General features: G+C 40.9%; 1 protein-coding gene and 1 pseudogene across 1 annotated transcript; one reads left to right on the top strand and one right to left on the bottom strand.

Moving 5' to 3' along the window:
- Window positions 1–144,512: 144,512 nt before the first annotated feature.
- LOC118929053 (dnaJ homolog subfamily C member 21-like) lies at window positions 144,513–146,510 on the bottom strand (annotated as a pseudogene).
- A 16,454-nt stretch (window positions 146,511–162,964) lies between these two features.
- On the top strand, window positions 162,965–285,964 carry VWC2 (von Willebrand factor C domain containing 2). Its single transcript, XM_036918834.2, has 4 exons — window positions 162,965–163,428; window positions 164,691–165,489; window positions 187,046–187,175; window positions 285,301–285,964. The coding sequence occupies exons 2-4, from the start codon at window positions 164,794–164,796 to the stop codon at window positions 285,450–285,452; spliced, it is 978 nt and encodes a 325-aa protein (XP_036774729.2). The 5' UTR covers window positions 162,965–163,428; window positions 164,691–164,793; the 3' UTR covers window positions 285,453–285,964.
- Window positions 285,965–288,358: the final 2,394 nt, after the last annotated feature.

The following is a 288,358-nucleotide window of genomic DNA, read 5'->3' as shown; positions in this document are numbered from 1 at the left end:
ACACAATGTTTTCACTGCCCTACAATATCATGTTTGTCATAAAACATATGTTCCTACAGTGATTAATGTTTTCTTGAATTCTCTATTGAGAGGCCATCAGCCTGATTGTACTTGGGCCAGCACCAAACCATCCTAAAATACTGTTGCTTTTTAAAGTATGTGGTAACATCTCTCACTCATTAGACTGCTGTCAGGAAATAAATGTTGGCAGTGATATGGAAGTTGGAACCCTTGCACTCTGTTGGTGGGATTGTGAAGTGACACAATTGCTTTGGAAAACAGGATGTCAAGTTTCTCAAAACACCAAAAATAGAACAATCTGTGGTTCAGCAATTCCACTTCAGGGTAAATATCCCAAAGACTTGAAAACAGAACCCTGAAGAGGTACTAGCACACCATGGTCATAGGAGTATAGCATAGCCAAGAGGCAGAGCAACCCAGTTCTCCATTGACAGATGAATGGATACAAAATATATGTGATATGCATTTAATGGAATATTACTCAGCCTTAAAAAGGAAGGGAATCTTGTTCCATGCTACAGAAAGATGCTAAGTGAAATCACAAAAAAGAAAATATTGTGGTTTCATTTATACAAGGTGTCTAAAGCAGTAAGATTCATAGAAACAGAAAGTATGAAGCTATTTACTTAGCTATGGAGAAGGGGGAAAAATAAGGTATGGCTTAATGGGTATGGAGTTTCATATTTGCAGGATAGAAACTGTTTCAAAGATCTGATGCACTTACTACTGAGCTAGACATTTACAGTGATTAAGATGGTAAATTGTATATTGTTTTATTACTACACTAAAAATGTTTTAAAATATGTACTATGGTAAGTTTCTGTGTCTTCAAGATTGTCTTAGCTATTTCGAGCCCTGGGAATTCCCATGCATTTTAAAATCCGCTTATAAATTCCTACAGAGAAAAAAATGCTGGGATTTTGGTGGGATTGATTGCATTCTATAGATTAACTGTAAGAAAAAATTTTACACCACAACTTTCAGTATTTAATTATTGAAGATGTTATAAAGTTTCATTTATTTATGATTTAACTCCTCTGTTATTTTTGTACTTTGGGTGGTTCAAGCCCCATATATCATTATTACATTTATTCCTAGGTATTTATTTCCAAATACTATTGCAGTTCTCTTATCTCATTTGCTTATTGCCAGTACATAGAAATACTAATGATTTTATGTTGATAACATATTCTATTTTTATTAAATTTATTTATAAACCTGATAGTTTACTTCTTATTTTAGATTTTATGCTTTCAACTATATCACCTGCAAATAAGAGGATTTTTTTCTTTCATGATTTTTAAAAGTCATTTATTTCCTTTTCTTATTACTTAGGCTAGAATTTCAAGTACAATGTTGAATTCAAGTGTTAATGTCATACATACTATTTTGCTACTAAGTTCAGTATAATGCATATTCTTTAGTATCTGTTTTGGTCTGGTTATTTTTAATTGGCCTGTATTCCAATTTAATAGTCTTCTTTGTATTATGTTTAGCCATTAATAAATCCATCAGTTGAGTTCTTAATTACCAGTAGAATATCTTTTCAGTTCTATAATTTTATTTGTTTACATATATATATATATTCCTATGATAAAGTTTTTCATTTTTTTCAGATATTTTATCCATTTTCTTTACTTATTTTGTAACTGCAGCTTTTTAAAGACATTTTCTCACTACTATAATACCTGGATCACCTGTGGATTTGTTTCTACAGTCTTATTTTTTTCTTGGCTTGGTTTATATGATTCTATATCTTGGAATGTCTGGTAATTTTTAATTTAATACCAGATGTTGTTTCTGAAAATTTGTGCCAATGTGTATAATATATGTTCAAGAAGAAAATCATATGAGATTATTCATAGAAGCAATCTTTATAAAAGGAAAAAAAATGGACACATTACAGACCTATCCAATATAGAATAAATAATGATTCTTTTACACAATGGACTGCTATACAGAAATGAGAATGAACAAATTATTATTACATGTGAGTGCAAAGACAAACTGCCACATAAACAAAGCTTAGCCAAAAAACCTGCAAGTAAAAGATCTTTTGGTATTATTCATACATGTAATGGTGTAAGCAGGCAAATTAAATTCAAGGTTTCAGAAATCAACATAATTGTTACTTTTGGTTAGATGAAGTCCCTGAGTGAGGGTTTCTGAGATGCTAGTCATGTTCTTAAACTATGACTGAATATACATGTACACTTACTTCATGAACAGTCATTTTCCTGGACACATGTTTGTTAAGTTTTTGTGTATACATTAAAGGTTGATAAATTTTGGAAAAAAAATACATTCAGATGTTTCTCTCATGCCAAGTTGACTAAAATTCAAATGCCTAACAATATAGTCTGGTGGTAAGTCTGTAGAAAAACAGGAACTCACATACAAAAAATGTTAACTGTGCAGAACAGAATAAGGCTATGTAGGAAAATTTCATCTGAATCACATTTTAATTAAGGAATCCCCCTTCTGGATGTGCATCCCAGAAGCAACCTGGCAAATATGTAAAATAATGTGTGCATAAATTTCTTCCATGAAGCACTTCATGGAGGTGCAAAAGACCAGGAACAAGCCAAGTACCCAACAATGGGGAACTAGTTTAATAACTAATAATTCCACAGTGGAATATTATGCAACTATAAAAAAGGAATGAAGGAAATCTTTATGTATTGTTGAGAAGGAATATGCAGGACACATTTTTTCAAAAGAAAAGAAAATTAAAAAATAAAGATTGACACAGGCTTTTATTTAACAAAAGAGAAGGATGCCTAAATATGCATCTACCAATGTTTTCTAACAGGAATGGAAGAATAAATTATAGATTAATGAAAATGCTTCTGCAGTAGGGAGGGAAAGTAGAGGATGGTAGTGCAGAATTTGGGTGAAAGCAAGACTTTTCAGAATGTGCATTATGATTATATTCTAGTTATATGTAAATGTTTTACACAATCTAAGTAAATCAAAATGTAAAAAATTCTTAACTATTAAAAATAAACACTGAATCCTTCATGGATGAAACAATATGGTGTCATGAAACTGCTTTGAAATAATCTAGTGGGATTTGTGGGACATGAGTGGAGAAAATAGCAGGGATGAAACTGCTTAGCTAGATGATGGGGATTTTGACATATATCATATTCTTCCTCCTACTTAACATATGTTTGAAATTTTACACAGTGAAAAAATCATGCAAGGAAAGAAAAGGGACAGGAAAGTTATACAAAAAATATTAGCAGTGATTATATGAGTCTGTTTTATGACCAAATTTGTTGTGAGTTTTTTCCACTTTCTCAATAAGCATGAATTACTTTGTAAACAGGAAATAAAACAGCAATAGTGGAATAAACATTAAAGCAGAAGCTCAAGCTTTTCCTTTGACCCATAATACCTAAGTTGTGTAAAATAATATATGAAATCATATGTATATATGATAACTACAGGACATCTCATTCATGAGAAATAAATGAGTGTTGCTCACATGTAACTGATGTGTCCATTTCTCCATTAATTTCTCCATTAAGCTTTGGTTAATTTTGCATTGCTTATTTTGTTATGCTGTGCATATGAATGACTTGTATCCCTGTTTGTGTATTCAACATATAAACATTTTAATTGCAGGTTATATAGAACATACCATTGCATATTATTTTAAATGGCTCAGTAATTGTAAATATAAAATTTTAAAGACATAAATTCCAGTTAAGGAAATGTATTTTAACCATAGAACTTGTATTTAATTTGATTGAAAACTCTAATGAAACTTAACCACCATTATAACCCTTGAGAAAAAGGGCAGAAGAATAGCACAGACAGGGATAAAGGCTCTTAAGAAAGGGAAAGACCTCAAAAGCTTGCCAATGTTCTCTTTATGGAAATGTTACTGCAGAATGATGAATTACAGAAGTGTCCTAAAAAATTCATTTGACATCTGCTTAGGGAGATTTTTACCTCTGCAGTCATAATTATGTTGTGTTTAATTGAAATTTGTTGAATAAAAATTTGAGGGGAAGTTTTTCCTCAACAGCTGTCGAAGGGTAACTATATAGTAAGTTTCCTATAAATGTTTAATTTTCCTTAGAATTTGGATTCTATTGAAGTTAGTGTTTTTAGGGAAGAGAGAGAAACTTCACCCATGCTGCTCTTTAAAAATTCTTTTGCATTTAATTGAGTTTTTGCATTTTTTTTAAACTGAATTTGACACATGTTGTGTTAACAAACTGGTTAAGTGTTCATTTGTTCCTAGGATTTTATTGGAATTAACCCTTTTTAAGTAAAACCTATATGTAAAGGAGCTGATACATTTTAACAGCAAAGTCCCAGTAAAGCCAAGTGAGACAGCTGCCTACCTCCACTGATGGGACCCTGGCCGAGGAAGGAGGGAGGGCTATAAACAGAGCCATGTAAGTAGCAGCTGTGGTATTAGACCATCCTTTCTAGAAGCCTTCAGAGGGTCTGCTCCACTTACAAGAACCTACTCCACCTAAATGGGCTTCAGTAGAGCACTGTGGTTAGAGATGTGGACCTTTGCTTGGCCTGCATCAATTTGATCCTTGATTGCACCTCTGACTAGTTGTTCATGACCTTAGGTGAATTCCTGAGGCTTCAGCTTTCTCTGTGACAGTTACTTCATTTATAAAATTGGAATAATGATAATAATAATTGTATACCCACAAGACTTAAAACATCAAATGAACATACACACATGGCATTTAGTAAAGCACTTAGCATACAATATTTGAAGAATTTTATAACACTTAACTGTATACTACTTATGCTTTAAGCACTATACAAACGTGAACTAGCATTAATAATGTCATTATTACGACTACTGGGTCCATATCTCTGGAATTAGACCGTCTTCTCTTTGCCCATCTAAACATCTGCTTCCTTTGGTTGTCTTACTGAGTTCCTAATCCATATAAGCTTTCTGTACCAGATTCATTAATTCCTTCCCACCTTTCATCATTTAACAAATATTTCTTGAGTATCATCTATGTGCTGTGCTCACTGTACACTGGTTTTCCTTGCTCATAACACTATTCTGTTCATGCTTTATATTTTTCCAGTTTTCAGCAGACTTTTATACATGCCCCACAACTCCAAGCATTCTGACTTTGGTTCAGAAAAGCCACTCCTAGGCCCCCTTGCTCTGCAAAATAATCAGCTGGCCCAATAGCATGTCTGGCTTCTAACATGGGGAAATGGTCAGAGAAACAAAACAAGGCATTCTGAGCAATTTGTGTATCAACAGGGAGCTCCAAAGATGCTTTCAGGAAAGTCAATGCAGATCTATAGACAGAGAAGGGAAGTTATCACAAATATTACTGCCCCCTCTATTTTCATCACAGAAAACCACAGTGCTACCTGAAATTCCTGCAGCTAGAAAGGTAGAGACAAAGCAATTGAAAAAAGGATGCTAATGGTAGACATAAAACTGATAAAGTCTAGCTGATATTGAATCTATGGGAGATGTGATCTGAAGACTAGATTGACCCATTTGTATTTAATAAATTAGTCTTTAAATGAATAAGCATGCAGGCCAGTTGGGAGCAGAGTGTCAGGCAAACAGATGTAACGCCTTTAGCAATTAAATACTCTTTGCATGGCCATGGTTGAGTAAATATTAATAGTCAAGTGTTTCCACTATAATCACCTAGGAAATTAGACAAAATATATGAAATAACTGTTTTCAGACACTAGTTAACAGGCAGTGCAGGATTACAATCCCTGAAAGGATACAATTGGAATAAGAATCATGATTACCTCAGTTCTGCCCAGAGAGACTTTCTAGATGGCAACACAGGAAGGGAAAGCTGAAACAGAACTCAGAAATTCATCTGACTTAGGGGACAGATCAGGGTTTGGAGTTACTAAAGTAACTGGAATCTGCAACAGACTTTAGAATTCTGCATAAAGCTCCCCTTTACTATTCAGCTTTGTATGTACAAGTCAGGATCCAAAGAAAAAAGTACTAGAGAAAGAACCACTGGGAGCTATAGTTGGAAGAACTATCAAAGTCTGCACAAGAAGACAGTCAAGTTCTAAGAACCAGATCAAAATCTTGCTGAATGTCCTGGTGATCCAGGAGAGAACCCAGTAGGCCCGTACCCTAGGAGCAAGGTTAACCTAATCCTGGACCAAATGCTACTCACAACCAATAAAAGAATAAAGATATTTTTTAAAGCCTTGGAACTCTTAAAATGACTTTCAATACATTAATACCTGAAAGAAGAAAAATCCAAACACTAAAGAATTGGAATATTAGCATATATGAAATACAATATAACAATGGAAAATTATTAGCCACACAAAGCAGGAAAAGGTAACCCATAAATAGGAGAAACATAACTCAGTAGAAATGGACACAAAAAATGGCAGACATGATGGAGTTAGCAAACAAGGGTTAATTAAACAGCTATTAAAATTACACTTAAAGATTCAAAGAACCATGAGCATAAATAAAAGAGATGGAAGTAATAAAAAGATGTAAGTGCTAATTCTAGAGTTGAGATACAATATATAAAATGTATATTTCATGGATCATTGAACTCAAAAGCAGGGCAAGAAACATAGAGAAACAGAAAAGGAGTACAATGAATGGACAGAGCCTGTGAAGTATGAGATAATAGTAGAATATGAAAAAAAAAAAAGGAGAGGGAGATTGGGGCAGAAAAATCATCTAAAGAAATAATGGCCACAGATTTTTTCCAATTGGAATGATCCAAAAATCTCAGTGAAACTCAGTACAATAAACCAAAATCACAGGTCACCAGACAAATTCCTGAAATCCAATAATAAAGAGAAAATTATAGAAGTAGCCAGGAAGAAAAAGACACATTATATACAGAGGAATAAGGAAACATGACCAGATTTTTTGTCTAAAAAAATGCAAGGCAGAAGGCAACAGGAAAAAAAAAAATTAAAGGATTTTTAAAAAAGTCTGTCAACCCAAAGTTCAATGCCCATTGAAAATAACCTTCAGAATAAGGTTTAGCCTTCCAATTTCTCCCTGGAGTTGGAAATATGAATTTCAGGCTTGCAACAAGGAAAATCCTGGAAAACCTCCTATCATTGGTTGTCTTGAGCCAATCAGAGAACTGAGGTCTTAGGGCAAACAAGCAACCTGAAATCTCGGGAGGTACATATATTTGCAGAGAAAAACAAGGCCCGAGACTTTGTTTACTGGAATGGCTGCCAGCAAATACCAGATGGGCCAAGGAGGGCCCCCAGCTGCACTTGTCCAGGGACTCTGAGAGTGAGAATGTGAAGTGCCTGGAGGCCTCACACACAGAGGATTTGTACTTTCTGGGGGTTTTTCTTCCAGAAACCCCACCAAAACCCACAGGAAAGACTGAGGAGAATTCCAAGAAAGTTCCTCCATGGTGAAGCTACAGGAAGAGACAATAGTCACCCCCAAAGTTCTCTCCAACTCATGACTTCAGGGGTGAAAGTCTTCCTCTGCAGGGAGAAGTTCCCCAACAGGGCAAGGTGGTAGATTCCTATCGCAGCTGGGGGAGGGGTATGACGCCGCCACAGAAAGTCTCCCAGTCCTGTCTCCTGTACCTTGAAGGAACAAAAATGTTCATCATCTGGGACAGAGATCACAACTTTATCCTGAGGGTGCTGGTGGAGAAAACCACAACTGGGGACAGAGGGACAAGGAGATACAGAAATGCATGTGTGACCCGGCATTCCATACTGAGGACAAATAGAAACTCAGCTTCATGACACCCAAGTCTGGATTGAACTAGAACATCAGGGAGAGTTCTAGTGGCCCCTCTATGGCTACAAGAGCCATTAGTGTCCAGTAAAAGTAGCAGTGGAATAGACACCAAGTACTCAAGAGACAGAGGCAGAGTTGCTGCCCGAAGGAAGAGACCAAGCTCAGTGGGAGGTGACCACTGGGTGAGCCCAAAGTCTCTGGCCCTACGGCACTTAAAATCCTAAGAAGGTTAACATTAACACACATACTTTCACGCCCAACAGAAGGAAAGTGTGCTTGTCTTCGTGCAAAAAAAGAAAACATTTACCTCAATATCCCTTATTTTATACAATGTGTCTGGTTTTCGATGAAAACTTACGTGAACACCAAAAGGCAAGGAGATCACAGTCTGAAGGAGCAAAGCAATCATCAGGGCCACACTCAGATAGGATGCAGGTAATGCAGCTAGAGAGCAGAGGGTTTTAAACAACTGTGGTTGATGCATTAAAGGTTCTGATACATGATTCTCAGCTAGGCAGGGGAGGGGTTGCCACCACCAGGGACATCTGACAATCCACTGGGGAGTGCTGCTGGCCAAAGAGGGTAGAGGCCAAAGATGTTGCTAGATATCTATGACACCCAGATCATAACCTTCTTAACAAAAAAGTGTCCAGTTCAAAATATCCACAGTGCTCAGGTGGATAAATGTTGCTCTAATGGAAAAAACAAAATAATATGTAAGATCAGATGGGAAATTTCATCACAGAGGCAGAAGCTGTAAGAGAAAATCCATTGAAAATGCCTAGAAATCAAAAACACAATAATGGAAAAGAATGTCCTTGATGGGCTTCTTGGTAGACCCAAGGAAAGAGTCAGTCAAGCTAAAGGCAGGCCGACAGAAATAACCCAACTAAAATGGGAAACCCCCAGGACAGAGCATTTAATAAATAATATACCATAAATATGATGGGAATCAGTAGATAAAGAACAAAAGAGAAAGGGCAGAACCATTTCAAAAACATATGGCAAATAATTTTCCAGAATTACTCACAGACATAAACTGTCATCCCATAATCTCGTAGAATATCAAGTAGAATGAATATCAAGGAGACACGCACACAAACACACACACTCAAGCATAGCATCAAACTGCTAAAAGTCAGCAGCAATGTGCATACTCCACCAACACATGTATAAAATTGGAAGGATACACAGAGATTAGCATGACCTCTGCCCAAGGAGAATGTGAAAATTCATTAATACTATTTAACTGCACACTAAAATATGGTTAAGATGGTAAATTTTATGTTATGTGTTTTTGGCACAACTAAAAATAAAAATTGAAAAAAATTTTTAAAGCCTAAGCTAAAGGAAAGGTAATTGAAGAAGCCAAAGAAAAAAGACACATTATTTAAGAGAGCATGCATTCTGAACACGAATGGTATTCCCTGCAAGGAGGTGAAAGGTGGTGCTTGGGAGGCAAAAATAATCATATGTCTTGCTATGGTCTGTGGCCTTCCAAAGCATAATCTTTATTGGAAAAAAAAAAGTGTTGTCCATTGTTATTTAACTTTTAACTTTAAGGAGAAATTTAAATTTAATTTCCCCCTAAAGGGGTGAGGGTGCAATAATGAAAAGGTTGATTGAAACCTCTACTTGCAGAAGAACAAAGATAAGAATTATCTGAAGGATCGTGTTAATAAGGACTGTCAGCATAGAGGCCTTAAATATCTCAGCAGCAATTCACTGCGGTGCCCGAGGGGTGGGATGTCCTGCTGGCCTTCACTGTACAGAATGGCTCTGAGCACACATGGTCCGAGCCCCATTCTCCGGAGGGGAAAACTGGCTGTCAAGGGCATTCACATGCTGTCTCTCTCTCAGACCTATGACTGTGATTCAGCAGACAGCTTAAAACTGATAAGCTTTTCACTAACTCCTACCGTAGGGGTCCTAAATTGTGCTAATGTCTTTTTAAAAGATTTCTAATCTTTTGGAGACACACTGAGTTACTTACAGATGAGATTGTATGTCTATGATTTACTAAAAATGGTTGGAGGGGATGGAAATGGATTGGGTTATGAATTAACTTGCCACGAGTTGGTAATTGCTGAAGCTGGATAATGCATATTTACAAACAGTGCCTGCCCCCACTATGATATTTACTTAAATAGAAAATTAGAGGGTGATCTGAGATCACTGAGAGCTGCCTTAGTGAGAATGCTAGTTTGCAAATGATGGAAATTCAACTCTAACAAATAAGTGTTACCCTAATATTCAAGGTCCAAGTTGGCTTCAGCCATTGCTGGATCTCAAGTGATGCATTTGGGATTTTTTTCTTCATCCCCTCCAGAACTGTTTCTCGCTATCCTAACTGTGTGCTTAAATAAGCTTCTGACATGTGGCAGAAAATACAGCCACAGCACTCTGATTGGACCTGCCCTGGTCACTGTATCCAAAGGAGGAAGAAGTAAAGGGTTATCCAGACAGAGTCAGATCTGCCCCCGCCTCATGGGAGAGGAGGCAGAGCCTCACAGCCAACAAGACACATGCTTATGTCGGCCACAAAGGCCCTCCAGCCTGGGACCCCCACTAACTCTGTGACTTCCCCTCCTCCTGCTCTTCCTGCCAGCAGCACTGGTCTTCCTGCTTCTCCTCTGACGCCCTTAGTGTGTCCTCACCTTCACCATGTGTCCTTGGCTGGAAACTGCTTCCCTCCAAATCCCGATGGCTCACGCTCTAGCCACCTTCGAGCCTTGGCTTGGAAGTTTGAAGTGTTATCTCCCATCCCTTCTCTCTCATCTGTGTTCTCTGCAGTCTTCCTCTCACCCAAGGCTCTTCTGTTTCTGGGCACAGCACAGGGAGAGGAGCGGCTGGAGGTGGGGCTGGCGAGGTGTGCGAGTCGGTGCCGGGGAAGCAAGCTTGGACTTGAGCCTGCGGGCATAGGAAAGCCTTTGCAGGGTTTTACGTATGGAAGTGGCATGATTAGGTTCATTTTAAATTGCTCTCTCTCTGGCTGAAGGTTAAAAAATGAATCAGAAAAGGTCAACACAAGGGCAGGAAGCAATTTGTGACGAATGCCTGACTGACCCAGGTAGGAAAAAGGAGCACGCGATCCATGTGGGACAAAGCATCCTCTTAAATCCCTCACAGCCTACGATGTCTAGAGTTTTGACCAGAAATCGATTAATATGTTTTTCTGTTTATAAATAGAAGTTGACTAAATAGAAAAACAACTAGAGTTCTTAGTTTATAGTGCAATTTCAGAAATTATCAGTTAGAGCTCAAACTGAAAAGTGCAAATGCAGGGAACCCTCATGGCATGACCAAGGGCAGCTGTCAGGACTGAGTGGACCTTACCTGAGGGCAACAGAGATTTTCGGATCCCAGCTTGGAACATATTGGCTAATCAGTCCCTCAAGCCTGGCTAAGTCTGTTTGATATATAAAATAACATGTGACCAAGAGGCTCATTTGAGGCTTTTCAGAACATAGTCACAGAGATGATAATTTCCATTTTCCTACCAGTTTTCAACATTTCCTTCATGATTAATAACAAAGCAAAAGATGTGTGCCAGAAACCCTCCATACAGCTTTCAGAAGATGTGCCCAGACATTCGATTTATCGTGAACCAAGGGCTTGGTGTATTCAGGGTATGACCTGCTGAATATTGGAACGTGACCTTTTGTGGAGGTGATGTGGACCACCTCCCTGAAATGAGCAAGGGTTTCCCCACCAAAACCAAAGACATCACTTGTCACATACTCTAAAATCCATTACTTTGACTTTTATCATTGCAAAATGTTGCCATTTTATTATGCAAAAGACAAAGATATAACTGACCTTAAGGACATCTTCACCTTGATAAACCCTATTAAACATTGCATAAACTCTGACTCTAAGGCTTAGGGTAGCAACATCTGTGCAGGAGGTTGGGGGAGAGGAAGATACTGGAAGGAGCCTATAGGCAACAGAATAAAGTGGAGACAAAAACCCTAATGGGAGCTCTGAAAGCAAAGCCCTCATGGTGTGTGGTGTCTGGTGTAACTTATCCTCATGTAGTTCACTTCAGACCTGACTGCACGTGTCTACCTCACATGTATTTGAAGGAGGCGAGAACATAAAGGAATGGAAAATTAAAAGTGAGAGACAAAGTGACAACATCAAAGAATACTCAGCTGGGTGTCCTAGCTGGCTCTGCAACCACTAGTGAGACCCACCAGCCTTCACGGGCTTTTCTCACCTGAGAAATAAGGTTTCCTCCTATGTTTAATAAAACATATTCTTTAATTTGGGATTTAGAGGTATTGACCCAGTAGTGCAGAGAATTCCCATATCCCACACTCAGCTTCCATTCACTGAATTATTACCATACCATTTATTACATTAGCATTATTACATTTGCTACAGTTCATGAACCAATATGGATCATATTACTAAGTGAAGTTCATGCTTTATTCAAATTCCCTTAGTTCTTATCCTTTGTCCTCTTCCTGTTCCAGGGTCCCACTGTAAACACCATTTCACGTTTATTCGTCCTGTCTCCTTAAACTCCTCTTGGCTGTGACAGTTCCACAGACTCTTCATTTTGATGACCTTGATAGCTGAAGGGCTCATGGTCAGGTATTTCGTAGAATGTCCCTCAATTTGGATTCATCAGATGGCTTTCTCATGATTAGATTTGAGTTATGGATTCTAACAAGGAAAACCACAGAGGTAAAGGGCCATTTTCATCACTCATGTCAAGATTACATGATATTAACTTGACTCTCTTTGTTGATGTTGACCTTGATCACCTGGCTGAGGTCATGCTGTCAGGTTACCCCCTAAAATGTTACTGTTATCCCCCCTTCCATACTGTACTCAGAAAAATGTCACCATGTGCAGCCTGCATTACGTAACTGGGAATTATGCTCCTAAGATATGCTACATAAGTTATTTGGAACTTTTCCTATGTGGGAATTTGTCTTCTTTCCTACATTTATTTACTCAGTCATTCATTTGTATCAGTATGGCCTCATGGACATGTGTTTTGTACTTTGAGTAAACTCCAGGGCAGCTTTATTTTCTTGTTATTGCTGCCCTAGTGGTTCCAGTTTTGGCAGTTGGGGCCTCCCTTGGTTGGCTTGTGCATCCCCTTAACACACTCCCATCACTGCGGGCTTTTTATTTGCGTGCTCTTCCTTTCTTTCTGGAAGTATTCACTACAACATGCCCCAGGCCCCTCTTGTCTATTTCCTGCCCCAGTCTGAGGCTCAGCCATTCCACCAAGGAGTCCCAGCTCCTTTTGCTGGAGAATTCATGGTGTTTGCCCACCTGCCTTTTGATGAGGTTGGTTCATGAATTTGTAGTACAGCTAGACTTTTGTCATGTTCTGCATTACCTCCTGGTTTCTGCTGAGTTCCTAAAGATGGGTACTTTTAATACATTAAGGTTTAATCTTCATCCTATAAAGTTCTATGGTTTCTGACAAATGCTGTTGAGCTAAATGAGTTGCTTATGTATTTTGTATATTACCAGCTGTATGGTTTATAAGTGTTGTCTCCCACTCCATAGGTTGCTCTTTCGCTTTGTTGATTGTTTCCATTTGAAGAAGCAGTCACCTCTTCCAGACTTTATGGACTGGCATCAATAAGGAAAGGCCTTCAGCTGTGGTGGGGGCACACAGGAGCATGCTGTGGCCCCAGATCTCATGGCTCAGAGCTCCAGGCGAGCATGTAGTAAGGCTGGGGAAGCTCAGACAACTGGTGTCTGCAACCCCAGCAGCTGCGTGATCCTCAGTGGAGAGAGCTGTGGGGCCACAGGGGCCACGGGAATGTTGGGGTGCTCAGAGATGCTTGCAGCTCTAGCAGCAAAGGACCAGAGCAGGCGGCAGTGGTGGTCAGGTCAGTGGTGTGCACGCACTCACCTTCAGGATCTGGCTGCAGACCCATGCGTGGTGGTGAGCACCAGGACCAACAGCCTGGCTGGCATCTACTGCGGATGTGCGTGTGCCTCCTGGGGCCTCTGCTGGTGGTGTGCACACATGTGACTGAAGAGTGGCTGGACCCAGGCAGCCAGAATCTGCAAAAGCAAAACCCTGCCATGCCCAGGGAGTCCATAGTGATTGTGCTGGCTGTTGGTTTGCTCAGCCACAAAAGCCACTGTAGTCCTCAGTGTTGCAGGCCACCGGGGTCTGCAGTGGTGAACTGTGGTGAAAATTGTTGGGGTCCACAGAGTCCTTGAAGGCTATTAGGTCTTCAGCAGTGAAGGTTCCTGGGCCCCTCTAAAGAGCAGGCCACTGGGGACTACAGTGACCTCTGCTGTTGGCTGATACTGGCAGCTCCTGCCCTTAGTTTCTAGCTGGATCCAGACACTTTAGCTATGCTGATCTCCCAGAGATTTGGGCTGAAACCCGGCAGACCTTTCATGCGGTGTCCCGAAAGGCTTGGGAAGCTGCCCTAATTCTGCTCCACTGTTACCTGAAAGGGGAACTGGTGGTCTCTTGGCTCTGAGCAGTGCTGGACTGGGACATGCGAGGATGCAAACAACATGAAACTCTTCTACCTTCCCTTCTTGTGTAGTTATTATCAGGTTTTGTTTTTTAGCTCCACTGTGTTGCTACAGCTTCTTAAACAAACTCCAGAGCTCTTACAGGCAACCATTTTCATTTGTGGACAAGTAATTGTTTTCCTTACAGGGACAGAGGCTGGATCTCTTAGTCCACCATCTTTTTTGTTCATTTTTTTAATTGGGTTGTTTGTTTTCTTTTGTTGAGTTTTAAGCATTCTTTATATATTTTGGACAAGTCATTTATCAGATAGGTGTTTAGGAGATATTTCCTCCTTGTCTATTTCTTATCTTTTTATTCTCTTAACAGAGTTTTTCAAAGAACAGGAGTTTTTAATTATAACAAAATACAAACTAATCACTTTTCTTTAGTGGATTGTGCTCTAAGTATTGTAGCTAAAAACATATCACTGAACTCAAGGTCACTTTGATTTTCTTTAATTTTTTTCTTCCAGAGCTGTTAGAGTTTCTCATTTTGCTGATTTTTATAAAAGTTGTAAGGTCCATATGTAGGTTCATTTTTTTTTCAGTATGCATATACAATTTTGTCAACACTTTGAAGAAAAGAATGTCCTTTCTCCATGAAATTGTCCTCGGTCCATTGTCAAAATGTGTGTGGGTCCACTTCAGGGCTCTCAAATTTGTCACATTGATCTATGTGTCTATACTTCCTCCACTGCCATGCTGCTTTAATTACTGTAGCTTTGAAGTAAGTCTTGAAAATGGATAAATCCTTCCAATCTATAAATCCTTCCAATCTATTCTTCTTCAGGATTATGTTGGCTTTTCCAGGTCTTTTGTCTTTTCATATAAACTTTAGAATCAGTTTGTCAATATTTTTGTTTGGGATTGCATTGAATCTGTAGTTTAAATCGGAAAAAATTAACCGGTTACCAATACTGAATCTTCTAAACTCTGAACATAGAATAGCTTCCATTTATTTAGATCTGTAATTCATTCATCAGAGTTTTGTAGTTTTCCACATGTAGATCCCATACATGATTTTTAGGTTTAAACTGTGTCAGGTTTTGGTGCTATTGTAAATGCTGTTACTTTTTTTTTATTTCAAATTCCAGTTGTCCATTGTTGATATACAGGAAAGCAACTGCATTTTGTGAAATAGTTTTTTATCCCATGACATTTTTGTACTTTATTATTAATTCCAGGAGGTTCTCTATGTTTGGAATTTTCTACATAGACAAACACAACATCTAAAAAAAGATGGTTTTATTTCTTCCTTCCAAATTTATGTACCTTATATTCCTTTTTTCTTGCTTTTTTATACTAGCTAGGACTTCCAGTACAACCTTAACTTGGAGGGGTTGACCGGTCATCCTTGCCTTGTTCCTTAGTTTAGCAGGAAAGTATCTAATTTCTCACCATTAACTATGATGTCAGCTGTATATTTTCATAGATACTCTTTTTCAAGTTGAAGAAGTTTCTTCATTCCTGTTTTGCTGAGAGTTTTTATGATAATTGGGGTTGGGTTTTGTCAAATATTTTCTCTTTATTGACATGATCATATGATATTACCTCTTCAGCCTGTTGACTTGGCAGATGAAGTTGGCTGAATTTTGAATATTGAGCCAGCTTTATATAACTGGAATAAATCTCACTTGGTATAATTATTGTATAATTCTTTGGTGCATTATTATATTTGATAGGTTAATATTTTGTTGAGGATTTTTGGCTTGGTTTTCATGAGACATATTCATCTGAAGGTCTTTATTTGGTATTAATATTAATGTAATGCCTTATGAGTTAAGAAGTGATCCCTCTGCTTCTATTTTCTGGAGAACTGGTATAATATCTCCCTCAGAAGTTTGGAATCACTAGTGAAACCATCTGGGCCTGGTCATTTCCTTTTTAGAAAGTTAGTAATTAGTGATTTAAATTATTTAATAGATTTAGCCCTATTCAGATTATTTATTTCTTCTTCTGTGAATTTTGGAAACTTGTATATTTCAAGAAATCATCCCATTTCATGTAAGCAATCAAATTTGTTGGCATAGCATTGGTTATAATGCTCTTATCCTATCCTTTGAATTTCCATGGAAGCAATGGCAATGACATCTTTTAATTTTGGTATTAAAAATTTGTGTCATCTCTTTTTTCATAGTTCACTTGACTAGAAATTGATCAATTTTATTGATTTTTTTTCAAAGAACCAGCTTTTGTTTTCATTAATTTTTCTGTTTTTTTCTGTTTTTAATCTCATTGACTTCTTTAATTTTTATTTTTATTGTCTTTACCTTATTTTACCTTAAATTGCTCTTCTCTTTCTCTAGTTCTCTAAATGATAGCTTAGATTATTAATTTTGTGTATTTCTTCTTTTCTAATAAATTCACTTAATGCTATAAATTTCTCTCTAAGCAAAGTGCTGCTGTCACTGTATACCATAAATTCTGATAAATTGTCTGTTCATTTCATTTAGTTCAAAGTATTTTTAATTTCTCTTGAGACTTCTTTGGCCCACGTGTTATTTGAAAATGTGTTGTTTAATTTCCAGCTAGTTGGAGATTTCCCAGATATTGTTATGTTACTGATTTCAAATTTCATTCCACTGTCATCTCAGAACATAGTTTGTATCATTTCCATTCATTTAAGTTTGTTAGGGTGTGTTTCATGGCCCAGAGTGTTGGCTATTTTGGTGACTAATTCATTCAAGCTTGAAAAAGTATGCATTCTGCTATGTTTGCTATGGTTGGATGAACTATTGTGTAAATATCCATTAAATAAATTGGTTGAGGTACTACTGTTTAGATCCACTCTACCCTTGTTGATTTTCTCTCCATTTTTTATAACAACTACTGAAAAAAGGGTGTTGAAGTCTGTAACTATAGAATTGGGTTTGTCTATTTTTACTTGTTGTTCTACCAGTTATCCCATGCTCTGTTGTCAGGTGTATGCACACTTAGGATTAGACCTTAGCACTGGACTCTTAATCACTATGAAATGCTTTCTTAATCCCTGATAATTTTCATTCTTTTGAAGTGTGCTTTGTTTGAAATTAATACAGCTAGTACAGCTTTCTTTGACTTCTGTTTATCAAGGTAAATATTTCACCATCACTTTATTTTTTAATTTGATTCTTCAGTTTCTTATAGATAACATTTTGTTACATCATATCTATGTGTTTTCTTTTAATTGTGCATCTTTTAATTTGCATATTTAGAACATCTATATATAAAGTGATTATTGATATAGTTAGATTAATATCTACGAAGTTTCCCATTCTCCTCTATTCATTGCACTTTGTTTTCTTTTTGTGATTGTAATTCAGCTTTTTAAATGATTACATTTTATTTCCTCTGTTAGCATACTGATTGGCTTTACAAGTGGTTGCCCTAGAGTTAACAATATAAACTTTTAGCTTATCTAAACCCATATTCAGAAAACTATATTAGACCATATGCAGTGCTGTTTCTTTATGATAGATTATTTCCTGTGTCACCTGTCCTTTCTGGAATTGTAGTGATTCATCTCCCTTATCCATGTGCTATAAGCACCCAATATATTATTACAATTACTACTTTAAACTGCTATCTTTTATATCAATGAAGAATAAGAAAAATAAAGATTTAATCCTCATTAATTTCTTTTCCAATGATCTTCCTTTCTTTCTGCAATTTGAGTTTCTGATCTATATAATTTTCCTTCTCACTGAAGAATTTCTTTTAACATATCTTGTAAAAGAGATGAAAAGATTTCTGAATCTCTTCAGATTCAGAAGAGTTTCTGAAGAATTTCATTTAACATATGTTGTAAAACAGGTCTGCCAGTGCATAAATTCTATCAGTGTTTGATTATCTGAGGAATTCTTTATTTTTGCTCCACTTTGAAGGATACTATTGCTAAATACAGAATTCTCAGCTGGTAGTATTTTTTCTTTCAATGCTTTAATATTTACCCAACTTACCTCTTACTTGCACAGTTTCTGATGAGATTCATGGTGACTTTTACCTCTGTTCCTGTAGAGGTGATGTGTCCCCAAGTCTGGTTTATTTTAAGATTTTCCCTTAGTCTGTTTCTTACTTTTAGATTTTTAAAACTTTGAATGTGATTTGCCTCAGTGTAGATTTTTTTGTCATTTGTTTATCCTTTTTGGTGTTCTTCGAATTTTCTGGATCTTTGATTTAGTGTCTATCATTAATTCTGGAACATTCTTGGCCATTATCACTTCCAAATTTATTCAGCTCTATTTTTCCTTACTTCTTTGGTATTCTAGTTACATATATGATACATCTTTCGAAATCGCTCCATAATTTTTAGGTGTACTTTCCCCCCCACCCAACAATGTTTTTTTTTCTTTGTACTTTAGTGTATGGTCTATTGGTAAACTAGTCAAAGGCATTCTTCATTACTGTTACAGAGTTTTGGATTTTTAGCATTTCCTTTTGATTCTTTTTTAGAATTTCCATCTCTAGGCTTACTGTACCCATCTGTGCTTGTATTTTGTCTACTTTCTCCATTAGAGTTCCTTACTTGATAATAATAGTTATTATTCCAACACCTGTGCCATATCTGAGTCCATTTCTGCTTCTTGCTTTATCTCTCCAGATGGTGGACATTTCTTCTTGCTTTTTAATGTAACTTGTAATCTTTGTTGAAAGTGCAACACTTGTATCCCTGTGGGGAAAATGTTAGTTTCTGTGGCCAGGATCCTCATCTGACCCTAAACTACTCGATGATGTAATTGGCCTACTGCTAGGCTACTGATTCCACACCCATAAGGCAATGAGCTATTAATGACTCACTATATAAAGAGCTCTGCCCAGTGCTCTGGGTGGAGGCAGAGATGGAGGTAGATTACAGACTGGCAGACTGCTCGATGCAGACGTGATTCTAGTGCTCCACCTACCATCGGGACAATAAAACCAGGCATAAACCTTTTTACCCCAAGAATGTTCCATTGTCATTTCTTGGTCCTTGGATCCATAGTGAACTTGCCCAGGGCTGAAACCCTCAGCCCAGGAAAATCACATAATGGGAATTAAGATAAAACTTTAGTGTGCATATTTGTGTTAATCTAGTCAGGAGTTGGGCTACATTTAATATTGTTGTAGTTGCAGGTATCAGATACTTCCAATTCACTTAGCATCCTTGTTTGTGTCTCTTTGTTGTCTTTGAGCTTCCCCAAGAACTCCTTTTTGGACAGTATGTGTTTATTTCAGCTCTTCCTGATGTAATCCATGATATGATACTGGAGCCTTATTCTTGTTCTTGTAAAGAGAGAAGGAAGGAAAAGTTCTACAATCTTAAGATTACATCTCAATATTATAGTGCACTTGTGTCCATGGCTCTGACCCTCACAAGTGTTCCTTAGCTTTTGTTTACACTCTTAATTGAGAACAGAAGGGTAAGCAGCTGGGTTAGGAGAAATGACCTTCTTTCAGGTGGGATAAATGTCTGGTAAAGTCTTTTTCCCTGAAGCCTAGATCTTTGTTATGAAGCCTGCTCTGGGGCTATTTCCCCAGAGGTGCTCTTGCCCTCCCCCTGCCGTAACAACAGGGGATCTTTCTGGGTCTCAGCCCTGAGAACATTGTGGGCAGCTGCAGGATATCCTCAGTCTTATGTTAGCCCATACTGACCTCCAGCAGCTTGTCAAAAAAAACACTCAAGGATACCTATGAGCTTATGGCTCCCAGTAAGCTTACATCAACTGTGACTCTCTGGATTTACCTGTCACCCAAGGTTTGGGGGTTGGAGTTTGTCATCTCTTATGTGTCCAGGAAAAATCTTTGATTTTCAGTTTGTTCAGCTTTTCCATATTATAAGCACAAGAATGGCTATATCCAAGATATTTACAGGTTGGATCTGAAACCAGAAATCTTCTAAACTTCCTTTCAAGCCCCAAATATTTCCCAAATGAATCAATCTTCTTTCCTTCATCTCCACTTCCATGATCCTAGGAAAAGCCAACACTTCATCTTCCCTGGAATACTGTAATGGTCCCCTAGCTGATCTCCAAACTTCTATGCTTGTACTATAGCACCAATCAAATCTATATACCAGCTAGAGAAATATTTTTAAGTGCAAATGAGATCAGTTCCCTTTCCTGCTTACTGTGCATCAATAGTGGTAATGGAATTGAAGTGAGGGCCCTTCTGTGTAAACTTTAAAGATTTTACACATACAAAATATGATAAAATAATAGCTGAGGAATACAAGATCTTATGGAATGAACAAAGATTTGGAGAAATGATCATGATTACAGATGTCATAAATAAAAGTAGAAATGGGTGGATTTCTACCTAGCATTGAGGAAAGCAGAGAATGCTGAAAGATTAGTTTGGGAGGGTGAAATGCTTGCGATGGTGCTGGGTGAACGAGTACAAGGACGATGATGACCCCTCAGTGCACTGGGATAATGGGATGGGAGGACCCAGCTGCGCAGATGGATGATGCCGGGGTTACCAAATGGGAACAGACATAGGAGGATGAATGGAAAGTCTGTCTATGGAGCTCCATGCTATCAGACATACTCCACGCTACAAGTATCACCAGCTACACCACTCCTACCCTAGAGAATAAAATAAACCTATAGGAAATTGGACTCACTGAAGAGACTACACCAAACCAATGTGGGATGCAGACACTGGTCAGAGTCGAAGGCAAGAATGAGGTACTGCAGTAAGAAAAGGAAGTTAAATGAAAATGTGTTAAACAATAGCTCTCTGTAGGCCCCATGCCTTTAGGTGCTCAGCATACACAGGAATGAATCATTGAATGAGCAAATGAATGAATGGGTGGAAGGTTTAGCCAATGACTTCTCAATATTTATTGTTGAGCTTTATGGTTTTAAGAGTTGACAGTTTTTCCAAATATCTTCCTAGAAAGAAGAATTGACCTGTAAGTTTACCTGTTAATTGGAGGAAAACATCAGCACAGAGGCAGTATAATAAACAATGTGGTAAAAGGCAGCATCACATATGAACAGACACTTCTCCAAAGAAGAAATTCAGATGGCCAACAGGCACATGAAAAGATGCTCCACATCGCTAATTATCAGGGAAATGCAAATTAAAATGACAATGAGATATCACCTCACACCAATTAGGATGGCCAACATCCAAAAGTCTAGGAGCAACAAATGCTGGCGAGGATGCGGAGAAAGAGGAACCCTCCTACACTGCTGGTGGGAGTGTAAACTAGTTCTACCATTGTGGAAAGCAACATGGAGGTTCCTCAAAAAACTAAAAATAGAAATACCGTTTGACCCAGGAATTCCACTCCTAGGAATTTACTCAAAGAAAACAACTTCTCAGATTCAAAAAGACATATGCATCCCTAAGTTTACTGCAGCACTATTTAAAGTGGCCAAGATATGGAAACAACCTAAGTGTCCATCAGTAGATGAATGGATAAAGAAGATGTGGTACATATACACAATGGAATATTATTCAGCCATAAGAAGCAAACAAATCCTACCATTTGCAACAACATAGATGGAGCAATAGGGTATTATGCTCAGTGAAATAAGTCAGGCAGAGGAAGACAAATTCCGAATGATTTCCCTCATTTGTGGAGTATAATAATGAAGCAAAACTGAAGAAACAAAACAGCAGCAGACTCACAGACTCCAAGAAGGGATGAGCAGTTACCAAAGTGGAGGGGTGGGGAGAGTGGGAGGGAGGGAGAAGGGGATTGTGGGACATTATAATTGGTGCACATAGTGTGTATGGGGGTCACGGGAAGACAGTGTAGCACGGAGAAGACAAGTAGGGACTCTGTGGCCTCTTACTACACTGATGGACAATGACTACAATGTGGTATGGGGGGGGACTCGATAATAAGGGTGAATGTAGTAACCACATTATTTTTCTTGTGAAACCTTCATAAAAGTGTATATCAATGATGCCTTAATAAAAAATAAAAAGACAGCATCACGTTTCCTCATCACTGGTGAGAAGATGCATGATCTCACTGGAACTTTGTGTGTCCCCTGCAGAGTGCCTGCAAGAGAGCATGTGGATTAGTGAGCTTGCATAGCCTGTTAGGGAGAAATGGCATCTGAGCCTCTCCTACAGCAGCAGAAATCAATGATGATTTCAATAGAAGAGTAACAATTTTGTTCAGACCTTTGTCAGGCATAGAAAGTTATAATTCAAAATATATTCACCAGTTCAAGAAATATGCTTGTACTTACACCAGCATTCACACTGCATGTTTAATGAAGCAGTTTGTACTAAATACTCCTCACATGTCTATACATCTCTCAAATTTATTAATTTGAGACCAGGAGCACTTGTTTAGTAATTTGCATTTATCCATGTCAGACCTGTTTTTAGTGGTCTAAGTTAAAAAGGGCAGATAAACAGGATCAACAAAGCACAGTTCAGTTCAAGAAAAGCCAATATCACTTATGAATATGGATGCAAAGTTTTACACCTAATATTAATAAACCGAACAGAACAATGTATAAAAAGGATGATGCATCAGGATTAAGTCAAGTTTATTGTGGAAATGAAATATGGATTTGACATTTACAAAATCAATTAATATTATCAACACTAACAAGCTAAGGTCTTGCCTTTTTTGCGTGATCTCAAGAGATCACCAAAAAAAAATCTTTTCATAAAACACAGCCTTTGTTTGAGATTAAACTGACTCAGGAAAAGTAATGACTCTTAGCAAAGTAAATTTAAAAATTAAGTGCTTCCTTAACCTGTTAAAGATTTTCAACAAAAGATCTACCTTTGAGATTAAGGAACAAGAAAAGAGCCACTTGCCACTGCCTTGCAGGGGTGTGTGAAGGCTTCAGTAAGGGAGGAAAAAATAGAACTGTCTTCTCTACAGATGATTTGATTGTTAATAGAAAATGTAAATGTCTCTAAATAAAATATTAGAATGAATAAAAATACATAAGAAAGCTGAGCATTAAATTAATATTCAAAAATCTTTCACATTCTTATGTCAGAAAAAAGCAAGTTTAAATGATACCATTTAAGTAATATCAAAAATATAAAGTGTCTGGAAATAAATTTAACAAATATTCAGAAGATTGTTACAGGAACCTTTATTCATGATATTGAATGGTATTAAATAAAGGTATATAAATCTATACAATGGAGTTTATATAAATGTAGTCGAAAATAACATTCTCACATTGGAAGATTCAATTTAAAAATCTTACCTTTCTGTGATTTTATCTATGCCATCTTTATCAAGACCTCAAGATGATTTTTTCTCTTGCTTATTTACCAGGGTTTTTTGTTTTTTTTTGAGGGAGGGTAGAAAGACAGAGTGACCAAATGATTCCAAAATTTCCGTGCTTTTCTTAAATGCCGAGAAAGTTGGGAAAAGGGGATAAGGTGGACAGATCAGCCCTACTTAACATTAAGGTATATTTTGAAGTGATAATAATAGAATAGCATGGTTTTGGAAGAGTCTCAAGAGTGTGGGTGGAAGAACTGGCAATCCAAGAAACACATACATGACATCAGTACAACAGGAGGATGTAATAGGTGTGTTGATAAATTGTGATGAGACAGTGTATATGCGGACAAAAATGAAGTTGAACCACTTTCTCACACCATATAATTATTCATTCCAGTGGATTAAAGACCTAAATTTTAAAGTTAGTATTTTACAGATAATAGACAAAAATATTAGAAAATATCTTCAGGACTTTGGGATACACTTTTTTAAGACATTGAAAGAAAACACAGTAAAGATACATGTTGATACACTTAACTATAAAAAAAGCAAGAAGTGTGCATCAAAATATACTATTAAGATTGTGAAGGGGTGGAACCAAGATGGCAGCATAAGTAGAGCAGTAGAAATCTCCTCCCAAAACCACCTATATCTATGAAAATATAACAAAGACAACTCTTCCTAGAAGAGAGACCAGAAGACACAGGAAAACATCCAGACCACATTCACACCAGCGAGAACCCAGCGCCTCATGAAGGGGTTAAGATACAAGCCCCAGCCTGGTGGGACCTGAACGCCCCTCCCCCCAGCTCTGGGCGGGAAGAGAGGAGTCGGAGCGGGGAGGGAGAGGGAGCCCAGGACTGCTGAACACCCAGCCCCAGCCATCCGGACCAGAGCGCAGACACAGTGCATGCGTGGGGTCCTGAATACTAGGGAAAAAGGACAGTAAGACCTGTGAGCGGGTACCTGAGGCCAGCGCCCTGGGGACAAAGAAAAGCTAGTGCTTTTTGAAAGTTTTAAAGGGACAGGGACCGCAAAACCAGATGGAAGCGTCCTGGGACACTTAGTCCAGCAGCAGGGAATCTGGGGAACTCTGGGCACTCTAACCCCCTGGGCAGCAGGGAGCACAGAGTCCCCTCATGGAGATAAATAGCCTCCCAGCCGCTCCCCCTCCAACGGGGCTCCACCATATCGGAGCAGCAGCCCGAGCCCGGCCACTTCCACAGCAACAGCGGAGATAAACTCCATAGTGGCCGGGCAGGAATCAGAAGCCCTGTCTGCGCCCAGCTGCCCAGCACAAGCCACTAGAGGTCGCTGTTCTCCCAGGAGAGGAGGGCCACAAACCAACAAGAAGGAAAGTTCTTCCAGCCTTCACTTGTGCCAGCTCTGCAAACTATCTCTATCACCATGAAAAGGCAAAATTTCAGGCAGACCAACATAACAGAGTCAACACCTGAGAAGGAGACAGAACTAACCAGGCTTCCTGAGAAAGAATTCAAAATAAAAATCATAAACATGCTGACAGAGATGCAGAGAAATACACAAGAGAAATGGGATGAAGTCCGGAGGGAGATCACAGATGCCAGGAAGGAGATTACAGAAATGAAACAAACTCTGGAAGGATTTGTAAGCAGAATGGATAAGATGCAAGAGGCCATTGATTTAATAGAAACCAGAGAACAGGAATGCATAGAAACTGACAAACAGACAGATAAAAGGATCTCCAGGAATGAAACAATATTAAGAGAACTGTGTGACCAATCCAAAAAGAATAATATCCGTATTATAGGGGTACCAGAAGAAGAAGAGAGAGAAAAGGGGATATAAAGGGTCTTTGAAGAAATAATTGCTGAAAACTTCCCAAAACTGGGGGAGGAAATAATCAAACAGACAATGGAAATTCACAGAACTCCCAACAGAAAGGACCCAAGGAGGACAATACCAAGACACATAATAATTAAAATGACAAAGATCAAGGACAAGGACAGAGTTCTAAAGGCAGCTAGAGAGAAAAAGTTTACCTACAAAGGAAAACCCATCAGGTTATCATCAGACTTTTCAACAGAAACCACACAGGCAAACCAACAGAAGAGAATGGCATGATATACTTAAAGCAATGAAACAGAAGGGCCTTGAACCAAGGATACTGTATCCAGCACAATTATCATTTAAATATGAAGGAGGGATTAAACAACTCCCAGATAAGCAAAAGTTGAGGGAATTTGCCTCCCACAAACCAACTCTACAGGGTATTTTAGAGGGACTGTTCTAGACGGGAGCACGCCTAAGACTAAACAGATGTCACCAGAGAAAATTAAAAAATCACAGCAAAGAAAACATACCAACCAAATACTAACTAAAGGCAAAAAATAAAATCAACTACCCACTAAAAGCAGTTAAAGGAAACAAGAAATAGCACAGAATAAAACAACCAACATATAAAGAATGGAGGAGGAGGAATGAGAAGGGAGAGAAGAAAAGAATCTCCAGACAGTGTATGTAACAGCTCAATAAGCAAGCTAAGTTAGGCAGTAAGATACTAAAGAAGCTAACCTTGAACCTTCGGTAACCAAGAATCTAAAGCCTGCAATGGCAATAAGTACATATCTTTCAATAGTCACCCTAAATGTAAATGGACTTAATGTACCAATCAAAAGACACAGAGTAATAGAATGGATAAAAAAGCAAGATCCATCTATATGCTGCTTACAAGAAACTCACCTCAAACCCAAAGACATGCACAGACTAAAAGTCAAGGGATGGAAAAACATATTTCAGGCAAACAACAGCGAGAAGAAAGCAGGGGTTGCAGTACTAATATCAGACAAAATAGACTTCAAAACAAAGAAAGTAACAAGAGTTAAAGAAGGACACTACATAATGATAAAGGGCTCAGTCCAACAAGAGGATATAACCATTCTAAATATCTATGCACCCAACACAGGAGCACCAGTATAAGTGAAACAAACACTAACAGAACTAAAGGGGGAAATAGAATGCAATGCATTCATTCTAGGAGACTTCAACACACCACTCACCCCAAAGGATAGATCCACTGGGCAGAAAATAAGTAAGGACACAGAGGCACTGAACAACACACTAGAACAGATGGACCTAATAGACATTTATAGAACTGTACATTCAAAAGCAACAGGATAAACATTCTTCTCAAGTGCACATGGCACATTCTCCAGAATAGACCACATACTAGCTCACAAATAGAGCCTCAGTAAATTCCAAAAGATTGAAATCCTACCAACCAACTTTTCAGACCACAAAGGTTTTAAAACTAGAAATAAATTCTACAAAGAAAACAAAAAGGATCACAAACACATGGAGGCTTAACAACATGCTCCTAAATAATCAATGGATCAACAAGCAAATTAAAGTAGAGATAAAGGAATATATGGAAACAAATGACAACAACAAAACAAAGCCCCAACTTCTGTGGGACACAGTGAAAGCAGTCTTAAGAGGAAAGTATATAGCGATCCAGGCACACTTAAAGAAGGAAGAACAATCCCAAATGAATAGTCTAACATCACAATTATCGAAACTGGAAAAATAAGAAAAAATGAGGCCTAAAGTCAACAGAAGGAGGGACATAATAAAGATCAGACATGAAATAAACAAAATTGAGAAGAATAAAACAATAGAAAAAAATCAGTGAAACCAAGAGCTGGTTCCCTGAGAAAATAAACAAAATAGATAAGCCTCTAGCCAGACTTATTAAGAGAAAAAGAGAATCAACAGAATCAGAAACGAGAAAGGTAACATCACGACAGACTCCACAGAAATACAGAGAATTATTAAAGACTACTATGAAAACCTATATGCTAACAAGCTGGAAAACCTAGAAGAAATGGACAACTTCCTAGAAAAATACAACCTTCCAAGACTGACCAAGGAAGAAACACAAAAGTTAAACAAACCAATTACGAGCAAAGAAATTGAAGCGGTAATAAAAAAATTACCCAAGAACAAAATCCCCGGGCCAGATGGATTTACCTCGGAATTTTATCAGACTTACAGAGAAGACATAATACCCATTCTCCTTAAAGTTTTCCAAAAAAAAAGAAGAGGAGCGAATACTCCCAAACTCATTCTATGAAGCCAACATCACTCTAATACCAAAACCAGGCAAAAACCCCACCAAAAAAGAAAATTACAAAACCAATATGCCTGATGAATGTAGATGCAAAAATACTCGGCAAAATATTAGCAAACCGAATTCAATAATACATCAAGAGGATCATACACCATGACCAAGTGGGATTCATCCCAGGGATGCAAGGATGGTACAACATTCAAAAGTCCATCAACATCATCCACCACATCAACAAAAAGAAAGACAAAAACCACATGATCATCTCCATAGATGCTGAAAAAGCATTTGACAAAGTTCAAAATCCATTCATGATAAAAACTCTCAGCAAAATGGGAATAGAGGGAAAGTACCTCAACATAATAAAGGCCATCTATGATAAACCCACAGCCAACATTATATTGAAAAGCGAGAAGCTGAAAGCATTTCCTCTCAGATCGGGAACAAGACAGGGATGCCCACTCTCTCCACTGTTATTCAACATAGTACTGGAGGTCCTAGCCATGGCAATCAGACAAAACAAAGAAATACAAGGAATCCAGATTGGTAAAGAAGAAGTTAAACTGTCACTATTTGCAGATGACATGATATTGTACATAAAAAACCCTAAAGACTCCACTCCAAAACTACTAGAACTGATATCGGAATACAGCAAAGTTGCAGGATAGAAAATTAACACACAGAAATCTGTAGCTTTCCTATACACTAACAATGAACCAATAGAAAGAGAAATCAGGAAAACAACTCCATTCACAATTGCATCAAAAAGAATAAAATACCTAGGAATAAACCTAACCAAAGAAGTGAATGACCTATACCCTTAAAACTACAAGTCACTCTTAAGAGAAATTAAAGGGGACACTAACAAATGGAAACTCATCCAATGCTCATGGCTAGGAAGAATTAATATCATCAAAATGGCCATCCTGCCCAAAGCAATATACAGATTTGATGCAATCCCTATCAAATTATCACCAACATTCTTCAACAAACTGGAACAAATAGTTCAAATATTCATATGGAAACACCAAAGACCCCGAATAGCCAAAGCAATCCTGAGAAAGAAGAATGAAGTGGGGGGATCTCCCTCCCCAACTTCAAGCTCTACTACAGAGCCATAGTAATCAAGACAATTTGATACTGGCACAAGAACAGGGCCACAGACCAGTGGAATAAATTAGAGATTCCAGACATTAACCCAAACATATATGGTCAATTAATATTTGATAAAAGAGCCATGGACACACAATGGGGAAATGACAGTCTCTTCAACAGACGGTGCTGGCAAAACTGGACAGCTACATGTAAGAGAATGAAACTGGACCATTGTCTAACCCCATACACAAAAGTAAATTCAAAATGAATCACAGACCTGAAAGTAAGTTATGAAACCATAAAACTCTTAGAAAAAAACATAGGCAAAAATCTCTTAGACATAAACATGAGTGACCTCTTCTTGAACATATCTCCCCGGGCAAGGAAAACAACAGCAAAAATGAACAAGTGGGACTATATTAAGCTGAAAAGCTTCTGTACAGCAAAAGAGACCATCAATAGAACAAAAAGGAACCCTACAGTATGGGAGAAAATATTTGAAAATGACAGATCCAATAAAGGTTTGACATCCAAAATATATAAAGAGCTCACATGCCTCAACAAACAAAAAACAAATAATCCAATTAAAAAATGGGCAGAGGAACTGCACATACAATTCTCCAAAAAAGAAATTCAGATGGCCAGCAGACACATGAAAAGATGCTCCACATTGCTAATTATTAGAGAAATGCAAATTAAAACCACAATGAGGTATCACCTCACACCAGTAAGGATGGCTACCATCCAAAAGACAAACAACAACAAATGTTGGTGAGGTTGTGGAGAAAGGGGAACCCTCCTACACTGCTGGTGGGAATGTAAATTAGTTCAACCATTGTGGAAAGCAGTATGGAGGTTCCTCAAAATGCTCAAGATAGACTTACCATTTAACCCAGGAATTCCACTCCTAGGAATTTACCCTAAGAACGCAGCACTCAAGTTTGAAAAAGATAGATGCACCCCTATGTTTATCGCAGCACTATTTACAATAGCCAAGAATTGGAAGCAACCTAAGTATCCATCAGTAGATGAATGGATAAAGAAGAAGTGGTACATATACACAATGGAATATTATTCAGCAATAAGAAGAAAACAAATCCTACCATTTGCAACAACATGGATGGAGCTAGAGGGTATTATGCTCAGTGAAACAAGCCAAGCAGAGAAAGAGAAATACCAAATGATTTCACTCATCTGTGGAGTATAAGATCAAAGGAAAAACAAAACAGCAGCAGAATCACAGAACCCAAGAATGGACTAACAGCAGTTCCTGTGTGGTGATCTCCAATATGTTCTTCACAATGGTATAAAGGTCATATCAAAGTGTGGGCAAAGGGTTTGTTTGTGTTTACGGAAGATCAAAGCCTAATTTGGCTACCCAGAAAATGAATTAAGATATGATATGAAGAAGAACTTCCAATATCAACATTCTCTGGAAGAGTCATTCCAGAAGATGATCATCAAAAAACTTCAGCAAAGATCCTGGCACTGTTGCAGTTGTAGCTGCATTCATCCCACCAGTTCCTGGACTTGTCATTGGAATGAAGAAGGAGATATCTAAACTGGCCTGTGCATACAGTAAAACAACAAATTTGACTGGATCTATACTGTTGGAACTCAACCAAGAATTAGGAGAAGTGCAAGTTGCAGCGCTCCAAAATCATGCGACTATAGACTATCTACTGTTAAAAGAACATATGGGATGTGAACAGTTCCCAGGAATGTGTTGTTTTAATTTGTCTGATTTTTCTCAAACTATTCAAACTCATTTAGACAGTATCCATCATATCATTGATACGTTTTCATAAATGCCTAGAGTACCTAACTGGTTTTCTTGGTTTCACTGGATATGGCTGGTAATTGTAGGTCTGCTTTTGTTATCTAGCTGTATTCCTATTATGTTAATGTGTGTACGCAATTTAATTAGTAGCTTAAAACCTATACATGCTGAAGTTACTCTACAAGAAGATATGTCAAAGAAATAATCAATCTTCCCATGTTTTCTTCCATCTGCTACTTCTTTAGCTTTTCTTCTTCCTTCCTAATTACAACCCTTTAGTAGAATTCGTGCCTCATATCGAAATTACCGAGTATCATAATTCTTCCAAGTGGTAAAGATACCTCAAGACAAATGCTGGGCATAGAAGCCACAGGGCATAAATATGCAAAGAAGTAAAAAGCTAACCTTTTCAAACAATAAGGCTTCTCTCTCACTTACCAACTTCACATTTCCCTGTATGGCCCCAGAAGATGACTGGTTAGCCAGAGATGGGTAAGATTCCTCAAGGGAGGAACAACCTAAGACAGGCACAGTAGCAGGGGGGCCATCAGGTGATAAATTGGGGATCAACAGAGGTGAGGCTTAGAACCTCACCCCACCTGTTTTGAGAGAAATCTTCTGCATCCATGGATGTTTTGTTGCCCTTGTCTAGCTTGGATTAATGCTTAGCCTAGAGGCACACATCTGATCATCTACATTTGCCCTCTTACATCACTAAATTATGTTTTCTACCTTTATCTTGCATCTACCTACCACTTCAGCATTTTATTTAAAATAATAATAATAATAAGGGAGAAATGTGAGATTCACATATAAATCAAGTATAAAAATCAAACGAATAATCATATTTGACCTGATTGTTTATAGTTCATAATGCGTGATCAAAACCGAAAGTTTCTGTGATATGACTGCCCTTGCACTGTTCACCATGTAAGATCTTATTCACTATGTAAGAACTTGTTCGTTATGCTTCAGAAGATTGGAGACTGTTGAGAATTAGGCTTGGGGTTGATTAATGATTGTGCATTGAGTCCCCTATACAGAATTTTATTGTTGTTAACAACCATTTGATCAATAAATATGAGAGATGCCCTCTAAAAAAAAAAAGATTGTGAAAAGATAAGCCGTCTATTTAGAATATTTAAGCACATGAATTAAGACGACAAAAAGGGCAAATGTCTTTAAAAGTGGGCAAAAGACTTGAATAGCAACTACACACAAAAAAATGTAAATGAATAACAAATATATGAACATTATTGATAAACAGGAATACACAAATTAATACAGCAATAAGAAACATTTCAACCCCAACTGGATGATAAAATATAGAATCTCATATATGAAAAGTTGTTAGAATACAGAGCAATGGCAACTGTCATACATGGCCGGTAAATGTGTAAATTCTATGACTACTTTTTGTCAGAAACCAACATGTACATTTCTCAAACCAAGAAATTTCACTCCATGGTATATTTCTTAATATACCATGAACAAGAAAACCTATACAAGACTATACATAGCAGCACTGTACCAGTCAAAATCTAGGAATGACTTAAATCTCCATGACAGTATCTTTGATAAACATTATAGCCTATCATACAATGGAATGTTGCAAAGAAATAAAGAGATTGCTAATAGAGCCCTGGGTATTAACATAGATAAATCTTAGAAATCTTGAGCAAAATAGAAAATTACAGAATAACAACTGTACTATGACTACATCCATTTGAATTTTAAAACCAGGCAAGACCAAAGGTCACATCTTTAGACATTCATGCAGAGATGATAAGATCATATTTATAAATGACAAAGAAGTACTTATTAAAAATGCCAAAATATCTCTCAAGAAGGAGAGGATGTAATTTAGGATGAGCGAGGGGGTACACCTCTAGTGCAAAGTCTTACTTCTAACCTTGGTGGTGGTGGTATTGATGTGTGCATTATTGTTCTTTTAAATATATGTGTATAATTTCTGTTTTATGGTTTCATGTACTTCTGATGGGTAGGATCCTTATCAGACAATAGACTATCATGTAACATTGCATGAGTAATATTATTAAGGCACAAGCAGTGTAGTATGCTGATGAGCCCATGCACTGATTGGGCAGGTTGCAAAAGTGGGGGAAGGGGTCTGGAGGTGATTTCAGAAAAGTACACTGTAAACAGTGTAGAGGGCTTTAGTTGTTGTCATCCAATAGAATTAGAATGATGCTGTGATCAGCTAGGAGATAGCAAATGTTTCTGGAAAGAGGTGTGACATGAGAATGTGTGCTCATCACAAATCCTTTGTACACACACAAAGACATGCACACTCAAACATGTAACACATGAAGCAATAGAAAGGGGACACAAAGTTTTTATGTAACTCTTTGCATAGAGGGAGTCCTTGGGCTGTAAATCGTGTGGCTATCATGATAATGGAAATATGTGCTTCTGAAGATATTTATCTTCATTTTTGAAAGTGCTACTTCAGAGCAGCCTGAAGGATCACCAAGTTCTGCCTGTCAGGTGGTTAGAAATTTAAGGGCAGAAGTGAGAGAGCATGAGGAAGAATAGTGTAGACAGGATCCCTCTGCATCAAGTTAAAGGGGAACTCTCAGGGAATGTGATCCTTGAAGGATTCGGTGTGGTTGAGAATGACAGAGGGACAAAGGCAGAACTGCAGCCAAATTCATTCATATGAAAGAATGAAGAGTCATGTTGGGGCAGAGAAAGAGGCTGAAAAGCAGAAGGAACATAACTAATGTTGATTAGTGACCAGAAGTCAAGGAAGGAGAGAAGTCTGGGGAAAAATTTCAAAGACCTAAGTTGGTTTTTAAGAGCTTCTCTCTCTGGAAGTATCATCCTCAAGGCAGAAAGAGACCCCTCCCCAACCATGGTAGACCAATTCTAAGATCACCTTCCAAATCTCCAACTCTTTGAATCCATGCTCTCCATCCTTTGTCTGAGTGTGGCCAGGACCTGTGACATATTTGAGCCTGGCAGAGGTGGATGTCACTCCGCAACTACCTTACATAAAATTGTCACATGTCCTGCTAGTAGATCCTCTCTCACTTGGTAGTTTGATGAAGAAAGCAGCTCTGTTGCCAGCTTCCCAATGGAGGGTGACCCATATAACAAGGAAAAGAGAGTGGTCGCACCAACTGCCAGACAGGAACTCCAGTCCTCAGGTTTACAACTGGCAGTGAACTGTCAACGATCAATAGCACTTCAACTCAAAAGTGGATCTTTCACCAGATGAACTTTGAGATGAATTCAGGGCCCTGATTAACATGTTGCTTGCAGGCTTGTGAGAATAATTAAACAAAGGATCAAAGTCATACTGGACACCTGAAGTCTAGAATCTATGCACTAATTAATGTATGCTGTTTTAAACCATTATATATGTGGTACCTAGCAATAGAGAACAAATACAGCACTGAGCCAAATGAGCCCAATCTACCTGGTGATGAAGGGGTCTAATGACTTTGCAGCCTAATAGAGCTCATGTCTATACCTGAGCCATGCAAATGTGTGTGAAGGGAACACAAAATGTTTAAGGCAGTCTTTAGCAAAGTTAGTATAAGATAGGGACAAAAAGCAATTTCAAAGGAAGGCTGGTGAGTTCTACTCACGGAATTATAACATGAGGATCAAATACCCAATGGCAAACCAAAATACCCCATGGAACTTGTGAAAAGTATAAAAAAATACAACCATTTAAACCATTAAAAAAATACAACCATTCTAGAAATGGTCATAAGGACATACAATAATTGACAAAACAATTATTCAAGAAATCTAAAACTCAGTAAGAACAGTGAGTCTTGAACTTGAACCGTGACACCCTCCCTCCCTTGCCCTTCGAGCTCAGTGTAGAAGAAACTCCACTTCAGGCTGGTGCAGCCAAGGATTGCTGGCCCCCTTTTCCCTGCTACAAGCGTAGGGCTGCAATGTCTTTCCAGAAGGGGCCAGACGTCACCCTTTCTCATTCTGATCCCCAGCTACCTGTTACAGAAGTACCTCTGGGCAACTGCAGCTGAAATATCACCACTTTTTCTCCCACTCATCTGAGTAGCCAAGTACGATAGAATGATGTTTGACCCCTACCTTCCACCATATACAAAAATTAACACAAAATGGGGCACAGACCTAAATGTAAGAAATAAAACTATAACCCTTAGAAGGAAAGATAAGGGGCCAATATCTGTGATCTTGATCTGACAGTGGTTTCTTAGCTATGACACAAGCAACCAAAATAAAAGGAAAAACAATATGGTGTTTCATCAAAATAAAAAATCTTTGTGCTTGAAAGGATGTTATCAAAAAGGTGATTAAGACACCCCACAGAACAGAAAATACTGGAAAATCATATCTTTTAAGGGACTTGCATCCCTTACAATATACAATATATAAACAATTCTGGCAATTCAGTAAAAAACAAATAACCCAACTTGAAAATGTACAAAGGTCTGAACAGATATTTCTCCAAAAAGATACACAAATGGCCAATAAGCATAAAAAAGATGCTCTACATCATTAGTCATCAAAGAAATGCAAATCAAAACCACACTGAGCCACCACTTCATACCTGCTAGCACAGCTTTGATCAAAGAGTCAGACAAGAACAATTACTGGTGAGGATGTAGAGAAATCAGAACACTCATACTTTGCCAGTGGTAATATAACATGGTGCAGCCACTTTGGAAAACAGCTTGGTAGTTCCTCAAAATGTTAAATGTTAAGTTACCTTATGGCCCAGAAATTCCATTCCGAAGCATCTGCCCAGGAGAAATGAAAACACAGATAACACAGAAACATGTGCACAAATGTTCATAACAGTCTTCATAATAGCCAAAAGTCTATCAGCTTGTGAATGCATAAAGAATTTTATTCAGCCTTAAAAGGAGTGGAGTACTGATACATGATGAAGCTTGAAAACTTTATGCAAAGTGAAAGAAGCCAATCACAAAAGAAGACGTGTTATATAATGCCATTTATATGAAATGTTTGTAATTGGCAAATCTTTAGAGACAGAAAATAGTTTGGTGGTTGCCAAGAGCGGCAGAGATGGTGCAATTGAGGGTTGACTGCTCAATAGTGTGGTGTTTCTTTCAGAGATGATGAAAAAGTGCTCGAAAATTGATTCTGTTGATGGTTGTACAGCTCTGACATATACTAAAGCCATTGAATTGTGTTTTTAAAAAACATAGGGGCAAACAGAAATTTCAGAGAGAGACAGGGTCAGTGACGATTTGGTATGTTTTTCTACCAATAGTGAGGATCAGCTGACCTTGAAATGCTTTTGTTACAATGCTTTTCTTGGCTCTTCCTCCATTTCCTTGCATCACAAAAAGCTTTCACTCTATTTTTATGTCTCTTGACCTCTCTTCTTCCCACTTATTTCTGTACTCTTAATTTTTCTTGAGTAACATCTTAGATAATGACAGGAAGACTGGGAAAAGATGAATATGGATCTTGGAACTTCTCTCTAAATTCAAGTTATTCAAATTGTTCAGTATTCTGTGGAATCTGTGACAGTTCTCGTTACATACAGCTCCACAATGAAGCACATGGAGCTAAGATTATTTTCTTTGTGAAATACAAGGTGCTACATTTATCAGTTAGAAGGTGCACCTCCCCCTCCTCGCTGGCATCTCCAGCCCTTTTCTCTATGAGCAAGTGTCTCCAGCACATGCTTTTGTATCATGATCATGTCTCCTCAGCTCTCCATGCTGAACACAGTACAGAGACAGGAACACCTGTATGTCCCACAAATGCTCAGCGTTTCAATCTCAAGACAGCGCACTGCTGTACTCCCAGGCCCGCAGCTGGAGATCGTGGGCATCCTGAACATTCTCCTTCTTTCACCTCTGAGGAAATGGCCATTAATGAAAACTCCCTCACCTGCCCTCGCTGCCCACTTCAGTGCCACCCATGTCCTAGTGTGGCATGGGGCTCCCCTGCCGTCCCAGCCACTTCTGAAGCTCAGCCACAGCTGTGGTCCTTTGGCTCCCGCAACACGGGCACTCATGGCGCCCAGGATACCCCCTGCTGTTTCCTCTCCTGTGGCCCCCATTTTCTACTTCTCCTGACCCAGTTCTACCCATGATCTCCCCAGAGCAGTCCTGGCCAGTGTTTGAAAGCCAGCTTCCAGTTCAGAGATCAACTCCTTGGATCCCACATGGCACCACCTTCTCTGTGTGTGTGTGTGTGTGTGTGTGTGTGTGTGTGTGTGTGTGTGTGTGTGTGTGTGTGTGTGTGTGTGTGAGTTTTAATCTTCAGCTGTTAACATATACTAATGCTGAATAGATATCTGTTGCTGAATGGTTTATTATTTGAGTAAACTTTTATACATTTCTCTTTAAAAATAATGCCAAGGACAGAATAACAGAATATCAATCCTTTAACTTGTGAAGAACATCCATGGTAACAACTGTATTAGTAAAATAACCTGAAATATTTAAAATTAATAGATAATTGAACACATATTGAATGACCCCACTTATTTAGAATGTGTGTTGTGGTGCAAGCACATATATGTACAAAAAGAGAGAGATTGCCAAGAATGCTAATAGTTGTTATCTTTGAGTTACAGAATTTATTGGGATTTCTCTATTCTTTATACTTTTGGTAAAATTATGGAAATAAATATACACCATCATTTGTAATATATATAAAGAAATTTTATTTTAGAAGGAAAAACTATTAGTTAAGGATGATTTAAATTTTCACTTAGAAGAAACAGGTCAAGAACAACTCAACAGAGTTTGAGTCCCTTTGACTTGTGTTAGACATCATCTGGAAAATTTGTCCAAGTAAATTTGAACTTGTATTTAAAATTAGGGGATATTTTTTCCCTTTGTTTTAACCTAAATGAACAACATATACAAAAGTCAAGAAATTAGCTAATATTGATGGCAGGACTAGATGTTTTCACATGCCTTAAATTATTAGATAGTCACAATAATCTCCTGAGCTAGGAACTGACAGATCTATTACAGATGGAAAGTGACCAGTGCTAGAAAAAGGAAGGATCACAATGAAAACTCAGTCAGAACCACTGCACCTCAAAACAAATACATGTCTATATATGTATATATAAAAGCATTCACAGTTTCATAGAACTACAACTTTAAAAATGATAGGTATAAAAACCAGAGAGCTTAGGAGATTAGACAGATGATAGAGATGATAGATGATAGATAGATAGATAGATAGATAGATGATAGATAGATAGATAGATAGATAGATAGATAGATAGATAGATAGATAGATGATAGATAGATAGATAGATAGAGATAGATAGATAGATAGATAGATAGATAGATAGATAGATAGATAGATAGATAGATAGATAGATATAGATGATACATAGATAGATAGATAGATAGATAGATGATAGATGATAGATAGATAGATAGATAGATAGATAGATAGATAGATAGATAGATGATAGATGACAGATAGACAGACAGATAGTTATGTGCTGAATTTTCTACTCCAAAAATTAACAAGTTAAAGTTCCAACCCCCAGTACCTTAGAATGTGTGTTTGAAGAGAGGGCCTTTAAAGAGGTGATTAAGTTGAAACATGGCCATTAGAGTAGACATTAATCCAGTGTGAATGGTGTTCTTATAAGAACAGATTTGGACACACAAAGGGACACCAAGGATGTTTGTGTACAGAGGAAAGACCACAGGAGGACACCAAGAAAAGGTGACATCTGTGAGCCAAGGAGAGAAGCCTCAGGAGAGAGAAAATCTGCCATCAACTTGACCTCAGACTTCTAGTTTTTAGAACTGTGAGAAAATAAATTTCTATTATTTAAGTCAACCAATCTGTGGTGTTTTGTTATGGCAGCCCTAGAAAACAGAGAGAGACAGAGAGACATTTCAATTCCTCTGGACTCTTATTTTGCAGTTCCAATTATTCTCTGAAAAATAATTTAAGGTAGGCACTCAGGGAAGGAAATATTTTTAGAAGTTACTTTTGCATTTTGTTCCTAACTACCCAAATAATCCTTATTGATATATTGCCAAGATAATTTTTGTCCGTGGCTGATTTGCCTGGGAATAATTTAGCTTGCAGACAAATTTTACCTATTGTGTAAATCACTCAGATTGGAGTTTCATCTTCTGAAAAGAAAGGTTTCATTTTGGTAATACATGAAAAAAACAGATGTTATTTTTAATTTACTATCTTCAGGACAGAAAGAATTTTCCCCTAAAAAATAATTACCATCAAAGGGTACAGGCTCACATTTGCACAATTGCAGAGCTTAGGTGACCAATAATGGACCAACATCGCTTTAGATTCTATAAACATGTTTTTGAGTAACAGGATTTCTCTTCTATGGTAATTCTAGTTTAATATATACATTTAATGTGCATTAGTATGAAAATTTTTCTTTCATGAATTGTTTGTCCCCATCTTGACAACTGTTTTTTGTTCACTGTATCAAATTTAAACTAATAATCCCATTAACATTAATGAAAACTGCCAAGTTAAAACCCACAGAAGCAAATTAATATGCCCTGCACTTTGGACATGACTTTGGTACATTTTATATGATTAAATCTCAAAGACAGATTTTATATTGTTATAAATAGACATAAGGAGACTGAATGCCTTCAGCAGAAAGGGACGGAGGAGGTTAGTTCTTATTTGGGAACTGCAGAGAGCCAATCCAGAAAATTAGAGAGGCATCCACAGAATGTTACAGAGGGACTCAGTGCATGTGTAAACTGTCAGGTGGGGCTCCTGCCTTTCGTGTGAGCACGATCTCCTGCACCTACAGAAACGTGACCCCTTTCCAAGAAGCCAGTGCTCACAATCACACCTGTTTGTGTGGCTTTCTATTTCCCCAGATAGGAGGAGACCCCCAGTGGCTGTCATGCTGCTTTAATCAGTTCTATACATTATTGGACGAACACTCAACTGAAACCTGCAGGCTCCTCACAAGGCAAAAATCTGTTTACTTGTAAAGCGATGCTTTTCAGGCTCTGTTCAGTGGAATTCAGAGGAGGTACTTGGGGAGGAAGGCGGAAGCAGGGCTTTGACCTGGGACCCTCAAGACTGCAAGCAAACTCCAGTCCCACGAGTAAGTGCATTCTCCTGGCAGGGTCTTCAGAAGCACCTCAGGGCTGAAGAGGCTCTGTGGGCACTTCTGTAAAGCCCTACCCAGCCCCTTCCATGTCTTGCTGTGTGGACTGCTCCGGAAAACACCATGGGGCCTTGTCCTTTTTTTAATTCCTTTCTTTCATTTCATTCATTTTGTTTATTTCAGAGATAGGCTAGAGACCAATCCAGAAACAGAAGAGATAAAGTCCCTGATATAGCAGCAGACAGAGACACTGGAATCTGCTATGTGTGCCACTTCTCAACATGCTGTGAGTTTCATGGCTTTGTCTTATGTAACCAGGAGAAAGAATTATTTCCCTATTTTGAAGATCAGAGAACAAGTGTTACCATTCATTTCCCACCCTGATGTGAGATGATGAGCTGAAGCAGAATTCACATCTGCCCTGTGGTAATTGGATGGAGCTGACCAGCTGCAGAAACACAAGAATCAAAGAGGAACAAGACCACAGAAATCCCCAGCACAGCAACAGGCAGAGGGGAGAGGAGGGATAACTCTGGGGCAACCAAGCATGAACTCCATGCCCTGAGGGCAAGAAAAAAGCCTACGGATTTAAAGTGCAACTAGATGATAAGTGAAAGAAACTAAATTTCAAAACTAAACATCCACCACTTGGCAAGGAAACTGTTGGAAGCAATTCAGGATCATAGGAGCCAACCAGAGCCATTGTTTGCACTCCTGCACATCTTGGTATGGCTGAAAGTGGGATCTGGGTGTGATCCAGCCATCCCACCTTGTTGCCTGCTGTTATCCACAGGCCTAGCACCCTCAGCAGGACCAGGTTTCTGGGCTCACAGGGAGGATGCACAAATGTGCAGGCTGGTGCCACCATGGAACTCCCTAGAGCACCATGGGGGAATGTGTACGTGGTGCTGACTCCAGGTCATGAGTGGGACCCAGCAGGTGTCAAAACAGGAATTCCCAGAAGCAACCCAGAGAACAGGGATTATGAGGGAACACACACAGAGGATGAACTCCATGCTACCAGCAGTACCCCAAGGGTACCAGATGTCAGAATTGCCTAGAATGGTCTCAAGCAGCCCAGAGCTCACATAGACATACAGGTGAGGAGGCACAGGGGATTCAGTTTATGCCACTCTGGGAGTTAACTGTAAGTGCACCCCTGCCCCACCACTCAACAACCACCCTTCCTTCACCAGCATAGAACCCACAGATGTCCACCCAGGAGCCCCTATAATAGGCCCCTGAGGCCACAACCCCAGAACTATGGTCTTTGAGCTCAAGCACCTGAAGAGCCCATCTCACGCTTATTCAGCCTTCAGCTTGCCAAAAATATGAGGCACACACAATCTACCCAGGGGACTCTCCCACATATGACCAATCCTAAAAGAACGAGACAACAAGCACTTTCAAATAATTCATAGAACCAAGCACAGGAAATCATACAAAAGGAGGAGACAGGATGTGGTCCAAACAACAGAACAAGGAAAAGAAAGAAAAAAACTAACTGAAACAGAGTTAACCAATCTAATTGATAGAGTTTAAAGCAATGGTTAGAAAGATACTCACTGGAATTAAGAAAATAATAATGTAACTCAAGGTTAACCTCAACAAAGAGATAAGAAGTCTAAAAAAGAACCAATCACAGATGAAGAATTCAATAGATGAAATAAAAAATACACTGGAGAGAATGAACTGCAGACTACAGGATGCAGAAGAATGGATCAGTGACTTAGAAGACAGAGCGATGGAGAGCACTCCAGCTAAAAATCAGAAAGAAGAATTAAAGTTAATGAGGATAGGGTAAGAGAGCTTTGAGACAGCAAATGCCCTAACACTCATACTGCAGGAGACTCAGAAGGAGACTAGAAAGGGAGAAATGAGTAGAAAATATATTTGAAGAGATAATAGGTGAAAACTTCCCTAACCTGGGAAAGGAAACAGTCAAACAGGTCCAGGAAGCACAGAGAGATCCAAACAAAAAGTATTCAAGAAGGTCCACACTAAGACACATAATAAATAAAATGTCAAAGATCAAGGACAAAAGAAAATTTTAAAAACAGTAAGAGAAAAGCAATGAATTATGTATAAGGGAAACCCCAGAAGGTTATCCACTGATTTTTCTGCAGAAACTCTACAGACCAGAAGGGAATGGCATAATGTACTCACAGTTCTGAATGGAGAAAAAAAAAACCTCCAACTAAGAATACTCTATCCAACAATGTTATCATTCAGAATTGAAGGAGACATAAAGAGCTTCACAGATAATGATAGGTTAAAAGAGTTCACCACTACTAAACCAGTCTTACAAGAAATGTCAAAGGGATTATTTAAGAGAAAAGGAAAAGACAATGATAAACAAGAAATTTGAGAAAGGAAAAAAATTTCCATGGGTAAAGCAAACAGATTGCAGAGGCAGTAGATCAATTCCTTAAAAGCTAGTATGAAGTTCAAAAAGACATAAGTAGCAAAAGCAATTATATCTAAAAAATATTTAAGGGACTCAATAAAGATGTGTAAAAGGAGATATTTGAGGAGGGTGGTAAGAAATGTAGTGCTGATGGAATGTGTTTGAACTTAAGTGACTATCAGGTTTATTATAGATTGTTGTATTCATAGGAGGTCATTTAAGATACCATGGTAACCAAAAACCAAAAACTTGTAATAGATACACAAAAAATAAAGAGAAGAGAACCCAGCCATAAACTAAAGAAAGTCATAAATACAAGAGAAGAGAGCAAGAGAGGAAGAAAAATTCAAAGAACAAAAAAACAAGAAAAAACATTTAAGAAAATGGCAATAAGAACATACATATCAAAAATTACTTTAAATGTAAACAGCCTAAATGCTCCAATCAAAAGACATAGGGTAATAGAATGGAAAAATTAAAAACAACAAAATACCAGACACATCTATTTCTGCCTATAAGAGACTCACATCAGACCTAAAGACACATACAGACTGAAACTGAAGGACTGGAAAAAGATAAATCATGCAAATAAGAATGAAAAAGAAGATGGAATTGCAATAATTACATCAGAGAAAATAGAGTTCAAAACAAAGAAAGTTATAAGAGACAAAGAAGGACATTACATAATGATAAAGGGATCAATCAAACAAAATGATATGACAATCATAAATAGCTATGCATTCAACATAGGAGCACCTAAATACATAAACCAAATACTAAGAAACATAAAAAGGAGAAATTGACAGCAACACAATAATAGTAAGGGATTTTAGCACCACACTTACATCAGTGGGTAGATCATCTAAACAGCGAATAAAAAAGGAAACGGAGGTGTTGAATGATACATTACACCAGATGGACTTAACAGATATATAAACTACATTCTACCCCAAAACAACAGAACACACATTTTTCTCAAGTGCATATGGAATATTCTCCAAATAGATAACACATTAGGACACAAATCAAGTCTCAACAAATTTAAGAAGAACTGAAATTGTATCAAGCATCTTCTCAGACCACAATGTTATGAAACTGCAAATCAATTGCAAGAAAAAAATGTAAAAAATAAACCACAAACACATCTAGGTTAAACAACATGCCTCTAAATATTTAATGGATCAAAGAACAGATCAAAGAGGAAATCAAACAAACATGGAGACAAATGAACACAAAAACACAATGGTTTAAAATATGTGGGATGCAGCAAAGGTAGTTCTAAAAGGGAACTTTATAGTAATACAGGTCTATTTCAAGAAACAAGAATAATCTCAAATAAACAATCTAACCCCACAACTAAAGGACCTAATAGAAGGAGGGACATAATAAAGACCACAGCATAAATAAATATAAGAAAAAAAGCAATGAAACCAAGAATTGGTTCTTCAAGAAGTTAAGCAAAATAGACAGACCCTTAGTCAGGCTTATCAAGAAAAAAGGAGAGAGGACACAAACAAAATTAGAAATGAAAAAGCAATTAACAACCAACACCACAGAAGTTCAAATAATTATAAGAGAATTCTACAAAAATTATATGCCAATAAATTGGATAACCTAGAGAAAATGGACAAATTCCTCAAAATATATTTACCTAGGAAAGAACAGAAAATCTGAACAGATGAATTCAAGTAATGAAATTGAACTGGTAATCAAAAAACTCCCAATGCATAAAAGTCCAGGACCACTTGGCTTCATAGCTGAATTCTACCAAGATTTAAAGATAAGTTAATACATGTCCTTCTTATAGTATTCCAAAAAATAAAGAGGAGGCAATACATTCAAGCTCATTAAACAAGGCCAGTATTACTCTAAAAATAAAATCAGACAAAGATACCACAAAAAAAGAAAGCTACAGACCAATATTCCTGATGAATATAGGTAAAAAATCTTCAAAAAAAATTAGCAAACCAAATTCAAAAATACCTCAAGAGGATCATTCATCATGACTAAATGAGGTCTATTCTAGGGATGTGAGGATGGTACAATATTTGTAAGTCAATCAGTATGATAAGCCACATTAAGAAAAGGAAGGATTAAACCATATGATCATCTCAATAGATGCTGAAAAAACATTTGAAAAAAGTCAACATCCATTCATAACAAGAACTCAACAAAGTGGGTATATAGGGAATATACATCAGTAAAATAATGGCCATATACAACAAATCCACAGCCAACATAATACTCAATGAAAAAAAGCTGAATGCTTTCTAATATCAGGAACAAGACAAGGATGCTCACTTTCAGCACTTTTATTCAACATAGTACTGGAGATTCTAGCCATGGCTATCAGACAAAACATAGAAATAAAAGACATCAACATTAGTAAGGAAGAAGTTAAGCTATCATTGTTTGCAGATGAAATGATATTATACACAGATAACCCTAAAGACCCCACCAAAAAATTATTAGAACTAGTAAGTAAATTCAAAAAAGTTGCGGGATAAAAGCTCAATACACAGAAATCTGTTGTATTCTTATATACTAACAATGAACTAGCAGAAAGAGAAATCAGAACAATTCCATTTACAAATGCATCAAAAAGAACAAAGAAACAATAGGAATAACCCTAACCAAGGAGGTGAAAGACCATACTCTGAAAACTATAATATACTGATGAGAGAAATTAAACCACAAATAAATGGAAATCTATCGTATGCTCATGAACAGGAAGAATTGTCAAAATGGACATCCTGCTCAAAGCAATTAACAGATTTAATGCAATACCTATCAAAATACCAACAGCATTTTTCAATGAACTAGAATAAATAATCCTAAATTCAGATGGAAACACAAAAAAACCCAAATAGCCAAAGCAATCCTGAGAAGGAAGAACAAAAGTGGGGGTATTACCCTCCCTGATTTTAATGTAAACTACAAAGCTACGGTGATTGAAACTGTATGGTACTGGCACAAGAACAAACCCATAGATCAATAGAACACAAAAGAAAGCCCAGAAATAAACCCACACATATATGTGGGTTATATATACAGCTACATGTAAGAGAATGAAACTGGATCACTCTTTCGCCATACACAAAAGTAAACTCAAAATGGATTAAAGACCTAAATGTAAGACAGGAAACCATAAAATATTAGAAGAAAACAGGCAAGAATCTTGTGAATATCAGCATAAGAAATTTCTTTCTGGATATTTCTCCTTAGGTAAGGGAAACAAAGCAAAAATGAACAAGTGGAACTGCAACAAACTAAGCCTTCTTTACAGCAAAGGAAAACATCAGAAAAATGAAAGAACTATATGGGAGAATATATTCACCAAAAATATATCTGATAAGGGGCTAACATCAAAAATATATGAAGAACTCATACCACTCAATATAAAAAAAAACAAATAATTAAATTTAAAAATGGTTAAAGGACCTGAATAGACATTTTTCCAAAGAAGACATTCAGGTAACCAACAGACACATGAAAAGATGCTCCACATCATTAATCATCAGGGAAATGCAAATCAAAACCACAATGAAGTACCACTTCACACCAGTCAAAATAGCCACTATCCAAAAGACAAGAAATAGCAAATGTTGGTGGGGATGTGCAAAAAGGGAGCCCTTCTACACTGCTGGTAGGAATGTAAACTGGTGCTGCCACTGTAGTAAACACTATGGAGGTTCCTCAAAAACCTAATAAAAGAAATACCATATGAGCCAGCAATTACACTTCTGGGAATTTAACCCAAAAAAAAGCAAAATAACTGATCCAAAAAGATGTATATGCACACCTATGTTCATTGCAGCATTATTTACAATAGCCAATATGTGGAAGCAAGCCCACAAATAGATGAATGGATAAAGAAGACATACTTATACACAGTGGAGTGTTACTCTGCCATAAAAATTAAGGAAATATTGCCATTTGTGACTATGTGGATAGGCATAGAGGTTATCATGCTAGGTGAAATAAGGCAGGCAGAGAAAGACAAATGGCATAAGATTTTGCTTATATGTGGAATCCAAAAATAAACAAACAAAAAACAAATAGACCCAGAAATATTGACAACAGACTATTGGTTACCATAGGGAGGGGGCTGGGAGATTGGGTAAAATAGGTGAAAGTGAAAAAGAGGTAAAAACAAATTGTAAAATGAGTTATGCAAAGGAATGGAAGTAAAACATAGAAAAATATAACCAATAATATTGTAATTTCTTTGTAGAGCAATGGGGTAACTACACTAGTGGCAAGTGTATAGTAATGTATATTATTATCAAGTCACTATGTTGAACATCTGAAACCAATATAATATCATATAACAATTTTACTGCAATAAGATAAATAAGTAATAGTAAAGAAAGAAAAAAAGGCCAAAGAACAAGAACCCTTTCTTGAGGGAACTTCAAACACAAGCTGAATGGAGACACTGTTTAGTTTCAGAAAACTCCATTATATATGGTACATCCTGTGTGCCAGGCAGTATTCTAAGTATTTTCTAATGCATTAACTAATTTAATTTACAACTATCTTGGAGGTAGATGCCATAACATATCTATTTTACAAATTGGAAGCTCAGTCACAGGGAGGTTAAGGGAATGGCAAAAGTCATCATGAGTAAGCCGGGGACCCCAGGCATGTTCAGAGCACATATCACACTCAAAACCCCATTCCTAAAGTTGGTAGGTATATTAATTTACTAGTGCTGCTATAAGAAATGCTACATGGCGGATGGCTGTGAAAATTGAAATTAATTTCTCACACTTCTAGAGCCGAGAGTCCAAGATCAAGGTGCTGGTAGGCCTGGTCCCTGAGTCTGTGGTCTTGCTGGGCCCCATAGGGCCTTTCCTCTGTGTGTGCCCAGGCTGCTGTCTCTTCCTCTTCTTAAGGACACCAGTCCTATTGGATTAGCGCTCACCCTTGTGACGCATTTAATAATAATTGCCTCTTTACTGGCCACATCTCCAAATACAGCCACACTGAGGTTAAAGGACCTGAATAGACATTTTTCCAAAGAAGACATTCGGTGGCCACCAGACACGTGAACCAACCAGCAAATTTGAAGGGACACTGTTCTGTCCATAACAATGGGTTTGTATTTTGTTTTATTTTCTCCCCAACACAAACTAAGCAGGATTCAGCTTGCTCTGCTATAGGAAGCCTTGCCCCACTGGGCCCTAGTGCTTTGGCATTAGAGAGAAGCCCTACCCCCTAACACCTCTACTTTGAATTAAGTGAGATTTTAGTTATTGTGAGAACTTGCACCTTCCTTGAGCAAGGAAATAGGAATAAAATTCATTTTAGAGGAAGAAAAGGTGTCACTGGTCCTGAGTGTAAGGCTGGGGCTGGGGGCGTGGTCCTAACAGGCCCCACAGACACTGACAGAATGGCCTCAGCACACACATGCCAGCTCGGACAACTGGCAGAGACCCCTATGTGGAGGTGGGGACCACACCAGCTCCCCACAGGACCTGGAGTGATGCGCTGCTGCAGGCGTCGGGAAAAGAGAGGGTCTGGGGAGGAGCAGTCTGTTTAGAGACAGTGAGTCCGCATAACTGGCCCCTGATCCAGTCTTAATTGCAGTCAACCTCTCTGTGCTTTTTGGTTGAGAACTTTTTGAAGCTGCAGATTCAGTGCCTTCACCTGAAGAGATGATGACCAGTGACCTGCAGAGTACTGTTCCTAAATCACTTGGAGGCTCAGGCCCTCATCAGGTCTGACGCTGCGGGAAAGCAGGGCAAGACAGCCTCAGATGTAGTGGTGAGCATCTCCAACAGAAGCATAAACAAATCGGCACGGAGCCAAGCAGAGTACAGCTGCCCTGACAGTCTCTCTGTCCAATGATAAGAGGGATCAGATCAGGAAGAGCAAGTCACCAGACATGCTGCCTAAAATAAACATAGCCCCACAAAACCAGAAGAGTGGCGTAACGCCCATGCCCGCTAGCCCGCTGGAGGGAAGTCACAGGCTCGCCTCCCTCTGAAGAACAGCCCCAGAGCCACATAAGGGAGAGGGGTTAAGTGCTCTCAATTGTCACCGGGGAGGCGGTAGGACTATAATTAGCACTTGGACATCCAATCTGGCATGTGGGACACACATTAGGATGACGTCTCTATATCCCTCCAAATGCATATGATTATTCCAAATCCCGGGATCAGCCTTGCAGCTGTTTCCTAATTGCACAAGTATAGAAAATAATACATTTGTGCATATGTGTGTTCTTCCCTCACCAGAATTTAAAAAAATAAAAAGTAAAAAGCCCTTAAACTCTCCCATGCTAAATTGCAGGCCTGTCTGGAGTCACCAAGAGAAGAGAAATGGGAATCAGTCCAGAGGCAAAGAGAGCCACTGGCAGTAGGCAGGAGACAGATGGATGAGGCCGGACCAGCACAGGAAACCGAGTCAGACGAACGGCTCAGGGAGAGCGGAGAGAAGTCAGGAGATGAGCGGGGATTAGTGAGACAGATGGAGGTCTGGGCAGAGAAACACGTTCCAGGGAGTACCAGCCTCCCCCAGAAGGGGTGAACGAACTTGGCCAAGGACAAGATTTATCATGTCCTCCAGGCCCCCCAACAGCCAGCACTTCCTTGAGCTTAAGGAGACTTTGCAAAATTCACCAGCAGTCTGAAGCCATCCCAGTGGAGGACCTGGTGTGCCCGCCCTGGGCAAAGCTACCCAGTCCAGGCCTGAGCTTCAGAAGGGTTCTTGAATCAGTTCTGCCTCTAATGCACCCGCTCTGGGCCCCAGGGTGAGCCCACCACAGGGATGCCTTCAGTTCAGAGAGTGGTGAATCTTCATGTTTTCTTGGCACCCCCAGATCAGCAGTTGGTGATCTGATAACCTGGGAAGGACCCCACATCGCAATTCAGAATCTAGGCATCAAACAGCTCCACGCCTTGCCCATCCATCCCCACGCATCCAGAGCAAGTGTGCAGCAGCCATGCACAGAGGCTGCAGGAGGCGTCATGGGGATGGGCCCCCCACTTCTGTCGGAGCCTTGCTCAGCCCTCTTTCTGGAACTGAACAGGTGTCCAAGGACCAGGTGCTTGGCTTGGTGGAGCATAGCAGTGAGCACACATTTCGAGTCCTACATTCCTGAGATTAATGCTGGCTAGATACAGATCCTCTCTGACCCTCCTGCAATAAGGAACAGATTGGTAATTAAGGACATAAGGCATCTGTCTCTTGACGCGTAATGAAAAGGAATACTTATTATGCCTATTTTCATCCAGTTTTCCCCAAAGTTGAATTTTGCCTCTCCCAGCACAAGTTCTGATGATTGCCCAGGTTTGCTTTTAAAAGCTTCTGTGATCTCTGTAACAGAGCAGACTTCCATTCACTACAGACCATATGTATCCACACACCTCCTTACAAAAAAACCACATGTAAACACAGATCTCCTTACACAGAGCATAGTTACAGTTGGCAAGATCTCCCAATGAATGGTGCCCTCCTCCAGCTTGGCGCACAGCCCTCAGTCCCCCTAATCCTAGCATCTAGGGAGTTTGTTGAAGCCCCGGCCTCTCAGACATCTGAAGTGATTACAGAGTTTTATAAAACATATAACTTGAGCCTAGTATTCTGCTGAAAACATGAAAATGATCAGAATCAATAAGAAACAGTACCTGGAAGGCAGAGAGTCAAGATTTCACTCTTTGCAAACCCCATAGGGCCCTGTAATTAACATTTGTTTTATAGAGATGTGTTTGAGTTAAAATTTTTGTACGTCGCAGGATCTTGTATTAATTTATTTTTGACAAATATAAATAGAAATGAACACGTTTTTAAAATCAAACAGACCCATCTTCAAATCTGGGTTCCTCCACATCCTAATCTTTCGGCTTCATGAACCTGTTTCCTCATCTACAAAATAAAAATAACTCCTTCACAGAATGTGACCCAGATCAAGCATATGAAATAACCTAACAGATCCTATGCAGAGTGGCAAATATTAAACTAAAATTCCCTTCTTTCCTTCCTTGGGGACACAAAGGCATAAGAAGATTAAAGTTTACTCTGTTTCCTCAGACATGATGTTCTTTACTCTGTGGCCTGTTTTAGAACCAGATCTCTCTTAATTAAAGAAAATCAAACCAACTAATTACTTTTTTCCTCTGAGGAGAATCAATATGGCCAGACTTCCAAGGCAATAACTGGAAACCATACCACAGCAGAGGAACTCAATTATTTAAAGGAATGTCTTTTTCCAGATCTTAGCTTATGAAAGAAGATTGAGGTAAAGTAAAACATAACACAGTAGAGAGAATCCAAACAGAGGAAGTCATTTGCAAAATAAAAGGACCCCAAAGAAATGTTACTGGCATCGGGAGCTACTTTACCAAGGAAACCAAATATTTTTTGTTTGTTTTTTTCCATTGTGGTATTTCACTGCATGCAGAATTTTCTGAGAAGTTGTTTGCTTTGGTATCTGAGGGGTGGAGTTCTACAACTGCGTTGCAAAATGAACCTAAGCCATGAGGCACTGAGGTAGAGTGCCCGCCCGGAAGGGGTGGCAGGAAGGCTCTGGCAGAGGTGTGTGTGAGTGGCCCTCCACAGCCCCTTATCCCCATCTGCAACCATTTTCTAACCCTGCAACACATTTCGGCTATGCGGGTCCCCCAATGAGGAGAGAAAGAACAATGTCAAGAGAGTCTGTGGAGGCAGGTAGGTTCAGAAACTCTGCTCCAGCACCTAGACTTCCAGGTCCTGCCATGGAGGGTGGTGCTTGTGATTTTCCACCATGCTTTTGAGCTTCAGCTATGTGCCCATTATCTTATTTAATCTTCAAGACAATCCTGTGTGTTGGAATTTTATCCCCATGAGATAAAGAAAAGATAAGCTTAGAATATTCAAGTCATTTGGGTTGAACCTCAGGTTTTCTGACTTAAAAAACCTGTGCATTTTTCACAACTTCATCCTGCATCAATTGCAGGGCCCAAGGCTTTATATTTAATTCTGTGACTGATTGCCTTCCTGATTTTTCTCAAGGAACCATGCTTCTTCAGGACCATGACCCCACTGCCCACCACAGCCTCATCCCCAGGAATTGTGAAGAAATAAATACCTTGGCTCCCAGGTCCCCTGGCAGGCACCTCCCCACCTCTCTGCATCCTGCCAGCTTCTAGATGCTGACCTCCAAATGTCTGCTTGCAACTCATCAGTGGAACCCATGTAGTGGAGGAAACAACAATCTCAACAATATTCCAACTATAAGCACAGCAGCAAGTGCCAGCAGCTCCTGAATTAAATGACACACAATGCCATGTGATGTCACAAAGCAAACCTGCTAGTAGGACCACCCAGTCTGACTGAGGGCTGCTCCCTGTGTCCCCACATGCTGGCCTCTGGTGTCCTGAGTGAATCCAAGCATCAACAAGGAGTACCCAGAGGAACAGCGGGCAGAATAGCCTGCAGACCATCACCTGTGAGCACTGAAGCTTACGCTTACCTGTGAGACAGGGACTACATGGCGAGAAGTTTGCGATTATGTTTCCTGACAAGAACCTGGGAAAGAGAAATCCCATATTGCCACTTAAGGCTATATTTACATGTTGCAACAGAGTCAAGAACAGCATCTAGTTCTTTTATTCACCAGCATTTGAAGGTATGTGGCCTTGGGAAAGTGATGGGTAGGGATACGGGGAGAAGTCCCATGCCTTTAAGTCTGATTGACAAAACGCAAGCAATAATGTTTACACTACAGAGTTGTTTTGGAGTCTAAATAAGATAGTATACACAGATGTATATAGGTGATTACTAACATACACCAAGGCTGTGCAGACAGGTATTTGTTGACTCCTCATCTGAATCACAACCTTCTGGATCTTACCACCTGGCACTGCTGTGTCCCATGTATACATGGGGAGCCAATGGTGTCTCTTAACAACTAATTAGTTTTAACTGTAGAGTTTAACTGGCTGACATTGGGTGATGCATTGCAGAGAAGGGGAACATTTCTATTAGAAATTTTCATAATAAATCATCTCTGCTAATATGGCATGTACTAGTGCAAGTACAAACTGCTCCCTTTCACTTTTCTTTGAGAACCTTATGTAATAAAAGGTTAATAAAATTCCTTATAATTAAGGATGCTGTAAACAGGAGATCAGTTGAGAAGAGTGATTGTGATTATTAATAACGTCTTGTCATTGGAGTGTCTTTGCCACCCATTAGCATCTGCACGCCCACAGAACTAAGTGTAAAATTCCGAGAAGTAAAGACTGAACTCCAAAACTACTAGAACTAATATCTGAATTCAGCAAAGTTGGAGAATACAAAATTAATACACAGAAATCTGTTGCATTCCTGTACACTAATGATGAACTAGCAGAAAAAGAAATCAGGAAAACAATGGCATTCACAATTGCATCAAAAAGAATAAAATACCTAGGAATAAACCTAACCAAGGAACTGAAAGACATATACCCTGAAAACTACAAGACACTCAAGAGAAGTTAAAGAAGACACTAACAAATGGAAACTCATCCCATGCTCTTGGCTAGGAATAATTAATATTGACAAAATGGGCATCCTACCTAAAGCAATCTACAGATTCAAAGCAATCCCTATCAAAATGACCAACAACACTCTTCAATGAACTGAAACAAATAGTTCTAAAATTCATATGGGACCACAAAAGACCTCGAATAGCCAAAGCAATCCTGAGAAGGAAGAATAAAGCAGGGGGGATCTGGCTCCCCAACTTCAAACTCTACTACAAAGCCACAGTAATTGAGGCAATTTGACACTGGCACAAGAACAGACCCACAGACCAGTGGAATAGAATAGAGAGTCCAGATATTAACCCAAATATATATGGTCAATTAACATATGATAAAGGAGCCATGGATATATAATGGAGAAATGACAGCATCTTCAACAGCTGCTGTTGGTAAAAGTGGACACTACATGTAAGAGAATGAAACTGAATCATTATCTAACCCCATACACCAAAGTAAACTCAAAATGGATCAAAGACCTGAATGTAAGTTATGAAACCATAAAACTCTTAGAAAAAACATAGAAAAAATCTCTTGGACATAAATATGAGTAACTTCTTCATGAACATCTCTTCTCAGGCAAGGGAAACAAAAGCAAAAATGAACAAGTGGGACTACATCAAGCTAAAAAACTTCTGTACAGCAAAGAACACCATCAATAGAACAAAAAGACATCCTATAGTATGTGAGAATATATTCATAAATGACAGGTCCAATAAAGGGTTGACATCCAAATATACAAAGAGCTCACACACCTCAACAAACAAAAAGCAAATAATCCAATTAAAAAATGGGCACAGGATCTGAGCAGACACTTCTCCAAAGAAGAATTTCAGATGGTCAACAGACACATGAAAGATGCTCCACATTGCTAGTCATCAGAGAAATGCAAATTAAAACCACAATGAGATATCACCTCACACCAGTTAGGATGGTCAACATCCAAAAGACAAACAACAAATGTTGGCAAGGATGTGGAGAAAGGGGAACCCTCCTACACTGTTGGTGGGAATGCAAACTAGTTCAACCATTGTGGAAAGCAGTATGGAGGTTCCTCAAAAAACTAAAAATAGAAATACCATTTGATCCTGGAATTCCACTCCTAGGAATTTACCCTAGGAATGCAGCAGCCCAGTTTGAAAAAGACATATGAACCCCTATGTTTATTGCAGCACTATTTACAATAGCCAAGAAATGGTAGCAACCTAAGTGCCCATCAGTAGATGAATGGATAAAGAAGATGTGGTACATATACACAATGGAATATTATTCAGCCATAAGAAGAAAACAAATCATACCATTTGCAACAACATGGATGGAGCTAGAGGGTATTATGCTCAGTGAAATAAGCCAGGCAGAAAAAGACAAGTATCAAATGATTTCACTCATCTGTGGAGTATAAAAACAAATGAAAAAAAACTGAAGGAACAAAACAGCAGCAGAAGCACAGAACCCAAGAATGGACTAACAGTTACCAAAGGGAAAGGGACTGGGGAGGATGGGTGGGAAGGGAGGGATAAGGGTGGGGAAAAAGAAAGGGGGCATTACAATTAGCATGTATAATGTGGGGGGGCATAGGGAGAGATGTGCAACACAGAGAAGACAAGTAGTGATTCTATAGCATCTTACTATGCTGATGGACACTGACTGTAATGGAGTAAGTAGGAGGGACTTGATAATGGGGGGAATCTAATAAACATAATGTTGCTCTTATAATTGTAGATTAATGATACCAAAAAAAAATCCAACAAGTAGCCACACGCAAGGCTGTTCTTACCAGCACCAAGGACACCAGTGCAAAGGTGACACGTGGGCCATTTGCTAGAGAGGAAGAGGAAAGGACCAGGCGGGAGAGTCATCTGAAAGCACCCAAAGAACACTTCTTCATCCTCTCCAGGACTTCCCAGCCAGAAAAGATGTATGTGGCAGATGTCAGCAGAGCAAGGCCATTCCACAGGGCTCATTGGGAGCAGGTCCACCTGTGCTGTGCATCAGATGTCCAGAACTACTCACCATAAATGAGAGGTGACAATTATGTGATGTGATAGAGGTGTTAGGTCAAGCTACAGTAGTAATCATATTGCAACATAAAAAACATATCAAATCAACACACATATAGTACACCTTAAATTTATACAACATTCTATGTCAATTTTATCTCAATAAATAGATAAATACTACCATTTAAAAAAAGGAAAAGAACATATATTCACCTACAATTAAGTCACACCTATTGTCTCACTGTCTCCATTCTGTCCCCTAACAAGCATTATTACAGTTATTCAAATCATTTACTCTCAGTTATCTCTTCATTGACCACCAGTGTGTTCTGTACACAACACTTCCCCTTTTTTTGACTATTTTATTCTGCTTCTTCATGTATCTAGAAGAGTAATTATTTCTGCTTGAATAATAATTACAGAAATGGTCAATGGAAGGTGATAATTTGGGAGTTCTTGCTACTTCTAAAATATCATCTCTTGACATCACTAGTGAATAACTTGGGTGGACATGCAACTCTAGGGTTACAATCTGCCTCCCTCTAGAAATAGAAATATTGATCTGTTGCCTTCAAACATTTAGTGCTAAGGATGTTAAGGCTGGTGATAGTCCTATGTTTTCATACCTAACCCGTTAATTTGCTGGAATTTTCCTTCAATCAGAAGCTTGAAAGATTTTCTCTTTATTCTTAGAATTCTGAAAGTATACCTGATTTAACAGCTGCCCATGTTCCAATTGGCCTTAAATGAGCTCTTTTGATGTGCGGTTGTCTACCTGTCTTTAGTAATTGCTTCTTAACCATGTGCACTATTCTCTAATCTTGGAATGGGAATGCCTTTCAAGCAGATACCATCCCCATTGTATCACCAAATTTCTGAGTTTGCCCACATGTGCTTGAAGAATATACAAAAACTGGCCCTGAATGGGTCCCATGGGCTGTGGTTTGCCAAACATTGTTCTAAGTCATTATTTTACTTCTCTTCAAAGTTCCTTTGCTTCTGTGTTTTTTCTAATTGTATTAGTCATATGTCAGAGTAGCAAGAATTCTTTCTTGCTTTCAACTTTCTAGTTTGTTCTTCCTTCATAACTGCCCATTCTTGTTACCTAGATGTCCTATTCTCTGAGTCTCCCTGAAAGTAATGATTTTTCATGTCCTGTTCTATTTCCTGGATCAGATCCTCTCTGCCTGATCGAGTGGCCTGCTTCTTCTGAGCTGTTGGTTCTTCTGCTCCTTTTCTAGGTAAACGCATGAGGTCTGGCTTGATCAGAGTCGGTTGCAGAGGCCACCATCGGGTCCCTCCTGCACTTCCCCTGCTGCTGCAGCTCCTGCCAGGGCTCTCAGCACCCTGCCTCACTAAATGGCCCCAAGAGGCCCACATCTCACCTGTCATTCAGAGACTTTAGTGTTGCTCCCTGGCCACTGTTCCCCCAGCCCCAGGTGTGCAGTCATGGTTGGTGACTCCAGGGGTTATCAGTGAGTGGTGAAAGAGGCTGTTTGTGGTAGCATTGCCTTGGAGATAGAGCTGCTCAGATAAGTCAGCCTCTGAGCTGACCTTTTCTACAACAGTGGCCTGAAGTTGGTCAGCAGATAGATCCTTCCATATATGGCTGTCTTGCTCATGTCTCTGATTACCCCATAAATCACTATATAATTTAGAAAGAAAAGTGAATGTGGAATAGCAAGTAGGAATATCAGCTTGAGCTGGCTGGGTAGCATAAACAATAGGAGTTCATCTTCACAGTTCTGGAAGCTGGAAGTCCAAGACAAGGCACCCACCCACTCAGGACACAGTGAGAGCTGTCTTCCTGGCTTTCAGGGGCCACTTTCTCAGTTTGTCCTCACATAACAGAGAGGGAGAGGAAGCTCACTGGGTACCCTCCTCACAGGGGCACTAATCCCATCATGAGGGCCCTCACTCAGGGTCGCATCTGACCCTGATCACCTCTCAAAGGCCCAGCTTCAAACACCACCACACTGGGGATGAGGGCTTCAACATATGGATGTAGTGGACTCAAGACAGTCCATAGAAACATTCACCACTGCACTTTTGGCAGACCATGCTGAAGCCCACTCATGGGTCTTGATTTTGAGGCTATCTCTAACCACCATTAGAGAAGTGGTCTACCTCTCACATTTCCAGAGTGGGCTAGTAGGCACCTTTATTGGCTTATCCTGCAAGCTCAGCCCTGAGAGGTTTTTCCATCCACATGCCCTACCAGGTGTAAGGTATTCAAGCAGCTGGCATGTGACCCATTCCACCTTTGGGGACAGGATAACTCTGGAAAAGGAAAAGAAGGCACAAGACAGTGCAATCTCCTTGGGGACTGTGTCTTTGGATAAATATGTGCTGGGGAAGAACACTTCCCTGTGGAATATCTACAGCAGGATGTTCCCAGTGCCCAGCAGAAGAGGGACGTAGAGTAACTAAGAATCTGAGGCCTGGCTCCCAGGCACAGCTCTCTGGGGAATGACCAGAGATGTTTCACTCACCCTCTTGCTGCAGGAGACATTCTCAGAAACCTCACCTGCAGACCTCAGCCACTGTTCTGGCCCAGGAGTGATTGTCTTATCAAGGACAGGAGGACTTAGGGAGACAGTCTGATGTCCCAGACAAAGCATGGTGATGGTCTTCATCCTTGAAATTAATTCCAGATCTTGACACTGGGAAGCTCTCATTGGTAGGAACTGGACTTGACAATCAGATACCGAGTTGGGTCCTCAACAGAATAAAAATGCACAGAAATTCACAGGAAGTACAGGCCATGGTGCTCTGCTTGGTCCTGTCGCGCTGCTGAGGAGCTTTGGTGTCATTCTTCTTTGTCTTCGGCCTTGCCTCCGGCTCCTTGGAGGAAGGAATGGTTGAGCCGTGGATTTAGTGTGCCAGCTGGAAACAGGAGCCTGCCCACTGCCTTTAATAATTCCCATAGTTTTCCCTCTGCTGGGTGACAACACAGTGCGTTCCAATGAAAGCAGAATGTGTCACTTTTATTAGCACCATTTTTACTAGACAAAAACCAGGAATATAAGTCAAAATGGTAGAGCCCTATGATGAGCCATGGCTCAAAGACCCTTTTTCTACTGGAAGGCTTAACAACAAAGTTCTCAGTGGAGACATAATGTGTACTCAGAAGAAATCAGAAATAAATGACAAAATGAACCACAAGCAACTGTGTTGTACCTAGAGGTCAGCTACCTCTGTGTTTCAGGACTACCTCCGGGGTGCTTACACCTTTTTCTCTCCCTCCTTTTGGCTTATTGTTCTTGAGCTCTATGAGGCACAGCTGCACCCTGGCCAAGCAGATGTGAGGCAGCAATAGAGACCTCACCTGTGTTGGGTGAGGGCCTCAGGGGCTTGGCGAGGAAGTCCGATTATTCATCTAAAGGAGCAATATTATGGGACACCTGCCAACATATTATGGTCTTTGCCTACATTGTTTCGTCTTGTTTTTTCATTAATAAACTTTATTGTTTTAGAACAAGTTTAGGCTTGCAGAAAAATTTAGCGAAAAGTACAGAGCGTTCCCATACACCTGTCACACTCTCCCTATTAACAGTTTCCCCTATTATTAACATCTTGTATTTCTGCGGTACATTTGTTACCTGTGAAGAGTCAATACTGGCACACTCATATTAATGAACTCCATAGTTCAAACTGGAGTTCACTCTTTGTGTTGTGGTTTTATGTGCTTTTTTGAATGGCTAATACAGGTACCCACCAGTACAGTATCATACAGAACCATTTCATGGCCCTGAAAGTCCTCTGTGATTTACCTGTTCATCTCTTCTTGTCCTTCTAGCCCCTGGAAACCACTGATATTTTACTGTCTCTGTTTTTCTGCCTTTTCTTCCAGATGTCATATTATTTGAATCATACAGTGTGTAGCCTTTTCAGACTGGTTTCTTTCACTTAACAATGTACACTAATGATTCTGCTGTGTATTTCTAGGGCCTGAGAGCTCACTTCTTTTTATCACTGAATAATATTCCCCTTGTCTGGATGGACCACAGTGTATTTATCTATTCTTGCACTTAAGGACATCTTGGTTGCTTCTAGGTTTTGGTGATTATGAATAAAGTTGCTGTAAACTGTGAGCAGGTTCTTGTGTGAATATAAGCTTTCAAATCCTTTGGGTAAATATCACAGAGCATGAAGGCTATATCACACAGTAAAAGTATGTTTAGATTTGTGAGAAACTACCAAACTGTCCTCCAATGTGGCTGCCCCGTTTTTCATTCCACTTACAGTGAATGAGAATTCCTGTTGCTCCATATTCTCACTAGCATTTGGTGATATCAGTGTTCTGGATTTTGGCCATTTGCATAGATAAGCAGTGGTATCTCCACGTTGTTCTAATTTGCATGTTCCTCCTGACCTGTGAGGTGGAGCATCTTTTCATATGCATATTTGCCATCTGTGTATCTTCTTTGAAGAGGTGTCTGTTATCTTTTGTCCTTTTTTTTAATTGGGTTTGTTTTCTTGGGTTTTTTTTGTTATTGAATTTTAAGAGGTTTTTTTTTCCTAATATATTTGGACATCAATCTTCTATCAGATATGTATTTTGCAAATATTTTCTCCCATCCTGTGGCTTGTCATTTCATCCTATTAAAGTTTCTTTCACAGAGAAGTTTCCATATTAATGAAGTCCAACTTCATGTTTTTTTCTTTCATGGGTTCTGCTTTGGTGTTGTATCTATGAAGTCACTGCTAAATAGAATATCTCCTAGATTTTTTCTAGGTTACATTAGAAGGGTTTTATAATTTTGCACTTCCTATTTAGATCTATGACCTATATTGAGTTAATTTTGTGATAAATGTAATGTCTGTGTCTCATTTCATTTATTTACATGTGGAAATACAGGGGTTCCAGCAACATTTTTTGAAAACACCATCTTTTCTCCATTGAGTTGCCTTTGCAACATTTTTACACACTTTTAAAAAATTAATTCCTCATGAAAAGCAACTCAGAATTACTTATTTTATGTTTATTTTACAAAAAATGAAAAGCCAGGGTTGCAGACTGAAAGCAGGTATCCTTAGGAACAAAGCAATGGACAACCAGTAAATGTCAGGCCAGGGTCTGTGCCCTCAGGCTTCACTGACTCATGTTTTCCCAAAGTAGAAAGCTCTTGGAAGGAAATTCCCTGGTAAGTTTATGAGATGACACATAATTGATCCTTTCGTAGAGATTCAAAGTATGCATCTGCCTGCAGGAAAGAAACCCTTATAAGACTGAGCAACACAGTATTTCGCACGCATGGTTTTAAGCACCAGATCTAGATTACGCCTCCATCCAACTCACCTACTACAGGGCACATTCAGCAAAGGGTGCCCTGTGATAAACATCATCTGACACTGTTCCAGACACAGTGCTAGGGTCCCTACCCCTGTCTTTTCCTTGCTTACAATTTGCTCATCTCTAAAATTAAGACACTAGGATAAATGTTTTCCTCGGTCCCATTCTATCCTGACATTCTGACAAGCCTGCAGCGTGTTACCTGACATCCCTCTTTTCTCTACACTGAGGTTTTCTAGACAGTGTTTTCCTAGCTTATTGAAAAACTTGAAAGTCTAGGGAGAAGCTGTCAAGGCACAAGGGGAAGAATCCAAATCTTTATCAAAGAAGTGGCTCCAGAGGGCAGTCTCCTCTGAACCCACCCATGTGGGCCTGAGGGCAACGGGCAATCCTGCCTGTGGCCATGGCTGCATGGGACTCATGCCTACTCTGGAATGACTTATGTGGTGCTCAGGACTGGAGGAGCCACCCTGGCTTCCCTGCCCTGGGAGGCCTGGAGTGGCAGGTCCTCCTGGAGGGCATGGATCTAGGCCTCCTGTAGACATGCCTCCAGGCTGCCATCAGCAGCTCCAGAAAGGACCTTTCAAGGCCCTTGAGGCCTTTGGGCAGCCTGCACTCCATTTGCCTTAATTGGAGTGAATGATTTGTGTGCTCCCTTGTCTCAGAGATTTCTCTCTGCAGAGGAAGTGGGCCCAGGAGCAGGAGGAAGAGAAGCATGTCCCTGCCTGCTCAGAACACAGGAAGAAAATGCCTCTGTCCCCTTTCAGGGCATTACTTCAGTATGATGCCAATTGCAATCTTAAAGTATCTTCTTCAGGTTCAGAGGTTGGTGAGTCAGTTCTGCTCACATCAGGAACATCAAACACAGTTCACCTCAGGGATCCTGCAATGACCTCGCAGAAGGAGTTAAGGGTGAGGGCCCCACAGGCAGATGATAGGGTGAGGGCCTCAGAGCTGGCAACCAGCACTGGCTAATCTCTGCTGGACCTCCACATGCCCAGAGCCAGGGCTCACCACATGCTGCCCCTTCCACCTCCAGCACTCTGGTGAGGAGTTATTATTGTCCTGTTTTACCTGAAAAAGTTGGAAGACAAAGACTTTGCCCAAAGTCTGTTTTAGTAAATGGAAGATTCTAGCATTGTTCCTAAAGGAAAGAATGAATAAATCGATTACCCAGTTCAATCAATCCATCAAAAACACACTTGGAGCCTCAGTGGGGAGAAGAGGCAGGAAAGCTGTGAAGAGACAGCTCTTCACCGTGCTGTCAACTCCCCAAGAAGCTTGGCTATGGATCAATGGGACAGCACCATACCTCAGGGACCCAAATCCGAAAAGGAGGATGCCTGGGCATGGTGCAGGAGGGATATCAGGAGGAAATGCTGACAGTGAACCTGTTTGGGTATCTGACCTCCATCAGGGACAGCAATGCCCACCAGCTGCCTATCTGACACATTACCCACCTGGAAGGCAGCTGGCATGGAGACTCAGTATGGATGGGGAAGAGGCACCCTGGGGAGGAGGGGTAAGGTGGAGAGCTGAATTGTGCTGTCTTACCCATGCTTGGGGCGAACATAAAGGGAATGGCAGAGAAAGGAAGCCCTCATTCTATGCAGCTGTGACAATTCACCTACCGTAGTCTTAAAAATACTTGCCCCTTCAACAACACAATTTTCACTTCAGTTAGCACAGTATATTAACTCTAAAAAACTGCATAAAGTTCAATCTTCCCTGTGGCATTTGGTCCAGAAATCACTACATAAATAAGAGACATGTGTTATGATCAGTGACCAGTCACGTTAGTTCCTGCAAAGTCGGCCAGGACTGGCCTCTGTCCATCTGCCCCTCAGTCTGCGCACAGCTGGAGTGCCACCTGGCTGTAGAGGGAGCTGAGCTGCCAGGCATCTGAGTAGTCATCAAAGCAACAGACCACATCAAGTTAGCAATCAGGCCTTGGATCCCTGCCTCAGTATGAGCAAGAAGCTAAAGGGGACAAAGGGCTGATTCCGTGGACAGTGCAGGGTCCAGGGGCAGGTGCAGCAGCCCAGATAAGGGTGGTGCCACTGCTGAGGAAGACCCAAACAAAAGGCTCCCGCAGGTTTATGGACCCAGGGTCTGGGGGGTTCAGAGGGCAGATGGAGGGGTGGAAAGTGCTGAGCCAAAGCAGCATATGCAAAGTCCCGTCTTAGTCCCCACCAGGGCCCTCTGCAGCGGCCTCTGAAGATGACCTTGGCCCCAGGCCACAGATAGAGAGGTATGGGAATGAAGACTCTGAGAGAGGAATGCAAATATGTGGGAGAGCACAGGAGACCCTGGGTCCTGGGTCCTTGGGAGCGACTCCCTAGAGAGCCTGCTGTGCCGGCCAGGCCCAGGCCTGGGATGGGGGCCCCTCCTGGTGCGGCTGCCCCATGGGAGCAAATTGAGAGATGCAAGAAGTAGAGGAGGGCAGGCCAGCCGTGTCTGATCTGGGGATGTGTCCCTGAGATGACTCAGCAAAGGTTCCTGATCCATAGGGTGGAGACAGTGGGTGTGATGAAGAGGAAGTCAAAGGTCAAAGGCCATGGGAAGCACAAAGGACAAAATGCTGGAAGCTGATCCAGACTTAGGAAAGAGCATGGCAATTTGCTAAGGCAAGGAAAGATGTGGGCTCTATCTCTTAAGTTACAGGGCAAGGTAAATTTTCAGAAGAGAAATAAAACACATTAATTCTCGGTGTTTCTAATGTTCCAAATTACAGTGCCCTGAATATTATCAATTTACTATTTTTCTATTTTCCTATACATTTATAAGTGATGGGGGGGGTTAATGTTTTGACAAAAATTTTCAAATGTCACGAAATAATCCCAATTCCTGCCATCAGATGTTAAAATGGCCCTGCCTGGTTCTGGCTTGCACAGTCATTTTTATGGTCTGTACTGCATGCACAGCAAACTGCCTGCATTATGGAATTCAATCTTCATAGCAAATCCTCATACTGACTTGCTTTGGATTTGAAAACAGAAACAGAAACTCACAGTAATGAACTATCCTGCCAGACATCACAGAGCAAGGAAGTGGTAGAGCTTGGATGTGACCACAAGTCACGATAATTCCAAAATTCATGCTCTGAACAATACCCAGGAGGGCAGAGGAGAGCAGACACCCCACAATCCTGCGAAGCCTTGGCCAAGTGCTGGCTCTAGGGCTTGGCATTCTCCTGTGCCAGCAAGAACATGACCTGAATCTGCTGCATGGTCATTACTGGAAAGAATGACTTTGAGTTTATAGTGATTCTGATATTCAGCATTTCTAAGATTTATTTCGCAGTTCGTCTGTATAAGGCAGGCACTGTGTTAGTGCTGTTAACCCAAAGAGGGGGTTTCTACAGCGGTATTTTAAATCTACAGTATGTTTTGTCTATTATATGTTATATATGTGTAATTTTGCATTATATATCTCATAAGAAGGGAAATGAAGGGACAATTATAATGTCTATTATATGTTATGCTATATATGTGTTACTTTGTATTATAAATCTCTTAAAAAGGGAAATGGAGGGACATGGAAGTTAACTAGCTCTCTCCAGTCTATGCAGTCACAACTACTAGAACAAGGTTATATCTCAGGCCTGCACTTGAGGCAGTGCCCCCACCTCCGTGAGCTCCGTGTTCTGTGCTACATCCCCTCCCACCGTCCGCCTCCCATCTTACCCCCTCACCTCTCTCTTGCTCTTCATGAGTTCATGTCCAGTGTGACCATCCTGGTCCCCCTAGGCTCAGTCCTGACAGTTGCTGAGACCCCACTGCTAGGTCACACGCTGCCCACTGCAGACCCCATGACAGCAGTCCTGTTCCTCAGGATGACCAGCAGTTTGCAGGAGACAAGTTTATTTCACACTTTTCACAGATGAGACCCCAACCCCAGGGCCTGACTCTGTGTGCCTATGGCACTTCATCTTTGCAGCAACAAGAGCTGAATTTGACTTTGTTTGTTGTTTTTTCCTTTGTTTTTACTTTTTATTTGTTGTGTTTCTACGGGGAGGTACCCATGAGAAGAATAACCATACTACCCAGTTTGTGACACATTATCATCATTGTTTGGTACGATCAGCTTGTCTTGTTTAACTAGTTACTTGAATCATGCATTAAGCACAGGGTACCCACTACCCACAGGAAAGCCAAGACCTTCACATTGACAGCACCTGTAAGACCATATGATGGCAACTTTCCCCTCTTCTTCCCACTCAAGGGGATCATCATTCTGAGTCCATGTCCATCTTCCCCTTTGGAAGCTTCATTCTTATTTATTTTGACATCATTTTGATGTACTTCTACAGAGTATGGAGAGCTGCCTAGACATACACATACATACACAATATTATCTATGTTATCTTAAATTCTATATATCTGACATCAGGCCATATATATCTTTGGGGTTTTTTCAGTTAATAGTATGTTGCTAAGATGCATCCATAGATTCCCATGCTGTTGGCATTGGCTGTTTGATTGCAGAACAGTATTCTGCGGTGGGAACACACAGTAGCTGAGCAGCCCACTGCCCAGGTGAAGCACATTGGACGGTTTTCTGGTCCTGCTCTTGGGAGCGGGGATCTCTGACACTCTGTTGTACGTGTGCAAGCATTTCTCTCAGGTACACTCCCATAATTGAAAAACTGCAAAGGTGACAAGATGCACAAATACCTTACTTCAGGAGATAGGGCCCATGTGTTTCCCAGAGAAACTGTGCCAAGATTCAGTCCACTAGCAGTGGATGGGAGATGCCATGGCTCCATATCTTTTCCAGTATTGACACTTGCAGACTTGTTCTGTGTGCCCACAGAGAGAGTGTAAAATGCCACCTCACTGTGCCCTTGCTTTTTGCTTCTCTCTTCATTAGTGGTGTTGAACATCTCTACATGGATTTATTGTATACAGGTTTACATTTTTTAAGATGCCTGCTCAGGTCTGTGTCATCTTTCCATCAGCTGTCCATGCAAATAATGAGTCTGTCACCAGAGAAATTGCCTCTGTGTTTCAGCCTGAAAGAAGACGGGCTTTGCCAGGCTCCTAACTCTACGAATTCCTCTCGCTGCTATTATCTGCAATGAGCTTTACTGTTTTAAGACTTGAAGACAAGTCATTGTCACACTAATGGAAAGTTTAGGCAATTGAAGACAAGGAGAAATTAGAGTCTGGCCCGAGACATGCCCTGGGAATGAGGATATATTTTACATACCTGGTCAGGTTCCAACAATTGTCTAGAGATTCCCAGTGGGTGAACCAGCAGAACCTCCAAGTTTGGACAAGTCTGGATGTCATTCAGGTGATAAGAGGCTCTCAGTGGAGGGAGCCCTAGCATCAGAAAAGAGCAAAGCATCTTGGGAGAACATGTTCATCCCTGGAATGCACACTGAACCTGTGGAAGTTTAGGAAACTGCCTTCAGGATGGCTGGGGGAAGCAGTCTGAGACAGCAAGCTGAGTAGGAGCCTATAGGCTTGGCAGATGTGGGGATTCACACAGAGGTCTGTACGACATGAATATATTGAGTCAACACAAAGAAGGTGGGGTGGGGATGGGTATAAGTCAAGCTACAATTACACTGGGCAACCTTTCTAAAGCAAAAACATCATTTTCTAAGACAAAGAATCCAGGTCTGATTGGGAGCAAAGGATATTCTGGAACCATTTTAGAATCTAGGAGTCATGAGCAACATAGTCTACATGGGGGCTGATGACTTCATTAAAAGGCTCAATTGTTGAAATATGGAGAGGTGATGTTTCTTATTCATTTGGGACTGAGCTAAGCTTTCATGCAGGAAGCCTAGTTTTAAGAAACTGCAGAGAAGAAAAGGCATTTATTTTTATGAACATTTTTACATTCAGTATATTCCAAGCACCTGACTTTGTTCAGAGACAGAGTTGAATAAGATACAGCCCCTGCCATCAAATGGTCTAACAATATTCATAATAACATTATTTCATTTGTAACCAGTGCAACTCACTGTACTAAAAACTTTTCATGGATTATCTCATCTTATCTTACTAAAAAAACATATAAAGTAGCTACCACTAAAAGCCCCATTTTCCAAGGAGGACACTGAGGCTTAACAAGTTTAAAAATTTCCTTGAGGCCATCTGTAGAGTCCATGGAGAGAAGAATCTGAGCTAATAGTCAGACTCTGGAGTTCACATGCTTAATCACCTGGCCAGTGTTCCCAAAACTCCTTTTATGTGGGAGCTCCCACAGTCTCCTCACAATTTAATGTTAACCATCTAAAGACATGGGACAAGTTTAAATTCTCTTAGCTGTCATGCAAATATAATATGGAACACATTGCCAAACAATGTACAAACCTCAAAGACAATATAATGTAAATTAAAATGTGTGAATGAGGCAGAAGATGTGGCTTTGCAATAGCATGTAACTAAGTGTCTGAGAGCCAGGGCGCCTGCAACAACACATGCGTCCCACCATCCCCTCTTTCAGGAGCTGTGGAACTTCATTAGAACAGGGTGCCATGCCATCTGGCCTCTCCTAGGTTAAGGACATTACTCATGAGTTAATTCACCCTAAGACTTTCCCCATTAGTGTGTGACAATGAAAGAAGTTTCCCCGGTAGCAACTCACCTTTAAACACAAACCCGTACATGGACACGACAGTCTCCTGACTAGATTAGGTTCAAGCTAGACAGCTCCTAGAGAAATTTGGACCCTGGTTTAAAGAACACATTATTATGTAATTCTGCCTCCCTCCACCCTAGTCCTGCCAAAAAAGCAATTATCTCCTTGTGTGATAAATGCCAAGGCATAGAAAAGGCAGGGGCCCATGGGAATGGAGAGGGCACCAACCATCTGCCCTAGCAGAGAATGGGAATGAATGACTTCCTGAGAGCATGACGCCTGGGCTAATTCTTGAAGAAGCTGACCTGTAGAGAAAATGAAAGGTTTCCAGGTAGAAGAAACAATGTAAGCAAAATCAAGGGAACATGAAGCAGCATGATGCATGCACAAAACAAAACAAAAATCCATGAGGAGTAAAAGGAGGGAAAGAAGGCTGGAGCAGCATGGACAAGACAGGCCGTGGGACATCCGTGTCTCTACCTCCACATCCACACCGACATATATATGTACCTCCTTATCTACAGATACATCCACACATGCATCCACCTCCACCTCCACATCCACACCAACATCCAAACCTATATCCACACCTACATCCACACCGACATATATATGTACCTCCTTTTCTACAGATACATCCACACATGCACCCACCTCCACCTCCACATCCACGTCCACACCAACATCCACATCCACATCCACACCAACATCCACATCTACATCCACATGTACATCCACACCTACATCCACACCGACATCCACATCTACATCCACACATGCATCCACCTCCACATCCACATCCACATCCACACCTACATCCACATCCACACCTACATCCACATCCACATTTTCATCTGCATCCACATCCATATCTATCTATCTCTCTATCTATCTATCTATCTATCTATCTATCTATCGATTATCTCTAGCCATATCCATACCTACATCTACATCTACATCTGCATGAACTCCTATATATCTACATCATCATCTACTGCTTTATCTACTAATGCATTTACATCTAAGTCTACATCTATACCCATATTTCAACCTACACCTGGTCCATGTGATGAAAGGAAAGCAAGACACTGTCCTCAAAGTGTTCCCATTTCCATTTCCATTCCCTCTGCACTAACTTATAGAGAACATATCTGCAGTGTCTGAAATGGAAAGATCATGACTTTTGATGAGGCAATCTTCCCACAGTTACTCTGGACATCTATCTTTATTGTCAGCTTCCTACATCCTGACATGCCAGGGCTGCAGGATGCAGGGGCACTTCATCTGACAAGAATGACACTTGGAACTCTTTTATTTCCCATCACTGGCATTTGCTTGCATTATGTGGCCATGGTTTGCTAGATGCTTTAAATTACATCCCTACTGCCCTATGCTCTGAGCACTGCAGCTCTCATGGCTACATTCCTTAAAGCAATAACTTTCATTCACAATAATGTTTCTTTAATAGGGGCATGCTAGCCAATATTCATGTGCACTTACTTGGATAGCATTTTTTCATCCAAGAGCTTGTGCCAACACTAAATAGGTGAATTTAGTAAAAGCAGAAAAGCATAAAGAAGAAAATAAACACAACCCATGAAATACCCTTCCCATAATCACTGTTTACAGCTGATGTGCATTTCTTAGAGTAGTTTCTCTGTATATTGAGACTATGAATTCTGAGCTTTACAGTTAATATTATAATGCAAACACATCTATATAAGTTTGAATATATTGTAAAAAATTTAATGGTAGTGTTCCTTCATATCCTTTAATATGGTTGTTGGACATTGCTACCACACTTTGATCCTTCTTTGGTTTATGTATTCATTTATCAAATATTTGCACACTTTGCACCAATCATGGCACGGCACTAAGAGGAGGAAGACTAGCAAGGTCCCTGTCGTCAAAGAGCTTACAGTCAAAGGGGCAGAAGCAGATAATGTACAACTGCACAAAACCAGTAAGATCCCAAATTTACATATATTATACTCCAAGTATGCACAGAGGAGAAAAATAGTTTTCAAGTTTCATTTACATCAATCTTCCACATAATTTTCCCATCTAATAAAGGATGAATAAATGATAAATAAAATACAATACATTTTTTTACCTACCAAAAAACCTAAGCTGTTTACAAAATGGAAACAGTTTGCTTAGCTAAATCTCAGATTCTGTAGTTAAAATATCCCATCACTCAGAAAATAAATGTCCTCACGTGAGCAGTACCTAGTCTTGGAACACATGTAGTATCCATCCTCACACTCTCTGTCAGAAGGGTCATCTTAACATAGCATCTGCATCTATATCTATATCTATATCTGTATTTGTATCTACATCTGTAAGCCCAAGGTTGGCTGGTCAACTATATTCTCAGCATCTCTAACTGAGCATATGGGAATTTCCAGGTCCTTTTCCCAGCACAAGAAGCCAAGAGGGTATGTAAAGACGGTACAGAATTCCTTTGCCAGCTGCTGCCACACCTGCTAGTTGACCTTGCTGGTTCCTGTGGGCAGCACTCTCCACAGAGCAATGGTTCTTAGCATGTGGTTCCTGGACCACCAGCACAGCATCACCTGAGAAACTGAAGAGCAAGTTCTTGTGTCCTGGCCAGACTCACCACGTCAGAAACTCAGTATGGCAATTGTTTTCAAGACCTTGGAGCATGTTCAAGGAGATTGGAATGTACACTGAAGTTTGAGAACCACTGCCCTAAATATTGTAAAGCTTACTTCCACTGAATTTGGCTACAATCCTGATGATTTTATATATGTAATATCAATCAGGATGCCTCCAAAAACCCTTTTCCCATTCCAAGGCCCAACCCAAGTACTGAAGGAAAGATGAGGCTTTCAGAAGTGACCTCTATCTCTTGCCTCTCCACATTCTGCTATGCTGGAAGGGGTGGCCTTCTCTTACATGCGCCCTCCTCCTCCTCCTCCTCCAAGGCAGCAAAGCTCCTTTTCCTGCTAAGAAGGGTACAAGGCATCTACTCTGCATTTCTGGAAGGGGGGCGCAGTAATGTACATCCTCCATGTATGATTCTTAGTAACCTACATGGCCTCAAGAAATACTTCTTTCTCCTTCCTGCTTTTACCACAGCTCGTTTGTGTCCCCTGACTTATAATCCTTGTTATCTTAATATAGGCTCAAACAAACAAAAAGAAAATCCATTTGACAGTCAATCTGGATGAATGAGTTTATCAGTTCAGCAGGCAGGTCTTCTGTCTCTGAAAGCATTTCTTCAATGGGTGTGACATCTCCAGGACCAAAACAGTCAGAATACAGAACTACGTCTAAAAGTTTTTGCAAAAGTAATATCCCATTGCACCAACACAAAAACCAACATGAATTTCCTCATCCTAGGTATCAGTTGAGGACCTTATCTGAGCAGGATTTCTCCCAGGCAGTAGAGAGACTGCAGAGACACCAGATGTTTGGGGAAAATTGTTATGTCATTCAACCCTCAAAACAATGATAAAGGACAAACTGTTATCCTATTTTCCTAGAGATGAGAAGCTGGAGGAGCCAAGACCCTCAGTCACCTGCCCTGGAGTACTTGCCCGGGAAGTGCGGGGTGCCCAGCCATGCCCTGCACACTTTCGTGAGGTGGATGTCCTGCCTCCACCTGGAAGCATGTCCTCCCTCAGCTCTTGGCATGGCTGTCACCCTTTAATAGACTGAGTCTCCAATTTTATCCTCCAGGACAGCATTTTCTCTGTTACTGTCAATTGCCTCTTTCCTCAGTGTGAAGTTCTGTAGTACGCAGACACACATATGCACAGAAACACACACAATTTATTTTTTTGTCCATCTGTTTATCTGACACACCTCAATACAGTATGTACTGTACCATACAGTGCAGTATGAACCCAAATTATGCCCCCCTCCTCACCCAAGATGACCACTTCCTAAGCCCTGCAGCCTGGGAGCTTATTTGGCAGGGCCACTATAACCTCACGGATCCTTTAAATGTGAGGAGAGAGGTGTAAGAGGCAGTGTCAGAAGGGTGCTGCCTGAGGAGGACCTACCAGCCACTGCGGCCTTGAGGATGGAGTCAGCCTCTAGGTGCCTGTGGAGGCAAGGCTGCACACCCTTCCCCAGGGTCTCCAGAAGGAATGCAGCTGCCAACACCTTGATCTGAGTCAGCTGAGACCTATGCCATTCTTCTGACCCCAGGACTACAAGATCATAAGTTGGTGCTGTTCTAAGCCTCCCACGTGTGGTGATTTGCAGACGTATGTCAGCCGTTTCCCTCCTGCCCCAAGTGCCTGCCATGGATGGACATGCAGCTAAGGTCTGCGATGTGAAGGGATAAGGAAGAGCCCAGATTGCCTCTGCAAAAGGCTGTGTGACTCCCACCCCAGATACACCGGCACCCACTCGCCAGCCTTCGCATGTCATACCTGGAACATTTCTGTCCCCTGACCAGGTATTTGCTGCTCCCAGGTGAGATTTCCCAGGTTTAGGTCTAGCATGGAACTTTCCTGCTCAGGGTCCAGCAAGGCTCTTCCCACCCCTCTGCACAGCCTGAGAGCAGGCTCTGACCCTCACCTCCTCGTCTCTAACTTCTAGTTGTGTACACCCAACCCAAACCACTAGCTCTTGGTATGGAGGCCCTTGAATTCCTGCCGGCGTCCTTGCCCCCACCTCTGCCTAGGCTCCCTGCTGGCCCTCTTCTCCATGCATCTCAACCCAGGTTTGTGCCCCCAGGGCATCAGAGGCCTGTGTGGTGGCACACAGCCTGTCCCCACCCCGAATCGGGGGATGTGAGGTGAGGCAGGCATCTTTACTGTCTGAAGCTCTGCCAGTGACGGCCAAGTTGAGAGCCACGGGTCCAGTTCTTCCTACTCCAACCCCCCGCAGACAGCTCTGTGAAGACTTGCACAGCTGGAAAGAAATCTTTCTCTCCCTTGAAATTCAATGACATTTCCTCTTTGTTTCCAGCTACTGGCTCTTAGCAGGTTTTAGCTTTCATGGTACCCTTTTCTCCCTTAACAACTGGATTGCAAGCACCCAAGAGCAGGGGCTAGTCTGCTCTACAGGGAGCTGCCTGCAGGCAGGAGAGTATGTTGCCCAGCCTCACATCCTACATTCCAGTACATGCCCAGCTAGAGAACCATCAGAACAGGTTCTTGGAAAAGTGACTTTCACCAAGTGCGAGCTCTACAGCTGGCATAAATCACTTAAGACCCCAAAAGCTGCCAGGAAAGAGCATGTTTCTCAGCCTCATTTTATGGATGAGGAAACTGAGGCTTGATGACATTAAATCATTTGCCCCAGGGTCTGAGGCAGAACTCACATCTGGGTCCTCTGACTGCCAGGTGGGCCACCTTCCTGCCCAGGAGAGAGCAGCTGCTAGGATTCTCTCTCAGGCCAAGGAGTGTCTCCAGGTTCTGCTCCCAGCCCTCCACCCAGATCCTCCTCATTCGCCCACAATTTCCCTAACTTCTCTGCTGCCTACTCACCCTCCCTGCCAAGCCCCTCAGACACATGACTTCCCTGGGTGTTTTCCTGCTCTGACGTTTGTCCACATGCCTCCTGCAGTCTCCTTCCTCCAGGCTTCCTGCCACCCACAGCTGCGCTGGCTGGCTCAGACCCCCCTACCAGCCTGGGCCAGGAGCCCTTAAAGTTGGTTTCCCAGGAAGGGGATGTAGTCCAGGACAGCCCCTTACATAGACTGGACATAAGTAGATGTTTGTGAATCTGGCAAATGGTTTAAACCAAAGACGCCCTCTGCAGATGGGCCCAAGCACCAAAAGGAATCTTCTCAACCCCCTCACATTACACCAGGCATCAGATCCACATCCGGGACCAGAATGCTGGAAAACATGGCAATGAAATAGGGATTTTTATGATTACAAGGACTATTGCTGAATAGCAAACTATCTGTTGAAGTTGTATTGCCACAAATCTGGGAGCAAAATAAAATCAATAGCAAGGCAGTAAGTGAGTAACAAAGCCAACTCGAAGCTGGAAGCCGGTCAGCCTGCATCCCCCCAGCACCCTGGTCTGCTCTCTGCTTCCTACTGAAAATGCAGCAGATGCACAGTGGGCAGCTCACTCAGCAACAGCTCCCTCTTCCCTGAGACACACCCAGGGCTGTGGACTCATTAGCACTGGAATGTATGCATCTAGAATGAAGCTTTGGCTATAGCTGCGCCAGGAAGGCTACAGGGAAAACCTCCCCCCAGGGTCAGCTCCGTATAATCAGCAGCTTGAATCTTGTTCATGTGTTTGCTTTTTCCTTTCGATGTTCAGCCTCTGGCAATTAATCCATTCATCCCTCCATTCAGCAAGCATTTCCTGAGCATTTCTTTGGCCCCAGTGCTTGGCTACTTACAGTAATTAAAGATGGAGGAGACAGAACCCTGCTGTGAAAAACCTACAGAGTAATTGAGAGCAAAAGAACACCAGGGTTTGCTGGGACTGACGGTTTCCTCGGTCCCATCAGAGCTGAAACCAGGAAAGTGCTGGGCAAATCAGAACATACGATCTCCCCCTGGTGGAGTTAAGAGGCTGAGAGATCACCATGACAGTATGAATTGCTAAATTAAGATGTTCCCAGACGGTATAGGATCTCCAGATATGGTTCAGCAACTGCAGACTTGGTCGCAGCTGCAGTGTCGGGAAGTCCAAGGGGTCAGGAAGGAGAGCAGAGGGAGGGTTGGGAGCAGAACCAGGGGTCTGAACACCCCACCACTCAGGATTCCATGAGAAATGCCTCAAAGTCTCTATGCAGCCAAAGGAAATGCTATTTTCTAAGGAAATGGATATGAACAAAATGGATATGAATGTTTGTCGCCCCACCCCTCCAAATTCATATGTTGAAACATGATCCCCAGTGTACTGGTATTTGCAGGTGAGGGTTTAAGGAGGTGATGAGGTCATGAGCATAGAGGCCCAGAGACCCCAAAGAGCTTTCTTTCCCCTTCCACAGTGTCAGGACATAGCAGATAGATTGTGGTCTGTGGGCCACGAAGCTCTCACCAGATACTTTATCTGCCTGTTCACAATGAGTGAACTTTTAGCAACTTTGATCTTGGGCTTCCAGCCTCCAGAACTGGGAGAAATCAATGTTTGTTATCTAAGCTGCCCAGTTTATGGTATTTTTGTTATAGCAGCCCCAACGGACTAAGACACCATCTTCAAGGCGGTTACAGCAAAGACGGAAAGAACAGATGCATAGCTACATAATAGGGTGAGTGCTGTAGGCTGTAATCGCCCTCTACCAGGGAAACCAGGAGCTACGGCTAAGCATGCCGGATGGAAAGGGGAAGCCCTCAGGGACCTACAGAAGATTCAAGACTCAGACAAGTCTTGATGAATTAAGTAAGCCTGTAAACAGGCTGGTAAGCATGATGCAGAAAAGCATTTTAAGTTCCATGAAAGAATATAAACAAGGGACAAAATGTTAGAACAAGGTCTTTTCAGAAAATGGTCCCTAGACTGGTGGGGAGGGAACGACAAGATGTGCTGCCTGGGTTGGGTTGACGGCATTGAGTGGAAGAGGCTGATGGAGCTCAGCGTGGGGGTGTCAGAGCGCTGGATGCCAGGCATGGCCCTGTCATTCCTTAGGCAGCAGTGGTGACAGCCGGCAAGCGCCACGTTCCCATGGGTGGGCTTCCACCACTGCGCTCCTTTCCTTCTGGCAGCAGTGTGGCTGCCTGTTGTTCTCCTTTCCAACACCCTGGCTGAATTCCGCCTGGTTCGCAGAACTGGCTCCAGGTTACCAGTATCCCTGGCATCCCATAAAGGCTGCTTCTGTAATCTATAGGAACAATGAGTGAACGTTTAGCAAAAATCCACAAGATCAATTTGCATTAAGGAAGGATAATTCCATGTGGGATATAGAAGCAAGAATCACCTTTGATGATGATGATACAAATACTGAGAACCATTTGCAGGAAGAAGAGGAACATAAGGCGGTGGCCTCCCGGCAGTGTACTACACTGCCCTCTCCTCTCCCACCTGGCCTGAGCCTCCTCTCCTCACCTGCCAGCACAGATCTTGGCTGCAAAGCCCAGCAAGAGGGCCCTGGCCCACCTCCCTGAGGCAGAGGCCTCCAGTCTGCAGTAGGCCCCCGATGTGATCCAGGGCACTCCACAGCCCCACTCTCCCAGTCTGAAATCATTTCGGGATGGCCTCTGGCACTATCTGTGCCTCATGACCTGCACTGTACCACCTCAGATGATGACATGGGACATCTGACTGAGGCCAGTCATAGAGTGAGCCCAGCCCGTCAGACTCTGCTACAGCAAGCAGAAATGACCCAGAAGTCCAGTCCAGGCAAACGGAGGAGATGGGCCAGGAAGAGGATTATTCTGGAACAGACCTGAGAGAGATCAAGCAGCCCCTGAATGATACCCAAACATAGGCTTCATATCCTAATTTTGCAGTTTTCAGGAAATAGAAGGAGAGAGGAGAAATAAAATACCCTGAAGATCTTGACAGATAAAAAGGAGGCTTCGGCTGCCAGCTTTCCTGTAGCCTGGCTGAATTGAGCTTCTTGAAGGGTCCCATGCATGCAGAAGCTTTACAAGAGCACCCAGCCAATACTAGCTCTCAGTAAATCTCGGCCACTGCTATTCTGGGCATCCATAAGGTTGCCTGTTGGAATGTTGGAAAATAAACGTAATGGGGCAACCTAAAGGGATTCTATCAGCTCTGCTACCAAAGATTTTGGACACCTGCAGGACACTGTTTCCTCACTGCCTGCCATGTACAGAGGTATGGATGGTTCCTAACTTATGATTCAAACTGATCAAATACTCTTAAAGGTTTTTCTCAGGATCCACTGGTCTCCACCCACATGTCAATTTGGGGGTTTCATTTTCTTTGATTGTCCATAATATAACCCTGCATAATTGGCTTTGGGGCCAGATCAGAGGAAGTTTTATACTTTATAAGGATGGCTTACTTGAAGGTCTGCTGAGCTCTAGCTAACACACCTACATCCAACGTAACAGCTTCTGATCAAGAGTCATTAATTAAAGCCGAGCAACTATAGAGTTTTACTTCAATACCATGCCATAAATCTGATGAAATCTCTGACTCAGATGACTATGTTGGACATATAGCAAAATTACTTCCTAAAGTTATGCCCACAGGTTTTTGGACTTATCCCCTGTGTGGTGTTGAAAGAAGCATTTCTTTGAGTTCTTAGTATGTGTGGAAGTTCCAAGATGGAACACCATGTGCACATTAGGTTTAACTACTCATAACGGACAGCGTTTCCCCAATCCTAGCATGATTACACCCAAGCTGGATGGGCCAAGGTCAGCAGGCATTAGCGGCAGGAAGTCTCAAGTCTCAGCAGACCTGAGTCTGGAAGAGACCGTCAGGGATGAGTTGAGGACCAGGAGGGACTGATGAGAGGAAACCCCATTCCTGGTCTGTCACAGGCTGAAGTGGCAGTGCCATATGCAGCTGCTGTGGTTTTGACCTGTCACAGAGGGTCACCCCAGGGTGCTGAGTGGAGTCTGAACTCCAGCCCACCTCCCCTAAGTGAGCTGTGCACTCTGACACTAGCCTGCATCCCTTTTTTAATTTACTCCAAGATGCTTTATAGGCCCTTAGGGGCCTTGGCAGGGAGGCACTATACAAGTGCAAAGCCGATCAACCAACTAATCAAAAGCTAAATACTTAATCGGATATATAATTAGCTTCCAGAAGAACCTGAAGAAAAAAAAAAGGTTCAAAATCATGACCCTTAAGTTGAAAGAAAGTGTCTGGGAGGAAGGGAGCAAGAGACCATAGCACCACATTATAAACTGTTAAGTGCCATTCATTTTATAAACCTGATAAAAGATTACTTTCCTTGAAATTTTAGAAATACAGAAAGATTTTTCAGAAGTTTTCCATAAAACAGTTGAAGAACAAAAGAGACACAGGTACAAGTTTTACCAAACAGGTCATGAAGCAGTTCAATGTGACAGCGCCTCTTCCAAGAAGGTACTGATCTCCATGGTAACCAGGGGATGCCACCAATTCTGGGGACCTGAAGCACTTCATCTGGAGAAGCTCATGTTCCTGCCACTAGTTCCCAAATACCAGCCCAGGCCAACACATGATTGGTCAAGAATAAAGGATATTTTATTATGAAATTATTTTTCTCAATTAGAATGAATGCTCTTTATTCAAAAATAATGTGGATAGGATGAGGAGATTTACAAGGGTTCATGGAGCAGGACCACACTACCAGGAACGTGGGAATAGTTTCTTGTCCTAACTAAACCACACCTGTGTGGATTTTTTTTAAATTCAGTTTAATTAGCTTTTCTAAAGACTTTCCCCCTCACCCCCTATTTTTGACCGTTGGAGCCCTTAAGGGGCACAGTGGAATTTTCCTGTGTTTTGGTTGAAGGTGCAAAGCAAGGAGCTGGAGATACACTCTAGAGCGATCTTCTTGGCCAGACTCGGCAGAAGTAGATGGCAACCATTTGGGGGAGGCAGGTCTCTTAGAATAGTAAATCCTTGGTTACTTTTAAATTTAAAGAAAACAAAATTGGAGTTAAAGAATAAATTATTTCCAATTAGCTAAAAATGCTATTGTATCTCTATTTTATGTGTTTTAATTACATTAGTCCTTGGAGTTTAAGTCTTGAAAACATCTTATCAATTTGTAGGTTGATACCTTAATCAATTCAACACCAAAATGGTTGGAAAAAAAAAAAAGAAATAGAATATGAATTTGATAATGCTCAGCTGTTGAAAGAGTTTGGAAGGGGAGAATCTAGGACCTAATAAACTGGTTAACTGTCCGGAACTAAATCAGTAACTAGTTTCTCACCAGTAAAACTCACATAAGCATTCATTGATGCTTCCAGCCCTCCATTCAACACATTTTTATGAGTATTCCCTGCCAGGGGCCTGGGCGTTTGATTTAGAGGAGGACACCATCAACCAGAAAAGGCAGAAACTGCCTACGGAAGCAACGATCATATAAAATAGAAACCAGGTCATATAGTAGATCCAGAGAAGGTTCTATAAAAAAATGTAAAGCATGGCTTGATTTGTATCTTACTGTGTGTAATTACATTATTGACTCTTTTAGGCATAATTTTGTATATCCCTTTACCATGAGGAACATGCATTATGAATTTACCAGAAAAGACATACTTTACTTTTTCAGAAATATCTCTGGAGAAATAAATATTTTAGCCAATAGATAAATAGAATCTAATTATGTGCTCTCCCTAGAAGCAGACAGTCGCCATTACTTCCACAAATCCCTGTTCTCAAAGCAACTATGAACAGTTAACAGTTTATCCTCAAGAGTAGCCATGAACAGCAGATCCTTCTAGAACCTTTCACCTCCACAAGGTGGTCAAAGGAAATATGAATCCAAGAAAAAATTCTCTCTAGCCTGTGTTAAAGTCAGAGAGTCAAATAATCAATCAATTATATGAGTCCACACAAATTAAATAGTGAATAAAGTTTAAAAATCCACAACATCTGTTTTGAACACAAGTGTCAAAATATTTTTTTAGAAAGCGATTTCAAAATAAATTTCAAGAACCTTAAAATTAAGATACCTGGGGCCCAATAATTTCATTTGCTTTTGGCAAAAAAAATGAAACAAATTATCAGAAACACAGGCAAAGATGTATATATTTACCACACTTCTTAAATGAGCAGATCCATAAAGCACAATCACAAAATGTAATTAACTTTATTTTTTAAAATAAATAATGATGTAGGTGGAATCCCTATGATGGAAAATTAAGTGGGCAAAACAGGATGAAGAATTAATATGCTAAGTGTTTCAATTTTGTAAAAACAAATCATAACTCTATCTCTGAGAAATGGGAATTTGGTTGATCTGATATTTTTCTTTGTAAATTCTACAGTCTTAAAAGAAGCACATCATTCAGACGTTGCTAAGGGAATTCTCTCCTCCTGAGCTTTTGCTTCTCCAGGGTCAAAGCCTGGTCACAGTTCCCAAGATGCAAGTGACACCAAGTATCCCCCCAATGCTTTTTATCCAAAGTGTCAGTTTGAAGTAAATCTCTGCCCTGTGTGCTCTCCAAACCAATGCACTTGCTTTAAAATCCATATTAGGACAAAGTAGCTTCCTATTTTTTGCAAAAATAGCTTCCAAGCACAAGCACAAATGTTAAAAATTTGCACTGCCTCCGAACAACTGTCCAACTGGCTAGCATAGAGTTTGCAGTTGCCTTAGCTCCTGTTTGCTTTCAGAATATGTACACTTTGTTACAAGACCACCAGGCATAAGTTAACTCTAGTTTATACTTACAAGTGTGTGCTATTCAAATTAACTATTTGATACTTACACTTGCATGTTAGTGATAGATTATGATTATATCATAATTTACTAGAGCTTTCTTAGACTATATCCTACATGCCAAAAGTCTTTAAGTACTTATACTCAGGTAGTAAAAGATCACGTTTTTGCCTTTCCAGTTGGAAAGAATATGGTGTCATTGATGCTCAAGTTATATATTTGTAACTATGCTGATGCAAGAGTTAGATGCCTTCAAACCACTATCTGGGATGCAAATGAGGAAAGTGATCTCCAAAGAAGCCACATGATTTTTACAAGATTAGATGTTGCCAGTGAGGTGGAAAGGGGTCTAGCACTTAAATCCTCCTGACACAGGTCCAGTGCTCTCAATATGTTACATCTACTTTGATAAGTTTATAAGGAGAAAAAGTGTCAAGCAAGTAATGATATTTTGATAATATGCAATATATTAGCACAAGCCATTTATTTATTAAGGGTATCAATACTAGAAATGGTAAAATGTATTCACATATAAAAAAATGAAAAAATTAAGAAATATAACACCTAAATATAAAGCTTTCATGTAACTAAAATGATAACATCCTGTTTCTTTATGTTTGGCTTCTTTCTCTCATTTATACTTGGAGTATAATCCATTCATTATTTATCACTTTGTTTTCCATGGTATGGACATATGGATAAATGGACATTCCTTTATCCATTTCACTGTTGAAAACAGCATGCTTCATAATCATATAGACATTTTTTGCATTCATTAAAGAAATTGATCAGTTTTCTTATTAGGCAATTCTAGAGGTTTGCTTATTTATTTCTAGATAATTTTCTTCTAGTTTATCTTCCATAATATAGTTTCATTTGGCTTCTCTGTTTTCATCAGGAGTTCCTTTCTTTCTTAGATTAAGTTATATTACACTATTTCGTATTTCACTATACATTCTAAAATTATTTGATCCACTTAATTTTCTTAATTTTATGTTAAATTTTATGTTAAACATCACTGATGAACTTTTCTGCAAGCCTAATTCTACTCTTTAATTGCTTCCAAATCCAATTTATTTAGTTAAATTAATTAAGGTCTTCCTTTCAGTACATTATCTGTCTCTGCCTATTTGTTTGATATATAAAATACTTTCTAATCCAACTGAGAATAGGTAACAACCACTCTATAACCTTATTTTATTTTTATGAAACACTTTCAAGTGGAGATTTTTCTCACATCCTTAAACATTATTCACTTGATTTTTTTCAGATGGTTGCCTATTGATTTTAAATTTGATAGTTTACTATTAAAAGGACCCATAAATGTATAAAAGTCACCTTTAGAATCTAACTAGAGTTGCTTGTTCAGATAGAGAAACTTATTAAGCTTCAAGGGCACAGGTAGAGGTACATAAATTCCAGGATTCTTAATGCAGCGGATGGTCCTACATGGATTCAAGGTGATGTTAATGGTTATCACCAAACCCGCAACTCATAAGGATTGGATAAGCCTAGAGAAATCATATAGGCTCAAAATCATGGCATAACCAAATGGGGAAACAGGCTAAAGCCAATATTTCTGAGATTCCTGAATGTGGAAAGATCCATTATCTCATCTAGAAAAAGTCATGTTCTATTCAACATTGCTGCTGCCAGAAGTTTTCTTTCCTTTGGATGTTTTTTATGGAGTCATGAACACCACCTCTTACTCCATCACATTCTAATCATGATATTCTCGCAAGGTTTTAGCTGCTGTGTCATATACTGGGTTACACTGAGTCAGTAATCAATCAGCACTTCCAGGTGATATTTTTCACTACCTGCTATCAAATCAGCCACTGTATGCTCACAGAAACTATGAAATAAGCATATTGTAAGCTTCAAAAAGTGAATACCATTGTACCAACAATATTAGCCAAGTAAGGCTGGTGTTAGAATAACAATGATAGATAAATCTGGTAAATAATACAATTTTAACACAGTAAGTAAGGGCCAATATTTGTTTCTGGTTGCACGACAACCTTTTCATAGGTCAGCACTTAATAGCCCCATGCAGCTACCAGGAACGCTCCAGAAGAGCTCTGCACCAGGGTCAGGGGGAAGCAGGATGTGAGGACCCCACTGTAGTCTCTGCCACTGTCACTCTTCTGGAATCCAAAAGTCCATTTCATTCCTTCTCTTAAACAAAGGAACACTCTCTCTTACCCCAGGGAAGGTAATCCAACTCCCGTCTAAGTAAATAACCAGCTCAAATAACAAGATGTCTAGGTGATTCACAGTGCCCGCCTTCAGGTGCACACTTCATGGGCTAGTGACCTGTAAACTAAGACAGTTACGTAACTGTCACACACATATGCAACCTATGTGAGTGAGCAGGGACTGGACAACCTCAATACCTTGACCCCTCCCAGTGTGGGAGCCCTTACTCACAGCCCATAGCTTTCCTAAGCCCAGATAGCTAGGTACCCTCTCCTGGTTTGGGAGTTTCCTTGATTAGCTCCTGATTTTGTTTTATTTGTCATGTCCTATGGCCCCACCAATTTAGTTTCCCCCTTGTTTTTAGTCTATAGGGACACGTCTGATTGGTCATTAAAGATTCTGATTTCTTTGGTGGCTGCCCAGTATTCACAGCTGACTCACAGCTTGTGAAAATGTATTCCCCTAAGGCTTTTAAATTGCCAACTGTTAAAGGAAGTTTTGTATAAGCCAGTGAACCTGTATTTTCCAAGTGACCAATACTTTGCATCACAAAAATCATGGACAAATAAAAATATATTCAAAGTACAAGATAGATACAAACAGACTTTAATGCAGCAGTGTATGTAAAGTTCATTGTAACTAACCTTTAAGAAATTACTTCTTGTCCAGTTTTGGTATTAAAGAAGAATGTCTATAATCATAACCATAATTTATAGCCACAGTGAGAAGACTATTAAGATGCTACTCCACTTTCCAACTACATATCTGAGTAAGGTCGCATTTCTTTTTCATATACTTCAACCAAAACAACATACTGCAACAGCCTGAATATAAGAAACAGATGTGTGAATCCAACTGCATCCTGTTAAGTTAGATATTAAAGGTTTGCAAACATACAATGCCCCTTTCCCACTATATGTGTTTGTTTGGCAAAATAAAGTTATTTTGCATGAACAATACATTATTTATGCTAATATGTGAAGTTTATTAATATTATTTCTAAATAAATTATATACATTAAATGTCTCGATTTAATTTCTTATACAGTAAATGCCAAAACGCAGAATACACACAAACAACACCATTCTTAGGGTCAGCAACCATTTTTCAAAGTATAAAGGGACCCTGAGACGAAAAGTTAGAGGACCACTGGTCTAGAAGCAAGCCCAGGAAGAAATGGGAACAGGTTTCAATGCATACATCATGTCCCTGCTACAAACATAGAATTCATCTCTCCATATAGAATTCTCCATTGTAAAAAATCACAAATATCTGAGGGAAACCAATAGCAAGCATCTGTGATAGGGGGTAAATCAACGAAAAGCAGCTATTCTGGGTTATTTCATAGAGAAAAAACTTTCAGATTGGGGAAAAACAACAGAACATGTGGAGCTATGGAGTTCTCATTAATTGACCTAACCAGAGAATGGACAGCTTATGAAAACATCGATCCAGCAGCAAAGCGGAGATGGCTACATTCATATTTTCAGATGGTCCTTCATTCGGGCAGTGTCCTTTCTACTTTCAGCTATATTTTCAGAGTCTTGATTCTTTCAGTTGGTCTTTTAAATGGTTTGTAATAAGATATGGTTCAATTATACATAGTTGCTTATTTTTAAAATACCTTTGAAAGGCTAGGTTCTTTTATGTCATTATTTCTTAGGACATATTATTAGAACTAATCAATCACAAATTTAGTGCAATGTCTACCAAACAACAGTTGCTTAATAGTATGTGATATTGCTTTCTAATATTACATAGATAGAACAAGCACACAGAGATCAACAGGTACAGAAGATTTGAACAACATTGCGCACCAGCTGGACCTGGCAGACATCTACCAAGTATTCCACCCAACCACAGCTGAATTGAGATTTCTCTCAAGTGCACAGGGAACATTTTCCAGCAGTGACCATAAACAAGACCTAAAACAATATATTTGAAAGGACTGAAGTTCCACCAAGCATGTTCTCTTACCACAATGGAATTGAATTAGAAGTCAATGACAGAAGGAAATTTGGGAAATACACAAACCTGTACAAATTAAATAATACACTCTTAAATAACCAATGGGTCAAAAAGAAAATACTACGTAGGTGGCAATTCAACACAGGTTGTTGAAACGGTGAGGAGTTGGCCTCCCCTGGGTCTCCACTGACCACTGGGGTTGGCCAGCTGGAGACCATGCTGTGTGCATTTCCTTTCTCATTACTTCTGGCTCTGCCACAAGCCTCAGCTCATCCAGAAGAACCTCTATTATTAGATCAGGGGTTACTCTAAATAACATCCACCCAGAAGTGTAATAAAAAAATTAACTTGTGTGTCTTAAATTTCATATGTCCATAGTCACCCCCTGACTGTGTTGATTACCTATTCTATCCCATATAATATAAACATTATAAATAATGGGCAGTTATCACACAGTTCTTATCATATCACTTAAAAGAATAATTTTCATTGTCCTTTAAACTATTAAAACTGTTGATCAAGTTCTCAAACATAATGAATTAATAAGAAATTAATGTACAAAAGAAAAATCTCACACCCTAGGAATAACTGACACTAGGTGACAACTGCCAAAAAACTTGTGGGGAAAAAAGTAATCATTTCCTTTGCATGAAAAATTAGAATGGAGAAATTGGAAATTCCCATAGCAAAAAGCAAAGAGTTCAAAGACCTGGAATATGTTTCAGAGGCAACACTGAATCTCATTCAGGTCCATTCAGAACTGTTACCCTCACAGCCAGATATACAGACACATAATAGCTTTTATATTCACAATAGTTACTGAATTCTTGAAAGGACAATATATTCATGTGGTTCAAATCAAATAGTAAAAAAAGACAGTAAAAATCTGTGCACTTTTGTCACCCATTTACCAAATTACCATCCATCAGACCTCCAACCAGGTGACCACTGTTACTACATTCTTGCATATCCATCTAGACATACTTCACCAACACACAACCAAACATTTTAATGTTGTCTCATTGTCCAGCTTTTTAACACAAGGGGTAGGTAGCATGTACTCCACAGTGTGCTGTGTCTGGGTGTGTTCACTTAATATGTACGCTGGAGATATTTCCATTTTACAGAGAGAGTTACCATAGTTTTTTTATACAGTTTTATAGTAGCTCATAGAGGGAAAAATCAGAACTCATAGTACCATCCCATATTGATGAAATTTAGGACTTTTTTTTTTGCTGTTTAAAGAAATGTTGCAATGACTACTGTAGTAATATGGTGATGTTTTTTAAATATGTGAATAATGCCATAGAAGAAGCTCCTTAAAGTTGAATTGATGAGTCAAAGCATATAAACATTGATAATTTTGATCAACACTGATAAAATACTCTCTGATAAAAGTTTAACCAATTTATAGGCCTACTAGCAATATGGTGATTCTCTGTTCCCCACAGCCTTACTGGAGAATATTAACAATTTTCACATTTTTGCCAATCTGATGGAGTTTGAGGGACTTAATCATGTGATCTAATATATCTCTGTATACTATGGAAATCAGCCCTTCATTTGTGATATAAATTAGAACATTTCTCCAATCATTTGAATTTTGACTATACTCAGCTTATGTTTTTTCTTACCAAGTATATGTTTTGTGGTTGTGATTACTGCCTTTAATATTGCAGAGTTTTCAGACTGTCCTTTCTTGGTTTGGGGATTTAAAATTCTGATTAGAAAGTCCTTTTCCACTAAAAGGTTATAAATAAGTTCTAATTTTTTTTGCGAATTATATTTAAATCTTTGACCCACATAGAGTTTTTCCAGCTGTTCAGTGTGAGGTGGGGATCCAAATTAATCTCTTTCCAGATGGCTAGCCTCATTTTATCAATAAACTTTATTAAAGAGTCCATATTTCCTCCCATTGATTTGAGACACCAACTTTAATTTGTGCTAAATATATATATATGTATGGATGTGTGTTTTTTTAACTCTCTCCATTAGTCTACATGATATTAGTAGACTAGTGCTATGCTATTTTAATTACTAAGTTTCAATAAAAGTGTTTAAAATATCTATTAAGACTAGCCCACCTATACTGATCCTTTGTTCCTCTATAGTTTTTTTCTTTTTCTACATAACTTTAAACATCTTGTATAATTCACAAGAAAAGAAAGAACTTACTGACATTTTTATTTATAATGCATTAAACTTACAAATTAACTTAGATAGAACTGGAATGTATTAAGTCAAACCCTCCCATCTAAAACATACTAGAGATGTCTATTTTTCAAATATCTTTTTCCAAGTGGTTTGATTGTTACTTTCACAGTTCGTACATATTTTTTGTGGCATTAACTACTAAGTAGTTAATCTGTTTGTTATATAGTAAATGACATGTTTTTCTATTAATATGTTCTGATTGTGGTTTATATATATATATATATATGAAAGCTATTCATTTATTTATAATTAATCTGACTTCTTCTGTGATAATGTTTTTTTCACCAGTTGATTCTCTTGGGTTTCCTCAGTATATATTTAAATAATTTTCAAATAGTACTTGCCTTAATTTCTTTCCAATGTTTGTATATCTATGTGTTTTCTTCATTAAATGCTTTTACTAGTATTCCCAATACAGCATAAAATAAAGGAAGTTGAGAGTAACTGACCCTATGAGATTCATGGCACTTATAGGAATGATACTAGAATCCAGAATTTGGGCTGAAGGGGGTAAACTGAATTGGGTTACACAAATATCCCCTTACTTTTACTCAATAATTTTATTGTATCAAGACTTGAAAAGATATTTTTCCAACGAGCTTTTCAGAACATATGGAGATGGTCTTATGATTATAATTATTTGCACCAGGGTTCCAAGTGTATTTGCACAAAGTTGAACAGAGTAAATGCATAATTTCTTATACTTCTTTTTCTTTGGTTATTTTGTCCTTACCATTTCTTAACCTGAGCATTTTTCATGATTGCATCAGTGCACAGTTTATCTTTTCATTGTCTTTTCTATAGATCACCTTTAGATTTATTTCTTAAGTCAGCATTTTCTGTTCTAAAACTCATTATTTTTTGCCTTTATCTCTAGTAAGTCCTTCATTTTCTTCTTTTACCTTATTTCATTCTTTCCTAATCTTTTGAGTCAGATGTTTAATCATTTTTTTTCATTCTTTATTTCATTGATGTAAGTATTTAAGGCCATGATTTTCTTTCAGTAGTCTTCAAACTGCATACCAAAGGTCTTGACTTCTATTTTCATTATTATTCTTTCCTAGTTGGTATATAAATTTATTTGTGTTTGCTTCCTCTTTGACCAAGGACATAAGTAAGGGTATTTTAAAGTTTTGAGGAAAAAAAATTTTTGACTTCTGGTTTTTAAAATTAATTTCTAGTTATAATTCATTAAATACGTGATCAACTTTGTGAACATTACAGGCACCTATAAAAAGGGTGTACATATATATAATCTTTTTAGTGCACATATTTTGATAAATATCAATCAGATTTGCCTTATTAGTTATTAATTATGCCTTATTTATAAAATGCCTTATAAAAATATGCCTTATTATTTTTGAATCCCATAGTCTTACTTATTTTGGGGTCTCTTAATACCATCATACTGAATTAAGTTCTCCTGCTCCTAGTGAGCTTCCAGTCAACAGTAGGCTGTTCATAGTTTTCAGAAGTAAAAAAAGTAATATGTGGATTTTTCTACTTTACAGGGGGTCACTGCCCCAAGCCCTCATGTTCAAGGGTCATCTGTGTTATTACCATAACATTTCCATTCTCTCTTGTCACTCTAAAATTCTTGCCACCTTTGGCCATAGTCATCTAGTTAAATGTGTTCAATATTCCATTTCCAGTCTTTTCCCAGTTTTGAATGTTTTAGGTGGCGAAGGTGTGTGTTTTAGAAACTTTCCAAGAGAAAAATATTCCCTGAGTTCTTGAATATTGAAAACTCTTGTTTCACAGCCTTTATTATAGAAAAACAGTTGGGGTGAATTGTAAATGCTTGACCCAGAGTTTATTTCCTCGCATATATTTCAATACAGCTTCACTGTCTTCTTGAATTTAATGTGTTGACTGTTGCTATGGAGAAGTCTGGGACCAATTTTTTTTCCACTAAAAATGACTTGCCTATTTTGTCTCAGTGTCTAAGCAATTAATTTATATGTGAATTTCAATGGTTTCACCATTTTATGCCTAATTATTAACCATTTTAGGGAAGTTTTGCTTGGCATATAGTATAACCTTTCAGGATATAAGCTGCAATCTTAATTTTTATTTCTTCAATCAAATCTTTAATGTTTTTCCATGTCACTGTTTTGGTTTTGTTCCTCAGAGATGCCATTTGTGCATGTGTTGGATCACCTTTGTGTTGTATGTTTATCATGTTACTTTTATTATTTTCTTATAGCATATCTTTATTTCCATTCCATCTGATTCAATTTCCTTTCTGTCCCCTATGTTTTCCAGAGTATCTATCCTGTCCTGTATGTTGTTTTTATTTCTACAGTTTTCTCTTTTATTCTACTTCTTTCCTGAGTTCTACCAGCTCATTCTCCATTTCCTACTTTGCCATGCACTCTCTTCCATGATATTCTGAAATTATTCCTGTTTTGAGGTTCTTCTTCATAAAGGCAATTATTCACAAAGTTTTCTTTTTTTTTTAAGCCAAATTTTTTGTCACAATTTTCTTCTTCTCCAGGATAACATTTCTCCAGTGAATATTCCTTATCTACTAGTGATTTTTGCTCCTCTTTTCTTTTTCTTTTTTTATTTTGCACTATCCTTTCATTGATATTATATCATATCTTTTCTCCCTCTCATCATTTAATACCCTGACCTTCCTGGAACTAGGTTCCTCCTGACTGAGAAGGACAACATAAGTTATCAGACTTTCTGGTTCTCAGAACACAAATATGCTCTCCTTGATGCCTTCTCTGCTCCTCAGAGCTGAAGCCAGGCCATATTATTTCTGCTGCTAGACTTTTACTCTGGGGTGGCTCTTCTCCTTCAATGCTGGGGCTCTGCTTCCTATTTCTTAGATCTGATGCCACAGAGCCCTCTGTACTGTCTTCATTCAGTCTTACTTTTTCCTTTACTCCTTTGTCAGTCTCTTGTATGTTGTTGGAATCTAGGAATTATGTGTATATGTGTATCTCTTAGTTTACTAAATGTTGAGTTTTCTAGGTTTTATCTTGTTTATTTTGTTTTGGAAAAACTTCCAGGAGGAAAAAGTAAAAGCAGATTTTTGCAGCAATGTTTACAATAGAATTCCTCTTTAATAGCATATTACCATCAGCTTTAAAGGTTTTTTAATTCTATTTTTGTATTTTTATATTTTTTATCAGATTGAAAGTATACACAAATTCTCCTCTATTAAAATATTTATCATAAAATAAATTTTAGTTATGAACTTTAAACCCAACTATGAATGATAAAATACAATATTTTCTTTTGCTACAACATGCACAGAAGGGAAGAGGACTTATACAAGGTCTAGAGGAGAGAACTTAGATATTTATGTAATCCCAATTTTTCATTCCAGATAAAAAAATAGAACATTTTTCAGTATTTTTTGTTTTAAATCTAGGAATTGGCATCATAGAAAGTTACTGGGAATATTGTACACTTACTGGTACAACTCTCTAAACTTAGTTATATTTACCTAAAATGTTAACAGTAGCTTCAAGACTTTAAAAAGAAGCTGCCAAACTAGCTTTCCTCTCTCTTTCATCTGTGTCTTCAGAATCTCTTGAGATGGTTTATGAAGAAGGTGGTCCTTCCTTTAACTCTCTCATTTTTTCCCCATAGATAGATAAATAGATATTATAGGTGATAGATAAATACATAGTCACATAAATGATAGATATAGAGATGGACAGGTAGATAGATAGATAATAAACAGAGGAATATACGGACAGATAAATACATAGGTAATAGATATATGGGTAGGTTGATGGATGATAGATATCTATATTGTATCTATATAATAATTTTAGGATGAAAAGCATCTACTTGATGAAGTATCTCTAATGTCATAAGGGATATTAGTCTATTTTTTCCATTGTTATCATCTTGTTTCTTTTTCCACAATAATTTTTACCTATCTACCTAAAGTTTCACACTTAAAGATTTATTTTCCCATCTTTCATCTGCTACTTTTATATTATAAATGAATATTGTTAAAAACTTGACCATATGAAAAATTTTATTATGAAATTGTGACATCCTTTCTCTGGGTGTAACTCTTATCCTGGGCTCTACTCACACGCCCTGGTTTGAGCACTGGCCCCGGTAGCTGCCAGGGGACCCCGTCCCTCCAGACCTGCCAGGCCAGGCTGTGGACGACTACAACAGGACTGCCCTGTCTGTGTGAGCTGGGAAAATCCAGTTCTTGCTTGAATAACTTCAAATATTCAGATTAGCCCACCGATCATTTATATTGAGAGGCTCCTTCCATCTAAGTCTGGGATGGCCAAGTTTATAAAAGCAAGAAAAAGTTGAGAGAAAGAAAAGGAGAGTGGGGGTGTGGAGGTGAATAATGAAGCCCAGTGAGAAGGTTCAGGCCTCTGAGAAACGGAGGGCGAGCAGCAAGCTTGGCGGGATCAGACCTTCAAAACCCGACTCTACTTTTCAAGGCTGAATCTGTGAATTTGCCCATCGCCCTTTCAGGTTTCTTTCTCTGCCAAAACTAGTTTCACTAAACCTATTCTTTGTAAAACAAAAATTCCATATTTAAATATGCATGTTCTTTAAAGCAACATGAAGACATTTGTTGAAAAAGCAGTGATAAAAGCAATAAAAAAGTTGAAATAATGAAATTACAACAGATTCAAATTAAAGGCTTGAAAAAAAGGAGATACTCTATCATCTGCAGCATTAACCTATGTGAAATAACTCATTTGTCCTGGTTCATTAGGCTTCGAGGAATTCTCAATGGAGCATATTATGTAGAATGAAATTGGAATAAAATATCACAACCTCCTTCATTTTCAATCCAGCTATGAAAATCATAAAGCTATGCTTCCAAACCTGCTTACACATCACAAATTTTAATCAGAACCTCAAGATCATTTCAGATTGATTAATCCAGATTCCAACAGAGACATGGGACTAAAATGATTCTTATTCACCCTCCTGGGGACCCTCTCTGGGGCATGGAAACATTATTGCTTGGGGGCAATGTTTATTTTTACAAACAAAGAGGAGCCAGCATAGATGGTGAACACAGCAAGCACCTGGGTCAGTGGACCTGACTTGTATCTCTAGTGTGGGTTAGACCCGAGACACAAGGCGGGTATCTCAGCCTCAGCTCCCCAATCTATAACAGAAAGAGTAGGTTTTGGAGAGGATTAAATGAGATATAAACTCGTTGTAATGATTAACTCAGACTCACGTACTCTCATGACGAGTGACTCCAGTCAAACTTGGGAGCCAGGCATGTGGACGTGCATGCATGCATGCAGGAGGACTGGCCGCATGGGGGCACGCTTCTCAGACCTGCTTCCATCTCCATTTCCCATGTTCTCAGCCAAATGCTCACAGTTAAACCCATCAACATTTGCTTAGAGGTTTCCAGACCTTTTTTTTTTGTCCAAGCATGGACTACTGACAAACTTGGAAAAGCTGATGTACTAAGAGAAGAAAGCACATCATTTACTCGGCATTCCCACACAGCTGCCCTCACTTGTCTCTAATTGTGTCCATAAACAAATGCATTTAACTCGCACATCCTTCTTGGAAGAAGAGGGATTGACACGTGCATTGTAATTGTTTTATCCACACAGGCTGCTTAGTATATTATCATGTTACTTGCATTATTACTACACTGTAATTTAACAGTTATTTAATATAATTTTAGTATATCAATATAAGGGGCTTATTCTAATGCTTTTTTTCTACTATTTTGGTGTCCAAACATGTAATACACTAAACAATATTTTAATATGAATTCAATATGAGCCCTAAAAATATGCAGAGGTATAGCAGGAAGCATACTTGACCAGGAAGATCTCTGTTAAAATCGCTTTGCAACTGGTTTTGCCTTTGGAGCACTGCAACCAGAGTGGGGTCCACCCAGTCCACTTCTTTTTCTATAGCAATAGTAGGGAGAGTGCAGGTCGCTTGTGATTTTAAAAAGGTGACAAGTCAAGGATTTGGTTAGAATTTTGGGGCCCATTCTTTGGAATGATTATATTCAACATTAAGGTAATGACCTTTAAACTGCCTTTTTTTTAAAAGCACTAGACTCTTTTTCCCCCTAATAAAAAAATTCGATTCAAAATTCCAGTATGCAGAGGAGTGCAATGCATGAAGCAGAGCTGCTCTGGTAAAAGGGGCAGGACTGGCTCCCCAGGGCTCCCTTCCCGAGGGAGTAAAACTCCAATTCCTCTGTCAGAAATAATTGATACCACTTAGTTAATGTGGTTTTTAAAATGGCTTCAGTTATGCGGAACCTGAATTTTTTATGAATGTTTTCCTCTTTACAATCCTTTTCTGTGTCTACGGTGATGGCACTCCATGTTAGCGCAGGCTGGTTTGAGCCTATGACATCACAGCCCCATCCTTTACTCCTTTTTGTTGACATACAGGAAATCTACATGGTTCTATCCTCACCAACAAGCACCATGGGACACATTTTGCTCTCTGCCTACAAGCACCTTAAACATCTGCTACTAGTGACATAGCCCTTGATTTTCCATACTTGAACCACATTTCATAGCACGAGTATTTGATGTCACTGAATAAATGTCATGGGCAGGGATAATTTCTCTGCTGTGGCTCCCCTGATGGGGTGTTTTATCCTCATGGCAATGGAGTCCATCTCCAGCCAGATTTAGAGATGAAGAGACCTCCCCCATGGCCAAAGATGGGCCTGTCACCTGTCCCATGTGAGACCTGGCACAATGGCCCAGGCAGGTCATTTCCTTTGCATTTATCTATCTAATGCCTTGTGCCTTGGTGATGGCCACATTGGTTCCTCTAATTAAGTACAGTTTAAGTAGATCAAATAGACTTGGTATCGTTCTGAGGGGCCTGCTGGATATTTCAACCTTGGCTATGTATTAGAATGACCAGGGGAGAATTTTCTAAATCTAAATGGGGGGCATCCAGTTAAACCCCATCTGACTGACTGGAGGCAGGGCCCAGTAACCATGCTTGGAAACAGCCAGCGGGTTCCCACCAGCAGCCCCATGCTGGGCTGCTTTGTGCAGGACCAGAGGGTTCTGGCACTTTCTACCCAGACCAACATGTTTCCCTGAGGGCTTCTCCACTCCTTTTCAAGCGGCACTGCACTGCTTCCTATCTAGCAGCCCGGCTGACTACACATGAGGCCCTGTCTGCCACCTGCCTTCTGTCCCCAGGGCAGCCTGGGGGCACCTGGGTGGCCCTAGCCCTGCCTTGCTGGCACATGGGGCTGGGGGCTGGCCTCAGTCTGCCCTGCCCCCCTCCTGCCGGGAGCAGGGAGGAGGGGGCTAGATTGCTGGGAAGGCAATGCAGGGCTTGGAGCTGTCATTCCAGGGAACTCAGAAGAAAGTCCCTTTGTACCTCCTGACCTTGCCATCAACACCACAGCTGCACAAATCATTCTGAGACTTTAATTCCTGCCTGGCTCCTCAGTCTGTTTCTCAGTCAGGGCAGAATCTATGGGACAGAGAATGAAAATATAAATCCACCCACCGAGGGTTCCTGGTGCACAGAGAGTGGCAGTGACCACGTGGCCCATGGTTCTCTCTGGGAAGCCACAGCCTAAAGCCAAGGCTGCAGAGACACCTCCACCTCCCCGGGTGCAGCAGGGCACCCACCTCAGGCTTAGGCACCTGCTCAGTACCTGCTAGAGCATGGAGGGTGCTCCCATTTCTGCCTGGAGCAGAGCACAGGGCACAACCCTGCTGATGGAGGAAGCAAACACCCTCCTGACAGCCCAAAAACCCTGGGATCTGCAGGAGGCCCCTGGGCTCTCCTGGGAAGCGCATGGCAGGGGGAGCAGCCTGGCTCTGCCCTCACGTGTTGTACAGCCTTGATCAGGGTGGGATTCAAGAATAAATCAGTTTACATTCAGATTATTACTAGAATTATTTTTTAATTATTTTTTATTTCTAAGAGGTTCTGACTATTGGTGGTTTTTATTTTAGAGTTTCTCTTAGCTGAATTTTCCAAACTTTAGTCTGAAGACATACTGCTTACGAAGAACAATGATTAAAATGTATTAATAGAATAAAATGACTGTAATTGGTTTTTGAGATTTGCTCAAGTTCATTTCATGAGACCTATCTCCAACTTTTTGTTTTAATTTAATGTCTAGCCATACTGCCACTTAAATACTAAAATGCTCAGTATTTTTAAAACATTATATGGATCAGGAATGTACTAGGCTTTTATGTTAAATCACTTAAGTAGGTAAGTTGTTTCTCTTTTACTGATGAAAAATTTAAATGTTCAAATATTTGTGTTAACTGTGCCCAAATTCCCACCTTCATTCTTAATGTTTTGTAACTGATTTGTAATTATGTCTTGTATATAATAATATTTTTTATCTATGTTAAATTGGGAATGACCTTTCAAAGTGTTACGTGTTTAAAACAATGAATATTTTAATAATGATATCAACTTCACTTTCCCAAAGTACATTGTATCAGTGCATCATTATTTTCTATCATGTATCATATGAATCTCTGTTTATCAACTAAAGAGTACAGATTTTGGAATCTCAAGAACTAGATTTATATCCTAGATTTGCCTGATGTAAGAGAAAGGTGTTGTGGTTGGTGGCTCCAGAAACAGGAGTTTCAGTGCAGTGTGATGACTCCGTAGCTGAACTGCTTGGCCTCTCAGAAGATCATTTTATTGTCTGGGAGATGGTGGTTATATTGCTTTCTGCATGAGATTATTGTGAGGACAAAATGAGGTAATGGCTATAAATCTTGTTGCACTGTGACTGGCACATCATAAATGCTAAATTACTCTTGGTTCCTTCTCTTCTCTCTTAATCAAACATACAAATAGTTCAAGCTTATGTTGCTAACACCCTTCACTATCCATATGTCTCCATGACCTCTTGTCTCATGGTGACTGATTGGTGGGGTTTGAAGTTTAGAGCAGGCACAAGTATCTCCATTCTCTTCAACAAGTTAATCCAAATCAATAATTGTATGTCATGAACAAAAGTGCAACAGAAATGTGGAAGAAAGGTTTTTTTCTCCCAGATAAACACATTTGAGTTTCCGCCCCTAGAGTGAAGGGTGAGACAGGTAAAAGTCACAGAGTGAATGAAGGTTTCCTGACAAGCATTCCCTGGTTTCCTCACTCAGCAAGCACTTCACAGGATGCCTGCTGCAGATTCTAGGGACACAGATAACATGTTGTCATCTATTTCCAGAATTAAGCCCACATTCAAAACATTCAGTCCCACTGAGGCAGTGACATGAAGCACACTCTAGGATTTCCAGTGTGTTTGATAAAAGGAGAATATAAAATCACAGGGTTTTCCCCCATAAAGTATTTGTCTACTTTGCATCACATCAGATTTATCACCTGTCCATTGTGTCCAGCATTTCACTTTTGTTTCCAGTTACAAACTTTCCAATGCTGGCAATGGAAGAGACTGTCCTTGCAGAATATTCATTGCATAAACCCGTTCATTGCAGAGGTATCTCCACAGCTTCACTTCCAGCTGGACATTTGAGCTTTCTGTGCACAGTAATAAGAAAGAATATAGTAGAATAGAAAAGCATGGGATCAGCCAGATCTGGGCTCAATTCCTGATATAATCAATGTTGTGATTTACATTCAAAACTAATGTGTCTGAGCTTCAGTTTCTTACAAGGGTTACCAAGACCAGACCCACAGAATGTTTTCTTTTCCTGTTTCCCTGTCCTGTGCAGATCCTGTCTGCTCTCCTGTAACAGCTGCTCTAGATCCTTTTCTGTGGTAGTGGCCATTTATCTTCAAATAACCTCTTCTCCTCATCCCAACCTAACCCAGCATTCCTGAATCATTATGAACTTTTCAGTTGGAAGAAACAAGCCATTCAACTAACCTGGATCTTAAAGGAGTTTTACCAGCTCAGTAATAGAAAAGTTTGGAGGTTTCCAGGTTTCATGCCCTGTCTTGGTACCATAGGTATGACAGCAATTTTGCTGTGATCCCTTGAGCTGCGGCACATGCTGCCTTTGGCCCAGAGAGGTGTCTATCAGTGTTACTGGGGCTCCATGCTTCACCTGTGGGGAAGCTATATGTCTCTTACCATAACTATCACAAAAATGTCTTCAGCTTCACTATGTCGGCACCATCTCCAGCCATAAGCCCGCTCCCCAACCAAACACTGAGGCCAGGGCACTGTATTGCCCTGATTGGCCTAGACAAACAGGGTCAATCCTGAGTTGAAGATGGGGTTTATCCACCTAAGAATGCCTGACTGCCACACACAAGGCAGAAGTGCTGTGGATTTGGAGCAGGCAAATAAAACTCCTACATTCTTCACCATCACCAAGTCTCCACTTCCCACAGAACTCCCCAGTCTTGTCACATTTGCTCTTACGCTGTGACATTCTAATCCAACCCAATCCCAGTGACTGACTTCAGAGAGAACCAAGGAAGGGCCTGCTGCTAGACGCCAGTGCAGAGAGACTGTTCCAAGACAAAGCCCCTGGCTCGGCTGCCAGGTAGTATGTAAAGACATTGCCAAAATTGTAAAAACTCTTTATAAACCACACATGAGTGAAAGTCTTCTGGCTGGTTCCAAAGTAAAAATCATCTACAAAAATAGGCTTGCACAGTGGTGAGGAGACATTGCTTCATGGGAGAGAAAATTAGGGGGAAAAGTCCAATAGGAGAGGAATCATTAAATAAACTCTGGCTTCTTATTCACTCAATTACTGTGATGACTATAAAGATATTCAGAATGCACATGGGATTTACCAGTTATTTATGTTAGGTTGCTGTGTTATTCAGGAAAAGTCTGTTTATAATGTGATTGTACTTATAGGAGGCAAAAAAAAGCCTTGCTTGTGGTGGCAGTGAAGACAAAGGAAAACATGAAAATACTAGGAGTGTCCATCTTTGGAATAATGGATACATTTTTGGTAGGGGAGAGGAGAAATCATGTTAGTTTTTAAATCCCAGCAGGTACTACCAATAGCTTCGATAGAGGGTCACCTTATAACGGATACGCACAGCCTCTCAAAGTGACTGCTTTGTATGCATGTGAGTAATATGTTATGTTGTGTTAAAGAAAAAAAATGCCAAACATAATACCTAATATATTCAAGATGGTACCTGTAATATCAGTCCTATCCATGACTTGTTAATACAGTGTCTCTCACACTTCTAGAATATTCTACTCATCTCTCTTAAGTCTCTATCATGTAAATAGCCCTGCAGAGAACTTAGCAAAATGTTACTGGTATATGCATTATAATAAATTTTACAACTTCACAAATGAATACAAATATATCTCCATCTTTAAGAAATCACGTTCTCATCAACCAGTTAAGCCCTACCTAACAGGAACACCTATTATAGGACACCCTATAATTCTATTTTTTTCCTCTTGAAAAACTGGAGCCATGAGCATCTCCCTGGCTGAATTCCCAGACGTCTGATGCTTTAGTTTTATTACAAAGCTGGCCGGTTTTAATCTGATTCTCTTTTCATGATACATGAGCATCTCTTTGCAGGGTAAGTTCATTTGAGTCCAGTTCTCTCATTTTAAATTAATCGCTGCTTTCAACATTACCCAGATTGAAGTGTTGATTGTGTACTATTTATCTTCTTAATAACAAAAAATTAATCTGCAAAGGATAGATCAAAGGAGATGGTCTGCTCACCACTGTGAGAGATGAAGTGGTCTGATGTTCTCACTGAGAGTAACATTTGCCTCCTTATATTTATTTGTGGGTAGCCATCATTTTATTTAAATGTGATTGCTTTCTGGACTTTATGTTTTTAACATTATTCCCCGAACAACCATCATATTCACTCCAGATCTCTTTGAGACAAGAGTAGCATGCTGTCAGGAAAAGCACCTCTTAATTTCCACTTCTAAGTCAACCCCCCAGCATCCCTTCCTAGGACCACAGATGTAATGTCCACACAAAATAAAAAATTGAAAAGTGATGTCTAGGTCTACAAAATGCTCCTCCCTCCTGCCTGGTCAATTCCATCTGCTCCTGACAGCCCCTCACCCTCAGGTCACACCAACCATCCCCTTCCCTCCCATTCTAGTGTGATATGGGCAGACATGCTCATTCATTAACGCCAGGTAGAGCCAGAAACACATCCACACAAGCCTAAAAAATAAATCAGATTCTAATTCTGTTCCAGATGCTACTTGCCAAGAGGTCAGGCCTGTGCTGAAGAGCAGCTCTTCGCGATGACTTCAAGGTTACAGAGAAGATGCAGACAGAGATGGGTCCTTCTGTAAAACCAGCCCAAAGGAATAAATAGTCATGATGTGATCATGGAAGAAACAAGCCCTGAAATTAAGTCTTGTTCTCTGCATCACACTTTCCATCAACCCTACAGCCATGTGCCAAGCACATGCCAGGCTCTGGAATGCAGCAGCGGACAGAGTCACAGCCTGCCCTCTGTGACCGCGAGGACACGATCCAGAGTCCAGCAACAACATGGACTCTCACAGAGGCCTCGTTAGATGTCAGGCATTGCTCTAGATGTTTCTATAGAGTCGTTCTTTTAACTCAAATAATTAACATATGGAAGTCTTACTATGACTGTCCCCATTTTTACAGATAAAGTAACATAGAAACAGAGTAAATAACCAGCTCCAAAACACATGGCCAGCAAATTGCCAAGCGAGGATCTGTGCTCAGTAGGAATGGACCCCGAGTCTGTGACTGGACCCCTCAGCAGTACCAGTGCACCTTGTCTTCCTCAATACTCTCATCTTCTCAAAATGAGACAAGATTTCAGGACCTCCAGGGCTGGAAGCCAAGGCAGGCATCACCTTATCCAAATGCTAGTCCTTTGGAGTAGGAAGTATAAAGTGTCAGGGGCTGCTGACAGGACGGACACTGGGACCTCCCCTCATTCAAAACTGGCTAGAGCCATGGAGAGTTACCCTGCTAAGTGGGTCACCTCGCCCCTTTCCCTGGCCTGCGTGCAGCAGAATGGATGTATTTGAACAGTGCCCTCTCACCTTACCTTCAGGTTCTCTCCTCTGGTTCTTTGTTTCTGCCTCTCCATGTACCCTGGTACAGGCCACCAGGCACAGGCAAGCCTCTTCAGACCTACCGTGGGCAGCACTGCACTCTTCTAAACATCTCCCTCACTGGCAAGCAAGTCTCCTGGAAGATCAGGACATGCCCACAATATTAACTGCACTCTGAGTATAGCTGGGAATCTGCACAAGGACCGAGTAGTGGACAGGGAAGGTGAGGGGTAGCATGAGACAGGAACACGGACATCGCCAGAGAGGAATGCGGGCTCACCTCTGCGGGCGCATCTCGGCGCCACCAAATATCACGCAGTCGCCTTGGCCTGCCTGTCTCACTGCAAGCCAAAGATTAAGAGGATATCGCCTCTCGAAGAGTGACTATCTCATAGCAAGTACCCCCAAAACGGGCACTCTGATCATTTATGCTTGAGACTTAATCCAGTGTTGGCTACTTAGATGTTTACACCTCATGAAGATATATCACTTTTGATTGATTCTTATCTGTGTTCATGATAAACTCATGAAAATACATGAGATCGGAAACCAAACCACCACGGGTGGAACCCCCAGATATTCGTTCCTACCTCTGAGTCTGGTCAGGTCTCCTAATCTCACCTGACCTCCAATCACAAATAAAAACAATCAGACTTCTTAGAGTTTTCCTGGGAAAACAAGAGTTCCGCAGACAGAAAAAGCATCTGAAATGCAACAGCCCCCTTCAACAATTCTCACAAAGAAAGAGACTCTGTCTTTTGTCCTAAATGCTCATCATGGAAAATCTTGACAGATGTTTTGTTTAAATTACTTATTAAGTGATTAACTTCTTTTTCTCAGAGAGACAGCACGTTTCATCAAAAGGATAAGAAAGTTTCATGTCAGACAATACTGAATTTGAGAATTTAAATATTCTATACACAACCCCAAATTCACTAGATATTAGTTTCTTCTCCCATGAGGTTGAGCCCAAAGTCCCACTGTGGCTGTTAATAAAGCCCTTCAAGACCTGGCTTTCACCGGGCTGTCCACGGCCAAGACGTGGCATGAGGCGTCGAGTATTTATGCATGTAATTTCCCGATTTGCATAGCTAATTGCCCTCCGTTGCTTGCGCAGCACAGACTGTGCCAGCAGCCTAGATGCAGGGCTGAGAGCCAGCACCCGCCTAGGGCAAACTCTCTCTCCACAATCCATTTGCCGAATGGCTTCGGCAAATGACTGAGAGCCGCCACATCTTGGTTTCCCATCCTCTCCAACCGTGGCAGTGGTTTATACTTGTTTACCAATTAACTCAGTTAATAAATTTAAATTGCTTTGTAGATAGGTGATATCAAGTGTGGGTAAGTATTAATTACTGTGATTTGTGAACACTGCTCAAGTAGGGAGACTTGTATGCAAATGAGGCAATAACTAGCCTAATTTGGTAAAAAGAGAAATAAATGCTAAGCAGAAGTTGTGTCAGCAAGTGCAAATGTTTACATGAAAGCAGGAAGAAGAAATTAAAAGATTCTGTGGTGGAAAATCTTCCCGGCTTTGCCGGATCAATCTGCCGCCTGGGGGCTAAAGAGGACTGGGTGGTGGGAGGCGCCCAGAGCCAGGGCCAGCCTCGCCCCAGAGGGCCAGGCAAACCCAGCAGCTGGCCCAGCAGTCGCCAAGGCTGTCCTTGAGATGTCCATTAATCACTGGATCTAATATACCTGAACTGAATGTGTATTAGAAGCCCCACTCTCATTGGGAGATTGGAGGGGTGGGGGAGGTGACCATACAGAAACAAATATTAATGAGTTACTTGTAGCCTTGAGAAATTCATCATCAAAGAGAGACCTATACTCCCAAGTGACTAAAAAGCTATGAAAGACACGTGGCTAAAAGAAATTGGGAGCAGTTTCAGAGAAGAGGTAGCGTTTGAAGGGGTCCTAGATAATTAAGTAGGCATTAGCCAGGAGGAAATGGGAGGGTCTGTGCGGGCAGAGCACGGAGCCCCACCTTCTGGACAATGGGGTCAGCAGGCCATTCTGGCCCTGTGTGATGTATGGACAGGACAGGACCAGGGATCCTAAGGGAGATGATCACAACAGCAGAGGGCAGGAGAGGCAAGGATGTGGGCCAGGGCCGAGCCTGAGGCTGTGGCCTTGGTGCATTACCACGGAGAAAGCCGGACCCTGAAAGAAGGCCAGAGCTCCAAGTGTACCCCAGAATCTCTTTCCTCAGCCACTGAAATTTCCATTTGAGGAGAACCCCAAGAAAGGGGAGCCATGACAAAGGAGAAAGGGTACAAAAGAGTCAGCTTTATGCTATTAAAAGTACCCATCTAAGGAACCAAAGCCATAATTGCCTTTACACAATAATTATTAATGAATAATTATTTTTGCAGTTAGCTGTAAGGGAGTATAACCATCTTACTTGTTTCTTCATCCACCCGCATGGCAGGCCTGACCCCCAAACCTAGTATTCTATGCTGGGGATTTGTCAGTGTGGGCCTCCTGGGAACTGACCCCCTTCCTACTTGGGGAGACTCTCATTGCTTGCTCTTGGGAGTGTCACGCCACCTCTTTTCAGAAGAGCCATAGAGAGCAGTAAGCCTTCTCCTCCTCTGAGGCAGCCACAAGATCTGGAGACAGGAAGGGCAGCAGGGCCCAGCCACCACCAAGCGCCAGTGATGTGGAAACGGAGGGAGGGGTGCAGAGACCCAGGCCAGCTAAAGAGAGTTCAGGGGTGACAGCAGAGCGTACTGGCAATGTCATGTCATGGTGGCACTGCCCAGACACAGCCTTTGCTGAGGACTCTGAGAACTCCTAATATCTACAGTATGACTTTATTCTCTGCCCACATTTACAACAAAGACCTCTGAGTGCGCTGTGCAGCTCCCCTCCCGCAGCTGGAAGATTCGGGGTGTCTGCCCTGAGGTGTCAGTGCCAAGACGGTGGGCACTCTGCCGCACCCCAGACCGGCAGAGCAGGAGAGTTGAAAGTCACCCAGCAATGGCCCCATGACCAAGTAAGAAAGGATAAGCACACCATTTATTTATCCCCACCACATGCTCATCTTATGCTTTGACAGACAGCTGCTTCACATGTACTGTTTCATCTAAACTTATTACCCATATAGGGACAGTTTCATGACCCCTGTTTATGGAAGCAGAAACAGAGGCTCAGTAAAGGTAGGAGATTTGCAAACAATACAGGGACAATACATGTTTGCCTGGCTCCCAACACACAGTCTTTCGATGTTCCCAAACCACAGTGAGACCTGAGAAAAGAGGGTCTGGTTAGCTGTGACAAATGTCATTTAGCAGCTCACACAAAAAGGGGGAGGGGGCACATTGGCAGAGCAGCATTAAGAAAACAAGTGCTTATTCTTAGGCCTTCCTATCCTAGTTTAGTAAATGGCCCCTTCATCCTCCAGAGATTGTCCAGTGTCAAAGGAAAAACAAACAGGCGAAATTATGTACATATCATCTATCTGATACAGGACATATATTCAGAATACATAAAGAATTCTTACAACTTAATAATAAATACAAGTGACCTAATTTAAATATTGGCAAAGGTTTGAACAGACATTTACATAAATGGCCAATAAGCACCTAAAAAGATACCACTGCTCGTTAGGGATATTCAACTCAGAAGCACAGTGAGATACCTCCTCACACCTACTAGAATGACTAAGGTAAGAAAGAGAAAAGAAAAGAGCAAATGTCACAAAGATGTGGAGAAATTAAAATGTGATACTTCACTGCTGGAAATATAAAATACATGGGTGGCATGAATGGGCCTCAGAGACAGTTTGCCATGTAAAAGAAGCCAGTCACAAATAAACAGGTATTCATGATTCTATTATGTGAAATATCCATAGTCAGTGAATCTAAGACATAGAGAATAGGTTAGTGGTTGACAGATCAACCAGCCAGGTAGTGGGGACGGTCGGGGTGGAAACGGGGAGTGCCTGGTAATAGGCACAAGGTTTCTTTTCAGGGTATTGACAATATTCTAAAATTAGGTTATGGTGAGGATCTCTTAGTAAGTATATTGAGCAGGTGAACTTTATGTGGTAATAAGTGATAGCCAATAAAGCAGTCCCCCCATAAATGAATGCTAGCAAGTCAATTGACGATTTTTTATCTGTCATGTTTCCCTGGTAGGATAACTCTATAAATAATTGCCCCTCTCTCCGGCCAACAAACCCAAGGCTCCAGAGTTTCTGAGTAAAACAGGGAACGGGAAGCTGGACGTAAGCTGGGTCTGAGTTGGAGACAGCAGCCCCAGCTGCCCCTGTCCGTCCAACACTGGAGAAATGAATTCCATCATGTTTTGACCCAAAAGTCTCCAAATGAAAGGACCCAATGTGCTTTGGTGACTGTACATTTAACCCCACAAAAAGTTTGGGCTTTATTATTTCCATCTTACAGTTGAGAAAACTGAGACAGAGAAAGGACACTTTTAAAAATTTCGCACAGTTAATAAGTTGCCCAAGTGCACATTTCTTTGACTCTAAATGAGAACTCTCTCCTACTATGTACATTATGATTCCTTCTTTAGAAATTCAAATCCCTAATAATTAATTATTTACTCCAAAGCTGTCAGAAAGTTATGGGAAACAAAGTTGTTATTTCCTCCTAACTTGTTCAAAGAAATAAAGCACCAAAGATTTGCAAAATTGTCAGAAGTAAACACATTGTATATGAATGATGATGTTCATTGGGTTCTTAATCTAGTATTCCTGAAAATGTCTGAATAGTGCCGTACTACCCATGCCCTACATTTAATTTGCTTTACCTTAATAATTGTGAAGTATATTTAATCTTATGTTTTCTTCTTTAGAAAACCAATATAATTAATGCACTGGTGGTTAAAGGAAAAAAAGAACTGTTTCCATCCTAGAACAGGTGTTAAATTAGCCACAGGAGGACTCTCATGTTATTTCCCAAATGTAATACAATAGAATCACAAGGAATGCATCATTAAAAAGGGAAAAGCTTTTTTAAACTCCTATTCTCCAGTCTAAATTAATAGCTTCTAGGTTTATTGGATCCCAGAAGGAAACAAGCTGAATTTGTTTACTCCTACATATGAGTAATCATGTCCATCATGTCCTGTTGGAAGAAAACTCACAAGAATGATGAATGTTCCCAGTTACAAGAAGTAAACAGAAGGCACAGTCAGGGGTAAGGGTAGGGGGCTCAACTGGAACACAGATCATAGAGCTTGCTCTAGGAAGGCTACATTTGTAGATGGAGGCAGAAAGAGGCAATAATCCAGAAGGAGAGTTTAGTTCAGTACAAGGAAGACATGACCCCTATTATGTACCAACCAACCTTGAATAAGAAACATTTCCCCCTTCATATGTCTCCTTAATGCCCAGTACAATGAGTTTAATTTTGAGGGAACAGGAAGACAGAGGACTAGGAGACAGGAATAAGTGATTCCTAACATAAAATGTCCTTTATGTGGAGCTTACATGAAAAAAAAACTTAACATTAGCAAACCTTACTGAGCAGGTTAAACTGGTGAAACGATTTATACACGTCATGGTCATGAGAATCCTATGAGATATATCACTCACATTTTCCAGGTGACAATTCTGAGTTTGGAGCACTTGTGCACACTCAAACTTAAATGACTAGGTCTGTGTCTACCATGTAGGGTCACTTGACCCCAAAAACATTTTCTTAGTCCCTGAGGCCATGATCTTGTCTTGGAGAAGAAGGCAGACAAAAGGCTGAAGAAATTCACTACAGGATGCCAGCCAACAGGAAAACACAACTGATGTGGTTTGTTCAAGGAGATATCAGCCGATGGAAGTCACTGGGGGGACATTACCAGAGGACAGAAGCACCGGGAGACACCTGTGGGAGGTGAAGCAAGAGAATCAGGAGGAGCAGATCCTGGAACATGCTGGTAGGAATTCATAACTCAACTCTTACTGCATAACAACCAACCTCAGAAGTGCAATGGTACATGAATCTAAGCATTTATTTATTTCTCACATGCTAGTGGATCAGCCTGGTGACTCTCTTCCACAGGTCTTTCTTCCTCCATGGAGGATCAGCAGCCTACCAGGCATGTCCTTTCCAGGACAATGGTGGGACCTCAAGAGAGCTCTCTCAGCTGTGCAAGCACAATGGAAGGCCCTTCCTGTGTCCAGGAGGTCATTACAACAGTGGCCAAGTCCCAGGGGTGAGAAGTACACTTTGCCTTTCTGGTAGAAATACAAAGTGAAAAGGCACCGGGTGTGCATGGAACGAGCTGTGAAGTTCTGAGGCCAGTAAGTCAGTTGGAGTATTTAAGGAAATTGGGCACCAAAAGGAAACTTCTGGGAAACCATTGCCATCTTTTACTCATGAGTTTGAAACAGATTTGTTTACAGGGAGAAAAACACTTTGGAAGAAGATATCAGTTATTGGGATGGCTAGTTAGGGAATAACGTCCCCCTTTTCTGAGACTGTACAGAATGGGACAGCTTCCTCTCAGCTGAGCAGGATGGATGGGAAACACATGCTTGACTGATGCTGACAGCTTCAGTGAACTGGTGCTGAACAGTTATTGGTTCTGACTCATGCCAATACATGCATGTATACATTTTCCTATAGTTTTCATACACACATGTTCAGAGATGAAGAACCAAAAAGGAACTAAGATCAGATTTCAACCTGCTCAAAATTTAGCAGCAAACTTATACCTTTACAGATATAACTTCTATACTGCTTGTAAATAGAGTACTACTTAAGCTACCACCTGACTAATTTTTATTCAATAGTACATATCCATTCAATAAAAGTGAATAATCCCATTGTTGTGTCTGTAAATGAACATGAGTATTTGTACAGCCCACCAAGTTTTGCCTGCCACCTGAGCATGCACCACTTACCAAATTATGTGTGAGCATGCCTGTTTGAAAATGAACCAGTATCTTCATTTTTCTGGGACTTGAAGTCACATGAGTGAGCACTGAACTCTTCTGAGCCTCAGTTTCCTTGTTTTTAAAAGAAAAATACTCATACCTACCAAGGAATCGTGGGCATCAAAGCAAATGGGTAGCCAGCATTGTGACTGGTACAGGGTAAACAGAAACCATGTTATTATTACTGCATAGATGCACTCAGTTAAGAGTGGATGCCTGGGTCCAACACATCAAAGCCTCTCCACCAAGATTAAGTCATTGTCAATCCTTTTGACAACACAACAACCAGGAGGAAAATTGCTTTGTTTCTTAAAAATCAGTGACTCAAAGAATAGGTTATTTTTTAAAAGCTACAGTGTTTCCTCCTTCTCCATCAGTTCGAATCTAGCTCTACACTCTGAAGACTGAGTTATTGCTGCCTGATGGCCTGCAATAAAGAAAGTGGGTGTCTCCATCAAGGGCTGCTGAGACATGTGTCTGGTCCAGGAAAATGCATGTCTTTAACTGCCTTCCTCACAGATCCTGAGATGGATGAAGAATGCAGGAAGCATATGGCTGTGTGGTCTGTGCATCTTCTGGTGGGACTTAGAGGCAGAGTGGGAGGTGGCAGGATAGGCTCACACAGCCACCTTCTGTTTCACTCCCTTTTTTTGATAGCAAATGAAGCATCTCTAGATGTCAGCAGTTTAGGTAAACTCTGGCCATGAGAATCACATGATGCTAAAGCACATGAGTCTATAGTAATAAATGTGGCCCGCATTTGACAGTTTCCATCACATACCTTCACATCTGTATACGCTACAACACTTTCTATTCTTTCCAATATTAAAGCATAAAACACCTTATGATCCATTAACCATGATGGAAAAGAATCAACGTGTATCGATTTAATCTCTTAAACACAACAGTCTTAAATTTCTCTCAATATCTCCCATTAAATGTTGAAACAAATCTCCTGGTTTTATTTCTTTACCCTATGTGAAGAAAACAGGTTTGTTTGTTTTTTAACTACATTGGAGAATAAGACTGTCTTTGTCCAAATTTGTCCTACAAATCTATCACTGACGTGGACGAATACTTGGGCAGTGAGTCATTTTTTTGAAGCAGACATGAGCCAGAATAATTTGCAAATTTACTGGATGCCAGCATCCCAGATGACCTTGATAGGCAGTGGCATAGCCAACATGTTGAAAATTAACAAGGCTAAAACCTCCTCTACCAGTGTGGGGAGGTGCAGAGGAACTACACATTTTTCTTGCACCTAGGTTGGAAAAAATGACAGCCCTATCCCTGCAATACAGGAAGCAAGGCGGGTGATGCTAGGCCAGGTCCCCTGAGGCTGTCCAGGAGATGGATCGCCAGAGGACTCTAAAAGGTCAAGCCAGTGAGTTCTGAACTCCAGAGAGTCTGTCCGAGAGATGCTCCATGAAAAGTCAGGAAGTGTGTCAGGAGCCTCAGGTGAAGCCTGCTGTCAGCCTCGAGAGCATCAATACGCCATGGTGCCAAAGCTGCACACAAGGGTGAACGTAATGAGGGGACAGGCAGGTGGTGGGAGACCGGCGGCTAGGCGTGGTTGACTCAGAGCCCAGCTTGTGAGCAGTCTTCCTCTCACAGCCTCAGGTACCAGAGGTTCCTGCCAAACTGAGCAGAGGGGGTCCAAAGAGGATTGGTTCCATTGAACGATTATGAGCAGACCATTCCTTTAAGTGCCGTCATCAAAGAGCACGAGAGTCTTCTAGAATGAAAAACAATCTTACCATATGTTACGGTGGAAGTGACATAGCCTTTGTCATATTCCACTGAAGAAAAGCACGTCCAAACTCCTGCCGCGCCCAAGGGTCGTGAGCCCCAGGCGGCAGGAATCGGTGGGAGCACGGCGCTGTGGCGTCTGCCAGCCACACTGGCCGTTCTCGCCTCCGTAGGAACAGGGCAAGGAAAAGCTGCGACGGACAAACAAGCAGAACCCCGGACTGCATGCCCTCCTGCCCTCTGCCTCTCTGTCCCTTCCACTCATCCTAAAAAAGGTCTCTGTACTGTTAGGGCTTAGAGAGGCTCCCTAGAGGGCACTGAGTTACCCCTGGAGGCTCCAGGCAGAGGCACAGCAGCCGGGTGGTTAGGACGCCGGAAAAGGGTGAAGCGCTGACACTGCGTGAATAGCTGATACCCAGTTTCCAGCACAGAACATCAGAAAGTCTCTTCACATGACCTGAACACCTACTATTTGCCAAACACTATTATAGATGCTTTAATAGGACGTAGGCTTTGATCTTTAATTAAATAGTGGCACAACTTCACAGTGCCTCCATTTTAGAGAAAAGGAAAATAGAATTCAGAAAGAAAAAGGACGCTTTCCAAGATTCTATATCCAAAGCATGTCGGGGCCAGTCCAGCTTATCACTTGATGTCACGGGAAGGTTGTTTGGTTTGTTGCGCCTCACGTCGCCTCCTTCCACCCCGGTACGTGCCGCACCTGTGCTCGATCAGACTGGGAATTGGCTTGGCTCAGGCCTTCTCGTTAGTGACTGATCACATTACCCTGTGAGTCAGAAAGGAAAGCAAACAAGTTAGCAGTGTCTGTGGAGATCTCCTCCCGAGGCGTGGCCGGAGGAGAATGAGAAAAGCAAACACTGCAAACAGCTTTGAAACTAGAAATAAAATCTTACACCACCTAAACGGAGCTGCTGCCTTGTCCCAGCTTCCCACACTTCCCCAGTCAGGAAAATGGCACCTTGGCAAGAATCAGGAGAAGAAATGTGAAAAATAAAAGTTTTGCCCTGAAGCAAGAGCGAGAACTCCGAAGAATTTACAAAACTATGGGTTCCTCCAGAACCAACAAAGAATCTCTACTGAACTCTCCAAATCCTAGCGCTTCCCTGAAGACAGAAATTAATACTCCTTGAGAAGTGCGCTACGGCTCTGCTGGCTAGAGGTTTTGGGCAATCCCTGAAACCCCGCTACAGAGCTCTAGGTTTCTAGAGGACGCGTCAGGAATGGAAAGAAGAAGGAAATGTCTAAAGGAAGACAAGAATCTCCCTTTAGCCACATTCACAGAAACCAAGCACAGCCTCCCGTCGGGAAGGGGAGAGTTGCAAGAGGGAATATAAGCACGGAGGACAAGATGGACCAAAGGCAAGCTGCAGAAAACAGTGCAACAGAACAGCAGAGCTTATGATTCCCCTCAATTCTGGTCTAGAATTACCCATAGTCTTTCCTTCAGTTAACGTGCGTTAAGTGATTTTATGTATCAAGACACTATTCTAAATGCCAATATCAGAAAGATAATATCATTTCTTTCAAGAAACCCAGGACTGGTGAAGAGGGCAGGCCAGTTAGTCAGTGATGAAACCCAGTGTCCCCACACGTAGTGGGGTATTTCCCAGGGCAATATGGATGCAGGGAGGAGGGGCCTCAGCTCCTCTAGTGGTGGGGCAGGCGGGAGAGGTGCTGTTAAAAGGAAGAGTTGGAATTAGCAAGCTACTGACCTCCTCATAGCTTTCTTAGCCATATTCAATGCAAATAAGTATGTTGATTGAGCCAGGATTATGTTCCCCAGCAAGTGAGGAAGCTACAGGGACAGTCTCTGTAGCCACCTGCCTCCGTAGGAACATCTCCAACATTTAACACCTCTGTGACCTTGAACATGTTATTTAAACTCTGAGCCCACTTTCTCAACAGTAAAAAAAAAAAAAAGAACAGATTTTCTTTCCAGTAGTCCTCCCTTGTGGCATTTTTTTATGAGGCTTACAAAGATACATGAGGCTAACATACTACCTGAAACATACTATGACTTATGTAAATGTTGGCATTATTTTCATTATAAATCAGATGCAAAGACTTGGTTTGTTCCCACCATCGAGGGTTTATAAACCTTCTAATCTCCTGGATAGGAACCTCCTTCCAAGAGCCAATAGACCCAGATGAGAGAGATAGACTCTAAGTTGTCTCCGCAGCTGTGCTGTACTTTTACTTGCAAAGGATTCGATTTTTTTTAATGAAATGTTATTGGCATAGGTACAAACACTCTTTCAGGATATCTGGGATGACTGGGCTACAAAATGAAGAAATTGTGTTTCCAAGACTGACCCAGTACATAGTTAACATATATGGAAGGAAAGCAGGTCGGCCACACTACAGGGCACAGAAAGGAACAAAGTCTGGCACAAAATGCGTGAAGCTGGTGGGGCTGTCACGGCTCTCAGGCCCCACAGCCTGGGACTCCTGGGTACCACAGGAGTCATGGCGAAGGGCCCAGCCACTGCCTCCTCAGCCAGGGACTGCCAGTCCTCCAGCCCCCACCTTTGTCATCCATGATCTGCTCAAACCCCCACCCCCACCCCACCTGAGGACATGCTGAGGGCCCCTGCAGCGCCGCCTGTGCCCTTCTGCCCACAGGTCAGCCCCCACATCCCACCCCTGGGAGGCCAGTCCTGTCAAGGACAATCCCCCTGTGGACTTGCCCAGCAAGCCTTTTAGAGTTCCCATATGTGATGGGCAGCAGGACCAGCTCCACTGTCTGTGCAGCCCAGTGCCAAACGGAAGGGCAGGCTTTCTGGCTCCAGAAGGTGAACCAGGTGCTAAACTGAGCACTGGTCCCTGGGCAGCTGCACAGGGCATCCGTCCAGGAGCAGGCCTGTTCCTGGGGCTGACCAGGCAGCCAGCAGCCACTCTGAGCATTCGAAGCCAAGAGAGCTGAATTCAGGAGCCAAGAAGCCCAAGGAGAGGGAAAATAAGCCAGAAATTGGTCAAGTCAGGAAGCCATCATCCATGACCTGTAGGCCAGAGGGACAGAGGAGGAGGCCTTCCTGGAGCCCAGAAGCTAGAGGTACCCCATAAAAACCGGAGTGACAGTGGGTGTGTCTGCCGGAGGCTGTGCCCAGGGACAAGGTCCCCCTTTGGCCTGTCGGGGGCACCTGCTATCCCGGAGCTGTGGGAGGCAGAGCCCCAGAAGCCTGGGCACCCAGCCCACAGGAATGAGCCCCAGGGGAGGCTGGGCAGGAATGGAAGGTGAGGAAGAATCCAAAGGAGGTGTCTCTGGACCACATAGCACCTCAGCTTTGCTGCACAGCACCCACTCTCACCTCTTAATGCTGCAGGGGCAGCATCCGGCCTCCATGTACCAGGAGCCAGCAGTGGTGTGATGGGAAGGCTCTCCCCCTCTCCCCAAGAATAGCCCCTTGATCATCGCATCCATTTCAAAACCAAGACCTCATGGATGGCAGGTCTCCCACTGAGGGGTTACTGTGACTCTACTTGGTCTGATAAGCTCTGAACTAAATACCACCAACACGCCTCACACCAAAGGGTGGAAAGACAATTGTTGGCACAACAAAAATCTGGAACTGCTTCAGTCCTGTTTTCTGTAACTGGCCAAGAGGCCATAGTGAATGTGTGTAACTCCCCTCACCCACATCCATTCCTTGGCACTCTTGACTGGTTGGCCTCCTTCTCCTGGTAGAGTCCTTAACAGTCCTCACATCACTGAGCCCTGTGATCATACATGACAACTACCACTAAACCTGGAGTTACTAGAGTATTTCATAGTTTCCAAGTAAGTAATCCTCCTTCTCATTGTGAGTAGCATTCCCATTTCCCCTTGATAATTGGCATCAATCACCCCAGAGAATACAGTGATATAATGTGCCAGTTGATGGAGTGTGCCAAGGTTCCAAAACTGGCCAAGTAGCACTCTCAGCTTGAACTGCATGGGGCTGATGTATCCATAAGGACATGCATTCCTATCTCAGAAACTAGGATCTTTTGACCAACATATCTCAGGACTGAAAGGTCTGGAAGAACAGGTCCTGCAAAGGTTGTTTATGTGTTAGGAATGTTAGGTAGAAAGACGGACCTGAGCAGCTAGAAAAGGGGAAAATAAGGCTCAGAAAAGAAGCCACTCAGAAAAGGTTCAAAGAAAAAGCTGCCCAAACCCTGCCCAGGTAAGGGGTCCCATGTGGGGACAACAAAAGCACTGCAGGGAGACAACTTCCTCCCCACCCAGATCCTAACAGGGGCACAATCGAACAGAACTAAGAATTGCCCAAGTCACATCTCAGCCTGAAGAAAGGACATGCTCACTGAGAGGCATAACTATATAGACAGACCCATCAATCAAAGAGACTCCTCCTAACCAGAATGCAATATGTAAGCCTCCTGCCTAACAGAATGAGGCCTTTGTCTGCCTTGACTCTGGCCTGCTTCTCCCCTGGAGTGTATTCAAATGAAAATTTCCCTCTGCTTCTCTACTGTATCTTCAATTCTTCATTGCAGAAGGAACAAGAACCAAGGAGAATGAATCCAACCTGTAAAGTATGTACTGGTCCTGGTTTATCATGTACTCCATCCTATAAAATAGCAAACATCTTAAAGTGGCTCTCTTCCTACCTGAATTATCAGTGGACATTTAACATGACTTCATCAAGCTATTTGCTCCCAGATTACAAGATACATGTCAAGTGCAGCTGGCAGAAGCATTCTGAAAATATAAAATAAATCTACGCACAGGGAGGTGGAATCTCTGTGTCCCCAATCCATCATGATAAGGTTACACTGTTGGTGTAATCAACCTCTTCCCAGGGAAATGGGTGGTCTTCCTGGGAGGGTCACAGAAGCCCAGTGTTGGCCCAGCAGTGATCATCAGATCAGCCATTCATGTGTTGAGACCAAGCAGAACACCCACTTCTGCCACCATGGCCACTGTATGTGGGTCGTTGAGTCAATGACAGGTGGCTGCAGAGAAGAGCAGGCTCTCATCCACACAGGGTGGATTTTCTTGGCCACTTCATTATCAAGAGCTTTTTCTCCGTCAAATGACCTTCTTGAACATTTGTATGCGACACAAATTCTAACATTCTCTCTCCGTTACAAGAGGTCCAACCTCCTGTCTTTCCCTAAAATCCTTTCTCACTGCTTGTGGTATAAGAAATAAGTTTGGCCTTTGTCCCTGCTTCCTGGCAGAGTGAATTTCCTAAGCTGGAGAAGTTTCTTGTTATTCATGAGGAGCCCTTTGGGAGCACCCTGAGTTTATGCTAATGAGGGGCTTTGGACAGAGTCCCTAGACCGCCTCAGGTGGGGCTGACTGCCAGAAAGGCACAGTGATCAGAGAGGTGGAACTTGCAGCCCCATGCCAGCCCTGGGGGAAGCGGATAGGGGTGTTAAGATTGAGCTCTATAAACGTTCTTGAACAATGAGATTTGGAGAGCTTCTAGGTTGGTGAACACATGGACTGGCTGTCTAGAAGGGGGCAGCTTGTCCACTGAAGGCAGGGAAGTTCCACATTTCCCCCATACCCTATGCACCTTTTCCACATGGCTGTTCCTGAGTGTGTGCTTTATAATAAACCAGTTAAGTGTTAGTAAAGTATTTGCCTGAGTTCTACAACCCATTCTAAAAAGTATCAAACCTGAGGAGGTGTCACGGGTGGGGACCCCAAATTTATAGCTAGTCAGTCTTAAATATGGATTTGCAACTGATGTCTGAAGTCAAAGCAGTATTATGGAATCAAACCCTTAAGTCCATGAAATCTGATGCTACCTCCAGTGGTTTATGTCAGAATTGAACTGAGTTGTTGGACACCTAATTGGTGTCTAAAGAATTGGCTGCTGGTGTTGGAAAGCACTCCACCAATCAATTCCAGATTATTTTCTAACAGACCAAACTGTAAGTCACTTCCCATGAAGGAGTTACGTTTACATCTCTGGCCATTTATCTTTCCATTCAAAATGAACAGAGCCTGACATTACTTCTTCTGGAAGTTCTATACTCTAGAAAGATTTCCCATAACCACTTTCAGGGTCACTCCTGAGTGGGGTTTCATTGGGGCAGCAATTTACTTTTTAGCATATTACATAGAATCTTCACAAAACCCCCTAGGGACAAGATTTTGTTCCTTCCCAATAACTGGCTAAAGGGAATTTCCTTTGAAACCATAGATTTGGGTAGATGGAAGGTTAAGAACAGGAATCCCTACTGACCTCCCCATGCAGACCCTTCATATCTTGTGGATCTACCTGATTTTATGTGTATACACTGCTCCACTTTAAATATATTTCTGGTATACACTTCAGCCTCTGGCTTAGTGGTTGGCTATTGGCCAGTTAATAACAGGTAACTCAAGGTTTATAGTCCCTTGGTACCTCATGGCAAGTGGTGGTGTCTGCCAGGACCCAATGGCAAATAAAAGGGGCCAGAGTTACCAAGTGAAGAAGGTATGCCTTACCCTAACCCCCTCAGGATCTTCCTTGTGATTCTCCTTTTAGAGAAAGCCAGAGACGCCTACAGCAGTCTCATTACTATAGAACTCTCATGGAATCCCATTAAAGCTCCCAGACCATAGGACAAGAAAGTTCATATCACAGGTTAGATCTGTCCCAGACCTGTCTTTCCTTCTGGGATCTACTGAAAACTATCAGCCTGTGGGTTATTCCACTACTGAGTTGGAGAATTATATTTTACCCCCTTTCCTAGTATGCTCTTTGGAAGGAAGTCACATGTACAGTCCACATTTAAGGAGTGAGAAGTTACATTCCACCTGCTTGAGGGCAGAGGATCAGCATAAATTACTAGGAATTCTCTACATGAGATTTGACTGTTCACCTCCATTTATTTATTTATTCAATCATTCATATCACTATGGAGGTAGGATATTTATTTTATACTTTGGATTATAATCCATAACTATTTTATTTCTTTATGTGCTCAAATTTTCTAGCTGTAGCCCTTGGAAGATTTTCAGTTAAATCCTGTGTCCCTTGAAATATCTCCATTGTGTTGGGTTTTGTTCTTTCTGTTTTGTTTGTTTTATTTTGTTTTGAGAACTTTCTAACTTTTTGATCCAAAAAGACACTTCAGACTCATCTATGTGTTCCATTCCCCTGTCCTAGAATTAGCCGTTTTCTCCTGGAAGCCTTGCTTCTTTGTACTGGAGAATAACATTAGAAACCAAAATCTGGATGCCATGTGTGCTCACTGCAGTTGGGGTGCTGTTGTTTCTGTCCCACTCAGCCAACAGAGTGGGGGAATAACTGTGTCTGTGCAAACTCAGAAATACATATACATCGGTATGCACACAAAAACCAGTATTTCTATATATATCTATTGTATCTACAATCTAAAAATGTGCCCATACTGATGTCTTCAGCTCCAGTCCATCACCACATGGATCATTCTGGCCCCTTGCTTATCTGTAGCTCCCACTCCAACAGTAAGACACCTGGCATCAACCATCCACCATCCAATTACATAGTTATTCAATTCCAGTGCCCATGTTTAACAGAATCAAAATTATTAAACCTGTGGGAGCTAATTTAACTAGACTACAAGACTTTTATGATTACTTTTACCTTTAGTCTTACAGGCTGTTCTCATTTCCAGAGTTACTCAGGCCAGCACCTTGCTCTCTCCTGCTTCAGTGAGATGGATTCATGTATTTGTAAGACAGTTGGATTGTTTTGCCACATTCTGTCTTTTCAGACTTGCTTCTTTTACTTAGCAATATGAATTTAGAATTCATTCATGTCTTTTAATTACTGATAGCTCATTTCTCTTATTTTTCTGAATAATACTGCATTGTATGGAAGAACAACAGATTTTTATCCATTTACCTGTTGAAGAACATTGTGGTTGCTTCCAGTTTTAGGTGATTATAAATAAAGTTGCTATAAACATTCTCGTGCAAGCTTTGGCATGGACATAAGTGTTCAACTCTCTTGGATCAACCCCTCCAGTATAATTGCTGGCTTGTATAGTATGTTTATGTTTTGTTTTGAAAGGAACTGGAAAACTGTCTTGCAAAGTAGCCATGCCATTTTCATTTCCAGAAATAATGAGAGTTCCAGTTGACTCACATCCTAAATAGCATTTGATATTGCCAATTTTTTTCTGGATTGTAGCCATTCTAATAAGTGATAGTAGTATCACATTGTCATTTGAATTTGCCACTCTCTAGGGATAAATAATATTGAACACCTCTTCTTATACTTATTTGCCATCTGTATGCTGCCTTTGGTAAAATGTCTGTTCAGTTCTTTTGTCCATTTTTTAATTGAGCTATTTGATATGTTATTGCTGAGTTTTAAGAATTTTTTTTTAATTTTTCATATAAGCCATTATCAGATATGTGTTTTGCAAATATTTTCTCTTAAAATGTGGCTTGCCTTTTCATTCTTTCAATAGTGTTTACCAAAGAACTGATGTTTTTAATTTTAATAACATCCAAACTAATCCAAACTTTCTTCATGGATGATGTTTTATCATGTTATATCAAAAAATTCATCATCAAACCCAAGACCTCATAGATTTTTTTTCTTGTGTGTTCATTTAGATATTTTATGTTTTTGAATTTTAAAATTAAGTCTATACATCATTTTGGATTAATTTTTTTAACAGTGTAAAGTCTGTGTCTAGATTCACCTTTTCGCAGGGACATGTCCAGTTGCTCCAGCAGTTTTTTGAAGAGACTGTCTTGACTCCCTTGTGTTGCCTTTGCTTCATTGTCAAGAGCCAGTTGACCATATTTATTTATGTCTATTTGGGGGGTCTATTCTGTTCATTGATCTATTGTCTTGTAGCTTTATAGTGAGACAAAGTCATGTAGTGTCAGCCCTCTGTTTGCATTTTCCTATAAATTCTAGAATCAGTTTATCAGTGTCTACACTTGATGGAATCTTGATAAGGATTTCATTGAATCTGTACATCAAGCTGGAACAACTGGCATGTTACTACTGTGCCTTCCTACATGTGAACATCAGATATTTATCCATTTACTTAGATCTTACTGATTTATTTAATCAGTTTTGTGGTTTTCTATATATAGATCCTGTACATACTTTGTCAGATCTAGTTAGACCCAAATATTTCATTTTTGGTGCTATTGTATTTTGTATTACAAATCCAAATTGTTCATCACTAGTATATAGAAAATTAATTGAATTGTATACATATCCTTATATCCTGCCACCTTGCTATAATTGCTTATAGTTCCAAAAATTGTTTTTGTCACTTCTATATAGACAACCATTTAACCTAATAATAAAGGCACTTTGTTTCTTCCCTCCCAATCTGTATGCCTTTTATTTTGTATTCTTGTCTTATTGTGCTAGGTAGGACTCTAGTGTGATGTTGAACATGAGCAGTGCTATTTTATCTTTTTTATACTCTTTATTGCCTCACTCTCATCCTAGGACACAGATGGAAGTCTGTTAGTAACAACCTACCAGGCAATGTAAGAATCACACTTTCTATTCTCTCACTGGCTCTTCACGGGTCTTTGTGTCTTTCCTGTTAAATCTTGGATTGAATAGAGCTGACCAACTTGAACTCTCCCTGTATAATCACCATCAAATTGACTTTGTTTTCTAATACTCAATTAAGAGAATGAAAGATTTCATTGGTGGTGATTGACATCAAGGAAACTAAGGATCTGAGGGATCACTGCAGTAACTAGGATGTAAGAGAGAGGATTTCAATGGGATGATCTTAGGAATTAAGAAGTGAGAGACAGTATAGACAGAAAATAGAACAACAGCAAAGACAATGTGTGAATACTTTAAATGTTGCTTTTGTCAGAGGGATGAGGAACCCAGGTATACATTCTTCTCTCCCCAGTTGTGGCAAGAATTTTTCATCTGAGGTCAAAATAAATCCTCTTGCTGCCTGTACCTCACTCTGTGACCTTTAACATGTAGTAGGACTGTCTTTTGAAAATTACTATAGATGAAAACATAAAGGAACAGGGCAGTAATATACACATTCACATAATGAGACTGAATCTAAAGGAAAAAACACTTAAACTGAGATGTTCTTGAGTTTAGACAGGAAAAGGTATCCATGAAAAGGCAGGTGAGTCAGCTATGACAGGATTAGAAGTGGACCAGGAAAGCAGACTTGGTAGAACTCATGTATCTCCCTTCATGGAAGGAAGTGCCTGACCATGGTGTTGAGCACCAAGTTAGCCCCGCCAATAAAATCAGCTCAGTCTCGCCTGAGTGTATGAGCTTTCCCCGTTGCCCTGTCCTCAGGGGGTGATGGCACCAATAACACATTCCACTGGCAAACCCAATGCCCTGGCCATTATGTTCATCACCACAGATGAATAAACTGGCACCTGCTGTATAAAGTTTTTTAACAGCAGTTTAGTTAACTCTAGCCAGCATCTCTCAAATTTGGTCAGTTTTAGGATCCTGATCATACTGAGTGACCAGTGGGCAGGATGTAAGAGCCAAGCCTTAGTCTCAGTGAATACTCCAAGTGACACATCATAATTTGCATGCAATATTCCCTTTTCAGCCAGCTTTCCTCATTGAGTCAAGCCACACACTTTCTTTAAAATGTCAGTTATCCCATTGACAATATTTTTGTTCCAAAAAAGCTTAAAATGGTAAATTTAGCAGTAAAAAAAGATCACCCTAGACTAGTTCCTGCTGGGGAAGGGGTCTTCCCTTCAAGGAATTGCCAGGCTTTTTCCAGGGCCGTGCTCCTCCATCTTTTCGATCTGAGGTTCATCAGACCACTCAACCATCTCCTGACCTGAATCGGAGAGGGACCCTTGGTTAGCCACACATTGCAATAGAAGACTCTTAGATGGTGCAGTCAAAAGAGATCTTTGAGTCCTTCCTAAAGAGGTGATGCTTCCAGGGGGCAGTCAGAAAATAACCTACATGAGTGAGTAACTAATGTGATTAAAAAATGACTTAAACTCAGTGCTGTGGATAAGAAGTATATTTCAGCCAAACCCACTGCAAGAGAAGAACATCAAACTCCAGAGAATCTGGGCTTCCCCTGACTCCAGCTAAATGACACCTCCATCCTGCATGTTAGTCCAGGTGTTTGTCTCTGAACACCATGTCTGTGTTCAGATTGATGGAAGCTGACTTTAAATGATGGATGCATCCACAATGTTACCTCTTGCAGAAAAAGAAATCACATTAAGATGATTAATGGCTTAGGAGTGCAGGTGGGTGAATTGCAGTCAACCTGAAAATAAAATACATATTCAGCAATGTTTCTATTCTCCTTCCCAAGGGAGATCTATGATAAAGTCAGGTGCGGTTTGGGTGCTTAAAATGTCTGCTATTCTTGGAAAGGAAGCTTTGCTGATATCTAAGGCACAGTGAGGAAGAAACACCACCAAAAGAGAACCTGGAGGCTCAGCAGTTACAACTCAGCCCATACCTTCCTTTTTTTTTTTTTCATTTTCCACCAATTTCTCTTGTTTTCAAAAACAGCTCAACATCTCTTGCAAAACAAAAACAAAATAGTACATATTGGACACATACATCACATTTTCTTCCTATGTCTTTACTCACCTCCACCCCAATGAAAGAGACAATAAATAAATAAATAAAGCCCACTAAAACAACTTTACCTGACCACAAAACAGAAGGAGGTGTTATCTACTCTGTGTCTGAAGGTTTCTTCTCCATGTCTTATTCTAGGTGAGTAACCATCACTGAACATCCTGTGTGCTACATAAAATAACCTCGACATATGTCAGATCTCATGAGAGATTGTGAATGCAGTAGAGACTGGAAATTTTCAGAGGATTTCCCTTTAAAGAAACACTCTCAGAGCAGGAACTCTCGAGGGGAGGCTGTCTGTTGGGTGATCTGGGCTTCTGAGAATGTTCTCAACTTTCCTCTGAATTTTCTTCTGATGATATTGAGAAAACTGAAAACATGTGTTCAGCTCTGTTTTATCTTTTCTACAATAATTATCATGCAGTGGTTTGTGGAATCTTGAGGACATAAGCAAACTGTAACTGAATTGTGTCCTAGTGGGAGGAGATCCTTTAAGAGAGGTAATCCTTGGGAGTTGATGCACACACACATGGGAAAAATAGCAGTGACTTCCCTTCCTGGGGTGTATGGGGAGGACACAGCATTCCAAAATCAAATCAGAAGGAGAGTGCCAAGCTTATCAGATGCTAATCACTGGGTCAATATCCAAAATATTCAACCAGATGGAGACTATGAAAATACGATGTAAAACCACTGAACAACAGGGACTCATGGCCAAAATAGACCCAAGAAGGTCTGTGCAAAATGAAATGAGAGCTAAAAGAAACAAAATATAAGCTTGAATAAGCCCAGTGAGAAAGGGACAGGTGCTCAATTGTCAAGGAAGGAGCTAGAGTCACAGAAAACTAAGAGGGCTTTGCTCCAGAGACCTGGAAAGAAAGGCTTGTGAGGCAGAGAAGAGCACCAAGAGAAGCCCTCCAGCGGGGCTGAGGTTGGGAGCTCACCCATGTAAGACACAGATCTCTGTGGCAGCAGATGTGGCAAGTTCTTGACTTCATGATATTAACATTTAACATTCAGAGATTTGATTTATTGCTAGCAACCCAGGAGATCCATAATATATCATAATGGAGCATAAAACTCATTAGAGTCCTTAGGAGGATTAAAAGAAATAATGTATAGAAGGTATTTGAATTAGGTAGGTGAGTGAGCCTAGCAGATCACAGTTTGCTTCTTGGTTTGTGGCTTTGTTGTTTTTGTTGCTTTAATTGAAGGATGGTGAATGCCTAAGTGCATTTCTTGTGAATGGGAAAATCAATTCTCTTTCCCACTACCAATGAGCAGGTTGTGCCAAGTGTACCCCCAAACTTGTCTTTCATTGGCCTGATGCCTGGACAAAGTTAAGCCTGTAGCAGAAAGACCTCATTAGGGACAGCCAGCTATGAGAGGCAGCCGAGGGCACACAGGTGGGGTTACCTCAAGAGGAATGGGCTCCGAGAAGTGGAGAAAGGGTTTCAAGAGAACTGAAGAAACATGCAGCTCATCAGGATGCAGGGAAACCCCTGCAGGGCCACTGTCAGGGAACCTCAGGGAGACAAATGGGTCAATGTCATCTTCTGGAAGAGAGGCACAGACAGGCATTCCAGGCACATCATCTAGCACAACATGGCTACATGTGTGTCTGTGGGGGATGGTAATGACTACAAGCAGAGTGTCCATGGTGTCCAAGCTCGCAGAAAGCTCTGAGAGGCAGCTGACAGCAGCAATGAGATCTTAGCTCCTGCAAGCTGATAGTGAGACGTCTCAGGGAGGAGATCACCTGTTCCAAGTAACAAAGGTTCCTGAGGTGCCATGCTGGATGAGCAGCATGGGGATTCACCAATAAATCAATGAGAAGCCCTGGGGGAGAGGTCAACAGCAGGGTGATATTCTAGAACTATGATCAACAAACTTTTCCTATAAAGGTCCAGATGGTAAATTTTAGGCTTTGGGGCCACAGTCCCTTTGCAACTACTCAACTGTGCAGGTGTTCAACAGGATCGTCTGACACATAAATGTGTCCTCTTCCCAATCAAATCCTACTTATAAATCCAGGTTGCCAGCTATATATGCCTGTAGCTGGCCAATGCCTGTCTTAGAGGAGAGAGCCTTTGCATTTTCAAATAAAATTTTATTCATTTGTCCTGATAATAAAAAAATATGATCATTGTTTACAATTTAGTAAAACATAAAATTGTAAAAACTATTTTAAGGACCTACATATCACCACTCAGAGAACCACTGAACCATTTTTATAGGTATTCCATCTAGTATTTTTGCTGAACTTTTATACAAAATTGAAATCCTAATGTATGAATGATCCTGACTATTTTTATACTGAAAATTATACCATATATAAATCTCATAAGAATTCCTCATAAATAATTTATAATGTTCTACTACATGGCTGTATCAACTTTTACTTAATCCATATAAACTGGATGAAGAGGTTGCTTCTGATATGTTGCTATCACAAATAGTTTCATGATACACAAATCTATTTTTCCACAAACCTCAAATATATAAATTGTTCTTCATGTGTCTTATCCTTTCCTCATAATCTATTACTTGAAGTAGGATTTCAGTACAGAATGCAGGTTGTGGCCTTTGGAGCACAAGGAAAAGGCAAAAAAGTACTCCTTTTCAATATTATCTCCAGCCTGGCTTCTCTTAGGACACAGAAGAAAACATTAGAAAAATTTAAGAATTGTTCTGCAGCTAAAAACAGCTATTTGCTGTAAGTGATGATTCTGTCACCATGAAAATTTGAACCAAAAAAGTTGTGGTGTGGTCAATGATCAGAAACTATAACAAAGTTAAATCATTCAATTTTTCAATGGTTGTTATAAACTTGGATATTAAGAAAAAGTATCTGCAAAAAGAGTTTCAGAACAAAAAAAAGTTTTGAAGCTATTAGTTATAATAATAATTTGTGTTTGTGCAATGATTTATTGGTTTTAAAATCACTTTCAAACACAGTATTTTGTTTGTTCATTAGAATGAGCACTTTCTCCAGATGGGTGTTTTAAGACATGGACCCCATTAAGAAAATCTTCTCCTGCCCTAGGTACACACATATCAAAGCAAATACACACAACCTATTACACCATCCCATACTAAACTGTAAAATCTGTCTCCTAGGAGAGGAGTATGTGGATAGGCATCATCTATCACTTTTTGTTTCCTGCACCTGCTATGCTCACACAGGGCCTGATTGCTTGTATTTTCTTTTTGATGGCAGGCATTTGGTTCTTTTAAAGCAATTAACAGCAGGCTTGGTAAAAAAGGCTAAATTAGTGTGGGAATTAAATAAAATCTACCATTTATGTAACACTTTATAGCTTACAAAGATCCAAACAAATGTGAGAAAATGTGAAGTATTTAACATGACATTATATTTCTATTCTTAAGTTATTTCCTTTAATTATTCTTTACCATAAGAACTACTGTCCATTATATGCTCATGTTCAAAAAAATTATTTTGAAATATGATTATGTTGAATTGTGTAAAGAGGCCTCACTTGTTTCAATTCACAGAACACAGAAAGATGACTCATATGGCTAAAACTCCATTTCAATCAATCCAACAATCACTGCTTGAGTTTGTCATTAGTTGATCATTATCATAAACCGTGATAGCCACTATATAAATGAAAATAAAGAGTCAAGGAAAAACAATGTCTTCCAAGACATTGCAGTTGATTTTGATAGAAGTAGTCTAAACTTCTCTTTAACTACTAAGTTTAAACTTAGTAGTCTAAAAAAAGTGTATAACATTTGCAATAGATACAATATTGGGACACAAATTCAAAGAAATGAGAGACAATTAAAATCAACATTGAGAAATGATTTATTGTCATAAGTCCAATATTTCTCAAAAGATACAGCATCCCTATATCTTGAAAAAACAGTTTTATATTACATAATCCATAGCCAATAACAATCAAAACTCTTCACAACATTTTTGACAGTTTCTCAGAGATCTTACATTCTTAAGGTTATCCTTAGCTTTCAACTACTCTTTCCACTAATGATTAATTTAATGAATCAAACTGCTAGAAACTCTACAAATGTCCTCTCCATCTGTGTTATATTGACAGAAAGAATCTCAGATTACATATAAGAACAAACAAAACAAACTAAACAACTTCACTGAAGAATTTCTTTCTCCCTTCTTAGCAAGGGTAGAGGGTTTATATCTTAGCAACATGAAAAATTTCAACTAAACAGATTTGTTCTTAAAAGTCCTTCTGCAAAGAACAGGTGTTGAAAGATAGGACAAGGCCAAGGTTGGGAGTCTGAACAGTGACCTACATTTAGAGGTGGGACATCAACACCACATCCTCGGGTTAAGTGTTGATTTCTTAAAAATCCTGAAAAACAGAAGAAAACAGCAGGAAATATGTTTCTTTGTAGCTAAAGTCTGGGTGAAATTTTTTTTTTAAATCTTCTCCAAAACTTAACCAGAGTTTGTAGACAGAATCTGAGCTACCAGCATTGCTTGAAAACCCTCAAGTGAAGAATTTAACTTAATGTAGCCTTGGTTTGGTGGTATTAGAGGAGATTGAGAAGCAAATCTCTGAAGGAATATCACTTCAGTACACAGATAAATTTCCAAAAATATTTTTCCAAATATAAGCCATTCAGAGAAAAAAATATATAAAACATGCAAGAAAACAAGGCATGCTAAGAACAAACAATTCAGAAAAGATTCACAATGCAATCATTAGAAAGAATAGAGGCAGAATATAAATTATATTTAATATACACCCCAAAACTTTGAAATATAAGTAAGAATCTAGGGGCCAGGTAGATTTGGTTCCTCTCAGAACTGAGAACTTCTAAAATTTAAGAAATTCTCAAAATTATTAAAATTGGAGGTTCATTGAACAGATTAAAGGCATGATTATTTACAGCTAAAGATACAATTAGTAAAAAGATTACAGAGTATGAAAAATTATTCAGAATTCATCACAGAGAGAAGAATATAAAATATTTAAAAATATAAAGAAGAGGTTCACATTTAAAAATATAAAGGAGAATGGACAATTAGTAGTAGTAAGAATTCAAGAAAGAGATTGTAGAAGGATTCAGCAAGAGAGAATATTTGTTATGGTAACAGTTCAAGAGTTTTTCAGAAAGATCAAAAAATACCAATCCTCAGAAATCAGAATCACAGTGAATCCTAAAATCAACTACAGAAGTAATGGTATTTTACTGAAAAAAAGATTTTTCCACAAACAATTCAACCAATTTAACTAACTTCTAAAGATCCTATTTACAGTAGGATTCAATAATCCAAACTGAAAAGTCAGATAATCAAGAAAACAGTATGAGCAACTATTTTAATAACTAATTAGTAACATAATATACTATATAGAAAAAATCTTTCTGTTCTATTTGTGGGGTTAAACAAAACAAGATAAAACCAAATACTGAACAAAAATATAAAAGTTTTGAAAGGGAATGATCAAAGCTAAATCATTCACAGGTCCTATTTTGTTTATGAAGATCACAAAAATAATAATTAAAATTAAATAATCCAAAAACCCACAAAATCTAGTCTGAAGGATAAACAGTAAGTGAAAAATAAACAAATTCCATTGTATCAAAATTAAAATAAATATAAAAATATTTAGAGATTCTTAATGAATGACAGATTTTCATGTAGCATTAAAAAATGCAGAGAAATCAAAATTCCAAGATAGAAAAAGGTGGCTAGATATATTAACCAAAAGAAAACTTAGGGTTGTTATATTAGTGTATGAGGTATTAGTGTATATACTTAAGGCAAAGAACATTTTGAGAGACAAAGGCTACTAGATACTAATTATAAAGTACAATTCATCAAAAATAATAAAATATTTAATTGTAAAGTCACCTAATATTAGCTGAGTAAAATCTATTTATAACATCAACAAGGTGAATTAACTGGAATGCCAACTATCAATAACTGGCCAGAAAATTGAGGAAATTAAGAAAACATTTCCATTTACAATAGCATTCAAACACATAAAAATGTCTAGAAATAAATTTACCAAGGATGTGAAAGTCTTATACACTGAGAACCAAAAGAAAATATTGTTAAAAGAAATTAAGAAGACCTAAATAAATGAAAAGATACTTGTGTTCAAGGATTGAAAGACTTAATATTGTTAAGATACCAGTACTACCTAGAGCAATCTACAGACAGTGCAATCCCTATTAAAATTCCAATGGCTTTTTTTGCAGAAATGGAAACACTGATCCTCAAATTCATACAGAATTGCAAGGAACACCAAACAGGCAAATAAATCTTGAAAAAGAAAAAAAAGTGCTTTGACTCATTTAATGAGCTACAGTAATCAAAACAGTTTGGTATTCACCTAAAGATAGACATAATGGAATAGAACTGAGAACCCAGAAATAGATCCATACATCTGTGGCTAAGTGGTTTGATAAAGGTGCCAGGTACACCCAATAGGGGAAGAATAGGCTCTTCAACAAATGGCTCTGAGATAATTTGATATTCCATATAATAAAAAATAAATAAAGTTCAACCCTCACCTCATATCATATTTAATATTTGATTCAAAGTGAATCAATTACCTAAACATAAGAGCTAAAACCATAAAACTCTTAGAAAAAAAAGCATGGGACTAAATCTTCATGACCCTGAGTTTAGATATGACTTGGATTCAAAAGCATGAGCAACAACAACAAAAAGAATAGGTAAACTGTACATGATCAAAATTAAAATCCTTTGTGCACAAAGGATATTATTAAGAAAGTGAGAAGACAACCTACAGAATGGGAGAAAATATTTGCAAAGCATATATCTGGTAAGAATTTGGTATCCAGAATTATAAAGAACCCTTACAATTCAACAAGAAGATAAAACAAACCAATTTAAAAATAGGCATAGGACTTGAATTCTCCAAAGAAGATACACAAGTAGGCAATAAGCATATGAAAAGATGTTCAACATCATTAGTTATATAAAAATACAAATCAAAACTATAGTGAAATACCACTCTGCACATACTGGGATGTCTCTAATTTAAACATTATAGTTATATTTATAATTATATTTTAATTATGAAATTTATAATAATTTTAAAATGTGGAAAATGGCAAGAATGGTGAGGACGTGGGGAAATTATATTCCTAGCATTTGCCAGTGAGAATGTAAGATGGTACAGCTACTGATCCAATCAATTTGGCCATTCCTCAAAAAGTTCAATGTAGGATCACCACATGATCCTGTAATTCCTCTACTAAATATACACTCCAAAGAATTAAAAACTGGTACTCAAACAAATATAGGTGCATATATTTTCATACAGCACAATTCACAATAGCCTAAAGGTGGAAAGAGCCTAATTGTTGATCAATAGAAGAATTTTGGTATATAGCTACACTGGAACACTATTCTGCCATAAAAAAGGAAAAGGAATTAACACATGCTAAAATACAGTTGAATGTTAAAAACATACTAAGTGAAAAAGGCTACACTTTAAAATGCTCATTTTTATGTGAATTTCAACAACAAAAAAATTCATACACAAATATATAAAGAAAAGAATTCAGTAGTTGCCAAGGTTAGGATTAGTTGCAGAGGTGAGGGTATTTTGTGATGAAAGAGAAGTAGCAGGAGTAATCTGTGGTTATGGATCAGTTCTGTGTCTTGATAGTGGTAGTTACAGAAATCTACAATGTGACAAAATGGCAGAGAGCCACACAAATACTGGAACATTGGTTAATTCTGGGTTTGATCTTTTCTATGGTTATGTAAAATGTAACCATTGGAAAACCCATGTGAAAGGTACATGTGGCCTACATGTACTATATTTCTAACTTCCTATGAATATATATTTCAAAATAGAAAGTTAGAAAAAAATTGATAAACTAACATTAATTAACTTCTGTTAAAAATAAATGAAGAGTAAAAAGTTAAACCAAGAACTTGGTAAAATACCTGCCACATATATAATCAACAAAGGTTTTCACAATATAAAAAACATATCAAGATAGCTTATGACTCAGTAACAATCAGAAAAAAACATCTAAAAGAAACACAGTACCTAAATAGGTATTGCAGCAAAGAGAAAAAAATGAATGAAAAGAATACATGAACATATACACAGCTTCATTAGAATTAAGTATCAATCAAACCACGGATAAATCTTTCACAACCTTTAGTATTGGGAAGAGACATGGAAGAAAACAAGATCATAACACTTTTGGTGAGTATGTGTAACTCTAGGAGAAAAAATATGTTCCCCAGTCCAGGGCAAATAACCTTTGACGCCAAAATCAGTCAAAGGGAGAAAAAAGTGGGAGAAACCCATTTATTGCTTACAGTCATCTACTTCTGCTCGCCTGTGTCTCTCGTGACCTGGTTGCAGAAGGACCCCATCAAACCTCTCCAGTCCAGGTGCGTTCTCACTCTCCATCCTCCTTGTAATCACCTATTTATATGGAGATGACTACTTCTCTCCAACCCTTGGAAACACCTATTGATATGGAGATGGACTAAATCCAGGTGAGAGATTCTGGAAATACTACAATTTTACCCACAGTATGTAAAAGAACATCAACAACAATCCGGTGTGCTTCAGTAAAGTTGAAGACTTGCAGATCATATGACCCAGAATTTTCCTAAGAAATCACACACCTTAGAGAAGGTCTTGCATGTGTGTATCAGAAGATGACAACAATGCTCACAACTGATGGTAACAGGGAAGAAAATGGTGGAATTAAATAAAATGTCCAATTAACAGGAGCCTTGCATGACTGACATTTGGCATTTTCATGTAACAGAATGGTGCAGAGGACCCAAACTGAGTAAACTATTGTTACATTTACCACAATGGCTGATTCTCATGTGGAAAAATATTGGAGGAAAAAAAATTCACAGAATAAGACACTTACATAAGGTTGCAAAACATGCTAAACTCGGTGAAACTTAGGTGACTGAGGTGAAATCATAAAGAACAGGCAGCAACCTGGACAGGAGTTTTCTTGAGGGGATGAGAGGAAGGAGGAGGATGGAACTGAGAGCAAATGGAGCACCCCAGGGACCTAGTGCTGTTCCTGCATTGAAGGTAGGTGTTGAAAATGGGTGTTCGCCTACTGTACACCTTTCGGCCTCTAGATTCCATTGGAACACATTGGGTATTAGCAAAAAAGAATTTAAGTGAAATGAAGTTAAGCGGTCGTTTATCCATCTCCCCCACAAAGGGCATGGCCAGTTCATCCCACTAACCCCATACTCAGCCATCTCACCTGCTCCCCTCTCTTTCCCTTTCTATCTCCCTGATTTAACTTCCCTTCTATTGTACTTTATTATGCAAAGTCAACAACTTTCCACGATTCCCAAAGGCAAACCTATTTCAAAGGGTCCCTTTAGCTATTCAAATCCATCACAGTGAAAATATTGGCTATGTTCAAAACATTTCACACCACTGTGGGACAGACACTGGCCAGTTAGAAAGGACTCTGAGATTAATCGGAATGGACATTGTCTAACCCCAGTCGCTGCCACCCTCCTGGGAGGTGCTGGTTGCCTCTCAGCCCTACTACAAAGCAGGTCCATCCAACCAGGTAGGATATGGACATGGTGATAGGCCTGCATCCATGAATACTTCTGTGGTGTCGCCAGAGATGTGTGTCATGTAATGTTTGTAGTTTTGCTCAGCATAATATTGATGGTTTGCTTAAGTGGAAACAAATCACTTAGCTAGCGAGTAAGTCCAGCCAGACAGCCGGAGGTGCTAGCTAGTGTGTTGTTTTCACTTGTAGTGGGGCTGTGTCATGTAGTAAATCATATTCTTAAACAGATTCACAAATCTGGTATTCTCCCAGCCTTGACTAAAATACTCCCCATCTCCTAACCCCCTCCATCCACATGAGACCATATGTGGACACCACACCTAGTCATAACACACAGCAGACATTCTATCAATAACACTATTACAATTTTTGTAGTCTTGATCCACTTCTATGTGTAAGCCATGCCTCTTATTTTTCTCTTCACCAATCATAGTGCCTGGAATAAATGTGGACTACTAATAAACTTTGGACTCTCACTGTTAAAAACTAAGAATAAAACTTTCAATCCCCACAAGCACTTAAGGTATTTAATGATGATCTGCATTTGATGTCTCTTTTATCTTTTCCTTGACAGGAAAATAATTAGGAGAGAAGGGACATTTTATAGGGCTGCTAAAGTAGCAATTGTGTAGACATTTCTCATCTTAGCTCTGGAAGGAAGAGAATTTACAGTTCATGTTAGCCCATCTATAAAATGGTGCTTGTCAGATAACATTTCATGGGAATCAGGACACTCATATGAGAATTTAAAAAATCATGGTATGGCATACTCAGGAAGGCACTTAAGTTTTCAAACTACAAAACCCTAGTTTACATTCATATCATGTCTTAGAAGTTCAGGCAATTAAAGTCCCCAAGTTGTTATCTAAATTGTTGAGCCAAGTTTTATTATTATATAACTCATGCCATGTAGAATATTTTAAAATTACAGAAAAATACAAAGAAAAAATAAAAAACCATGTATAATTTGTATACCTGGATATATAGAAGATGTAAATTGTTTCTGTATATAATTATAAATTTTCATGGTTTAATCGGACCTTATTCTGAACACTACCTTGTCATCACAACATCAGCTAAGTGTTCACTTACTTTTTATAATACAAAAAAATGTTTTATATTATAAATAAAACTCTTTCTATGTTCATGGATAGGAAGACTCAATATTATCAAAATGTCACTTCTTCCAAACATGATCTATAGATTCAATTAAATCCCAACCAAATCCCAGCAAGTTATTTTCTGGATCTCAAAAAAACTGAATTTTACAGTTTAAAATTAAAATTACTAAAGTTTACATGGAGAGACAAAAGACACGGGAGAGCCAACACAAGATGGAAGCAGAAGAACAAAATTGTAGGACTGACACTACCCAACTTCAAGGCTTACTACAAAGCTGCAGTAATTAAAGCAGTGTGGTATTGGCCATAGACAAATAGATCAATGGAACAGAACAGAGAGCCCAGAAGTAGACCCACACAAATATAGCCGATGATCTTTTATCTGAAATGCAGCACAGGGGCAAAGGTAGTATTCAACAAATGGCACTGGAACAATTGGACATCCATATGCGAAAAAGTGAAACTAGATGAAGATCTTACACCCTTCACCAGAGGCAGTTCAAAGTGGATCACAGACCTAAATGCAAATAAAAACTATAAGTCTCCCAGAAGATAACATTAGAGAAAACCTACATGACCCAAGGAATAGTGATGACTCTGAGATACAACACAAAAGGCACCATCCATGAAAGAAAGAATTCATAAGCTGAACTGAATTAAAATTGAAGACTTCTGCTCTGTGAAAGGCAATGCCAAGTGAGGGAGAAGACAAGCCACAGACTAAGAGAAAACATTTAGTCAGCACAGCCAGCTTGGCAAGCCATTCATCAGCTGGGTCTCCCAACTTGCACATGATTCCTCTAGGGGAGGGAAGGACCCAACACAGCCCAGGCACCACAGCCCAAACCAGGAACCTGGAGCCCCCCCAGACCACTGGCAGCATTGCATTGCACAAACACAACAGACAGCATCCAGGAAGACCCCAGGAAGGCTGCCTGGCATGATGTTCAGGTGCCTGAGGTCATTCACATGCTGCAGCACCAGGTCCTGTCCTTTCAGGCAAGAACAACTTTCCAACCTGCAGCACCTGTGCATGATGATGGCAAAAGTGAAGATAGAGATACAAGACCAGTGCCTGGGATGCCCTGGGGGAGACAGTGCCTTTCTGTCTAGCTAACAGCCACATGCTTGCATGCTGAGGGAATTCTCAGATGCAATTCAGAGGCCTTTAAAAATAAAGGGATTTTTTTTTTAATGCCAGATACTTGCTCTTTTATTTAAGTATGTATTTCAGAGTTTCTCAGGAAAAACTAGGATGATTATACTTCTTGGAGTGCTTTTAGCATTTTTAAACCACGTGTCCACTTCATTAGTTTATTTATAAAACATGAAGCAAAAACCAAGGTAACCTGCATTTTAAAAGCATTTGCCAAAAATCTATTAGATAAAAATTATAATATGTATGAAACTAATGAGCTCATGCATTTATGAGACTTTAGTCAAGATTAGAGCCAACATAAAATTAAGTAAAATTACAGAGGATTTGTAACTGCTACTAATACTGAACATATGTGCATATTTTATTTCAGATTTTAAAGATTTTTGGCATTTATAGGAACACAGTGAGTCACTGGTATTGAGTAGTGTTCTGTAATGTACAGATGCTTTCTTTTAATGTTTTAGGTCTTTTTACCCCCACAATCTCATACAGAACTTCAGTGTTTTCATCAATTTAATATGCAAATCAACATACCAGTTACAGACCTAGAGAGGATACAGTAAATAAAGCCCAGAAATATTCATATAATATACAAATATGCTAACAAATGGAAGAAAAGTGATGAGGATAGCCTAGAGAAACAATTCTAGAAACCAAATGAATTCAGTCCAAAGCCCTTCCCTGAGTGTCTCTGACCCTACATGCAGCATTGCTGTGTTTGTGTACCATTCATTACATTCAGGAGTGAAAACATGTCCCTGTGTGTGGTCAGGATTTGGAGATGGCCTGTGCTTCCAGCATGAGGCCATTAATCCACCTACATCTCCCTTCCCTCTTTTAATGAACCTAGGAAAAGAGCTTCATCTTGGAGAGTGTCCTCAAAATTAATAAAAGATGTGTTATTTTGAATAAAATGTAACATCTTGATTTGAAAATTTTTATAAAGATAGATTTGAGTGAACGTAAGATGAGGGCTGTTGCTGCACTGAGACTCCTACTCCACCCTGCAGGGCAGGGCTGCTGCCAGGATCCTGGAAATGAACAAGGGAATCAGAACTCAGAGAGTGCAGCTGCTGTGCTTTCCAGTGTCCAGTTCGGCAGTGATGGAGAGCTACCCCCACCTCCCCACAACAAGCACCCAGAATGATGAGTGAAAAGAAGGCCCTCACCCCCATGCAGGATAGAAAGGCTCTTCTCTGGGTCATTCAAATAGCCCAATAGGTGAAGTCTAAAGATACTGCCAATAGTTACCCCCACAAACAGCTCCAACTAGTTAATGGTCAAAGCTAATGATTCCTATCTATTTCAGAGCTTCCAACTAGATTTTTAGTCCTCTACTCTTAATCTTGAGAAGACAGCCATGTATTATCAGATATTTAAAGAAAGTGCCTCATTTTCTATAGAAAAGAAAGAGAGACTTCCTGAAATAATAGGAAAAAAAAAAAACCTTGGAGGAAATAGAAACTATTCTGGGAGAAGAAATCTAAAACAAAACAAAAATTAGTATGCTCAGAGGAGGAAAAGAACTATTCTATAAATATTCTTAAGATGTATATCTTATATGTATAGATATATATAATATACATAATTGATTATATATAATTTTAATGCATAAAATTACATACATACATATATGTATGTATACATTTGACATTATGGCATGTATTATGTTATATATATTACATTCAGCAAAGAGTAAAGAGTTCATAAGAATTGAAGACACAATAGCATGAATATAAAACTGAACAGAAGAATTTACAGACAAGGCAAGGAAATTTGTGAAAAAGTTTTTTTGAAAGACAAAAAAATGGAAAAGGTGAAAGGTGAGATATTTCGTTTCAGTACAGAAGCTCCAACAGCCAAGTAATAGGAGTTCCAGAAAGAGATAAAAGAAAACAAAGTTGAGATGATCATCAGTGATATGATTCAAAAACCTTCCAAGAACTAAAGGACATGAAGAATTCAATTAAAAGATCTTGTTTCTGGCTTCTAATTAAGATGTAAGAACCTGGGAAGCATTAGTCCAAACCTCACAAGAAAAAAAGTGGATAATCTACAAAATTAAACTTGTTTTTGAATCTGTCAGAGAACAGAGATTGCAAGACTAAATCTTGAGGGCAGACTTCTTAGCAGAAACCTTTCAAGTGAGAGGACAATGTGAGATATGCTTAAAGTACTAATTACAAAAATTAGTACAAAATATTGAGCCCAGAGTTCTATACCTACTGAAAACACCTTTCAATGAAAGGCAAAATAAAGACTTCTTCAGATAAACAAAAGCTTAGGAAATCTTTAAGAGCTGACTTGCACTACAAGAAATGGAAAAGAACTTCTTCAGGCAAAGGCATAAGATGTCAGACAGAAACTTAGACCTACACAAAGAAATACTGGAAGTGATATAAAAAAGGTGTATATGAAATCAATTTTTCTTGTTTTTAATTGCTCAAAAATATGATTAATTGTGGAAAACCAACATAGTAACAATGTATTATAGCATATGTAAAAAATAAGATGTATGACAAAATATTACAAATAATGGGACAAAGGAATTGGAAGAATCCAGCTGGGAGATCTTTACACAGCAGAAGTGGAATAATATTTGAAGATTAGAAGTGATTAATTCAAAATGTATAATCTAAACCCTGGGGAAAGAAAAATCACTGAGAGTACTTTTTTAAAAAAAGAAAAAATGGATATAAAAGTGATTCATAAAAAATACTGAATTAACGCAAAGAAGGAAAAAAACAGAAAAAGATGAAGAACTGAAGAGATAGAATAAAAAATGACTAACAAGATAATAGAACCTAATTAACTATATCAAAAACTACATTAAATATAAATGCTCTAAACACATCATTTAAAAAACAAATCACCAGAGTAAATAAAATAGTATAGTAGAACTGAACAACAATACCAACCTGACATTTATGGAACTCTTTTAACAAAAGAAAATATACATTCTTTAAAAGTATACATAGTACAATCACCAAAATAGACTTTATTTGTTGCTAAAGAAACCCAACCCCTAACAAATAAAAGATACTGAAATTATACTAAGAATATTCTTGAACCAGAGTGGAATTAAGTGGAAACAAATAAGAGAAATATATCTAGAAACATCCACAAATATTTGGAAATATAACAAAACACTTTAAAATAATCCATGGGACAAAGAGGAATTTACACATAATAGGAATATTTTTAATTTAATGAAAATAAAATCACAGCACATCAATTTGTGGAATGCAGCTAAATTGGTGCTCAAGGAAAAGTTATAGCATCAAGTGCTTATATTATAAAGGAAGGATAGTCTCAAATCAATTATTGAACCTGTCACTTTGAAGAGCCAGAAAACAAAGAACAAACTAAAGCTAAAGCAAGGAGGAGGAAAAAAAATAACAAAGATAAGGACCAAAATCAATTAAATTGGAATAGAAAAACAATAGGAAAAAAAGCAATGAAAAAAAAAACTGTTTCTTGAAAAAAAAATATCAGTGAAATTGTAAAACCTCTAACCAGGATAAACAATAAAAAAAGTAGAAGAAACAAATTATAAACATCAGGAAAGAAAGTAGTTACATCATTCTACAGACTATATCAACATTAAAAGGATAGAAAGGAAAACTAGAAACAACTCTACCCATGAATTCAACAGTTTAGATGAAATGGAAAATCCTTGAAAGGCACCCAATGCCAAACTTGATCAAGAAAAAACAGATGATCTGAAATGTCTTACACATATTAAAGAAATTAAGCTAACTTTTAATATTCCTCCAGCTCAGAAAATGATAGGAGTAGATGCCTTAAGGGTCCAATTCTAAAACTAAAAAAAAAATACTGAAACTGCACAAAGTCCTCCAGAATACAAAAGAGGAGAACACATTTCATGATGCAAGCTTTACTGTGATGATATGAAATCAAACAAAGATAGTACAAATACAGAAAACCACAGAATTTCACTTGTGAACTCAGATGCACAAACCCTCAATAAATTCTCACAAATAAAACCCAGCAATATGTAAAAATGATCATATAGCCTGACCAAGTGTGTTTTATCTCTAGAAAGAAAGCTGGCTGAACACTTGAAAGTCAGTCAATGTAATTCATCTTCTATCCTAGATCTCATGTTGTTTTTACCACAACAAGATAAAATAAAACAATTTTTTAAAGGAATTTGATTGCTTAGAAATAATAAGTCATTGGGAAATCTAGATCACTGGGAAATTTGTTTGGAGTCCTACTGCCAGTGTTGCTGGGAGATAGAAGGTGGGGAAAACCAGTGTGAGCTGAAAGATCCCACTCCTCTCCCTGATGACGAGCTTTGTGATGGTGGCTCTGTGGGGCCAGGGGTAAGCCGCCCTACTGCCTCCTGCTAATTTCCTCATCTGCAGAGCAGGCAGCAGAATGTTTCACATCAACAGGCTTAATAAGAACAATTGCAGGAATTAAAGTAGAGACATGAGCTTTTATCTTCTAATTTAACATTTTAAAAGACCTAGCAAGTAGCGAAGTATGTTAGATGTTTGAAGACTCTAAGATGTTTCTGTATGCATTCTTTTCCAGGAAAATCAATGAACATGAGCCCAAACTCCTAAAATTCCCCTGTTAGTGAGGATTCCAAAGCATGTACTTGTGGGAATTGAGAACTGAGGTTGTCCAGATGTCTCTCCTGATGGTCTCAGTCCAAGGCAAATTCACTAGGGATTCAATGAGACCAAAAAATGACAACAGAACATTGCAGGTAAACATGGGCTCATACCAAGCTTTATTCTCATAGTGCTTTTGCCCCAGCAAGCCTGTCTCAGTCTCTGTTCTCTGCTCCAGGCTCTGTCTGTTCTCTGCTCCGCAGTCTTTGCTCTCTTCTCTAGGCTCTGCTCTTAGCACCAGGGAACCTCTTTTATAGCAATACCAGCTGTAATGGCTTATTGCCAGTGGGTATGCAAGCATGCACCTACATAGTGGGCAAAGTATACCCTCCTAACATGTACATAATGGGTGTCATGTGAGGATCTTATCCATGGAACTTCCATTTTGCCTACAGTCCACCCCTCCAGGATTCTCACCTCACAATCTACACACCCTTATCTTCCCCAATGGTCCTTGTGTGAGAAAACTGGAGCATTAAACCAAATCCCACAACAACAACAGAAGCTGTAACAACATACAAATAACAACAGAAATTATGATACAAATAACAAAAAAGTTATGATAACCCTCAAGCCTGAGGAGATTGATTGCCACCAAGTGGTCATTCCAGCTATATTCAAACCAGTTCTGTTCAAATGAGTGTAAGACTTGCACTTTCTGTGGGAGGCCAATAGCAGAACCTGTAGGGAGCTAAGTTCACACCCAGCAAACATCAGTTTTTGGTAGGGTGTGTGCCTAATCCACAAAGATATTAGAGGAGATTAATGTCTTCGGGTGATAAGGCACATGTTTTAATAACACCAATATAGGCAAATCTTGTTCATCAGGTAGGATGCATGCAAGAGAGTGGTCCTGTAATAGAACTGTGGCAGGAAGGGGGTCCCATCCAGATCTATTATACTATACCCTTACCCTTCTGTGGGAGTTACTAAGGGGTCTATGAATAGTGCTACTGGAGGTGACTGCACTGGCCATAAAGACAAAACAAACTCCCTAGTAAGATGCTCTTAACTTCAAGCCATTTAGAGTACACTACTGTGATCTTTGGAGGCCACTCTGCTGTTACTCCAGGAATACACAGTGGGCCAACTTCCAGGCCCTGTCCCCAAGGTCTCAGGAACCCAAGGCCAAGCCCACTGAATGGAGTCTCTAGGGTTTATTGCAGTCGGTGTTGGCAGCAAGATATTCTGGTGGCCAAACCCTGGCTTCAACAATTCCTCCTTGGTTTGTACTTGCAGTAATATAGGGGAGGCAACAATATGTGTTAGCACATCTGTGGAGCTCAATGCCCCCTTCCAGGGTCTCTCATTCAAATGCCATAACACTGTCCATATGTGGATTGACCATCCCTATAGACTACCAGTATCTAACTTCAGTCCAGATTTTAACAAACCATTGTACCTATCTATCATGCCTTCCCAGATAGGGTTATATGGTACATGAAATTTCCACTTTATCCCTAATTGTTGCACCTATTCTTGTAGTGCATGTCCACTAAAGTAGGTGCCTTAATCATTCTCAATTACCTGTGGTTGGCCATAGGCTGCAAAAAGATGCTGTAGGCCTTTTTTGGTCATTTGCTGGTCTACACAACCCACAAGAAAAGCAACCAGAAGTATCTACATTGCTCATGACATATTAATACCCATGTGACATGGACAGGGGCCCAATATACTCTATCTGCCACCTGACAAAGGGTATAGTTCCCTTAGCTATCATCCCAGGTTGCTGTGAGACTCAATGTAAGTCCCTTTTAGGCACACAAGGCACTCTTGCCAGGCTCTGCTGACTTCCTCAAAGGTTAAAGGCAGGCCCAATCAGTGGACTACAGAGAACATTGTCCTCCACCCTGCATGCAACAAAAGTTGACCATTGGGCCACATCAGAAGCAGACTTTCCTTCTAGCCAGTGCACCTGGGCCAATGTGTCCGCTTCATCATTCCCTGAGGATGCTAAAGGCAAACAGTCTGTCACATGATAAATGGTAATTCTTTCAGTCTGACCAGAGGTCCTTAAGTCTTGCCACAATTCTTGGCCACAAAGGGGTTGGTGACCAACAAGCCAGTTAACATTGTACCATGTTCGAAGCCACAGGGTCAAGCCCTGATAGACGGCCCAGCTGCCCACAAGCCATACTGCCCAGAACTGCCCATTGGCTGCCCTTCCCCTCTCCATCCTCCGTCCACTTGTCTCAGTCTTAAAATGGAAAGCTACAGCCCTCCATGTCAGGAGCTGTCCATAGGTGGAGCCATCTGTGTACCATGCATTTTGGGGTGTAGGGGCTCTACCCCACTGATAAGGGCTCTCTGCTCCTTACAGCTCTGAAACAAATTCTTCCTGCCTTTGTGCCATGCCACTCAGTGGCTTTTGGGTCCAGTCTCATACCCATTCCATGATGGGATAGGTGGTTATTACCTTTATCGGGGCTGTTCTACTGCTGTAGCCAGCAAGGTACAGTATGTGGAAGCCAATTGCTTCTCTATTAAGGGGTACCAGATATCTGCTCCTTTCCAGAGTTGCAACCAGAATCCAATAGGTTGGAGAGCTCATTTGAGCCACTGCCAGAGGGTCCCAACCATAACCGTCTCAGTCACATGAACATCCAGCTTACAGGGCCTCAATGGGTCTATCACACTCAAGACCTGTATGGCCTTGACTGCCCTCTTTACAGTGGCAAAGGCATATGCATACATCCAGTTCTACCTGACATCCTTTCGTGCCAAATAGTATAAAGGCCTTAGAATTTGTGCCAAGTGAGAGATAAACACTCTCCATTAGTCTAAAAGACCCAAAAACCACAGTTGTAGGGGTATGGAAGGCCTAGACTTTATCTATGACTGTTTCTGGGAAAACTTTAGTCTTTCATGACCAGCCGACCCCCAAGAATTTGACTGACAAACCGGGTCCCTGAACCTTGGTGCTGTTCACAGCCCATCCTTTCTCCTGTAGATATTGCAGCAGTTTAGGACCTGCTCCTTCTAAATATGCAAGAGAATCAGATGTGAGCATAATATCATCAATGTAGTGATACATCTGCACCATTGGCAGTTTCTCCCATGCTGCCAAGTCCTGGGCTACAAATCCATAACAGATGGTGGGACTGTGGAGGTGCCCCTGTGGGAGGACAGTGAATGTCCACTGCCATCCTGCCCATATGAAGGCAAACTGTTCCTGACTTTCCTATGCTATGTCAGTAGAGAAGAAAACATTAGCAAGATACACAACATAATGATGTTCCCAGTTCACAACTGAGGGTGTCATAAGGGTTGCGCTAGAGGGGAGAGCAGCATGTGGAGTGGATATAACTTTATTTAGATCTCTGTAATCCACTGTCATACACCGGGAGCAATCCAGAGTTTTCACAGGGAATTAAAAGGGCTCTGGGTGGGCTTTATAATAATCACCTTCTCCAGTTCTTGGAGGGTTTCTGCAATTTCTTTATGTCCTCTAGGCAATTTGTATTGCTTGGTATTAGTCACCCACTGAGGCACAGGCAAACCTATGGGCAGGTGCTTAGCATGTCCCCTCAGAACTGCCTTTGCCCCAGGTATCCTCAGTCTGAACTCACCTGCAGTGGTCTGTAACCACAGGCTCTGCAGGATATCTATCCCCAAAATATACTCTGGGATAGGAGAGATATACACAGCATACTTCTTTGGGGGTAGATACCCTGTTCCCAATGGGATTTGGGCTTGTTTCACTCTAATAGCTTTACCCCAGTATTTATCTATAACAGCATAACAGCAGAGGTCCTGGGAAACCACCCAAGGTTGCCATAAATCAGTGAGCATTCACCTCCTGTGTCCACAGGGGCCAGGACACATTGTACATTCACTGGGAACCAATGAACTGATATTTCAACATGTGGTTCCATCCCCTCCCAGGCCCCCAAGGCAGGTACCTCGACCCTCCCCTCAGTCAAACCAGATCCCCAATCATCTTCCTGTGCAGGGTCAGGTGAGGTCAGCTCACTCTCCAATAGGATTGCAGACACACAGATCACACTTGTAGCTCTGTCTCTAGACTCCACTTCTTGGTCCTCAGTGGCCAAAACTGCTGCCCCAGCTTTAATTATTGCTACAGCTCCAGTAGGAGTCTATTTGACTTCCTATCCAATTTCTCTCTGTTCCTGCTTCTATTAAATAAACCCACAAATGGGTCCTCAAGACCTTGATGGGACCTATAAACTCATCTTCTCAGTAGCAAACCACACTCTCTTCCATCCCTATATCACTTTTGCCTCTCCCAAATCTGCTGTAGTATGGGTAACCTCATTTATGGGTTGCCTTATATGAGGGGCAAGAATGGTGACTAGGGACCCAAAGAGGGAGAGAGGAGCCATTTGAAGCATGGTACCCCTTATCCCTGAGGTAAATGGCTCTTCTTCCACACCATGATTTCCTGGGTTATAAATGGCATGTTTCATGCCCAACTCCTGTAACACCTGTTGGAATTCAGCATACATCTGCCATCTAGCAGGGGAAGATGGCAATCACCCTGATTGGCCCAAACAGTATGAAGCATGGCCATTAGCTAATCAAGAAGGGTGTGGTTGCCTGGGGTCTCGTGTGCATTTTGTAATCGCTGCCACGGTGTAGGATGACTTGTCAGAGAAGCCAACTTTTCCACTTCTAATCCAGACAGAGTAATCCCATCTGTCCCTATATCCCAAAGGCACAGGAGCCTAGCTGACAAAGACTCTGAGGGCTTCTGCCGAAACTGGGAACCCAAACACACCAGTCCTGCCTGAGTATAGGTGCAGAGCATAGAGTGCTCCACAACCTGGGGAGGGGGCTGCACCTATCTTTGAGGAACCCGTAGTTGCTGTGTCTTTATTTTCTTAACTTCTACCAGATGGGATTTCAATAGAGGAGGGGATGGTGCCCCTTATCTCTGTCCGACATATCTTCCACCATTTCAGGAGTTGATAGCACCATTACACCTTTCACCTCCCCCACAGGACGGTGCAGCCTGTGTTCTCATGCTACGTCCCCTTGTGCTACCATTACATCCTTTACCATCTCCACAGCACCTCACAGGGCTGCCATCTCAGTCATCAACATTTCACCTCTTCCATGGCATTGAGCAGCCTGTGTTCTCATGCTAACTCCTCCTCTGCTTCTCATAGGAGGATGTCTTTCTCCTTTATGGCCCTTCCTAACACTGTGATAAACAGCCAACCCACAGTTCCTGTTGCCTCGTGGACACTGTTTCTCCAAGGACCTCCCTATTTTGCAGAGCCTTCTCTACTGCCTACACCTCTCCACAGTTCTGGGGAGGGGCCTACTCCTTTAGGAGGCAGGTCATCTTCGACCATATGCCCCTTGGGGCATACCCTGGGTCTCCCTATCCTTTTCCATTTTCATTCTGCAGCAAATCCTGCCGAGTATGCCAAATGTCTCGCCTGAGGGTTTCAGCCCTGGGCAAATTCACTATGGATTTATCGAAACTGAAAAATGACAACATAACATTGGGGGTAAAAGCGGGCTTATATCAAGCTTTATTCTCATGGTGAAGGTCAAGCACTAGAATCACATCTGCCTCTATCCTATCAAGCCTGTCTCAGTCTCTCCTCTCTGCTTGAGGCTCTGCCTCTGATCTCTTCTCTAGCTCTACTTCTAGCATCAAGGAACCTCTTTTATAGCAATACTGGCAGTAATGGCTTATTGTCAATGGGTTGCAGCATGTGCCTTTGCGGCAGGCTAAGTATTACCTCATCACATGTACACAGTGTGTATCAGGTGAGGATCCTGGCCATGGAACTTCCATTTTCCCTACACCAGAATACAGTTTTTTAATTAAAATCAAGTATTTGTATGTGGCAGCTAACTAGTGATTTCCCATGGCTACATAAATTCTAGAGAATAATTGTGCAAAAGTGTCTCTGGTTTCTAACCTGTAGTGCATGAATGGAAAAGCTTGTTCTGCTCTGCACGAAGCCTCCATAGAAGGAGACATCACAGGAGGTAGTCAGAGATGGCAATATAATTGTAGAGCATTCTCGAAAATGGCATTCAGATAAGCAATATTTGGTAGTTTCCTGGATCTTTTGTGCTTGGAAAATGTACCGCTACTTGATGCCTCATGTCAAATTTGTTTTATGTTGAAAAACATGTCCAGCTCACAAATTGTTGACTCCTATAGACTCTCAAAGGTCAGTTTTCCTTGCTTACAATATTAAATATAGTATGGATTGGCACTGGTGTTTTCTTTCTATAATGGTGCAGAATTTAAGACTTCAGTCCTCCTTCCCAAAGCTTTACTTCATTTGGGAAAAGTCTTGCAGGGTTGAGACTGTTGTTGAGAAGGTACATCTTTGAGGAACAGATCCAGTCAGCACCTTATGGCAGCAGCTCCTTATGCCTTGAAAATCAGATGCCCTCAAATTATGGTGCTTCTATTTGTTTGTTTACTTTAGTTGTGGCATTTTGTTGTGTTCCTTTTACAAAAAAAAAAAACCCCAAGTAATATAGGCATTACAGGAGAATAGGAAACACAGGTAAACATGAAAAAAGTCACATAGAATTCCATTTTCTAGAAAGAACCAGTATTAATGTATGGACCTATACCCTCCCAGACTTATATGCATCAACATATGTAATGATTCTATGCTCTTATTCATCTATTTTTCTCTGAGGATGCAAGGCTTTCCCTGTAATAAATAAAATAGTATTATCATTTTAAGTAACTGCTGCTACCAGTATGCCATAATTTATTTTAAAATTCTTAGCTGAGGCTAGATAAGAAGTTTTATCAATAAAGATGGACTTTTAAGGACATAAAATGACAAAAAAATCTTGGGAGACTGTGTGGGCAAGTACTTTATATTTTTATAAATAAATAAATTACTAAATCTATTTGCAGCCAGTCTGGTGCATACATGGCAATTTCCAAGATCCATGGAAGAAAGAAAGATGAAAGAGTTAAGGATTCTGATGTCGAAGGTTTACTACATAAGGGGAAAGAGACAAGATCTTCAGATAAATATTAATTCAACAAGATCTGTAAGATGTGAGGACTTTATGGGTGGCAGAGATGAGTGCAGAAAGGTACATGCTTATACAGAGATGTAGCTATCTCCCACTGGGGAATTTGGAAGAAGGCTTGGCAGAAAAGCTTGCATTTAACTGTGTGCTTCAAATTGATGAGTTTCAGGTCAAAATCAACCAGAAAAAGACCTGATGATCAGAGAACAATCTAGGCAAAACATGCTGCTGGAGAGGCAGCCCAGGGGCTGCGGGTGCCCAGGACAGTGCCAGCTGCAGAACCCTGAGGGGAGGCAGATCCACAGAGTGGAGAAGCCCCATGTCAAAGGGCTGGCTCAGTGTCCTTGCTCCTCAAACTCAGTCAAGTGGAGGGCAAGATGGCAACCCATCAGAGCTAAGAGTTAAATTCATCGGAAGTTCTGTGAGCAGAAGTCCCAACTGCTAAAGACATTTACTGGACCAAATAGATGGGAGTAGGAAGTTGAGCTCTTTGTTGATCCTTCATGCATAGGAGACATATGCGCTGAATCCTATAACCTGTTTGAAATGGACATTTCTGACTCTGTTGTGTAAATATTGAGAAACTGAGGTGCAGGACATCAAACTTGTCCTCCAACACCACAGAAAATAAGCGAAGGAAGCTAATGTCAATTCCCTGTCAGTACCCTCCAAAGACCATCCCTTCCCATCACATCATTGTGACTCTGAGAAGGGCTAATGGAGGCAGAAACCTGCAGTAAACTTTGAAAAGAAGGCCCAGTTTGTGGTGGAGTCCAGGAGGAGAGTTGAGGAAAAGAGGTGAGAAGTGGAAGAAGAGAAAGTGGCACAAAAACTAGTCTGGCCAACAGGGGAGGAATGTCAATTCCCAACCATGCTTCCTGGAAAAGAGGCTCAGGGCCACACAACATCAGCAGATCCTTTTATCTTAGCATGCTGACCACACTTCAATCAGCTAGAGCTACAACTCCAAATTGGGGGTGCCAAAAATGCCTGGGGGAAGTGGCACCTGCCCACACCCACTGCTTCTGTAGCATATGTTGGTCTGAGGAGGTGGGACTTGGGGAGCATCTGCAGCAATGCAGCACTCGAGCAGGGCACCTCCAGGCCAGAGCCTTCCTGGCCTCACCTCCCATGGGCTTCAATGGAGGCTTTTGGTCCTAAGAAGGAAAAGGCACAGTTGAAATCCCTGTGCTACCCACCCCCCTCAAAGAGCTCAGCTGTGAGCCCCTTCCCTGAGAGCTGAGTATGCAGGATGAGCACTTTGGAAAGTTGGAAGGGATTTGCAGTGGGCGAGAAGGGGAATGGCTTAGTTCCACATCCTTGGCAGGTGGGGCAATATTTATTCAGTGAATTTGGGACCAGCTGTGGAATCACTTTGCCCAGTTCCCCAAAGCAGGTGGAGTTGTGAGACTGGGAAGCTTCTCTGAAAATGTATTTGGATAAAAATATTGAGGGAATTTAAGACAGAACTCGCTGCTCATGAAGACCTTCACATTTGAAGCTGCATTTCTGGCCCATAGAAGGATGTCTCTGGATGTGCAGGCTTGCTTCTGTTTCTGCCACAGACTTCTCCATCCTCCATGATTTATGGGTGGTCCTGTTTCCTCACGATGTGTTTTCCAAAGCACAGAAATATCCCCAGTCACCTACCATAAAGGTATTGATGAACTTTAAGTGACATATTACAACAGAAAGACTCCATGTACCAGCCAACAATAAGGCCACAGACATTACCTGTGCAGGTGACCAGATTGTGCTCAGCAGTTCCTATTTGTCACTGCAGTTAACTTGCTGTGGATGAGATTCACCTTCCAATAACAGAACATCACAGGCTGTTTCTATACCACTGAGATGGACTAACCCTACCTCTAAGAATTCTAGTATCTTCCTTGTTTGGGTCAGTTTTACAGTTTCTTCAGGGACAGGTGGCTGCCACTTAAGATGGCCCTGGCCCACTTTGGCATGGGGTGGAAAACAGCTGTTCCAGCTGACAGCAAGTGACAGGGAATGAAAAAGCCAACTATTTTGCTGGATTTAGAGCTGCAAAAAAGCAAGCAATTAGCTGCTGTTTTTGGAACAGATGGGCATTCAACAAGGGGACACCAGGGAGATTCTAACTGGGAGGTTGAGGCTGCACATACCATTCAGAAAAGCAAAGGAGTGAGGAGTAACAGTTACTAAGACTAAGGGCAGAGTGGCATCTTAGGCCTTCAGAATTGCAAATGTGTTTAAAGCATTTAAAGGTTACCTTTCAGGTTATCACAAAAAACTGTTTTTATAACTATGTCTATAGCTATGATCATAGGCTGGCTGCTTGAGTCTGAGACATAGTGAATCTACAAATATTACACACACACACACACACAGATACCCTTCCTATATCTACATAAAGAGTGAAAAGAATGCACTAAAATGTGAAGGAGTGGCCAAGTTATTGTTGATTATTTTCTTATACAATGTTATATAATTCTCCAAATATCCTTAAATTAACATATATTGTTCTTTATTAAATGGCCTTCATATAATTTTTAATATTAGCAAAAAGAGTGTCCCTTCTTCCTTCAAGGGACACAAATAAATTACAGTGTAACAGAAATTTTAGTTCCATAAAACATTTGCATAGGTCCTTTCCCCAGAACACAGGATCATAAAGTGATTTCACTACATATCAAAAATTTCTATCAGTAGAATTCTAATCACATAGAAGAGTAGAATGTTAAAAAATCATTTTTTACATTTTAATTTGAGAAAAGGGGGAAATGATCATAATATTGTCTTCTTATGGAAACTCAGCATAGAGAGTCAGTATTATGCAATGGAAATAGGGTTGTCAGGTTTAGCAAATAAAAATGCAGGATTCTCAGTTAATTTCAAATTTCTGAGAAACAACATATAATATTTTTAGTATAAGTATGTCTCCTACAGTATTTTTTTTTAAGTCTTAAAATACTTTAATTCTCCCTGTACATTTGTGTCCACATGAGCCAACAGAAATCAAGAAAGCATACTTTACAATATTTACCTGCTTTGAGATATTCAAGTCAATTTGTATGGCAAAAGTAGAATTCAATTACTAATGAAATGTTTAAAAAATATATATTAAAGAAAAAAAAATGTTTTTAAAAGATAAAAAATAATCTTCCACAATGCAACAAATTGCAGATCACTGAAATTTTAACTCTAGATGACTTCAGTTCAGTTTTTGGTTTCAAAATCTAGAGACAATCAGAAAGAAAATGTGTTGGCAGAATTTCTATCTGTTTTTACGTTTCTCTTTCTTGCTTCGACCATTTGCTACACTGTTTAAAGAAGATAATGAAGGTGCTCTCGCATGACCTGTGGCCTTTAGATGGTCAAAAAGTTTATTCCGGGATGGAAATTCACTATGGCAGGTTGTACAGCTAATAAGAACATCACTCACTGTCTGTGGTTCAGCAGGTACTCTGACAGATTTTTTCATATCTTTGGCTTTCTTTCCTTTGGGTTTAGGAACACTTTTCGCTTCATTTTTGGGGTCACCACAAAGTTCAACAAACTGTGACACTGACATTTCCCTGGGGACTATCTTCTAATTCTTTGGCACTGTCTTGATTTAAATTGGTATCTTCTGATTCAACCTTTACTCCTTCTCCAGTTCCATTTTCATGGAAATCACCATCATAATTCTGTGCTGCCTTCTGTTTCTTTTTCTTCTGTTTTTTGGAAAGCTTTTGTTTTGGAGCATCTTCTACTTCTTCCTCAGAATTAGCATTCAGTGGATTTTCATCGGTTTGAGTTCCTGAAAAATTTTCTTCCTCTTCCTCTAACTGCTGTTTTAACAAGGTAACCGTTTCCCGATGCTTTGATTTTTCATGATTCCTCATGGCCTTTTCTGTCTTGAAAGATTTGTCACATGCTGGGCAGTAAAGGTCATCATAACGCTCAGCGTCCTCCATCTCATCACTGTCTTTACCATCCTGTCTATCTTTGAGTTCGTGTTCCTCCATTTCATCTTCATCTGATCCATCTCCAAACTCCTTTTCATACTGTGCCTCCATCTCCTGGAGCTCTTTCTCCAAATTGGCCACTGTCATCCAGCTCTGTTCTTGTACTGTTCTTCCAGTTTGCCCTGCTTCAGCTTCTGCTGACGCCTCATCTCCTCGGCTTTTCTCGCCTTCTCTGCTTTCTGCTCCTCCACAAGCTTTCAATGGGCCTGCACTCTTTTATCTCTTTTCCGAATGAACGCTACTAAACTGACGGACAAGCTCATTCTTCTCCTTCCTGGCTTTGTCTCGAATCTTTTTTGTTTTCTTTTTCCATGGCTCGTTTCTCCCAGCGGTTTGAAGCTTGTCGGGCATCATATTCTTCCTTCCAAGCAAAGTTCTTCTGAGTGCAGAAACTCGGCCAGTAAGCGTAGAAAGGATGAACTACCGTATCATAGTCACTTTGGGAGTCTCCAAAAGTCGGGAAATCCTCAATATCTGCTTCTAACACAGATTCTAGTTTTTCCCTTGCAATCATTTCAAAAACATTACGATACACAGTATAAAAGCCCTTTTCATCATCTCCATGACCAGAGTAACAGGTAACAGTGAAGTAGTGAAGCAAATCTAAGCTGTCATCTTTATATTCCCCATCAAGCTCACCTTTAAGTAGAGCTTCTCAATGATTATCATACCATGCTCTTTCCTGAGGGTCACGCAACACATCATATGCTGCTTGGATTGATTTAAATTGTTCAGATGCTTCAGCGGCATTATCCAGACTTTTGTCCGGATGCCATTTCAGTGCCAGCTTCCGATAGGCCTTCTTGAGCTCCTCCTCGCTGGCGTCGCGCCGCACCCCCAGCGCCTCGTAGTGACACTTCATCGCCTGGCCGGGCAGGTGGTTGGGGTCGGGGCCCAGGGCAGGGCCAGCGCCCGGGCCGGGCAGAAGTGGGGGCGGCGGCCCTGATGGTCCTCTCCTGCTGCGGGTCGCTGGAGCGAGGCGGTGGAAGGCGGCGCGGGCTGCGGCACACCTCCTACAGTATTTTAGGAATTTATCTGGCAATCTCAAATACAAGAGGTCCAGGATAAGAAGTCTTATTTTTTATCTCAGACTCTTACCCTGGCTCCAGGACCTGGAACTCAGTTTTGTGTGTTAAATAGGAGGGCTGGCTACTGACTGTCTTGAAATTCTATTAAAGGCTTGTAGGGCAAATCATCATTCATTATGAAGCTCACCTCTGAAAGGGTTGTGATTAACTAAAATACTTTTCCCAAATTGGGACTTCAGAATTTGGGGACATAGGTTTTGAAATATTTGTATTTGTTTCATTGATATGTTTCATTTCTCTAATAATTTTTAAAATCATATACACAGGTTCCACTTCCTTACTATTTTGAAGGATGTGGGGAAAAAAAGTCACACCCATTGTACTAGCAACAAGGCCAAGGAAACTTTTTAAAAATTCACTGAGGAGCTGTAGATGCCAAGACATCTGAAAGAACTAAACCCTAGAAGGACAAGTGTGTCCTACTGATGCAGGGCTGGAGCCCCCTTCCCAGCCATTCCGGAGCTTGGTAGCAAGCCTGGTGGGGGCATAGGTCAGCCAGAGGAAGACAAAGTACTGGGGTAAAGAGAAACCTTGCAAAGTACTTATGAACCCACAGGCTGTCATGTCACCTCTGAATCTGGAGGAAGCACAAAGGCAAAGATAATCCTTTCCACCCAGTAATTCTTTAACCCATGTATTTTCCTGGGAGGGGGGCAGTACAGAGGGTGAAGATGGGGCTGTAGAGCACAAAGAATCAAGAGATCCTGCTTTGTGAGTCTCACGGTCCTGCAGTGAACAGATCTCAGCCTCTGGGTTGCCCAGTCTCCATACCTGGTAGTCTCTAAGTATTCCAGCTGTGTGGCACAGCAGTGTCAAGATCACTTATCTCTGAGGTGTGCTGTGCCTCCAGAATGCTAGAGCCCTACAAGACGAAGAGGCCAGATTCACCTCCAAAGCATTTGAAGTGACAGGTGACCCAATTCTAAACAAAGATGCAACCAAACCAACCCAATCAAACTTCTGTAAAAATTGAAGGCAGAAGCCCCTTGGGGTTCAGGAAGTGGAAGCCATGCTGAAAGACAGAGGAACTCCTGGTGCTTGGACTGCTGCTCTAAGTGTTAAAACCATAAAACTTACAGTCTAACCAGTTCAACTCCTGATGAAACCAAACTGATGTGCTAACACTCTAGCTGCCTAACAGAGAATAGAGTATTCCCTAAAATAAGAATATCTATATCTACATCTTATATGAGTATGTCTATGCCAGTATCTAAACTATATGTCTTCACACACACGCACACACACACACACACCTTTTTTTTCCAACATATATTATCCTCTCAGAAAATGTCCACCAACCAGCATGCAACCATAAACAACATGCAAGGAAACAAATGATCACCAACTACCTTTAAGAGAAACGTCAATCAGTAGAAATAAGCCCACAAATAACTCAGATTTTAGAATCAGCAAATAAATACTTTAAAATAATTATGAGACATTTATTTTTAATTATAGGAACAGAAGAGTAAAGAGATGACGAATCTTCAGAGAGCTAAAGAAACTATATAAAACCACCAAAACATGCAATATTGCAAATTAAATTTCACTAAATGGAATAAAAAACAGTTTGTACACAGAGAAATAAGGATAAGTGAATTTAAAGAAAAGTCATTATAAATCATTCAAATTTAATGATAGGATGAAAATATATTGGTTTTTAAAAAATGAGTACAAGAAATAAATGAAAGAGACTAAAAAGACAGTACAAAAGATCAGTGAAACAACGAGACAGTTTTTTGAAAAGTAACAAAAAAGACAAACCTTTGGTTGGACTCACCAACAAAAAAAAAAGAACTCAAATACAGTTGACCCTAGAACAAAACAAGGGCTGGGGGTACCAACCCTCCACACAATCAAAACTTCGCATAAAACTTCTGATTCCCTGAAACTTAACTACTAATAGCCAACTATTGACTGGAATTACCAATAACATAGTCAATTTTACAACACATATTTTATGTGTTATATGTATTATATACTGTATTCTTACAATAAGGTAGAAAAAAGAAAATATTTTTTCAAATTGTCACAAATCTCCTAAGTTTTTCCAATATATATAATTTTCCAATATATTGAAAAAAATCTATGTATAAGTGGACCCACACAGTTCAAACTCATGTTGTTCATGGGTCAACTTAAATGAAATTAGAATTGAAAGAGGAAATGTTACAACTGATACCACAGAAACAGAAAGATCATAAGAGACTACCACGAAAAATTAGACAACAAATTGGACAACCTAGGAAAAAAATGGATAAATGCCTAGAATCATATAACTCACCCAGACTGAATCATGAAGAAATATAAAATCTGAACAGTTCAACAATAAGTAAGGCAACTGAATCAGTAATCAAAACCCTCCCAACAAACAAAATCCCAGGTTAAGATGGCTCCACTGGTGAATTCTACCAAACATTTCAAGAAGAATTAATACTAATCATTCATTCTCAAACTTTCCAAAAACTTGAAGGGGAAGAGCCACTTCCAAACTCTTTTTACAAAGCAGTATTACCCTAATACCAAAATCAGAATACAAGAAAAGAAAATTACAGGCCAATATCCCTGATGAATACACATGCAAAAATATTCAAAATAGATCAAATAGGACTTATTCCAAAGATGCAAGGATGCTTCAAGATATGCAAATTAAACAATATGATACATCCCCCTAACAAAAGGAAGGATAAAAATATTGTAGATTACCTCAGTAGATGCAGAAAAGACATTTGACAAAAGTCAACAACCACTCATTATAAACACCTTCAACAAACTGTATATAGAAGGAAGCTATCTCAACATTATAAAGGTCATATATGATAAGCATATATCTAATATCATACTTAACAGTGAAAAGCTGATGGCTTTGCCTCTAAAGCCAGAAGCAGGACAAAGATGCCCACTCTCATTGCTTTTATCCAACATAGTACAGCAATTAAGGAAGGAAAGAAATAAAAGTCATCCAAATAAGAAAGGAGGAAGTAAAATGTCACTATTTGCAGATGACATTATACTATATATAAAAAATCCTAAGGATTCCACCAAAAAACTGTTAGAGCTAATAAGCAAATTAAATAAAGTTGCAGGATACAAAATCAATATACAAAAATCAGTTGAGTTTCTTTACACTAATAACGAACTGTCAGAAAGGGAAATTAAGAAAACAGTTCCACTTATAACTGCATCAAAAACAATAAAATACTTAGGAATAAATTTAAGTAAGGAGGTGAAATATTTGTACACTGAAAATTAAAGGACATCAATGAAAAAAATTGATGACATATATAAATGGAAAATATTCCATGCTCATGGATTGGAAGAATTAATATTGTTAAAATGTCCATGCCACCCAAAGACATCTACAAATTCAGTCCTATCCCTAGCAAAATTCCAATGGCATCTTGAAAAAAGAATAGGCAATCCTAAAATTTCAAACTATATTAAAAAGCTAGAGTAATCAAAACAGTATGGCATTGCCAGTAAAAACAGTGAAATCAGAAATAAACCCAGGCATATATGGTCAACTAATTTCTGACAAAGTAGCCAAGAATATACAATGGGAAAAGGATAATCTCTTCAATAAAGGTGTTGAGGAAAATGGATAGCCACATGCAAAAGAATGAACATGGACTTTCATCTTACTCAATATTCAAAAAATCAACTCAAAATAGATTAAAGACTTGAACATGAGACCTAAACCTAAATACCAAAAAATATCTTAAAGAAAACACAGAGGGTAAGTTCCTTCTCCCTGATTTTGGAATGATTTTTGAATCTCATGGTAAAAGACAACAAAAGCACAAGTAAACAACTGAGACTGTATCGAATTTTAAAGCTTCTGCACAGAAAAGGAAACTCTCAAAATGAAAAGGCAACCTACCAAATGATATTTGCAAATGATAAGGGGTCACTATACAAAATACATAAAGAACACATGCAACTCAATAGGCAAAAAAAACAAACAGTCCAATTTAAGAATGGACAGTGGAACTGAATAGACATTTTTCCAAAGACGTACAAATGGCCAACAGTACATAAAGAAGTGCCAACCTCACTAATCATCAGGGAAATGCAAATGAAAAACAGAGATATTACCTTATACCTGTTAGAATGGCTATTATCAAAAAGACAAGAGCTAGTAACTGTTGATAAGGATATGGAGAAAAGGGAACCCTTGAGTACTGTTGGTAGAAATTTAAATTGGTGTGACCACTATGGAAGAGTATGGTTCCTCAAAAACTTAAAAGTAGAAATACCATATAATCCAGAAATTCCACTTCTTGATATATAGCTAAAGGAAACAAAATCACTATCTCAAATGATTACTTACAATAGCCAAGACATGGAAACAACTAAGTTATCTATGAATAGATAAATGGATAAAGAAAATGTGATACACACACACACACACACAGATAGAATATTATTCATCCATAAAAAAGAAGGAAATTCTCCCACTTGCGATAAAATATTCAGATCTTGAGAACATTATGCTAAGTGAAATAAGTCAGACAAACACTGTGTGCTCTAACTTTTATGTTGAACCTAAAAGAACCAAACTCACAGCGAATACACATGTGGTTACTGGAGGCAGGGGTATGGGGTGGGGGTGGATGAAATAAGTGAAGGTAGCCAAGTGATACAAACTTCCAGTTATGAGGTAAGTAAGTACTAGGGATATAATGTACAAAATGGTGGCTGAAGCTAACTATATTGTATCACATATTTGAAAGTTAAGAGAGTAGATCTTAAAAGTTCTTATCACAAGAAAACATTTTAACTAAGAAAGATGATGGATGTTAACTAACCTTATTGTGGTGATCACTTTGCAATATATACATATAGCAAATCATCACATTATATACCTAAAACAAATATGATGATGTCAATTATATCTCAACAAAACAATGAAAAAATTAAAAAATAATTTTAAAAAAGGAATAGAGCCCTGGTGATCTGGCTTTTCAAGTATTCAGAAGGATGTACATTTGGAGCCCCAGTAGAATAGAGAGGAGATAAGGACCAGAGAAACAAAATCACTATAAAAATCACTAAAATTACTTTTTTTAAATGTTGACCAAAATGTTTTTAAACTTGATCAAAAACAGCAATCCATAGATACAGAAAGCTCTGCAAACTGATTAGGATGAATGCAAATGAAATGACATCCAGGAACAGTGTAGTTAAATGGCTTAAAACAAATGATACAAGGAAAATTTTAAATAAAGGCAAAGAAAAAGCAACATTAAATACAGAGAAATAATGTTAAAATGCTGGACTTCTCATTCAGAACAATGGAAAATCAAAAACACTGAGACATGTTTACAGTCCTGGGGAAAATAATATCTATCCACCTAGAATTCAATATCCTCCAATAAAAATTTTCAAAAGTGAAAATGAACTTTCCAGATAAATGAAGGCTGAGAGAAATGTTCTACATGACCTACACCAGGAAGTGTTTCGAGTTGGAAACAAACTGAGAAAGGACACCAGGAGGCAATCTCTGTCTATAGAAAGAAATGAAGAGCACTGGAAAGGTTAAGTATGTGAATAAATAAAAGTATTATTTTTCTTTATTTTCTCATTTAAAAGAAAAGTCAAGTGACTGTCCAAAGCAAAAAAATAAAATCACCTATATATTGTGGGGTTTTTAGCATATGTAGAGGTAAAATATATAACTATAGAAACTTGAAAGATAGGATGGAGTGTGAATGGAATTTTGTCAAGTTCTTTTTAATATGAAGTGCTATAATGTTAATCAAGGCAGACTCTGAGAAGTTACAGACACCTATTACAGCAACCATGACAAAAGTAATACAAAGACACATAGCTAAAAAGCCAATAAAAGAAATGTAACGAGATAATAAAAGAACACCCAATTAACCTGCAAGAGGACAACAAAGGGGAAACAAAGGAAAAAGGACATGAGGGGCAAATAGAAAACAAACAGCAGATGGCCGAGGTAAACGTGCTCACGCCAGGAAGTACAGTAAGTGAAAACGTGCCAAACACTTTAAATAAAAGTCGGAAATTCTCATTTAAAAGGCAGTAAAGAAGGGGCACAGATTCTCAGGCCTCAGGATGGCCAGGCTGGCCCTGCCCACCATTATGCCCTTTACAAGATATGAATGTTAAAGATCAAAGGTGCAAAAGGATTGGAAGAATGGACAAAGATTCACTAAACAAACAGAAGAATAAGAAAATTGATGCAACTATATTAACAACAGATGAAAAAGAATATCAGACAGAGTATAGCCAAATATGAAAAGAATCACTTCATAATAGTAAAAAGTTCAAATAATTAAGAAGTCACTGCAATCCTAAATCTTGTAAAAATTAGGAGAAACCTGACATGGCATTGGGAGGCCTTCAGAAGGGGCTCTCATGCCCACCACTTCTCGAAAATCTCAGATCCCATTGGAAGAGGCGAACACCACACTGTGTAAGGTACCTTACCACTGGGCAGGAAGAAGGTGGCTTCCCCCTTCTGCCTCCACACTACAGCCTATCCACTGAGAAGCCATGATATGCAGGGCTTCGTTTACTCCAATGGATTTGTGCTTGGAAACACAAAGGGGTCTAACTTGGTCCCTTCTGCTATAAAAGTGTTGCTCTCCTTTATTCTCCAGACATGTCTATGGTCCTGCTGTACTTTGCATATTCTGTATTGCAATTCTCTGCTATTCCCTAATAAGCCTGTTTTTGCTGGTAAAATAACTGACTGTTTTAATTTTAAGATTGACCTTATGTGTGAAAATATTTAACAATTTGAAAATACATGAAGCAAAAATGGGCAGAACTAAAAATTTTAAAAAGCAAACACACAACAATAGTAGCTCTGAGTAAATGATAGAAAATGTAAACAAAAAATAATTGGCAGTATAAAATATATGAATAATATTATCAACCAATGTGGTATAATTGATACCTGTAAAACACTGCACCTCATTTTTGAGAACGCAAATTTTCCAAGACTCATGGAATATTGACCAAGCTAGATCATATGCTGGGCGATGAAACAAGTCCTAATACATTTCAAAAGAGTGAGATCATAAATATCATGTTCTCTGACATTTAAATTAAACTAAAATTCTGTGTTGGCAATTATAAGATATCTAGAAAATTTCCAAATATTTGGAAAATTTGCTGCAGACTTTAATTAAAAAATGGATCAAGAAAAAAATTCCCCAGAAAAATAAGAAAATATTTCAACCTGGATGATAAGACAGCATATCAACATTTATAGGATGTAGATATAGTCTGCCTTAAAGTAAAACTAATAGCTTTAAATGTTTATATTTCAATAGACTGTAAAATTAATTAAGCTTAAAATATAAAAACAATTTACACCATATCAGTAGGTGTTTCCAAGGGATGGAGAGAAGTAGCCATCTCCATATTAATAGGTAATTGCAAGGGTGAGCAGCGCTTATCTGGACCAGAGAGGTTGAGTGGAGCCTCTTCTGCAGCTGTGTCGAGAGAGACGCAGGAGAGAAGAACTGGACTGCTTTTAAGAAATAAATGGGTTTCTGTCACTTTATTTCTCCCTTTGACTGACCAGTTTTAAAGGTATTTTGCCCTGGGGTTTTTCCCCCTGTAGTTACAAATGGCAAATACAAATTAAAGCCACACTGAGATTCCACTTCACACGCACTAATGTGGCCAAAATTAAATAGAGCTGTCCCATCAATGTGACAAGGCTGTGGGACAGAGGGGATGCTCACATATTGCTGGTAGAAGTGGGAAACACTTGTAACCATTTTGGAAAATGAGGTGGTAATTGTTTATGAAGTTATATACACAACCCTAGAGGCAACAATTGGGCTTCCCAGAAAAACAGAAACATACATTTAGAAAAAGACTTGTGTAAAAATGCTCACATCAGCATTTCTTCTAAAAGCCAGAAACAACACAGTTGTCCATTAGCAGGTGATGGGAAAAACAAAACATGGTAGAGTCATGCAAAGGAACACCACTCACAACCAGAACTAATGGCTTCCTGGGGTACATAACACGTGGACATCTCAAAAACATTTTAGTGAGTGCAGGAAGCCAGCTGCAAAAGACTCTGTGGTATCAGGGGGTGCACAGATGGGAAGTCCTCAGCTAGCAAACTGAAAGTGGTTTCCTGGGACTGGGGTGTTGGGGAAGGCTTCATAGTCAGATGAGGGCTCACTGAGAAGGTTAACAAGGAGCTTTCTGAGGAGTAACATCCTGGACCTTGACTGGTGTGTCGGTCACACAATGTTGCCAAAATTTATCAAGGTATATTAAATCCATGCAACTTACTGTATACAAATTATTCTTCAAGAAAGTTGGTTAGAAATAACATAAGCCTGTTCTAGACTCTGAGATGATAATGGAGGAGCGTGTGATTTCACTTCTCACTGTTCACTTAGGTTGATCAGTATGCTAACAGCATGTGGTGCAATTTTAATACTCACAGACTCAGCAAGAAACAACAGTGAGTCTACATAAATAAATGTTGCAGTTGTGTTAAGTAGAGGGCAGTGACTTTATGGGAAGCCCCACTAATGGAGCATTGAAGTATTTGAATAAAGAAAAATGTTGGAGAATCTAGACCCCTCCGGGCATGAGTATTCTCAAGATGCTGAGCTCAGAAGAACCTGAGTAATTAGAGACACAGCCTTCATGTGTCATGAGATGAATGTGTGAGCAGCTATGGAGATTCGGGGCTGCTCTCTCTTCTGTCCCTTTAAACTAACGTGGTTAGTTTCAGTTTCATTGGTTTTGTAGTTTCTTTTATATCTGATCTATAAATTTATTTTTATAGTTGTTTAAAAGCTGTAAGCCTAAGAGTTTGTAGTGCTTTATGTTTACATGTATTTAAGTAAAATTACAATAAAAAGAATTTAAGTCAACATAGGGGGTCCATGAGAATATTTTCTCCTTTAAAGAGATCAATATATTATTCAAGGCTAGGAAATGCTGAGTATTTCTAAATGGTTTTATAATTGGAAGAGATCCAGAAATCTTGATTGGATGCTAGGGCTGCCAGAAAAAAAATGCAGCAGAGCTGGCAGTGGAGACTCTTTGCACAATTCAGAAACAGTTCTTCCTCTGAGCACACAGAGGAAGATTTGCTGGGGTAGCATGAAAGGAATTCTTGTGTAGAAAAATCAGTGGGTTAATTTCTAAGTAAGAGGATACTTTCAAGAATCCTGATGGTAAGTCTGAAACCTTTACAGTCCAACCATTGTGGTGGGGTTTTGGTGTCTGCAGATACATTTGGGGCTACCAGAATTTGTGATATTGATGAATTCTATCAATGACCCATCTTATTTGTCAGATCTTTTGAATATGCAAGCGATCAAAAACTCTGATTCAAATCAACCTGGGCAAAAAGGATACAAGTTTTGCCTTTGGTGACTAAACAAACAAGTGACTTCCTTTTAGGCTGCAAGGAACTTGCATAGTATTATCAGGGCTTCATTTGTCTTCTTTCTTTTCTCCAATTTTCTTCTGTGCTGTCTCCGTTTCAGGTAGAATCTAAAATTCATGGTGCCCCAGGCAGACCCAGCCTTATATTTCACAAGACTCAAATCCAGTGGGAAAGACGAAGAAAAAACTCTTTTCCTCAGATAATTCATGTTGTAGGCCTAATTCCCGCAGACCACAGTAAGACCACATGAACATCCCTGAACCATCCACTGTGGCGAGGGACGGTGATGCTAGGAAGAACTGGTCCCTTGCCCATTTGACAGCTCTGCCTGAGAAGCAGGTAGTTGAGAATGGAGTAGGGTTTGACTCTCCAGAGGAAATGCAGATTTGTGTTTATTATCAGAAAAGAGAGATGGATATTGGATGTCAAACATTTATATATCTGCAGAGAGATGGATATTGGATGTCAAACATTTATATATCTGCAGCCATATAGATATCTGTCAAGTTATCTGCATGCAATCTCCAACAAAATGAGTATGAGCATTAATAAGCGACTTCTAATGAATTAAGAATAACAATGTCTTTGGACCATGTAATTCCAGGAAGAGGAAATCCTGGGGCAAAATAACTCTAAAAGCAAAATCAGTCAAAGGGAGAAATAAAGTTTAAAACCCATTTATTGCTTACAAACTGCAGTCCAGGGCCATCTCTTTCCTGCTCTGGCAGAAGCAAGCAAGACCTCCCCCTATCCTCTCAGGTTCAAATAAGCCCTTGGTTGCCCAGGAAATTACCCATTGATATGGAGATGAATTCTGTCCACCCCTGAGGAACACTTGTTGATATACAGATGCACTAAAGCAAGGCCTTATTCTGGAAATATTACAATTTTACCCACAGAGCACAAGAAAGAAATATGGTTTAAATAAGTTAGCTTTCTAATTGAAAAATTTTACTCCCAGAATACTAGTGAATTGGTTTCAGCCTGGAAGCAAATGAAAACTGGTGTGCTGAGAGTCCTACACTCAGCAATAGAACCTTGAAGCTTTATTCATGAAATCCCAAGATGAAACAAACATTGGCTGGTGAGTTTGTTTACTGGAAGACAGAATGAGGATCTCCAGTATAATGGACCAAATTAAATAACCTGATGTAAGAATACAATAAAGGCTGATGACTAGGTACAATAAAGGCCTTGCCCACTGTCAAGTCCTGGTGGACACCTGAGCAAACTCTCTACTGCCCAGTGATGGGGTCCACATGTGGAATCTTTCAGGCTTCAGTCAAATCCCTAAAGGATTTCTTTCTTAAGTGTTGCAAGAAAGTAAGACAATCAGAATGAGAGGAATAGGCAGAGCAATAGAACAAGAGTTCTTCTTGACTCAAGACTATAAAGAAATTTGAGGCTTCCTTATGCTTGGTGCTGAAAGAAAGGAGCTTCTTTCAATAGCTAGAGATAAAACCTAACTTGCTCTTGTGTTCTTGAGTGAGGGAGAAGGTAAGTACCTGGGACAGCTGGGCAAGGGGTAGAGAATATTCAGGCCTCTCAGGGAGAGAGAGCTCAGTGTGCTGGCAGGCCCATTCTCATGATCAGTCACATGTGGACGTGGATGTGGGCGAGGAAGAGATGTGGCCAAAGGCAAGATCCTAAAAAGCATGTGTCATGTTGTTTGTGTTTATTAGTTAAATTATCTAATAAACATTTGCCATGGCCCAATGGCATGCTACAGACGCCACAGGCCCTCCTGGGGTGCCGTAAATGTGCAGCAGAACCCACAACCCTGATCCATTTACCATACTTTTTAGAACGATGCACTCAGATGGCCCCTGTTTCATAATGATTGTTTTTGAAACTTTGTTATCGGTCAGTGTGTACATGGTCTGTGCTTTTGTACGGTGGATGACTTTATAGTATCTTAAAAATGGATCTCTGGAAATCTCCTTTCAAGGAACACATTTTGCCTCTGATTTTAGAAGAATATCTGTGAGTCATCCATTCGATTATCTGAACAGATGCAGATGACTTTCAGGGTAACAGCAGAAGTGATGAGTCCCCTCAGGGCGGTGCAATCAGGCAGCCTTTGCAGAACTCAGCCTGGGAGCAGTAACTCTCCATCCCAGGCATGTACCAAAGGGTAAGCAGGAAGGGAGTCTTGCTTCTGCCGACTGGTATTCTCCTGCAGAGAGCAGCATTAATTAGTGGCTCCCTCAACAGCCAGGCTTGCTCTGTGTACATCCATAAAAGGCCATCTAAATACCAAAGATGGCTTCTCCTGCTCATTAAGGTGAGTTAGTGGTCAACCTTCTGCCTGAACCACAAAAATCATATTGACCCAGGTTTCAGACAGAAATGGTTTACTTCCTCAAACCAAAAAGATGAAGGTTTTACAGCCCTTCCTTTTCGCTGGCGAGTCCAGACTTCAAGTTAATTGTGGCTTTGCTGAAGATAAAGACTAAATGAAAGCAACCTGATGAAACGGGGTCCGGGAGCTCCTGCATGGAGCTGCTCTGCGTCTCCAGCTCACCAGAGAGGCAGGATCCCTGGGCGCCGCTGGAGCCCGCTCGCCTACGCAGTTCCGCAGCTCTGTGCAGTGCTGGGGAGGAAATGCACAGGGCTTGGCTCTTTCCTGCAGCTGCCTTCCCGGCTCCACTGGGCGCTTGGGTCCTCAGCTGTTTTTCGGTCATCATTACCGCATTCTGTATTTTATTTCACGCATTCTCTCTTCTCCACCTAACCCACAAAGGTTACTCCCTCCACCCTCAGTTCTCACAGAAGACTTCGCACCACCCTTGGAGGGACAGATCTGGGTGTCTTGACCCCTCCTCTACTTGGCTTCGGTCCTGTCCTCCGTCCTGAGCCCTTCTCAACGCACCCTGTCTTAGTTTTTCCTCCCCAGAGAACTACCAATTGAGCCTCTTCTTCCAGACCTGAGGTATTTTCCAGCAAATCACCCTCCCTGGGTCACGCAGCACCATTTTGTCCCCATTCCTTGGCAAACATAAACTGAGGCCCTGCTGTGGGCTGGGCTGGTCTAGACAGGGGGACACACGGAAGTCCCAGGACTGACCTCCAGGGAGCACAGCCTCTTCCAGATCCCGACTTTCCCCGCTACTTCTCGGTGCTCTGAGAGAGCGGGGCACAGCACTACGCGCAGTCGCTTGGGACTGCGCTGAATAGGAACATGGGGAGACAGGTGCTAAGAACAGTGACTGACAGACAGAGAGCCCCTCGGAGATGAGGCTGTGTGCACTGCGACATGAGCCCTGGGCTTAGAGGGTGACATTTCAGGATCCACCTGGAGCTTGCCCTGTTAGCTGTGACATTAGTCAAGTTGCAGCCTCTTAGAGGTATGGCTTCCCGTTGGCTAGGAAAACAATAACTGGCTCCCCAATCCCAGGGCAGCAGCATGGAACTGAATGACAGGGCAGTGCGTGTGCCCAGCGTTGTGTGAGTGACAAATCGGTTTCTCCTAGCTCTCTCTCTACCTTCTCCTCCTAATTGTCCCTTCTTTCTTCCCTCCTTCCCTTCCTATTTGGTGACCTTAGGGCCTAGGCTCTAAGCAGAGGAAGAAGAATCCAGTCCAGCTCCAGCCCCCCAGTAAGTGCTGTTTCAGAGGTGGGTACAGGGAGTGACCCATTCCAAGGCCTGTAACTGACAGAAATGATGCCTTGTGCTGGGAGGAAGGGAAGAGTCCTTCTGCCTTAGGGGACAGAAAAGGTGACCGAAGAGGCAGCTCTGACCTCAGCCTGGCGCCAGTCTGCTCTGCCTGTTGCTGGAGACCAGCTCTGGCTCTCAGACTTACTGCCAAGATGGTGCTTTTGCTGGTTGATTGAATTCCAGCACCCAGAAAGGAAGATGGAAGTAGTAATTGGGTTAAAACAGGGCAGAAATATGCCACAGTCCCAAGAACATTGGGGATTCTACCCACTTAGAGATTTCCTTTTCTTCCTTTTAAATATGAGAAACCAAAGACCCTGGGACACTGGGTGACTTGTCGGAGGTCCCAAACCCACCCCTGCTGGAGCCCAGATGAGACCCATGTGACCTCACTCCCTGACCTGCTGCTGCCTTTTAATCTGTAGCCTGAGGAGACAGAACAGGAAGGAAGGAAGGAAAGAGAGGGGGGAGAAAAGGAAGCTAGGGAGGGAGGGAAGGCAGAAAGGAAGAGAGGAGGAACAAATGTGGATCGGAACAATTTACTTCGTTGACAGTAAGTTGTAAATTCTTCTTATGCCTCTGAAGTTTCCTGTATTTCCTTGAATTTCCCAGCTTATCAAAGCTACAGGGTATTGTTTTTTTGCATTAAGGACAGAAATCCCTCTATAATTGCCTGCCCCCTGCATCTCATCTGCCCTATCACACCATATCTAAGAGGATTTGTGGGAACACAGTGGTTAGGACACTATGAGGTAGAGCAGGGACATGGGACAAGTATCATGATTAATCATTACTGGCTATGAACAAAGGCCTAGTTTATTCTTTAACATGTTTTTCTCCCTTCTAGTTACATTAATCAGTTAAATAATACTGCATGTGAGACAAGGGACAAACCTCCAGAGCATAATGAGGACAGAGTACAGATCTCCTTAAAGAAACTACATGTCAATTTTCATGAATAAAGAATGCCAAGATCTAAATCAATATGACAACCCTGTTCTTAAGACAAAACTTTAAAGGAATTATTAATCAACTGTATACATTGTGCCTTATACAGACACCCTACCCCAAAGACTTTATAAAAATCCAAACCCTAAACCTTTATGCACACCTCTTCTCTGAAGTTGCCAGCACTCTCTTTTCTTGAGTGTGTATTTTGCTTTAAATGAAACCTTCTTGCGGCTTAGCTTATTGTGTTCTGTCTCTGTGTTCTTCCAAGCCTGTAAAATGGCAAAGAAGAGACCCATTTCCATCACCTGTGGTGGTGTCTTTGTTACTTTGCTATTTCATTCAACTCTCTGGTCTTAAATGCAAGTCTTTTCTCTCTCTCTCTTTTATTTCAAACAAGTAGGGAAGTGGCTGCAGAGATCTCTGATTTGGGGGCTTGCATGTTTCTGTGGCCTAGATGACCTGGATGGAACTGCAGCCATATGATCATGTTCTTTAGTGTCCTGCCTGAATGGCTCTTTCTATGTGTTTTGCAACTAAGAATATAAACTCATTCCATCCAGTGTTCCACAGCTAGGGATGTAATTCCCACGCTGTGCAGATTCAAGTGGACTTGGACATCAGTTGATTCTGGTTTTAGGGGTTGGAAAGGGATCTGCCCTCTGCCAAGCAGGAGTTCCATGAACTTCCCTTTCCTCCCTCTGTTCTTTCTTGCTTTCCCCCATGTACATGACTGCTAGAATAAATGAGTGACTCTTCCTGGCATTTTTCAACTTTGAGATCTGCTTTTAATTTCTCTTTAAATAAATTCTTTTTTTGCTCACATTTGTTCAACCTGTTGGTGAATTCTTTCTCAATCATAGTCAAGGACCCTCTCCTAGACTGAGGTTTCACCTAGAGTTCAGAGAGAGACCTCTCCAGACAGGACTACCTGGCAACAGCTGGACTGCATAATCCATTCCTAATTTTGTCAGGCCTCCTGCAAACTCCACTGTCTCATAATTCACAGGACCTGGGATTCAAGTGGGATCGATAGAGACATCACGATTCCCTCAACTGGACCCCAAACCAATTATCAGCTAGAAGCTGACTCACACATACTTCTAAAGATTCACTCTTATTATTCACACCTACAAAGAGCTACCTCAATGTAGCCATATGAGAGCGCTTGGCAAAGCAATGTGATATTTAATGACTGGAGGCAGAAGGGTTCAAATCATTCCTGACAGAGAAACCCTCCACCCCACCCCACCCAACTCTGCTTTTTTTCTTGTTTTTTGGACTTTTTTGCTGTTGTTAGTTTCCTTTGCTTTGTTTTGTGTGTGACTAAAGGGAAGCAGCTCTACCCCAGGCTTCCTGGTGGCCTCCTAGTCCTTTCTAACACCTTATTTAAATGCAGTTCATGCAGGACAAAGAGGTGGGGGAGAAGAGGAATTGTCTCAAGGCACACCACTCCCTAGCCCAGGATCGGACCGTCTAAGGCAAAGGTTGTGTGCTTTGAATTTGAGCAACTTCAGTGATTTTAAGAAGACTGCAAGTAGCAACCACCGCCTAGGGAATGCACATCTCTCTAAAAATCCCATATTAGAAGTTAATTTAAACAGGTACCTTTTGTCCTTTATCCAAGAAAAGTAGCACATTGACCAAGAGCAAAGAGTAAAAACCAGTCTGAAGCACATAGGCCTCTGCTTCACAGTGTAACGTTGTAACAAAGTTAATCAGAAATGTCTCTTTGTGACAGAAGAGTGGGCAGGAAAAGGCACACGGAGGAACCGGGGAGAGAGATTGGCAGGGATTCAGTTAAGTATGCTGTCCGGATTTTTATGCGTTTCTTCCTCCTACACGTCTACACTTCTAGGTTTCTGAATATAAAGAGGAGGAAAAAAACTCCTGTTAAGCTAACACGTCTTTCGAATACCAAATCGGACACAGTTTGATTCAGATTTTTCAGCAGTGCCCAAACCAAGCTGTCCTCAGGGAGGAAAGCCAGAGGGGGCCAATTAGGAAGGAAGAAATTAAAGGAGAGAATAAAGAAAGGAAAAAAGCGCAGATGAAAGGTCCAGGGGAGAGTGAGTGACAAGACAGGGAAAGCAGCCGGCGGGCTGGCCGCGGACAAGGAGGCGGCCGCGCAGAGACTGACAGGTGGGTTGCGCGGCCGGAAGGGGGGAGGGCGGGCGAGAGGCCCTCAGCCCCGGCTGCGCGGGCCTCGGCGACGCCTCCAAAACGCGGGCGCAGAGGGGGGAGCAGGGAGCGCGCGGGCGCCCGGCGGCTGCGACCGGGGAGGCGTGAGACGGGTGCGCGGGCTCCCACGCCGGCCTCCAAGCCGCTAGTCCGCTGCCCTCCGCTCTCCGGGGTCTCCTCGCCTCCGCCGCGCCGCGGCTTCCCCGGCTTCCCGCTGTCTGGGCGGGGGAGCTGCCCCCCTGCGGAGGGGAGGAGCGAGGCCAAGCCGGGCGTCCTCAGGGCGGGCTTCGTCGCGGAGAAGCGGGGACGAGGCCCGGGGATGAGCCGCGGAGGGCGGCGCGGGCCCTGACGCGAGTTGGGGCCGCGACTCTCGGCTGCAAGACGAGCAAGCCCGCGGAGACGCCCTGGCCGGGTGCACGCGCCGGGCGGAGCGCGCAGGTGGGGCTGCGCTCGCCGCGGGGCTCCCGGCGCGAGTACCCAGCCCGCCGGAAGATGGGCACCGGCGCCCTGGGGCTGCGCCCGAGGCTGCTGCCCCAGAGCCTTCAGCGAGCCCGGCGTCCGACCCGTGCTCTGCGCTCATGTATGTAGGCTGGGCGCGCTCCCCCAGGGGTGAGGGTGCATGTTGGGTGTCGGTGCCCAGCGTGCGGGGATGCGCCGGGGGCACTGCCCAGTCTCTCTGCTCCTCGGGGTGGGGGGAGCTGCCCCCACTGCCCCCACCCCAAGTTTGTCCTTAGGGACGAGTCGCCCTGGCCTGAGGTCCAGCCGGCCGGGACTAGGAGTACGCAGAGGACAGGGATGACCCAGCCCTACTGGAGGGAGTTGGGGGAACGGAGCCACCGTGAAAGCAACGAATGGGGGGGCGGTGCGGAGGGCGAGGCGGAGAGAGGCTGGGTTGCTAGCGCCCTGAGGCGTCTAGGGTTTTCTCTGCCCCTTTGGGTGGCAGAAACTTTAGGATCCGGAAAGGTTTTCGGAGAGGGCGATGGTGAGAGGGACCTGCCCCTGCCCCGCGTCCTCCATCCCTGCTTTCCCAACCTCACACCTCCTTTCTGCACGGGCACCTCTGCACCCCCGTCCAGACCCCCTCTTGGGTAACCGCAACTCGGGGAGCGAGCGCTGCGGTGTGCTGGGTGGGGGCTCTCTGTCCGCTGGCTGCGGGAGGGGGACGGGCGGAGAAGCCCGAGCGCTGGGGATCCCGGACCCCGCCGCCGGGAGTGGTCAGGGACAGCCTTTCCGGCAGAAGGTCTGGGAAGGAGGGCGGGGAGGCGGTGTCTGCTCCTGGCACCAGAGGCACTTTAAAAGTTGTTCGAAATGAATCACGGGGTCCCGGGAGTTTTGTGTAACACCCCTCCCGCCCCTTTGCCCCAAGCGCCCAAGGCAAGTGAGCGAGAGCTTTCCTCTCCCGCACGGTCGATTGTCTCCAGCTGCCCTGCGAAATTGACTATTTAGTAGCCTCCGGGGAAGTGTGGCTGGGACCTGGGGAGGAGTTCCCGGGCTACGGGATGTTCTCTATCCGAGCCTAGCAGGGTCGCGGGCCCGGCGGCTGCCTTCCCGCGACTCCGCCACCCGCCCTTGGCCGTCTCCAACGCTAATCACTACTACGTGAGAAACACGGCCGGCCGGCTGGCCGGCCGGTCGGCGTGTTTCTGGAACTTGGCTTCCACGTACGTCTCCACATTTGTGATGTCTAAGAAGGCGAGCTGGGCCCCAGTGCGGGGCAGGCTGCCCCGCCCGAGGTGCCCAGCGGGGAATTCAGAGCGCGGCCGGAGCCCGGGCGGCGGGGCCGGGAGGGGCCGGGGCGCGCGCGGGCCGCGGGGCTCAGCTGTGCTGCTGTTCTCTCTGCAGGGACGGCGGCTCCCGGCTGGCGGCGGCGCGCCCCCGGGCTGTGAATGCGACTCGCCCCTCGGCCGCGCTCCCCGCCCGCCCGCCCGCCGGGACGTGGTAGGGGATGCTCAGCTCCACTGCCATGGCAGTTGGCGCGCTGTCCAGTTCCCTCCTGGTCACCTGCTGCCTGATGGTGGCTCTGTGCAGTCCGAGCATCCCGCTGGAGAAGCTGGCCCAGGCGCCGGAGCAGCCGGGCCAGGAAAAGCGCGAGCACGCGTCTCGGGACGGCCCGGGGAGGGTGAGCGAGCTCGGGCGCCCAGCTAGGGACGAGGTCGGCAGCAGCCGGGACTGGAAAAGCAAGAGCGGCCGTGGGCCCGCCGGCCGGGAGGCGTGGAGCAAGCAGAAGCAGGCCTGGGCCGCCCAGGGCGGGGGCGCCAAGGCCGGGGACCTGCAGGTACTGCCCCGTGGAGACACCCCGCAGGGGGCGCCCCTGGCCGCAGCCGTCAAAGACGCGGCGGGCCCGGACCCCGCGCCCACGCCGGAACCGCCCGAGGAGTACGCGTACCCGGACTACCGCGGCAAAGGCTGCGTGGACGAGAGCGGCTTCGTGTACGCCATCGGAGAGAAGTTCGCGCCCGGGCCCTCGGCCTGCCCGTGCCTATGCACCGAGGAGGGGCCGCTGTGCGCGCAGCCTGAGTGCCCGCGGTTGCATCCGCGCTGCATCCACGTCGACACTAGCCAGTGCTGCCCTCAGTGTAAGGAGAGGAGGAATTACTGCGAATTCCGGGGCAAGACCTACCAGACTCTGGAGGAGTTCGCGGTAAGAGCGAGCGCCCGCCGGGCCACCTTGCCCTCCTGGGAAGGGGAGAAAGGCCGGTGCACCGTGTGACCCCCCTTGAAGAAGGGGCGCTCTCTGGTTCTCAGAGACGCTCAGACGCTCCAATGAGTCCCTTTAACACGACCTCTTTTCCAGGGCAAAGGACATCTTTCATAGCAATGTGGCCAATGCACTTTAATTCCTTTGGTTTTCGCTATCAAAGGGTTTCCCTAGAGTGAAGCCCGAGGCCGTGAAGGGACCACCGGAAAACTTACTTTTAACATTAATTTACTGCTACAAATTTTGAAGTGTTGCCGCTGAAATGCTCCACCTGTTTTCAAACACGGTAATTTTCCGTGCCATTTGGGATATATCCTTCAGCTAATAGCTAATTAACGGAGACTATTCATATAAATAAGCCATTTCCCTTGATTATGTGTTGGGGTATCATGCAAATGGTATAAAAATTAAAAGGAAAAAGAAATGCTTTCTCATTGGATGCCAAAGCATAGCGGGTGGCAAAAACAAGTTTATGGTTAAAATTTGCTTTATTTGAGATGGGTACTGGTAATTCTTAAAGCACTGGCCATGTCCTGTCTGCCTACTGTGTGTCAGGCCCAGGCAGCATTTTTCAGGTGTATTAACTTAGTTAAACTTCATACTGTGCTATAAAGTAGATCATTATCTATTAATTCCAGTTTATGGAGAAGAGGAAACTGAAAAATATTTAAATAATGTGTTGAAGGCAACACAGCTGTTAAGAAGCAGGCTTGTGCACTGGTCTAAGCAGTTCTGTCCAACAGTGCAGGCTTTCGCTGCCCCCCAGTCACTTGAACCACAAACCCTGCCCTGCTGGGGCTGCTGGTTTGCATGGATATGCTGCCCCGTCCATGCATCTGTCTTGGGGGAAGTCTGAAAGCCCTGCCTCCCACTCGTGGGCCTGGGAGGGGACTGCACAGTTCCTTAGCCATTCCAGACCTGCCAAGGAAGACTCACTTTATAGCCTCCCCGGACGTGGCCCATTGACTTAGGAGGCCAGAGAGTCCTGGGCACAGAGAGTATACCCCGGCACCTGCAGGCTCCAAAGCTGAGCAGGGAAGGCAGGAAAGGAGGAATCTTTTGGGGAGTTCCTCAGAGCACAGCCTCTGAGATCTGCAGATTCAGGATGTGCCCAGGATTACCTGTGACAGCAGGTAATTAGTTTTAGGAATGAATTCCCCAGAGTTACAGAAGTATAAAGCTAGGAAGAACAGATCTATAGATAACTTACATGGTAAACACTGGGACTTAGAGTCAGGAAACACAAGTTTCTGTTCCAGCTTTGCCACTAACCAGCGGCGTCACAAGGACAAAATACACCCCCCACCCCCAGCCAGTTTCGTTTTTCTCATCTATAAGATAAGGGACCAGCTGTTTCTAAGGTTCATCAGAGCTGTAGCAACCTTATGCCCAGGGTATATCTCCAGGTATATCCCTCTTTAATACTCATGAGATGTTCCTTACTTCAGCCCTTTGGAGAAACAAAGACTACTTTGAGGAGAAAGTCATATGTACCAGTCCCTGGCCACACAACAGAAGTAAACCAAGCATTGCCCTCACAATGCTCCCTGAATACTGGGGCCCTGGGCAGAGACCTCTCCAGATGTTTTGGGTGCAGCACCAAAAGGGCTGAGGCAAAGGTGGCCATGGGTGCTTGTAAAGCACAGAGGAGGGGACTGTCTGTGCTGTCCTGGGACAGGGCTGTAGGCATGGCCCCGCAAACAATTCTCTGGAGTTTTGTGTTCATAAGGAAATCCATGTGTTATAAGATCAAAGATGAGCAGATAGTTTTTTATTTAATAACATTTTTTGTTTGCACTGCATGTAGTTCCCCAGGCATGTTAAAAAATATCCCATGAGGTAGGCTGAGGAATTTGCATTTTGACCTCAAAAGCCTAAACACAACCTGGAACAGTCATTTGTCCTCCTGAGGTCACAGGTAGAAGGAAGGATTTGAACTTCTCTTTTAGTAATTTGTTGCTAAGTGCCAGATGCCCTGGAGCCGCTTTTGCATTGGGGAAGGGGGATCTCTTGATTTGATTCCTGCTTGCAAAAAATGGTCATCAGTAAATAGAGTGTACATCAAACTCTGGAGATGGGAGATGATAGTAAGAAAAGGGAGATTGGCAAGATTCCAAACTTGGGAAAAATTAAGGCCAGTGAACCTATTTTTGGAGTGTTACGGACATCTTTCATCTTCAAATGACACTTTGTTCTTAACTTTAATTCCATCATTAACAGCTAACAGGATGTACACATGCATAAATGTTACAAAGCTGATGCACATTTTTAATTACATGCCTGCTCCCATCATACGCACAACAGGGTAAGGATTTCATTGCATATATTGTGTGTGTTCATTTCTGTTAATATCAAGAAAATTTCTAAGCATTTCCCTAATTTAGTGTGGTTTTGTGCAAGTCGTTTAGTGCCTAAATTTTGTGTTTCCTTCCATGTACAAAAAAGGGTGCAGTCCTTTGGTGGGGGTGTCAGGTGGATGAGTGTACAGGGGCATAGGGTCAGCTGTGAGTCCATGATCAGATTTTCATAATGGAGAATTGTGAGATGCAATTGTTTCCATATCTTCTCTGGGTATTCCAAGCTTCAGAGAAATATAGCCTGTAGTGTGCAAAGCACAGTGTATGGAAGTCAAGAAAGGAAGGTATCTGCTGTCTGCAGTGCTTTGCACTTCAATGAAGAAAGTAATTCAGATGGAGACTGTGGTACAATAAGGTCGCTTGGGACATTGTTCACCAGAGCAAGGCAGGGGTGACTGTGTGGCCGGCCCAGGGCACTTGCCCTGGGAGGCCCACAGGCACTCAACCAGCCTCTGCTTCCTGAGAGAGGGGAAATCATGGTGGAGCTGGGTGCTCTTGTGCATGCTGAGCTGAGAAGCAGCTAGAACCCTAGACCCATCTCTGTTCCTGTGCCTGACCTTTGGCCCTGGTGAGAGTGCAGCATCTCCCTCCCTTCCTGTGCCTCTTTCGTGGGCCCATGTCTGCCTGCTGCCCAGTTTGCCCAGTCGTCGTCATACTTCGATTCCATCTTTCCCCTTCTCTGCATACTCCTTACCCCTTCAAAACTCCTATTCCTTAGGGCCTGTTTTATCTTAGCCTGACACCTGCAGAAGATCTCAACTGCTTCAATGGAACAGCATTTAGCTGCTAATAGTAATTTAAATGATACCCTCATTCCTCCAGAAATGTTTGCAATTTAATCTTATGTCCATATAAAAAATGAGTAGGATTTTCCCTATTGCCTCTCAAATTATACCAAGTGTGCTGGTCTTTAGCTTCTACCAGCTGGCCTCCAACTTTGACTAAGGAAGCCTAGTGGTTTATATTTTTTATATATGAAGAGTATTTCCATGTACTCTCTCCTTCCTAGGGTGTATTCATTTTTAGGGCTGCCATAACAAAGTACAGGCAGCCTGAACAACAAAAAGTGTATTCTTTCATATTTCTGGAGGCTGGAAGCCTGAGATCAGGGTGCAGGCAGCATTAGTTTCTCCCAAGGCCTCTCTCCTTGACGTGCAGATGGCCCCGTGTCCTCCCTTGGTCGCCTCTGTGCGTGTCTTCATCTCATCTTCTTGTAAGAACACCAGGCAGATTGGATTGGGGACTGCCTGTGTAGCTTATTTACCTTAATTACCTCTGTGAAGACCCTGTCTCCAAGTACAGTCTCATTCTGAAGTCCTGGGGATTTGGGCTTCAGCATCTGATCTGGGGAGGCAGAAAACAGTCCAGCCTGTGACACAGGGTGTCAGTGGCCAGAGCTGACCTTGTAAGTGTGGGCCCAAGGAGCTAATGTGGGGGGAGGATGCATCACAACTATGACTGGAAGGAAGACTTCAAAAAGAAGGCACAGAGTGGTTGGTAATAAGCTAAATGCCTGATAGACATAAGTAAGCAGCCCCCCTCAACCACACTGACTCCATGTCTACTGAATTCTGGGTTACTTAGAGGTTACTGTACTACTTATGTCAGTGGGTCCTTGAATCAGAGATGGACAATAGATGTTGAGGAAGGGCTCTATGGAGCAGTTTAACGTTTGCACCTCATAACTATGAGACAGGCGGGCAGCAAATTAATTTGAAATTCATTAACAAAAAAGGATTCCATTCTGAGTCACAAAGGGAGTTGTTCCTTCCCTGGGAACCCTGATACCCTGGGGGACTGTGAAGATAGAAATGGGGTCTGCAGGCTGGCTTCAGAGTTTTTAGAACCAAATAGACTTGTGTGGCTTCCTGAGATAAGGCCATACTGGGTAACTGAAACTTCACATTGCTTTGCTTTTGATTGGGAGGATATATCAGCGCAGTGTGTCCACACTGTTATCATAGCTGATCAGGAGCTCTGATTGGCAATTGTATAAGTCTTTGAAAAAAAAGAGACAATGAATTATTAATAGAAGATGCTTGCTGGTATGTCTTTCAAAGGATAGCGACTGTTCATTGAGAGAGAGCTGGAAGGAGCAATTGGCAGTGAAATAACTGGGGAGGGCCCAGTTAATCCAGACCCTCTCCTATGGCTTCAGTACCTGACTTGTGAGTAACCCTGTTGCAAAATCTCATTTCTAGAGTTTTATTAATGAAAACAAAAATCTAACATGAAATTTGGAAAGTAAAGCTCCATCTCAATAGATCTCTGTTGCAATTACGAGCAAGTGCCAGGAAAGAAAGGCGTGATTCCTCATAATTTTTAGCTCAATGGTGTTTAGATTCTTTCGGCTGATATTACTTAACATAAAGCAATACCACTATTATTTGCCTTTGCAAAGTTTACAAATTCTAGACTTCTCAGTTTCTTCCTTTCTGTTTAAAACCATTTAAACAATAATAATTTTTTAAAAAGTGCTGGGGGAGTCCCTATGGTTTCTCTGCTTCCTTAACTCAGGTAGGGGAAACACAGCTTGAATGGTTACTCATTTACATGCTCCACAAAATATTTGATTTGTAAATACTATGGGGTAAACATCCTAAGACATCTTTTATAATGGGAAGAACAGAACCAATGTTTATTCAGTATATTTTCATTCATTTTTTTTGGTAATTTGCATAAAAGACTGATGAATTGGTTGTATTTTCTTTATTTTAAAAGAAAGAAAACTAAGGTTCAAGTCAGTTTAGTAACTTCATCAAGCCAAGAATTGAGTGCTAGACCACTGGACTTTGAAAACTATGCATGTCTGACTATACTACTCTTATCTTCATGATCATGTGGTGATGAGATGGCATTTTGTAAGTGATCAAGAGAATTTCTGGTACATGGAGAAGGGAAAATTCATACAGGCTTGGATAACCTGGTCCACATTTGTGTCCAGTAAAGGCTGGATCAGTTTGGTTGCATGTTCATTTATGTAGATTTATGTTATATTTGACTCAAGCCTTCTAGGACAAAATAAATATCTGTGTCCTTCAAAGTATGAAATCTTGAGCTGTAGTAAGAACAGAAGCATTTAGTTCCAGGAGCTTCCTGAGGTCAAGGTAGAAGGAGTCCAGTGGCCAGTGGGGAGAATACCATCTCCAGAGGTGGGCAAGACTCCAGAGAAGATCCTGCCCTTGGCAGGTCACACTGGTAACCCAAGGAGGGGTTCTGGGTGGCTTACAGCACACAAGATATTTGTTTGACTACTGCAGATATTTAACAAATGAGAAGTTCATATATATACCCAGATGGCCAATTTGTCCTCCAAAAGGGATGATCTCTGGTGGCAGCTATCTGCCAGATCTGAGTGGACTGACCCTTCAGAAGGGTGTTTGCTCTCCAGCTGATCACATCCCCACGTGGCACCATTTGCCCGGTCCTTCAGCCACATGGCTTTATGCCAGTCTGCTCACAGGTGGACAGATTTCACCCGAGGAAACCGATGCCCTATTCAAAAAGCATACAGCCAGCTGGCAGCTGAGGAGGCTGAGGAACCCAGGTTCCATGCTAGCAAGTACTGTCCCTTCAGTTTGAGTGGAGAGTCAGCTTCTAGAACTTCTAGGAACTTACCATCTAAAGATGTCAGTGTGAGCCTCTGTTCTAGTTCACCTTTGTGTACCTGGGCAATTCTCAGAGCCTCCTTATTTTCTGGTGGTAAAAAGTGGAGAGTATGTTGCTTCTCTCTTACTGTATAAGAAGTCAATGAGATATATGGGAAGCAATTTGATGCTAGGTTAGTGTGGAGTTTAGGTGCATTCCTCTGAGTGTGTGTGTTACAGGGGGTATGGAGTGGGGTGGGGGGGGGGGCGGTTACTGCTGCCTAGCATGGTTTCTGGTCCCTGCTTGCAGAGGCTCTTATCATAGGGAGTGGCTCTCTGGGGCTGTGTTTTCCTTTGCAGTGATGTCTCCAAAATCTGAACAGTTTTTGAATAAATATTTGCAGGGCATTGGGCTAGATACCAGTGATATAGTGGCAAATCATTGGGTCCTTCTAGTAAATGGGCAGTGATCCTATAGTGTGTGATGTGCTGTGAGGAGCAGCATGAGGTATTCTGCATGGCATGAGGGTGGGAGTGACTCATCTAGACCCTGTTGCTGATGTTTGGTTTTGGATGAGAGAAGAATCCTGGGCAGACTTCTAGGGAAAAGACAAGAGTTTGTCTCCAATAGAACACTTGTGGTTGAGTACAGGATATGGTTTCCTACCCTAGACTATGATCCCTGTAGCCATCCTTCATGGTATGGTTCTGACCACGTAGCTGGAAATCCTTCTTGCTGCTTCTGTTCCAAGCCTGAGATCCTGCCAGCTGGATTTTTCTTCGCATTCTATTTCTGTCGGGCACTGGGGTGCGGCCAGGACACAGAGTGCCTTTTGAATCTGCAAAGATGATGTCAGTCATCTGCCCATAACCGTGAGTTCTCTCCAAAGCCCTAGGCCTGTGGGAAAGCATAGGGACAGAAAATTAAGATGCTGTGTGGTTCTGCACATTTCCAGTTACGGCAGAAATGATTTTGTCTGCCCGATGATGAGACCACCCCTTGCCTGGGAATATGGAAGACTGATAGCTTGAAAACCCACCACTTAAAAAAGTCACGAAATCCCAGATTATCATATAAAACACATCTTCTTAAAGGCACAGCTGGAATGGTAAAAAAGTAAACTAATTGATCCCTGGGGATGAAAGTCAGACCCCTGAAAGTCAGCCTTGCAGTAGCTGCTGTCTGAGAGTATCCTTTGATGCCTAGAGCACGGACCCTTGGTATTCATGGCTAGACTGGGGCAGGGGCAGACCCAGGGCCCCAAGTAAAGAGCATTAGATCAGTATGTGTCTTGCAAAGGCAGATCCCCCAGAGGGGCCAGTGCAGACACACTTCCCTGGATGGGCCTCCTCACTGTTCTGTGCTGGTTTTCTTTGACTAGCTGCTACCTCTAGTGTGTGCGCCCTCTTGTGGGCATGAAGCCCATATTCATGTGTTTCTGAGCAGTCCCAGGCTGGCAGTGCCCACAGATACCTGACAGAGGCAAATGCACTCAGGAGGGCAGGTACCCTCTGCCCAGGTCACAAAGAATCCATACAAATAGAGTTCCAAGGAATGTGTCATCAAAATAGAAATTACACACATGAAGAAAGGCCATCACAAGCAAGAGTCAGCCAGCTGAGACAAAAGTAGTCCAATCAGATCCAGATGGTAGGATAGATATGAGAATATTATGTGCGTAAAGGAATAAATGCTGGAATAAAATATGTGGGTAAGCAGCACAAGTATGTCCACCAGTTGATAATGAATCATACAGAACATGTATAAATGAACGATACAAAAATTGGAATTAATATTCAATAAGGCTTAACAATACATTAAATACAGATTATTGAGATAACTTAGTGACCCAGCAGATAGATTTGAAGACCCAGAATAAAACACATGATGGAACATAGACTGAAGAACACCAAAGGCAAAATTATTTATTTATTTTGCTATCATTAATGTACATTTACATGAACAACATTATGGTTACTAGACTCCCCCTATTATCAAGTCCCCACCACATACCCCATTACAGTCACTGTCCATCAGCATAGTAAGATGCTATAGAATCACTACTTAATATTCTCTTTGTTATACTGCCTTCCTGTGTCCCCCCCCATCTATATTATACGTGCTAATCCTAATGCCCCCTTTTCCCCCTTCTCCCTCCCTTCCCACCCATCCTCCCCAGTCCCTTTCCCTTTGGTAACTGTTAGTCCATTCTTGGGTTCTGTGAGTCTGCTGCTGTTTTGTTCCTTCAGTTTTTGCTTTGTTCTTATACTCCACAGATGAGTGAAATCATTTGATACTTGTCTTTCTCTGCCTGGCTTATTTCTCCTCAGGCTCCATCCTTGTGGTTGCAAATGGTAGGATTTGTTTTCTTCTTATGGCTGAATAATATTCCATTGTGTATATGTACCACATCTTCTTTATCCATTCATCTACTGATGGACACTTAGGTTGCTTCCATTTCTTGACTATTTTAAATAGTGCTGCAATAAACATAGGGGTGCATATGTCTTTTTCAAACTGGGGTGCTGCATTCTTAGGGTAAAATCCTAGGAGTGAAATTCCTGGAGCAAATGGTATTTCTATTTTGAGTTTTTTGAGGAACCTCCATATTGCTTTCCACAATGGTTGAACTATTTTACATTCTCACCAGCAATGTACAAGGGTTCCCCTTTCTCCACATCCTTGCCAACACTTGTTGTTGTTTGTCTTTTGGATGGTGGCCACCCTAATTCATTGAGATGATATCTCATTGTGGTTTTAATTTGCATTTCTCTGATGATTAGGGATGTGGAGCATCTTTTCATGTGCCTGTTGGCCATCTGAATTTCTTCTTTGGAGAAGTGTCTGTTCAGCTCCTCAGCCCATTTTTTAATTGGCTTATTTGCTTTTGTTTGTTGAGCTATGTGAGCTCTTTATATAATTTGGATGCCAACCCCTTATCGGATCTGTCATTTATGAATATATTCTCCCATACTATAGGATGCCATTTTGTTTTGCTGATAGTGTCCTTTGCTGTACAGAAGCTTTTTTAGTTTGATATAGTCCCACTTGTTCATTTTTGCTTTTGTTTTCCTTGCCCGGGGAGATATGTTCATGAAGAAGTTATTCGTGTTTATGTCCAAGAGGTTTTTGCCTATGTTTTTTTCTAAGAGTTTTATGGTTTCATGACTTACATTCAAGTCCTTGATCCATTTTGAGTTTACTTTTGTATATGGGGTTAGACAATGTTCCAGTTTCATTCTCTTACATGTAGCTGTGCAGTTTTGCCAACACCAGCTGTTGAAGAGGAGGGCAAAAGTATTTTAAGGGCAACCAGACAGGAAAGCCTACCAAGTAAGAGTGGCTAGGCTGGCAGCTGGCATTTTGTCAGCAGTAGAATACACAAAACAGGAGAAGAACATCTTTAAGGAACAAGGAGAAAATACATGTTCATCCAGTTCATATATCCAGCAAATCTGTCTTTCAGGAATGAGCCTGACCAAAGATATTCAAGCAAAAATACAAAGTGTATCAGCAGAAAGCTTTACTAAAGGAACTTCAAAATGTCATGTAAAAGATGAAATTTGGGAAGAAGTAACATGATCCCAGAAGCAAAGTCAGAGTCAAGAAGGAACAGAACAAACCCTACTATGCTGTCCACTGGGGGCCATGTTACCCCCACAGGGGATGTTCGGCACTATGTGCAGTTTTGATTGTCACACCGGGGGGTGGAGTGGGCGGGTGTTACTGACATCGGGTGGGTGGTGGCCAGACGTGCTGCTGAGATCCCACAGGGTGCAGAACAGCCCCCACAGCCAATGTCAGGAATGCGGGTTGTGGAGTCTGACTGTAGAGTCTGCCCAGTTGTGCTGGCTAACTAGAGGTAGTGCTCATGTTCCTGGGCCTTACAGGCATTGGTGCATCCTGCACAGGATTTGAGATGGAGACCTTATCCTTAAAGAGGAAATGCTGTTAATGTTCTTGGAAAAAAGTTATTGCTAGGGGCCTGCTCAACTTTAGGCCAAATCATGACATAGATGAACAGTTTCAAAGGTCCCTTCTGCTGCCCAGGGCTGCCAGTCACAGATGCCCTGAGGCTGCATTCAGCCATGGATGATTGTTCCTGCCCTTCCTGTAATAAAACTCAGACCACTTCAAAATGATATGCCCCTCTTGCTGGTTATCTGTACCCTCTGCTCACTGGGCTGCTCCTAAATAATAGTAATGTCAACCCTCCCAGATGGATTGGTCCTTCTGTATTATATCTTTGCATTTCTCATAGGTTGACATGCTAATTTATATTTCCCTTGTCCAGCTTTAAAAACAGTTTCCTCCTTATATTCCACTTCCACATTTCATGTGCTTTTTGAAAGGGTAAAGGGTATCAGTGTTTTTGCTCTTGGAGGCTTGAAACAAATAAAACTCAAAATCAGTTTCAAGCAAGCCATGATCCATATTTATCAATTCCTGTTAAGGTGTCAGGAACTATAACTCTCCTCCTGGTCACACTCTTGCATTGTTGACAGTTAAGTTCTGGGGACACAGGGCCCTTGGCCAGTGGATGGGCTGTCACAGTGGCATATTTATGCCTGAGGCCACGGTGCAGGGAGGTCTCAGGTGGCCAAGATGTGCCTTCTCACATGGAGCCGGCCTGCTCTGAGCACCTGTGCCTTGACGTGCTGGTGATGTAGCCATGTCACATGCAGAAATGTCAGAGCAGGCAGGTTAGAAAAGAAAGAATTCTGGCAAAGCCACTGTTTTCCCTGTACCTGAGAGGGGCAGCCTCCCACAAGTAGCTAAGGTCCCCTCTGGAGTAAGCTCTTTTTACTCATGGGTGACAACAAAGAGGTAACTGACACAATTTACCAGCCAGTTCTCAGGGACCATGCCACCGGTGTGTCTGAGCTCAAGAGAGGGGGGTCCCTTTCTTGTGAGTAAGTCCTGCGGTGTCTTCTCCACCCAAGCTTAAAACCCCACCCAGAGGGACTTTGTTAACTGCAGAAGCTACTGGAAGTGTCCTGTTGTAATTTCAGAAAGTTTTGGAGGACACTCAGTGTCAAGATGTGCAGGGCCAAAGGTGTGAACCGGTAGTGCTGGCTGCCTTGGGTGCGTGCAGGCTGCAGTCCAGCACCTTGCAAGTAGTTGGCCGCTGACACATGCTGAAGGCAGTTTCAACAAGACAGCCAGGCCCTGATGTCTAGACACGTGTGCACGTGGGCACTTTATAGCTGGGGGCATGAGCCCTGTTTCTGGAGCTGGGTCAGCTTTGGCCAAAGGAGCCCTTTGGACATCCTCATCACTCCTGGCGCAAGGTGAGTGTGATTAGCGCATTTCAGATGAAGAGCGTCAGAAGGGGGCAGCCTGGTTTTGATTTCTTCTGGGGACTGTATGTGTGTGGGAAGAGTTTGCGTGTTGTTTCAGTGCATTAAATGTTTCCCCAGAGCACCACAATCCCTGCCACTCCCTACTACCCCTAGTTCACCATCTGGTTTCCTTACTTGATGAGTCCCTGAAAGAATTTGAATTTGTGACCACTGAGACAGAGATCCAGTTCCCCTGTCACACCCTCACACCATCTTCTAAAAGCCTCCTCTAGAGAAGACGTGTAATTTTAGTTATTTATGTAGGAAGCAAAACCCAAATTCTCTGTTTCTTCTCCCAAGGATTACTTATCTTTTCTCCTTTAATTCTAAAACAAAGGTGTTTAGGTCTTACCATTCTTTTAAGAAGATGAGTTTGACTTTAACAAACTTTTTCAGAGGTAGGTATCATGCACCCTCTGTTAAAGTCTTAATGTAAGATTCTATGAATGAGCGAAGTATCTATTAAAGTTACTCCCCCCGAATTGCAGCATCTCACGTGGTCCCAGGATGGTAGGAGATAAGTCCCTCCCTGTTTGGTGCCTGGGTCCAGGGTAGAGCCCTGAGTCTGGCTGCTGAGGTTCTGTGGTCCCTGGGCTCCCAGCTGGCTCCTCTCTCTCTGCATGCTTTGTTTGCAGGAGCCAGACTGTGGAGGTTCAGTGCTGGCCCACCGTGGGCACATCTGTGCCTTCACTGCAGAAATGGGGGTGCATGTAGTGTCTTAGCTCAGGCTGCCATAACAAAATGCCAGAGACTGAGCAGCTTAAACAATGGACACTGACTTCTCACAGGTCTGTAGGCTAAGAGTCCAAGATCAAGGTGCACTCAAGGTGCCACCGGGGCATGGTTCTGCTGAGGACACTCTTAACTTAATGTCCTCACATGTTAGAGAGAAAACAGAGTGACCTCTCTCCCCTGTGATTTAAGGGCCCTGATTCCATTGTGAAGTCCACTTTCATGACCTGATCTGACCCTAATCACCTCCAAAGCCCAAAGCCCCCCCCACCAACACACACTCACACTAAGGGTTAGGACTTCAACAGGTGAATTTTGCAGAGGCACAAATATTCTGTCTGTAACCAGAGGCTAATGTGCTTTCTGCTATTATGTGTCAGCTCAGTGCATTCACCAGGTCTGGCTCTTCAGCCCAGAGGATGTGGTCCTCCACATTCACATCTCGGCTGTTCCGTTCCACTGTTTTGCCACCAAATGACACAAACTGTGTAAACACTGCCAGCATTTTCCCCTCAGAAGTCAGTTCCTGCATGATCTATGTTAATTTGTAGGAATTATTCACAAGGGGATTTGAAAGGCTTTAGACTGGAGGGTCTTGCCTGAAGCGACACCATAAAAAAGAGAAAGTTGCTCTTTGGTGTCTGAGAAGAAAGCCTCCAAGCTGTGGCAGGTTCTCAGACTGTTGTACTGTTAATCTGTTGTGTGGTAGGTAGGGTGTTTTTCTTACTGAGACCAGGAAGCTGAATGCTTCTGGGGACAGTTCTTAATTAGGTCCCTTTTTGTGCAAATCCATTCTCTGACAGAGTGGAAAGACCGAGAACAAAAGAAAATATATTTTCCCCAGGGAACATGAAGCATTTCTGTTGCTACTGGGCCAGAAGCTTGTGCTGGAAGCTGGAAGGTGGCTGTGGATCAAGTTCTTTTTTTTCACTTTGGGAAAGAATTTGCTTTCTCCTGTGGAGGGGAGGCTGCGGGGCACTAGGGTCTGGAATCCTCCGTCTGGCCCTGTAGACCAGACAGACACAGGCTGCAGCAGGGGTCTCTGTGTCTGTGCGGGTCCCTCTCCCTTCTGGTTTGGAGTCAGAGCATTGTAATGCCTTGGACCACTTTCAGCAGACAGTTTCAGCGAGGAACCTAAAGGAGGTTTGGGAAAAGGTTTATTTCAAGGAGACTGTTGAAAAGAAGGTTGTGACCTGCATAGCATCTTCCAGGCTTCTTGCAGGCAGTAGGGAGAGGCAGGTAAAAGGAGGTAAGGAGGTAAGGAGGCCCCAGGTATGTTCATGAAGATTATACATGAGTGTCCCAGTGGTCTGACTGGACCCCGAGTTCAGGCTGCTGGCCAGACTTACTGCATGGGTTTTTGGCAGCTCACCAGACCTGTGGGTATGTTTTTGCCTCATACAAAAGCAGAGTAGAAAGGCATCTCTCCTGCATTTCTCTCTGGCTCCAAAATAACACAGCTCCAGGTTATCAGAAGCTACTAAGACTTGGTCATTAAACAGAAGGGGACCTGGTGACTTCCCTCTAATTGATTGCATCACGCTTACAAGTGTGGTGCTGGGCACTTTTGGAAAGACGACTTATCAGCTGGAAGGACACTTTCGCCATCTGGTGATGAAAATGTGGCAGTGACTTAGGGAGGCTGCTTGTCGTCTAGGGCAAGGAGAGGCTGCTGTTAGTGAAGGGCAGTTTTAGTTCGTGCCTCTGGCTATTTCATTCTTAATTTGAGGTCATCAGAATAATTGCATAACAGCTCAAAAGATGTAAACAAAGCTCAGATGCATAAACCCCAAGATAATGTTCTCTAGTTTTAGGACAATCCTCTTAGTTCTGCAGCTCCCACATCTGATGGGGGAAAACATTTGTTCTTATCAATTGAAAGTTTCTAAGTCTCTTTGGGAGTATCTCAGTCTTTTGGAGCCTTAGGGTCTCAGGGTCTCACCCCATTTGGGTAATTATTGAGCATTTCAGGATTTCTCCCACTTCTTTTTATTCCTCCTGGTGTTAGGAAAATAGATGTGAGCCAGCCAGGTAGAGAGAGAATTAAGGTCAGTAAAGCTCACTAAAAGGGATCTAAAGAGTTAACCAGTTAAAACTAAAGAGCCAGAAAAGACTGCTGAATTAATGAGTTAATTAGTTGAAGTTCCAAAAGCCAGGAGTAAGTTGGAATGTCCAAATATTCCCCAGATAAAGAAAAATATCTGAGCACAGCCATGTCTTAATTGTGTCAATTAAATAATGTCATTGTAAGATTTACTTTAGCCTGCTAAAAGGCCCAGTTTATTCTTTAACTTAATCTCTATGCTGTTTTTATCTCCTCCAGCCCCTAATCAAGTAATCTGCAATCTGGGCAGGAGATGAGCGTCATGATTAATTTAGCAAACAAGCCCAGCTGTAACCAGCCTAGTACAAACAGGAAAGATTCCATCTTAAAGCTAAGATTGCATTTGAAAACCCAGGAAGTTAAGAAGTAAGATTCTTAGCATACAATTTAGCAAACTGACAGTAACTCAGCCCGCCTTGGGGGCAGGGCAGGCAGTCTTGATTGATAAATTCCCAGAGGGAAACTGCTGTCCTGGGGAGGAACCAGATCAGTAAATTTGTTAGGTTAAGCCAGCTTTTCAGAATTACCTGTAGAAGAGGCATAATATCTCTCATCAAAGATAAACATCTTGGGTCCACTTGACAAGTCCACATGGCTAGCCCTTTGTCACATTCCTGAAAATATCCTTCAAAGGGGGAACCCCTAACCTTTCAGGGTGCACCTCTCTGAGGTCGCCTGCACTTGCTAAGTGCGTAGCCTTAAATAAAACTTAAACCTTCTAGTACCTCTTCCCGGAGGGAGCCCACACTCCCCTTTCTCCAATAGCGCATATTCTCTTTCTTTAAATAAAACTTAAACCTTTCAGGGCGCCTCTCCTTCCTGAGGTTGCCTGCACTTCTTCTCTCTTTAAATGCGTGACTTTTAATCAAACTTTTACTCTGCTTCACTAATGTGTCTCAGCCCTTCAGTTCCTTGTTGCAGCAGGGAGAAGAACTGAGGAAAATTAATGCCTCCCTAACACTGGGACAATACTGGGAAGGACTCTCAGAGCCTCGTGTTGGGAAGGGCATCTTGTCCCCATGACATCTGCTTCCTGCCTTGCCCCTGTGTAGAGTCAGGCCTGCTATGTTGAGGTAAGGCAGGAATTTGCCTTTAAAATTCTCGATATGTACATGGCTTAATTAACATCTGTCATTCTTGCCATTCTGTTAGTTTTTCTTTCATACATTTTGTCTCAACTCCCTGGCCAGCCTGAGCACTAAGGAGTGTGAAGGGTGTTCCTCTGTATCTCTCCCTGGCAATTCAGGATTCCTTAAAGTAGTGAGCCTATGGGATTGCTCAGAGGAGGCTGGATGATGGGATGGGACCCAGGAAGGCGATGCCTGGTATCATGACCCAGGATCTATAGGTTTCTAGTACCCCATCTGCAAGGTGTATGTGTCCATATCTCCTATCTTCCATATTTGGATTTGAAAAGAGGTTTGTCTGTGTGTAAGTATGAGTCCTCAGCTACTCAATATAAATTTTAGCTATTTAAAGAAAACAATGACAAACACAGTAGAACAGTTAAAAAATATGTGATAGTCAGAGCATGGTGTGACTTCTGTTCCCTGGGCCCAGGACAGGTTTGCTGCGGAATCGTCAAGTTCTCCTTTCTGACCTCAGGCTGGGCACTGAGCTACTCCATGTCCACACCTTCCTTACGCACTGTTGGACCTTCCATGAGGTCACTGTGTCAGTGTTTATACCATTCTAGTCTCTATCTCTTCTCCCATTCGTGGATTGAATGTGTAATCCACATCGCCATCCCTCTTGACAGAAAGATCTGTCTTTATCCCCTTTCCTCCAGGGTGGGGATCTAATCCCTGAGCAGCAGGTTGTGAGGTATCCAGCAGCTTTCCTGAAGCCAGGTTGTAGATTTCATTTTTTAGGTTTTTATAGTGTGTTGTGCAAGTTATTTCTAGCTCCTGTGTCTTCCCAGCCACTTCTGTCTTGACTCAGTCGATATTTATTGAGCCTGTTCAGCATTTTGCACAGGGTCAGTCATGGTAATAATCCCAGATGTGATGGAGATGTGGCCCTGGCCTGAAGTGGCTCTGAGTCTAGTTGGCCACTCACCCGTAGACTGGGATTAGGGCTGTCAGTGACAGAGACTGTGTGCTCCAGGCCAGCGTGCCTGGAAGGATTCAGGGGGTCCTGGGAAGGAAGGGAAAGGTTAGGTAAGTACAGATTTCAATGTTTCTCTTTCTTTTCATGTTAATATTCTGTTATGCCATTTCAGAATACAACAGACTGGGGGCTAGAAAAATAAATGGAATATCTCTGCTTATGGATGAAGCAGAAATGGGGAGAAAAGTTTATCTGATGTATGTAGAACAGTTTTAATTGAGAAAGGTCTGTGCTGAAGCAGTTAGCTCACACTTCTCTTTCTGCTGTATTTTAAATTAATCCCATCTGTGAAACCTATGATTCCTTGGGAAATTGTTCAGAAATTTCCACACCCCTTTGGTTGGCACCTCAGGAAGCATCTGCATTCAGCCTGGCATTGCTTTCTGGCTACCAGGAGCCAGTGTGTTTGGCAGCCGTGGGGTTTTGTGGCACCCGCTCCAGCAGTTACAGAAGAAAATTCCAGATTGGAACATAATGGTGGTCACCATTCAGGCAACAGGATTCAGGTGACATGACATCTTTTACTTCTCAGCCAGGCCAATGGCCTTTTCCAGCCACAGAGAACAGGAAGACGTGTCTAAGTTGGATTTGAGAAAAGCATGTTGGTGTCCCCAGGTGGGTGGGCATCTGAGGGATGGCAAGGGAATGCTGCGGTGGAGGCAAGGTAAAGCAGGAGGAATGTTCTGGAAGTGAGTCTGTGCCTTCCAGGTGGATAGAGATTTTGGATATGACAAAAGCAGGGTTCAAATTTAACCTGCTTTCTGCAAACTTGAGAGCCTGGTCCTCCTCATGACTATAGTGATTATAATCACAGTTATGAAATTACACAAGGCAAAGCTTCTCACAGCCTTATCAGTTGCCTAATTGTACCCGAGTTCATTAATGTTCAATATATGTGATAAAATATAATGCATACCAGTCATACTGAAGCAAAACAGTCAGCCTGTCTACCACTTGCCTCATTCATACAGACCTTGATGTGTGAGGTACTTGATGTAAGCGATTTGCATTTCTGTAGGCCTCATGTTACATGTAAGAATTATTGCACTTGTTAATTATATTGCCTATTCCTACTTAACTGTTCAGAAGTAGATTCAGTATTTATTTTGCAATTTTTAACTGCCTATGTACATGTATATGTGACCTGGATGTGTATATAATACTGAGCATTAGAAGGGTCCAACTAATTATGAATTTTCTCCTTTAAATTAATATTTTCCTTTAGCCTCTGCTGTGTGCATTGTATTCATAGTTGCTTCATTGAAAACATGCTCAAGTGTGTGTGTTCTTCATTGTTTTGCTTTGGGTTTGAGGGTAAATTTTGTAAATCCACTTCACAGAGCTGCCGTTTATAAGGCAGAGTCACTATGATGATGGTGGAAGCAGTGTGGGTGAGAGACAGGACGGCCCCCCAGAAACCCTGGGCCTAAGGCCAGTGCCATGCACTCGCCTCACTGTCCACCAGCCTTCCCAACCAGCCCCGCTGTCTTCCCTGTCCTCACCTTCCTGAAAGACATAGCATTGGTGCTGCTCATCTGGCCTCTGGACTGGGCCAGATGAGTGAGTGACTCAGGGCTTGTGGTATTCTCATTCCCAATTCTGGGAAACCATGTTCTTCTTCATATAGAACAACTGCTGACTACTCCTCAAATACTCTTCCTCAAAAAGCCAAATACTCCCTTAGGCTTTGCATCTAAACTCTAGCTATACAAAACTGGATTTGTAACTGGAAGGTTGCAAAAAATGATCTTTTTCTGTCATAAGGCATGCATACAAAATGCAGGTTGTGATTTGCTAACAAGAGGTACTATTATTGTAAAGCCAGGTTGTCCCTAGTTAAATTTCTTTCGGGAAAGGATAACTTTGCAGAAAGAGAAAGGGTTGCCTCACCTGGCTGCAGAAACCTGCCTCTGAAGTTCATGTTGCTGGTTGTAGATACTGTAATGCACTGGCCTGCTTACCTGTGGTTTCCACCAGTAGGACAAAGGGCTCAGTTATGGCAGGGCGCCTTTTGGTGCTTGAGCTGGTAGATGAGGACACTTCAGCTTGGGGAGTGCTCAGGCCTGGTGGCTTGAGTTGGAGCAGCACCTCAAAATCTAGAGGCAGGCAGACCTTCCACAGGAGTTGCCTCCCTGCACCTGCCACCATGCGGGTGGGGTGCAGCCATGTGTGTGGGGTGGGGAAGTGAGCCAGAAAGAGGGTCACTGTGGCCCAGAATGCCTGATGACTGGTGATCCAAGCCCTGGGTGGAGGTGGCAACCCTCGTGGGGGCCTAGGGCTTCAGCTCTGGGTCTTCCTGGCAGCCTGTCCCCTTGGCAGGCAGTGCAAGGAGCAGAAGCTGCCCTCCTTGATCTGCAGATGTACCCACCCATACCCATCCAGGGCCATGGTGTAGAACCGGGGTATAAATGGGGGTGCAGGGGTGGGGTGGGTCCAGGAGTTGGGGAGTAGCTGGCCTGTCACACCCTTCTCTGGGACTCAGTGATGGAGTCTGTGCAGCTGCATCTTCCCTAGCCGACTGCCTAGTTCGTGGGGCAGCTGGGTTTTTGTCGTGGTGGTGGGGTGGTTTTGAATGTGGCAGCGCTTATGCACCATGAGCGCTGCAGGAGGCACAGTAGGAGGAGGCTTCTCAGAGGCAGGGGCCAGCTCCACTTGTGCTGGTGCCAAAGAGGGCTTCCTGGAGGAGGAGATGGTGTGTGAGCAAGTCTAAACCAAAGGGAGCCCATCAGCAGGGGTCCTTGCTGGGAGCCAGGCCCGGAAAGCAAGGTGTAGGCAGGTGGGCACAGTGACTGGGGGCTGAGCTTGCAGGTAGGAGCTTCATTGGGTCTGTGAGGTCGCAGCAGGCCTGGTGGTTAGGTGGATGAAGCCTGATGAGTCTGTGACCAGGGCCAGACCCTCAGAGTGTGGTCCAGGGGCCCAGGAGGGAACACTCCAGGCCCTGGGACCAGGCGGCCACAGGAGACTGGAGAGTTCTAGTACATGACCTGGCCCTGGGAGGGGACCTGGAGCCCTGTTATCAGATGGGGAGCTCTGACTTAGAACCACCAGGAGACCTGTGACCAGCCTGAAGGCCTTTGCCCAGGTGGGGCCTGGCTAAGGCAGAGCAGCTGCCAGGTGAGGCTAGAGAGGGACGCACTCACAGGGATCCTGACTTAGCCACGGCTCAGATTCTGAGAAAATCTCCAAATAGTTGCATCAGGTTTTCTGAATATTTGGTGATAGTAAAACTCACAGTCAAATTTTTTATAAAGTCACAAAACCTTTAAAAAAATAGCTGTCCCTCTGTGTGCACCGTTTGAGCTGTGCTCTGTGTCAGGACACAGTGAGGTTTCAGATTCAGCAGCAGCAAGAAATGTTCCATTTCCAGGCCAGCTTGGGCCACCCGCCTGCTGGGGATGCACTCCTGGAGGGGAAGCTGCAACCCTGTGCCCTTGCTTGTCTCCCTGGAGGCCTCCCTGCAGCCCATCAGATGACTCCTTCTTGCCTTCTTTGAAATCCCCAAACCCGGTGGTGCTTTTTCCTGCCTCCCTGCAGTACAGCCTGGTGTGGTGGGAGGTGCCAGGCTGTGCCCCTTTCTTGAGGACAAACCCTTATGATTTCTGACCCTCTTGATCCTTTCTGACTACCCTGCCCTCCAGTGGGACTCTCCTGACCTCCCCTGGGATGAGGATCTGGTTGCAGGCTCTGACACGCGATGATCCATGTCTCTTGCAACTCAAGGTCTCTCGTAAAACTGCAAGGCCTTCGTTATCCTGCTTGCTGAGTGAATCCACCCTTGGCACGAGGATGCCACAGGCTGGAAGGGGGGTTGGTATGAGACAGCAGGCAATGAGCACGGGGGCTGCAGCAAGGAGCAGTGTTGTTTATGGCAGCAGAACAGCTCCTCATGCCAACAGTGCTTCTCAAAATGTGCCTTTATACTGTATGAAATTGATTTCAACTTCTAAGGCTGTGTTGCAAACCAGGTCAAGATTCTATGCTGAGCCACTCTGAAGTTTTCCCCTTTGTTTTGTTATTTTCCAAGTACATACACACGCACCCAAATAAGCTTACCTCCTGACTGCCACACAGACTGACCATATTCTAGTGCCTGAGAAAAATGCCTTTACATATAAATTGAGCTCTTGCTTCTTGAAATAGTCAGGCCATTCGGTGGAGATTTCTGTCTGTGTTCCTCCCTTGTGCAGACAAAGGAAGTGTCCACAGGAGCCTCTGTGCTCCTTGCCTACAAGTGCTGCCTGAGTTACCGGCATCCTCTGCAAAGTCAGGTGGGCCTCCCTGCCCCAGGAACTCTGCCTGACAACCCCCACCTCTGCCGTCTCTTACAGCACCTGTTTGCAGGTCACACCTTCTTCTGATTGCTGGGTCTGCACATGCAGCCAACCCTCCACTGCTGGTTTCCAGGGAAAAAATCATCCACCCACATCATACCCTGTGTCAGTAACTCTGGGAGGATTCAGTGCACAAAGTACAGTCTTTCCAGGAATGGTCCTTATGCTTCATTGGAATGATGCACAAGGTAGATTCCGGACCAATGGCTGGAAAGTGCAGGAGGCAAGTCAAGCCCAGCCCATAGACATTAACGCTGGGTGATGGCGTGACCCACAGAGGCCTTGGATGACAGCAGACCTGCCACAGACTCCGCAGTCAGGGGTCCTGCCTCAGTCAAGGTACTTGACACCTCTGAGGCTCGGCTTCCTGTCCGTTCCAGGGCTACAGATGTGGTAGGTGTGTGTTAGGCTCACCATAAGCATTCGATGAGGTCATATTCAGAGAGCTCCTGACAGACACTCCTCGCCTCACCACTCTCTCTTCCTCTCCCATTTTGGCGGCTTAACTCACGTGTTGGGAGTGTTCCAGGCTAGGCTGGTGGCACTTGGCAGGGCTTCTGGAAAGAGGTTCATCGACTGAGTGGTTGGACAAGAACTCACTGTGATGTATCATTTATTTAATTTTTAAAGGAACAAAACCTTTCTTCAAAAGAAAGCTTAGAAAGAAGCTCAATATGTGGATCACTAACAGATAGCTGCTCCACTTGGAGCTGAGGGGCAGCAGAGGAGCCTGTGGCCTGGTCATAGGTTCCCACCCCTGGGCCCCCACTGAACCCCAGAGGCGTGGGTCCACAGCCTGAGTACCACTGGGCTGGGTACCTTACATTCCTAAGGCACCTGGATGGCCTCACAGAAAGCATGGGGGAAGAAGTACTTGAGTGTGTGATAAGGATGTCCAGAGGTGTGACCCTGACCATGGATGGGCTTGTGTTCCAGGTGTCCCCGTGTGAGAGATGCCGCTGTGAAGCCAACGGGGAGGTGCTGTGCACAGTGTCCGCGTGTCCTCAGACCGAGTGTGTGGACCCCGTGTACGAGCCTGACCAGTGCTGCCCCATCTGCAAAAATGGTACGTGAAATGCACACCCCTGGTGGGGGGTGCCTCCCACCTGCCCCCTCCCGCCCCCCCTCCCCCCCAGCCTGCACCGGTTCATGCTCCCTTCAAGGCCAGGGCAGGCGTGTGGACATGAGCTCGAGTCTGTGTCCGCACACCATCACAGGCATGTGTACGTGACTCTGGCCCAGGGCAGCCAGGAGCTGTTCTATAGCAGGCACGCTCTGTCTTCCTGGTGTCAGCCCCGGGCTTCATGGGTGTTAAGTTCTTTGGGGAGAACTTCAATTTCCACCATTGAGGAGAGTCACTTATTTTAATTTAACATTGTACTTGCAAAGCAGTTTCTCTCTTTCCAAGACAAATCAAAAATGCTGGTTGGGCTCGTTTACTTTTCATTACTAAGTGAATTAAACTTGGAAGATAATTGGATATTTTTCATAAGCAAACTGGGTAGGAAGAGAACCCTCTCTTATTCCCAGTGAGAGCTCATGGTAGATCAAAAGCCTTGTGTACTTGATGAAAAAGTAATAGCAGGAAGTCCTTGATCATTATGTATAATGGGAGAGTGTTTCCTCATCCTGAAATATACCTGAGGAAGCTCAGTTCTGGGCATTGCACTCTAAGAGGGTATTTGGCAAGAGCTTGTTCGGGGCAGAATGGGCTGAAGGGTCATGACTCAGGAGGGCAGCTTGGGGGAGCCGTGAGTGTAGCTTGGAAGAGCACTGGCTCTGGAGACATGAGCACGTCTTTGCTAGGACTAATAGGAGAAGAAGGCTTGTGGTTTAGGGAGAGGAGAAGCAGGTGGGAAGGCTGGCGGCATCTGGCTGGGGTGTGGAGAGCAGTGAGCCTGGCAAGGAGCTGAGCGGGGGCTTGTGGTCTGAGCTGAAGTCATAATGGCTCGTGTCCAGGCTGCAGAGGCTGCCTGTGGTGGCAGGCGAGACAACAACAACCTCTATGAGTCAGTGGTATTTAGTGAATGGCTTAAACATGGGTTGCTCAGATTTTTGGCATCTTAAGTACCCAATATATTATGTGTTTCTCTTGTCAGTTATGATAAGAAACAGGCTTGGGCATTAGATCATCAGGAAGTTCTCCTTTGGATGTTTACAAAAGGTGAAGGCACAATTTCAGTCCCTGAGGATTTTTTTAATTCTTCAGCTTTGTAAGTTTCAAACCTACAGAAAAGTTGAAATAATTGTGCAAGGAATGGTTGTACCCCCTTCACAGTATTTACCTATTGTTAACATTTTGCCATGTTTACTCTCTCTCTGACCTCTGTCTTTGTCTTCCTCGCTGCCCATCTCTGCATAGAACCTGACACCATCCATACATTTACTTCTTCACTCTTTCCCATGATCCACACAGGATGCCTTCTATTAGACTAATGCCAGCCTGCAACCTCCTGAGTAAAATTCAAGATTTCTTTGTGGTTCTTTCTGCCCTTAGGCAAAGGGTCCAGAGTCAGAGAACTACATTTAGGAATTATTTGAATCCATCCTTCATCAAAGTGGATACAATAAAATTTTACAAAGTTCCATTATTTATTTCTGTTTTTATTCATTTTTTGTCATCAAGACATAATTATAAGAAAAAAAAAAGTTCAGAAGTAAAATCTGTATAGAAGGTATACTCAAACCTTCACAGGATGTTCTAATATTGCACTGACAGCTTTGAGAGAGAGGAGGGAATTGTTGCACTGATAGCGGACTTCTACGTGCTCTCCCGTTGCTCTGTCCTTTAGATGAAATTAGGCCGGATGTTTGGGCTGGAACTTGATTCTCAGAATGAGAATGAATATGGTTTTTAAAACTAGATTCAAGAAGGCTTATAGACTGCAGGAGGATTTGTATTAAACGGTTTGACCCAACTGAAGCATTAATAGCTTCTTATTTTAAGAAATACAACTAGAAGTAAATTGAAATGTGTCTAATCATGTAAGTACTATTAAGTCTTTTTATGAGGTATTTGCTAGTTAGAACTTGGCTTTCAGCTGTCACTAGCTGTAGGGTATTCTGACCTTGACAAGGCAAGTTGTGCTTGGAAATCTTAGGAAAAGATTTGCTTGAAAAATGCAAACAGTTTCTATCAGAAATGAATGCTCTGTAATAATTGACTTAGATTAGTGAATAATTTATGGTAGTACCTTCCTGCTGTCCCCACACAAAAAAACAATGTTTCCATAAGAAAAAAAAAACACACATGCTGGATAGATCACAGATCATAGGACATCAAAAACAATGCTACATGAAATTAAATGCTTGGATTTACTTAGTATGGATGGAATGTAAAGGTTTTAACTCTTGATCTCAGTAAACAGGCCTTTACTCCTCACTCGAATGTCTTGACCTGTAGCATTAAATAGCGCTTTCTCCTGACAGAAGGAAAACTGCAGTTCACTTGCATGCTGCCAAAGTCACTTTCATCAAAGGAGCAAAAGTTTAAAATCAAGAATGCCTGGAATATAAAGAAATGATCACAAGCCAAATACATTAATACGTTCACTTGATATATTCACTTTGTTGACCGGTAGAGATCAATCTCCCAAGGACTTTCTTTTGATAAAATGGGTGGTTGTGCAGCATTAGTTTTTGTTCTTGTTCGTCCCAGTGATAGAAACATTAAATGTTTTGCTGACTTTCAGATTTCAGGTTTTCTCTGGTGATGGGACCACCTACTGCTGAGCTTCACAGCGCCCACTGCATGCAAGCCCCTTAGACTTACATGCACTTGTGAACAGTAGTGATTTGAAGGCCTCCATTCTGCATGTGTGTACATTATCTTACTTCCTGCAGGCAAAGGATGGGAGGTGACAGAAGTAGGACATTGCTGTTGAAATAGCAGTGGGCAGAGGGGCTCGGTGGGATTGGCTCTGGTTCTCCAAGATGGAATATCACACCCACGGGGATATGCTGCAAACCAAAAACACAAAGTATAAAGATTACATATTCCCTGATGTCAGTGCTACTGGACAGTCATTATCTATAGCTTTATTTCCACAAGGAAATAAATATGTTTTTTTTGGGGGGATGAAAACTTCATGTAATTTTTTAAGAAAAACTTTGAGACTTCAAATTATTAGAAGCATTTGCATGGAAAATATTTGAGAAGCATTGACTAAGAACTAGTTCTTTATTCCCCCCCACGTATTTCAGAGAATAGCATAAGATCATAATTAAACCACATGCAGTGAGTAGGACAAAACCAAAAGGTGTGTGTGTGTTTCATATCATGATCCTTCTCACAAGGAAAAGTTTACTCCCATATGGCTTCACCATTCAATCTTTCCAAAATTTTTACCAAAGAAATAATACCAATCTATGGAAACACTTGTTCTTTATTTAAAGATAACATGATTTTTGTCCATAATAAAATATAAAGGAAATTACAGATATCAGAATTAATCCTTGATTATAGCAATGTTGTTTTACTAGGTCAATAAATAGAAAAATCAGCTATATTTCTGTATTACCAGCAACAAACAAATGGAAATGAATTAAAGTACTCTTTCAAATAACATCATATATATCAAATACTTAGAAGTAAATTTGACAACACTGGGCAAGATTGCCACACTAAAAAATCTTAGAGCTTTATTGAGAGAAATTAAAGAAGTCCTAAGCAAATGGAAGGATATACCATACTCATGATTGGGAAGCTCAGTTACGTAGATATCAGTCTGCCTCAAATGAACCTATTGATTCAGCATGATTCCAATAAAATAATCCAGTGATTTTGTGTGTGTCCATCTGATTCTACAATCCACATGGGAATACAAAGGTTAAAGATTGTCACATGAACTATCAAAGAAGAATGCCAAAACTGGAAAATGTACACTGTGAAAATCTGTGATATTGTCTCAAAGATAAAAGCACTGACAAATGGGAGCAGAATAGATCCAGAACAGACCCAGGCATAAAAGATGACTGGAAGTATGATTAAGCTGGTAGTATAGTACAGTGGGGAGAGGGCGATCTTTCCAATGAGTGGTGCTAGGTCAATTGATGGCAGGATTGAAGATAAAAGGTATCCTCACTCCTAACTCTCAATGTAACAACAAAAACAAAAAAGTTCCAAATAGATTGCAGATTTAAATATTAAAGTTAAAATAATAATGCCTTAAAGGAGATCATCTTTATGATTTTGAGTAGGCAAAGATTAAAAGGACACTAAAAGCACTAACCATAAAGAAAGAATTGATAAATTGGACTTTATTAAAATTAAGAACCTCCACTCATCAAACAAAGCTATTAAGTTATTGCAAAGCAGCCCACATATTTTTGGAAAAATATTATACATATATCTGACATATGACTAAATTCTAAAACATCAAAACAAGGTGGAGAGATTTAAGAAAAGGGAGAAAAATATAGTAGGAATTCCCAGATCTCTTTGAACCTCAGTACCCTTCTAGTTCCACTAACCAGAGAGATGTTTCCTCACTGAATGTTAGGTACCGGGCCGCTGTCATACACTACTGCTTCCATAGCACTACAGTTCTGTGATAGCTCCTGTTCCTGGTGCAGAGTCATGAGAGGAAGAAAAAACAAACAGATGTCCTGTTTCAGTGGAATTAAATTAGTATTAATCTGAAGTAGATTGTGACAAATTAAGATGCATATTTTAATTCTTAGGATACTCACTAAAAGTAAATTGACGAAGGAATTATGTATGACACCCTAAAAATATTTATTTGAATTAACAGTGGCAGTTAGGGAGGAACAAAGGAATAAAAAGCCAAGAAACTTGTAGAAAACAAATAAAAAATGTATATGCACTGAACAACAGAGCCCCCACAATACATAAAGTAAAAATTGTCAAAATTCAAAAGAGAAATTTAAACTTAAAATAATTGTAGTTGGAAATTTCAACAAGCTATTTAATAATCCAAGAAAAACTAAACAGAAAATCAGCAAGGATATAGAAAATTTGAATGACACTGTCAACTAACTTGACCTAACCAACATTTGTAGAACATGGTACCCAACCACTGATTTGAGAAGGCCACTCAACAGTCATTTTTCTCTTTGCCCTGGTATCTTTTTTAAGTTTATTTAAAAATATTATATGTTATATATTTTTATAAACTCTGAAATCTCCTGAAAAGCACTAAGTATAATGCATTTGAAAATGCATCAAAATCTCACAATGATCTCATTCACATCTAAAGACTCGCAACTCCACTGCTTGCTTCTCTAATTAAATGTGGCTAAGAGAAAATGTCCAACAAGAGAGAAAATGAGCACCTGAAAGTGCTTCTCAAAGGGTGGTCCCTGACCAGCAGTAACAGAAACAGGAACTCCAGGGATGGGGCCACCAGGTCTGTGTTTCAGCAAGTCCTGGAGGTGACTGCTTGCTCAGCAGGTTTCACCAGGGTGCGTCCTGGAGTCTGGGGTCCCAGATGAGCACAGTACCTGCAGAGATCTGGGAGACCCAGTGACCTTCATTCTTCTGGCAGCTACAGCCCTGGTCCTGGGAAGCTGAATCACAAAGGGGAAGAGTCTAGAATGACTCAGAAGTATAGCGCTTGAAGGAGGCAGAGAGGTATCTACACTGCAAGTGAAAAATAAGTCAAGCCTGGTTTGTGAGAAGAGCTGGACTTGTACAACATGGGCACAGGAGCTGGCATACAGGGAGTCTGTAAGAAGACCCCTGTGCGGGGTCTGTGGGACAACCACCCAGCTCTCACAGAAAGGCAGTGTATACTTAGAAGGGTCTCAGCTTCAACAGGCTTAATTAAATTTCACAATAACAAAGGAACCACCCTGGGGTTTGAAAAGGCAGTCTCTGAGGAAAGGTGAGATGATGCATATTCCAAATTAGCCATAGGAGTGAGTCGATGGAAATTTAAAAATTTCACTGTGTCTATCTTTTTAAGAGACTGTCAATATTTTTGACAACTTTATTGAGGTATGTTTTAAATATCATAAAACTCACCTATTGTAACTGTACCATTTAATGATTTCAGCAGTTATTTAATTGATAACATCATAGCCACATAATTAAACATTCCATACCCTCAATAAATTCCCTCAGGCCATTGCAGTTAATTCTCTCTGGTCCACCACTAGGCCACCACTGAGGGCATTTCATCAATTTACCTTATCTAGACATTCCAAAGAAATGGAATCACACAATATGCAGTCTTTTGCAACTGGCTTCTTTTATATAGAATGTTTTTGAGGTTCATCCATGCTGTTGTATGTATCATTAATTCATTTCTTTTTATTGGTGAATAATAGCCCATTGTGTGGATAATGGACGTGTTGTTGTTTATCCATTTACCACCTGATGGCATTTGGATTATTTCCTGGTTTTTTTGGCTATTAAGGTTAACCTTGCTATAAATATTTATATACATTTTTTTATGGCTATATGTTCTCTGTTTTGCGGAATAGAATTCCAGGATGGAGTTTCCAGGATATACAGCAAGTTTTTGTTTCATTTTTTAAGAAAATTCCAAACTGTTTCTGAACTGCCTGGACCATTTGACCTTCCTACCAGCAGTGCTTGAGGGTTCCAGTTTCTCCACATCTTTGCTAACACTTGGTATCATCTATCATTTTTATTAGAACTATTCTAGTGAGGGTATACTGGTATCTAATTGTGCCTTTAATTCTTATTTCTCTAAAGACTAATGCAGTTCAATATCTTTTTATGTGCTTTTTTACCATTTGTTTATCTTCCTTGCAGAAGTGTCTATTCAAACCCTTTGCCCATTCTTTATTGGGCTGTTAGTCTTCTCACTGAGTTGTATGAGTTATTTCATAAGCTGGATATAAGAGCTTTATCAGACATATGATTTATAAACATTTTTTCACAGTCTGTAGCTTTTATTTTCATTGTCTTAATGGTGTGTTTTGAAATGCAAAAGTTTTTAGCTTCTATGACATTTATCATTTTTACCCAAAGCCAGGAAGATGTTCTATTGACTTTTGTATGAAAGCTATACAGTTTAAGCTCTTACATTTAGGTCTGTGGTTCATTTTGAGTTAATGTTTGTAAATGGGGTGAAGTAAAGGTCTACATTATTTTTTTTCTTTTGGCATGTGGATACCCAATTCTCCCAGCACCATTTGTTAAAGACTATTCTCTCCGTTGAAATGTCTTAGTACCTCGCAGAAAATGAATGTGTAAGGATTTACAACCTGGATTTATTTCTGTACTTACACTTCTGTTATCATATATGTCTCTCCTTGCACTAATACCACAGTGTACTAATTATTATGACTTCATAATTTGTTATAAAATTGGATAGTACAAATTCTCCAACTTTGTTTTCCAAAATTGGGCCACCCTTTATATTCCATATGAATTTAAGATAAGTTTGTCAATTTCTACAAAAAAAAAAGTGTTTTGAGATTTGTATGGGAATTGCATTTCATTTATAGATCAATTTGGGGAGACTTGTTGTCTTGATATTGTCTTCTACTCATGAAATATTTCTCCATTTTTTTATATCTCCTTTACTTTTTTTCAGCAATAATTTGTAGCTTTCTGTATGCGAATATTGTACTTCTATTATTAGATCAATTCCTAAGTATTCTATTCTTTTTGATGCTATTGCAGATGGAATTATTTCCTTAATATCATTTTTACTGTTCATTCCTGGTGGTCTACTGATGGCTACAAAAAATGATTTTTTTGTATATAAATCTGGTGTCATCCTTTAATTCTTCTAATAGCCATGTGTGTGTGTGTGTGTGTGTGTGTGTGTGTGTGTAATACTTGGAATTTCCACATATATGATCATGACATCTCTGAATAAAGGCAGTTTTACTTTGTAATTTCCCTTATCATATTTCTTTCTTTCTCTCTCACTCTCTAAAGACACCACTATAGTAGAAGATAAAAGTGGCAAAATGGATATTCTTGCCTTCTCCCTAATCTTATTGGAGGAATATTTAGTCTTTCACCATTAAGTTTGATGTTATGTATTAGCAGTGGATGATTCATAGCTGCCCTTTTTTGGGATGAGAAATTTCTCTTTTATTTCTACTTTATGAGAGTTTTAATCATGAATGAGTATTGGATGTTGTCACATAACTTTTCTTCATTTATTGACACCACATTTTTCTTATCTGTATTTCTAATATGGCATATTACATTAATTGATTTTTCAGATATTAAACCAACCTTGCATTCTTGGGATAAATCTCATTGGGTTATAGTGTTGTATCCTTTTTATGGTGCTGCATTCAGATTGTTAATATTTTGATAAGGAACTGTATATCTGTATCATGAAGGTTTTATTTTTGTGCAGTAGTGCTTTATTTTTGTGTGCAATACTAGTTTTATTTTTGTGAAGGATATCCTTTCCTGGCTTTAGGACCAGAGCTATAATAAAAACAAAGAATAAACTGAAAAGTGTTCCTTCAATTTCCTGAATGAGTTTGTGAAGGATTGGTGTCATTTCTTCTTTAAATATTTGATAAAATATTTAAAGTGAAGCCATGGAGGCCTGGGCTTTTATTTGTTGGAAGCTTTTGATTACTAATATGAATGGATTTTTTTAGAGAATTCAGAAATGAACTGAGTTAGTTTTTATAATTTGTGCTTTCCTGGGAATTTGGCCATTTCTTCCAACTTGTCTGATTTGTTTGTATAAAGTTGTTAATATTATCATCTTATTTTCCTCTTCATTTTTTAGGGTCAGTGGTAATGTCCCCTCTTTCACTCCTGATTTGTCTCTTCTGCTTTTTTGTCAATTTAATACAAGTTTTGTCAATTTTATTGACTCTTTCAAAGAACCAAGTTTCAAAGAACTAACTTAACTTGGTTTTATTGACTCTTTCCTAAGCTTCTTTTGTTTTCTATCATTAAGTTTTGCTTAAGTTTTTATTATTTTCCTTCTTTTACATGGCTGTGATATGATTTCCTTAGCTTACATAAAAATTTGAGAGCTCTCTTTCCTTGACAGGTGTTACAGCTGTTAATTTTCCCTCTAAACACTGCTTTAGCATTGTCCCACACATTTAGATATGTTCTCTTTTCATTTTTTATCAGTTCAAAATATTTTCTAATTTCTCTGTGATTTCTTCATTGGTACATGGTTCATTTTGGAAGGGTGCTATTTAATTTGAAAATATTTGAAAATTTCCCAGATTTCCTTGTTATTGATTCTAATTGAATTCTGTTGAATTCTATTATATTCAAAGAATATACTTTGTATGATTAAGTCCTTTACATTTATTAAGATTTGTTTTCTGTCCTGACATATGGACTACCCTGGAGAATGTCCACCTGTACTTGGAAAGAATTTTTCAGTGGTTGGACACCATGTTCTACAAATGTTGGGTAGGTCAAGTTAGTTGACAGTGTCATTCAAATTTTCTGTATCCTTGCTGATTTTCTGTTTAGTTTTTCTTGGATTATTGAATAGCTTGTTGAAATTTCCAACTACAATTATTATAAGTTTAAATTTCTCTGTTGAATTTTGACAATTTTTACTTTATGTATTATAGGGGATCTTTTGTTCAGTGAATATACATTTTTTATTTGTTTTCTACAAGTTTCCTGGCTTTTTATTCCTTTGTTCCTCCCTGACTGCCATTGTTAAGTCAAATAAATATTTTTAGGGTGTCATATAGAATTCCTTTGTCAATTTACTTTTAGTGAGTATCCTAAGTGGCCAAGTTAGAAAATGTTGCTACAGATGTTTGTTCTCAGTCATCCTATACAGCTCATCATTAAAGATGGGCAGCGATTGGACCATAAGCTCTCTAGCAGCCAAAGCAAAGAAAGCGAAGTGTAATAAACATTACCTAGAAAGAGAAACACACCACAATTTTCTTGGCATTGAGGCCTAGAGCTAATGACTTCCTAGTGAACAATTTCACTACAAATAATACATAATTTTTTAAGTGTAAAAGCTTTATCCAACTTCTGTTAGCATTTCCCAACATAGACCAAGAACTCACCTCCAAAGTGCTGACATATTTCTTCTCCTGTGTCTGCAGTTTTACTTACATTTTGTTTTTGTGGGATTAATGATTGAGATGGCTTTCCATTAATTCTCATCAAACCCAGAGAACATCACTCATTCATTCTCTAGGGAGGCACGTGCGTGCCCCATGGTGTTCCTCATCACTTCCTCAGCTAAGGCCAATCTTGGGTTTGCAGTTGCCTGTTCTGGGCTTAGATCCTCAGTGTTTCCAGAAAAACTCACATAGCCCTCAGACCTCCTCATTTCTGACAAGTTAAAGAGGAAGGGTGGATAGAATTTGATGTCTTAAATCCAGAAACCCCTCCTGAGATCTTTGAATTAGCAGCAAGTCTTTGTAAATTAGTGAGTAGGTTACCATGGCATTTTTGTTGTAAACATTGGGGCAGAATCTTAAGTTTTAAGGTAAAAAAAAAGCCAAGTTAGACACAGATTGCCCCAAAGTTGTTCTATGCCATAATTACAATGTAGTACCTTTCTGAGTGAAAGTTGCTTCTAAACTTCTAGGCAGGAAGTATGGCATGGTCTTTATTTGTATGTTTCCTAAAGTCAAAACAATTTGGCCATGGATTTGAGACAGACTTGGGACTAAGGTCACAGTCTAGTGTCCACTGGGCTTGGCCATTCCTATTTTACACCATACCGTTGAATGTGCTGAGAACCAGACCTGGAGTCTTGTCCTCTCTCTTGCCTGTTTATAAATATGTGTGCTCAAATGTCCTCACCTGGAAACCTTTTCTGATCTGGAAAACCTTCTCTGGCCTGCTTTTGAAAGCAAATTAATTCTGCTGTTGGTTCTTCTCAGAGCCCAGAGCCCTAATCACACTGTGTGTGTGTGTGTGTGTGTGTGTGTGTGTGTGTGTGTGTGTGTGTGTGTGTGTGTGTGTGTGTGTGTGTGTGTGTGTGTGTGTGTGTGTGTGTGTGTGTGTGTGTGTGTGTGTGTGTGTGTGTGTGTGTGTGTGTGTGTGTGTGTGTGTGTGTGTGTGTGTGTGTACATGCACATGTACATTGCTTTTGTAAAACTTTGGAGCACTTATTATTTATTTTGCTGTGACTACAAAGATGAGCCAGATCATGGTGCCTGCCCTTCGTGAGCTCATAGTCTGGAGGGGAGGTAGTCCTGTAAATAACCTGTGTCTGCTACTTCACTTGAATTTATGATGAAAGCAGTGAGGAAGGTAGGAAAGAACCTGAGCAGAAGAGCAGCAGACATCACCATGTGTACGGCTTTCATTTGCTTTGAGTTCTTTCATTAGGATAAATTCCCACCAAAGAGATGATTAGGTCAAAAGATTGGAATGCTTTTATCATTCTGATGCATATTTTCATGTTGTTTTACAGAAGGTTGTACAGATTTATAAAGTCTCTGGTTTTATGATAATCTTGCCAACCTTTTATTAATATAACTTTTAGAAAGTGGTGGTCATTGTTTTAATATTAAGTACCTAACTTAAATTTTTCTGATGGCATTTTTTTATATTGTATTATACTTCTCTATCTGCTTAACAAATTAACTTTGAACAGAACTTAAATGGTTCTTGATGTCAGAAACTCATGAATGTGAAAACCAGTTACTGGACTGCCCCGTAAGACAAGGAGGTATTCAGAATAAGAGTTTCATCAGGTAGCTTGGTTTCTCAGGAACTTTTCTGTGCCTGTAAAACAGATGCATTAAATATAGCTGCACCTGGGGATGTTTGTGACAGTTAAGTGACAGGAGCATTTTATCAACATAGAGACAGAATTTCCCCAGAGTCAGGGTGGGGTAGTGAGAAAGGTGGCTTTGAGGAGAACGGGGGCATGAGGGGAATTTGGGGGCTGGGAGCCGAGTGGGGGAGGAAAGAGGGAAGCAGGAGGTGCTCTGGCCTGTGGGCTGGACCATTCTGCAAGCCTGAGGTGGAGGAGAGGTGGGCCTGCGAGGTGGCAGGAAGCTGGCATAGACCCCCTCAGGCAGGGCCTTTAGCCATGTTGGGGGGCAGATTTCCTCCTGAGACCTGAGACTTTATGATGGTAGTGGCGAAGTTACGTCAGAGCTGAAGCAGTTATTCTGGTCTGGGGCTTATAGCCCTGGGAAGAGCAGGCTGTGGGCTCTGTGGGAAGGCAAGCCAGAGAATGCTCACTGTTCAACATTTGAGCATCAAATCAGACCAAATACCTTGAAGAAGTACTTGGAAAACACTGGCTTCTTGAAGCTAGGCAGGTGTGACTTTCCAGCAGACTCCCTGTGGCCTTATGAACATGCTTATCCTCTTCAGCTTCTTTACCTGCAACATGCATGATCTTCTACAGGTGCCAAGCAGGCCCATTGTGAAGATTAACCACCTGAGTGCCTTCTTCGGAGTCAAGACCCAAGGCTTTTCCAGTCATGGCCTCCTAGGGCTCTGCTTCAAGTTGTTGTTCTTTTTTTTTATATTATTTTTGTATCATTAATCTACAATTACATGAAGGACTTTATGTTCATTAGGCTCTCCCCCTCACCAAGTCCCCCCCACACACCCCTTCACAGTCACTGTCCATCAACATAGTAAGATGCTGTAAAATCACTACTTGTCTCCTCTGTGTTGCACAGCCCTCCCCGAGCCCCCCCCACACTATACATGTTAATCGTAATGCCCCCTTTCTTTTTCCCCCCCCTTATCCCTCCCTTCCCACCCATCCTCCCCAGTCCCTTTCCCTTTGGTAACTGTTAGTCCATTCTTGGGTTCTGTGCTTCTGCTGCTGTTTTCAAGTTGTACTTCTTAAAAGCCATACCCATCACCAGATTTTCTTCCAAAGAACCCCTAAATTCGTGCCATAGATACAGTGGCAGTTTGCCCAGCCTTAGTCAGGCAGATGGAGGCTACATTTCCAGCTGTACTTCACAGGCAGGGCCCTCTGTCCTCCAGCAGATTATCCATTCAGACTTCCTTGCCATTATTCATCTGTTAAATGCTGCTTGGTCATTAATACAGTGGTCCAGAATATCTCCAGCTGTGTCTTCAGAAAAAGGGAAATCAGTTGTCACAATATATAGTAAAGCTACTCACCCAAGGGGGCTGATAGCTCCACCACCCCCATAGCGCCATCAGTGGTGCCATTACCAGCGGCACCTGGAATCTCACCCAAATACTTACTGGGGCCATGTCCTGGTGGGAACAGGCTCTCGGGCAGACAGTGTGAAGACAAATAGCCCCAGGGATGGGTTGCCCAGTCTGTCTTTGTCTCTGGGAGGATGAGCCAAATAATATTCTTCGCAAAGACTTTCAGTGGGTGTGTAAAGGAATGTAAAATACCCTTACTGTTGATCAGAAGATGCAGCCTGCTCTCACACTAAAAGAAAACCCACACCTTTTATTTGTCTTTTTTGGACGATAAACTTCAGGTGTAAGAGAGCCCATTACCCCAGGAGGTATCCATAAAGCACCAGTTCTGAAATTGCCTCTCATCTTTTCTAAAACAAATGCCTTCGGTTACAATTTGATAATCCTGACAGCTGCAGACTGAATTTATCTTTAATCACACATTCACTGAGTGTCTACTGAGAGCATATCAGCCCGTCACTGGGTAAAGCACTATTATGTGGGAGAGAAACATCACCAACTCTTAATTAGGAGCACTCAAAATTTTCAGATAAGAACTGTAGGCCTCCAAGAAGTGGAGTTATTTTAACCTGTGTTATAACCTGACTTTCATAACACTGAGCAAAAAGAGCAGTTGTTGGAGCAACTCCACCCTCCTGAGGAGCTGACCACGGGAGGGGCAGGGGCCCACATTAGATCCAACCCAAGAGCACTGGCTGCTGGGGTGCATCTGCATCCAGGTCCTGTCTGGACAGCAAGGCTGAAAATGGGAGGACACTGAGAGCAGGCACATGGGGCTATGACACAGGGTAAGTGTTCTGGATCATTAGAACCATTCCTCACATGTGTTCAGACGCTGGGGAGCCAAATTCAGAGAGAAGCTGGACCAGATGTTCTGAAGAATCCATGCATGCTAAAAATCAATCTGTTGCTCTTTGACATCAATGCACACATGTCTCAGACATCATTACGCAGCAATCCTTTGTGCATGTGCAGCAAAAGCAGTGTACTTTTCTCTGGTTTCTGCCCATGTTTTCTTGTTTTCCCCTTCTTATTTATATCAAGAAGCCATTCTGTAAATTAAGAAGATAAATACTCAGTCTTTGGAGAACCACAGAGAGAAGATCCCAGATCACTCTCACCTGAAGTGGAGGGAGAGACACATAAAGTCGAGGTGGGGGTCCTGGGAATCCTGGAGAGCCTGGAGCCCCTGCAGGGTTGCTGGCTTTGGTCCCCACCGGGGCTGCCCCCCTCTATGCCATAAAGGGACATACATATCTGGGCCTCACTTTCATCATCTGTGAAAAGTGAAACAAATCAGATAAAATGGGAGAGAATACGTCTACACTTGCACTTACAAATTAAATATATGTATACATTGTTTAGGCATTAAGGGAAACACCTTAGCAAATAAAATTAATGTGATTAATATTTACAGAATGTCGCACATTTCCCCCGAAAATCCCTGAATTCATTTATCTCCTAATCATTAGATTTGTGAGAGAGACCACGCTTCCCCTTTGACTTTGAGAGAGTGACATAGCAGGGTCCCTGAAACCCTGGAAGGAAATCTCATCTCTTTAGGTTCTATAATAATTTCCTGACCCTCCACACCTCAGCTTCTCTGGGCTCTGACCCACCTGGAATGACAGAAACATCTCCCAGAGAACTGCTTCAAACCCAGGATCCGTGAAATGATTATTACCAAGGCAGCCTGACGTTATACACAGCATCAGGATAACGCAGATACCAGGTCTGCTTCCCCCAGGCCCCATGAGCAATGAAGAACCTGCGGGAAGGGCTCATTTATTGAAATTGTGTAAACAGAGGGGGAATTTGGGACATTTGTTTTCAAGACGTAGGTTTTGCCCAGTTTAGTCTTACTTTAGAGGGAGTTTGTAGAGAATGCAAACTTATTTTTTAAAATGATTAAAGTGAAATCCAGTGTCTGCAAGGGAATCTTTTACATACTCACAAATATTTCACTAGTAACGTTTTGTTCACAAATTGTACTCAAACAGAAAAGGATTTGATTTTTGCCTTGTGCCTGTTTACGTGCATATACTGGGAATACAGACAGCTCATCTCACTGAAACCGGCTCTTTCCCATCATGTAAAAGTGAAAACAATGCCTTTACAGCCTCTAACTCAACTGGCAAAAAGTGATCATTGGAAATTACCAAAAAGATGGTAATTAATGATCATACTCCAAAGAAGCGGTACAAGTATAGGCTGGGGAGTCTGGTTTGACAAGAGTTCTGAGAAGCAGGCAATTGGTGTGGACAGAGACAAACAGCCCTGCAGGCTGGAGCCGAGCTTGTGTTCCTCCCAGACTGGAGCCTGAATAATGACTTTCTGCTTTGCAACCAATCATTTATTAGCAATAGGCAAAAAAAACCACAAATGAAATTAGGAAGAAAGTGAATATTTAGCAAGTCTTTAGTATTGATTTCCTATTTCTCAAGGCTATTGATGAAGAACTTGTAATTTACACAACTTTGGTCATTATGGGGTCAGCAGTAAATTCACTCAACAGATACAAATAAACAAGAAAGCATAAATTTACTTAAGGATCAACTTCTCGTTCAAAAATTAGTAGTAATTTTAAGGAGACTGCCTAAAAGAAGGACTTAACATGTATGGCAATAGAAGGCATACTTACCTGTCACACTCTGAACCATGAATTCTCATTGAGAACCACTTTAAATTAACGTCACTTACGAAAAAAATTCAATTCCCCAAATCAAAGCAAAGCTTTTGGAAGTTAATATCATCAAAGGGTTTTAATCTAATGTGATTGCTTATTCTATTTTAGATGCATTTAAAAAAGTTGAAAGTAAAATTATTTTTTGATTGCTACTATGAATAAAATTTTGGCAGAGCAGAGCATCATTATAAAAACATGATCTTAGTAACTTAAAGAACCAGTAGAGAAGAAATGCATTTGAAGTTCATTGTGCTACACATATTATTCAAAATTGTGTCCACACAAACTGTGATACCCTAGAAATAAATATGGATGCTGTAATTGTCAAAAACTTTAAAGTGCTCTTCTAAGCATGTCTTTTCATGAATAATAATAATGAAATATTCTCACCTTGGCAGTAAGGCATCTTTTGTCAGTTGGGTTTTCCCTAGAAAGGGCTGAGTCTTGGAAGATCGACTGAGTGTCAACCTAAGTACCTAACAAAAGATTTTTGGACATATTTTTTTGTAAATGAGCTCTCTGTATTTTGGCTGCATGCTTCTTTCAAAATCAGTTGGAAATCATTAGTCACAGTGTTCAGTAAATAGAAAGAAAAGTCAACTTTAAAGTTTTAGAAAGTTACCATTGTTGAAACAAGACCTGTGAGCCAGACAGTACTGAGAGGTCTCCACAGAGCCTGAGCAGATCATGCAAAAGGACCTCCACAGGTGTTTGATTTAACTTCCAAGTTTTATTTTTTGTGTTTTGGGATATACAGTTTGTGGGAAGAATATTTGTATTGAGTGCCTATGTTTAATTGGCTGTCTGGATGTTCTGTACTGAAATGACATAAAGCTGAGAAGGCCTGTATAGTTTTCCAACATTTAAATTCAACAACACTCAAAAAGTCATAAATAGATGCACATCATTTAGTGAGTTTTGTCTTAAAATGTATTTAAGGAAAGTTACTGTACTATACAGATAGTGCTATAAAGTGCCATAATGATAGTACCTATGAAAATATTTGGCACATCCATGAAAATGCTTAGAAATGAGAATGTCTTCCATGTAGCAGATTTCCTCTGAGTTTATCAAGTACTGTAACTCAGCACCTATATATAGAGAGAATTTTCTCAATTAAAAATATACTCTTCAGAGGTGCCAATTTAATGTGCCAACAATTTAAATTTATAAGCCATAAAATATAACGAAAAAAATTCCAGGTAGTTCTATGAAACATTTAAAATAATGTAAGACTGTTGAAAGAAAAAGAAAAACAACTCTCAAAAATGGGATTGCATAGTTAAGATACTGAATGGAGTTTATGAACTATACCAAAAATAATTCTTCCTAGGGTAGGAGAGGAAAGTTTTCCCTGACCCTTTTAGAGGCCCTGGCTGGATCGGAAAAGTAAGCTGACAAAAATCAACAGGAGAAAAGCCTACGTTCCGTGTGCACAGGAGCCTTTAGGGAGAATGAAGACCTGAAGAAGTGACCAGAGCAGAAACCTTTCTACCTGTTAGATGAGGAAGCCACGAATCTGTGAAGAGCTGACGAGAAAAAGGGGCCGGGGGTGACCAATAAGGAAGGGAAATGGGAAGATAAGGGTGGGGAAGCAAGGGGTTGGTTTGTACATATTTTTCTTTATGGTTAAATTAATTTTGTTTTATCATATATAAATTATATAGTGTTTTTAGTTTAGTTTAACTGTTTTTGGTTAACATATAACAATAAGCCCCTTTCTGACTGTGCAGTTCAATTCTTATCCCACCCAACACCCTATTCTCAAGTAACTGCTGATCTGCTTTCTGTCACAATTACACAAAATCTGCCTTTTGTAGAATTTCACATGAATGGAAGCACAGAATGTGAGTCTTAGTATCTGGCTTCTTTCACCGACCATGTTTTTGAGATTCATGTACACTGTTTCTGTGTGTATCAGTTCTGTCCTTTTTCTTGTTGAGTAGCATTCGTTGTATGGATACATCACATTTTATTATATTCCATTATATGGCCATACCACACTGTATTAAAGCCCATTGTCTGGACATACCACATTTTATTAATAGCGTATTGTGTATATACCACATTTTTTCATAGCCCATTGTATGGATAGTAGTACATTTTATTATATTCCATTATATGGTTACACCACATTTCATTATAGTCCATTGTATAGATGTGCCATATTTTATTATAGTCCATTATATGGCTACACCATATTTTATTATGGTCCATTGTATAGCTACACCACATTTTATTATAGTCCTTTGTACAGACACATCACATTTTATTATAGCCCATTGTATGAAGACACCACATTTTATTGCATTGCATTTATGAATATGCCACAATTTATCCACTCACTACTTGATGGACATTTGAGGTGTGTTGCATGTCTGACTAGCACGAATAGTGCTGCTGTGAACCTTTGTGCGGAGAGGGTGTCCTGGGTAGATTCCTAGGAACAGAACTGCTGGGAGTGAGTGTATGTGTAAGCTTACCTTTGTCAAACTGCCAAACAGGTTTTCAAAGTGACTGTTCCATTTTGCATTTCCTTCAGTAACATGAGTGCTCCAGTTTTTTCATGATTATATGGTATCAGGTTTTTCAGATGGAAGGACATAGCACCAAGGTGTTCAGATAGATGATGGCAGAACTCCATTACTTACAGCTCTAAGGAGAAGGCTGCCATGTGGGGTCACACCTGGGCTGCATCCAGGGACAGAGTGACAGCAAACTGGAACTGGATATAGAAGGAGCCTTGCCTCTGGTGAGTGGCATGCAGTTAGCCAGGTGGAGCTATGGGCTTCCCTCAGGTGGGGCAGTTTGAATGACTCCATGGTCCTAAGTAAGAAGGGGCCACTCCTAGGTGTGTAGTGTCTGGCCTCTGAGAGCTGGGGATGTGTGTGTTCTAACCCTGGAGTATTGGAACCTGAGAGGAGAAGTAGTTGGCAAACTGCCTGCAAAGGGAATTGAGAGTTTCCAGCCATGACTTCAAAACTGGGTCAGCACAGTGCTTGTGAAATATATTACACAGTTATTTCACATCCTTGCCAACACTTGGTATTGCCAGCATTTAATGTTAGAAATTCTGGTTGTTCTAGTGGACTTTAATTTGCCTTTTCCCTTATGACTACTGATGATGAACATCTTTTCATTTACTTTATGGCCATTTGTACAGCTTATTTTATGAAGTCTCTGCTCAAATCTTTGGCTCATTTTTTACTGAGTTACTTGATTTCTATTGACTAGAAGAGGTTAATACAAGTCCTTAGTCTGAAATAGTGAAGATTTTCTTTCAGTCTGTGGCCTGCCTTTTCATTTTACTGATGTCATCTTTCAAAGACCAGAATTTTTAAAATTTGGTTAAATATAATTGCCAATTTTTCTTTTATGGTTTATACTGTTTGTGTCCTCTCTATGACATATTTGCCTAATTAAAGATTGCAAAAGTTTATCTTGTATTGTCTTCCAGAAGTTTTGATATTAGGTCTCAGATTCATTTGTCTGTGCTCCATACTTATTGTCAATGGTGGGAGGTAAGGGATAATGTTTGTTTTTTTCCCATCTTGATAGCCAGTCCAAGCACCGTTCATTGAAAGATTATCTTTTCCCCTTTGAGTTATTTGTCAAAATAATTGACTTTTTTGTCAGAAATCATTTCACCATTAAGTTTGGCCTATTTCTGGACCATCTATTCTGGTTCATTGATCTACATATTTATCCTTATGCCAGTGTCAGACCCTTGATTGCTGTGGAGTTATGTTAAGTCTTGGATTATGTGCTATGATATTTGCGGTTGTTTTTTTTTTTCAAATTGCTTTGGCCTTTGCATTGGCATATAAATATTTAAATCAGCATTCAGTTTCTACAAAAAGCCTATTTGGATTTTGTTGGGATAGTTTTGAGTTTGTATATCAGTATTGGGGAGAACAGACATCTTAACCAGATTGATTCTTCCAGTTCTTGAACATGGCATATTTCTCTGCTTATGTCTTTTTAAATTTCTCTCAGTGATGTTTTATACTTTTTATTGCCTATGTCTTACATAACATTTGTTAATTCAACTCCTAATATTATTTCTTCCTAATAATAAAAAGAAATATCTTACTAAATTTCATTGGCCAGTTATTTGTTGCTTCAGTATAGAAATGCATTTGATTTTTGGTTTTCCCTCTTCTATCTTCCTACCTTTAAATACACTAAATTTTTGAGATTTTCAACCACTATTTCTTCAGTTATTTTTCTGCCTTTCCACTCTCCTGTCCTTCTTGGATTCCAACTATACATATAAAAATGTCTTCTATTGTCCCACAGGTCTTTGAGGATCTGTTCATTTTATATCTTTTTAATTAGACATTTCAATTTATATACCGTTATGTTCATTGATTCTTTTTTCAGCCCTTTCTAATCTGTTGAGTTTGTTAGTGAGTTTTTTCATTTCACTTATTGTACTTTCCAGCTCTGCAAATTCTATCAAATTCTTTTTTGTTTTTATTTCCATGTTTTGATTAAGATCATAGTTTTGAAAACCCTTTATACATACCTTAATAACTGGTTTGATGTCTTTGTAGAATCCAACATCTAGATTCTTTTAGAATCCATTTCTGTAATCTTTTTCCTTCAGCTTAGGGCAGACATATTTGTTGTTTCTCTTATGGCTACTAATTTTTATTTAAAAACTGTATATTGCCAACACAATGCTGCAGCAACTCTGGATTCTGCTGTTTCTTCTGAGGATTGCGGGTTGAAGGTTTTCTGCTGCAGTAGGCATGGGCTTGCCTGGACTCACACTGCAGAGGCGGGCCTTCCCTTGATGTGGCAGCTTTTCCAGTCCTTTGTGCTTAGAGATGCTTCGTTTTCAGCCTGTCTCCTTGGGATTCCACTGTGTCTGTGCAGTTCAGTGGCCAGGCATAGATGTGTGCAGTTACTGCTAATATTTAGGCCCAGTCTCTCCATTTTCTTCTGAGTTTCTCTCCTAATTTTCCAGCCTTGCTGCCCACTCCACTTGTGTTCTAGCACTTCCAGCCAGGAAGGCTTCAGCTTTCTCCTGCACAAGCTATTTGAGCCAAAAAAGGAAAATAAATTTTAAAAATTGATCTTGTATTAGGCCATAAATAAATTATTGGTGGATTCAAAAAGGTGAAACTCATAGTCAATTATTCAACAATTTTCAATTGTATACCAGTGGTATGGATATCATACAAGGAAGCCAAGATCTGTGTCTGGAAGTACACACATGTGTGATCTATAAAATTACAAAGAAATTTATACACTGTTTAGAAATGAATGTAAATAAATATTGCATGTCAAAACCAGTGATTATTTTTTTTACTAATGTTTTTTATATACCAATAGTCTGGTAGGAAATTTTCAGCAGCTTTATTTTAAAAGCCTGCAGTAGATTTCTTCACATCTAGATAGATTTAATTACTTATTTAAAAGTCTGAAAAACATTTTCACATAAGCTTACTTAGGTTATTTGACAGTCTGGCACCTAATAGGTATACTATATTAATATACATCTCTATTTCTTTCCAGAAAATACTGTATATTATTTGCCTTATGGTAAGTTTAAAATTACATTAATTATGTGTATTTTCTTAGGTAAAACTTTCATCTTTAGAAAGTCAAGTAAAGTAGTTAATCCACAATTATATTTTCTTTGTCTTACATATATTCACACAAAAGTGTATACATCTCACCCCTATAACCCCTCCAGGTTGTAATATAATATTTATATTTTAAAATACTGTTATTATTTCTTGATAAGCTTGGTGTTTCATATTCTGATATCATAATTAGATATCTCAGATTACAATTGTGTGTTTTTGAGTCAGACCAGAATTTTTGTATGTTTTGATTTTATGTAGTTTTCATTATTCTTGGGGTTTTAGAATCAATTCTGACATTTTTACACTCCTGGAGGAAGTAGATTGAAGCTCTGCCCATTCTAGAACTTTAGTATATATTTTATTTTAAGTGATTTTTTAATAGTTAAGAAAGCTATTTGCCCTGCTTTAGTTTTTTAATTCATTTTAAATTCAGTAGTATCCCCTTTTTATAGAAAAGTACAGCCTATTTTAGTGTTTTATTAATACTGAACCCATTTTCCCATAGGTTCAGAATTGGTACTAGTCTTTGTTGTCCCTTTTTAAAAACAGGTATAATTGACATATAACGTTATATTAATTTCATGTGTACAATATAATGATTCTATATATATAAATGCTGAGGGACGATTATCACAATTGGTGTTTTCTGTCCCCATACAAAGTTACAAAATGATTTTTATTATGATAAGAACTTTTAAGATTTACTCTCTTGGCAAGTCTCAAATATGCACTAAATATTGTTGACTATATTCCCCAAGCACACATTAGGTTCATGACTTATTTTATAACTGGAAGATTGTACCTCTTAGTCCCCTTCACCCGTTTCACCCACCACTCATCCACCCTTCCCTCTGGCAACAACCATTCTGCTCTCTGGATCTATGAATTTTATTTTTTGTTTTTGTTTTTTTGTCTGTTTTGTATTTTAGATTCCACATATAAGTGGAATCCTATGGTATTTGGCTATCATTGTCTTGAGTTATTTCAGTTAACTAATACCCTCTAAATCCATTCTTCTTGTCACAAATGCAAGAATTCATTATTTTTAAGTCCTGAGTAGTAGTCCTGTGGGTGTGTGTGCATGTGTGTGTGTGTGTGTACATGCACACACATATTACATGTCTTTATCCATCCATCCATGGACACTACTATGTTCATTCTCTGTCTTGGCTATTGTAAATAATGCTGCAATGAACATGCAGGTGCAGATATCTTTTTGCATTAGAGTTTGGTTTTCTTCAGATAAATACCAAGAAGTGGAGTTGATGGATCATAAGGTAGTGCTGTTCTTAATTTTTGAGGGTGTGCCAAGACATGTCATTGTCCCCGAGGGAGGGGTCTAAGTCAGCACCTAGTTTCAGGCTTATTGAAGCCAGACTCTCAGGTAGCAGCTTTTATAGTATGCAAATATATAGAGTCCTGTGGGATCATGATCGTAAATACCCTGCTGGCCTCCAGACCAGGAGATCTAGAGGTGACCCATGTGTGATAGTTGGAAAAGTCAGGGGTGCAGACATGTATGTGAGCTCCTTTCTGAGAAGTTCTGGTGAGCTGTGGTGAGGCCAAGGGAAAGCAGAAATATCCCCTGCCTACCTTCCCTGAGAGCACCTTTGTAGCCAGTAGAGACTCCCGCCCTCAGGTGGAGGCTTCAGGACAGGTAAGTAGGACTCTTTCACAGAAAGTCAGGGTGTGTTTCAGCCAAGAAAGATTCTTCCATTGTTTCAGATCCATAGTTCCAAAAATGGAATACACGCTGGCCACCAAGGACAGGCAGTCAGGGACATCCCCTGTATACTCAGCTTTATGGGTACAGCTAGAGAGCACAGGGCAGGGTGCACCCCAGCTTTAGGGGGACAGTGGGAGAGTTCAGGGATTGTGTATCTTCTGGCACTAGCAAGGTAAAGGGAGAGCAAAAAGCTGGACCCAGGCAGTCTCTGCTGGCCTGCCCCTGCACAGATGCTTTAAGAAGATTAACAAATGAGTCTCCTTCACGAAGTCCCAGTGCTTTTCCCGTCTTTGCTGCTCACATGGGGCTGCTGGGCGGTGGGGGGTGGGGGGTACTCAGGTGTGTGAGTCTGTGCAGGAGCCCTTTCCAAGCAGTGACTCAGCTCCCTCCAGTCCTTCAGGTCTCCTGGTCATGAGCCCCATTGATTTTCTAAGCAGAGGTTTAGGGGCTCATCTCTTGGTGCAGGTCCTAAGGGTTGGGTGCCTGATGGGGGGCACAAACCCCTTGCTCCTCAGTGAGCAGCTCCAGATTTGTGAGATCCCTCCTGCTTTTGGATGCCAGGAGTGGGTTTTGGCAAATCTGCATCTCTGCCTGTCACTTGTGGTGAAGGAGCTGCTCAGCTACTTCTCAGGTCTTTTTCAGAGAAACTTGTTCTTTATATAGTAGAGATCCATTGGTTGGTGTGAGGAGGTGAGTTAGAATCTTCCATGTCTCTACGCTGTCACTTTTTATTCCTCTGTTTATTACTTACTCTATTGGATAGTAGCCCTTTCTTTGTATGAGATGAGATGTCTTTAGATGTGATTTTTTTTCTAGCATTTTATTATGCCCAAAAAAATGTCACTTTCACTGTTTCTTATTATTGATACCATTGCATCTTCTTATTAACAGTAACAGATATTGAAGAGGTCCACTTTGTGCCAGCTGTCCACATGTGATGTCCTGTGCTCTCCACCCTCAGCATCCTTCCAGGAGCTGTCTGTGACAGGGCGTTCATTGGGACAGCCCTCCTGCACAGCCCATCTTGTCTTAGTCCTGTAGTTTTCCACTACGCAGTGCAGCACTTTCCCCTGGCTGTTCTCTGGGTATGTTTTCAGAATGAATTTTATTTGCTTCTATATTCTGATCAAGCTTTTACTGAGGCATGATTCACATACAGTAAAACACACAGATCTTAATTACCCAGCTTGTTTTGTTGGTTATGTACATGCACCTAACCATCACCCTAGAAAATTCCTGCACGCACATTACCATTTCATTCCTGACCCACTCCACTTGCCAGAGACAACGTGTTCTCTGGCTTCCTTTTCTTTGGATAACTTTTGCCTGTTCCTAGGCTTCATGGAAGTGGTGTCATGAAATGTGAGGTGTTTTGTGTCTGGCTTCTTTGACTCCACACAATGTATTTGAGATTCATCCATGTATTTTGGTTCCCTTTCTTGATGAGTAGTGTTCTATTGTACAATATACTACAGTCTATAAATCCATCCCCCTGCTGGGGACATGTGACTCCCTCCCAATTTGGACTATAATGGACACAGTGTCATGAACATTTCCAAACCAGTCTTTTCATGGGCATATGGTTCTTAGGTGACTTACAAGGAGGGGGTCACATAGTAGGTCTGTGTTTAAAGTCACATGAAAATGACAATTTTCAAAGGGTTAGTACCACCTCATACTTCTGTCAACAATGTGCAAGAGTCCCAGGTGCTATACTTCCTCATCAGCACTTGGTATTATCACTTTCAAACTTCGACCACCTGGTGGGTGGTATGTGGTATTATCTCCTGTGCATCTTCACCACTCCCCTGCCCACATAGACTTGGTTCCCACTGGCTTCAGATGTTTTCAGTGATTGATCAGGGTTTTCTCTTTAGCAGGGCCTGGGATCTGAACACCAGTGTGACAAGATTTTTCTTGGAATTTTATATTCCAGTGGCCAGCTTTCTGAACTGTTAGAGTCTCTCTCCATTTATAGTCTGGCCACTGGACTTTGGGTCTCTGGGGGATCCCTTTGTTCCCCAGCTGTGCTCCTGGTTTCCTGATCTTTGGTAGTTTCTCCCTGCTCTGCTGCCTTCTTTGGAGGGCAAGCACAGTGCCCTTAGTTAAGGCCCACACAGCAGACTGGCTCATGCTCTGGAAACTCGAGGCCATTAAAGCTGGTGACCACTTGGCTGCCTCCTGCTTGCAAGCTACTGTGCCACCTTGGAGGCATCTTTTCTCCCCTAGAAGGCTCCTCTCCTTCTGGATTTGGGCCATATGGGTCGCTCTGCACCCACAGCTCTAATGGTGAGCATGTGAACCACCACCACAAGCCCAGCTCTGGTGTTTCAGTTTACCCAGCTCCTTGGTCCAGTGGGCATGATGGTCTCGGGGGAATGTATGTGCTGCCTGGAAGCAGACTTCAGTGATTCATCTGCATATTCTCACCTCTTTTCTGGTTATCATTGTTTTCTCTAGGTAATCTGCTCTCAGATCTCTATTGCTGTTTTGTAATGATTCTTTCAGCCATGGGGAGTGTGTTTACAGATTTTTCTCATGTCATCCAGCTACTGAGATACTTTTCTTCTGCTTCAAAAGAACAGCCAGCGCGCTGAAAGGAGGTATTTGCAGTGCTGACTCCCTTTCATCCGGCTGTGGCCGGCTCCTCCCTGCAGCTTTCTCCTTTAGTCTCCAGGAGGAAATTTGAGGCAGACTGCCTTTCTGTCCTGTAGATTGAAGGATCTTCATTTTTTCTTTAAAGTTAAAAAAAAAAATCTCTAACAAATAGGAGTCCTGGTACAAAAAAAGCCATTTCCTTAAGCGTTGATGCTCCAACGGCTGCTGGCTGCTCCATGTCCATAGAATTCTCTGACTGCTCTGGTATCTTGATTTCATCACTGGGGAGTTTTACTAGATGTAATTACAAAGTGTCTGAGTCCACCCTGTAGTGGTGTTGTTAATCCCTATCCATTTGGCTGGTGATCGCTTTTCTAGGCCAGCGTTATCTAACAGTGCTCTTTTATTATTTCTCTCTCTTCGGTTGTTTTCACCTTCTGGCACCTTATTAATCCTGAGTTTCGGGGAATTTGCCACTTTAACATGCCTGATGCCATAGCATGTACTTATCTGCTTCCTCTAGGGAGTAATCATTATTCTTTTGCTTCTGGAAACTGCTCTTGGCTTCCAAATGGAGGAGACCTGCCCCCACCTGCCCATTCAGTTCCAACAAAGTTCTTCCTCACGGGTGGCTTTGATTTTCAAGTTCATTGCTCTTTGGAGTTGTTCTAATTTATTTTGATGTAGATTTTCCTTTTGTAAAATATTATCCTTTGCTTTACATTGTTGGTATTTTAACTTTTAAATTTTTCAGCAGTAGTCATAGGAACATTCCATGCTGGGTGGATACCAGAATTTAGAGATGATATGACATATGTTGTATTTCTTTGGCATAATCATTTAACCTGGAGAAGAGCAGATGTTGAAGTTTCAAAGGAGAAATGTACTAACTGAGTATTTATTTCATGAGAAAGGGATGAGATTTATTCTGCATAGCTTCAGACGGTTTTCATGATAAATATACAGGTGGCAAATTCTGGCTTAGTGTAAAGAGAAAGTCCTAATAATGAGAGCTGCTCCCACTGAAGTGGATAATGGGGAGGGGAGGCAGACACCTTCAGCTACTGGAGGTGGGTGGACAAGGACAGAGTGGCCATGGCTCAGGACATTGAGAGGAAATCCTGACTATGACAATTGCCAGGTACATCCTGATCTATCAGCAAGGTGTTGACCATCAGATAAAAAATATATATATCCAAACTAGTAAGGAGAGATTTTTATTCAAAAGAATCATTGCAAAGGGGAGAGGGAGCATTGTAATGGGCACAAACACTGCAACCACAGGAGCTGCAAGTGTCTTCAGGTCAGCCAAGCAGGACTTCTTCAGTAGAGGGCAATAGGCAAGGCAGAGAGTACTGGGTGTGCGGACAGGGTGGGGAGAGGAGGTGATCAGATAGTAGGTCAGACAACATCCTGTCAGGCCAGCCTGTCCTCAGGGGACTATCAGCTGTTCAGGCTGAGGGTGGCCCACGGTTCAGGGGCCTGGAGAGACTTAACATGCATTTTGTTCTAATTGATCAGTGGGGATAAAACAGTTCAGCTAATCATTTATGAGGCAAGAATAGGAATTTGGAGGGTTTATAAATAAGGGGGCATCTGTGAACCTCATCTAAATTATATCAGGAAGACCAATTCTTTGTAGTCAGTTGTTTTCCTGAACACAGTTGGGTGGAGAATTCCTTGACCCTCAGTAAAATTCACATTGTCAAGACTTTCTCAGATTTTATTAGTTTCTTGAGCATGAGCTGTGCCCAGTTGTCATTTCACTTTCTTCAGTTATTTGCCATGAGGTGCCCCGACTGGGCCCTGGGTTTAAAGGTATGGACAACAAATTGACTTGCCCCAAAGAGATCACACTCTGACAATGTTCCAGGGAGAACGATATTTCTCAACTATAGACCATGCACATCTTGAGCTGGAAATGTGCAAAACTCAAGAATCGGGGCAAACAGTGTCAGGATTAGATAACAGAATGTTCTGAAGGCCAGGCCAGGAAGCTTTGCTGATGGATCGGATTGAGGCATAAAAGAGAGCAAGGGGTACAGGTTGACTGCATGGCCTTCAGCCTGAGCAGCTAGGTGAACAGGATTGATATTTGTTGATGCTGAGAAGGTGGGGGCAGCATATTAAGGAGTCCAGTTTTGGATGAGTTAAGTTTAAGGAACCTTTGAATGATCCACCTGGTTTTACCTTTTACCAAGCAGCAAGTTGGAGCCTGGAACTCAGAGAGGAGGGATTGAGGCCAGAGAAGTGAATGTGGACCTGGCCTTTGGGTGTCCTATCTGGGTCTAGAAAGCTGACCTTGTACCATGGGGACAGCATATTAGTTGGGCAATACTAGCAGTGGTCCTCCAGGGTGCTAGGCTGATGGATAGTATATGTGTGTGTGGTAGGCTTGCTGTTTTTTAAAACAATCCCTCTAATCCTTGAGCAAAGCTGTTCTGATTAGCTGAATGACATTTTATGGGTTATGTGGGCCTTGGGGCAAACTTCAAGTTTGGCCTGATGCAGTTCATTTGTATGTTCTTCTGTCCTCTATTCATTATCCCCAGAGGCCAGTTCATTTCCAGGAGGGACACTGTGGGAATCAAATAGTTCAATTATATGGAGAGTGAGTCTGGGCAGACAGCTTTCATCACATATCAAGAAGCCCATGCTGGAAACAAAATACAAAGCTACAAGTGCAGGATTCCAATTATGTAAATATATGCTCGTGCAACAAGTTAATGAGTGAGTTGATAATTCAACAGATTTGTTAGTCCTACTAAATGCCAGTGTCTGCGTTATATGATGAAGTATCAATGAAAAATACAAGGGCTTCTGTCAACATGGCACACAATGTTGGGATTCTTGAAACCTTGAAAATCCTTCTACTGCAAACACAAAGTGTTGGGAAAATAAGTATATATTTTTTGTTTTTGAAATATGTAGCTTAGTTTGAAAGGAAAAAAAAAATAAGTAAAATCCCCCAGGTGCTAGAAATGAAGAGAGGAGTGAAAATCAGAGTTACATTGTTACCGGAGATGGGCCTTGGTCTTGTTGTGAGAAAGAATTCAAGAATGGACACAAAAGCAGTTGAGCCTTAGGAATTTATTTGGAGAGTGAGATTTTAGAGGAAAGCGAGAGTATATGCCTGAGAGTTAAGCATGGGCAGACAGACCCAAAGGGGGTTGCCTCCAGGAAACAATGAGGAGACTTGATTTGGCACAAGGAGGCATGATTTTTACTATGTTAATGGTGAAGGGGTGTGATTTTTGCTGTGCTAATGAATGTATAATATATTTTGGGGTGGAGTTTGGGTCAACTTCTCCTCCACGTCGGAACCAGCCAGTTTGGGCTGGTCTGTTCTACATACCCATTCCCCACACCCTGAAAGAACATATTACATGGAATGTGTAGACTATAGGCATCCAGCTGCATGTAAGCACCTGCCAAAGTCCCCAACTTTCTTCCCTGCTCATGTCTGGCTATTGTTGAGGAGGAAGAAATTTCCTTTATCCGTCGAGGTTCTTTTAGCTGGTCTAAGAATCAGATTGACATGAGACAGGTTAACACGAGGAATAAAAACAAAAATGTTGATTACATTTGTAAACAGAAGCCATAGATATGGATTCCAAAGACAGTCAAGGAGAATGAGGCATATATGTCATTCTGAACCAGTAGAAGTGGGTAGGGGTCTGAGTTTTCAAAGGAAAAGGGAAACAATTCACAGGAATACAAAAAGAGTGAATGTGAAACAAATGTTTGATGGGCCACTCAGAAACAATGAGGGGTGATTTTAACAGACTCAGCCATATCCCTATCTACCACACCTAGTTTACATTATAATATAGCTAAGTATGGTTCTGGCTCCTTTCCTGGGGCAGTTCCTCCTAAATTTTTTTAATGCAGTTGGTAGGGGAAGGTCAAAGTTTCTTTCTGGGTTTTTTGGGCCTTGATTATTCTCAACTACTTCTGCTTCCTGCTCCCCTCTGCCCTTCCCCCAGCCAATACTTCCATGATTGAAAGTTCACTCTGGGCAGCTCCTTCAGCCAGTACACAGCTCACTGCCAATGGGCATGGAAGCAGGCTAAGTGCGTACACAATGAGCAACATTAGAATCCGGAAAGCTGAGGATCTTGGCCATAAAATTTCAATTTCCCCTACAGCCCAGGCATCACCTAAATATCATCTGAAGCTGAAGACCAAGGAGGGCAGGGGAGGGAGGGTATCAGGCAAAGCACGTAAACTAGGGTCAAGTTGTGCAGATTTCAGCCCCTGCCTTCTCCATTGATCTGAGCCCCCTGTGAGCTAGTCTTCCTTCTCTTCCTGGGGCCTAGAAGCAGAATCCCTTTGAAATGGACATTTCCCTTATCAATGTAAATTTCCCTCACAAAAGGGAAACTTGTTTGCAGAGGTTCTCCTGTTTCTGCAGCTTCTCAAAAATAATCAGTCCAAAATAATCTTTATGCCAATTTTGGATGGCATATTCTGCTCCCCTTCAGGATCATGGGTTTGGGGTGCAGATTTTCCAACATGCATGCGTGGTGTGGGGAGGAAGAAGAACAGGGTTACAAATTGTCATGAAGCAAAATCAGTGGACACTTGGTACCAACAGGAGGCAACTCCTCAGATTCTGTGTTGATCCACGAGAGGGGGTTCCCCGCCCGGAGAAAGTTCGCTGTGAATTCAGTGGGACCAAATAAAGGTAAGGGCAAGAAGCTGGTTTAAAGAGGGGTCATAACACATTTATTCTCACGGCAGTAGGGGTCAGTCTCTCCTGGCTCCAGTGCTGCTAAGCACCTGCTCCCCAGCAAGGACTTAATCCTCTTCTAGCTCTGGGGCCACACGGCTTCCCTCCACCAGCCACCATTGTCTTCTAGTTCTCCCTCCAGGCTTCCCTTCCCTGCTCTCTTGGGAGCACCAATGCTCACACCACTCTCTCCCCCCATCTCTCCTGGCTATTTCCCCACCCTTAGCACTGGGAGGAACTCTGCGGTGTGCCTCTATGGTGACTGGTGGATGCCCAACCAATTACATACCAGGAACTGAGGGAAGGAGCGAATGGGTGTTTTTTCTCCCCTCCCCTGCGCCGGTGCTCCTGTGACTGACCACTCTGTTCCTGGTAATAAACATCCCATAGATGTGCAAACAGGCTCTTGTGTACACACACACACACACACACACACACACATACACACGCCAGTATTTTTCCCAGATTGAAGTTAGATTGGGGTTCACACTACCGTTGTCCTGCCCTTGAACAAAATTTCAGAAGACATGCGAATGTGTGCATTAATTGCTAAAGAATATTGTCACTAATTACTTGAAATTTCAGTCTTTGAAGTCTAAGTTATTTGGTTTGTGTGACATTAAAAACTGGCTTTAGAGATGATACTGTGTGACACCTATTGAAGTAAGTTGAGAGTCTTAAAAAAAAGACCCAGTTCTTTTCAAACATTCTCATTAGACATATTCCAGAGATGTGAGGACTTTAAATTAGGAATTGCAACTAGTGTTCACTGAAGGAATATTTAAATAACAAGCGCTCTTGAAATTCAGCAGACCACGTAAACATTCCTGTCTTGTGTAGTCCAACTTAATTAAATTTAGGCGTATTTAGAATAATTGTTGAAAATTGTGTCTGTCTTTTGCAAAATTTGGTAATAAATGCAAGGAAATCAACAAGAAGAAGGAACCTCAATGATTTGCTCACTGTACCAGGTGAGAGCATGGGCATCCCCAGGAGGTGGGAAGGACTTTGGGTCCCCTCTTCTTGGCTAAAAACAAAGAGTGACCCTTCACTTCAAGTATTGCCTTGAAATTCCCAAAGCTGACTGTGGAAGTGGAGAGCATTCTGGGTGAAGATCCAGATGACTTATCAGAATGGACGCTTGAGGCACCGCTGTAGAGAATCGCTGTCTGTGAGGGATGCTTTGAAAATCATTTTTGGGAGGCTTAGTTTTATCCTTTCCACCCACTTCATTTCAAAAGGACTGGAAATTGTATCTCAATAAAACTGGGAAAAGAAAAAGATTTGGCGGGGTTCATACAAGGTAGAGAGGATGGAGAGATCTAAAATTTTAAGTGATGTAATTTGAGAAGGAAAAAAAAAAAGGTAAATCTAATCACAAGGTCCTAACCCTGAATGCTTTCCAAAGCTCATAGGCACTTACTAGAGATGGAATACACACTTTATTTTGCATTTTCCAGTAGCCAAAGGGGAGAAATATAAGCCATTACATGATCCATGGTTTTAATAATACAAATAAAATGGGTTGCTTAGGAGGAGCATATTTATTTTTTGGAAAACTTGCAAGTTTCCATTAAGTCCTTGTGATATAACCTAATAAAATCCTTACAGAAAATGCAACCATAACGTTAAAACATGTGCATATAACCTTCCTCTGTGAACGTGATGGGATGGTGCCAGGCACAGGTCAGTGGAGGCGACTCTAAGAGAAGTCAGGGCCCTGTAGTTGGGGTAAGGAGTCTGGAATGTCTGGCTTAATCCAGGTGTGAGGTTGACAACAGCCCTGGGGATAGAGGACTGAATATTCGGGCGGTGATTTTCCATATCTCTCACTGCGATAGGAGCCTGTGATAAGAACTGGGAGGCAATGTCAGGGTTATCACGTCTGGGAATTCAGGGCCAGGTGTCCAAAGCCATGAAAGGTGGAGCACCGTGTGCCTGTGAGTCTTTGCTCGTCTGTCGCTCTTGAACAATATTGCTTAAACACTTACAGTGTGATTCATCTGTACTCTCTTGTTCAAATAACGTCCTTTCCAGCAGATCAGTATTCCCTAGGAGAGCTGCTTGGACTTTATGGGGTGTCTGGCTCTTGGCAGAGGCAGGCCAAGCCAGGGCAGAATTTAAGGCACTGCTGACACTTTGGATCCTGTCGGGGAGGAGGGGCCCAGGTCACTGGGGCTCCGGGGCATCTGGCCTGCAGACTGCTCTGGGAGGAGACCGCAGCAGGGGCCAGCAGATTGACTAATGTCTCATAAAATTACAGTGGTCATACTAATAACCATAATTTATTTCTCAACACCCAGAAGTTTCCAGGGTTTTCTGTGAGCTTTTGAAGTCTCATAGTGACTCCATGAAATACAATGTACATTTACAAGTCAAAAAACAAGGCTTAGACATGGTGAATAAGGTGTCCAGAGTCACACACTGTTAAGAGGTGGTACAGACTGAATTATGTCCATTCAGATTTCATGTTGAAGCCCTACTCTCTGATATGACTGTGTTTGGAGGGGCGATTAAGTTTAAAACAGTCATGAAGGTGGGCCCTATGCTGCTAAGGCTGCTGTGCTTATAAGAGGAGACCCTGGTGCTGACTCCACCATGGCTGGACGCAGGGAAAGGTGGCGGTCTCCAAGCCAGGAAGAGGATCTTGCCAGAAATTGAATCACCGGTGTCTTGATCTTGGACTTCCTATCCCTCGACACTGTGAGAAATAGATTCCTGTTGCTTAAACCACCCAGTCTGATATTTTACTGCGGCAGCCTGAGATGGGTGAGACAGGACGGTGTGGCAGAATCTGAGCTCAGAAGGCTCCACGTCCCCGAGGTCTTTACTTGATGTGACGATACCTTGGAGGCGACGATTATAACTTACAGTCAGCAATACCTTTTATTTCCAGGGCTCGCCTCACATGGTCTAGGGCTATCAGAATTGAGGGGGATCAAGGCTCTGCTTGTTCAGGAATGTCTGGAATCCTATCAAAATCCTTGAACTGAATTACGTTTCACATTCTTGTGACTAAAACTGAGAGAAACTGGCAGAATAATTGTGAGATCTGGAAGCTCACACCAGAGACCCGGGGAGGACAGCACCTCCAGCAGGGCAAGGCTGACTCGTGGGGCTGGTCTGACTTCCTGCCCTGATGCAAAGGTTGCTTGCGTGGTGTGGCACCTGTGGTTAGGAGGTCCAGGACTACTGTGTCCAGTCAGTGCAAGGGGGAGTTTGATAACAGCTGACAGCGTCCTGGGGTGGAAGAACTGCCTGCGGAAATAAAGGCATTTGACAAAGGAGGGGTCCTCTGGCATGAACTCCAGGGTAACGCAGGGGTTTGGATCACATGCTTCTAAATGTGAAACCCCACTTTTCTAGAACCTAAGATGGAAGCATTCAATGTAGATGTGGTGTTTCAAAACTAAGTTTTTGTTTTTTTCCCAAGTGAATGATTTTAAGGACCAGATCCTGTCTCCCTAAGGTCAGGGCCGCCCCAATGATTCTGGGAGGTGGATGCTGGAGCACTGCTTTCACCATGGGGACCATTCGGGCCCATATGGCTGACCGGGCTTCCTGTGCCAAAGTCCCTCCCTCCCTCCCTGCACAGCCCCAAGGAGGCTGCCTTGCAAGTGGCTGTTCCAGGGTTAGTGGCAGAGCAACTCTCAGAAGTTACTTCCCAACATGGCTTGCAGGTGAATTAATGTTGGACGCTACATGCACACTGTTAGAATCACCTTTCTGTTCTAGAGCTTCAGGGGCCATGCAGGTGGGGGGCATCCTCATCCCAACACTGAGTACAGAAAAGTCTAGTGGTCGTACAGAACACATTCCAGCAGCATTGAAGTTATGGGCATCTTGTAGCATCTGCTGAGTGGGAGCCGTCAGACCGCATCAGTGCCTGATGCTGCATCTGCCCGTTGGTTCAGCAGAAGGTACCCCTGCTGTGTAGTAGCCACAGCCTCGTGGGGGGCCATTATCAAGACTCCAGTGCTGTGCAGCAGTGTTTAGCCATGGAGGGGTTGTGGGTCACTACGCACAGATCAGAGAGTTAGGTTCCCAAATAAGTTGAGGTTTGGAAACTCCATTGCTTTATTTTAGGAATAGAAAGGCAGTATTGTTAAGACTGTTATTTTCCTTCCCAAATATCTAAGAAACCTCCTTCAACACAGCTTCAGGAGCTTTGTGCATAACAAGCTGCTTGTTCACTGGTTTATTGTTTGCTTTTATGGATCAGCATTCAGGAACATTGTCATGAATTTCCAACCGCAGCTTCGAAGGACCCAAGGGCCACAGTGATGCAGCCCCTCTCATGTGTGGGCCGTTTCCCTCCATCCTCTCCCCGAAGCGCCCCACACTCCAGCCTCTCAGGGCAGCCTGTGGGCGCCAGCGCTGGTCCCTGGGGGCGAGCGGGTGGCGAGCAGTGGGGCAGGAGCAGGGGCGGGCCAGACTGGGAGGGCATCAGGGCAACGACAGCCCCTTGGCGGGGTCCTTCAGAGGAGAGGACCCTGAAATACCCAGTCTTACTTGGTGCACAGAGGAATATGTGTTTGAATTTTTTCTGTCTCAGTTATAAGATGTAATGTGCAGGAGTGAAGCTGTCCTGGCCCAGGAGGGACTCCAGAGACAGTGGTCGGTGTGCGCCAGGCTCCAGTAACCAAAGCAAGGAAGAGGACCCTGATGGTCCCCTGCTGATGCAGACAAACACAACAGAGGCTTATGGCCATTTATGAAAACAAGCATTTGCTGAAATAGCCTGAGATGTTAAGAGGATCAGGCAAGAGCAGTGAGCAGAACTGTCAGCTCAAAGCACTGTAGGCAAGCAGAAGTAGGGTTTTCAGAATGGAGAGAAGTTAAGTGTGTTGGTGGAATGTAAGTGAGGGATTCACTGTTTAAATGTGGATATAAAAGTCACAGCAGCTGAGCAAGTGTCTGGGAGTGTCACCGTCACAGCTCTAACATGGTAGCGCATACTGAAATCTCTAAGAACTGGACTAGCAGACTTCCCCAAATCCTTGAGATGTGGAGCTTTCCCTCAGACCGTCTGTAGGAGACTGTCCAGTGGGAGGTTCCACAGTAGAGATTTACAGAGCATCATCTGTGTTTATTCTAGTCCTTCATTCTAGTCCACATCCTTGTCCACGCATCTTACTTGATCAGTTTTTGGAGACATTTTTCATGGAGTCCTGTGTTTTCGGAAGTCAATGTTCCCCTCTCTACATTACTGAGTTTACAGGGAATCTGTCTGTGGGGCCTTCTCATCAATAGATCATTCCTTAGTGATCACCCAAATAAATTTAACATTCCTCTTGATGGAAAATGAGCAACTCTTATGAGGAGAGCCTTTTAAAGACAGCTCATTGAAGTGATGTCATTAGCATTATATAAACACTCTGTGAATGCATGGTGAATTTTAGTGCCCATGCATGAATGAATAAATGCCCATTTCTACACCATAACTTACAGGGAAATACTATCACTCAGAGAGAAAAGGAAATTTAAAAATTTACTATTCACACACTTTAACTTAATTATAATAGGAAAAAAATGCCACGACTTACTTTTATTTTTTACATGGACACCTGTTAGGTATGAGAGCTTAGACAAATCAATGTAATTAAGAGAAACTAAAAACTTAAGAGATAATATGAACACTAAGCAGGAGCTGGGATCCTTGTGTTGGGAAGGGCCAACCAGTGAGACCTAATGACATGAATCCACACCCTTGTCTATAGGAATCTTCCAGAAATAGAGCACCCTAAATCTTGTGGTACTGAGCTTTTTAAGAAGTTCTTATAAGGAATAGTCTATACCCTTGTATCCTAATTGTCTTTAATGTTATCGAGAATAAATATGGGAGACAATGTAGTATATTGTACAAATCTAAAGTTAGTGATTTCCACAGAGTTCTTGAAACAAAGGAAAGTTTCAGTTTCATAGTGTGAATTCTCCATGTAGCCATGTGACTGTTTCAGAGCACACAGTGTGGAGGCCAGTGTGTTCCTCTAGAAAAGACTCCCTTTCCCCTTGCTTCTGAACTCATGATAGATGCCCCATGAGATGATCCACCTGCTTTCCCTTTAACAATTGTCTTCCTTACTATAACCAATAAGAAATAGCAACTATGGGAATTCTAATATTAGGCCATATTCGTGTAAACCCAGATTCAAATTCTGGTTTAACTTCACTTTCTTATGGGTGATCTGCTCTTCTTAGCACCTGATAACTCCAGGCATGGGAAGCTCTCAGGTCAGAAAATTGGACCCAGCAGTGCTGGGTGAAGAGGAGATGTAGTTCATGAGGCCAGTTGATGTAGGAATTTTTGGAGATTCTGTGCATGTGCCATTTCTTGTCACTCAGGACGTGAAGGAGCCCACTGTTAATTAGCTTAGTCAGTTCAAACCACTGATCAGAATTTCCCTAGTTTACTAGACAGCCACTTGCATAAGGAACAAATAAAAATCTAAGAATGTCTTGTCAATGAATTGTTTCAATAAGAACAGAAACTAATTCCCTTTCAAAGTGTCTGCACTGCACCTCCTTTGTTGTTCCATATTTTCCAGGGAAGGAGCCGTGATGGGTCGATCAGAGTGGGTCACGGGTGGCGGTACCCACACCACGTGGGGACAGGTTCTGGGGACGTGGCGGAGTTCCGTGGGATGTTCCATCTCACAGGCTCTAGCGACTTGCTTCCATCCTTAGGACACGTGCCCCTAAGAAGCAGTACGGTGTTGTCAAACAGAATGATGATTATTTTTGGAAGCCACCTGAAATACTTTTTGGGAAGGGTGACCACACAGATAAACTCCAGAGGGGTCAAGGCTGACTCGTGGGGTCCACTTGTGGGACTGGTCTGACTTCCTGTCCTGATGCAAAGGTTGCTTGTGTGGCATGTTCTAAGGAAGCATACAGATCCACAGGGACAGGTGTCTGAGATGCATTGGTGAAAACTCTTTGTTGATCCATATCTATGAAGACAAATTGTGTGAGTGCATAACATATTCTCTCTCTGTCTCTCTCCTCCCATGATCTCCCCCAAGGTGACAAAGTTCTGGATTTGTGGCCCCAGCGAGGAGAAAACCTATCCTCTTGTTCTGATGCCTGTTATTTGGGTTTCATTGTGTTAAAATGTCAAAGTCACTGAGGGTTGGTGTCTTAGTTAGGAATTTCTGTTTTTGACGACTGATGTCTGTTGTGTAGGAATTCCTCCTGGCCCCAAAGATTCTGTGTTGTGTTAGGATCTGACCAGTTTTACACACGTGTGTTGCTGGTCTGTCTCAGATGGGTTCAGTCACTGGTGTATACAACAAGGTTTTTTATAGTTAAACTATCAAATGCTAAGGGTTTGCTGTCTTATTGGTGTATATGGATAGTTATAACCATAAGTGTTATTATTGCTTATTGGTTATATAGGAAAGTGTTAGTTTCTACAGAAATTACAGACTAATAAGAGCTGGACAGAGTGCTAGAGATCATGCACAAGTCACTGCCTCCCTTTATAAAAGAGAAAACTGAGGCTCTGAGAGGAGAGGAGTGACTTGCCCAAGGTAAGGTGGCCTCCGAATGTGGATCCACTTCCCCCAAACCCAAGTCTCAGTCGCTGGTCCCGCTTGCTTCCCCTCCTCCATGCCCTCCCTCTGTTTCAGGGACTTATTTTTGCTATTTCATGGCCTATGGTTAAGCCTGAATTTCTATTCATTGATGAGCAAGTAACTATCTGGGTAACACAAGGTAAGTAAGTATTGCCCTGGAAGGATTTACAGGATAAGGCCTTAGAAATGTCTGAGTCACTGCTAGAGTGCAGCACACCGTTCCGAAGACTTGGCTTCCCTGGGGCCGCGGAGACAGGCGCTCACCAGCTCACCTGCTTCCCAGATGTAACACTGCAGTGTTTTAAACTGCTGGAAAGGTGGAGAGATTAAATTAGCACCCTCAAAGGACTCTTGCTCTATCATCCTCCAGACTGCTGTGGAAATACCCACTTCCCAAGGCTCTGAGTTTCATTCTGGGTGGAGGAAATGTCTCCTCCACGTGGCCCACGTGCCCTGGAAGAGAATCACCACTCACTCTGCCCCTGTGCCCTCTCCCAGCAAGAAAGACCTCTGGTCCTGGGTGCCTGCCTTCACTGGCCCCATTCATCCACTGCACAGCCTGGATGCCCTCGCCTGTTCTCCCCTCCTTACTTCTTCTGCACGGCCACCTGCCCTAGGTCAGCCCCAGCCTGCCTGCTGACATGAGCCCGGCAGCCTTCTCCACCCAGCAAGTCCTTGTGTCTCTGGCCTTTGGTCTCCTTTTCTCCTTCCACTCACATGACTGACAGATGAAATATTATCTAAGATGGAAATATTGTCACACCACAGCCCAGTCCATCCTTCCCTGACGTCCTGTGTTGTGTGGCTTCAGATGGGACAGTTACACTAGGTAGCTTCTCACTAGAGCACCGACATGATCCCGCCTCAGCTGCTGTTCCACAGGGGACCTGCTGGGCAGGTCTGTGGGACATTTCCAATGCCCAGGAGCAGCAGCCTCCTCTGCCTGGGCTGGAAGGTCCCTCCCTGCTACTGTGGCCGTGGCCCTCAGTACTCAGCTCAGCAGTGTCTCCCTAGAAAGCCTTGGCATCCAAGGTTTCTCTCTCCTTTTAACCCGATTACCCTGAGACTTTTCATCTCATATCCAGGGCACCTAAAGACTTGTGAGAGGTAAATCCCCCCAGTACATATTTGCCAAGTTAGCTCATAATTTCACAATTTAAAAGTGTACACATTTTCCCTTCTTGTATACTGATAGGTATATACATTTCCCCCACATCATTTGATGGGCTACAAAGTATGTTTCCTAGGTTCTCCTCTGACACCTTGGCAGTTTTGCCTGGGTGAGGTAAAATATTGTGATACAAATATCTGATTGTCTCTCTTTGAAGATATAATTAGCAGTTTGACAGATTGCCTATGTGAAGTATTCAGTGTGAGGCTGAGAATCTCCTACATGGAGAATTTAACTCTAGTTTGCAGTGAACAGAAGGGCTATGTTACAAATTGTACATGTCTTTGAAAATGCTGACTTATTATTTGTAAAGTGTTTTAAAAGAACAGCAAGCCAAAAGGAGGCTTTTTTTCTGAGATGAATCCTGAAAGGGTGACTTCCAGGGTGCAAGAATCTTCAGTGGGAGGGAACATTAGGAAATGAAAAGTGAGAGCATTTACAGTAATGAGTGATGAGGCTGTAAATTCCGTATCTGACTATCAGCTTTGTAACTGCTGACAAGTTACATATTGTCTGTAATCCTCATTTTTTCGTATTTAAACTGGTGTAATAATGTTACCTGTGTTGCAGGCCTGTCGTGAGGGTCAAATAGTGATTGTGTGCATGGCCCCCAGCCGGCAGCGCTGAATATCAGACCTGGGGTCACCGAGGCTGTCCTGGAGCGTTTGCCCTTTACAGGGTAGATTTTATAATTATTAGAAATGGCCCAGTTCCCAAGAGGAGGGGGCACGCCAGGCCTCCTGGGAAGCACCAGGGTCAGTCAGAAGGCAGAGGGAGAGGGGAAAGCGTGGGCAAGAGCCTTTATATGGCTTTCACAGGCAGGACCAGGAGAGGCAGGGTGAGCACACTGACCTCAGCTAGTGTGAATGGTTTAATGGGCTCTGGGTCTTGGGGGCTGCACCTGCTTGTCTGGGTGCCCAGGGTGTGAAAGCCCCACAGAGGAGGGGCTGCACTTAGAAAAGACCCCCACAGGTCTTTGCACAGGGCAGGCGTCTCGGGTGGGGGGGAGTCAGCCCCCCAGATCAGCAGGGCCCCAGGGCACAGGAGATGAAGGACAGGGTTTGGTGCCCGCTGCGCCCACGTGGGGCCTCTTCCCCTCAGGCACCAGCTGGGCGCGGCAGGGAGGGAACCTCACAGCTGCGAAAGCCTAGAAAAGGGAGGCAGTGCTGGGGGGTGCTTCTCTGCGTGTCCGTTGGCTCTGCGCAGCGTGGGGGCCGGTCGCGGTACAGCACCGCGCACCCCGGCCCCGCCGCCCCTCGTGCGGGCCTCGCCCCCGCGTCCTGCGCCCGGGGTCCGGCGTGGGCTCGGCGCCGGCTGGTGGGGCGCGCGGAGGCGGGCCCGGGGGCCGCCCTTCTCCGCTGGCCTCCCGCTGCTCCCCAAGAGCTGACTTCCCCGTTTTTCCCGCTTGTGAAATCTTGGCAAACCATGTCATCTGCCCGATCAAGAGTCAGTCTGAAATAAAAGGCGCTCCAGCGCCGCGAGCCCCGGGCTCCCTTGCCCCGCCCTGCGCCTCCCGCCCGCTGCCCGCGTCACGTCCTGGGCTGCCTCCGGCCTTGCCTGGGTATTGGATCCACACAACAAGGGCCGCCCTGGAGTCAGGCCCCGGGAAGCCACCCAGAGGCGCTTCGCGGCCGTCCGCGCTGGAGTCGGTCCCCGGGCCAGCAGTGCGCCCCGTATCTCCGGCCCTACGTCCTGCGGGCCCCCCTAGGCGGGCAGGCGGCGGAGCCTCCGAGGCGCTGCCTTTCCCTGGGGCGGTGCCCGGTCCTAGGACGCGCCCTGCATGCTCAGAGGGAGCCACAGCCTTTGGGGCATTCTGCGAGCAGGACCTTCGCCGGTCACCGCGGGCGGCGCCAACCGGCTACCTGGCTCTCAGTGGCCCGTCTGCCGATCGGCTTAAAGAGAACTCACCTGTCTGCTTCCTCTGAGCCTCACTCGCTGCCAGCCTTTAGGGAGATGATTTCATTGCATATTTACACATACCTTTATTAATTCAAATTTGGGGGCACAAAGGCCGACGAACCTGAGGATAGCAGCATTTCGTGGCTGTTTGTGCTCGTTGCTTTCATTTTGGGGAAATGAAAGGGCCTGGTTTCAGGCAAAAGGGTCCCCTCTCCTCTCCTTGGCCAGAGCAGGTCGCCCTGCAGTGAGCGGACGAGGCTGGGCCTCTCTAGACCTATGTCTGTGTGTGAGTGCTCTGGCTTAACTCACCGCCCCCAGAGCCTGGGCCAGGGCACCCCTCGCCGCTCGCCCGGGCAGCCCTAGCGCAGCGTCCTTGGCGCTCACCGCCCGCGCGGAGCCCAGGCTCGCGGCCTGGACGGCGCCGCCATCTGGTGGTGGCACCTGAAACTGCATCTCAGACAAACCTGTGCTTTCAAATCATGACCCGCAGATGACGGGGTGACAATGACAATTAGCAGGGAGTAGTTCGGCTTCCATAAAAGTATTGCCCTTTTTACTACTCCTGTATGCCTATCCAATATCCTTCTCTCTTCCTCTTAACGTCACGCTAATAGCAGCCATAACAAAGGACAGAAGCAAAAGCCATAGGAACACCTGGCTCAAAGCTCAGTCCAGCCGCAGGGTGGGGGTGACATCTCTGAGGGGACCGGTCATTGGCAACAGCTGTGCTCTTTGCTCTGCATCCCCGTGGGAAGCAGAAGCAGGGAGCAATGCCGGAGAGTTGGGCGGCTCGGTGCTGAGTGTGGGGACCCGGATACTGCACAGTAGGCCTCCCGTGGTGGCAGCAGCTTCCCCACCACACTGAGGATGGTGTCTGGGCCCAGCACCTGCTCTGGGGCACCGTCTCCCCTCCTGAGGTACTTACTCAATAAAATGTGCACATAAAAATAAATGCCATCCTGTATGTGAAAAGCTTACTCGCATCACAGTTCCTGCAAGGTACTTTTTTGTTTTTCACATGTTACCATCTTTGAAATTGGGATGTTCCGCAGGCAGTGGGGTCACAGTTCATTGACAGGACAGTTTCCTTCATGGTGATATTTCATGCTTCCCAACAGCTTCCGTGAATGAGATGCCGCATCGCCTGTGGTTAGTGAAGGCATTTACCAGGCACCTGGCCAGTGTTTGTCAGCCAGAGTAACATGCACAGGTTGGACATTTAGGGAGGATGTCGGCTTGATTGGTTCCAGAGTGAGTGAGGGTGGAGTTCCCGAAGAGAGGGCAGAAAAGCTCATTTAAGATGCTGTCAGGAGGCAGGGTGGGAGGCCAACCTACTAGTATCAGGGAGACCCCGTTCCTCTAAGTTAGGACAGGACTCCATGGCAGTTCCCCCAAATCATTTCTGCAGACCTGGTGGTAGCAGATGGTGGTAGTGAATCAGCCAAAACTAGCTCCCTGGGGTCACCTCAGTCCTTGGCCTCCAGGATCCCAGCCTCCTGACGGCCATCTGGCTCCAGGCCGGTGCCTGGCATTTGGTGAAAGGGACAAAGTAAGGGAGTCAGAGACTGATGGTCCCCTTATTTGGTGGGAGATCTAAGCCCTGCGGTTGACTGCCATGTGCCCCTGTCATTCACCTTTTGTGTCACCTAATAGCACTGGCCTCAGATTTGTTACGTGTATGAGGCTGTCTTTCAGGCTGACACCTACTTTGTCCTGCTAAAGACAACAACCCCACTGGGAGGCAGTGCCCAAGGTCACAAAGGGCCAGGTCTGGCTTCCGTGTCCTCACCCCAGCCCAGGCTCTGCTCCAGGGTCTCTGGAGGCAGTGCTGAGGGTGTTGAGCCCTGGTGTTGCTACGGGAGTGCTGCCATTCTGTGTGAAGCAGAGGCGAGACCACAGATACCCAGAACCTTCCGATTCTTTCTCCTCAGCCTGCTGGGTCACTGCTGTTATCTCATGCCAGTCCACACCTGGACCAGCTGATATCCATGGTCTTGATTTATTTGATGAGTGAGAATTTAATTGCCAGCCAATGTAGTAACCACATCTTTTAGGGCATGGCAGAAATTTATGGAGACCCCTATCCAAGTTCCTGCTTCTGTAGAAAGTCCCTTGTTGATTCTTGGCCTTTCCCTGTCAAGGACGGTGCTCAGTGGGTTCATAGGGGCCAAGCACCTACAGTAATCCTCCTTACCAGTAAGGCAATCTGGCACTAGTAATATGATTTGCAAGGTTTTTGACTTTGTGTTTAGGAACAAACAGAGGGTATATTCACTCATTCATACAAACCACTCATCAGATATTCACTGAGAGCCCACTCTTCTAGGTACAGGCGGTAGATCAGTCAATGAGAGGCAAGTTTCCTGCTCTCCTGCAGCATGTATGCAGAGAGCGGTGTTTGGCAGGATGAGGTGGGAGAGAGGAGACAAGGACTGACAAACAAGTAAATAAGTAACAATGAAGTTATAATTTAAAAGTCCTTTGTGATATGGAGTTTTAACAAGGCCTCCACACAATAGATTTCTGAACTTTATTGTACCTTATGAAGCAGGGAGTTTGGGCAGATTTGTTCCCATTTTACAGATTTGGAAACTGACTCAGGCCCAAGTTAAGGACAGCGAGCCTGTCATCACATAAGAGGTCTTTCTTATCCCCATGCTCTCTTCATCTTCCTTTGTAAAACACAGTGTTAATCAATATGATATCAGGCATCTCTTCATGTGGATATTGGTTATTGTCTGGAGAAATTAGGCTTTGCAGGAAGTTCTGAAATTGGGAAGTGTGCATCCTTGGACTTTCTCTTTTTTCAACATTATTTTGGCTATCTGGGGCTTCTTGCAATTTTGTAGGAATTTAAGGGTTGGCTTTTCTATATCTATAAAAATGGCTATTGGAGTTTTGATAGGGATTGTGTTGACTCTGTAGGTTCCTTTGAATAACCTTGCCATCTTAACAATGTAAGTCTTCCATGCTTTGAACATGGGGTTGTTTCTAATCGTTTGTATCTTCTTTAGTCTTTTCAGCAATATTTTATAGTTTTCAGGTGTACAGGGCTTTCATCTCCTTGGTTAAGTTTATTGCTAGGTATGCTAGTGTAAAGAGTTGCTGTCTTAAATTTCTTTTTGGATTGTCCACTGCTAGTACATACAAACTCAACTAATTTTTGTGTGTTGATCTTGTCACCTGCAACTTATTTGTGTTGATCATGTACCTGTACAACATGCTGAGTTCATTTATTAGCTCTCGTAGTTTTCTTGTGTATTCTTTAGGATTGTGTATATACAGCATTGTGTTACCGGAGAATAGAGATGTTTTTATTTATTCCTTTCTGGTGTGGGTGCCTTTATTTCTTTTTCTTGCCTAATTGCTCTGGCTAGAACTTCCAATGCAATGTTGAATCATGTGGTAAAAGCAGACATCTTTGCCTGGTTCCTTTTTAGGGAGAAAGCTGTCAGTCTTTCACCATTGAACATAATGTTAGCAGTGAGTTTTCATAAAAGCTATTTATCATGTTGAGAAAGTGCCTTCTATTCCTATTTTATTGAAGTTTTTTTTATGATGCAAGGTTTCTGGATGCTTTTTCTGTGTCATTTGAGATGATCACGTGTTTTTTCCCCTTTTGTTCTATTAATATGTTGTTACACTGATTGATTTTTGTATGTTGATTCAACCTTTTGTTGAGGATTTTTGTATCTATGTTCATTAGGGATATTTGTTTATATTTTATTTTCCTATAATGTCTCTATCTGGCTTTGGTGTCAGGAAAATGCTAGCCTCCTAGAATGAATTTGGATGTGTTCCCTCCTTTTATATTATATGGAAAAGTTTGAGAAGGATTCATGCTAATTATTATTGAAATGTTTGATAGAACTCACTAGTGAGGACATCTGGTTCTGAACTCTTCTTTCTTGGGAGATTTTTGATTAGTGATTCAATATCTTTATGTGTCATAAGACTTTGAGTTTTTCTACTTATTTTGAGTCAGCTTAGGTAATTTAATTTGTATATCAGGATTTTTTTCCATTTCATCTATGTTACCTAATTTGCAGTACACACTTATTGAAAATAAAATCTTTTTTTAAATTTCTGTAGGTTTCCACTTTCACTTCTGATTTTAGTTATTTGTGTCTTCTCTCTCTTTTCTTTGTCACTCAAACTAAAATTTGTCAATATTGTTGATATTGACAAAGAACCAGATTTTGATCTTGTTTATTCTCTCTGTTACTTTCCAGTTCTCTATTTTGTTTGTCTTTAATCTTTATTACCTTCCTCCTCTTAGCTTTGGGGTTAGTGTATTCTTTTTCAATAGTTATTTTAGGTGAAAAGCTTGGTTTCTCTAGAGCCCAGAGAAAAATTAGGTTTAATTAGTGGGAGGTGCACCCTGTTTTAAAGCAGATACCAGGGTTGGTTTTCTTTTTTCAAGTTAATTGTATTTATGTATTTCAAAATATCTCTTGGTGGTTCATTTCCTCGATCACAGATCATCTGATGATGACACTTACTGAGTGTATGAGATGAAGCATGTTTAACTCAGGGCCACTATGTCGACTTGGGTATTGTGTTTCTATTTCATGAAAACATCCAAATCAGATGGTTCTATGGAAAGAACTTTTCTTGTCTCCAATGCAGGAAGGTTATATCAAAATCTAACTTCTAGGAGGATAAGCTACAGCTTAAGAAAATGTCAGGTGTTGTTCAGCTTTCTGAATTGTAAGGAATTTTTGAACACCCTACAACACAGAGAACATTGACACATTCACTCATTTTTTCCATAACTATTCATAGAATGCTAGCTCTGTGCTTACACCCTGCAGTAAAGTTGGGACATAAATATGAATAACACATGTCCTGCTGTAGTTTGGGAGGAGAGGCACACAGTGACCATAAATCTGTTTGATAATTCCTGTAAATTATGCATTCTTGGAGTATAGAGTGATGGAGAACTCATATTCCAGGGCTTCAGGAGGACCGCTGGAGGATGTAATATTGAGCAGGGTCTGAAATATTGAAAGGGTGTGTTTATCAGTCCAGGCGGAGATGGGGAGAAGGAAGTTCAGCTAAAGGAAAGGTTTTTCAAAATCCAGACCTACGTTTGGGTAGAAAATTATAGGTAGGAAAAAATGGTCTCTCACTGTAAGACTAGGTGCTGCAATTACTATCTCATGGGATTACCAAATTGTTAAGTAGCTTAGATTTTTATATTGATCAATTTGCAAAATTTAATTCTTTGTTGGTATTTTGGTCAAAGGAATTAAAATAAAAGATAGTCCTTAAAAAGGATATGTTCCTCACCAGAACAGTTAAATTTAAAAAGCCTGCCAATAGCAAGTGATAGTAAGGATGTAAGGCAGCTGGGGCTCTCCTAACTTGGCGACACAAACTTCAGTCTGTCCCCCCCTCTAGCCTAGCAGCTCTACTCCTAGGTACACACCCAAGAGGAGCCAGCACATGTGCCCCATGAAAGACACATACACAGGTGTACATCTGTGTTAGTCACAGTAACTGCAGCTGGAAACAACCCAGGTGCCCATAAGGAGGAGGATGGATTAACAAACCAAGGCAGATTCAGACAGCAGAGACCCACTCAGACAGCAAAAGGACTGAACCACTTACATGAAAGACATGGATGAAATCTCGAAAATATTATGCTGTGTAAAAGAAGGCTTAAGCAAAAAAGTACATACTATATGGTTTTATTTATTTGAAGTTCAAGCTAGTGAGGGGCATGGGGAAACTTTCCAGGAAGATAAAAACTGTGTATACTTCAACCGGGCTGGTAGCTATACAAGTATTCATCAACCTGTAAGATTTATATTTTTTACTGTACATTAAACTAAAAATTTTAAAGAGTAAATGACAGTGGTGATAGTTACTTGGGTAGTGAAGGACAGGACACGTCTTAAGGGTTGAGATTTTCACACCTACACAAGTGAGCTGAGACTACTGGTGTCATTTGCATCCTGAAAGCCAAAATAGGCTCCCCCTTAGAAGTAAGAGCTGAGAAACCATGATATCATCATGAGAAGGTAACAGAAAATATCCCCCCATTAACTTGGCTGTGGGAATGTACCATGCATAAGTCATGAGTAGCAATGAGTCTACCCACAAGAGAGAAATACAGATTCCCCCAGCTCATTTTATACTGATCTTCAAGGGGGGTACCCTAATCCAAGAAACTACCAAAAACTGGATTAATAACAATTGAACTCCATAGAGCCCAGGCAAAGCAACTATGAAACTGCTCCAAGATATGTGTTGGGTTCTCTTAGAAAAAAACTCTTTGGAAAATGAGCTGACAATCAAAAATGGATGAAATATACTAAACTATACAAAACCATGAAAAACATCCCACAGAACCAACACTTGGAGAATTTACCACTAAGGGTATAGAGATAATGGAGCATCCAAAATGGATTTCAGAAAAGTATTTTAAAAACAGATAAATTAATGAAGGAACCCAATATCAATTTATAGCAAAATTTGAGTAGTAAAAATAAAAATGAGTGATAACATCTATTGTTGGTGTCTTAATGTGACTTCTTACTACCTTCTGGGTAAAGAGTCAAACACTTACGGTGACCCAGAAGTTTAAAAACCTCACATTATTTCTGAATGATGTAGGAAAGTTGTACCTTAGCAAGGAAAACATTCCATGTATGGGAAGCAAAGGTCCATGAGCCTGTCCCCAAAGAAAAAGGTTTATAGATTGGTGGTTTTCAAAAGTCTGGGAGTGGGGTTGCTGCAGTAACAGGAGCTTGTAGCTCAGCCCATCCCAACCCAGAGAAGGGGTGAGTTCCTGCTGGAATTCCAAATGAGAAAAGTTGTCAGGCCAGCTGTCAGTGATCCCTGGTGCTCAGAGAGCACTGAATGCAGAGGTGACTCCCAGGTGGTTTAGAATCTCTACATGTGAAAAATAAGGAATTAAATTCATGAGAATCCATAGCTTCAGACAGTGAAATTTTTCTTAATTAACATACAAAAAACAGGTAAAGAAAAAATATTATGTAACATTTTCTACAATAAAATATAGCAGAAACCGTAAGACAAGGATTTGGTATCCAAAATGAGTTGAACTATAACAAGAGAATATTTGGGAAAGGAGTGGGTGCAGAACAAGACATACTGATGACAAGAATTATGTGAAATGTTGAACCATCGTAGTTTTGACAGAATTGCAAAGCAACACAGAAGGAAGCTAACTGTCACCCAGTGAAGAATGAAAGTCACAACTCTGGGTGGGGCTTTGGGGATCCAGCTGGATGTCGGGGGCAGCTGGCGTGAACGTGAACTGGAAGGGCTGCTTTGGAGAAAAGTTTGGCAGCATGTTTTAAAACTGTCAATGTGCACAGCAAGGCAGTTTGCAGTGATCATGCATCTCTGGTTCTGGGTAGAGAAGCTCTTATAGAACGTGCATATTTTTTAAATCCTTCATTTTAAATGGAAAGTCTAATTAGTGGCCATCAGAAGAATGGGTAAGTTAGTTATGGTACATTCATGTAATGTACTGCTGACAACATTTATGTCAACATGGAGAAGTGTCAAAAGACATAACAACTAAGTAAAGATATAAAAAGCAAGCTACTGTTGTATTAATATATTACAGTACATTTGTGTAAATGTAACAACCAAATTAAAATCAATGCATTATTTTGATTTTTTGATCAAAAATGTGTGTGTGTGTGTGTCACCTGAGGGTTTCAGCCCCGGCAGGTTCACTGTGGATTCAGTGAGACAGAAAAATGACAATAGAATACTGGGGGTAAAAAGGGGCTCATACCGAGCTTTATTCTCAGGGTGGCAGGTCAAGTGCTAGAATCACGTCTGCCTCTGCACCAGCAAGCCCTTCTTGGTCTCTGCTCCTGGCCCCCGGCTCTGCCCCAGGTGCTGCCTCTGCTCCAGATTCTGCTCTGCTCTCTGCTCCCCAGTCTCTGCTCTCTTCTCTAGGCTCTGCCCTCCTGTCTCCCTCTGCACTTAGCACGCAGGTGGGCAGACTCTTCTTAGGGCAACACCAGCAGTAAAGGCTTAATGCCAACGGGTTCATAAGCTTGGGCCTGCGCAGTAGGCTGAGTATTACCTCATCACACACAGTGGGTATCAGGTGAGGACCCTGGCCATTGAACTCCCATTTTCCCTACAGTGTGGCTGTTCGAATGGAGCCCCAGCATGCACAGTGTAGGCTAACAGAGGTTTATCTGGAGCCAGGGAAGGACTGGCATTGGAGCTGGTGAGCAGAAGAGCCCCTTGCCTGTGTTAGAGAAAGCTTACCGCCCCTCTCAGACAGAGCAGCCGAAGCTAATACAGTCGCTAGGTCTGGGCAACAGGCTTCGGGACATTTGTGCTCCTCTTCGTTCTTCCCTAGAACTTATACACCTACTGCACAAATGGCGGGGCTCCCCAGGCAAGCACGGCCGGGCTGCCTTTGTCTAAGTGCACTGGGGTGATGCGCCAGTCGGAGGCAAGTCTCTGTCTTCTTTGTCCATCCTCCCAGTCTCCACCTAGGGCTCCAGCCCTTTGTCCTCTGAAGAGGGAGCTGCAATTCCAGTATCCCATGGAAATTAGCCTTAACTTGTGCAAAGATGTAGCTGAAATAGTTGAATCATTGTAATATCCTTTCAAATGTGTAAAATAGCTTCTAGAGACAGGTCTAGAAGCTGCCTATGACATTGTTTTTGTGGAAAAATTTTGTAATAGACTAAAAAAACCAGGGAAGTACAAGTGGCAGACTCAGATGCACTCACCACTGGGGCCCTGAGGGTGCCGGAGTCAAGCAGGAGAGCCGCGCCCCTGGTGGCCCCGCTGAGGTTTGTCTGTGAGTGGCTTTTCTGTTGATGGAAGGAGGCTCAGGGTGCAGGGGCAGCCACGCCTTCTCAGCTCTGCCCAGCAGTCAGCCCTGTTCCCCACCGGATCCCACTTCCCTCCCTGTGCAAAGAGCCAGAGCGTCGGATGGGATTGTGGGAGGATTACATTCTTCAACATGTATTTAGTGCTTAAAACAATGCCCCCCGAAGTAAGTATACACAGTAGCTCTTTGTTACTGTTGGCGTTATTATAGTGTCTGTCTCCCCCACTAGACCCCGTTCCACCAGCAAAGGAATCCTTCCTTACTCTTCCCACTGTACCCTTGGCATCCACCGCGGTGGCTGGCTCACAGTGGGCTCTCAGTAACCAAGTGTTGAGAGAAGGAACGAACACCAGTGCCATCCTGTACTGACGCAGGCATCTGCTGTCCTGGGAACATGAAGTCACGCAAGATTTCTGGAAAACCCACTCAGCAGTGTGTATCACATTAAAAGTGTTCAGAATGTGTGACCCAGGGATTGTACTTCTAGAAGTTTCTCCTAAGGAAATAATCCACTCTGTAGGCATAACTTACATGGAAGGCTGTCTCAGCTTCATAAGTAATTGGTAAGGGCGGTAGCTGAGACATTGTTTTATAAGTCATATCCATATGGACACCTATCTGAGGTGTCAGGGTGCTGAGAATAATTAAATGTATGTAAAAGTTCTTTTAAGATCACAAACTTGTATCTAAATATAAAATAATTCTCAAGATGTATTCAGGGATAGGCTTTTTACATAATTCATATTTAATTTAGGACTTCAATTAAATACCTATTTGGAGAAACTATGCATCTTAACTGAGAACTGCTCCAAGATGGGTCAGGGGAAGAATTTTCCTTCTTGTAAAGCTTGACAATTCGTCCTATTTTAAGATTCCCCCTTCTTCCTCCCTTGCTCCTGACAGCCTGTATCTGTATTCAATCATTACCTGTCAACACAGTTTTATTTGGGATGCATAAAAATGGCATAATTAGCTTGAAAATGATTCTCTTAATTATAGTTGTAAGGTTGCTTTATCTGCTCAGCCCTCATGTCTAAGGAATGTGAGACAACCTGCCAAGTCAACTTAAAACACAGTCTAAATTTATCAGTGCAATGCTTTTGATGTGCTCTTTCGTGGTGGCTTTGCCCAATTCTTTTTGATGGGCTTGGAGGGTTCAATTCCATTTAACCACACTTATTCCTTAGGATGTTCTGGAGTTGCAGAACTTCCCTCTTGCGTGTTAGTGTCTTCCAGAATTAAAGATGATGCCAGAAGGAGCTGGAAGGAAAGATGTTGCTGCCAGCGTCCCTCACTGTGGTGTTGGGAAAATCAAATGGGAAAATACTTTGGAAGACACATGATTCTTTCCTGGCACTTAGTTGCTGCCTCAAAGTGACTCATGCAGTCACCTGTCCACCTGTCTGTCCTCTGCCTTGTCTGTTTCCATGACAGAAGCCCAGACCCATGGATGAACAAGTTCTGGCCTGTAACTGTGATCTATGTTTTAGTGTTGGGGGACACAGAGCTGTGGACAGGGGTTCACGACCCTCATGTCTAGTCCTGACTTTTGTACCCTGGAGAGTCAGTATAGCTTTTTAGGCATCAGCTATATTTATTTAAGCCTTTATTAATATAATAATAATAATTATAATTATTATTATGATGATGATGAACTAGGTAGTAGTCTCCAAAGGTGCCTCTATCATTTTCCTGCCCCTGCCGGGAAGCACTGGCTTCTCAGTCACCTGATTCTGCCCCTGAGTTTTGTGGGTGTGGTCAAAGGATGCATGTGCTCTCCTTGTGGGGTTCAGCATCCTTTCTTCGTGATTTCTGTTGGGTGTTTGAGGGCATTTTATTTAACTTTCCACTTCCATTAGCTCAAAAGCTGTCCATCACCTACCTCACAGTTACCTGTTTTTCTTGTGTGTATGTGAACACTCTATTCTCTTAGCACACTTCAAATATACATTATTATTAACTGTAGTTACCATGTTGTACATTAGATCTCCAGAACTTATTATCTCATAACTGAAATGTTGTTCCTTTGACCAACATCTCCCCAACCCCAGCTCCTAGTAACCAATGTTCTGTTCTGTATTTCTGTTTGATTTTTTGAGGGTTCACATGTAAGTGAGGTCTTACAACATTTGTCTTTCTGTGTCTGGCTTATTTTCCTAGCACAATGTCTTCCATGTGGTTGCACATGGCAGGATTTCCTTCTGTTTTAAGGCTAAATAACATTCCATTTATATACATTTTCTTTAACCATTCATCCATCAATGGACATTTAGGTTGTTTCCATATTTTGGCTGTTGTGAATAACACTGCAACATAGGAGTGCAAATAACTCTTTGAGGTAGTGGTTTTATTTCCTTTGGATATATACCCAGAAACGATGCTGGTTCATATGGTAGTTCTGTTTTAAACTTTTTCAGGGAATTCCATACTGTTTTCTACAGTGGCTACACCAATTTACATTCCCACCAACAGTGCACAAGGGTTCCCTTTTCACATCTTTGCCAGCATTTATCTTTTTTTTTTTTTTAAGAATAGCCATTCTGACTGGTGTAATGTGGTATCTCATTGTGGTTTTGATTTGCATTTCCCTGATGATCAGTGATGCTGAACATCTTTTTGTGTGCCCATTTGCCATCCATCTATATGTCTTCTTCAGAAAAATGTCTACTCAGGTCCTCTGCCAATGTTTTAATTGATTTATTTGTTTTTGCTATTTTGGACATTAACTCCTTATGAGATACATGGTTTTTGCAAATATTTTCTTTCACTCTTAGGATAGTTGATTGTTTCATTTACCACCTAGGAGCTTTTTAGTTTGATGTAGTTCCACTTGTTTATTCTTGCTTTTTTTCCCCCTGTGCTTTTGATGTCACATTCAAGAAATCATTGCCAAGACCACTGTCAAGGAGCTTTTCCCCTAGATTTTCTTCTAGGAATTTTATGGTTTCAGATGTTACATTTAAGTCTTAATCTATCTTGAGTTGATTTTTAAATAGAGAGTAAGATAGGAGTTCTGGTCATCCATTCACAAGTGGAAACCCAGTTTTCTCAACACCATTTATGGAAGAGATTATCCTTTCCTCATTGTGTGTTCTTGGCACCTTTGTGGAAGATTTGTTAACTGTGTATGTCTGACTTTATGTCAAGCTCTTTAACCCAAGAGCTTGGGCTGACCTATATGTCTGTCTTTATACTGGTGCCATACTGTTTTGATTACCAGATTACCATAGCTTTGTAATGTAATCTGAGACTAAGAAGCATGATATTCCAGATATATTCTATGTATAGCAATACATCAATATAGTCATATTCTTTATAAAAGAATTACTTTTATCAACTCACATATTTATGATTTTGCTTTTTTTTTTTTTTGACTGCTCTATCTCTCTGAGCTCTTTCTGGAATGATCTTTCTGCTTGAAGATGATTCTTTCGTATGGGCCCTGTGGTGATGGATTTCCTCAATTCTTGTTCATTTGAAACTACCCTTATTTCAAAAATACTGTGATCTCATTTATATGTGAAATCTCAAAAAGTCTTCTTGAATTTATGTGAAGAATTAAAGAATATTGCTCACTGTGGACTTTAACTCTCATTTTCTTTCAAAACTCTAAAAATATTTTGTCATTGGCATTGACTTCCAGTGTTCAGCTTTACCCTCAGACTTTTGCTCTGTTTTTCTCCAGCTGCTGTTAAGATTTTGTCTTTGTCTTCTTTGTCTGTTCCTAGCAGGGCTATAATGCTATTCCAAAATGTTTACTCATTTTAAATTTTATTCTCTTTTGTTTTTATAGGAGTTCTTTTATGGCATAATGTCCTTCAAAAGCTTTGAAAATTCCCTGCCATAATCTTTTAAAAAACTGCTCAAATAATTTGCTCTTCAACTGCTGGTACTTTAATTTCACATAGGTTAGACCAGGATTTAGCAATCTGGCTGACTGGCCAAATCCAAACAGCAGCTTGTTTCTGTAAAACAACCTGTACCAGAACACTGCTACCCTTACTTGTGTTGTTTATGGCTTCCTTCAGGCTACAGTGGTCAAGCTGAGTTTGTGGAGACTAGTTCACAAAGCCCAGAATGTTTGCTCTCCAGAAAACTTCTACCAACCCTGCATTTAGTCTTGCTATCTCCTTTCTGTCTGCTACATACTCTCCATATTTTCTCATCTTTTTCTCTTTGCAATTCATTCTGGGTATTTTCATCTGAGCTATTGTCCAGCTCATTCACTCTGTCTCAGTTGTATCTGCTCTTTGTTCTTTCTAACCATTGTCTTTGTAATGTTGATTATTATATTTCCAGTCTTAGAATTTCCACTTCATTCTTGCTTTGTACTTTCTAGTTCTCAGCCCAAACTGTCCATTTTTGTCTCTTACCTTCTTTAATATAGTGAGCAAATATAATTTAAACTCTGTGTAGGATAATTCCAATATCTGCATCAATTATGTTACCATTCTGCAATTTTTATTCTTATTTCTGATCTCCTTATATGCTTGTTAATCGTTTATTATTTTCTGGATAGTCTCTTGGCAAAAGTTTATAGGAATTGTTTGAGATTAAAGATGATGTTACCATTCCCAGAGAAGATTTATATTTGCATGTTCCAGACAGCATATACTATAGTCCAGCTAACCAAGCAGGGCTTCCATCCATGAGGACCTTTCTGCTTCTGCTTTACACTTATTCCTTGGGTTCAGGAACTCAGGGCCCCAACCCAAAGCTGAGTACATTCGTGAGGCACTCTGTCCCAGGCCACTTGGAAGGCTGCCCTGTCCTGCCTGGTACAGAGCAAGTCCTTCTCTTTGGGTCCTGTTGCATTTCTTTCAACAGCCATTTTCCATAAAGGAAGTTTATTGCTTTCTTTGTTAATTTTATTCTTAGCAATTTTAGGTGTGTTCACTACTGTTGGTGGAATATTTTCCTCATTTGCTTTTCTGTGTACTAATCCTAAAACCTCAGCTTGCTCTTTGGTTTTCTGAGTGCCCTCATACCAGGAGCAACAGAGACTCTAACAGGCGTCCCCATGTTTGCTGCAGTTCCACCCTTTTGCTTTCATTTTCTTGAGTTACTTCAAGTTTAAATAAAACCATGATGATGTGAAGGGGTGTCCTTTCCTAGTCCTTGATTTAAACTGAAACAACCTTAGTGGCTCATCATTGAGGAGAAAAACTCTTATTAGATGTCAGTAAAAAGTTTTTCTTTTATTTAAAAGATTTTCTGTTTTTGCAATGTTTTACTAAGAATATCTGCTAAATTTTACCCAGTGACTTCATGACAATGGTTTCTCTGTTGCATGTGTTGATGTAAAGCATATGGACACATTTTCTAATATTGAACCACACCTTCACTTCCCATGTTGGTTAATATATGATGAAATCCCTATATTTATAGATTCTTTTAAATTTTATATTTCTATTTATGTATGAATTTAGATTTCTTTCATGTGACCATCTCTATCAGGCTTTGGTATTACTAAGGTTTCCCGGCTTCATGATATTCCAGAAGCTATACATGTTTTGCTGTTTTCTAGGAAATGACACTGGGATTGGAGGCTGCACTACCCTTACCTGGCCTTGGTATAGTTTTTAAGTAGCCACCAGTCTTTAATTGATCTTGTCTGTGGTTACCGATGTAATCAAATGTTCCGTCCTTTCTTGGGTTCCTTTGTTCTCTGGGGCCCCAAGATCTTGCTCTGCCTTCCATTCCTGGTCTTGTTCGTTCATCAGGAGGAGCCAGGTTTGTGTTGCACTTGCATCCCCTGTGCTTAGGCCTGGGGAGTTCCGGCCAAGGACATGAGGATGGATGCGCCGGGTTCAGGCCACCTCAGCCCAGGCCTCCAAGTCTTTCCTAACCTTCGTCTCACTAGCTAATCTTAGGGTGCTGCCTGCCCACGGGGATGCTGTGCCCCATCCGATAATACCACTGTCTCACTGGAGACATTCAGGAGACCAGTGCTGAAATTATACTTGGGGTAACGGAAAGTTGGGAATAAGAGTGACTTCATAGAAAGTTTAAAAATTTAACAAAGCTAACTAGACCACACCCCTACCATACCTCTACTCAGGAGCAAAATGTCCCCTTCTCTGGTTTTGCTCTGCCTTTTAGCTGTTTTGGTTGTCTTGGGAAATAATTAGGAAAAGTCCCAACATATGTGTTATTAGACCCACAAAATGTGTGCCATAGTGTCTTTGAGACATTCTTATTGCCTTCATCTCTCATGCTTGCTGTGTCAATGAAATGTACCACCACAGTAATATTCTAGGATATATTAATTTTCCCTAAATGTCTTGTTTTGTTGAGATTCCTATTAGCATAAATATAAAAAGGCTTTTGAAGGGAAATTTCTCTTTTTTAATATTGATTAAAATTATTTTTTATATAACAGTTACTGAAATAATTAGTAGTTTATTTTGGTATTAAGAAATATACATTTGAGGTTGAATTTACAGATGTATTTATAAAAGATGAACAAATGATAAAATTATGCCTATTATTTGGAATACTCAATCTCTAGTTAATTGAGTAAAATACTATTCTTTGTTTAAACTTGTCTTGAAAGTAAATTGTATTTTCATACATTTTATATGCCTAAGAGTAAATGAACACAGCTTCTAGATAAGCATCCAAGTGCCATCTGCTCTTAGCTGTTACACAGATTTTTTTCTGTTTTGCAAATTATTTAAAACAGAAATGATTGCATATACATATTTAATAGATATATACATGCCATGAAATTTAGAATACACTGGTAATATAATCAATATTCTATTATTTTTATTAATTTAACAGAAAACAAAGCTGATGGAGATGACACTCCCTTCCTTTCAGGGAATTTGTCCAAAGTTTGCAAATAGAAGCAAGAAGATAGATTTCTGGAAATTTCTTTTTTCTCAAAAGGCTGTCGCACCTCTCAGCCTTATAACATTCACACATCTATTATGGCAATAAAAAGCAAATTAGAAAAAAGAGAAAAAAATTATTCTTTCCTATCATTAAGCCATCCACTGGCTTCATTTTTGTGTCCTCCTCTATCCATTCTCCACACAACGTGTAATTTAGATAGCCATTAGAATAATTTGGGTACAACTGTGTAAGCTGAGGAGGAAAAGAGAGGGGGAAGGAGAGAGGCAACCAGACAGACACGTGGGGTTGCATTCCTGGCAGGCTCGTAGCCTCCCCACCGACAAGTTTCAGTTGAAGAGATTAATGTGGAACCTTCTTAAAGCCATGCTTTTGGAACTGTCACACTCAAGAAGTACTGGGAAAAATAATAAAAGGAATGTAATTTTTTTTATGTTGGTATCATTAATCTACAATTACATGAGGAACATTATGTTTCCTAGACTCCCCACTTCACCAAGTCCCCTCCACGTACCCCATTAGTCACTGTCCATCAGCATAGTAAGAATTAGTATTTGTCTTCTCTGTGTTGCCCTCCCCGTGCACCCCCCCACATTATACATGCTAATCGTAAGCCCCCCTTTATTCTTCACCACCTTATCCCTCCCTTCCCAACCATCCTCCCCAGTCCCTTTCCATTTGGTAACTGTTAGTCCTTTCTTGGGTTCTGTGATTCTGCTGCTGTTTTGTTCCTTCAGTTTTTCCTTTGTTCTTATACTCCACAGATGAGTGAAATCATTTGGTACTTGTCTTTCTCTGCCTGGCTTATGTCACTGAGCATAATACCCTCTAGCTCCATCCATGTTGTTGCAAATGGTAGGATTTGTTTTCTTCTTATGGCTGAATAATATTCCATTGTGTATATGTACTATATCTTCTTTATCTGTTCATCTACTGATGGACATTTAGGTTGCTTACATTTCTTGGCTGTTGTAAATAGTGCTGCAGTAAACATAGGGGTGCATCTGTCTTTTTCAAATTGGGCTGCTGCATTCTTAGGGTAAATTCCTAGAAGTGGGATTCCTGGGTCAAATGATATTTCTATTTTGAGCTTTTTGAGGAACCTCCATACTGCTTTCCACAATGGCTGAACTAATTTACATTCCCACCAGCAGTGTAGGAGGGTTCCCCTTTCTCCACAACCTCGCCAACATTTGTTGTTGTTTGTCTTTTGTATGGTGGCGATCCTTACTGGTGTGAGGTGATATCTCATTGTGGTTTTAATTTGCATTTCTCTGATAATTAGCGATGTGGAGCATCTTTTCATGTGTCTGTTGGCCATCTGAATTTCTTCTTTGGAGAAGTGCCTGTTCAGATACTCTACCCATTTTTTAATTAGATTACTTGCTTTTTGTTTGTTGAGGTGTGTGAGCTCTTTATATATTTTGGATGTCAACCCTTTATCGGATCTGTCATTTACGAATATATTCTCCCATACTGTAGGATACCTTTTTGTTCTATTGATGGTGTCCTTTGCTGTTCAGAAGCTTTTCAGCTTGATGTAGTCCCACTTGTTCATTTTTTTCTTTTGTTTCCCTTGCCTGGGGAGATATGTTCATGAAGAAGTCGCTCATGTTTATGTCCAAGAGATTTTTGCCTATGTTTTTTTCTAAGAGTTTTATGGATTCATGGCTTACATACAGGTCTTTGATCCATTTTGAATTTACTTTTGTGTATGGGGTTAGACAGTGATCCAGTTTCATTCTCTTACATGTAGCTGTCCAGTTTGGCCAGCACCAGCTGTTGAAGAGGCTGTCATTTCCCCATTGTATGTCCATGGCTTTATTGTATATTAATTGACCAAATATGTTTGGGTTAATGTCTGGAGTCTCTATTCTGTCCCACTGGTCTGTGACTCTGTTCTTGTGCCAGTACCAAATTGTCTTGATTACTGTGGCTTTGTAGTAGAGCTTGAAGTTGGGGAGTGAGATCCCCCCTACTTTATTCTTCCTTCTCAGGATTGCTTTGGCTATTTGGGGTCTTTGGTGGTTCCATATAAATTTTAGAATTATTTTTTCCAGTTTGTTGAAGAATGCTGTTGGTAATTTGATAGGGATTGCATCAAATCTGTAGATTGCTTTGGGCAGGATGGCCATTTTGACAATATTAATTCTTCCTAGCCAAGAGCATGGGATGAATTTCCATTTGTTAGTGTCCTCTTTAATTTCTCTTAAGAATGTCTTGTAGTTTTCAGGGTATAGGTCCTTCACTTCCTTGGTTAGGTTTATTCCTAGGTATTTCATTTTTTTTGATGCTATTGTGAATGGAATGATTTTCCTGGTTTCTCTTTCTATTGGTTCATTGTTACTGTATAGGAAAGCCTCAGATTTCTGTGTATTAATTTTGTATCCTGTAACTTTGCTGTATTCCGATATCAGTTCTAGTAGTTTTGGAGTGGAGTCTTTAGGGTTTTTTATGTACAATGTCATGTCATCTGCAAATAGTGACAGTTTGACTTCTTCTTTACCAATCTGGATTCCTTGTATTTCTTTGTTTGGTCTGATTGCCATGGCTAGGACCTCCAGTACTATGTTGAATTACAGTGGGGAGAGTGGGCATCCCTGTCTTGTTCCTGATCGCAGAGGAAATGCTTTCAGCTTCTCGCTGTTTAGTAAGATGTTGGCTGTGGGTTTTTCATAGATGGCCTTTATTATGTTTTGGTACTTGTCCTCTATACCCATTTTGATGAGAGTTTTTATCATGAATGGATGTTGAATTTTGTCAAATGCTTTTTCAGCATCTATGGAGACAATCATTTGTCCTTCTTTTTGTAGATGTGGTGGATGATGTTGATGGATTTTCGAATGTTGTACCATCTTCGTATCCCTGGGATGAATCCCACTTGGTCATGGTGTATGATCCTCTTGTTGTACTTTTGAATTCAGATTGCTAATATTTTGTTGAGTATTTTTGCATTTACATTCATCAGGGATATTAGTCTGTAATTTTCTTTTCTGATGGGGTCTTTTCCTGGTTTTGTTATTAGGGTGATGTTGGCTTCATAGAATGAGTCTGAAAGCATTCCCTCTTCTTCTATTTTTGGAAAACTTTAAGGAGAATGGGTATGATGTCTTCTCTGTATGTCTGATAAAACTCTGCGGTAAATCCATCTGGCCTGGGAGTTTTGCTCTTGGGTAGTTTTTTGATTACCACTTCAATTTCATTGCTGGTAATTGGTCTGTTTAGATTTTCTGTTTCTTCCTTGGTCAGTCTTGGAAGGTTGTATTTTTCTAGGAAGTTGTCCATTTCTTCTAAGTATTCCAGCTTGTGAGGATATAGTTTTTTGTAGTATTCTCTAATAATTCTTTGTATTTCTGTGGGGTCCGTCATGATTTTTCCTTTCTCATTTCTGTTTCTGTTGATGTGTGTAGATTCTCTTTTTCTTTTTATAAGTCTGGCTATGGGCTGCTCTATTTTGTTTATTTTCTCAAAGAACCATCTCTTGGGTTCATTGATTTTTTTCTATTGTTTCATTCTTGTCAATTTTATTTATTTCTTCCCTGATTTTTATTATGTCCCTCCTTCTGCTGACTTTAGGCCTCATTTGTTCTTCATTTTCCAATTGTGATAATTGTGTCTTTAGACTATTCATTTGGGATTGTTCTTCTTCTTTAAATATGCCTGGATTGCTATATACTTTCCTCTTAAAACTGCTTTCGCTGTGTCCAACAGAAGTTGGAGCTTTGTGTTGTTGTTGTCATTTGTTTCCATATATTGCTTGATCTCTGTTTTGATTTGGTCATTGATCCATTGATTATTTAGGAGCATGTTGTTAAGCCTCCATGTGTTTGTGAGCCTTTTTGCTTTCTTTGTACAATTTATTTCTAGTTTTATACCTTTATGGTCTGAGAAGTTGGTTGGTAAAATTTCAATCTTTTGGAATTTACTGAAGCTCTTTTTGTGGCCTAGTATGTGGTATATTCTGGAGAATTTTCCATGTGCACTTGAGAAGAATGTTATCCTGTTGCTTTTGGGTGTGAAGTTCTGTAGATGTCTATTAGGTCCATCTGTTCTAGTGTGTTGTTCAGTGCCTCTGTGTCCTTACTTATTTTCTGTCCAGTGGATCTATCCTTTGGGGTGAGTGGTGTGTTGAAGTCTCCTAAAATGAATGCATTGCGTTCTATTTCCTCCTTAATTCTGTTAATATTTGTTTCACATATGTTGGTGCTCCTGTATTGGGTACATTATATTTATAATGGTTATATCCTCTTGTTGGACTTACTCCTTTATCAGTATGTAATGTCCTTCTTTATCTCTTGTTAGTTTCTTTGTTTTGAAGTCTATTTTGCCTGATACTGGTACTGCAACACCTGCTTTTTTCTTCCTGTTGTTTGCATGGAATATCTTTTTCCATCCCTTGACTTTTAGTCTGGGCGTGTGTTTGGGTTTGAGGTGAGTCTCTTATAAGCATCATATAGATGGGTCTCACTTTTTTATCCATTCTGTTACTCTGTGTCTTTTGATTGGTGCATTCAGTCCATTTACATTTAGGTTGATTATTGAAAGATATGTACTTATTGCCACTGCAGGCTTTAGATTCGTGGTTACCAAATGTTCAAGGTTAGCTTGTTTACTACCTTACTGACTAACTTAACTCACTTATTGAGCTATTATAAACACAGTCTGATGATTCTTTATTTCTCTCCTTTTTATTCCTCCTCCTCCATTCTTTGTATCTTAGGTGTTTTTTTTGTTGTTGGTGGTGTTGGTTTTGTTTTTTTTGTCCTCTTTTGTGTTTCCTTTGACTGGTTTCATGGGTAGTTGATTTTATTTTTTGCCTTTAGTTAGTATTTGATTGTTCTGCTTTCTTTGCTGTGATTTTATGTTCTCTGGTAACACTGTTTAGCCTTAGGAGTGCTTCCATCTAGAGCAGCCCCTCTAAAATACCCTGTAGAGGTGGTTTGTGGGAGGCTAATTCCCTCAATTTTTTTCCTTGTCTGGGAATTGTTTAATCCCTCCTTCATATTTAAATGATAATCGTGCTGGATACAGTATCCTTGGTTCAAGGTCCTTCTGTTTCATTGCATTAAATATATCATGCCATTCTCTTCTGACCTATAAGGTTTCTGTTGAGAAGTCTGATGACAGCCTGATGGGTTTTCCTTTGGAGGTGACTTTTTTTCTCTCTCTGGCTGCCTTTAATTCTCTGTCCTTGTTCTTGATCTTTGCCATTTGAATTATTATGTGTCTTGGTGTTGTCCTCCTTGGATCCCTTTTGTTGGGAGTTCTGTGTGCTTCTGTGGTCTGAGAGTCCATTTCCTACCCCTGTTTGGGGAGTTTTCAGTAATTATTTCTTCAAAGACACATTCTATCCCTTTTTCTCTCTCTTCTTCTTCTGGTACCCCTATAATGCGGATATTGTTTGGTATCGATTGGTCACACAGTTCTCTTAATATTCTTTCATTCCTGGAGATCCTTTTATCTCTCTCTATGTCAGCTTCTCTGCATTCCTGTTCTCTGATTTCTATTCCATTAATGGCCTCTTGCATCTCATCCATTCTGCTTTTAAGTCCTTCCAGAGATTGTTTTATTTCTGTATTCTCCCTCCTTAGCTCTTGCATATTTCTCTGCAAGTCCATCAGCATGGTTATGACCTTTATTTTGAATTCTTTTTCAGGAAGATTGGTTAAATCTATCTCCTCAGATTCCCTCTCTGGGGAGGTTGTCTGGGTTAGTCCAGTCTGTATCAAATTCTTCTGCCTTTTCATGGCGATAGAGGTAGTTGTGAGCAGTTGGCACATGTGTCAGCTGGGAGAACCAAGACCCTTTCCACTTGCTCCTGGCCTTCCTTTCCTGGGAGAACGGTGACCCCTAGTGGCTTGTGCTGGGCAGCTGCGCGCAGACAGGGTGTCTGATTCTTATCCAGCCCCTGTGGAGTTAAGCTCCATGGTTGCTGTTGGCATGGCCGCTTTCAGGCTGCTCTTCCAGTGTGGTGGGGCCGTGCCATAGGGGGAACAGGCGGGAGGCTGTTTATCACCTTGAGGGGCCTCAGAGCTGCCCTACCACTCAGGGGCTTAGGGCGCCTGGCATTCCCCAGGATTCCCAGCTGCTGGGCTGAGTGTGCCAGGGCGCTTCCTTCCAGCTGTGGGGTCCCTGTCCCTTTAAGACTTTCAAAAAGCACTTGCTTTTCTTTTGTTCCGGGGGCGCCGGCTGCAGGGATCCGCTCACAGGACTTACTGTCCCATTTCCCTAGTATCCAGCACTCCACGCATGCACTGTGTGTGTGCTCTGGTCCGGATGGCTGGGGCTGGGTTTTCAGCAGTCCTGGGCTCCCTCTCCCTCCCTGCTCCGACTTCTCTCCTCCCGCCAGGAGCTGGGGTGAGGGGCCTTGGGTCCCGCCGGGCCGTGGCTTGTATCTTACCCCCTTCACAAGGTGCTGGATTCTTGCAGGTGTAGATGTAGCCTGGCTGTTGTCCTGTTTCTTCTGTTCTCTCTTTTAGGGATAGTTGTATTTGTTGTATTTTCAAAAATATATGTGTTTTTGGGAGGAGATTTCCGCTGTCCTAATCACACTGCCATCTCGGCTCCAGCACTAAAGGAATCTAATTTTATACTATAATTTCTAAAAGAAAACTAAAGCCATTTTTAAGCCTCAGCTAGATATTATTCTTGTCTGAATTTCCCTGCACCCTGTCCTCTCTGAAGCAGGAACCTACCCCAGGCTCCATCAACAGGCCTCCCTCTCCCTGTCTCCCACCTCTCTGCTACCTGAATTTTCTCTCTCCCATTGTGGTAGCCTGGGCCCTCCAATGCAGAGACACCAAGCATTAAATGTGTTAAGAGATTTGAAAAAAGAAACACCTGTGAGGAGAAATGGGGAGGGAGGCTGGGATTTCCTTCTGACTTTGGAAGGAGAGAAGGGGAAAAAAAAAGGCCAGGTGATATGAACCTGATGAGGAGAAACTATTCCAGGGAGTTTCCTGCCAGATCAGGGCCGGACAAACAAACCAGAGCACCGCCATGGGCCAGCAGCGCAGGCCGAGGGATGCCAGTCACCAGGACGCACTGCTGATTCAAAAAAGAAACAAGTGTAAAAATGGACTCCATCTGAAATAAATTTACTGAAAGAAACAGGAAAATATCTTTAAAAATATGATTTATGTTCTCAAAATAAACATTAAAAAGAATGACATAGCAGTGGAATTAGATTTAAAATAACACAGGAAGTTTAGGAAAGTCCATGATGAAAGTTAAAATCATATTTGCCAGAGTTTGAAATTTGCAGTGTAAAATGTTAACTACACATGTAGGATTGGGGACATTGGACATTAGCTCAGGTACCTTCTGCCAGAGTTGTGGAAATGATAAACAGTGTGAAAACGAAAATGGACGAGTTGACAGGAGAAAGTAGGGAAGAACATGAAATCCCATCTTCCTATAGTTGCACTTCCAAAAGGACACATCAGAACAAAATTAACAGATTGAATACACATTAACAACTATGACAAACATTCCTATTTGAATAGAAGTTTCAGTCTGATAATCCAAGTGAAAAGAGTCTGCACTGTAAACACAGGCTAGTGAATGTTTGAATTTCTGGAATAAAGAAAAAAAATGTGTAATAAAGAAAGAAAAAGCATGCTGACTTCGGATCTGTCCTCTGCAATCTAGGAGCCGACAGGAAGTGAAAAGCAGCCCCCATAGGCTTGGAGGTGAGGAGAGCATTTTATGCCGGAGAGCATGTGTCAGGACAGCCGTGCCACCCCCAGGAGAGGAGTGTGCATATACGAAGCACTGGAAGCACATGAAAACCCCAGTTAGGCTGGCAGAGGAAGGGGCTAAATTAGTCTGTAATTTAGTAATGAATTAGTTTGTAATTTAGTAGTAATGAAGCCACAGTAGGCAGCCAGTCCCTAGGGACTTGGGAGATGCTATGGACTCAACTGTGTCACTCAAAATTCATATGTTGAAGCTCTAACCCCCAGGGCATCTGCACTCGGAGTAAGGAAATATTTAAAGTTAAGTGAGATCCCACAAGTGGAGCACTGACCCAAAAGGATTAATGCCCTTACAGGAAGAGACACCAGGGCGCACTCTCAATGTGCACCATGTGAGCGCACAGCCTGAAGGCAGCAGGAAGAGCGGTCACCCCAGAAACGGAGTCAACCCACACAGTGGTCTTGGACCCCAGCCTCCAGAGCTGTGAGAAATGAATGCCTGTTGTCTCAGACACCCAGTCTGTGGCGTGCTGGTATGGCAGCCTGAGCCAGCACAGATTTTGGTAGTGAAGTGTGAGCTGCTGTAATGCATGCCTAAAATATGTGACTGGGAGACGAGTAGAGGCTGGAAGTTTTGAGTGCCTGCTCCTGTGTTGGTGGAAATATGAGTGTTAAGGCCATTCTGGTGAAGCCTCAGATGGAGATGAAGAAACAGTTTATCAGGAACTGGAGGAACATGGCAGAGGAACTGGCTGAATAGTGTGCGGGGTTTTGTGGAAGGTGGAGCCTTTGTGAGGAAATCAGGTATGTAGCTGAGGACATTTCTAAGCTGAGTGTTGACTGTGAGGCTTGTTCCTCCTGCCTGCTTAAAGTGTGAAAGGAGAGATGGTCAAAGAGTGAGTTGTTGAGCAAAAGGAGCCTGAACTTGGAGATTTGGGGAAGTCTCAGCCTGTTCCTACTGCACAAAATGAGAAATTGCTCTGAGAGACAAGGCAGCCATTTAATAAAGAGAGCCTGGGTGGACTTTGCTCCTGAGCAGACCCCAGGGGTAGAGATGGGCTGTGCCAGCAGGAACACAGCCAGGTTGAGCCAAAGGGACAGAAAAAGCAGAACAGAATGAAGAGAAGGTGTCAGACTTCTTGGATTGCATGTGACAAAAATCATACAGCTGTTTGGCTATAATATGCATTCTTCTTCAAGGAATTCATTGTCTTAAATATTTTCACTTCTAAACCAAGATAAAAATAGAAGGATTCCAAAGGAAAGAAAAATACCCAAAAGGTAAAAAAAGGTAGAAGTTAGTAGCTAATAAAACAAAAATACTGTGAATTAGAAAATAGAAAAATGTGAGAATTGATAAAATGGAAAACGATTATTTGACCAAACCAATAAAATGATAACTTCTAACAAGTTAAAGTTAAATTTTTGACAAATTTGGAATGCCTCCCCACCGCCCCAGGGGAGAGGTCCGGTGAGCAGGGAGTGTGAGGGTCTGGAGGCTGGGGGGACGTTGGGGCTGGAGCCACCCCTGTGGGAGCCAGCTGTTTGTGAAGCCACCAGGCTGCTGAATGCAAAGCGTGCCTGGGCGGCAGAGCAGAAAGTGAGAGATAAAGGAACCCTGGTCAGTGGGCTTCCACTCTGCTTATTGAAATCATCTGTGTGGCTTTGAGTTACTTTCATTAAAAGTCCTTGAATAAAACATAAGGAATACTCCCTTTGGAAGGTGCAAAACCCACAGTATTAGCTTTACCTCTGCAATGTTTATGCTTTCTATAGGCATAAACCACCATGCATATGCCTTATGCCAACAGGTAATTAAAAGTGAGGTGACTGTACTTTTTTATTTGATTTCAAATGGGTTTTTCTTTGACAATTTCATTGGAATGCTTTCTGGTATGTGTAAAATGTAAAAATGTTATTTCTTCATTACATTTCTAATTTTGTGGTTTATTATAAAATGTCCATATTCATTTCTTTACAAACTGAGATGGGTTGTTTTCTAGAAGAAAGGATGCATTATTTTAAATGAATCTTTCTATTTAGATTTTTGGCATTTTCCTTTATATTTATGTTCTTTGCCAGCCACGTTCTGTGCTTCTTTGCTTTTAATCAAAAACACTGGGCTTGTAGGAGATAGGAAAATATATCTTAGAATTGTTTAGACCTGGTGAAACTTCATAAATAAGTAAGCTATAAATAAAATAAATATATATAAACCATTTTTATATATTATTATATATTAAAAGTATATAAATATATATAAACATAAATAAACTATTTTATGTTTTTGTTTTTAATTTTGTTAACTTTTTTTTTTTTTACTTTTGTCTTGTTTGTGTTCACCTTCTCATTATTTTTTAAAAGTGTCTCCCTAGGTTTCCATTTAAGTCTGTCTTCCCTTCGATCAGGGGGACACTGACGCTGAGCCCAGCCGTGCTCTCGGGCGCCCTCTGGCGGGGTCCAGTTCCCGCTGGAGCCATACGGCCGGGCTCTTCTTGGTGGTGTCAACTTTGTCATCCTTGACTTCTAATCAATTTTATGAGGCATAGGAAATACATGCCTTTAATGTTTAATTCTCTGATAATTTTCTTTTGGCATGTGCCATAGATTTTATTTTTCCATGAGATCGTATTAGTTAGAATTACCAAAGGACTCCTTCCGTGAAGGGCGCATCTTGCCTGGGCAGACCAGGGTCATGCCCGCAGTTGTCTCTCTGCTGAGTCTCATTGGCAGCTCCAGGTTGGACCTGGTGAAAAAATAAAAAAGTAGTTTTATTTCCTGGTTCTTCTTTCCTTTCCTTTCTTCCTTTTTCTTCTCTGAGAGTCCGTGGCTAAAGACTCACCAGGATATCACCAGATTTCCTTTTCTTCCCTAAGCGTGATCCACGCTCATGTGACACAGAGACAATCCTCCTTATTTGTACGTAATGATTTAGTGTTTCTGCTTGTTAGCTCTGCACCGCGGTTTGCTTGCTCTCTGAACTTCCTAAACTGAGTTCTTGTTCAGTTATCGACTGTAGAGTGCAGAACTGTGGCTCCAATACATTGTATTTGTTAGGAACGCAGGGTTTTTATTTTTCCCAATTTATAACATTATTAGTTGTCCCAAAGCTAACTGGTCAGGCCTAAGAAAGTCCACTGAGCCTTTGTCCAAGCTCAGTAGGGAGGTGCTTCCATGGAAGCTGGGGCCCTGGAGCCTGGTCCCTGCATGCAGGGCATGTGGGGATGGTCAGGAGTCTGTCCCTGGGCCTGGAGGGCCAGGCCTGGGAGAACCCAGTGGGCAGATGGCTGCTGTGGGGCAGGGACAGCAAGGTGCTGGGCTCTGCCCCCAAGTGCGGGGCTGTGAGTGCAGGCAGACACTGCCAGCAGACCGTCTGGTGTCTGCTGGGAGCACATTTGGAGCACACCATATGTATATCATTACTGGCCTTGTGGTTGTTCCTGGTGGCTTCTTAAATATGTGGATGGAATTTGGAAAAGGGCCATTTCCTGGACTTGCCATTTTTTCAAGCTGCTACTTAGACTTCTATTTGGAAAGTTAAACTTGATGACCCGCCATAGCATTGGATAAAGCCATGCTAACTGAAATAGTAAGATGACATCTTCCTCTACAGTGATTTCTAATGATGCCAGTTTCCCCACATACTTGAGATGGGTGTGCCCTGTGTATGGGGGGCAGAGCAGGGGCTGCATGGGGAGGCACAGGGTGGTGGCTGAATCTGGGAGTTTGGGCATTGGAATGGTCAAATGAAGGAGGATGTCCCAGGAGCTGGAACTCAGGCCGGTTGAAGGTGAGGAAACAAGGAAGCAGCTACAGGGGGCTGGCCTGGACAGAGTTCTGGGGACACCTAAGGGACATCCCTGTAGACCCATCTTGTTCCCCTGAGACCAGGCAGTTTAACCAAAGGCCTCCTGGACTTGGTTTCCCACTGTGACTACTCAAACTCTATTCAAAGAAAAAGTGCATATTGGAAATAAATGATGAAATTGATTAACATGGTCATACACATTCTATTTGAACTCAAGAAGCCTTAGTTGGTCTTTAGCAATAGCAAATAGATGCCCCCATGAGCCATCATTCACACTTACAATTTGAAAATAAGGAGGCCCTCTGGCATGGTAGACTAGCAAAAAAAGTTTGAGAGACAAATAAATACACATTTTGCAAAAGAAAAGTCTGATATCTAATCTCAATTCTACTCTCTTAGTATTTCTAGTGTTCATTTTTCCCAGCTATATGTTGAGGGAGTCTGAAGAAAAGATCTCCGAGCCCTCATATTTTGTGGTTTGAACATTCCAAGCCTCAATTTTGCCATCGTGCAGTTAGTGCCTGGCCTCTCCTGTGGGTGCAAGAGAGGTAAACAAGGTATAACCGCAGAGTTTGGCATTCTTGCCAATGAAAAGCCACATAAATATGAGGTGATTATTGTCCCAACGATTGTAGGTCAGGGGAATTTACTGTAAACTTTGAAACTGCATTCTCCTCTAAATTATATTTGTACATAAATGTACAGGGAATGCATGCAAATTGTATTTAATTTGCTGATGATAAGACTAGCAGGAAGACCAAAAAGCTGGTTCCAAACCAAGGATGTATATGGTCTGTTGGGAAAGGAATACATATATGAGATTGCTAAACTAGATAACATGCTATTTGAATTTTTACAGACCAATAAATCCATACATCTTTGGATTTATATCCCTCCTGGCCTATACGGTGATAACATCTTACCAGTTTCTATAGGTTAGCTTCTCACCTTATAAGGCTACTTGTGATCTGTCCCTTTCTCATTGAGAATTGTTAGCCAAATATACACTAACAACAAAATTCTAATCCCATAGTAACCGCTAGTCCCTTGGAGTCTGTGAATCTGCTGCTGTTTTGTTCCTTCAGTTTTGCTTCGTTATTATACTCCACAAATGAGGGGAATCATTTGGCACTTGCCTTTCTCGGCCTGGCTTAGTTCACTGAGATAATATGGGTAAATGTAGTAACCACATTCTTTTTTTCATGTGAAACCATAAGAGTGTATATCAATAATATCTTAATAAAAAAAATTCTAATCCCATATTCTACTCTTTGCCATGGTAAACTTGGTTTATGAAAAAAACTCTCCCATTGAGAATCAATTCTAAGAGTTGGGTAGAATATACACACATTAAATGCAAAAGCAAAATGATTTGAAGATACCAGAGAGTAACTGCTTAAAAGCCTAACTCTCAGAGCAATGGCAGGCTCTCTGAGCTAAGCCCATCTTCACCTCCCATTGCTTTTGCATGCTTCTAGAGCAGGGATAGATGTCATGCTGGGAGCCAGAGCCCGGACCTGGCAGCCTTCTGGCTGAGCTGGGGGTGGGAGTTGGTACTGGGGCTTCCAGGGCAGCTGGGGACTGAGGAGGAAGCTATACTTGAGAAGAAGAGGAGAGGTGAGGCCAGAATTCTTCCTGGGATTTCCTTCAGGGCATTTCCAGACTCCAAAACCACAAACAAGGGTAGAAGGTACCCAAGCAGAAAGCAGCAGCTATGTGGCTGGAACTTGAGCAGAGATCTTTCCAGGACTGAGGTGCTAAGGAGAGAGTGGTGTCGACATGCCCCAAGGCAGAGGAGCCCCAGCAAAATCAGAGCTTTCAACCGAGATAACTAAGAAGGGCTCTGGAGTGAGGGGACAGCAGGCCAGCCCTTACAAAGCCTGCAGCCTGTTCTGGGCTGGATCAGGGTCCTCCTGAACCCTATCACCTGCCAAAAACCACCCAGGACCTTTACAAATTTACCTTCAAAATTCTGTCACTTAATAAAATATTGCCAGGCAAGCCCAAGAAATAAGACCAAATGATCCAAAACCAAGAGAAACACAAAATAGAAACTAAGAAATAAACTCACAGGTTATCAAAAATGGCAAATATCACATGGCATTTTAAAAATAAGTCTGATTAACATGCTCAAGAAAAAAGAAGAAAAGTTGCAGAATTTCACTGAGAACTGGATTGTATTGAAAACAATTCTAAAATTGAAAAAATAATAAATAGCAGAACAAACATGCACCAATAAATAGCAATAAATTAAGAATTCAATGGAAATGTTTCCTAAAAAAATGAAGCAGAACAGAAGGGGGAGTACTCACTATTTAGAGGACTCCTCAGTAGAAAATATGCAGATGAAGTAGCAAGAGAAAGGAGAGTGGAAAACAAAAGTAACATAGACGGTGCCTAGGAAGGTGGAGGGCCTGGTGCATGAATAACTTGAGGCCCTGAAGCAGTGAAGAGCATGGATGGACCTAGAGGGCATTATGCTGAGAGAAAGAAGTCAGACAGAGGAAGACAAATACTGTGAGATCTCCCTTCTGAAAAACAAAACAAACAAGCAAACAAAACAGAACTAGACTCATAAGCACAGAGAACAGACTGGCAGTTCCCACAGGGGAGGGCGTAGTGGGATGGGTGAAAGAGGTGAAGGGGAAACATCAGTGAGAATGTTTGCTATCTTGATCAGGACAATGGTTATGAGTGTATACACATGTAAAAATACACCAAGCTCTGCACTAAGACTTGTGCATTTTGTTTACATACCTCAATAAAGATATACAAACTTTTTTTTGAAGAGAGGTAATCAGATGGAGAGAAATGTGAAAGAAAAGTGGTCAAGGAGGGCTAAAAGCTACTGCGTCACAAGTCCAAGAAACTGAAGCTGAATAAATCCAAAGAAATCCACACCGAGACAAATCTTAGTAAAACTGCTGTAAACCAAAGAGGATGAGAGTCTTAAAAACAAGCAGAAAAAAAGCATTAAAAAGGGACACATTATGTTCAAGAGAGCAAAATCCTACTGATGGTGGCCTGCTCCACAAAGATAGGGAGGCCAGGAAAATGGCATTAAGACTTTAAACACTAAAGGAAAATCATTGCTACCTTGTCCTTATAGAATTATTCAAGAATTATTAATTCTCTAAAAATTAACTACCACTCAAAAATTAACCTACAAAATTGTCCTTCAATGAAGGCAAATGAATGCAAAAATATTTACAGTCCTTCTGAGGACAAGAGAAAGGAAAGGAAAACAGAGAATGCTGCCAACAGACCTGCATTACAAAAATCACTAAAAGGAATATTTCAGGCAATAAAAAATAAAGCTAATGGAGGGTATGAAAGAGAATAATGCAGAGTGCTTGAATAACCCACAAGAAACATTGAAAAGAGAAAACGGAATAAAAACTGATGGGACAAATAGAAAGTGAGTCCTGGGGTCATCAATGTAATCTTAAATGTATTCATCATTATATCAAAGTTAAGTAAATGTTATGATTAAAAGATAAAGGTTTTCACACCAAGTTTTAAAAATTCTAACCATGTTCTTCTGTCAAGAGACACTTTTACAATAGGATTTTTAAAAGTTGGATGTAAAAAGACAGACATGTAGGTGGATTATGTAAACTAACCAAGAGAAAGCAGTTGGCTTTCTGTTGTTATTACATTATTTCTACTGATATATGTTAATATCAGATAATGTGATTTTAAAGCAAGCAGCATCACTAGAGACAAATGATAAAAGGATCATGTAATAGGAAGACTTCACTGCCCTAATATACATGTACTAATGCCATAGCCTTAAAATAGGTGAAGCAACACTTGAGGGAACCAAAAAAGAGAGATAACAATTCCAAAATTAGAACTGTAAATTTTATTTGCAATCAAATATCACACAAAGGACCCATCCAGAGTAGATGAAGATTTCTTACAAATAAGGATGAGGGTCAAGCAGGCTTATTAGGAACCAGTCAACTTTAATGTATTTTTAACAAGTAATCCTTATTTGGTGTCTTCTGTGTTGGGGACAGTTTTTTCCTTCACAGGCATGTGTATGTCACTGTTATTTTTTAACCTGATTCATTTAGTATAATTAGTTTACCTCATTAGCTGTATCACTGGTGCAATTTCCTTCTGCATGTACGTCAACCATGTACAGTTCTCCTCGCTGGAGGCCTTTGCCCTCCCTGGCTCGCTTAACCTCCAGCACAAGCTTTAGAGTATTATACACACAGGGTCGCAGGCAACAGAACATTCTCAAACAGCTTCTTATTTATTGCTGCAAACAGCCTTTACCACACTTCCAATACTTAGGCCCACCATTTTTTCTCCTGATTTTGATGGATTATTACCAATTACCAATACAATTTATAATTCTGTAATCAACATCAGCAAATACCTGAACCTCTAGTTGGCTGCACAATGACAAAGTGAGCAGGTACCTTTGTTAGGAAAGGATTTGGGAGGTGTAGTTTGTAGGACCCATCTACTCACCCAGCAAGTTAGCCCATACTGCTTCCCAGCATGCACCTCTGGGCTCTGCAATGCTGTGCAAAGGCATCTGCCACACTTTTTCAAACTGCTTCATTTTCCAAACAGTGCTCTGTGGAATATAAATATCCATCAAGATATTAGTGACTGAATACAGGCCTCCACGGTCAGTGAATATAGAATGTGCTGCACATGCTCACTCCCTCTCCGAGGTTCTTAATACATATCAGCACAGTGATGGCTCCGAAAAGCTCTTTAGTGAAGACACCCCACTTCTGCTGTTTAATGAAGTCTGCCTCCCTATTTATTTGCCAGTGGGGATTCTTCATAAAGTCAGGAAACCTTGGCCATATTTCAGAATTTCAGAAAATACTTCTCTGATTCCTCATTCCTTTGAGTAGGCCTTATTATTTACTGAAATGTTTTCTCAGAATTTAGGAGCATGTGAATGCTGATCACTTAAAAATGAAGATCTATTTTATTTCTTGAATTTTGGTGGAGACTGGGTGATATATGATAAATTGTATAAATCTGAAAAGTTTGGAATAAGATGACCCAGGAGAAATCTGCTAAGTTCCAGGGGCCTAGAATAAGGGTCTGTAGAACAAGTAGAAAGTAAGCATAAACTCCCAGAAGCACTGTGTTTCCTCACAACAGCCCCTCAGCGTCACTGAAAGAGAGTATTAATTTGGCAGGATACTTTTCTTTGAAAAAGAGTATTTTCTTTACTAAGACCAAACCTACTTTTAATGCATATTTTACTGTCATTTAAAATATTTCCTTATTTTAATTTTTCTCTTTTCAGGTTTTCTGGTTAAAACATGATTTTGCACTGCATCCTTACCAGAAAAACATGCATGTGTACATGAACACATACACATCTATGAACACATGAACATACTTATAGTGAAGCTTTAGCAGTGAAATGAAAATGCATGTTCAGAAAACAGTAATTCCTATCCTTTTGAGACCAGTGCCCTGTGAATCTAACATACGCCAGGTATATCAAAGGGAAATTGAAATGCATTAGGTGTTGCTTCTTTATAAATAACAGTGGACAGATTTCATATTCAGGAGTCAGCTTTGTGGGTAGGGAACCTGATTTGCAATAAGGTAGAGAAAAGGTAGCTATTTCAAGACAGGGAACTGAAGTGAAGTTTGGCATACTTGGGAATCATTCTTATTTTAATTTTATGGTTCCAAAGGAAAGAAGGCCAATAATCTAGTGCCGAAAGTTAAATATGCTGCCTTGAGCAAATGCTGGGCCCCACTGGGCCCCTAGACTGCATGGATTTCTGCTCCATTGCCCTGTCATTCTTGTGTGCTGGGCTTCAGTGTTTAGTCTTTGATGAAAGAGAAAGAGATATGCCCCCAGCTGTTTAGGTCTTTCTTCATTAACACAGGGTCTTCTTGTGGCTTACCATTCCTTGTGCTAAAAATTGAAAGCATATTGGAAACTTACCCATCAGCATAGCTGTATTAGTTTTAATTTCATTATTGCCAATTCATTATTTAATTCGGAAATGTAACTCAGTCATACATATCTGAACTCCAGCTCTGTGTTGCACATAGTACTTGACCCAGGGGTGAAACTGCAACATGGTTGTGGCTCCTGCCAGTAGATGCTCCCGCTCAGAGTGGAACGCCGGTGGGCACCGAGGCTGTCACTGTGGGTCAGGTTGGGGTGTCGGTGGGCACGGTGGCTGTAGAAAGCAGTTCTGCAGGAGGCAGAGGAACAGCCTGGAAGGATGCTTAAGGACATGTACCAGCAAGCTCAGGCTTGATTTGGGATTTGTGAGCCTCACTCTAACATCATCAGTTCAGTATATACTGTGACCACACCTCTTATGGGCTGGATTATTCTAGTAACTAGAGCAAAACTGGGACGTGGTACAGACTCTGCATTCCAGGAGATTCAGTGTGGAGGATCATAAAGGAATGAGAGATACTGCTTCCCATTGATGTCCCTCCATGAGCAAGCCTCAGTTCCATGTGAGACCCAACACAAGCCTCTCTGATCCTGGGCCTCAGTCACAGTGAGGGGGTGCACATACTCATGGGGTCCAGATGACGTAAACAACAGCCTGCACAATTGTGAACCCTCTGCCTTTTTAACCCTCAGATTAGCTCAGAACATGCAAGTTAGCAATGTCTAGCAACTCTCTGTTGAACAGTGTCCCTGAGGCAAGAAAAGCATTATATGCTGTGTTCATTTTGAAATTAGCTATTTTTAGCCATAGGGTCCTCCAGTAAGAACCGGGCCAGGTCAATCTAGTGTGATGTACAAGTAATTAATTATAATCCATATGTTTGGACTAATATCTCTCTAAATCTCATTTCCATATTTATAGAAGTATTCAGAATGCTTCATATTTATTTTAAAGTAGCATATAAATATGGAGGTTAAATATTATGATTAGATTAACTAATCAAGATTTAGAGACTGTTTCTATCTATTCTCCTAGTTACTAATGAAATCAAATATATAGGGGTTTATTTGTCACTGAATGATTACAGTGGCTAGAATCCAATTTTATACATCAGGATTCACTTAAGTAATTTGTATTTTAGTTCACCAAGTTAACACGAATGATATTTTGTTCCAAGATTCTTAGTGATTTTTGAATTATATATAGGTTAATAAAATTAAATGTTTAATGAAAATAAAATATAACCCATCAAAACTTGTGAGACAGCAGCTAAAGAGAACAGCTGAAAGGGAAGTTTATGGAACTAAATGCTTTCATTAAAGAAGAGGAAATTTTTCAAATCAATAAGCCACCACTTCAAGAAGCTAGAAGTAAAGCAAAATAAACCAAAAATAATGGAAAGAAGAAAATAGTAAAGGTGAGAACATAAATCAATAAAATGGAAAACAGAAAATCAGTAGGAAAAAAAATCAATGAAACAAAATGCTGGTTTTTTGGAAAGGTTAACAAAATTTATAAACCTCTACCCAGACAAAGGGAAAAATATGCAAATTACTAATGTCTGGAATAGAACATAAGATATCACTGCATATCACACTGAAATTAAACGATAATAAGGGAACACTATCAGTACCCCTGCAAACATAAATTCAGCAACTTAGAAGACATGAACCAATTCCTTGAAAATACAAACTATGTCACCTCACCCAATATGTAATAGCTTATTTATAAGAGAGCTTTTAAGTAAATGGAATTCATAATTTCAAAATTCCCCTCAAAACCCCTGATGGTGTGATTGAAGAATAATACCCAATATTTAAAGAAGAATTAAAACCATGTCTCCACAATGTCTTCCAACAACAGAAGAGGAGGGAATACTTCCCAACACTTTCAATTCTGTAAAGTAGGAATTATTCTGAACCAAAACTATACAAAGACATTATTTTTTAAAAGTATAAACCAGTATCTTACACAAATATACAAACAAAATTTCTTACCAAAAATATTAACAAATAAAATACATCAAAATATAAAAAGAACTTTACACTGTGACCAACCGGCATTCTAGGTAAATAATTTAAAGATATTTATATATTTAATTTAAATAATATTCTATTTAAAGAAGTTCCTTTTACCCAGTACCCAGTTGGTACAGTCTTCAAAAATCAATAGGGCTTCCAGTTGTTTCTCCAAAGCCAAACAGTGAAAAGCTCAACAAACTGAAAAATCAAAAACTTCTTAGATCCACCAGAGAAGTAAGGTCACAGGGCAGACTGCTCGCTGCCCCAAAACTGGGTCGACAGACAAGAACAAAGAATCACAACCTACCAGAACAGAAACCTCTGTGGGAAATGGTGGTAGAACAGCCTGAACTGTGTTGATGAAAACCTAACCTGTTTATTGAAAAATTAGCAGAGGGTCTCTGGACAGGTTTGAGAGTCAAAAACTCCAGGGAGACCCATGCAGTTGTGGAGAGTTCTACAGTTTTGTGAGTTTTGATGTCTTACCACACGAGGAAGAAAAAGTATCCATTGTGAAATGTATCCAAGCTTTCTATTCTTTTTAACAAGGTCTGCCCTCCAGAGAAACTATTTGACCAGGGCCTAACCCTCTAGGGTTTTGTCAGAGCTGCCTGACCTGTGATGAGGGAAAGACCCAATTCTATCTGACTCTAGCCTTTCATGTAGAGGAAGGGAAATACCCAGTGCCACCCACTCAAGCCATCCTGTGCAACCAAAGAGGAGATGATTTGGGAAACCAAAAATCACTTGTGAAGGTCACAGTCTAGAGCACATGAAAAGAATGTGATCTCATCATAGGATGCTTTTCTTCCCCCACACCTTATCACCATACTAATAAAGTTCTATTTAAAGAAGTTCCATTTACCCAGTACCTCATGCCTAACCATAAAAAAAAAATTAAAATGTATAGTAAACAGCGAAAGAAATAGTTGTAGAGACATAGCAAGCATCAGAATCAGAGTCAGATATGGCATGTTGGAATTATCAAACTGGGATTTTTAAATAATTGTGATTAATGTGCTAAGAACTCTAATAGAAAAAGTAGATAATGGAATAAATGGGTAATGTAAATAGAATAATGGAAATTCTAAGAATAAAACCAAATTGGAAGAGATAAAAAAATACTGTATCAGTAATGAAGAATGACTTTAATAGGCTCATAAGCAGAATATCCAAGAAGTGTGGAACAACTACAAAAAGTGTAATATATGCATAATGGGAATAGCAGAAGGAGAAGAAACATAGAAAGTAACAGAAGCAGTATTTGAAGTAACAATGAAAGAGAATCTCCCCAAGTTAAAGTCATATACCAAACTACAGATCCAGGAAGCTCAGAGAATAACACATAGGATAAATGCAAAACCTAACAAGCAACAAAAAAACCCTACACATAGGCATATCATTTATTAAAACTTCAGAAAATCAAAGATAAATAATCTTGAAAGAAGCCAGAGGTAAAAACAGTATAGAGGAGAAAAGGTCAGAAATACATCTGACTTCTCATCAAAAAGCATGCAAGCAAGAAAAGAGTACAGTGAAATATATTTAGAGTTGAGGGAAAAAAACTGTCATTCTAGAATTCTTCATCTTGTGAAATTCCTTCAAAAGTGAAAAATACAAACTTCCCCAGGGAAAAAATTGTTGAGAGTTTTCTGCCAGTAAACCTCCATTGCAAGAAATATTAAAAGAAGTTCTTTAGAGAGAAGGAAATTGCTTAAGTCAGAAACTTGGATCTACCTAAAGGAAGAGCATCAGTGAAGGAATAAGTCAAGGGAAATTAAAAACATTCATTTCTCAGGGGGATGAAAGATGGTGGCATGAGAGGTGAGACAGAGACCTCCTCCTAAAACCACATATAATGTGAAAATATAGTTAGAACCACTTATCCTGAAAGAGCAACAGGAAAGAAGGCTGCTCCAGACTGCACACACCTGGAGAAGAGAACAGAACTCACAGAACAGGGTAATGTACCAAAGCCATGACCTATCGGGACCCAAGCTCTTCCCCCACCCTAGCTCACCAGCAGGAGGAAGAGAAACGGATCGGGGAGGGGGTGGAGGCCTAGGACTGCTGAACACCCAGCCCTGGATATCTGCTCTAGGAGCATGAACCTACATTGCATGGTGCTCTGGAGATTAGTGGGGTTGGAAAGCTAAGACAGGCAGAACACTTGAAAATACTGAGAATCCAGCTGCTTGTGGAAAACAGGGATCCACATCAGGCTGCTAAGGGACAAAAGAAAGGTGTGCAGTCTGAGAGACTTCCTAACAGTGAGAGGGCTGCTAAAGAGGCAGGGATTGCACAGAGCTTGCTGCTCAGCAGAAAGGACAGGTGGACAAAATTGTCTGGGCACACTGCCCAGCAGGTTGGGAAATTTGAGGAGCTTCAGGCGCTCCATCCCCTGGCTGGCTACGCAGCTCTAAGACCTCCCACCATGATACGCAGCCTGCTGCTCCTTCCTCTGGGCTGGAACCAGCTTGCAAATCAGCCTCTGCCCTGACATCAGGCCAGCTAGAGGGAGGCCCTGCCTACAGCAGCTACAAATGTAAATCATAGAGGCTTACACCTGTGTGCTTGGCCCTGTGGTTCTGGCAGTGGAGACAGGCACAGCAGCCAGGAAGCAGGAACAGTTCTTTCCTTCCCCCAGGCATCAGTGCCACACACTTATGACCCCCAACATCACTCCAGGGGTTGAGCATCTCAACAGAGTAGAGCTTCTGAGCATTAGAAGGCACCACATACAAATATTAAATGTAAAAGAACACTGATTCAACCCAAAATCTCCCAAACACCAGAAAAAGGGCAAGTGAAATTGAACTCATCAATCTTCCTCAAAGAGATTTCAAAATAAAAATTATGAACATGATCATGGAGGTACAGAAAAATATTAAAGAACTCAGGGACAAATTCAGAATGGAGATTCAATCATTAAGGAATTCAATATCTGAACTGAAAACTGAAATATACAATGGAGGGATTTTAAAGCAGATTAGATGAAGTAGAGATGGTAAATGGAATAGAAATTAGAGAAGAGGAATACAAAGAAGCTGAGGCACAGAGAGCAAAAAGGATCTCTATGAATGAAAGGATATTGAGAAAACAGTGTGACCAACCCAAATGAAACAATATTCACATTATAGGGGTATCAAAAGAAGAAGAGAGAGAAAAAGGGATAAAAAGTGTCTTTGAGGAGGTAATTGCTGAAAACTTCCCCAATCTGGGGAAGGAGATAGTGGATCTCAGGCCATGGAGATCCACAGATCTCCCAACACAAGGGACCCAAGGAAGACAAGATCAAGACATATAATACTTAAAATGGCAAAGATGAAGGATAAGGACAGACTTTAAAAAACAGACAGAGAGAGAAAAAAGATCACATACAAAGGAAAACCTATCAGGCTATCATCAAATTTCTCAACAAAAAACTAACAGGCCAAAAGGGAGTGGCATGATATATTTAATGCAGTGAAGCAGAAGGACCTTGAACCAACAATACTCTACCCAGCAAGTTTATCATTTAAATTTGGAGGAAATAAACAATTTCCAAATAAGCAAAAGTTGATGGAATTTACCTCCCACAAACCATCTCTACAGTGTATTTTAAAGGGACTGCTCTAGATGGAAGTGTTCCTCAGGCTAAATAGCTGTCACCAGAGGAAATAAAACAACAGTAAAGAAAACAGAACAATTAATTCCTAAGCAGATGCAAAATCAAATCAACAACCCCCAAAGTCAGTCAAGGGATAGACAGAATATGATACCTAATGTATAAAGAATGGAGGAGGAAGAAAAAGGAGGGGAAGAAAAGAACCTTTAGATTGTGTTTCTAAAAGCATATTAAATGAGTTAAATTAGACTGTTAGATAGTAAGGAAGTTACTCTTGAAGCTTTGGTAACCATGAATCTAAATCCTGCAATGGCAATAAGTACATACTTATCAATAATCACCCTAAATGTAAATGGTATGAATGTACCAATCAAAAGACATAGAGTTACTGAATTGATAAAAAACAGGACCTGTCTATATGCTGCCTACAAGAGACTTACTTCAAACTCAAAGACAAACAGACTAAAAGTAAAGGGATGGAAAAAGATATTTCATGCAACTAGTAGGGAGAAAAAAGCAGAAGTTGTACTTGTATCAGACAAAATAGACTTCAAAACAAAGGAAGTAACAAGAGACAAAGAAGGACGTTACATAATGATAAAGTGGTCAATCCAACAAGAGGATTTAACCATTATAAATATCTATGTATCCAACACAGGATCACCTACATATGTGAAACAAATAGTAAGAGAATTAAAGGGGGAAATAGAAAGCAATGCATTCATTTTAGGAGACTTAAACACACCACATTAGAACAGATGGACCTAACAGATATCTACAGAACTCTACACCCAAACGCAGCAGAATACACATTCTTCTCAAGTGTACATGGAACATTTTCAAGAATAAATCATATACCAGGCCACAAAAAAGAGCCTCAGTAAATTTAAAAAGATTTAAATTGTTCCAACCAGTTTCTCAGACCACAAAGGTATGAAACTAGAAATAAATTACACCAAGAAAATGAAAAAGCCCACAAACACATGGAGGCTTAACAACATGCTCCTAAATAATCAATGGATCAATGACCAAATAAAAACAGAGATAAAGCTATATATGGAGATAAATGACAACAATAATTCAACACTGCAAAATCTGTGGGACACAGCAAAGGCCTTGCTAAGAGGGAAGTATATTGCAATACAGGCTTACTCAGGAAAGAATAATCCCATATTAACAGTCTAAACTCACAATTAATGAAACTATAAAAAGAAGAGCAAATGAGGCCCAAAGGTGGGACATAATAAAGATTAGAGCAGAAAGAAATAAAATTGAGAAGAATAAAACAATAGAAAGAATCAGTGAAAGTAGGAGCTGGTTCTTTGAGAAAATAAACAAAATAGATAGACCCTTAGCCGTACTTGTCAAGAGAAAAAGAGGATCTACACACATCACTGAGGACACCACAGAAGTACATAGAATTATTAGAAAATACCATGGGAAATTATATCCTAACAAACTGGATAACCTAGAAGAAATGGACAACTTTCCAGAAAAATACAACCTTCTAAGGCTGACACAGAAAGAAACAGAAAATCTGAACCAACCAATTACCACCAATGAAATTGAATTGGTAATGAAAAATCTACGTAAGTACAAAACCAGTGGACCAGATGGCTTCACCTGAATTTTATCAAACATTTAGTGAAAATCTAATATCCATCCTCCTTGAAGTTTTCCAAAGAGTAGAAGAGGAGGGACTACTTCCAAACTTATATTCTATGAGGCCAGCACCACTCTAATACCAAAACCAGGCAAAGACCCCACAAAAAATGCAAATTACAGACCAATATCCCTGATGAACAAAGATGCAAAAGTTCTCAACAAAATATTAGCTAACTGAATTCAAAACTACATTGAAAAGATCATAGGATTTATTCCAGGGATGCAAGGATGGTACAATATTCAAAAATCCATCAACATCATCCACCACATCAACAAAAAGGACAAAAACCACATGACCATCTTGATAAGTGCTGAAAATCTTTCGAGAAAATTCAACATCCATTCATGATACAAACTCTCAACGAAATGGGCATAGAGGGCAAGTACCTCAACATAATAAAGGCCATATATGACAATCCCACTGCCAACATAATACTTAACTGTGGGAAGCTGAAAGCTTTCCCTTTAAGATTAGGAACAAGACAAGGATGCCAACTCTCCCCACTTTTATTCAATATAGTTCTGGAGGTCTTAGCCATGGCAGTCAGACAACACAAAGAAATAAAAGGCATCCAGATTGGTAAAGAAGAAGTCAAACTGTCACTGTTTGCAGATGAAACCCTAAAGAATCTACTCCAAAACTACTAGATCTAATATATGAATTCAGCAAAGGTGCAGGATACAACATTAATACACAGAAATCTGCTGCATTCCTATACACTAACAATGAATTAGCAGAAAGAGAAATCAGGAAAACAATTCCATTCACAACTGCATCAAAAAGAATAAGATACCTAGGAATAATCTAATGAAGGAAGTGAAAGAACTATACCCTGAACAGTACAAGACACTCATGAGAGAAATTAAAGAAGATCCCAATAAATGGAAACACATCCCATGCTCATGGTTAGGAATAATTAACATTGTCAAAATGACCATCCTGCCTCAAGCAATCTACAGATTCAATGCAGTTCCTATCAAAATACCAATGGCATTCTTCAATGAACTAGAACAAATAGTTCTAAAATTATATGGAACCACAAAAGACCCCAAATAGCCAAAACAAACATGATAAGGAAGAATAAAGCTAGGGGAATTACACTCCATGACTTCAAGCTCTACTACAAAGCCACAGTAATTAAGACAATTTGGTACTGGCACAAGAACAGACCCATAGATCAATGGAACAGACTAGAAAGCCCAGATATAAACCCAAGCATATATGGTCAATTAATATACAATAAAGTAGTCACAGATATACAACGGGGGAATGACAGTCTCTTCAACTACTGGTGTTGGCAAAACTGGACAGCTACAGGCAAGAGAATGAAACTGAATCATTTTCTAACCCCATACAGAAAAGTAAACTCAAAATGGATCAAAGACCTGAATGTAAGTCATTAAACCATAAAACTCTTAGAAGAAAACATAGGCAAAATCTCTTGAATATAAACATAAGCAGCTTTTTCCTGAAGACTTCTCCTCAGGCAATGGAAACAAAAGCAAAAATGAACAAATTGGACTACATCAAACTAAAAAGCTCTTTAGAGCAAAGGACACCATCTGCAGAACAAAAAGGCATCCTACAATATGGGAGAATATATTTGTAAATGATGTATCTGACAAGGGGTTTATATCCAAAATATATAAATGATGTATCTGACAAGGGGTTTATATCCAAAATATATAAAGAACTTACATGCCTCAACACCCAAAAAGCAAATAACCCACTTAAAAAATGGGTGGAGGATTTGAAAAGACAATAGAAGAAATTCAGATAGCCAACAGGCACATGAAAAGGTGCTTCACATTGCTAATTGTCATGGAAATGCAAATTAAAACCACAATGAGATACCACCTCACACCAGTTAGGATGGGCAACAGTGAAAAGACTAGGAACAACAAATGCTGGCAAGGATGCAGAGAAAGGGTAACCCTCCTACACTGCTGGTGGGAATTTAAACTAGTTCAACCATTATGGAAAGCAATATGGAGGTTCCTCAAAAAACTCAAAATAGAAATACCATTTGACCCGGGAATTCCATTCCTTTGAATTTACCCAAAGAAAACAAGTTCTCAGATTTAAAAAGATGTATACATCCCTATCTTTATTACAGCACTATTTACAGTAGCCAAGATACTGAAGCAACCTAAGTGTCCATCAGTAGATGAATGGATAAAGGAGATATGTTACATATACTCAATGGAATAATATTCAGCCATTAGAAGAAAAGAAATCCTACCATTTACAACAACATGGATGGAGCCAGAGGGTATTATGCTCAGTGAAATAAGTCAGGTGGAGAAAGACAAATACCAAATGATTTCCCTCATTTCTGGAGTATAACAATGAAGCAAAACTGAAGGAACAAAACAACAGCAGACTCACAGAGTCCAAGAAGGGTCTAGTGGTTACCAAAGGGGAGGTGTTGAGGAGGGCAGGTGGGTTTGGAGGGAGAAGGGAATTGAGTGGCATTATGATTAGTACACGTGGTGTGGAGGGTATCATGTGGAGGACAGTGTAGCACAGAGAAGACAAGTAGTGATTCTGTGTCATCTTACTGCGCTGATGGATAGTGACTGCAATGGGGTGTGGGGGAGGCTTAATAATGTGGGTAAATGTAGTAACGATATTATTTTTCATGTGAAATCTTCGAAAGAATATTTATCAATGATACCTTAATAAAAAATTAATTTCTTATTCTTAATGTAATAGATGATAGTTCATTCAAACTAACAACAACATATTTGATTATGTATGCTGATAGATATCTTTATTATACTTAAAAATAAGTGAAGAATAACTGATTCGGTGGATGGGAGGAAGGGAAGTAGGATTATTTATTATTTGTATTATTCGCACCACTCATGAAGCAGAACAGTGTTATTTGGAAGTGGACTTGGATTAGTTGTAAATGTATATTGCACACTTTAGGATAAACACCAAAAAAAAGTTTAAAATAAAGTAATACATGTTAAGATGAGAGAAAATGGAATCATATTAAATGCCAATTAAATCTAGAAAATTCAGAAAAAGAGTGGAAGACAAAAATGGCAACAAAGAAAAAGGAACTAACAGAAAACAGTAACAAATATGGAATAGAAATCCACCTATATCAATAATCAGTTTAAATGTCAGTGGCCTAAAAGACAAAGATAGAGTGGATCAAAAGGTCATTGACACCTGCTAAGGAAGGGAAGACCACACAGAGAGGGGTAAAGTGGCAGAGCCATGGCTGAGTGGGACCAGACCCAAGTCCTTACTCCTTCCTAGCACACAATGGGAGGGAGAGGAACTAAGCAAGGATGGGATAAGTACTCAGGAACTCTGCACACCTAGCCCTGGAGATCTTCTCTGGCAACAGGAGTCCACACTGTATTGGGCTTTGGTGATTAATGGGATTGGACACCAGGGAAACTTGGAGCACTCTGGGAGGCTGAAATTCAGCCATTTGTGGAGGACAGCCACACTCCATTAGTTCCACTGAGACCCAACACAGAGGGGCCAGTTTCAAGGACTTACCAGCAGTGGGAAGGGTGCCAGAGGGGCGGGGTTTGGACGGAACTCTTTCCACAGGAGATAGAACACATGGATGATGCTTCGCTGGCCCTCAGCCCAGCTGGTCAGGTGCTCATGGACCCCCCAAATACTCCATCATCCTTGCTGGAGCCTCAGCCCTGAAGCACTTCTCTGCACAACAACCGACCTGTGCACTCACCCACCTGGCCTACTCATCCCAGCAGCAGTTAGACTTTGCTGCCTGGCACATGGAGGGAGGCTTTCCCAGCTTTCCTGGCCATCTCTCAGCCCAACTGGGGAGACACCCATGGGAGCCAGCTCCAAACACTCTTTCCTTCTTGATGGCAGACCAGCTCCACATTAGTGGAGCTCAGTGAAATAAGTCAGGTGGAGAAAGACAAATACCAAATGATTTCCCTCATTTCTGGAGTATAACAATGAAGCAAAACTGAAGGAACAAAACAACAGCAGACTCACAAAGTCCAAGAAGGGTCTAGTGGTTACCAAAGGGGAGGGGTTGAGGAGGGCAGGTGGGGAGGGAGGGAGAAGGGGATTGAGTGGTATTATGATTAGTACATGTGGTGTGCAGGGTATCATGTCTACCTGCCCCCCACACATTGGCCCAGAAGCACTGCCATCACTGCCAGTCAGAGGGCAGCCGCACCCGCAACAATCCCAGCAGAAGCGCTGCTATACAGCCCACAAAGGGCCTCTGCTAACAGACCAGGCATTGCTAGCAGACAGACAAAAAGGTGGCCCTTCCAACAGTATATATAGTTCAGCTGCAAAGGAAAATTAGGCACAGGTGAGCAAAGTCTTGATATTCTGGGCACCACCAGGATACCTTCCTCATATAACCATTACTCCCTAGATCAGGAGGCATTGAGGATCTATCTAATACAAAGGAAGAAACAGAGAAACCCAGGCAAATGAGGAGGCACAGGAATGTGTTCCAAAAAAAAAAAAAAGAGAACAGGATAAGACACCAGAAAGAGGTCTAAATGAAATGGCAGTCACCAATCTTCTTGATAAAGATTTCAAAGTAAAAGTTGTAAATGTGCTCACTGGTCTGTGGAAAAGCATTGAAGATCTCAGGGAGGATTTCAACAAAGAGATAGAAGAGCTGAAAAAGAGACACTCAGAGCTGAAGAATACAGTAACTGAAATTAAATATACAATGGACAGAATGAATAATAGATTGCTGCAAGTAGAGGAGACAATCAATGGAATGAAAATTAGGCAGGAAAACAATGAGGCTGAGGAACAAAGAGAAAAAAAGAATTTCTAGAATTAAGAGGATGCTGAGAGCTGTGACAACTCCAATGAAAGAATATTCACATAATAGGGGTCCCAGAAGGAGAAGAGACAGACAAAGAAGTAGAGTCTCTTTGAAGAAACAATTTCTGAAAACTTCCCAAATCTGGGGAAGGAAATAGACACCCAAGTCCTGGCCATTCAGAGAGCCCCTAACAAAAGGAACCCCAGGAAGAGAACACCAAGACGTATGACAATTAAAATGACAAAGATTACGGATAAAGAGAGGGTATTGAAAGCAGTTAGAGAGAGGCAAAAAAATTACTTATAAGAGCAACCCCATAAAGCTATCCACAGACTTCTCAGCTGAAATTTTATAGGCTGGAAAGGAGTGGCCCAAAATATTTAATGTATTGAAACAGAAGGGCCTTCAACCAAGAGTCCTATATGCAGGAAGGTTATTCTTCAGAATTGAAAGAGAGATTAAAGATCTCCCAGGAAAATGAAATTTAAAGGATATTAACACCACTAAACTGGCCTTACAGGATACATCAAAGGGACTTTTTATAGATGGAAATGTTCCTAAGCCTAAATATTTTTCATCAGTGCAAATAAGCCCACAGTAAAGGTAGACCAATTAATTACTAAGCAAGTATGAAGTTAAAAATAGATGAATAAATAAATATATAATTTAAAAAGTAATAAAATCAACTATACACAAAATTAGTCAAGGGATATACAAAAAGTCCAGATTATGGCATCTAATATCTAACATTTGGAGGAGGAAGAAGAATAAAAAAATAATTATTTTAGATTGTGTTTGAATAGTTAAATATTTAGTAAAGTATCAATGAGCGTCATGGTAAACAAGCCTAAAGCCTATAATAAATATAAAAAACACTTTTTTAAAGAAATCAAGCATAACACTGAAGAAAACCATCAAATAACAAGAGTATAAGAGAGGAAAAAAGGATCAGAAAAGAACTACAAAACCAACCAGGAAACAATTAATAAAATGGCAATAAGTACATACCTATCAGTAACTACCTTAAATGTAAATGAACTGAATGCACCAATCAAAAGACACATATGGTCACAGAATGGATAAACAAGACCCATCTATATGCTGCCTACAAGAGACTCATATCAGACCTAAAGGCATACATAGCCTGAAAGTGAAGGGATGGAAAAATATATTTCATGCAAATGATACGGATAAAAAGCAAGAATGGTAGTACTGATACCAGGCAAGAGATTTCAAAACAAAGAAAGTAATAAGAGAAAAGGACATTGCATAATGATAAAGGGATCAGTCAAACAAGAGGATATAAGGATTATAAATGTCTATGTACCCAACATAGGAGCACCTAAATATGTAAAACAAATACTAATCAAACTAAAGGTGAAAATAGCAACTCAGTCATACTAGGGAATTTTAACACCTCCACTTACATCAATGGACAGATCAGCCAGAAAGTAAATAAGGAAAAAGGCACTGAACAACACACTAGATCAGATGGACATAACAGATATTTGCAGAACATTTCACCCCAAAACAGCAGGATAAACATTTTTCTCAAGTATACATGGAACGTTGTCCAGAGTAAATCGCATACTAGGCCACAGGAAGAGCTTCAATAAATTCAAAAAGATTGAAATTGTATCAAGCAGCTTCTCAGACCACAATGATATGAAACTAGAAATAAATTTAAAAAACAAAAAAACCTACAAACACATGGAGGCTAAATAACGTGCTTCTAAATTATCAATGGATTGCTGAACAAATTAAAACAGAAATCAAGCAATACATGGAGACAAATAAAAACAAAAACACAACAGTTCAAAGTATGTGGGATGCCACAAAAGGGGTTCTACGAGGAAAGTGGATAGCAATACAGGCCCACCTCAAGACACAAGAACAATTCCAAATAAACAGTCTAAACCCACAACTAAAGACACTAGGAAAACAAATGAAGCCCAGAGTTAGTAGAAGGAGGCATATAATAAAGATTAGAGAAGAAATAAATAAAATAGACAAGAATAAAACAATGGAAAAAAATCAATGAAACCAAGAGCTAGTTCATTGAGAAGATAAACAAAATAGACAAACTCCTAGCCAGATTTATTAATAAAAAGAGATAGTATACACAAATAAAATCAGAAACAAAAAAGGAATAGACACAATGGATACTACAGAAATATAAAGAATTATTAGAGAATTTTATGAAAATTATATGCCAATAAATTGGACAACCTAGAAGAAATGGACAAATTCCTGGAAAAGTACAACCTTCCAAGACTGATACAAGAAGGAACAGATTTGAAGACCAACTGCCAGTAAAAAATTGAAATTGGTAATCAAAAAACTCCCAAGAATCCAAAGTCCAGAACCAAATGTCTTCACAGCTGAATTCTACCCAACATTTAAAGAAGAGCTAATACTCATCTTCTTAAAGTATTCCAATAAGTAGAACAGGAGGGAATACTTCCAAATTCATTCTATGAGGCCAGCATCATTCTAATACCAACACCAGACAAAGAAACCACAAAAAAAGAAAATTATAGACCAATATCCCTGGTGAACATAGATGCAAAAATCTTCTACAAAATATTATCAAACCAAATTTGAAAATAAGATCATCCTATACTTTTGAATCCTATATTTTGAAAAAAAAATCAAAAGGATCATCCATAATGGCCATGTGGGAATTATTCCAGGGTTGCAAGGATGGTACAATATTCATAATCAATGTGATACACCACATTAAGAAAAAGAAGGATAAAAAACACATGATCATCTCAATAGATGCTGAAAAAGCATTTGACAAAATTCAACATCCATTCATGATAAAATCTCTCAACAAAATGGGAATAGATAATACATACCTGAACATAAGAAAAGGCCATATATGACAAGCCCAAAGCTAACGTCATACTTAATGGTGAAAAGCTGAAAGCTTTTCCTCTAAGATCAGAAACAAGACAAGGATGTCCACTATTACCACTTTTATTCTACATACTACTGGAGGTCCTAGCCATGCAATTCAGATAAGATAAAGAGATAAAAGGCATCCAAATTGGTAAGGAGGAAGTAAAACTGTCACTCTTTGCAGATGACATGATAGTATATATAGAAAATCTTAGACACCACCAAAATCTATTAGAATTAAATAACTGGATTCAGCAAAGTTGCAGCATACAAAATTAATACACAGAAATCTGTTGCATTCCTATATACTAACAATGAACTAGGAGAAAGAGAAATTGGGAAAAGAAATTCCTTTAACAATTGCATCAAGAAGAATAAAATACCTAGGAATAACCTACCCAACAAATGAAAGACCTGAACTCTGAAAACTGTAAAACACTCATGAGAGAGGTTAAAGAAGACACAAATAAATGGAAATTATTCCATGAATAGGAAAAATTAATACTGTCAAATGGCCATCCTGGCAAAAGCAATTTACAGATTCAATGCAATTCCTCAATGGTATTTTTCAATGAACTGAAGCAAATAATCCTAAAATTCATATGAAACCACAAAAGACACTGAATAGCCAAAGCAATCCTAAGAAAGAAGAACAAAGCTGAGGGTATTATGCTTCCTGACTTTGGATCATACTATAAAGCTATGTTAATCAAAACAGTATGGTACTGGCACAAGAACAGACCCATAGATCAATGGAACAGAATAGAGAACCCAAACAGAAACCTGTGCATATATGGTCAAAGGAGCCATGAGTATACAATGGGGAAAAGACAGTCTCTTTAATACCTGGTATTAGAAAAACTGGACAGCTACATGGAAGCAAATGAAACTGAATTACTATCTAACTCCATACACAAAAGTAAACTTGAAATCAATTAAAGACCTAAATGTAAGACATGAAACCATAAAGCTCTTAGAAAAAAACAGGCAAAAATCTCTTGAACATAAACATGAGCAATCTTTTTCTGGACACATCTACTTAGGCAATATAAACAAAACAAAAAATGAACAAGTAGGAATACTTCAAACTTTTAGCTTCTGTGCAGCAAAAAACACCATCAACAGAACAAACAGGCAGCCTACAGTATGGGACAATATATTCATGAATGATTTATCTGATAAGGTGTTTACATCCAAAATATATGAAGAACTCATACAACTCAACACCAAAAAAGAAAAATAACCCAAATAAAAAATGGGCGGGCAATCTGAACAGACATTTTTCCAAAGAAGAAATACAGATGGCCCACAGGCACATGTAAAGATTCTCCACATAGCTAATCATCATGGAAATGCAAATTAAAACTATAATGCTATCTCAGAGCAGTCAAAATGCCCCCTATCCAAAGGACAAGAAATAACAAATGTTGGCAAGGATGTGGAGAAAAGGGAACCCTCCTACACTGTTGGTTAGAATGTAAATTGGTGCAGCCACTGTGGAAAGAAACATGGAGGTTGTCCAAAAAGCTAAAGATAGAAATACCATAAAACATAGTAAATCCATTTCTGTGAATTTGCCCAAAGGAAAAAAAAATCCTGATTTAAAAATATATATGCACCCCTATGTTTATTGCTTCATTATTTATCATAGCCAAGATCTGGAAGCTACCAAAATGTATATCAATAGATGAATGGATAAAGAATATGTGGTACATACACACAATGGAATATTTTTCAGCCTTAAAAGTGAAATAAATCCTGCCATTTGCAACAACGTGAATGGACCCTAGGTCATATTTATACTCAGTGAAATAAGCCAGGCATAGAAAGACAAATGCCATTTGATTTCACTTATTTGTGTTAATTAAAAAAAATAATGAGCAGCAGTAGACTCTTGAACACTGAGAAGTGACTGGTGGTCACCATGTGGGAGAGTTTGGGGTGGGTGGTTGGGAAGGGCAAGGGGTATAAAGAGATACAAAAATTCTCAATCATAATATAAGTTGGTCATGGGGATGGTAGTACAATGTGGAGAATATAGCCAATGATTCTGTAACATCTTTCTATGTTGATAGATAGTAACCACACTAGTTGGGGTGAAGATTTAATAATGTGGACAACTGGTGAACCACTGTGTTGTATACTTGAAACTAATATAAGATTATATATCAACTATACTTCAATAAAAAAGATAAAGATGAGAATTAAATAATGATAAAGGGGTCAGTTCTCCAACCCTCACTGTGTATTCATCTAACAACTGAGTGTTAAATACATGAGGCAAAAACTGATAGAACTTCAAGAAGAAATAGATGAGTCTACTACTATACTTGGGACTGCAACACCCTCTATCAGAAACTGGCAAATCCAGCAGGCAAAAAATCAGTAAGGACAGAGTTATATTCAATAGTATCATAAATTGAGGATTTTATCCAACAACAGAATATACATTCTTCTCAATTTGACATGGAACATTCATCAAGATAGACCACATTGAGGGGCATACCTTAACACATTTAAAAGATTAGATACCATGTAGTGTCTGCTCTCAAACTACAGTGGAATTAAACTAGAAATCCTGGAAAATTCACAAATACTTAGTGATTACAAAACAGGCTTCTAAATAACACATAGTTCTAAAGTTGCAAGAGACATTTAAAAATGTTTTTAACTTAATTAAAATGAAAACACATCAGAATGTATGGGATGCAGCAAAAACCATGCTTGGAGGGATTCTTACAGCATTGAATGCATTTAGTGGAAAAGAAGGAAGTACTAAAATCAATCTAAGCTTCCACCCTAGGAAACTAGTAAAAGAAGAGCAAATTAAATCCAAAGTAAGCAGAATAAAAAAACTCATAAAAATTAGAGCAAACATTGAAAACAGGTAATCAAAAGAAAATTTTAAAAAGCTCGTTCTTTGAAAAAAAGCAATGGCATTGATAAAATTCTAGCCAGGTTAAGGAAAGAGAGAAGTCTTAAATTACTAATATCATGAAATAGGGAACATGATTACAGATCACATGGACAATAAACAGATCATAAAGGAATGCATGAACAGTTTCTGCACCCATGAATTTGATCATGTAGATGAAGTGACAGAGTGGTACTGGCAAAAGAATAGATGAATAGATCATTGAACAAAATTGAGAGCCCAGAAATAAGTCCACATAAATATAGTGACCTGATCTTTGATAAAAGGGTAAATACAATAAGATGAAGAAAAGATCATCTTTTCAACAAATAATTGTAGAACAACTTGACATTCACAGGCCTAATATTATTCATAAAATTTAGCTCAAAATGGACTGTAGGCCTAGATATGAAATGGAAAATTATAAAACTCCTTGAAGATAATATAGGAGAAAACCTAGTGACCTTGTGTATGGCAGTGACTTCTTAGTTCAACACCCAATGACCCATGAAAGAAATTACTGATAATCTGGACTTCATTAAATAAATCTCCGACTCTGCAAAAGACACTGTCAAGAGAACAAAACACAAGCCACAGAATGGGAGAAAATATTTGCACAAAACAAAGCAGATAAATGACTGTTATCCAAAATGTACAAAAAACTTGTAACACTCAATGATAATAAAATGAACAACTTAATTAAAAGTTAGGACAAAGATCTTAAATGACACCTCACTAAAGATATACAGATGGCAATAAGTGTATGGAAAGAAGTTCTGGGAAATGCAAATTCAAACAATGAGATATCACTACACACCTATTTGAATAGCCAAAATCCAGAACACTGAAAACATCATATGCTGGTGAGGATGTGGAGCAACAGGAACTCTCATTCATTGCTTATGGAATACAAAATGGGGCAGCCACTTGGGAAGACAGTCTGGAAGTTTCTTACAAACTTTGGCATAGTCTTAGCATATGTTCCAGCAATCATCCTTGGTATTTGCCTGCACAAGGATGTTTCTAGCAGTTTCGTTAATAATTGTCAAAACTTGGAAGCACCTAAGATGTTCTTCAGTAGGTGGATAAATAAACTCTAATATATCCAGACAATGGAATATTATTTGTGCTAAAAAGAAATGAGCTCTCAAGCCATGAAAATACATGGAGGAAACTTAAGCGCATATTACTAAAGGAAAGAAGCCACTCTGGAAAGGCTACATACTGTATTATTCCAACTATATGACATTCTAGAAAAGGCAAAAACTATGAATACAGTAAGATCACTAGTTTCCAGAGGTTGGAGGGAGGCAGGGGGGAGTGAGAAGGCAGACAACAGGGGATATTAATGCAGTGAAATTATCTATGTAATATTTTAACAGTGGGTATATTTCATACATTTGCCTAACCCATAGAATGTACTTTGCCAAGAGTGGACCCTAATGTAAACTGGACTTGCAGTGATAGTGGTGTGTCAATGTAAGTTCATCAGTTCCCAAATCCACCATTCTGGTGGAGAATGTTGATATTGAGAGAAATTATTCATGTGTGGGAACAGGGTATATGTAGGATATCTCCATACCTTCTCTTCAATTTTGCTATGGGCCTGAAATTGCTCTAAAAATAAAGTTTATTTTAAAAAAAAATCTATCAATATAATCCACTATATTAATAGGCTAAAAGGATAAAAAATCACATGATTTTGTCAATTGGTGCAGAAAAAGCATTTGACAAAGTTCAATAGCTCTCATGATGAAACCTCTTAAAAACTAGGAATAAAGGGTAAATCCCTCAACTTGATAAAGAACATCTACAGAAAAATAATAGCTAACATACATTCCCCTAAGATCAGAAACGTGGCAATAATGTCCACTCTCAAGATTCTTACTCAACATCAAAGCAGAAATTCTATCTAGGAAGTTTGAGAAAACGAAATAAAAGGCATACAGAAAAGAGAAAGTGAAACTGGTGCTCTTTGCAGATGACATGATGTTGACATAGTTGAAAAACCCTATGAACCTTGAAAAAACTAGAACTAATAATATTTCAAAAAGGCCACAGGATAGAATCACAACACACACACACAAAAACTGTATCTGTAAATGTGAGCAATGAACATTTGTAAACAGAAATTAAAAACACATCACCATTTAGGTTAGGCTAAAAAAACCAATAGGTATAAATCTACTAAAACATTTACAGAGCTCAAATGCCAAAAACTACAACACTAATAAAAATAACCAAAGAAAACCTGAATAAATGGGAACAAATACCATGTTCATGGGTTCAATGAATCAACATGGTAAAAGTGTCACTATTTCTGTATTGGTATATAGGCTAATGTAATTATTGTCAAAACACCAGCAATATTATTCGTAGTTACGGAAAAGATTATTCCAAAAATTTACATGGAAAACAAAGGGATTGGAGCAGCTAAAATAATTTTTATAAAGAATAAACTGGGAGGAATCATTCTACCCCAAATCAAGACTATGTCATTGACAAGAGGATAGACACATAGGTGAGTGGAACAGAACAGAGAGCCCAGAAATAGATCTGAAGCAGTACAATTATTTTTGAATAGATGCAAAGGCAACTCGATGAATGGAGAGTCTTTTTAACAGATGGTTTCAGAGCAATTGAACATCCAAGGCCAAAAAATGAATCTCGACTTCAGCCTCACACCTAATGCAAAGCTTATCTCAAAATGGATCATGGAGTCAAATGTAAACCATGAAATTATAAAATATTTAGAAGATAACATAGAAGAAAACCCTTGGGTCAAAGGGCTTGGTGAAGAATTCTTAGGATATCTAAAGCATGATCCATAAAAGAGAAACCAGATACCTTTGAACTCATTAAAATATAAAATGTGTTCTCTGTGAAAGGTCCTGTTGAGATGATGAAAGACAAGCTACAAACTAGTCAAATATATTTGCAAACCACACATCTGAGAAAGATCTAGTATCTGGAACATATAAAGACCATGCAAAATTCAACAATAAAAAATCCAGAATATTCAATCAGAAAATACAGGAAGTATTATTTCACCAACAAGGATGTACAAATGGTAAACAAACACATGGAAAAACAACAACAACATTACCAGATACTTGCAAGTTAAAAGCAAAATGAGGTATCACTATGTTGCAGAATCCAAGCTCATGCCACTTGCCACAGGACACAACAATAAGTCTAGAGACAAGGTGCTGGAGCAAGGAAAGAGAATTTACTAGGAAAGCCATCAGAGGAAATGGTGTGCTCTTGTCCTGAAGCACCATCTTACTGCTGATTTCAAGCTTCTTTTTTGTTAGGGAAGGAGAGAAGTAAAGCAGGGTGAGGTCAGGAGATGACAATCAACCTCAGACATCTGGACGTCAGCAAGGGCCTGGGGAGGGTGTGAAACTTCTTGTTCTTGGTTAGTTGACCAGTCATTTTGTTGACATGGTTCTGGCCGTGACATTCCTGTAAGGCCTTGACCATCCAGTAGTCATTTTTGCACATACTTCCTTATCTCTTTGGAGAAGGTGAGTTTCAGGTAAGGGGCTTGTTGTGTCAGTCTTAAGTCTTGAGCAAAATTCCTTTTGATGATTGACAAGTTTATGTGCAGGACTGCAGGGCTGAGCAGAAACAATTTGACCCAAAGATTAAGGCAGCAAAGGAGGCAGATACAATATGAAGACAGATGCCAACTTTTTCAAAAATAATTAAATATGTTAAATTGTAAGTGTTTCATTGTAAGAAAGAAGCTAAAACATACATAAAATCTAAGAAAAGTTTTCATTGTAATTATGTGAACTCACAATTTTAAAAAGTGTGTGTGTGTGTGTGTTTCTATCTTTGCCCACTGACCGGGCTGCGAAGCAATAATAATTAATACCCAGGTCTGGGATCCTAAGTACCATTCTCCGCCTGAAGGAATCAGGGCCCTTGGAGAGAGGGCTAATTCCAGATGTGAATAAAGTGAGTTGCTGACAGCTAGTGGTTCAGAAAGAAGCTCTTAGTGACTAAAGGATCGACACAGGAGCAGCTGAAAGTTTGACCTCCCACTAGCACAGTTTGGGACAATTTGAATTTCAGAAAGAATGAAGACTGCAGCATTGCAAAACATTGAAAAAGAAAGATCCAGAATCCAACAGTGATATGAGAAAATGAAGAGATACATTAATAAGAACTCATTAGAAGTGACTATCACATGGACATAGTTCAATTTAGGCAAGGAGGGTAAGAATTTGCTAGCATTTGTTGAGTAACTTGAGGGCCTGAGAGGCGTTTCACCCAGTTTAATCCTCAGGAGGTACTGTGAAGTGTTACTCTTCCTATTCCATAGATGAGCCTGTTAGGGCTCAAAACAATGAAATGAGTCTGAGATCACATAACTCTTAAGTAGTGTACCACATTTTGAGTCCAGGTTTTCTGGTGGTACACGTTTTCTGAGCAATTATGTTGTGTCCTATGTGCAAAGCACACTGATCAGTGTCAGGGAAATTAGGAAGTGTGTCCTCAAATTAAATTCTGCAAAAGGGACAAACAGCAAGGAAGGAAACATGCCAAAGAGAAACTGAGTGGAAATCATGGGCATCTCAGGTGCTGGGTGGGATGAGTGTTGATAAAGTGGGCCCATGGGGCATGGGAACCTGCTCTCCAAGAAGCCACCTGGGGTGAGAAGTGGGGGCAGCCCAGATGGGCTGGGAGGAGTGTGCCAAGACGGAGGACGCCACAGCTGATGGGAGGGGAGTGACTGGGCCACCAATAAAGCTCATCATGTCAGACAAGAGCCCTGGGCCCTTGAAGTGTGTCTGTGGGGTCTGCCTGCAATGCAGATACCACCCTCTGGAAGTGAGGACTGTATTCCAGAGAGAGAAGACAGGAAATTGAATTGGGGACAAGAAGAAAACAGAATTAGTGGAGGGAGAGGGGGCAAGGTACACCCAGCATGGTTCCCAGAGGGCCACATTCAGGAGCCTGTATACCTTCCCACTTGTCTAATGTGAAAACAGTAGCCACAAAAGAATGAGCTACCATGCTCACAATTATTCTGGCTAGAATTATAAAAGGGACAGTTTTTATTCTGAAGTGTTTTGAGATTAACTTATTTCTTTAAATCATGTAGATGAATGACTTTTCTCTCTTTCATGCCTTCACACATTATAATTAAACATATTTTGGTAGTGAGCACTTATCAAAAACCATAGAAGCAAAGGAAGAGGAAATGAGAATTGGAGCACAGGCTGAAGTTCAAAGGCCAGCGGGCTTTGGGTGCAGTGATTTCCTGATGTTTCCACGTAGAGTGAGGTTTGGAAGCAAAACAGTTGTTCATGTCTGAATCAGGTTTGTGAACCACAACATAAAAACCATTGTTTCAACTCATATTGGAAGCCTTACTGGTACTCATTTCTTCATGTCCCTGACCTCACATGGAGTGAAGTGCAGATGGGAAGCTGTTAGGTGATGTTGACTGGGAATCGAGGAGATCCCCAGTCCTCGTGGTAGTCTGTGGAAGCCATATTGCTGATACTTGCGAGACAGTGCTCCTCAAAGTTGGTCCCCAGGAACTTGCTATCCACACCAATTCTCTGCCAACCTGCCCTCCCCACAAACTTGAGTCAGAAGCTCTGGGGGACCAGCAACCAACATTTCAAGAGCTCTCCAGGTGATTATGTTGTATGCTGACATTCAAAAACCTGCTCTAAGAGGTATGGAAGTTGCACTGGACTTCCATTATTTCAATCAGTTTGCTTATTTAAGCTCTCTCTCCTAAGATGCTATGAAGCAGAAGACTGGTTCTTTGAAAGTCACAGTTAATTATAATTTTCTATGATTACTTAGAGATAATTAAATCAAATGATTGCAGATTTGGCTTATGTAAAAAGGCCCCAAAATCGAATAGTCTGTAAATGAAAGTCACAGATTTCTCATACAAATTTTAAATAACATTCTTTTCATTTCAGAAAATGTGGGAATACTTCATATTATTTAGATGGTAACTTTTCCACTGTCCTTCATCAAAGAGTGAATATAACATATACTGTGAAGCTAATACCTAATTAAATACATTATATGTTTATGCACACACACACAATATACAACATTTTCCTGCATTTCAGGTCCAAACTGCTTCGCAGAAACCGCGGTCATCCCAGCAGGCAGGGAGGTGAAGACTGATGAATGCACCATCTGTCACTGCACGTACGAGGAGGGCACGTGGAGGGTCGAGCGGCAGGCCATGTGCACGAGACACGAGTGTAGGCAGATGTAGACGTGGGACCACACGAACTCTGACGTTTTCCTAGGATATTTTACTGCTGTGAACTTCTAGGTGACTCTGGGAAATGTCAATCCAAAGGAAAAGACTTTTAATGAGGATTAATGGAAAACTGTTGGTGCTTCTGCTGTTCTCGGTAACAATTACTGCAAGAGAAGGAAATGGATATATTTCAAACATCAAGAACTTTGGGCATAAAATCCCTCTCTAAATAAATGTGCTATTTTCACAGTAAGTACATGAAAGTACACTATTATATATTAAATGTATTTCTATAATCCCTCTATTAGAGAGCTTATATAAATGTTTTCTATAGATACAGATTAAAATGCTGTGCTGTCAACCGTCTTCGCTGTGTTCCTGCATATCTTTCTCAGTTCTGATTCCATCGCATGATATTGTTTGTGGCTGCTGACTCTCCTCCATGTCTTATGAAAGTGTACCCATTAATGGAACATGGGGAAATAGGATGATGTCTACTGAAATTGTTCCATTGCAGAGATATACCTAGTGCCTATCCTTAGAAGATCCAGTCTCTTCACATACAGTTTCTCCTTCTCATACTATTTTCCTGCTTTTACCTCTCCTTTCTCTGTTCATTCAAAGCTCCCACGAATGGGCCATAAATGGATACATACACATGTTTCATTTTCACTTACTTCACTTACTCTTCTAGGCATGGCTTTAAAGCATCCCCCAAACAGAGGAACAAGGTATGGTGGACAGTATATATTATTGTTCCATCAGGCTGAAGCATCAGTAAAATAGGGGAATCCTTCGATTCTGTGGAAGAAAACTGAACTAGTTTAAACCTGCAGCCTACATGTGATATAGATGTTCCAACTCCCCATCCAGTGACTCCTGTTTCTCACCAGAAAGATCAACTGTCCTCTACAACAGACACAGTAAGACCTGGAGTGATAGGAAACCCTATATCAGTCATCCTTCAAAAGGGGGACGAGAAGGCACTTCTGTCCAGTATGTTAAAACAAACAATGCTGAGGCCATAGACATACCAGTTTTGGGTAATCCCAAACCAAGTCCATTTCTCTTCATTTTCACAGGGAACAGAAGAAGCCACTGCAAACCCTGCAGTCTGACCAATGTGTAATAGAGAGCATTTCTGCCATTAGCAATCACACCAACACTTGGCACATTGATGAGCAAGGTGGAGTCTTACTAGGTGTAAGGTGATAAAGCAGAACTATCATGACTATTTGAAGCCTTTAAATTTTTCCCCATACATTTATTCCAAATTTTTGAATTAAGCACCTATTAATTACAAATTATTTTGATGGTTGAAAAGTCATGGCCTATGGCATTTCAGTAAGAAATTACAGTGCAATGTGGAAGGAGCTCAACTGGAGGTCTGCAAAGAGAGGTTATTTAGAAAGCCTCTCTAAAAAGAGCAGAGGATACCAAAACATCATTCAGTACATAAAATCATTCAGCCTTTCAAGGTTGAGTAGTCAAGAAAAACCGACACATTTGTCATCCTTGAAAAGTTGAACCACTGTGGACTTAATAAATGTCAAGCCACCACTGACTCCTCAAGAAATTTACATGTGCTAACCTTTAGTTTTTATATTGTTTATCAAGAACATCTTAGGCCAAATGGGCTTGCCTGTAGAGGTTTCCATGAAACTACTCAGGGGAAGTATTAGTTGCCCTTATCTGAGATCAGCTCTCAAAACTTAGCTTTTGGTACTAAGGGCTACTGGACATTAGCCATCTCTCCATTTTCCAAAGGTAGATGTGTTGGAGACAAAGTTTTATGAAGTTATGATTTTGCCATCACTTGGCCCTTGTCCCCACGGGACATGAGCTATCTTTAGGATATATAAGTAGCCTCTTCTCTCCCCACCAGGCACGCTGCAATGAGAGACATAATCAGTGAGCCCCAAGTCCCCTGCTCCCTTTCATGATGCAATCCCTACCAGGATGGGTGATGACAGCTCTGAAATAACTGCAGTGGGTCCTAAATGCTGCAGGATTCTCAGGGAACCTGGAACTCTGTTGCATATACAGAGAGTGAGCACAGAGTTACCTTGGGACACTGACTTACCCTCACTTGGTCTGACTTCCTATAATCCACCCTTTTCCCAGGCACACTCCTGAAGGCTGGAGCCCGGGCTGTGATCACACCAATCTGACTCCCTCTCCCTCTTATTCCTCTTTCCATATCAGAACAATACACAAACCAAGCATATGGCAGAACTTGGGTTAGTGGGTAGTGACACTGCACCTCCTTAATATAGCATGATATTACTTGCATTTTTGTCCAAGAGAAACTTGTTCTTCCAGGTTTTTGAATTCCTGCCATTCACTTAGACTTTTACATCTGTAAAGCTATATCAGTCAAAATCTTATTTTCCTCCTCTTTTACCATAGAACAATCTGCACTGACACTGTTCTAGTCAATAAGTGTAATAATGGCCTCAATATCGGCATTATGAAAAGAGGAAAATATAAGTCCAGGTTATCTGATTCCAAAATATTGTAAGTTCAAGTTATCTGATTCCAAAATATTATGGCCTGGGCATAGTACTGGAAAGGAAGCCTCAGAATTCAACTTCAGAAGTTTCTGGAGAGTAAAAAACTCAAGTAGACCTGCTCCTTAAGTGCCTAATAATTGTTCGTAAAGGAGTTATTCAAGCTAAAAAAGAAATAATTCTTACAAACACATCACATGAATTCATTTCAAATTATTTGACCTGCATTTATATCTGAAAATATGAACCTAACTTATGTAAGCAATAGAGTGATTCTGGAAATTACCTAGTCTGACACTAGATTTTCACATCAGATTCATTCTGTCAATCATAGGTTCTTTTTTTGTTGGATGGGTCCATCAATACTTTTGCATTTCATAGAAGTCTTGGGTAATTTCAAAAACTTGT

The sequence above is a fragment of the Manis pentadactyla genome, chromosome 7 (genome assembly GCF_030020395.1).
Source record: "Manis pentadactyla isolate mManPen7 chromosome 7, mManPen7.hap1, whole genome shotgun sequence".
NCBI classification, from domain to species: Eukaryota; Metazoa; Chordata; class Mammalia; order Pholidota; family Manidae; genus Manis; species Manis pentadactyla.
Note: the sequence above shows the minus strand (reverse complement) of the source record. Positions and strands in the feature narration are given on the sequence as shown.

Coding starts and splice junctions, on each gene's coding strand:
- VWC2 (XM_036918834.2), top strand. CDS start 164,794: ATGCTCAGCTCCACTGCCATGGCAGTTGGCGCGCTGTCCAGTTCCCTC. Junction 165,490..187,045: donor AGACTCTGGAGGAGTTCGCG/GTAAGAGCGAGC, acceptor CTTGTGTTCCAG/GTGTCCCCGTGTGAGAGATG. Junction 187,176..285,300: donor CTGCCCCATCTGCAAAAATG/GTACGTGAAATG, acceptor CCTGCATTTCAG/GTCCAAACTGCTTCGCAGAA.